The sequence below is a fragment of the Haemaphysalis longicornis genome, unplaced genomic scaffold (genome assembly GCF_048455015.1).
Source record: "Haemaphysalis longicornis isolate Haplotype H1 unplaced genomic scaffold, Haemaphysalis longicornis Haplotype H1 scaffold_7, whole genome shotgun sequence".
NCBI lineage: Eukaryota > Metazoa > Arthropoda > Arachnida > Ixodida > Ixodidae > Haemaphysalis > Haemaphysalis longicornis.
This window is the reverse complement of record NW_027526422.1, coordinates 137,266,261-137,513,256: the sequence shown is the minus strand read 5'-3', so window position 1 is coordinate 137,513,256 and position 246,996 is coordinate 137,266,261. Positions and strand designations below refer to the sequence as shown.

At 46.4% G+C, this 246,996-nt stretch overlaps 1 protein-coding gene across 6 annotated transcripts; it reads right to left on the bottom strand.

Moving 5' to 3' along the window:
* Window positions 1-20,423: 20,423 nt before the first annotated feature.
* On the bottom strand, window positions 20,424-168,590 carry LOC144147054 (uncharacterized). 6 transcript variants are annotated; one of them, XM_077679083.1, is made up of 23 exons: window positions 168,403-168,590; window positions 151,666-151,727; window positions 139,722-139,827; window positions 121,482-121,612; window positions 112,746-112,853; window positions 103,192-103,296; window positions 101,497-101,629; window positions 90,789-90,913; window positions 86,244-86,417; window positions 83,243-83,396; window positions 77,305-77,387; window positions 73,044-73,177; window positions 70,767-70,929; window positions 65,560-65,714; window positions 62,561-62,690; window positions 55,140-55,361; window positions 41,033-41,220; window positions 37,260-37,414; window positions 36,304-36,380; window positions 33,383-33,460; window positions 25,535-25,705; window positions 23,795-24,017; window positions 20,427-21,284 (listed from the first exon to the last, which is right to left on the bottom strand). In XM_077679083.1, the coding sequence occupies exons 3-23, from the start codon at window positions 139,744-139,746 to the stop codon at window positions 20,911-20,913; spliced, it is 3,108 nt and encodes a 1,035-aa protein (XP_077535209.1). In that variant the 5' UTR covers window positions 139,747-139,827; window positions 151,666-151,727; window positions 168,403-168,590; the 3' UTR covers window positions 20,427-20,910. The 6 variants fall into 6 exon arrangements, with proteins under 6 accessions (XP_077535207.1, XP_077535206.1, XP_077535209.1 ...); XM_077679082.1 differs by lacking the exon at window positions 151,666-151,727; XM_077679084.1 differs by lacking the exons at window positions 151,666-151,727; window positions 168,403-168,590 and adding an exon at window positions 147,408-147,540.
* Between the last annotated feature and the right edge of the window lie 78,406 nt (window positions 168,591-246,996).

Below are 246,996 nucleotides of genomic sequence, written 5' to 3'. Positions count from 1 at the left end.
GAACTCACACACCGTGCTCATTGCGATGACGACTACCGCGCTCCCCTCCAAGAAAAACGACAAGAATGTCTCCTCATGCTGCGCCTACGAACACAATTTTTTTTGCTTCAAGGAGGTCACAATGTCGAAGAATCGCAACTCTGTGGAGCATAAACCTACACAAGTATCTTGAAATAGGGGGGCGTGAAGATGTTTGGTGGGAGCATCACACATTAACTTAACTCAGCTAAAATCAGAGAAACGTCCATTCTCTAACACGAAACCTAGCTACGTCCAAGCGTCTGCTCAGGGGAGAACAACTCAAACATTACATTTTCCATTTCTATTATCACATGGGAGGCAGCTTTGACCAGCTCGTTACCTCAAGATCATCCCGGGCTGATGAGAGGCCAAGGAAAGGAGCTGGTGCATCTGGTGCCTCACACTCTCAATAAAAAAGGTCGTAAAAAGGTAGTAACGGCAGTATTTACTAACTCCTTACGAAACTTACTACACCTGAATTTTGTACGTATGCTCTGCCACTAACAACTGCATGGTTAGGAAATTAAGTGAGGGTAGGAAGTACTATGCACTAGATTAAGCTCGTGCTTGTGACTAGGTTCTGCATGGCCAGTTAGTAAAAGCATGTAGCTGAGAAGAGTGCTATCGCTGGGACTTTACTACGGGAGGTAGTGGTACTTACGGCCTGCTTCAGATAGTAAGCGTGCCTAGTACCAAATTTACTACCTCCAGCTACTAAGTACATAGTGTATACTGGGACAGGTAACTTGTTAGTGTTCCATTAGTGAATGCCCCGACATTTTAAATGCAGAGCATTTCTTAGCCTCGCCTGTTCCTGCGTCGGACGGTGTCAACAGTTCCGCGTCCGCAGCAGGTGCGCCTCTCCTTTCCTCCTCTCTCTCAACAGCAGCTGGCGCGCGCATGCGTCGTAGTCAGCCCGTTCGCTCCGTCGCGGTCTCGGCCTAACAGCTACGTGATAGCAGCGCGGTGGGTCGTGGAAGGGCGCGCGCTGCTTGCGCATTCGCGCTCTCCCCCCCGTACTGCTCTCCCTCTACTGCGCGCGCTGCAAATATAGCGCCTAGCGGTCGCTCGTGTTTCAGTCACTGCGTTGCTCCTTCCTTCCTTGGTTGACGCTCGTTCCCACGTTTACTCGTGTCTGCTACTCCAGCATCACGGAAGAAGCGATGGAAGCAACACTGCCTTCAATCAGTACTGAGGCCCCAATGCTCTGCATTTACTCGTGTTCCCCTCGAGGGAAGGCGCGGGAATTTTTTTTTTAAGAGTGTAGACATCAGGTTCCACCCTTGAGCTCCATACCATCTCTTTGCCCCCTTTCCCTAAAGCTCGACAGTTTCTGCAGTAATAAATATCTTCATACACACACACTCTCTTTCTCACTCTGTCGCGAAATTCGGGTCCCTCCATGGCTGTCTCTTTTTTTTCGCTCGCCATATTGGGACCAAGCGGGGGGATCCCGGCGGAGCAGGAATGTTTTCGCCGCCATTTCGGCCCGCGGGGCAGTGGGCCATGTGTTTCGGCGAGAGAGGGGCGAGAGTGCCGCGGCCAGCGGAGGTCCCACCCGCTTGGTTCTCGGAAGACGCGCTGTCCGAAGGACAGAGTGCTCGATGCAGCGCGGGGTTCACGACTCGCGGGGAGAGCGAAGCGAGCAGTGGTGGTGGAAGATGGTGCGGTTGGGACGCGCCGGCCGGTTCTGTGGGCTGCGCTGTAGCCCCGAGTGCGACGACAGCGGCGACCTCGGCCCCCGAGAATTCCCCTCGAAGAGGGGACTGTGCGCGGCCCAGGTGTGCCCGAATTGCGTCGCCGATCAACGGGACTCATCGCAGACGACCGGCGAGCCTACGCATCTTCCCCGACGAGACCACCGACTAAAAACTCTGCTAAGACCTCCTCCCCTTCCCCACGCTTCCGCAGACTCTATAATCGCCCTCGCTATTATCTTCCTCCTTCACATGGACTCCGCGGACTTGATTACCCTCTTTTCTTAGTGTACCGTGTTGTGTGTACGGGTGCGTGCGTGTGTGTGCCTAGCGGGCCTAGTGTTAGAGTAGTTGGGGGGAAGCTCCCCAGCCCGCCTATTGTGTGCCTTACTCCTCCCCTCGTGTTTCTTAAGCCTAGCTTCGTTTTCTTTGTCTGTATTACCCTCTCTGTCTGTCTGTTTTGAATTTCCTGTGAATGTGCCGTAAATGTCCGTTGTTTTGAAATTGTTTTCCCGTGCCCCGTCTCATGCATCACGCCAGCGGCCAATCAGGCGTGGACCTATCGCCGGTTATCAGGTCCGAACCACATTCTCGAATTCGCACGTAGGGGGGAGTTGTTTGTCGCTCCTCCCGTCCGAGACATCGGCCACTACATTACCTCACACAAGTCTGTGACAAACTCACTCTCCCTCTCTTCACAAAACGCAAAAAGGGTTCCTCCGGCTTAATCAATAGAGAATAAACACTTCAAAACACTGACTCCTTCCTACTAAAACTGAACAACAATCAACCCGCTGGCGCCACCGGCAGGCGCAACGCTTACATCTTAAGCAACAGAAAGGCAGAGGGCCTTTGTCTCGGCTGAGCCACGGCGATTAAAACCCTTCGCTCCTAGTCTTTCTCTCCTCTCTGACCTTCAGTACTCGTGAAGCAGACATCGTAAATACCGTAAGTTGGAGTATTGCATCTTAAGACCCATACGTAGATGTCACCTCAACTTTTTCCTAATTTCTCTAACATCTTCTGCGAAGGTTTCGGACCTATCTGCTTCCACTCTAGGTAATTCTTCCAGTTGCTGTCTTAAACACGTTTTCCTCCCTGCGTGCCTCTTACTGCATTATAGTTCCCCTTCCTATGGCTTTCACTTTTACCCTTTCTTGAAACACTCCGACTTTTCCGCGCTACTATCGCTACCCTCTGAAAACAAGGGCAAAAAAGCTTCCTTAGTTGCCCCAAGAAACTTCTCATCCTCTTGCAATTGAGCGCTCAATTTCCACCCATCATAGCACATTCTTCCCTTTTTCTTTTTGTCCTAGTGTAATGATAACTACTCTCCGGTCCCTGAAGGTCAAAGGCTCTACATAGTATATTTCACATAGTACCGCAAACTCCGCCGAAACATACACCCTGTCAAGCGGCGCTTGACTTCCTCCATGATGATGGGTGAAATGGCTACATATTCCTCCACTGGCTAGGTGCGCAGCGTCGACCAAATCAGAACGCGCCACTACACCAGCAAGAAAGTCGACGCTTACATCCCTACACTTCAGCCTCCCTAGACGGCCTTCGCTCTCCCAGACACAGTTAAAATTCCCCAACAAAAAACCTTTTCTATCAAGCACTACAAGGGGCTCAATGTACTGAAAAAACTTCAATCTCTCTTTGACCTTCGTAGGGGCATATACACAGACAACACGCAAGCTGCATGCGCCTCTCGAAAAGCCGCGCACAACAAATTTCACTTTATGACACATAACAACAATCTCAAAAACAATAACGACCGAAATCTTGATACGTATACAGCAGCCAGCTGAGTTTCCGGACGCGTGGCTTACGCTAACGTTAAAAAGAGCCCTGAACGATGCAATCCGTAGCAACCTCGCTATCAACCTTCGTCTTCTGTATGGCGACTACGTCCAGGTGTCCTGTGTAACACCGCCGCACCTGGTATTGACGCAGTTTGCAGCTTAGTCCACGCACGTTTAGTGTGCCGACTGGCAGTGGGCCACGGATTGATGATACTCGGAAAGCGATTACTAGAGAGATTGGTCACACATTCACACATCCAGGCATACGCCGGCACATGTAGGTTGACTCACTTTCGCTCGGCGGTAGATGCTCGCCGCTGCAGTTGCGCACACGCCGAAACCGGCAGGATTCTCCGAAATGGAGCACTTTAGAGATTGGTCACACATTCACGCACACCACGCACACGCCTGAACCCGCAGCGTTCGTCATGGAGTGTATTCCCGGTGCAGCAGATGCGTGTTGTAATAGGTTTGCGATGCTATAAGTAATGTAGCACTTTCACTTTCGCCTCGGTGGCAGATTCTCGCCGCTGCCACACTCCGAAACTGGTACGCTCACTGACATTCGCCTCGGCGGCGAAGGCTCGCCGCTGCCGCGCGCGTTGCGTGCTCGCGAGAGAGGGATGATAACCAGGAACGTATTTCCCCTCTTTCTCCGTCGCCGTCTTCCACTCGTGCTCCAAGCTCCGCAGCTTCTGCGCACCGACCGCTTGGTCTCCCTCTCAAGGGGAAGAGGAGGAAGAGATTGTTGGGGATGAGGGAAGGGGAGATAGGGGCCGATCACTGTCTGGCGTTACGCCGACTTTTCAACCAGCCGAACGGAAGCCGAAGGGAGACATAACAAAGGTAGAGAAGAGGGACGGTAGGAGAGAGGAGAGTATTTCTGGTGTACTAAATAAAAAATTAAAAAAATATTAAAAAAACAATTAAAAAAAAAACCGACACACCCAGCGGAGGCCACAGCCGGGCTCTAGGGCATTCTGGTAGCGGCAATAATTGCGTAAAGTAATAGTAATGATAATATTAATAATGATGACTGTTGAGATGGTAGGAATCTGTTTGCAGGGAGCCTTCAGCCACGAACCCCGACGCCACGCGCGACCCAACCCCGCCCACCCGCAAAGACCAAAGTAGACTCTCAAGGGAAAGTTTTCCGCTGGCCTGCCGCACCTCCCTGGCCGCCTTGTCGTCACTTTTAAATGCAGAGCATTTCAGTAACTCATGATGTCACCCGCGTTGACGTCCGTAGTCGTAGTCCGCACCCCTCCCCCTACACTATATAAAAAAAATACTATCCGGCGCCTGGTTTCGATCCCTCGACCCTGCGGGCGGAACGCAATGTACATGGTGCTCTACCCTCTGCGCCGCAAAGCCGACACAGAAAGGGAGGCTACGAACGCGCCTTATATCCTTGACTCATTCAAACTACGTCAAGAAACTGCTGATACAACGCATTCACTACCACCAACTCCCCAAACACTAAGCGTTAACGCAATACACCCTCCCCCTATGTGACGCATTTACTCGAGTCCTCCTCGCGGGGAGATGGGCCCAATTTTTCCTCCTCTCCAGGTTGTGTTACCTCCTTCTTATTCTCCCTCTATTTTACGGACTCGCTCTCCTTCGGCTCCGTTTACCCGAGCTGACCGTGCTCTCCTTCGTCTGCGAATCGGTGTCACCGCAGCGCGGACAGAAGTCGCAGGCTTGGCATGGCTAGTTCACCCGCCTGCCCACACTGTCCTGCAATAGAGACACTCGCGCACGCACTGTGCGAGTGTCCAAAACATTCGCAGGCTCTATCACCGCCGAGTGCGTGGTATGCGAAACTGGGACTGCCTTCATGCACCTTATGAAACCTATTGTCCCCGGAAAAGCACACATAAAATTGCGGAAAAGCGTTCCGTGCCCTGCTAGACTTTTTAGACTTTTTAAAGGACACGGGACTCTCAGACCGGCTATGATGCCGCCAGTGCTGTCTATGCTACGCGGCTTGTGAACCGGCATCTTATTTTCCCTTTCTATCTTCTTCTGTCCACCCTCTTTTCTGTCTATCCTCCTCCTAGCCTAAGTCTTGATTGAGGTGCCCTCAACCCGAGAGGCAGTTATCGGTTTAGTCGACTTTCGTTTCTCTTTCAGTAAACCATCTCTCTCTTCGGCTCTGATCTGGCCGCAACAACCTCGTAGTTCTCTCCGGCTTCGCGACCGTCTTCCTCAACTGGCGCTGCTTGCTCGGCCGTCTTGGCACTATTAGCGGTGAGATGTTTGAGTGGCACCCCCGTGCTCTGACGTCGGCTTTGGGACTCGGGCCGCCGCGGTCTGCTACGCTCAGGGGCGTAGCCAGGAATTTTTTTCGGGAGGGGAGGGCGTGGGGGGGGGGGGGCGCGGTCGACCAAAAGATGGGAGGGGGAAATATGTAGGCAAGGTTTCTTGCGCATTGTTTAAGTTTGAAATAACTCACTTCAACATGCGATTTGTGTATGCTGAACGCTAACAGTAAAGCCCACCTTAAAGGGGTCCTGAAATACCTTCCGCCGATGCATGGATGTACATGTAACCAAATAAGACAATGTATTAGCAATCTCCTCCAGCAAGAATTTTGTTAAAGCGATGAGTATTAGCTGAGAAATCGTAAATCAAAAACCGCGCATTATCGTCGCGCCGCGTTTCCTCCTCTTTTCAACTGTTGACGGCGCGCGAGCACTCCCTCCCATGATGCTGCGCTAGTCAGCGGTGACGTACTTCCGCATTACGCTCCTCCGACTGCCGTCTGCTACGGGCAAGTTTTGTTGACACCATGAATTCCGCACTCCGCTCAAGGATGGATAAGCGAACGAAAAATCTGGCCGCATGTGTGCGGTGGCCTGGCCTTGCCCTTTCGCGGTGTGCGTTGCTGCAGTGCAGCACGTGACTTTTAATCGGCGGCGAACTCGCAGCCGCTGGGGAGGATCTTGCGCTCGGTCCCTTTCATGCACCGCGCACTGTTTATCCAAAAAGCGCCGTATCAGATGTGGCCCCGCTGGTGCCGGGTCTTATTTCGCGGTGGTGGTAATTCCTGCCGGCGCCATGTGAAAAAGACATTTTAAACCGATACAGAACCCGTGCACAAAACGCTTCGATCATGTGACCAGTTCAGCTTGGGGCGACGCGTGGGGGAGAGCGGCAACGTTGGCAAAACATGCTCCGGCGCGGCACTGAGCTTTCTAGCGCTGGAGCGAGCGCCTTTCTTTGACGATCTCAAACATCGGTTGCCTTGGCAACAAGGCACAAACCGCCCCAGAGGTCAGTTACGGTTGCGTGATCCCGGTTCAGCTCGGGGCCCCACCTCGCGACATGTGGGCACTGCAGACGTACCACTCACTCTCATTAGGAAGTGCGAGATGCGTTTGGTATTACAGGAGGCGATGGTGTGTGTGTTGTGGACGCCTTTGTTTCGCGATGAAATGCGACGTTGTGCTTCTGCGGGTGGATAGTGCTTCCCATGGTCTGGATTAACCCGCCGCGGTGGCTCAGTGGCTAAGGCGTTGCGCTGCTGAGCACAAGGTCGCGGGTTCGATTCCCGGCCGCGGCGGCCGCTTTTCTGATGGAGGCGAAAAGCAAAAACGCCCGTGTGTACGAGATTTCGGCGCACGTTAAAGATCCCCAGGTGGTCAAAATTAATCCGGAGCCCTCCACTACGGCGCGCCTCATCGCCTGCGTTGCGTCGGCGCGTTAAACCCTACAATCAATCAATCAATCATGGTCTGGATTATCTTTCTCGAGCGACGTACGACTCAACCTCGCACGGGGTATGTGCAGTGTGCGTGGCTAAAAGCCATCTCGGCTTGCGCGCCAGAGTTAAGTGACTTGCTGCTCGCCCCCGCAAACCGCGCGCGAGGTGAGTGCCGAATTTACGACGGGCAGGAGGAGGCAACCCATCGTCTGTCAATCGCGGTTCAGACTTGCAACGCATGTTGTGACGTTGTGTTCGTTCGAAACGCATCTCTGGATTGTTTTGAAGTGGGAAAAAATGTATCCGTCAAACCCGGGCATTCGGCTCAGGGCGTTCTCTGCGATTGCACGAAAGAAGTGCCACGGGGCTTCAACGCTTTCTTTATGGAACGTACTCCGGTAAGAGAATATCCATGTCGTGTTATGGCCGTGTTGCATTCAATACGAACGGTTAAGCGTTTGTTTACACTTGTTTCGTTTGTCGTGAAATGTCCAAGCACTCCGGCACTACGCTGGCAGATCAGCCGGCGAGTCGACGCTGAGCAGACGACTCGTCTATTTGCCGGAAGTGCGTGAAAAAGCCGCCCAATAGCAGGATGTCTAGCTCATGACGAACATCTGGGAATCGATGATGTAGACATGTGAAGATGGCGGCGTCCAAAAACACAAAGGAAAGGGTGAGAAAAAAGCGACAAACTTTGCAACAAAAGTGTGAGCTTTCCGCTGCGCGTAAAAGAGTAATACTTGGCTCAGATGACTTTGACGACCCAATCTAACCATTGCGCTACTTCATTTAGTGTGCTCAAAATGCCTTTCAGGGCCCCTTTAAGGAGCTTAGAATATGATGAGGATGACCTAAATTCCCGTTCGCCGGTCTACGGGTAAGCCACGGGTGATTCGTTCGTCCGTAGCGCACGCGGTTATGCGGGAACGTGTTCGTGGGCGTGGTCATGAGTGTCCTCGGGAGTGGCGCGCGGTGCCCGAAGTTCGTGTGGCGGATGTGGAGGCCAACACTTGGTGTTTACTATCACGATTCGCGTGTTTTATATTTTCCTTTAGGAAAGGTACTAATGAGTTTTCTTAACAGCTATGAAGTACAGTCGAGCCCGATTTGAAGGTTATCGCGCCAGCATCGAGCGGCCAAGCGTGTCACCAAGCGTGGCAGAGCAATGCATTCATATTGGCCGCGAGGCCCACCACTGGAGAGGCCGGCGCTGCGATCGTTTTGACGTCACTTGGAGGATCACCGTTCCTATCTTGCTGCGTAGTTGGCTTGCAGCGAGTGGCACTTCGCTTGAGAAGCGCGTTCTAAAAGTATTTTCCTGTTAATTTCCATCATTTGACGTTAATTCTCAGGGCGTCAAGCGCAGTTTGACCCCACGGGGACACCGCATCAAATGTGGTACATTATTCGCAAACAACATGAGCGTGGTGGTGTATGACGTATGCGACCGAAGCATAAGCAGCGGCTTGTTTCCCCGATCAACAATGAGCCTCCTCGATTATCAGTCCCTGATCGTCCGCGGACTGCCCAAGACGTGATCCGACGCTCGATTTTTCCATGTATTCCTATTGGACTTCCGGTCAGAACGCAGTCCTCGGACTGCCTGCGGACCGTCCAGGACTGGTAAATCGAGGATGCCCAAAGTGGACAACGACGATCGCCAGGTTGTTTCTAGATCACCATTGTTTGCAAGAAATGTATAAAGCAGGAAATCGTGAAGCGTTTACTGCTCGCAGAAGCACACGCACCCGCCGTGCCTGCTTGCACGGCCGACGGTGCGGCTATTGGCCGCGAGGCCCACCACTGGAGAGGCCGGCGCTGCGATCGTTTTGACGTCACTTGGAGGATCACCGTTCCTATCTTACTGCGTAGTTGGTTTGCAGCGAGTGGCACTTCGCTTGGGAAGCGCGTTCTAAAATTATTTTCCTGTTAATTTCCTCCGTTTGAAGTTAATTCTCAGTGCATCAAGCGCAGTTCGACCTAATGGTGACTGTATAACCGTATCAACTGTGGTAGATTATCCGCAAACACTATGAGCGTGGTGGTGTATTACGCATGCGACCGAAGCGTAAGCAGCGGCTTGTTTCCCCGATCAACAATGTGGACTACGACGATCGCCGAATGAAGTTTCTAGATTTCCCTTGTTTGCAAGAAATGTATAAATCAAGAAATCGTGCAGCGCTAACTGCTCGCAGGAGTACACGCACCCGCTGTGCCTGCCCGCATAGCCGACGGTGCGGCTCGAACCGACGCAAGTCGCGGCAGCAACAACTTGTCGTCGCTTTTTAAAATCACACAAGTCGTAGAAAAGAAGTTCCAGATTGGTGAAAGTGAATGTTAGTGTGATGAAAAATTGTGATAGGTAGTGTCATCAGCTGTGGTTTTCAAAGCGATGCTCAAATATCTGCCGCGATTTACGCCGACCGGCCGCGGAGGTCGGTCCCGGCAGCGCCGGCCCGTTCACGCACGGTGCGGCGAGCGGCCGAAGGATGGCTATGTTGCGCGCAAGAATCGGCCAAGGCCGTGCAGGTATTTTGATTGTCGATCGCTTCAACGGAAATCACAGCGCTAACAGCGTTCCCAGCGCGGTGACACGTTCTGCTGCGACGCCAAGCCTGAAGTTCCCAACATCCGATTACGTGCATCCGAAGCCGGCTGCGAGCTGTTGGCGAAGGCCCTTCAGTCGCGCACGCGCGTGTTGCGTTTGGGTTCCTCTAACTTCTTGGGGGCCACCAACGCTCGGTTCTCGTATTCTAAACATCCCCATTACCCTAAATCATTAACGACGTGTTTCGCCTCGTACGCAGCCTCGTGTTCTGTGAGCAGTCGTGAGTTTCGAAATTGATGCTTGAGAAATGCCGGCTTAGTGTAAACATACAAAACACGCTGAAATTATAAATTACCACGCCGAGCACCTAATGAAAACTAAATATAGCCTTGTCCGAACCCGCTTGAAGGCGTAAAAAACTCGCCTTCATACCGTTCATACATTGTGACAAGTCACGAAAAGTAAACATCAGCAGTGCAAAGTACAGGCTAGGGCAGTGATCCTTAATCAAATCCGGGCATGACTATAAAAACATCGTACGGGAATTAGGCACTCATTAAGCCAAACTGGAGACCATAAAAATACTTTTAAGCATGTGCGGCGAAGCAATCTGATCACCGTTCTCGCGTCATTCATTTACCAGGCAATACGAGCAGTTCGCGCGGTGAGATCATAAGTGAGCGACGCGTTTCCGTCGCTGTTACAAGGTGTTTGCTTGCACACACATGTCCCGTCACAAGTATTTCATAATGAATTTACAGCGTACTTTTCTAGGCATCAGTTGCATCGTGCTTGGCGTTAGCTGGCTGCGTACGTAAGAGCTCTGGGTCGCGATGGTAGCAACTACCTAAACGCGGCGGTGCCACCGCGAACAAGCGAGTCGCTGATTGCTTGCGCGAATTATTCGGTTTACAGACAAATTTTTTTGGTAATTTGCATCAAATCCAGCAGGAGCGGGCGAGACGGTGGCCACAACAAAAAATAACACGCTCCCGCATACGCACGGGATATGTGTTGTAGCAGACAACACGATTCGGCGTCGTACAAGTGACGTCACTCGTAGGTGGCGCCACGGTATGTCCTCGAGGCCAATAGGCGTGCGCAGAGTTCTCGATTAGGGGGAGCAAAGTCTTACCGCTGCGCCCCCCACCCCCTTACAGCAACTCCAGACCTCTTCCCACTGAAGGCCTAGCGGTCCGAACGCAGTGCAAAGAGGGACGGTTATAACATTTTTATTCCAATGCGATGGATTTGCAACACATACAAAATATTTCTGAGCCGAAATTTTTACTTTAATGTGTTACATTGGCAAAATATGGGCCAATTTGGCGCCCCCCTTCCGATGATTATGGGGGGCGGCCGCCCCTCCTGCCCCCCTGTGCGCACGCTATGTGTGCGGCTCAAACCGACGCAGATCGCGGCAGCCAGAAATAACTTGCCGCCGCTCTTTAAAATCACACAAGCCGTGGAAAAGAAGTTCCAGAATGATGAAAGTGGGTGTTAGTGTAATGAAGAATTGGGTTAGGTGGTGTCATCAGCTGCGGGTTTCAAAGCGATGCTGAAATATCTGCCGCGATTTACGCCGACCGGCTGCGGAGGTTGGTCCCAGCGGCGCAGGCCGAACGCGCGGTGTGGTGAGTGGCCGAAGGGTGGCGATATCTGCGTGCACGTATAGGCCTAGGCTGTGGCAGCCATCTTGATCATACTAGAAGGGGGGCCACAGTAGTGCGGTGAAAAGTTGTGTTAGGGACTGTCATTCGCAACTGTAACGATAGCGGCGATGAAATATCTGCCGCGACGCTAAGCCTGAAGTTCCCAACATTCGACTACGTGCATCCGAAGCCGGCTGCGAGCTGTTGGAGAAGACCCTCCCGTCGCGCGCGCGCGTGTTCCGTTTGGGTTCCCCTAACTTCTTTGGGGCCCCCAACGCTCGGTTCTCCTATTCGAAAACTCCCCATTACCCCAAATCCTTACCGACGTGTTTCGCCTCGTACACAGCCTCGCCTTCTGTGAGCAGTCGTGAGTTTCGAAATTGATGCTTAAGAAAGGCCGGCTCACTGTAAACAGACAAAAGCTCACGTTGCAATTATTAATTCCCACGCCGACGTCCTAATGAAAACTAAACATAGCCTTGTCTAAACCCGCTCGAGGGCTTTAAAAACTCGCGTTTTTATACATTGTGGACAAGTTGTCGCGAAAAGTAAACAATCAGCCGTGCAGAGTACAGGCTACGGCAGTGATCGTTAATCAAATCCGGGCATACCTAAAAAAAAACATTGTTGGTGAAATAGGCACTTATTAAGCCAAACTGCAGACGATAACAACACTTTTAAGTATGTGCGATGAAGCAATCCGATCACCGTTCTCGCGTAGTCATTCATTCACCAGGCAATGCGAGCAGTACGCGGTGTTTCTGTGTGCAAGGTGTTGTACAAGGTGCTTCCTGAAAGGTGTTTCCTTGCACACAAAGTCTCGTACATGTCCCTTCACAAGTAGTTCATAATGAATTTACACCGCCCTTTTCTCGGCGTCAGTTGCATCGTCCTTGGCGTTTGCTTGCTGCCTACGAACTGTGAGTCGCGGTGGTAGCAAATAAATGCGGCGGTGTCGTCGGGAATAAGCGGGTCGCTGATTGCTTGCCCGGATTATTCGTTCTGCAGACCACTTTTTTGGGTACTTTGCATCAAATCCACAAGGAGGGGGGGGGGGGGGGGCGGTGGTCACAACAAAAAATTGGCCGCGTATCTGCTACTTTCGTTGCAAATGTCGTCAAAAGACGATAGTCTTTATCGGCTTTTGCGAAGTAAATGCCTCCCTTCGCGTTCCCGCTCACCTCTCATGTTGTTCCTCTTGCGTCGCGCTCCTCCCAAGGTAAAGACGACAAAGGTTTGCTTAAATCATCTTAAATTTCCCGCGTTCCACTGCTCCAAACCGGGTGTCTCGATTCGAACGCTGCCGTACGGCGAAGACGCGCGTTAATCGAGGCGCCCTACTTCAACGTTTATAGAACCGCGTTTCCCTGCTCCACGTGCGTTGCAAGCAGAACGTGGACCCTATCTGCTGGAACCTTGCGTAACTGTTGCCGGTTGGTTTCTTAAAATGGCGCCAGAAGCTATAGTGGCGCGGGCGACAGCAGGCGACGGCGGGGTGAATTCTTTTTCTGCAGTTGATAAAGTATTTCATTTCGCAAAAGTCAAGCATGTTTGACTTTTTTATAAAGGAACACTGCAAATATCACTTCTGTATTGATTTGTTGTCTCATATTTGCGTAATGTCTTGTTCTTCTTCAACAATGTTGACAAGTATGAACATTACACCGGACATAGACGGGTAGGTTTAGCTGTGACTATATAAGACTATTGCCCAGGCATTGTTTTGCTTTGGCCGGTTGGCTGAATCGAGTCACAGACAGACAGACGGACAGACAGACAGACATACAGACATACAGACAGACAAAAATTTCTGCGTTTCAGTAACCCAAGAAAGAGTATCGTCTTTAAAAAGCACGCTTCCGCATACGCACAGGAAATGGGTTGTAACAGATGACAACACGACCCGGCGTCCAACAAGTGACGTCACTCGTAGGTGGCGCCACGGTATGTCCTCGAGGCCAATAACAGAAATTATGGAACTGCAATAGTCAATGAAATGCGATGTCGGTAGAAAAATGAACATATCAAGGATTGATACTTGACTGAACAAAATACAGTGGAATGCTCTGTCATGCTATTACAGTTTGCACCAGTGTAAAGACAAGGAATGAAACGCTGAATTCCACACCACATGAATGCCTATATGAGACTTTTCCTGCTGTTCCGTCATCTCCCGGCCGTGCTGTTCCGCCTGCGAAACAGCTTGACTGCCTCGATCGGCTCGCGGTAGGTTCCTGGCGCAGCTCGGTGTATCCGGCGCGAAATGCAGCCGGGCTGTATATGTTAACATGTACAGCATCCGGAGCGTGCACGGGAATCAGACGTTGGCGTATCCCTTGTTTTCAGCTTTATATGAACAAGAATGTCGTTAAAACTGCAGGTTCCGCGCCTTCAGGCGACATCAGGCGGTTCTTCAGGCTACTTGAACCACACCCCATCCTGGCACGAAACATTTCGGGGGGGGGGGCACGGGCCTGGTGTGCCCCTTCTTGGCTACGCCACTGGAGCCTACCCTCCGCTTGTGAGGGGCAGCAGTACCTGTGCTCGAAATCACCCGCTTTTATTTTTTAGTGCAATAAAAAGCGTATTTTTAGTAATTCAGTCAATTTTGCAAGCTTCTGACACATCCGAATAATTTCAAGTTACATCCCCCACAAGTTTGCAACACACGAGGAGAGATAGATCAAGTTCCTTCCGAGCATCCTTCAGAAGCTCGTGTTCATCCTGTCCTTCTAGATTATTCGCGAGGTTCTGCGCACAGGTAAGTATTCAAATGCGTTGGCTTCCCTACAGTATTTTTGAGATGCTGTTATGACGACTCAACAGTCTAGTGCTACGTACACGGGCATCGCACATCAGGAAATAAACCGGCTGTCTTCAATTTTTTTCGTTGTTTTAGGCTTGTATCAGATGAATGTTTTTTTTATGTGCCCAATGCAATATATTATTATTAATTAATTAATCACCTCTCCAAACGTCTTATTAGTAGGTTTGGGGATGTTCGTGAGGACACAAAGATCGTGAGGACACTTTCTTCAGGCTGTATGCATGGCATACATTCCCTTCTTTTCTATTTGGCTTCCGTTTTGGCTACTTGAAAGAAAGTACATATCAGCAGCGTGCGTTGTTTATTCACCTGCAAATGCAATGAGAAGGTTTTTGCTACGCCACCGCGACCGCGCCCCATGCAACGTTGACCAGAGTAATTGAAGGTGGCTTTTATGCTCCAAATTTCTATTGTAACCATAGTTATCATAACGAACTGACTCTCAACCCGAACAATTATGACATGATTACGGTGTTTTGGGCTTGATATACTCCCTGACGAACGCCATACATAAAATACGTGCATATAATACAAGAATCGGAACCAATTATTATTTCCAAGGAGCTCTCTTCAACTCTTTTCAACTCTTCCAGGCGTAAAGAACCAACCCGGGGTGGCGTTCTATGATTTGGAAAAAAATACTCTTACTAGTTTGTCCTGGAGTGCAGACCCGGACCACTAATCAGTTCGATTTAGTTCCCCCCCCCCCTGCTCCTCTTCCTCCTCTTGAGTGCCGTTTTCATATAACACAAATCTGAATACTGGGAAAACATGGCTGTGAAAAATGTACTGAAATATCCCTCCACGTCTGAACAAGCATAGCGTTACTGTATCTTTACCATATAGAGTGACTCGTTTTGATCAATAAACTTTCATACTGGTTAGAAGTTATAACCGTGTTAAAACACGGTGGGTTATTCGGAACTCAACCTACAGTTCTTGCAGCCCTATAATGCTTGTCGGCATTATGCCATGACAACATTATGCCATTATGCCATGACTTTCATGCCATGACAACGTAAAGTGATGTGATACAATACTTTCGAGCGTTCGGCAAGGGTGCAAAAACTATTTACATATGATTACCGGGAATCATAATGCCTTCGGCCAGAGCCGACAGCCCTGAAGGCCTGGTATTTGTTTTGGTCTTGCAATTTCGCTGTTGTCAGATATTAGCAGCTGGTTGTTCCTGTTGTTAGAAAGATTGCTTAATACAGAATGTGACCACTAGCTCTGACTCTTCCCGCTCCCCACAGGACCGGCTTTGGAAGGAATGGGGGACGCCGGCAATGTTTCTTCCGTAGCGGTATCCAGAACTGCACCTCAACTCACGCTTTGAGCTAGAGTATGCGAATTTATGTTTATTATTATGATAAAACGTTACGCACATGCCAAATCTGGTGCGACCAGCATCTGACGTCAACCAAGCGCAAAGAAACAGCAGGGAGAGCGAGTCCGAGTTGAGCAGACGACAAATGCGAGAATCCCTAAGCCGTCATCACGCAGGCCTCTTCGCAGCGCCGCCAGTGGTCGCGCTCACCTCCAATCGGCATCCTGCGTGCCGAGGCCGCGGGCAGTGCTGTGTCCAACGTTTAGAGATAAACGTTGGCTGTGTCGTCGTCGCCGCTGCGCTCGTTGTTACGCGCGCCCTAAGGCGAATCTAAGCACCTCCTATTCTAAGCAGCCATCGCAAGGCGGATTTCACAGGAGTGGAAGCTGGCTCCCGTTGACGTTGTGGCCAAGTCATTTAGGAACTTTCAATTACAAACCACTTCAACGGAACAGAAGACGCGTTGCTGGGAGATACTGAAAGCGGAGGTCCAACCGGCACAACTCACCCAAATTGTAGTGAATCTGACTCGGTATCATCCGAGAGCGGTGGGTTCACAGTACCTATTGTTAGGTTGAATATTTGCCCAAAAAAAAACATCATTCCTTTCGACCGTCTCATCCAGATACGGCCACAAAAATAAGTGGCGCGGGAGGGGGGGGGGCGATTTAGGTTTTCCGATTATACACACCCCGTTCACTTTGGGCATCGCAATCTTGGAAAAAATGGGTGCTTAGAACCGAGTAAATACGGCATAATGTTTGAGTTCTTCTCCCTATAGCGTACACGTGGGAATGGACAGATGGATGTGTTCCGAATTTAGCAGAGGCTAAAGCTTATGTTTCATGTTCCCACCAAACATCTTCGCCCACGTAGATTTGTCGATACTTATGTTGGCTTGTCATCTACAGAGTTTGGGATTCGTCAGAACTGAAACCACTTGTGGCATGATGAAGGATCGTGTTTTTAGAGTAGGATTACGAGACGTTATCAATATTTCCGGGAAATGGCTCCCCGATTAATCAGCGATGGCTCTTCGCGACCACGATTATTGCGCTAATCGTTCTCGCGAGGAGCAAGGTTTGTGAGTTCACGTGCCCCCTTGTCGGTGCCTCGTTCTCTTCCAGCTCCTTCCGCCTAGGTTTACAGATAACGCGAGCTATCTTTATTTTAGATGGGAGTATCTTACCGAAGCGTTTAGGTACTCTGGCTGCAGCTAATAATCTAACACCATTGCAGAGTCTGTAATGATGTTCACGCATATATTCTGTACCTGAGCTAGTCGGATTGCGAAAAGGATTGCTCCAACTTCCACTTGTTCGTTCCAGCATGTAGGACAGTCAGGCAGTCAAAATGATTCCTGGAACACTTAACTACGGCAGTTGCTTTTTCGTGCTTTTGCACATTCCGGAATCAGTTTAGTGTTATCATAATTTTCAAATCGCGTTCTCATAAATGTGCGACGACTTTGAACCTGTGCTTTGACCTAGCGGATAGCGGAAGCCATCGTCGACATTTGTGGCCATCTTGGAACGGCTGCGCCGACGGCGGAAGGCCGAATAATACGCACGGTGCCAGTTTGCAAACTGAACAAGCCAATTAGGTGGCAATCGGAAAGCTCTTTTCGTCGCTAGATAAAGATGACCACAAAAGGGAAATGGTTCATAATATACACAGCAATATATTCTCCCGGTGCATTGTTACTTATTATAAAATCCATTAAATCCACCAGTCAGTCAGTGCATCATCTTTCTAATCAATCCTCAAATCAATCTCATTGTTCAACCCAGTACTATATGTAAGGGTGTTTCAGCTAACTCCAAAATGGGCCGATGCACTCTAAAACGACGTGACCAAATGCATGTTGCTCTATGTTATATGTAGTGTGTCACACTATTTTTTGCACCTTGCCTAATCAGATAATCAGTCACGCTTAATCAGCCAAATTCTGAAGCTACGGAGCTAGGCAAAAAAATTCCCATTTGAAAATATCAGAGCGGTTGGCAGAATGTCCGAATAAACAGTTTCCGCCCTCTATGTATTCAGTATTGCTGTTTTTTTCCTGCTTACTGACAAAATACAGAAAACACCACACGAAATCTCCGCTTGCGCGTCCTGATTGCAGTGCTCCCAAATGTTTCGCCACAAACAGCAATCGGCGTGCTGCCGCTTGAAAGCGACAGTACAGCGATGTAGGCGTTGGCTGGGCTATTTACGCCAGCGATATGCTCTCCTCGCGAGAGTTCGTCATAGCGATAAGAACTGGCAACGGTTATCATTTGCGTCACTGACCAGTCGCTTTTGAAGCGACAGCACGCCTGTGGCTGTTTGTGCAACGAACGTTCCAGAGCACTGCAATCACGACTCGCTTTCGGGCATGTCACATAGTGTTTTTGTGTATCATGCATGAGTAAGCTGAAAAATAATACGGAAACTATTTATACGGAAGTTTTGCAAACCGCTCGGCAACTGTCTATTTGGAATTTTTTGCGTAGCTTTGCTGCTTTATAATTTGGCTAAATGATTTTCACTAATTATTTAATTAGGCAAATTTCAAAAATTGTTGCTTTAATCCACGCTGTAAATGTGGTTGGACTGCGAAGCTGTAAACGACACCCACGACAATTACCAATGTGACGTTACTTTAATTTTCACACGGGGCTCTACAAAGAGAGAAACCGGATACAAGTGAAATTTAGGCAGCCAAACTATCTATTACTGCACAACGACATTCACGACTGCTTTATGTTCACACACGCACACAAACGCGCACGCGCACGCACACACACATACACACACACGCGCGCTAACGCACGCACGCACATACACACCCGCGCGCGCACGCGCACGGGTACACGCACGTACAAGCACAAAAACACACGCACACACACACACGCACACACGCACACACACATGCACATGCACACACACGCACGCCCATGCAAGCGCACGCGCACATGCATGCCCACTCGCACACACACGCGCGCACACATGCACACGCACACGCACTCGCACACACACACACACATGCACACGCACGCACGCATGCACACACACCTACGCGCACGCACGCGCGCACGCCCACACACACACACGCACACACACCCGCACACGCACACGCACACACACACACAACCACACACGCACGCACACACAGACACACACACTGTCACGGGCACACACACACGCACGCACGCAAAGGCGCACGCGCGCACACGCACACGCACGCATGCACACGCGCCCCCCGCGCACACACACACATACACACACCTGCTCACGCACGCACGCACGCACGCACACACGCAAGCACACGCGCGCGCACGCCCTCCGGCACACGCACGCACGCACACAAGCACGTGCGCACTCACACACCGACTATTTGTAATAGCACCAACAACTTGCACCATTGCTTCGCTTTAGCCTCCCGATATCCGTTTCTTATCCAACGCGCCAGTAACTCGCGTAGGCATAAAAAAAACTTGCGACTATTCGGAATCCGGACTGCTACAACGACGAGGCAAAGCCCCCACCGAGTGATCAGCACGTGGTCTGCTCCGGGGGCGACAGGAGATTTTCCCACAATGCTTGAAGCTTATCCGCAATACTCACACTTTAAACCCTTCAGGAACCTTGCCGAACCCTTATACTGAAGCCATGTTTTATATACTGGTAGTTTTAACACCCAAGATACCATGATCAGAAAAATATAGCCCAACATCTCGACAATTACGAGTAATCGGGCTGAAAAGTTAGCCGCCCATAGAGTTACGCTCATTCCTGATCGCTGGCGGCCGAAGGCTGAACTCGGCGTGAGCCAGAAAGCTAGGGATAGAAGTGTCCCCAGAAACGCTTGCGTGCCTAGATCCCTCCAAATTCTTGTGAGAACAATTTTAAGCGCGAATGCACTTCTTAAGCGAGCCTGAATCGTCCGCCGCCGTCCGCATAGCTGCGGATGCGCGCGCTCCTCGTCTTCCTTGGCAACGGGGGGAGATGGGCGCGCGCTGCCTGGCCGCTGACATGGCACATACCCACGTGGGGGATTGGCCAGGAATCGGGCGTGAGAAGGGCTGATGCACCCGCTTAAAGGAGTACTGACACGAAATTTCAAAGCTGAGATCCGCTCTAGCAATCAAGTACAACGACAACACAAATAGGTGTCTGTGAATAAATGTATCTTTCTTTCTTTGTAGTTGTGTGTGTGTGTGATCTCTCTTTCGCGAACATTACCGAACCGCGCAAATTCAACTCGTGCATTCGCACTTTCACATTCTTCCCCTCGGGGAAATGCGGGGAATTTTTTTCGCTCAATGTTTTGAATTTCACCGCTCTTTTGTCATCATATGTTGAAACACAGCGTATAGTTCATACCCAAGCTTCGCCGTTTATTGATTTGTACTAGTGGAAGGCTCATGAATTGTTCTAAATCCATTAGAATCCTGCAAATGCACTTTTCCTTGAGAGGCAGACGAGGTTTAAATGACAAGTCAGAGGATTTTAACCTGGGCGTCTTTAAAAAACCCGATGGCAGACTTTTGCATGCTGTTTTTCGCTGTCATATACAGGTCAAATACCAGACACTGAGTAGTGGGTGGTGACGGACGTAATATTGAGCTTGTATATTTGCATAAGCTGCACTGTTCATGTCTTTTTCAAATCACGTGGGCCAAATTAGTGCACCGTCATTGCCAATACTGCTATTACAATATAGGAAGCAGCCCATCCATCTTCTAGAGACTGGCCTAACACTGCAGTGTTTTAGGAAGACTTGGATGATTCGGGACGCAATAAGAGATGACCCTACCCCCAGAGCAATCAATAGAAGACATGACTTTATTGTGAATAAAAGTTATCAACAATAGTTCTTGGGTGCTAAATAGAGTATTGAATTTGAGGTAAGGAAGGGTTGATTGAGATGTGCAGCACTTTTTCACTGTTAGTACAATGCAAAGTATGGTTGGTACTACAGACATGCATTCCACAAGGCTCTGGTGATTTAAGCAAATATCCGGCAATATATATTCACGGATTAATCCATTTTATTCTCACAAAGAACCACATCGCGCACATCTACGAATCAACAAAGACCGAACGACTCATGACTGCACAAATGTGGGGGCAGTGTTTTTAGCACGAATAAAAAGACGAATGATTGGTGTCGGTGGAAGCACAGTTTTTGAACGAAATGCCCGCATCGGTGCTCTAAATTTGCAGTGTGAGCATCTCTTAAGGGGTTCTTGTGCTCTTGCATACATTTAGCAGATGCTCAGAAATGTGTGGAAACACCTTGAATAAAGAGTGGCAGTTCGTCGATCATGTTACTGCACATAAATACCAGGGTTAAAAAACAGCCCCATCCGCCATCCATGTTTGCTGACACTAGGGGTCTGCTTGCTTCCATCATGGGCATCATAAGACATAACCTTCTCGTGTACTCGTTCCATGAGGCCATCAAGAGACGTTGTGCAAGCGTGCTCAGTGAAAACTTCGCTAACAGCCGACAGAAACCACGATCCTATTTGCTTGTTCTTCAGTGCGACGTAGCCTGGAATCGTGGCGTAGGCGATGTACATGTCCGACACACCAGGCATTCGCTTGCTTGGTCGCCTCGAAGTCATCCGGGAGTCCTCGTCTGCACCGTGGGAGGTGTCTGATGTCTCTCGCACGTCGTCAATTCCGTTGTCCCACTGGTCTGCAAACAAACACGTCATAGTAAAAAGAGTAGAGAAGGTAGGTGGACATTGCATGCAATATATTTTTTAAGACACAGGAAAGAATAAATGTATCTCTGAGCGACGTGATATCATGGTTACACTGATACAGAATCACAACAAACTGCTTTCAACTGATGCGCCTTGCCTCGGCACGAACGTTGCAGTTGGAAACAAGTTAGCAATAAAATCCAATTCCAGTGTGCGTTAGCTGAGCAAGTTTTGTTGTGGGGACTTGCACCCACCTGGCCGTTACCTACTCAATAGTAGTCTGTACTCCAGTTGGGGACTGTAAAAAACTTCATTAGCAGCAATGTGCGCTTGTTTTTTCGGATATTTTTAATTGACGCAACCGAAATGTGTAATCGAACATGTTGAACACCCGACACACATGCGCGCAGCTTCCGTTTAAAAGATAAATTATCGCTTTGATCATTATCCCATCGGACCTATAGCCTGCTACCCCCAGATATTTCTTAAAGTCATAATTTTTTTTTTCACACAGTCATTAACATAAAAACAGGGTGCACCACCAATTTGAAGGCAATATAACAACGTTGCAGCGGAAATATTAGTTCAGCTCCTAAAAGGCCGGTTAGCGTTTTAATAACGGAGTTGCGCCGCTGACTATCTGGGCACTACAAGCACAGACGTTATTCTGAGAGACAGAGAGACTTGCCGGAACAACTTTCCGACACCGTTATACTGAAATTGCCGGTACATCCAGTTTTTGGATGCAGAGGTGCCGGCATGAAAGCCTGCAGCTGGGGAGTGTCGGTCAGTTTGCGATAGAATGCGACCATGTCCATGTCTCAAGTGTTAAAAATGTGGTTGCAGGGCTAAGTGTTTTAAAGACAGCAGTTTTTCTTTGGCTAAGTAAACCAGAAATTTCGGGTCTGTCTGTCTGTCTGACTGACTTGTAGGAGACGTTTGTATACGCAAGAACGTTTCTGACAACTAAGGCTCATCACAATACTTCATCCTTGTAAACATTTTTTCTAAAAAAACCTTAGGCATACTTGATGCACAAGTTCAATGCATAAATGGTACATGCAGTTCTGTTTAAATTTGAAAGAGAACTTCGTGATTTTTGCTCTAACAAATAGAAAAAAATTCGCCACGTATCTGTTCCTGTCGTTGCAAATACCAACGAAAAAAGATAGTCGTCTTGCGCCCCTGCCAAGTAAATCCCTCCATTCACGATCCCGCTCGCATCTTCTTCAGTTCCTCTCCCGTCACGCTCCTCGAAAGATACACATTCTAGAGCTCTACTCCACTCAATTTACATTTACCGCGTTCCATGGTTCCAGGCCGGTTGCCTCGATCCTAGCGCTGCCGTACGGCTGACACAGGAGTGAATTAAGGCACCTTACTTCTACGTTTATAGAGCCACGTTGCCCTGCTTCACGTGCGTACCAAACGGAATATAGAACCTACCTAGTGGAACATTTCGTTACTGTTGCTGTTTCATTTTTAAACTCCGCCAGCAGCTATAGTGGCGAGGGCGACAGCAGGCGAAAGAGTGAATTTTTTTTCTGCAGTGTATGTAGTATTGCATTTGCTACAGCAATTATCAAGCAACCCGGCATTAAAGGAACACTGCAAATGTCACTTGCGTATTGATTTTTTACATAATATTTGCGTGATGTTTTGTTCTTGTCCAACAATAGTAACCGGTATGAACATTGCCACCGGAAGTAGACGTTGAGATTTGGCTTTGGGTATACAAACCTGTTGGGCAGATTCTTCTTGAATTTGGCCGGGTGACTGAATCAAGTGATAGATATAGAGACAAACAAACCAAAATGTTTGGGTTCAAGAAGCCCAAGAAAGGCTGTCGTCTTTCGAATACGCATTGACGCCAACCTTTTACCAACAAAACACAAGAATTAGGGCAGCTTGTAGTAGTGGAGCAAGGCTGGAGGAACATCTAACATGTCGGTCCCTCGCCCTTCGTCTAAGACACGACTGTTTCACTTGACATTGATTTCTGAACTTATCGGTGAAAGTTATCCCTTGCTTGTAGGCCCTGGTCGTTTTGTCCGCAGGATTGCACATTTCTCCCAAACTGGACCACATTAGCACGCGCTAAAGCACGTAGCCACTGGCTTCGCGAACTTGGCATCTTTAGCGGGAACTCGGCGTCTGTGCTCCCAACTTGAGATGCCGACGCACGTGAACTTGCAAATAGAAGATCACGTGAGATATCACGCCACGAACATTTGGCACAGTGTTCTCGAAGGTTGAGCTGGCCGACGCCGGGCGCACCTCACGAGGGCCGCGCTCACGTAGGCTTGGTAGTTTTTCTGATATTTTTGGCGAGCTCCTGACGAGGCGCAAACACAGGCGCAAACCTGTACGACGCCGGGAGCTCCACATGAGGCCAACGCTAACCTGCGCACAGCTGGGCTACGTTTTCTGGTAACGCTCGACGGCGCAGCGTAAAACAATTGATTCTCGCTTTAATAGCACGGACGGAATCCATACTGACCTCCGCGGCATGCCTGAATGAAGAAAAGCTTGGGTTTCCCTTGAAGGGTGCGGCAATTGCAGTTGTTGAAAGGACCGTAGACGTCAGGCTCGAGATGCACCTCCTCTCCATCACTTCCATAGATTGTCCCTTCCTTCCCATGGGACATCAGTATCACAACGAGGCAGTCTGCGTCCTTCTGAGATTCCTCTTTTGAGACGCCCTCCAGGATAGCTTTCATGTCCTGCGTTTTGTGAATAGGAATAGTCAACACCGGTGGTTATTGATAAATTTAGTGTGGGCAAGCTTTCTGACTTTATACCCACTTTAAACCAGTTGTGCTCGTGGTAGGCCGTGAATGTGGCCCTGCAATTGAGGTAGGTGAAGGAAGTGGAAGGCAGTCCAGGGAACTGCAGTGAGGCAAGCGTCATGGAGGCGGACAATTTGAACTTCGAATGTAGGGGGGAGGAGCATAGGAGGGCTGTATGAAGGGAAGTAAAGATATAAGGGAGAAGTTGAACAAATGGGGGTTAGCTGGGGCCATTTTTCGCCAATTCGCATTTTTTCACGCTTTGTTTATTTCATGCTATCGAAAAACAACCACGACGTACATTCTTATTTAAAATTACTCGGACACTACCGGTTCGGGGTAAAGTTTTGCCTCAAATACGGCTGAAGTATCTTTCCCATGAAATGATGGGAAGATGTATAACTTCGGCCCAAAGAATTAGTAGTTTGACATGGTTCAGCCCGTATAAACTTGTTTGTGGTAAAAAGACAGACAGACAGACAGACAGACAGACAGACAGACAGACAGACAGACAGACAGACAGACAGAGAGACACACTAAATGTTTTGCGTCCAAGTACCCAAGAAAGACCATTATTTTCAAAAGGAAAATAAACACTTAAAAAGAAGCATTTGAGTCCCTTTTTCCTTTAGCATTTCCTACGTTATCGGCTTGTAAAAAAAGCGTCCCCAATAACCTTGGGAAAAGCCTTGCCTAGCAAAACGCGTCTCTCGCGCGGCTTTTGATATTACGCTGTTTTCCTTGATACCTCCTTTTACTGGGCGTCGGCTGGTTTACGCGTGAAAAAAAGTGGCTATCAGTCACTTTATCAGCGCTTGGATCACTCTAGCAGATTGATAGTTAAGAAGAGAGGGAATGACGAGGATGCGATCTCACCCAGAAAGAATTATGACCGACAGTACCATGGTCATCGGCCCAGAAGTAACCTTGGAAAATGCTCATACGCCGCAGCACGCGAACATAAAGACTCAAGGGCATGAGCGCAGTCATGGAAGCAAACATACCTGACGTACTGGAACGGGGCAACGCTCGCGAAAATCACGTACTGGCTTACTCTTCTCCTGCCTAGTATTATTATTGGCGAGAGCAACGTTCGGCCCCCTCTTGTCTTCGTTATAGTTATCGCGGTGCGGGTTATGGTTTAATAGGGTGTGTCCCTCGATCTTCTGCGCCACCTGTCCCGGTTGACGGTGGTGACATTTTCTAGCGTGTGCCTAAATAGCGTAGCTGAAACCTTCGGCAGCAGCGGATTCCGTGTTCCCACGGAAAATCAATCAATTTTTCCGCTAAGGACGTCGCCGTAATGCATTTACACATTGATTCGGTGTACAGAACAGAAAAACAGCAGCAAAGCCGAAAGATCGGTGTTTATAAATAAACAAACGTTCCCGGTTCTAAAGAACCGGGAACGTTTTGATATTACAAGACGACAGTGAGAAACATTCTCTTACCATGGCTGAGAGGTTGGATTCGATAGTGACCTCGAAGTGGAACTGGGTGAAGAGGGCATGCATGCGATCTACATCGAGTTCGGATCCCTCCCTACTCTCTGAATGGCTGTCGAAATGGACGTTGTTCAGGATGATGCACCGGCCTCGTGGGTTCCGTGTCATTGAATAGATCTGAAGAAGACGACAAAAAAGGAAAAATTAGCGAAATATTTAAATCCAGTTTTTGCTTGTTCAATCGAATCCCTGACACAAACATTGCTACAGAAACGCCGTGCATGCACTAATAATGCGTGCATAGAGACTCCAATCACCCTCCTGCTCACCGATCGTTTTTATGTCAGCATTGCTGGGAAGACATTTCGCGAGAGGCAACAAAAGCACATGTGAAATTAGTAAGCCCTAGAACGTTTCGCTAAATATCTTCATCACAGAATACATCCTCTTGTAGCGCTACACACCGACCCCCTTGAAGGTCAGCTTTACACAGAGAGCAAACTTTTCCTCAAGACTCCATGCACCGCTATTAGCCACAATACTCTCACGTCGGGTTTACTAATTAACACAACTGCGCTTTTCGTGGCGGCATTTTTCAGGGTCAGTGTAACCAGTCTCATTTCTACTATGTTCAACCTTAACTTCCTGGGAAAAAGCACGTGCGTGCGACTAGTATTGCTCTGAGAAAGAGGTGGGGCTAATGCGTGCAGCACGCACGCACCTGTGCATGTGCAGGACTTTAAAGCACTAGCCGTCCAGGTAGCAAAGCATGGCAGAGTTTAGGTGCGCTCGCACAACCTTTGTTAAATAGGAGGAGAACATATAGGGCGATTATCGCGTGAAAATTGCTGAAGCACTGATGATGTAGTAATTTATTAAGACAAGGGTGAAATAACAATTTTCGAAGTGGATTCGTTAGGTGCAGTGTACTTTTGGAATGATAACCATGCTTATCCAGACGATGTGACACATAGCGGGGTGTGGGTCTGCGAAGTTTCTCATCTGTCGTCTGCTATACACAAAGATCTGGCAGCACATTACAATGTGTTGGACACCTCATAGCTCTGCAAATGACGACCACACAGTCGATCGCTGGAGGTCATATATCTTAATCGCGGAGCTGTATCGTTCACTGGTGACGCTGGTGGCGCTGGTGGCGCTGTAATCTTTGCTGGTGACGCCGGTGATGCTCCTTCCTGCGCGGCCCCATATTTAGAATACATTCGAATATCATTTATAATGCAGCGAATCTTTCAGCCCGTGGAGGCGTTTAGGCAACCCGCGTAACCCTTCGCACGCGGGCTCGCCCACGCACGCACCGATCTGGCCCATGCTGGCCCGCCGTGCACGCTCAGAGAAAGAAAAAAAATATTAGCGCCGGTGAAGTGTTGCGCATGCGTAAGGAGGCGCGGAAACGTTGACGGTGTGGAAAGAAAGAAACGCTGAGGCAAAGGTAAGGGCCACGCCGCAGCACCCTGCCGCTAGGATCACCCCAATTTGGGAAACCGAAACTAGCCGAAGTGGCCGACCTGTGGCTTTGAGTGCATGCCGCGCATCCTGGCGACGAGCCGCGTATGCGCAGTACGAACAAGTTACGAGAGTTCGTGTCCATCCTTGGTATAGAACGACCATCGTTCGGCGTGTGAGCGTTTTGGTTTGTTTTCTTCCCGTGTTCGGCGCCCGCTTACACCAGCGTCGCTGTGCTAAGCGAAAACGGCGGATGCACCAATATACCTTCATTTTTTATTTCGTTCTTAGCACGCAGCAGATGATGGAAAGACGAAGGTCTTTCGATTTCCAGGTTGGTCACGAAGTCTCGTAACTTGTTTCAACTGCGCATGCGCGGCCTGTCGCCAGGAGGCGCAGCATGTACAGGAAGCCGCGCGTTCCGTTGTCCGTTTTGCAAGGTATCCCGATAGTACACGTTTAAATTTCCCGCCAGCACAACAAACACGTCGTCAGTCAGGGAATGACGCCTACAACTGCTCGTGATTGCCCCACCCCCCTTTTCCTTCCACTCTCAACTCGTACCTGATAAACCGGTAACCGGTTATGTGCGCGTTCTTAGAAGTGAAAGGTACCGCCAGAATTGTCGCGGTGAAAGACGTTCAGGCTGAACAAAAAATATTGGCTCACGTCGACGTTGCTGTTCACCTAGGAGAGATTCCCTGGTAATTGGTGAGCTGGAACTAGCGGTGGAAACAGCGGCAGCAGCGCTTTTCTGTAGTTTTCGCACCCATTTGCACTTTTGTTCCGAAGACGCTCCTTTGATTCCATCTGCTCTTCCTCCGAGCGTGCGACACGCGTCTGTCCATAGGGAGTTAAAAGCTTTAAGGGTTCGAGCTTTACTCTAGTAGACATTCATGTGGTTGTCCATTTCAGTCTAGCGTCGTCGTTGTATCACTGACTGTGTAACGCACCAACCGAAACTTAAACCGCCCGACCTTTGACGGCAGGTGGCAGGTCGCATTGAGACGCCAGACTTCCACGTTTAAAGTTCCCGTCACCACAACGCACATGTCATCGGTAGTGCCACTACGACTAGCTCTGCATGCACGTCCCCTGCTTCCACCCCCAACTAGTGCGCGCATAATTTGGCAGCAACCTGTGATGGGCGCGTGCAGACGTGAAATACACGGCCGAAATGTCGCCCGCAAAGCCTTTCGTGCTGAAGAAGAATTACAGGCTCACGTAGCATTCAAAGGGGGAAGTTGGTCTTGTAACGCCTGATAAGGCTGTCCCCGCCTTTATCAGGTGACTGCGGAACTTGTTGAAGATGCATGGGTGTGGGCGAAGGGAGTGACAATTGTGAAAGCGGTGGTGGCGGTGGCGGTGGCGGCGGTGGCGAGGAGGAGCCCCGCAGCGGCGCTGAATAAATCGGCTTCCCCGGGATGAAAACGGGGGGGGGGTGATATAGGTATAGTGCTTCCCAGTAAAATGGTCTATAATTGCCCACCTGAAGACAATCTGGTGGGCTAGCCAATGTTCTACACTACGTTCAAATTACAACGAATTCGGAGACATCTGATCACTACCTCATTATCCTTGGCACCAATATGGGATGGACGCCACTGTCACTGCACGCCAAAACCCTCAAGCCGAGCTCATCCCCAAGGCGTTAGTACCACAAGAAAACATTTTTCGGGGGGCGCCGATGCGGATACAATTCTTGGGCTGCATTGGTCTCACTCACAATTATGATGTCCTGCGGATTGTACGACTTGATGTTTCTCGAAGCGGCCGCAGTGGTAACACACTACTTTTCGGTCGAGTAGGCTACCTGGTATAGAGCCCTAACCACAGGGACGCGAAATCACGTGTCGCGCGAGCGTCGGCGTCGTTCGGAGGCAACGCGCGGACCCGCAGGAGAGGGCAAGTAACCGCATGAGACCGTCGGTCGAAGTCGCGCGCCAGTCGCTGCGTCGGCGGGCGTTGCTGGACACGTATGCCATCCTGTTAAAGTCGTTTATGAGCAGTTATTCTCGATTCTTGAACTGCAATTATCAAGTCCCTAGCTTTAGTCAAACAAAAAAAATCACTTGGCGTCTTTGTTCATCTCTAAATGTTGGCGGGTCAATATTGAAATCCCGCGAAATGTATCTAGAGTACGCATGGTCAAATCTGAACAAAATAAGATAGGATAATAAACGAAGACGCACTTCGCACAACTGCTTTACTTGCTACTTGATTTAACCTTCACCTTATGTACCGACTGCACGTTCATGAATTCAAAGTGTAAGCAAAATAAATTTCCGCGCTGCCTTGATACTGAGGTTACCGTCGAATGTCATTTGTAGGTTAAAAGGCAAGGTACTTTGGAACCCTTTCCCTACGCTGTACAAAAAAACCGACAAAACCCTCACCGTAAAAAAAACATGGAGGGTTTGCCAGGGTTCGAACCGCGGACTTTCAAAACAGAAGTCGGGTGTGCTCTGTTTTTGGTCGTATTTGAGAGGTTTGAGCAGTGGTAACACTTGTTTCTTGCGGACAGATCTTGTAGCCGAGGACAATAGTGCTATTGCTACAAGCGATCGATTTGAGTCAAGAAAAGCTATCTTTCCTTCGCAAGCCACGGTAGCAACGAATGGAATGCAATGCGCCGCTACAATTCTGGCGTTGATAACGCTTGCTCGTCACGCATCCCTCTTGAAGACAAGCCACATTATGCTAATACTGCAAGCGATGTAGCCAGAGCTCTATTATTTAACTCACACAAAGCTATCGCATATCCCCGATCTCCCCGATGAAAGCCAAGCAAGCGTACACGAAGGAATAAGCGCTTTAGAACAGAAATAGCGTGCAATTTGTCTCAAGGTATGCGATTACGGCAGGTTAAAAAGAAATTGATTGTTTACTGCTGAAAGGAATGACCCCAAACCACGAGAAGAACAGGAAACCCGAACGCTGCCGCCCGCTTTACGATGCTGTCTTGCGCTGCGTCGACGCCGATATCTGGCGAGCATAGACTTTGGCGTCGCTGACGCGTGAGCTCGCGTCGCCATGCATTTTGTAGCTTAATCTACACTGGCCGAGGTTGAGCAGTTTCGCGTGTGCCGTGAAGGGCCGTTCTGCGCAAGCGGGAGGGACATTGGATTGGATTGTTTTACCTGACTTGGCTTGGATCGGCTAGGATTGGATTGGGATTGGATGGGAATAAAGCGGATTGTGTTGGATTGTGTTGCGTCATAGCCGCGGGCGACGCACTGGCGCCGGCGCGTGCCCAGGGGTGTGCTTCAATTGCGCAGTAGCCAAGTCTGACGCTGCACCGGAGCCGCTTGATAGCTGTTTCGCTTGGGTCGTGAAGAGCCGTGCTGAGCATGCGCGAGAAGCAGTGACTGGACAGGACTGGACTGGAGTGGACTGGACTGGATTAGACTGAATTGGAGTGGACTGGACTGGACTGGATTGGACTGGATTGCTGAACCTTAGCTCACGCTACGTATTTCCTGGCATAGCCGAGCTATGCCACTACTAATTTTTTTGGCGACGCGCGCTGACGCGCGTCCATGCGGGACGGCGTCGGCGCGTGAACACGCCGAAAGTACGCTGCATGTGGTTGGGCCTTAATTGTTCAGTTCAGGAAATCAGCTAGGTGAAGTGACGTACGCCGCTGAACTATGCCCTCGGTGCTGACGGACCAAATTATCTCTAAATAGTTGATTGTGGTTCTGGTAGGTTTTTTTTAGGTGTTCAAGCACCCAGAATATGGCTGCTTCCACTGGGGTATTCCTTTACTCTAAGGGGAGCAATGTCCAGCTGACACTGAAGGCATCCCATCAGACCATGCGGCATTACGTTGCAATTTTTTTCCGAACGCTAAGACTTTAAGAGCACTGTGCGCATGAGAGGTGGTCCTTGTGCGAAACCACCTGATATTTGCTCTTCACTATTAGTGTGCCCTAGACGCATTATCTGTGTGAGCAACTCCTGAGACCCCAGCAAGCGGAGCGTCGAAGATTGGTTCTCCCGTTTAACCTTCTGATTTGCCGCTACCTAAGGAACTGCTACCACTGTCCTTATCCGTCGTTTGTCGATCATTCTGAAGTGTTAAAATTGGGATTGTTAAGGTTAATTTAGGACCAGCTGAAACCTAACATGACGCAAAAATCAGCGGTCAGTGCAGCTTAATCAATGTTGACGGATGTCTGCCCCCTTAGGCCCAGTAGTTCTTCTAAAAATGTTAGCAAGATCAACCGGAGCGGAAACAGTCGGGTCCACTTCCCGTGGCCAAAACAGGGGACTGTCAAGGGTAACCGCAAGGAATTTCACTTGAGCGGATTAAGAGATAACCAGTCTTTCCACTGTTAAGTTGAGACGGGTGGACCACCGCGGGATTGCAAAAAAATAACAAATCCTCACTTCTCCGGTGAGATCATCAGGCCGGCTAAGGACAGATATGTATGCTGTTGCGATGCTGTTACGCAACCCGGCGTCAGCGCTCGGGTGAACCACCAAAAACCTGCTGTCGGTCTTCCCTAACCGACATTCGACGAACCGGCGTGTCCACAATGGCGAAGTGTGTGCTGCTGGACAATAACCCGTTCGGCGACCCAGGGGCCCCTCAAGCGCCAACCGGCCCGCGGCAGTGCTGAAAATAGCATTGCTTGGCTCCCCGCACTACAAGCCTCGGCGGTGTGCCCACGCCTCATTGTCATGCCCTTCTTGTAGCGTGTTTGACGACGCTAAAGACATCTTCAACGACCCACTTGACCAATATTACGAAAGAGGAATGCAAGACGTCCTACCGGTGGTGCAACATCGCCAGGACCAAAGGGGGATCCGACCCACGGCGGCGGATTGCTATTTCGGGGGCAACGTAACGCTCACCTGCGCAAGAGAGGAGCGGGTCTCCCGCGCGTGTGTGTGGTATGTGTGTGCTTGGGCGTGGGGTGCTACTATCAGTGGCATGAATTTTGTGATTGGTGCGTCCTCACGTCAGCTGAGAAAAAGAGTGAAGGGGAACGGACCCAGCGAGCCTATTTATTCTCTCGCCCGCAGGAGCGTACTGCTGGTTCTCTAATACCGAGATGTGAATACTTGTACATAAAGTTTTCTTCTCCTTAAACTTCGTCATCATGACTGCCCCGGCGCTACACCAACCTCGGTTCACTTCGACCACGCTACCCTGGTTCGCAACAGTGGTGGCAGCGGTGGGATTCGCAACAGTGGATCGCAGCTCGGCGAGAGCGGCCAGCGTCAGAACCTTGATGGGGTAAGTGCCTGACGTTCTTCCTCTCGTATTGCCAGACCTTGCTGTAGCCCAGCTTTGGTACGGGAGAAAGGAATCGGAGAGGAGCGTCTCTGGAAGGGTGAGACAGCGGCACCTAGCCAGTCTGATGTGCTAGCTCGGCGCTACACCACCGCGCGACACAAGCGCCGACACTGAAACACTTCGGCGTGTAAGCTTAGTGATTCCCATTTATACTAAGTTAAACTAGTTTATTTCGCAAAAAGTTTGATAATTGCGAGAGAACTGAGGGAACTCTTGTAATCGCTATTTATAAGAACCAGTTGCTCCTTGCGCCTTTAGCAATACCTATTAAACCACAACCGAATTGGTATTCATCAATTTAGAAAACAGAGTCCCATTCTTGGCAAACCGTTCGCAAAAGTAAGCGTTTCTCTAGCGCCAAGATGTCTGTACATGGTCTCTACATTTTGTTTTCCCGCCCCGCAAACCATTGCTTATCCTATGTTTGCCGTACGACCACTTAATTCCATCAGGTCCTGGTTGCCCAAGAGGTGCTGTTCAACAAGTCAATAAAGCCATGCGAAGGAGGCGCGCAATGGACGCGAAGCTGCGCCAAAACAGACCCAAAACAACCGTCGTTAAGCAGACGAGAAAGCCGGCGGAATAGTTCCTGCCGTCGTGCCCACCGGCGCGCAAGGAACGCTGCGTAATACCACACGTTCGACGTGCCATCTACACTGTGCTCCGTGAGGGAAAACCACCCTCCCACTCTTCAGCCACGTTAGAAGTCTCTTGTTCCGCACGCCGCAAAGAAACCGTTGGCTGGCAGAAGTACAAAGCTTTGCGTTAAAATACATATCTATATTACAAAGTAGGATGATGCCATTATATCTTCAGTTACAATTTTTGAGTGAAGTATTCTAAACGTGTACCTGATCGCATTGGTTGTCATTTCGTAAAGCTAATACTGCTCTCTAGAATATTTGCTTTAAGCCACGGTCTGCGTAAGAGTCGCAAAAAACTGAAATACAATACCGCGACTCATTCATATAAAACTCTTCGTCAGCCTACGTCCACACAAATATAACCATGTCAATATTTTCAGGTTGTGAACCTCTTAATCGAAGGGCTTGGTAATAGCTCGCGCATAAAACAAGCCTCACCTTAGGCCCTGTCTTGAGCTCTTCAGCTGGCACGACTTGCAACTTGTAGGAACACCCTGAGGGTCCTCGAACCTGCACCTTAAGGGAGCCATGAAGACAAAATACATGTTGGGTTTATTAGAAAGACTGCTTAGTCCCTATAACATTGATACCAATATCATCGCAATCTTCGAAAAAATAATGGAGATAATAAAGAAAACGTGTGAAGCAGTCGCGCCCTAGCCAAGTTTCGCAACTTGTCTATTACGTCACAGAACCTTGTTTGTGCGATTGGCGGCCGCCTAACTTACCTGTCGCGACGACACATGACTGGACGTCTGTAATGGGGCATCTAGTTCCATTTGGCCGCATCACTTGAATGCTAACGTGCAGCTAACGCACTAAAAAATATGTGTTCTTCTTGGCCCGTATGACGTCATCCTTGCTCATAACACGTCACTGTGGCGCAAAATTTGCAAGTTACAAATATTTCTGGCTTTTTTTTTTCGTTAGAACGACATCGTTTGTAGCTGTAATGGAGCTGAGTGAGATAGTGCATCCTAGTTCTTTCAAATTAATTAAAGTTGTATGTTATCTTCATGGCTCGTTTAAGCGAACACCGAACCCCTATTATACAGTCTAGACTTTTTTTACCGAAACAAAAGGGAATTGTTGATGGAGCAGGGTGACTACACAGTCGAGCTATCTAGAAACGTCTGCAAAGCCATTTATCTTGATTCGGGTTTTGGCCTTTTTTAATCCCCAAAACTCACTGTGGTTAACCCCTTACAGTGGCTACTCAAGGCTGGAACGTGTTGTTGGTTCAGATAAGCGTCATACAACTTGGGAAAAGGTATCGGAAAACGGAGGCATACAGGTTTGAAGGAAGTTCTGAAAGGTAGAACTGTTTGCGGAATATCGCCAACACTATCCGGTGCATTTTAGCATAAAAATATCGTTAGCTTTTTTGGCTTCAGAGACGGCATAGACTGAGTAATGTTTTGTTTGACCAGAAAGGCCACACACAGCTTTAGCCCTTCCTGTTAAACAGGAAGAGATTCTTCGACCCGCCGCGCTGGCTCAGTGGCTAAGGGGTTGTGCTGCTGAGCACGAGGTGGGGGGTTCGATTCCCGCCCGTGGCGGCCGCTTTTCTGATGGAGGCGGAAAGCGAAAACGCCGGTGTGTAATAGATTTCGGGGCACGTTAAAGATCCTCAGGTAGTCAAAATTAATCCGGAGCCCTCCACTACGGCGCGCCTCATCGCCTGCGTTTCGTCTGCGCGTTAACCCTACAATCAATCAATGAGGAAGAGATTCTTAAAAAATTCTCGTTAGGTAATTAAAATTTTCCTTCGTGCCTCTTTTGTGTAACTTGCATTTTCATCACACAAAGACCTCTTCACAAGGGTAATTCGCAAAGCCTTCCGACGGTGACCAATAAAATACTTTTACAAAGTATGACGTGGATGAACAGTTAATTCCTTACTAGGTACTGGAACTGTCGTGCTTGATACTCATTTCGCCACACTGCAACCACTGTTTGTAGTAAGTGCTCTCCCCTCCATTATAAGAAACAAAGTTTCACCTTCAAAAAAACATTTACTTGAACTAGCAGACTGAGGCAGTGCCTGTGACTTATACATAGTGTGCAACAAGGCGTCTTCTATAGACGTCTTCTATGTAACCCCTTCTATAGAATGCAGCCTGTTTTGTAATCTAAAGATGCTTAAGCTGGGTAATTCCTAAACAAATGTATTGAGCAGCGGTTGACACGTACGTACATGTAATATTGCCTCTAATACCAAAGCGCTGGTGAAATGAAGTAAGAAAAAAAAAGAAAAAAAGTAGAAATAACGCGGCAGAAACCGGGAGAAGCTTCACGTGGCATTTTTGTTTCATGTTACAGCGATTCAAGAAGATATCTGACGTACTTATCAGATGCAATATTAGTTTTCTGCGTATTCTACTATCGGAGAGTATCTAATGTGTTGTTACTTGAAGCAGTTTAAAAATGTTTCACAGTGAACTGGAGCCACCTATGACTGATATCGGTTGTCGGGATTGTAGCGGGGAATCTTCACTATTTAAAGAAGAAACGATACAATTCGAGATTATTTTAAGTGAACCCTTTCAAAAAATTAAAATGCGAGAACACAATATGTAGGCGTGTCGGACACAGAATTGCTTCAATCATTCATAACGAAAAAGTGCATCATCTTTATGACAACATGAAAAAGCCGAGGGCTGTTATGAAGAACGCTTTCAGGAGTTGGAGATGCCTTTCTTGTGGCGGTGATATTGAAGTTGCACAATGGAAAGGTACCTCCTATTCTGTAGACAAGACTAGAGTACAATGCGCAGTATTATTCTCGCACGAGGTAAAAGGGTAATACTCAAGTTTATTTTGTGGATCGTACCATGATATCATTGAGCCTTATTCGTCTAAAGCGACCTAAACGATTCCAATTAACATCTATTTAATGTATAGAATTATGCATAAAATCAAGTTGACTTTAAAGAACTTGTTCGTCAAAAAAAACCATTGTTGAAAATAACAATACAACTGCTTGGACTCAAGCCCAGGCTGTTAGAGTCAAAACTGAAGACTCTACGTCTTCATTACGGAAACCGACAAGTGGAACCCTTTAAGCAGTAGTACCATATAAAACATCATCCCTTGGTCTGGTCCATAGGATAAAGCTGAACCATATTATGTGGTCTGGTCCACAGTATAGACAGTGAGAAATAGAAACTCCAACTTGAAACCAAGTAGTGTTAGGCTATTCTTTCGTTCGTGCTCCTATGTCTATTACCTGCTCGGCACAACCAAGAACGGCGCTGGTGTGGGTATGGCTACAAGGAAACGCGATTAAAATTTTCACAGAGCACGTGTAAACTTATTTGTTGAGTTAATTAGAGACCTTAGAAAAAAAGGACGCTTACCTGAGGCATAACCATTGGCAGCCTTAGTTCACTAGCTTCAATCGTCTCGTTCTCAGGGTTGAATGTGCTGTTGGGGCCTGCAGGGGGATATTATACAACTAATCAAATACCGTGGGTCTTTTTCCAAAGGGAACAGTAAACTTGGCAATAGCCCTTGCGTGTCTATACAAGATAATCTACCTATAGCACTGTTGTATAGCTCATAGAAAAGTTGCGTGCAGTATAGGTATTCGCTTTGAGAAGCTTTCCAGACATGCATCGAACGACATCAGTATAATCAGCAGTATTCGGCGCTATTTTCATACATTGGTTTAATTGCTATGGGCACCAAATTTGCGTTGTGCTTTAATATTTTGCAGTTACTGGTAAATAGACTAAGCGCAGGTTCTCCAATAAAATAAAGATTAAAAGCACTGCAAGATGCCTTATCTAAGTGCTTAGCAGAACACTTGCTAGGCAGAACATATGCTCTATTTTAGAACGTTCTACCCATGAAAAACGTTGTGATCGTAACATCCTCAATCACTCTGCCAGCTTGCGCTCCGGCACTTTGTTTCCATGCTTATGGTTCAACTCAAACCTAAACTTCATCATCCAGAAACTTCAGCAAGAGTTGCACAATCACGTTTTATACTCTGTACTTCAATGTAGGCTGCAGCGAACGATTTCTGGAACCACTAGTCCGCGGACTATTTCTTCTAGAAGCATCAGCCCACGGAGTTTTTTAGCGAGAACAAAAATAGTCGCTGTAACATGGCTACCTAGAACTACATGCACAGAAAACATGAAAAATATTTCGCATATAGCTTGCGCCGCTTAATCACAAAGTTCATTCCCGAAAGAGAAGAAGCAAAAACGTAATAACACTCTGAAAACAATTGTTTATAGAACTGCTAACTCTGCTTTGGCGTAACTTCTTTTGATAGAAGAAACGCTCTTTTAAAAATCCCACGTACCAGTAAGAACCCTTTCGGCGATGAACTGTCCGCAATTAAGACAGCGTTTCATCCGTATGCCGCAATCGTCGCAGTACAAGCAATGCCCGCATGGTTTGAAAGACGTGTTGGCATTCGCTTCAAGGCAGACTTTGCATTTTTCGATGTCTGCATTCCTGCAAAAGTTACAAGTCAGATTTTCAACATGCCACAAGCAAAGCATCAGTTGAATAGGGTACAGTCCCTTTTATGTGTCCACCGTTAACAGACACGTATAGCTTGTATCAAAGAGACAATTATATATAGCATAATATTTAAGGGTTTTTAAGGGTAATCTGAGAATTCAGTATATTCTTCAAAGCAAGCATACAAGTTTCATCATGCTTTCGAGTCAGACACTAGAGCCAACGAGACAATATTATTTTGTAATGGCGCGCAGACCAACGTCATCAGAGTTAATAACGGCGTTAGCAATTTTAAAAGAAAATAAATGCTAAGTACTCAAAAAACGCAGCGGTGCTCTTCAGGTAGAATATTAAAGACAATGTCACACAAGCGAGAAAAAAAGGCCTCTGGTCACACAAGTACGAAAACAAGATCACGAATAAAAAATGCAATTTTTATTTAATGAATACTGTGCTTCATACCGGTATGAACAACAGCGATTTTAAATACATTAAATCAAGCTTCAACCAGTTGCGTTACGTAGCATACAAGTGGCTGACAAACCACTTGCACGCCAAGCTCATATTGCCGCAGTGACATATATCTGTTATTGCCGGACAGCTCTTATAGAGAGCCTGCAACACTCTTTGAGCGCCCCAAGTAAACCTGCGCGACCTTTAGACTACACTGCCAGGCATACCTGAGCCAAATATTACACGAGCATGAAGCGGGGAGCACGCTAAACGCTTTGAAAGAAGGGGAATTACGAATCGGGCTCTCTTCAAATTTCCTCATTATGCGCCCCCTTGCATGGCCTAACTGACGCCATTGAGGCCATGGCTGTCCTATTGGCTGTCACTAGTCAACTTCGCGGTCTATTTCTCGCATTTCCTGCGACAACCCGCCGTCATCGGCGCTGTGTGCTAAGTTCTTCTATGCCTGAACCTGTACGCACAGTTTTGGCGTTTTTGGTGTGTTTTGAGTCCACGTGGAGTAAACGGGAGTAAACGGGATCACTCGACACCAAACGTGTATTGCTTCAAAAACGCCCTACCAGCCTGAGCGCGTGCTTGCAAGCAGGCAGCCATGCCTGCTTTTTTGTGGCAGCGGAGGTCCGTTAATAGACCCCTCTACGTTCCGGAGAAAAGGACTGCGAATATCGAAGGCCGCAGAAGAGAACGGCGCGAGCCGCCCCCACCTCCGGGGAGAACGCGCAGCTTGCGTCGCTTTGTCAGCGGTCGAGTCGAGAGAGTGAGGGAGAACAATTATGCGCGATTTATCATCGCTAGTTGTTTTGGTGATGGTGAACGCATTTTCATAATTCTTGCGGGAGGAGAGTGCTGGGACAATAGATTTTACCTCAAAATACATTTGAAGGTGTCAATGATAAACGCTGCAGAATACCTTTAAAGCGTTGCAGGGTCCATTTAACCTACAACAACACCTGATTGCACAATAGTAGTGCTGCATCTAGTCACGCTTTGTCGCACTACTTTGCTGCGATTTCAAGGTAAACACACTACTAGCCCCATTCTGAGTGTTTTTTTGTGAGAAAAACAGCAAATCTTTTGAACGTTTATTACCTCTTTTGCAAGAAACAGTACTTAGAGACAAGAAGGAAGTTCATTGAATAATCAAAGAAACAAGTATAAACTACCAGGCTTGTATTTTGCTCTATGGTTCCTGTAAGACGGTGTAACCTGACCGTCTTTATTGTTTACTCGCGAGGGTGTTGTCCACAGAGCGGATGCCTGGTTGCCCTGTGACGTAGAACAAAGCAAATATTCACGTGTGACAGTTGAGGTGTCCCACACAAAGGGATTTTAAACCGTCGTACAGCTGCTTCTGGGTTCAATGTTGTCAGGCATCACACTTGGGCCCTTGAAAATGGTAAGATATGCTATATTTATTGGCTGGGAATTATTGGCGGCGGCCGTGAGACTTCCTGACGCCAAGCGCGAAACCAAAATGGGTTTTCGTCTTATATTCTTTCCTCTGATGATGATAGCAGCGTCAATAGTACCAGAAGGGAAACAAAAGCTGAATGTTAGCTGTTCTATAAGCCTTGGGTGCGCTGCGTTCAAAGCGTAGAGAGTTATGTCTGTATGGTGGGGCATGCGCTGGCAAGAATAAAAATGCAACATTTATTTACGTACGAAACATAAACACAGGATTCCAGAGTAGGAGTGGAGCACATTTCACAGGGCTCACTACGCAAGATACCCGTGGCTAAACAATTAGCATTACGCGTTCTTTCCTGATGTCATACAGCGTGGCATGTGATGGTGGCGGCACGTTAAAGAAGGTGCTCGCGAAACCAGGTGACTCTGACCCTGCGTTTGCCTGGCATACGGCACGGAGGTAATATCGCCTTATAGGTGCTTGTTACGGCACTCGACGACAGCAGGTGTGCATTTCGCGGAAAACTCTGCGGTTTGGGAAACTGAGGATTAGAGTGTCGATGGCCTGAATGCCAGAACAATTTAGGACAAAATCTGAAGAAAGCAACTTGGAGAGAGGCAAAACAGGATATAGCAGTAAAAAAGGCCGAGAAGAATCGCCACCGAAAGCCACAACGTATTTTGCTTCAAAGCACATAAGCAGACTAACAAAACCCGAAGGATTTTTTTCGTTTGAACAGAAGAAAGCATAACCAAAGATTTTGCCCTTATAAAAACAAAACGCAGGTTCCGCTTCTCCTAGAAACGTTACCTAAATGGTAGAACTAAAGTACAGTTTTGCGCTTGAAGTGCTATACTGCATAGATAGTTAGCGAAAAATAAATACCAGCATGCCTTTGGTGGCGCTCAGTGAGAATACCAGTTTCCCTATCAATAAGAAACAATATGGAGCTCATAATCTTACAGATGACTTATAACCATGGCATTGACTTAAGAGCTCTCCGGGGTCACCTTGTTTGCTAAGTTTTTTTGCGCTGCTGATGCACCGGCCCTTGCTTTAAGTGTGTCTTATATCTCTCATACAAACAAATCACCGAAACAAAAACTACGACTTTTTCTTCTATGCACAAAGCAGTGCTCTGGCTGTCTCCAACATGTGAAGAATCGTGTATGTACACTCACGGCGTAGCCTACACGCAGAACATGGTAGGATATTTTCTGGCTGCGTTAGGGTTGGCGATGTCAAAGTTGTCATTAGTGGTTTCAGCGTCGTCCACGTGCCACGCGTTTCTTCTGTGTTTTGCTCAAGAAACTGGCTAACGGGCACAGCTTGAGCTGAAATCTAGAAGCCTCGAGTTTTTTTTGTATTTTGTTTTTGTTGTGTTTGGCGCCCCTTTCCAAGCACGAGGCAGTTTTCAGCAGGCGCCTCGCCAATGTGCCGAGAGTAAGAAAAAGAAACCCGGCTAGTTGGAGCATGCTATGCTTACGGAATAATTAGTAGAGAAGAAAATACCCGCTAAGTCGTCTTGATATGATTCTTCGACAGTTTATCGTATCAGTGTTTTATTTTTACTGAATATGCGCAGAAGTTCAGTTAGCTTGTATTGTTGAATATTTATAAATTGAGCGACGTCGTCAGTAGTGTCTGTCTATACCATATCTTGCATAAAACGAAACAAGTAATACTTTGCGAGGCATAACAATTAGGGGTAAAAACGCCATACTTACCGCCTCTCAACATGAAAGAACCCAAGCAGCTCTAGGGCAGGCTGTTTTAGACTTGAGGCGAGTTCTAACGGAGCCGTGCCTTGTTTGTTACGGTGACGGATGTCAGCTCCGCTTCGAGCAAGGAAACACGGCAACCGAAGTCTGTCGTTGACGCCAGTTGGATCGTACTGCAGAAGTTTTTTCTCAACCTGAAAATAAACGTCATAAGGTGATATCTAGAGAAATAAAGAATTATATTTTTTTAATGGCACTAATCCACGAATAAAAGAAATGCATCACAATTCGCACAGCTGTCCACACAGGCGAATAATACGAGAATAGGTATCTATGAAATCTATTCCGCACACCACCTCTATTACCGATTGCAGCTTTCCGATCCGTGCACAATGAATGGCCTTCAGTGAGATTCTACTGAATTACAAACGCACGTACTAATTCGCGTCTAGACTCGACAGAAAATGATCGGCCTCTCTGTTTCCGTACCTCTTTTAAAATTAAACCTCAGCACCAGCCAGTTAAATTGTCATAGCTTAGTGGGCCTCATGCCGTCTTGACACGTGGTGTGCGACCCACCAAAGTATGCGCCCCTATTCTCCTAGCACCTCTTTGCCCTGTGTATAGCAGGTGATATCTCCTCATCTATATCAGAGATCTTCGATGTAGGCAGTTGCGAAACTTCGCCTCAAAAAACGGCTCGCACCTGGACCCCCACTTGCTTTGGATTGTGCGTACTGTGGCGCCACTGCGCTCTCTGCATGCACTATCTAAAAAACATGCTAATTATTCAAACTGACAATTTAAGGTTAAATTTGGTTTTAAAGTGCATTATTCTTTATTTCTGTGCTTTCTTAAGTTATCAATTGCTATCTTAACTCCGATTTGTAGGTTGTGATTGTTTCCGCGTCCCCGCATCTGCCTCGACCAATTGGCGCTTGTGCTGGAACTCCGGCACAACATAGGTCCGAACTGAAGTAATAAATTGGCAGTTATCGTTTGGCCTACAGCTCATTGCATGCCAAAAATAATCTAGTAGCCGATCAAGCGGCTCTAAATAATCATTTTCAGCTTGCATAAAGCCGTCGAAACGACTTATTTTTTTTTGCCGCCAGAAGACCGAAGAGGACTCGCAGCAGGCGACGGTTTGCAAGCGACGGTTGAACTCATGGTCGCATTTCTTTGTACTACTTATGCTTCGTATATATATAAAACACTTGCATAGTTGTGCACATTGGCTCCTTTGGCATAACAAATGTACGTAAGCACCCAAATATCTTTTTCGCCCAGGTTGCCGAGAGGCGAAGCAAGTTGTGTAGTTCATTTTGTCACCAAAATATGGCGCCACTGTAAAACAAGATCCAAAGCAGTGGACCAATCGCAGGGCCACTTTTTGATGCATGGGGCCTATGGGGACTTTCGCAACTCCTATATCAAGTAACTCTGATCTATATGAAAATATTTTTGTACTTCAAATACAAGAACGGCAGAAGCATAAAAAATGTACACAGAGTCGTCTTGCTGCGGACCCTGTTCTGCAAGTTGCGGCAAACACCGATAGAAACCAGGTTCTCAAGTAAGGCTTGTGTTTGGTCTACTTGGCTATACATCGTTTGATCAAACAGAGTAATGACGCGGACGACAGAACAGAAAAAAGGCAGTACAAGCGCTGTCTCAATCTGTGAGGTTCTCAGTATACGCGCAGTTTATCGCAAGTTAGACTGAGGTGCCGTAAATTCCAACAAAAGAAAAACTATGTATTCAGCTAATAAAGACACGAAGCACGGCGTAGGAAAAGTCGGTGACCTTCCTTGGTGTGAAGCTAAAAGTTCAAACGAAAAAAACAAGAAAAGTAGATAATACATGAGGAATATAAGCGACACAAACATCGAACTTTCGACTGATATGTCCAGTGATAACCAAGTGATCTAGTGCAGGGGATATACAACGACCGTATCATGTTGAAAGTTTTCTACTTTGAAGTCTCTTTTATGATGGTTTGGGGCGGAGACGAAGGCAGCTGATTATGCAAAAGTGTGGGGTACTTTTTATTTTCTCTATCAGCAACAGCCGTATAATACCGATGCTATTCCGCAACCTGTGCCACACAACTTTCTGAACAAAAGTCGTTATGCGAATGCAAGTTACCATAATTATGTTACACAGCTGAGGCGAATAAAGTCTTCACAGTAGCTAAAGTTGCAAAACGTCGAACGTGTTTTGTGATGTTTCGGAGGTGAGATTGAAACAAGACTGTGTGTTTTGCTGCGTTTTGTTTTGAAATATATACAAAGCCTAAATTTCAGACGAAAAATACAAACATACTTCAGTTATAACATTTCAGTAGTGACATCTTCTTTGCTTTCACTTTTCATGCTAAGATCTAAAGAGAACACCTGTGTGAATCGATGAGGTGGGCCCCGTATTCTGCCTCCGAAAATTTTCAAAAGTGCGGCATAGTTATTCCCTTTTATTACATTCGTATGTTTGAAAAGCTGCCCCGACATGTATGACACAACAAAACCGAATATCACGCGAGGCCATACTGGGAGCGGCAACCACAGTGTTAGCACACCGTGGTTCGCAAAAGGGGCTCTCTCACCTGCAAACAATACGGCGTCCTGATTAAGAATTCTGCACACAGCTAACCAGCGAGTAAAAGGAAGAACTCCTGGAATCAGTGTTTACGACCTATAGAGCACCTGCTTAGCGCAGTGGAAGGAACAGCAGTAAACGGGGGTGCTAAGATTCACTGATTCTAAAGAGGCCACCTCGGTCAATTGAACACAGCTAAGCGTAACAAATAAACCATGAGAAGTGGAAACAGCTTTACAGTGTAGAGAGAGCGAAGAGACCAACACCCGTGTTATCTGATGGAACACCTCCTGGTTCTCGTCTTTCTTTATTGCGTGCTCACGCGCATACCCAGCTGCCCGCCTCTTCGCCCTCTTCTCTAGTTGAGCGGCGAGGTGCATGGCGCTTCCCGCCACTGCTTTCCCGCGGGAAATTCAACATCTTCCCTGGGCCGCGGAATCGTCGTCCGCCTCCAAGGGGTATAACCGCTGAGCAGCCCACTGTAATTGTTGGCCGTTTGGGTAGGTGACTGTAAAGTATCTGTCGATGCCGTCCCTACCAGTAAACGCCTGAACCACTCTGCCGAGCTTTCATTGCAGCGCCGGCACGTTGTCGTTCTCGAAAATCACCAAGCCGCCTTCACGTAGTCGGGATGATGATGAAGGCGGGCAGGTATGAGCGGAGCGTAGAAGCAAATATTTTTCTTTCCAACGCTTCCATATTCGGCGCAGAAGCTCATCTCTGTAGTTTACCCTTCGTCGCAAGTCATGCGCGGCGCAGCTAGGCAAACAGTCGGCAGATCGTGGTGGTGGTCCCACAGTGCGCTTGCCGGTTAAAAAGTGCGATAGCGTCAGTGCAACTGCATCATCGCAAACCTCGCACAGTTGGGTTAGAGGGTGGCAGTTGACAATCGGTTCCACCACGGCCAGTACAGTGATCACCTCTTCGTAACTCAGGCTGTTTCGTCCAAGGCAGCGCTTCAACGCATCCTTGACTGTCCGGATGATGCACTGTCAGAAGCCAACCCACCACGGAGTTCGTTTAGCAATGAATTTCCAGTTGATGTGGTGAGCACTTGTGTGGTCCTGGACGGTGTCCGTGAGCAGCGAGCGCAACTGTTTCCAACAGCTGTGGAACTTCTCGGCGCTATCAGAATAGACTGTAGACGGAATTCCTTGTCTGGACGTAAAAAACGAAAGGAGAGGATGAATGCTTGTGCCGCTATGTCTGAAGTTATTTTGATATGAACCGCTGGCGTCACTGCACAGGAGAAAACAGCAATATACAGCTTCACATACTGTTTCGTAGAGCTGTAGTGAAGGGGTCCGCAGAAGACTACTCCCACGACACCGAATGGTGACGTCCCTGCTATGCGGTCTTTCGGTGATTGTGCCACCGGCACAGACGACGGAACTAAACATCGACGGTGACACGGTAAGCACGACTGAAGATCCAAAACCTTGACCGAAGGTCCAGAAGCGTAACTTGAAGTCCTGCGTGCAGAAAACGGACATGTGTCGCGTAAACACGTGGTCACTTGGGGAGATGATTGGATGCTTAACTTCCTCTGACCGATCAAGTACCTGTAAGCGGCCTCCAACTCTAAGCAAGCCATCCAGGCCAACATCTGGCCGTAGAGTCAGAACGCTGGAGCATAATGGCAACGGCTGGCCAGCTTGACGTGCGGCAATCTCGGATGGGAAGGCATTTTCTGAACCAGATAGAGCCAATACCACTCCGTCTGATCTAGTTCAAGTGTCGTCAGTGGCCCAGAGAAGGTTGGTTGCATTAGGGTAGCGTCGCAAACAAACCCTAAAATTCAGGCGCTTACTCTGAGGAGTCTTGAGCCGCAGTTCTTGATGTCCAGCAGTGGTGTGGGTGGACGTGCAGGTTCTGCAGGATTGCGGTTGGGCACACGGACGCAAGTTCGCTGGCCAGCTCACTCACTGTTATTGCAGCGCAAGAGGTGAAAGGCCCGTGGCGTTCTGGTTCCGCCAACAACAGAGGTCCAGTCCACCACGTTGGGTTTCGTCATAGAACTACTGCGGCTACTTCGTGCGTCAAAAGGTCCGCCGTGTTGTCTGCACTCGAACAGTGCCGTCAGGTGAAACCTTGAGTCAACTGCTGGATTTCACGAACACGGTTCCTCACAAAAGTCTCCTACCGGTTTTCGTCGCCAGAAACCCAATGCAATGGTATGGTTGAGTCAGTCTGAAAATAGGAGACACAGGATGAGAACTCTGGCATGTTACGAATGTAGTGCCATAAACTCGCCGCTAGAAGCCCGGCGAAAGTTCTAAACGCGGTAGAGAAACGGTCTTCAGTGGTGCCGTACTACGGGGTGACGTATGAACACTGTGACGGCCTATGCATAAGGTCTGGCGTCAGCGATCAAATGTATCATCGCACTATCATGACCTTTTGATGCCAGTAGCAAGCAACGTGGAATGCGCAGGGCAGATAGGACAGGGCGCTCTGATACCCATTCCATCCACAAGTCCTTGATGTCTGGTAGTAGAGACTCGTCCCATGCGATGCCCTGCCGCCAGAGCCTTTGTAACAGCAGTCTAGCTCTCACGTGAAACGGAGCGATGAAGCCCAACGGATCGAAAAGCTTGGCGAAGGCTCGCAAAACGCTTTGCTTCGTCGATGGTTGGGTTTGAAGGTCCGATAAAACGCCTTGCTTGGTGCTGACGATATCATCTGATCAGCAGTCCCATAGAAAACCAAGTACTTTGGAAATGGAGCTCTGCTCTGTAACGTTCTCAAGTGAGAGACCATCGTTCAAAAATTGGGTGCAGAGCAAGGGTGAATTCGAGCACAATTTTCTAAGCTCCATTCCTCCATCGGTAATAATGGCATTTGCTTCCGGGTAAATCTCCGATACCTCCTCTTCAGAAGACACGCCTATGACGAAGTCGCCCACGTAGAATGACCGTTGTAGACGAGCTGCATTGTCCGGTTGTGTTGTCTTCCACGTTTGCAGGTGGTGCTGCAGAGTGGCTGACAGCAAGAACGGGCTAGTCGACGCTCCGAAAGGAGCCCTAGTCATGCGCCAATCGGCGATTGTCGGGACGGTATGGTCAAAGGTCGGTAATCGGTCAACCCACAGGAAACGGAGAACGTCTGTGTCTTCCGGTTGAGTGCTTATCTGGAGGAAGGCCTTCCAGATACCCGCGGTGAGAACGAGGGGGCTGCACCTAACTGCAGGAGAAGCTGCAGGAGATCAGGACCAAGCTTGATGCCCTTATCAAGCGCTTCCTTTAAAGACGGTATCCCGTACTCATGCAATGAGGCATCCAACACGACGCGGACCTTGGTACTAACGGCTTCGCGTCGGACAACCGCATGATGAGGTAGGTAGTAGGCACTCTGTCCTATGGTTTCAGATGGTACTACTCTCTCAGCATGGCCTTACTTGAAGTACTCGCTGATGGCGGCATCGTACTCCTGCAGCAGTTCTCGCTGATTTTCAAACCGCCGAAGCGACGTTTTCAGCCTGCATTCGGGTACAGTTCGGTTCGTGGATGAAGGGAGCCCAGGTGTCTTGATCATGAGCGGTGCTACCTAGCGATCTACGCTCTTGTGTACTGCACTACGAAACTGTATGAGCGCCGGGTGTTTGTTGACGTCGTGCTCCTCGTCTGTGTCGCTTATACCGATGACGTCCAACCGGCACACCTCCGACGGGTCTCCCGCTCGGAACTCCATGCGGCAGTCATCAGTACAATCCAGAAAAAATGCAGTTGCACTGGTGCTACGTGGTGTTAGACGATGGCAGACGTCAGTGTAGGTTCCTTGAGGTACCCAGCCGAATATTGTCTCCACGTTGCACAGGGTGTCGGTGAAGCACTCGACACGTCTGGTAGATATCCTCTAGTAATTGTCACAGCCGATCGACACGCGTATCACGGAGTCCTCAGGTTTATCGTCTTGGGGCTCCTCAGCTAAGGGCAAATTCCGGTCACGCAGCATTGCAATAATGGTGCTCTATATGGCTGGGCCCTTTACTGTACAGACCTCTGGCACTTCCAGAGCATGGAGGGTCAGCTCATTTCAAAGCGGCCGCAAAGAGTTATGTTCACCCTTTGGCATTTGTACTGAAGTGGGCGGTTGCACTTTCCGAATGTGAGCACTGCCAAATCCTCAGTTCCAGTGCTGGGCAGAGATAGCTGCTGCGACAGGTCTTGACGGAAGACGGACCGTTGGCTTCGGGTATCAAGCAGTATCCGTACCGGCAGGCGGTTGCGGTTTCCGGACGCTCACACCATGGCGGTTTGTAGCAACACGGGTGACGACGACGTGTTGCTTGCGGGAGCTGTGGTCACCTACCTTTCTGGTTGTGTTTCCACCTCTCGGTTTTCAGCTCCGATAGGAGTAGGTGGTCATGGAGTGCCCGTTGCTGCTCTTCCCCAAATGCCTCACAGTGTAGAAATATGGCGCCCTGAGCAGTGCTCGCACCTGAGCCATGCTGCGGCTCGGCAATTGTGGGCAGTGTGGCCTTTCTTCCCATACTTGAAACAGCCATGCTTCCTGGACAGCCGTCGGCGCTTGTACTCCGCTGATAGTGTGGCCTGGCACCTACGCATCGCCTGCACTGGAATGTCGCTGAGTCTGCGCAGCCATGAACGGATCGGCACCTGACGATGTGGACCGTGCTGCTAATGATAGGGCGGATGGTATTTGAGGCGGTTTCACGTTGCGGTTAGCTGGCAACCTCTTTAAAGTTGGGTTTCTCGCGTGGCACTCGACTATGCTCTCTGCATTCAACCTCCACTTGGGGGAACTTCCGGATGGCCTTGACTTGCTGTTCTCGAGATTCCGCTGCAGAGTCCGCTCCCGCCGTGTCGGTCTTCGTGCGCTTGCGGTACAGGATTGCCAGATCTTCTGGCAATGAGCGCATCATCACCCGGTGCAGAACAACCGCGTACTCTGCAGACGGCCTGCCAAGGCTATCCAAACAGCCGGTACGGAACTGAATCTGTTCATTGAGGTCTCACAGACGTGAAACTTGAGACGATGACTCGATTGCTTCGATGGAACGCAGGCTGTCTATGTGGTCATCGATGATGAGATCCTTTCGGCCATAGCGTTCGGTGAGCACCGTTACGGCAAACTTATAATTTGCGTCAGTGAGGCGTATACCTTCCATTGCTCGTTTTGCAGCGCCGGCGAGGTAAGTCTTGAAATACTGAAACTTCCTAATGCCGGCGAGATCGGGGTGAGCGTGTATAGTGGCCTCATAGTGCTCCCAAAAGCCCTGCCATTCACGGCTCTCACCGGCAAAGATGGGTATTTGAAGCTTTGGCAAATTTACGCCTAGACCCGGTGCTGGTGGCCTACCCTGAGCGGCGGCATTTTCGCTGATGAGCTCTGTGTGAACAGCTCCGATAGCGTTGCTGGACTTGTTGATAGTCCCCGCAAGCCTCTGTAGCTGGCCTTCAATGAAAGGAGCAGCAGCCGGAGCGCGCGCGTTCATGGCGAACCAAAGCCTGCTCATAGCGTTGCCAATCTTCTCACCGTAGTCTATGGCACCCGCGACTTCTTCACAAAACGCCTCAACGTCGAGGGAGTCGGTGATCTCGGTGTCCATCTCAGCTAGAGCGGACCCTTTAGAGCGAAGCCCGTTGATAATTTTCTGGAGGTCGCCAATTACAGTTGAGTGCCCTACAGCACGATATCGCTGGCCAAACCAGCCTTGGGGATTTCACCACTCGAATACCGCGCCCATCCAGTCCTCTAAAGCCCATGGCGAAAAAGCGTAGCTCTCGGCAGTATAAAATGCATTGAAATGTGGAAAAATATTTCGCCTAGCCAATGGGCCGCTGCGGTTGTCTTCATGCTGAACAAAAAAAATACAAGTCGCATTCTTAAGTGAAAGATGGTGTCAGCTAGCTCCGACGATTCGAAGAATTCCCTTCGGCGAGAAAAGAAAACGGTCGGCCATAGCGGGGTGCTTAGCCACCCGAAACCACCAAAGCTGCCGGCCGAAGATGCGCAGAAAAACGCAATTTACTGCCACGACCGCGGCGCGAGGACCCGCGCTCCTCAAGAGCACGAACGTTCCCCTGACTCGGGTGTGCTATGCCATAGAACATGAGGCGAGGCCAGACTCAACGCGAGTGTTTATGTTGGGGTTTTCACTCTCCCACGTGTACGTGCACTTCGCCTGTGCACCGCGTCAGACGTTTTCTCCCCGTGCTCCTCTGTCCTGATCCACTGTAACCTGAGTTTTCTCTATTATCTAACCTTTTAAATTCTCAAACCCTATTTTCTCCCATTCGATGTTCATTCGACCCACGACCTAGCTCACAGATGGTTAAAACGTGGAGCTTTCTCCTGTGCAGATTAAGGGAACGTGAGAGACTAAAATCCAAATTGTTTCGACCGTGTCAGAAATGCCGCAATCGCGTAGATACTGACTTCATAACCCGACGAACCCAGGTTCAATGATGACCACGGAAAGTGATTGCTTTGGGGCGCTTGATGTCTTATCACTTCTTTGTTTTGTGAAACCAACGGTGCCAAACTGGCTTTCCTTCATAGCGGTTTACTCCGGCAAATGACGCCATCAGTCAGACAACAAAAGCTTCGCTTTAAAGCTTTCGCCAACCGCAAAACAGGTTTAGGCACTAACATCACTCTACAAAGATAAGGTCATTGCATGTTCTGCAAGAATGTTGCATTAGCAATGAATGAGATAAAAACTACACAGCGTAGTCATGGCGACGTTATTTCATAAATGGAGAATGCCAGGCCGTTGCGCATGCAGTTGAAAACATAAGAATTGGTAGTCGGAATGCGCCAGGAGATACACTGTTTAAATTTCACAGAATAAGTACCTTGAAAATAAAATATTTTCATCCGGAAGTGAAAACCAAAACAACGTAGAAAAGTCAAACTGGGGAAAATACAAATATAATTGATTTCAATTAATTTTACAATGCAGGTATTGATACATGCACTCGCGCAATGCGAGTCGCTCTAGCCCCTGCCCTTCTAGTCTCGCAGCGAGATCGCGAGCGTTCTGAGGCGAAGTCGGTCGCGTAAGCACGCGCTGAGATCTTCATGAGAAGAAAAAGAAGAGTATCGCGCGGGCGCAGTTGGGCCGTGCTTCGCAACGCGAACGCCACGCTGGTTCTTTTTGTCTTGTTTTGGGCACAAGTTCACCCCTAATAAACTTTGTTTGGTTTATTGCATTCGTTTCTCCGTGACAAGTACTGGGCAAAGTTATTTGCAGTGATCACGTAACAGTGAGCGACCAAATTGTTTTGGATCTCAAAACTAAAGGTAGAAACAACAAAAAAGAAAGATGTGAAACTGCTGTGCAGTCAGGACTTCAGAAGGAGCATTTTACGTGGATCCAGTGAATAAAAACCTGACGATGATATTCATCGTGAACGCTGGCTGCTTGAGAATAAAGCCTAATTAAAACAAGGGCCCACTATGTCAGAAAGCGAGCGCAGACATTCAAAAACAAAAATATAGCCCCTGACATTGCAGTAGAAACAATAACATGCAGCCGAACACTCCGGATATTCCAGAGTACACCAGAAAAATACTGAAGAAGCAAGAACAAGCGGAGGAAGCCTGGAACGGAAAACAAAAAAGGACTAATCATGCGCAGTCGCCCCAAAGAGCACTTTTCAAACATTGAGGGGCATGGATTTGGACAAGCAAAAAAGAAGAGGTGAAGTAGCAGGCGATAATAGATTTATAACTAATTGATTCTATGGTAGTCTTTGTTTTGCCTAAAAGAGGCCGAAACAGTGACGAGCATAGAAGACTGTGAATGCAAATTTATTACACAAAAATTGGCTCCAATGCATGCTGTGAAGGTAGGTGGAAAGCAAAGCTGTAAATGATAGTTCATTGTATGGTTTAACGCGCCGACGCAACGCAGGCGATGAGGCCCGCCGTAGGGGACGGCTCTGGATTGATTTTGACCACCTGGCGATCTTTAACATGCGCCGAAATCTCGTACACACGGGCGTTTTTGCTTTTCGCGTTCATCAGAAAAGCGGCCACCGCGGCCGGGATTCGAACCCGCGTCCTCATGCTCAGCAGCGTAACGCCTTAGCCACGGAGCCACCGCGGCGGGTAAAGCTTAAACGACACCCACAACAATTCTACATGCGACGTCACGTGAATTCACACATGCGGCTGTACAAAGAGTGAAACCAGAGATTCTGCTAGCCGTTACCTGGGACGGCATTCCAAATGCAGCAGCGGCCGGGCTCTAAAACGGCGGACGCCGCTGCTCTAGCCAGGCCGTGCGTCGGCAGAAAGAAAATGCAGAGGAACGTCTTTAGAAGGGTGAGCAGGAGGGCGGCACACGTGGCTACTGCGTCATCTCTCTTACTGTCTGGCCCTCACTCTTGTTTCATGTGTCGCCTCCAAATAGCGCCCTCCCCCTCCTCAGCCACTGAATCAAAACCAGCGTCTGCCACCATCTTTACGTGTGAGCGTAGCTTAGTCGCCAGGACGACGGGCTCTCGCTCCGCTTCTGTTCGAGCCCAGGTGCGACCCCTGGCGTTGCCAATAGTTTTAAAGACGATAGTCTTTCTTGGGCTATTTAAACCCAGAAATTTTCGTCTGTCTGTCCGTCTGTCTGTCTGTCTGTCCGTCTGTCTGTGACTCGATTCAGCCACCCGGCCAAAGCAAAACAATGCCTGCGCAATAGTCTTATATCGTCACAGCTAAATCTACCCGTCTATGTCCGGTGTAATGTTCATACTTGTCAACATTGTTGAAGAAGAACAAGACATTACGCAAATATGAGACAACAAATCAATACAGAAGTGATATTTGCAGTGTTCCTTTATAAAAAAATCAAACATGCTTGACTTTTGCGAAAATAAATACTTCATCAACTGCAGAAAAAGAATTCACTCCACCGTCGCCTGCTGTCGCCCACGCCACTATAGCTTCTGGCGCCATTTTAAGAAATCAACCGGCAACAGTTACGCAAGGTTCCACTAGATAGGTTCCACGTTCTGCTTGCAACGCACGTGGAGTAGGGAAACGCGGTTCTATAAACGCTGAAGTAGGGCGCCTCGATTTACGCGCGTCTTCGCCGTACGGCAGCGTTCGCATCGAGACACCCGGTTTGGAGCAGTGGAACGCGGGAAATTTAAAACCATTTAAGCAAACCTTTGGCGTCTTTACCTTGGTAGGAGCGCCACGCAAGAGGAACAACATGAGAGGTGAGCGGCAAAGCGAACGGAGGCATTTACTTCGCAAAAGCCGTTAAAGGCTGTCGTCTTTTGACGGCATTTGCAACGAAAGGAGCAGATACGCGGCCAATTTTTTTAGATGCGACGCTCAGAGCATCTCTTGTCGGCGGCCCTGTCCTTCCTGTGTACATTCGTAGTTCTCCGCAGCCGCTCTCCCCCTCTCCTCTCCGATTGCGAACACTCTCTCGCAAGGGGCATTGGATTAGATTCAATTGGCTTGGCTTGGCTTGGTTTGGTTTGGCTTGACTTAGATTGGATTGGATTTGGATTGGATTGGATTGGATTAAAGTGGATTGTGTTGGATTGTGTTGCGTCATAGCCGCAGCACTCTCTCTCTCCGCGGTCTCCTCTCCTTCGGGAGCTCTGCGCATATAACCGGTGTGCCGCTCTCTGGTGGCCTTTCGGTCGACGGTTGCTCTCCGCTTGCGCTTGAACCCCCCTCAGCGTCGCTTCACACCAGGGTTCCCGCGAGGGGAGGTGGACGTAATTTTTTTGTGAGCCTGGTGGGAAGTTTTTTGTGGCGCCCGCCACGACGAAACCGTTGACTGGTAGAGGTAGAAACCTTTGCTTTTAAAATGGTTTATTAATTAGGTAAAAATTCCTTCGTATGCAGCCTATTCACCAAGGTAAAAGTATCTAAAACTTTAACCCCCTAAACGTTCCACAGCCGAGCAAGTAAACCTGCGTTTAAAAAGGGTTTACGAACAGTTGATTTCAATCTTGCCTTAACAATATAAAATATATGCGCAATGCTACAATCTTTTTACTATGATCTGATAGCTTTGAAATCGCATTCGATTCAGAAGCGACCACCGCTGTCGTGAAATTCTTGGCATCACAAAATGCTGCACGGAGATGCATGCTTTGTAAAATTGTTCAGAACTAGTCTAGAAGAGGTTTTAGCAAATTCATTTGGGGAAAAGGCACGATTTACAATACATTCGCACTGTTTGAGTCACTTCAGAATGGCACATTACTATAGATACAGTACCGACAGGGATTCTGAAATGCTTAGTAATATTTTGCGAAAAAGGATTAGGTGCACAATTCAAAACGAATCAAAGTAGCAATGCCAAAAAATGCGGTCGCATGTTAAGGACTGGAATTGTTTAATATGTGTGTAAAAGAATATTGGTGAATTTATTATTTCCCGTCGAAATTATGACGAGTAAATTAACCAAGCTGTTTTTATGAACTCAGGTGCATGTAAGTATTCCGACAATATTAGCACAAAGCTAGCTACCACTTTTCCTAAACGTTTCTCAGGAAATGAAGTTCAGCCACGTTTGTGAAGCCAAAAGCTTAACTCGTTAATGCTACATCGTAGTTCTGTGTAGTGACGTGGTCTGCTGACGTACAATTTCGTTAACGTGACAGGCAACACGTACTACACTATAACTGCATGTTTCGAATTCATTGTTTTGCAAAGATGGGACTTTGGTCACTCGATGCTCCCGATTGTGATCCCTGTTAAAGCTTCCGATCCCCAAAGTACAGGTAAAAGTAACCTGTTTTTTTATAATCATCGTCATGGTTGCGTCGTTTTTTTCTTCGTGTAATGCTGACGGAAGGAGTTTTAGAGTAACAAGCTATTATTAAGCTTTAAAAGAAGCCTTCAAACATTGTCATGCCATATTTTGTTCTTTACTCTAGTTAAACTACTTCAATCGGCTGACCAACCACCACTAACCAATCGGCATTACACAGCTAATATTAGCGAATCGAGATCTTTAATTCAGCAGCCCATTAAAAGAACGTGGAACACTACTTAAAAAAACAATAATTTTTGTCGCTTAACGGCAGATCAACATTGGACTCAAGTTATTTATTTGTACAGCAACACTAGGCAGTTTCGCTTGATTTCAAAAGCCACCGAAAAGCAAAATTCCATGTCCCTTAAGTGTTTCCTAAAACGTTTCTGTGCACTAAGTTCACACCGATTGGCATTTTGCTCGGATATTATTTTTCTACTTAAATGACTAGGTTCCCGCGAGTAAATTTTTTGTACGACCACTTTCTTCTCGCGAAGTTTACATAAGAAAAGCTGCAAGAAAATTGCACATTAACACCTGGGCAAACTGTAGATATGTTTCTAGAGCTGACATCACCCAACCGAAATCAAAATGACACGTTGGAGCAACTATTCTGTTTAAAAAGTACGAAAACTGCTCGGCCAAAAATTTAGAAAGCGCGTTGGACAAAGCAAATTACATCCAGTTAAAGTCATTAGACAATGATTAAAACTTTCCGCGTCTTTTCAAGTACTTTTGTGAACGACCTCAGATTCCAGGTAGTGTACGTACGGCTTTCATTGCAGGGCTGGTTGGCATGGGCAGCGACTTTGTGAGCCGCTCCTTGGCTTTCATCAGGCTCATGTGCAGCGGTGTGTTGCCCTGCCGGTCGGCTTTGTTTACATTCGCGCCAGCGAAGAGCAGCATCTCCACAATGTCCCAGTGGCCTTCGCCGGCGGCTAGGAGGAGTGCAGTCGCCCCATATTTGTTCTCGAGGTCAACCATACACGTGTCCTGCGCAGAAAAAAAAATGACAGATTTATTGCTACAGTTCGCGTTAACTGGAAAGAAATTGCCTCAAGAATTCACCCGAGATGAAGTATGCAGATCAGGTAGAGACTGCAATGTTCGCAAAAGAGTGTCGTAACTTATTACCTGTATCCATCAGGGAATATGGTGCCACGAGATAAAATATTGTACCAGTCACAATTACGCTTTAACGAAATTGGTGCAGGTGGATCACTTTTAACAGCGAAGCTGTGTATGCCGAATCTCAGGTTCTCGCGGTGGTGTGGATACTTTACCCATCGGCGAGGGTTCAGCACATAAAATAATTCATAAAACATAAAAATTTCCTAGGGCCTCTACATTTCGAAATGACTTACATTTTCCCTAAAAATGTCGTCCAGCAGTGCAGCCGTGCTTAGGGGTTAAGGTGACTTTAAGAAAATAGTGTAAGACTGCTTTGCGAAGGCTGGTTTCCCCCGCATTGTGTGTTGCCCTGTGAAGCATTGCCATATACGGATGGAGTATGGTTACAGCCCCACTGTGTTCTTCTCTCCACCATCGCCGCCTCTTTACAGGGTCGCGTTCAGTGGTTACCACCCGCGGAGTCCATCTCTTCCCTGCCACTGCGCTGTAGCGCGCGCTCCCTGCAAGTCACCCGTAGGGCGCAGTAAAGCAGCGGCTGTGATTGGCGTAGCCGCGCTATAATAGAACGCATTTTTTGGTACAAAACCATTGGGTGTATTTAGTATGTTACGTTGTGATCTGACAATTTCCCTCTTCAATATACCTAATTCACAACACCGCACTTCCCTCCGACGTCCAACTCCGCTGGATTTCTTGCTAACCATGGTAGAAGGGCTCTAACGTTGTATGATATCTAAACCAGTTTTCTGTAGCAGTAATAACAAATGTCGAACACGAAAAGAAACTGTTGGGGGAAGAATAGGTTTGTGTAAGAATTAGGGTGGTAATCTTTCATGCCTTTATTCTGAGGATTTCGGGAATACCATCCTAATTTCATATTCTTGCTCTGGTAGTATGTGCTATCTTCCGGAAATAAAATCATTTTGCCTAAGGTATTCTTGGCAGCACCCAAATCTGTTCACTTCCTGTTTAAAAAAATGTAAAAAAATTCTATTTACGGCTAATTTAAGTAAAGGTTTTGTGGCAGTTGGTTCATGATTACGAGGCAAATTTACAAAAGTAGCGACAGGTAAAGGGCAGACTTTGGAAGGGCTCCCGTCTGATCTCTACTTTTTACCTCAAACGGAATACGTACTTAAGTATTCTGTTAGAAAATCTGGCAAAAGCTACAGAAGGTAAAGAAAAGTAAACAATTAACACTAAATTTTCAGGGCAGCCAACGTCTTTTTCATTGCTAATGCTACGAACTAATTCTGTATTCCCCTAATACAAAAATGTCAACAAATTCTGATGAACCATCGCCTGATGAGCCATCGCAGGAAAAATCGTCGCTCATTACAAGAGAAAAACCACTCAAAATGAGCGTTTAGAAACTTCACTGCACCCAAAAACAACTTATTCGCGATTCGCGCTTGAGCGTAATTGACGTCTTCAATAAGTTGTGGGCGACGCATACGTGGGCTTGTTATATTTATGAGAGCAAATTTACACTTATATAGGGGGAAATATACGCCCACCGAACAATCGCGAGCTAATACTCGGGCACTGGTACTCAACGGCAGGAAGAACTGAGCTTGATATTGCCCCGAACCATGCATTGGGTTTGTTTATTTGTGTTTTGCTTTTACCGCCCGGCTGCGCCGGTCTGTGTTATCTCTGTGGCAAGGGAAGCGCGTGTTCCATTCTTTCTTTCTGTGCCGCATGTGTTATCTGTTCTGATAGGGAGAGAATTCCGATCTAACGTGAACATCCCGGAATAATCTTCTTGGATCTACAATGTTCTAGACGCGTATCGACGGTTCTAGAACCACGCGCGCCGAAATATAAAAAAAGGGCCCATCTCCCCGCGAGGGGGACTCGAGTAAATGCGTCGCATAGGGGGTGGGTGTATTGCGTTAACGTTTAGTGTTTGGGGAGTTGGTGGTAGTGATAGCGTTGTATCAGCAGCTTCTTGACGTAGTTTGAATGAGTCAAGGATATAAGGCGCGTTCGTAGCCTTCCATTCTATGTCGGCTTTGTGGCGCAGTGGGTAGAGCACCATGTACCTTGCGTTCCGCCTGCAGGGTCGTGGGATCGAAACCAGGCGCCGGTAAGTATTATTTTTTTATATAGTGTAGGGGGAGGGGTGCGGACCTGTTGTTGAGAGCGAGGAGGGTAGCGTGATGCGGGAGAAAAAGAGTGGGGGAGAGGGCGCACCTTGAACGGCTGTTGCGGACGCCGATGCACGCCGACAACGCCGGGTGACATCGTGAGCTAAACAAATGCTCTGCATTTAAAAGCCTGCAGATTCTGCGACGCTCGCCGACGCAAGTCACTTTGTTGACCGCTGCTTCGCCGCCTCTGTATTCTTTTGAGTTTTTAGGGGAGCACAAGTTCGCTCCAATAAACTTGTTCCTCCTTCAAGACAACTGCGTCGTCCTTGTCTTCGCGACAATATCGACACAGACTTGTAAGAGTGAAGCCGAGTGCGGAACAATGTTGGGAGAAGTATGTTACGAGTTTGTAAGATGACACTTTGCGGAAACCTGTCCCATATCCAAGACCCACCAAACTGCACTCTTAGGAAAAAAAGGAGCAAAATAGGGGCTAAATTACGGTCGTTAGTTTTCGCGGGCAAATTTTTTTCTTCAAGGGAAGTAACTGTGGCAGAGTGTGTGCCATGTGCACAAATGCGGACTATATGGTCCGCCGCGGCGATCCATAAGGAGTACCAGGAAGCCGAAAGGCATCCATTTAGTCTTTTTTTCTGAGTATTTAATCGCCTGTAATGGCGTCGTCATTGCCATTTCTCGCATTTTTCTGTGGACAGTTTGATTTACAAAACACAATTCCTTTCAGTTAGTTGGTCCTTTACTTTGCGCCGCGGGAGAAAATATGGATACTAATTATAAGAAAAGAGCCTAGGGTTAATCGACCGGCGGGTAATTAGCGGCGAAGTGTGATGGGTAGACGCTTCTCGGTGAGATTATGTTAATACGCTGTATTGAATGCGATTCGCGCGAGATAACAGCGGCGAATGAAAGATTTCAAGCACGTCAACAATCAGAAGACAAATATTAGTGACTATAGAAAACGTTGATCCCCAAGCGGAATGAATATGTATATGTTTAAAAGACGAGAAAGCCGCATTCGTTGCTGATGACAACTGCAAATTAAAGGTGCTCGCTACGGCTAAGCGCCTTGAAGTTATCTTTTACATTCGCTACATAATTGGCCTCAGCACCGAAGCTATGACAATATTGCAACCACTGTAAAATCCTGCGGAATATCCCACTCCCTATCGTCTAGCAACGCTAACTTGAAGAATTGGGGGCTAAGAAACACCGAATTTGGTTTCGCCTACGCAGTAAAATATGGTCTGTTTCTCTATTCTGACACTCACATATATGACCGCTTTCACATGCGATACCTAGAGTAGTTAAGATATTTTTTTTATTTGTTTATTTATTTTTACATACCACCGATCCCATGAGGGATTTTAGCAGGAAGGGTGTGAACATAAATGTTTGAATAAGTACACAATAGAGACGCATGCATTGCGATAAAGCACAGAATGAAGCTAACAGAATTGGATCATTTAGAATTTTCAGATCAAGGAAAACATAAAACAAAAGTGAAAACAAAAGTTTTCGAAAGTAAACAAATGCAGCGACTTGAATAATTGTTGGCACATTGGCATATGCATCAAACACTAATCGAACACTAAAAATGTACTTAGTTCGCGCTAATTTGTGCGGAAACAAACGGGTCATCCGATCCCCCAGCCACCTGCCCCAACAAGGTGATGAGTTGCTTGTTCTTTACGAGAAAAAACTTTCACCATTATCCCGTAGGGGAACCCTGAGTAGTATGCGAAGCAGCCATGGGGTCGACTCAAGTTCCTACTAGTTTTCAGTTCAAACCCGGCGTGGCGGGAGGAGAATGAGGGGAGCGGAGCGCGCGCGCGCGTAATTTATACCGCTGAGCTAGAGTGGCACCCCCAGCGGAGTATGCAGAGGGTACCGTCGCGTCTCTAACCCTAAGCTGCTTCGCATTATCGCGCGCGGAGCCGCAGGTGTTGCCATTCGCTGCTCAATCCCAGAGAGGGGAGAAGCTTAGAGAGGAAAGGAGCAATGGCGGAGAGGAGAGGAGTATCGGAGAGGAGAGGAGAAATGCCTCGCATACTACTCAGGGTTCCCCTACTGGGAGATGACGACGGTGGTTGAACGCGAAGCCATCTCGTGGTGGATTCTTTGGTCGGCCAATCCCTAGGGGCATCCTTCCACAATCATCATCACCGGTACCTGGACAGGCATGCGCAGTGGGTGTGCTGACGGCGGACAACAACGACAAGGGAGGGAGAGACACAGCCCCGAGCATGAGATGCTTCGCATCTCAAAGAAACTGGTTGTGAGGCTGTTCAATGAATCAAACTGAACAATATTCCCTAAAGTTAGCAAAGCGCCAAGCGCCAATGGCAAATCGCGGTCCCGGTCGACTTCGCGGATAGAAAATCAGACACCAGTTGCGATGAATCTGTCGCATTGTGCACTTACGTATAATCTACAGCAACGTTTGCACGGCGGCGTGGTATAGTGATGCCGGATTATTTTCTGCGACTCCCTTTGAGCAATTAGTCTTTGGGGAGTATCGAAACGGGCCAACCGGGTGGCGGGCTAACCGCTCGTGCGCTGTCATTTAGTCTCCAAAGTGAGTAATGATTGTGGTAAAGGCCATTAGTCCCCCACAAGAGGAAATTTTAGTCAGCTTTGCCTGAAAGTCTGGAGAATTCTTTCGACCAATTGGGGCCTGCAGACACAAATATTACGAATATTCCCCATTGGCAACACGGGTATATTGAAATTCAGTTGATTGTTTTCAAGTATAAAACACAGTAAATATATTCTCTAAACACGCGTTCTAGCCGTAAGCAAAAATGCGCTGTTGGACGTTTCGCTCTAAAGAAGCTTAGTGGAAAGGAGCTACAATTTTGGGGGTCAAACACACGATTTTCTAACACAACATTAACGTTCCAGTTCTGACAAGATACTGTGGTTTATTTTTGTGGGCCATCGGCTGTCCTGTGGTTTTGCTTGGCGAGCGACGTCCTGCTGGCGGGTCGATTTGGCAAAGGTTCGACCACTTCGGTCCTTCTCCAGGGCGTGTACGACGCACAGTTGCACTGCGGCGAGCACAGCTTGTGGAAAGCGAGAGGCAGACGTCGGAGGTTGAACCGTGAACGCGCGAACGTGCCCGGCTTTCTGCTGGCGTTTCTTTTCGCGCCAAATGAGTCACGCTCGCGGAATTCGCGCGTTGGCATCGTTGCCTTTTTGAAGTGCGTTTACGGGGCCATCGTACTGAGAAATGACAAACCTTGCCATGCCCGACCACGGCGCCAGCTTTCGACGGTCATTAGCGTCATGATGCACTACTTCGCTTCTCCTCGCCTACACGGCAGCACCTTCCGCGTCAACAAAACTTTTTTGCAGTTATGTTGTGTTGGTTGTGCTGGAGTCATTTCCGTGACGGATATGATGTCAGTTAAATATCTGTGTATCACAGCATAAACTATTTTCGTGTTAAAAAACTAAGGTCAGGAAAAGCCGTGAAGCTATCACAAATTACCTGTCTTAGTGAAGAAAATTCATTTCCTTCATTGCATGGGCAATTTCGCAGAAATAAGCGATGTTAGCTGTAACTGGCACAAGCAGAATGACATTTATTAAGAGCGTTACCCGTCCGTCACAGCATAAAATCTCGCGAGGCGAACACGTCCCCTCGCCTTGCTTAGCAACGGCCGGGGAAGCTGTGCATATAGCTTTGCGCTCAATTCGCTAGCCTAGGCATGGCTCCGCCGAGCCTCACCAGCTCCTGTCAAGGCGTGACATCACTGCCCAACGCATGGTACATAGGCTCGTGTACATCGGTGTCGTTTATACCTGCGTGTAGGCTTGTGCCACGTGTGGAGCTCGCAAAATACTACAAAGAAAAGTAACACGCTCCAGTAAGCGTGCACCTGATAAGGAGCGCTCGGCTTCGGCCAGCTCGGCCTTAGAGAACACTTTGCCCAGCATTCGTGACGTTACCTCTGGCGTGCTGTTCTTCTTGCCAATTCACGGGCGTTCGCTCCCGAAGTTGGAAGCACAGAAAACATCGCGCTGCACACCCCGATTTCGTGAAGTCAAATGCCACAAGTTCTAGCGCGTGCTAACGTGGTCCCCCTTGGGAGAGATGTGAGAGCGTGGGTATATTTTAAAACGCTCCCGGCCTACCAGTCATAGAGGGCATTCAGCGGCAAGTTCGAAAATCTATGTGAGGTGCACCAGCCGTGCTTCCGACGAAGGTAGACGCGACCGCCAGCTCGGCTGTTTCTCCAGCATTGCACCAGTAGTGCAAGCTGCGTCAAATTCATGGGCGAAGCCCCTTAGGTGCTAGGGTTGTCCGCGTCACCTGTCGTCATCGCTTCATATAGCCACGGTACCAGAACGTTGGAACGTCGCGCTAGAACTTAGGCGAACTAAAAGAAAGGTGTTTAATGTATAAAACCGGTTCAAAATAAACTGACATGTTTTAAGTACATGTGGAACACTCTCGGCCCGCATCAGCAGTCGTCAAGCACAAGCAGAAGCTGTTTGTAGACAGGTTAGAATGTGGGTCATACTCAAATATCCACCGGGTATCGACGCTAGGCCTTATCGGGTCGGGTGGTCGATTGAAGCAAGAAAAGCTTCGCATTGACCTGTGCCACTACACGAAACTGGGGCAAATAGTGCCTACAAATTGCTTAAATCCGGTTCAACGCAACAGAGGGCGTTACTGCCTCAGCAAGCGCGAAATTGCTCCTCAAACAGGTGTTTCTCTGGCGTCCAATCGGCACACGCCATGTGGCAAGAGAGACACTTACAATCTTTGAATACAGTGCTACACTTCATGCTTCGCCCTTTGCCAGGTTTTACGTTAGTGGAGATGGCCCGGAATTGTTTTCGGAAACCACTGTTTGGGAATATCGAAGTCCAGAAACCATTCAAGACGTGCCTTTTTCTGTGCAACAAAACATGGCGTTACAGAAAATGACCCCTTACCTGCATCAGTAACGTCTGTACAACACTGTAGTGGCCGCTGGAGGCTGCAAAATGTAAGGCAGTGTATCCTTCCGCCTCTTGTCTATGGTTAACAAGATGGTATCCTTTAGACAGGATTTTCTCCACCACACTGAAAAATTTAAAAAAAAACCACGACCAAGTGTTATGGCTTTGCAAGAATATTTTGGGCCAAAAACAATGGCAGCGTTCGAATTTGTCAGTGAGAGCGAAGCGTATGCTGAGTTTCAAACGGAGAAACAGCGTCAGCGAATTCCGTACAACCTGTGCAACGGCACGAGGGAAAACGTAATGCAACAACGTGGTTGACTATCCAGTTAATTCGGTTTCTTGTTCGCAATGCCTATCCGCCTGGCCATACAGGAATAAAAGTGCAATACTTTTTTTTATTAGATGTGCGTGATAAATATTTATGACGCAAGTTATTCCTAGAAATATCTATGCAAGATGACGGTAACTCTTGCACGTGTCTAAACGAAACTACTATGAATCCCAAAGTCATCGAAAGGCTTCACGCAGATGAAGCATGTATTTCGGGAGAGCTCTGGATATCGCAGTTGTGACCTCTCATGAACAGGGCGCTACAGATATTTAATTAGACAGTGTCTTGATATTACTCAATGAAGCTAAACACGAGGTTGCGGGTAGGATTCCCGGCCGCGGCGGCCGCTTTTCTGATGGAGGCGAAAAGGAAGAACGCCCATGTGTACGATATTTCGGCGCACGTTAAAGATCTCCTGGTGGTCAAAATTAATACGGAGTCCTTCAGTATGGCGCGCCTCATCTACTTCGTTGCGTCAGCCCTTTAAACCCTACAATGAATCAATAAATACTGCTACATTAAGAAATTCATAGTGATAAAACACTGCGAATTAAGACACGTGCACTGAAGAAGTTGGTGAAGATGTTTCTATAAAATAATTTTTGTAGAGTGCATCAGCTGCCCTTGCATATCATTGCCCGATTGCGAAGTGGCTTATCTGGCTAAGAAGACTTAGGCTGTGATTGTTGTATGGGCTTCTGATATATACTTTATGATTGCTATGTACGCAGCCGCTCTTATATATCTTTTCACTGTGTAATAAAACTCACCTCTTACTAAGCGTTCCTGTGGTTTTATTTTTGGCACGCCTGGGCTCTCTGTCGCCGCACTATAAATCTTCAACACCTCGCCCAATTCTTGACTGTTGTAAACAAATGCCCCCCTTTCGCAATAATACTCCTCTTCCACCCAAATACACCCCCCCCCCTAATTGTGAATAATTAAGTTGCAGAAGAAAATAGCGATGTTTGAGTGCATGTTATAAGAGCACAAACAACCACCCTGTTATGCCTGAGCTACCCGCCAACTTTCGATCGACACTTGAACGCTAACTGGACAGTTCGCCCAACGTGTTCTCAGTGGCGGACTCGATAGAGAATTCGTTTCACAGCCTTTGAAATGCCTCTGAATTGACCATGTAGCACGGGTGTTAGACACAAAATTGCTCAAACGCGTTTGGTTTTCCACTTACGTAACGCTCAAATAACCAGCATGACCACTCACTGCCCCTGTGAACGCTTTTGTGTCTTTGTGGCTGCAGCTAGAACTCTGTCCCATCTTGTGTTCAAGGGCTAAATTTTTGAACTGAACAGGCCGCGCCGTGAGTGTGAGTTTTGCTTATATAAACTCCCTGTTAACGCCGTTTGTAAAAGAACGTAATGCCGTAGTGGTCAGGAAACCACTAACGCCAGAAACCGGCCCAGGTTAGCCATGATAGGTTTTCTATGAAGAAATGCGGGTAATGTCTCAACTATTTGACCGTGTGATACACGGCATTAAGTGTTATTGATTGTGATAAAGCGACGTCTGCGAACATCGGTCTTTACAGCCTCAATACCTGCTTCCTTCATAATCAGCTGGCCGCGATACCCTACTCAGACTTGTGGTATCCTACGAAATCGTAGAATATCACAATCGTACTGCGTAGTATGCAATGATACCCAAGTGGCCATGGTGAATTTTCACCGATGTGCGCACTGCTGGTGCTTATCTTATTCCAAACCCCCATGTTGCCTGGCGCGCAAATATTTCTATGTTTTTTTCCGAAGCATCTGAATTGTCGTGGATACACGCGGAACAGGTTTAAGCTATATATACTTCGGGGCTCATATTTTAGAAAACCTTTTATGGCACCCGTACGTTCAATATATCACTAATATTACCCACCACGCGCTCCCCTTCCTTTCACGTAATTCTTTTGGAGTTCCCACTTCATTAACACTGCAGCTCTATAAAGCCCTTCTTCCTCCGTACATTGAACACGCCTAATCTGTATGCGATCCGCACTCCACTAACCTCGTCTTCAGCTATGAAGCTATTGAAAGTCAGGCCGCTCGTTTAATTGTTTCGTATTTATGCCCTGTCATCCAGTGGCCGATAGATACTATCTCGCTTATGTGTTTTTCAAAAAATATTTTGCCCCAATGAGGCCATAAAACTCACACTTTTTCTAGTTCCCACAAACTTGTCATCACACACTAATCATCCGCTAAAATGTGGTGTGCCAAACACACAAACTGACTCCTATCTTAACTCGTACGTTTCAATGAACAGTTTTCACAGTAATCACCATGCAGTCTCTATTGCCTCTATCAGTAACGCTGCGCACATGAACTCCGCAGTCACCTATAATTTTCTATAAATTCCCTGCTGTTGATTAGCTTTTGTTTATTATTGTATCCTATCTTCCCTGTAAGGTGTCAGGGCCCCCAGAGAAAATAAATTAAATGAAATTAAATGAAATTAAATTAAAGTTGCTCCATAAGTTTTAGTTACAAAACAACACTGCATAGCAGGAAGTATATCTGCAGTTTCTGCACGGTCTTTAGTCACGCAGTAAAATGGGACACAAGTTAGAGGAACACCGTTTCAGTGATTCATATTTTCTAAACACTCAATAATTACCTACTATATAGATGAAAGCTCCGTCAATACTTACGCGGCGTTCCCTTTCAAAGCGGCCACATGAAGAGTGGTGAGTCCGTATTTGTTGGTTACGTTGAAATCCACTTTGGGCAGCGTGACCAGCTCATTTATGATTTCGCCATTTCTTTTGGCAATTGCAACATGGAGAGCAGTGTTTTCGCTGTCGTCCTGCAGAAAAGAGAGGTCAGTTATGTGGAACAAAAATGTTGCTTAAGTGGTGTTTCCTCGTGGTACCTGAGATGGTTACGCAGAATATGCATATAACATAGCTATCCACACAGTGCGTACATAGAATCACGCAGCGTATCTCAAGTGAGGGCTAAGGAGACCACGAAATAAAGCTCTTGTAAATTTCAATAATTACCATGAGGAGAAAAATTGATCTAGCCTACATGCATATATGCATCCGCATACACACACATTCGAATGTAAATAAGAAATAAAATCCAGCTGCCAAGAATGCCAAGGAAACCACAACCCAGACAAAATATTTCCGCCCTTTGTAACCTTCAAATGCAGATTTGTTAGTTGGTAGCGAAAACAAAAACTCATGTGCTGTTATACCGACTCGCACTAGAACGCTCAAATAAGACATCCTTCATTTAACAAATGAAGAAATCTGGTCCACTAGGTTCATGGGTTTGAAGTGTCAACCAGTGGTAAGACGCTACACAAGGCGGGAAAAACACACACACTGACGGCATTATACTTACAAATGGTATAGCAACCCGCGCGCTTTATTCCCTTCAACTTAGTTGTGTATATTGCATTAATACAATTGTGTCTAATGTTTTGATGGGTCAAAATGTAGCGCTTTATAAGTCGTAGGCGCTGGAGCTGTGGCTCCTTGAACAAAAAAAAGCATTCTAATTTACTCTTGCCGAAGCGGTGCGATTGCTGTGAGCAGGAAGAGCGGCCATAAAGTGCAGTCTAATGAGGCAACGAAAAATATGCGGGAGAACATAAATCGCCGCGTCTAGTTCCGGGATAGAAGCACTGATAGTGTGTAAAAGCAAGAAGTGAGAAAATTCGCGAAGGTATCACTCCCACACCATCTTGCCTGACATAACTATTTGGCGTGTACACAAATCTCTAAACCGCGCTATGAACTGCTGCGGACTACCGTTGCCACCTGCCATTTCTATTTCGCTTGTACCCTAAACCCTAGACGTAGCTATTAATTGCTCTGAACTACCGTTACCGCATTTAATAGATATAATAAAGTTTGCGGCAATAGGTAAATTAGCCTGCCATCTTTTAACTAGTTTGCTCGTTGTCACAACACAAAAAAAAACTTGTGACTAGAACCTCTCTGCATTGCGGATCTATTACGATCATTAAATCGTAAGTTCAGACGCTGCATTAATAAACGTAATTATTTGCTCTCTTTATATCGGACGCCGACAAAAAGTATCAAAAACGTGTCGGAAGCGGGTATCTCCGATATCCGCTTCTCCCAAGCACAGTGGAGGATTTAAAGCAATGCCTAGCCTCTTCAGGTCATTGCCCTGTATACTTATAAGTCGTAATAAAAGTCATTGTGGGAACATGCTCTTTTTCTCTTGAAAACTCCCCACTCATAGTACGTGTTTTTTAAAAGCTCTGTTGATGCTGCCTGGACCAGTTTCACGTGTCAGTCTTGAAAAGAAACCCTTGTCGTACACAGAACTTGCAAGCACGATATCAGAGTAGATATTTAGCAAAAATGCTAGTGCGACATTCCAAGGCGACTATTTTGTGGGCGTAGTCAAGCTGGAGAAAACGACATTTCATGGCTAAATCTCCGATGTGGCGGCGATACACTTTTTCTTTACTGCTACATCAAAGGTGTATTTTTTATTTTGTTGTATCGTTTCCGGAAAGAAATATTCCACCCGTCTTCGTTTCTAGTACACCGTGTCTACCGGGTTTCTTTGCTTTGGTTTCTCTCGCTTAAGGCGCTGATTACGACTGCAAGAAGACTTGCACATGTCGCAGCTTCCGTATACTATAGAATCACGGTTTTTGCGTAGCTGGTGTGTCTGCGTGTTACTCATGTGGCTGCACGTTTAATTGTAAAGCGGCACGCACTGTTTTACTACGTTTAAATATCGTAGTTCAGTAACTTTTTCGAAGCCGGAACAGCGGAAAGACCCTGTTTTTTCACCATTCCACAAAGTAGGTATGTGCAAAGAATAAACGAACAACTATAGCGGCAATTTTGTTTTACCACAGGTAACGTGCGGAAATAGCATAGAGGCAGCGCATCGCAATACTAATGTGGAACACCCACGTTCAAATCCCGTCACATAAAAAGTGTGTTTTTTAATTTACCATTTAAACCAGCGACCATTTTCTTGACCGCACAACAACAGCAAAGACACTTTTCTGTTCACTGGGACACTTAAGGTTTTTTTTTTAAAAAATCGAGTTCGTCTAACAGATGCTTTTTTCCAGCTTGCATAAGAATTTACGAGAAAGCGTCAGCATTAAATCAACACAAATATTTTGGTGCATCTTCAATATCAGCGAATACACATTCCAGCCGTCACGAACTTGCAAGTGGCTGGAGGTGGTATAGCGACTGTGTCAATCACATTGCAGATCTCCGAGTAGTTGCGTAACAGCTCTTCTGTATCATTCAATCTCAGGTTGATGTAAAAAAATGTTTCTCCCATTATGCTAGCACGAATTCTTTCTTAGGTGCCACCCACAATCCGGAAAGACCACTGCTGCTCTTCGCAAGCGTTGGGAGCGGACGAAATTCGATAACGCCGAAATCTAAGGTAACATTCTAAGTAACGTTTAACCTCAAGAAAGAAAGAAGAAAACTATTGCAGAGTAAGAACGTCAGCATGACGCGAGTGAGTGTCAGGACGCAGCAATAGACAAGAGACGTTCAAAATAAATTCGTATCGCACTTCGAAAAGAGGAAAGTGAGGATATTGTTCAATGGCTTAATGACAACCTAACAATGGTCATCACACTACCGGCGGCACCTGTGGGAGAAGAAACACGTAGAAATTACTCTCAACTGGAAAGCGGAGGAACTCATTGCAAAAGTTAAGAACATGAAAGTGCCAACCCCAGGAGGATCAAATTTAATGAGCAGAACAATTAAAACTGATTACAAATGCAAGGGAAACGACTTTTTTGTGTACAACACTGCAGTAATTGAGATAATGCTTGAAATGAAAAGAAGCCTAAACTCAACTAAGAGGAAGCTAGATTTAGGCAAAGGCAATTTACACATTCAGAGACAAGCACGTTAATATTACGCACAACACGAACGAGATAATAACAGTACCAGAACAATTCTACACCAGGTTATACGCCAGTGACGTAAACAGATGGAATACAATGGAGCGTAAAAACTAAGCTTGCCCTATAGCACTTATAACTGCAATATTAGTACAAGAGGCTCTCAGGGGCACCAAAAGAGGAACCGCTAAGCGTTATGACGGTATGTCCGCGAATATTCTAAACTAAATGGGAGATATTGTACTGGAAATGATTGCTGCGCAGTTTTCAATACGTTTAAGAACTATAAAGGTGGCAATACATGAAAGCAGCAACAATAATTCTCATTCACAAGAAGTAAGACAATAAACAGCTTACTAATTACAGCCCAGGTAGCTTACATTCTGTGAAGACAAGATGTTTAACAAAGTAATAGTTAACCACATAAGTAAAAGCCAAGGTTGTCAAGAGCCGAAAGAGCAGGCTAAGTTTGGTAAAAAAATCGCAACACTGTATGACATCTATGCAGTCATAAACTACTATATAAATCCGCGGGTAGACTAAAGCCCTCTACATGGCATTTATAGACCATGGAAAAGCATTTGATTCAAAACACACCGCAGCAGTGCTGGAAGCAATAAAAGCACTGGAATAGAGTGCACCTGCATGAGACTTCTGTACGACATAAATAAACGATGTGCCGGCAGCACAATTCTTCACAGATGAAGCGACAAACCCTCGATCCAAAAAGGCGTCTCACAGGAATCTACAATGTCGCCAAAACTATTCACGACATGCCAGAGGAGGTATTCAGGAAGCTTGAAGGATAATGGACACTTACATGGTCACTTTATATTTATTCATTAATAAATATGAATAAATTTAAAGTGAGAATGAAGGAACATGCTGAAACCGCCCTATTTATTTCATGCAATGACGCACCAGAACAAGTAAAAGATCATATCTACCTCGGAGAGGTTATCAGTGGTGACCCCATTCCCGAGAGAAATTGGCTGCAGAATAGGCTTGGGTTGAGGGCTTTCGGCAAACACTCCCAAATAATTAAAAGGGAGCTACCTTTATCACTCAGAAGGAGAGCATACAAAAAATTCACCCTGTCCGTGATGACATATGTAGCGGAACCGTAGTGTCTTACTAATCAACTCGACAGCAAATTTAAATCAGCTCAACCGGCCATTGACCGATAATTAACAGGAGTAAAACTTCGGTACAGGAAACCGGCTTCCTGGATCAGGAAACGAGCTCGACTGGATGACACAATTATTCAAGAAAAGAAAATGAAGTGGACTTGCAAATGGCTGCCCGTGTTATGAGAAGAAATAACCGCCGTTGCACTACCAGGGTAATGGAGTGCATGGCAAATAGTGGGTCTTCAAGGGGAACGTGAATTACTTGATGGAGAGATGAAATAAGAAATGTCGGCGGGGTAGGAATGAAGTTGGGCAGCACCGAACAGAAGACGTTGGAGGTCAATGGGAGAGGCCTTCTTGCTGCAGCGGGCCCAAACAGCCTGTTGGTTATGACAATGATGATCATGAAATCTAAGGTTAGCCCTAAAGTTGCAAGAACAGCAAAGAAAGCCTAGTACGTCCATTTTACGAGCTCTCATCACAAAGCACACCGGATTCTTCTGCTATGGTACTATGCCAAATGACATACCAAATCAAAACGAAATTCAACAATTTTGCACCGATCTAAAAATCAAAAAATAAACAACCTCTTGTAAAAAGACAATTTCGTGAAGGGGAAAAACAGGGGCGGACAAATAGGTTTAGTGAGGAGAATACAACGTTTCTTTTTTCTCTAATATTTCCGAAAAGCGCGTGTTTATGTTAGGGGGACTGCCATGAATTATCACAGGATCGCCTCTAGAAGGCAAACACTCTCCCGAATGCATCACTCCAAAAGTCGACATCTGTTGCCGAGAAATCGTAACTTAGAAAAGGTAAATAATGTAAAAGCTGTATACGAGCTCTGTACCTGGATATTGGGGTTAAGTGACTGCGGGTGATTGGTTAATTCCCGCACGCAGTCCACAAAGCCCAATTTGACGGCAAATTGCAGAGCTGTGTGGTGGTTCTTGTTTGTAGCATTGATGTTTGCTCCTTTGCTCAGTAGAAATTTTATCATTTCTGGTTGGTTGCTGTAAAAAAGACACGGCCAAAAAATTAAGACAACCTACCGTGGTTGAAATTTGTTTTGAAAAAAAACTGTGTTAGATTATAGGTGCTTTGTTTCAGAAGCTCCAATTTATCTTACATCATTCGTTGCTTTGAAGGATGGTTCTAAGGACGCATTTATTCGAAACATTCACCTTCTAGAACCCGGTTTTTTTTTCTAATAAAGACTTGTGTGAAGGTGCGAAACTTGTTTTGGTAATATAGGCAGGTAAAATACTTGCAGTACGTTTTCCTCAAAACGAACAATTCCTTCGCAATGCCAATACACCGTCACTACCGGGTTTAAAGAAATTGTATAGTTTAAGAAATGATTTTTTTCTGTTTTTCAATGCGAGGTAGAGTCGTACTATTTTCTCCCCCAGGGATCTATGTGGGCTGGATTAACACGCATGTTTACAGAAGTAACCTTGCAGTCTTACTGCCGGTTCTGGCTTTGCTCCCTAAAAGTGGTTCTGAAGCCGTTATCACTTAATCTGTGCTTCACAGAGCAGCTCGGTGGTCAACCACCGTGCTTCAAGCGAGATAATCTCAGCTGCAGTGTCACCCCTAACTTTTAAGTCCACTCCAAAGTAGTTTTCCCCATGCGCTTATCGGGTTGATAAGGAAAATGTTTCTTCGCACACAGGTCACTCTTGCCTGGTCTTATAACGCACACTTTAAAATTCCCGAAGAAATCTGATAATACTAGTATTCGATACCAGCAAAGCACGCAAGAACGCTGTGCTGTACAAAAGAGTCTGTATGGGAGTTATTGCAGCAGTTAAATTTAAGCCAACCGTATACAAGGGTTTGCTCGATGGCTATAAACTTTAGTTCGTTTCGTAAAAATACAGCGGCTTATCGGTTGTGCGTAGTAAAGATAATATTTTGCTTCCATAGGCACTTGGGGGACAGTAATGAGGCAGGCAGCAGTTCATTGAATTAAGCACTTTTCTTATTGCGTGATGCATTCACGCGAGCAAAATTGTTTCAACAAGAAAGCTTAAATGGCAGTTTCTATTTGCAGCTAACGCGCGACATTCAAACCTTAGCCAAACTGCACAAGTGATGAATTACACACTCTATGACTGCAGCTAATAAGGCTGAGTAGTTATGTGGTGCAGCTATGTACGTCATAAATTCTATCCTAACAGACAAAGGGCTATTCATTTTATCACAGTTGAAGCCCACATATTTAGCTTACACAAGAATTATGTAACTTTTGTTATTTCACTGTGAAGAAATATTTACGACAAGTAAGCAAAACTCAATGTATTCTTAGATGTGTATTTGCGCAAAGTTGTCGTTTATTGGCGTTGGGAAAAGATTCAAATGGCTTGCCATTTTATGGTAATTGTTATGAAGTAAACTGGCTTTGCGATAAGACGTTTTTATTGGGCCCAGAATGTTGCCACACGATCAAACTGTACGAAAGCCTAGCCATAAACCTAGTCATAAATAACTTTGCACCTCCGCGCTCACTTAGATGACACACATAGAAAGGCAGACGGGGCCGGCGCGGTTTTGTTTGTTCAGCTACCGTTCCATTTTTCTGTAGATGTTTTAAAGCAAAGCTTTCATTGTCTCGATGATGGAATCCGGCGCACGTAAAAACGCCCTACAAGAATGTCAAATCTTTTTGACGATGATGAGAACCATTGGTTAAGTAAGAGATTGCGAAACTGCCAAGCTATATTAGGTTGAAAGTTAATGACCTAAGTTTTTAAAGTGAAGGGCCAAAATTCCAATCGTTACGCTCAATAGGCACTGCAGGAAAGCCAAATTACAAATTATTTTTTAGATATGCACATAGGGCGCACCAAGAAAACATGCTTCCTGTAATCACAACTGCACGTGGGTCCCTTATGTTATGAAGCCAACATTTATCCGATTGAGCCATTCCATCACGGCGAAGGAGTTTGGATTTTGGATTGACTTTGACTGAGGTTGCATAGAACAAGGTTTTGGGATTTAACCGTCTTTCTACTCAGAAAGGAGCTTTGTTTTTTTTTTATGACCGCCTATATTATATGTGAACGCTTGATAAAGTACGCACTCGTAGTACATTTTTGAGACAAGATTAGTATAACACACTTACCCTTGAGCTGCGTAGTGGAGTGGCTTGTTTCCGTATAAGTCTTCTGAATCTACGGCAATGTTGCCGAGAAGGCTTTGTTGGAATAAATCCATGTTGCCGGCAAAGCAGGCGGCGTGCAGGCATAGCTGGCGTAACTGTAAAACAATGAGTGTTTATAAAGATTATTTGGCTGCCAATGTTCAGCTTCACATGAGTTATCGCAAGCGAAGATGTCGTTCCTGTAGTGGGACCTGCAATAAGTGCCACGAACAGTGTTGCTATTGATTTACGCGGTCAGAAACATGTCTGAATTGTATCCGAAAAAATGTAGCGAAAGCGCTACTCGGCTCGTTTAATGAAAGTATTTTAGTAGGTGTACGGCAATATTGAATCACAAATCAATGCTACGAGCAATCCCATGGGCTGTGAACGCGGGAATGCGGATGTATATTGTTCGCATTCATTTCAAGGCGCCATTGTTTCGCCGTCAGACCTACCCTCTCTCTTCGAACGCGGGAATGCACCAGGTTTGCTGCCCCAGTGGCTTCGAACAGAATGAACGCGTTGTAATGACACCCCACTGGCTAAAATGCGTCGTGCGGCTCCGAACACAGGTTTGGGGAAGACTGACTTCGCCATTGCTAATTCGAACGCCTTACCTTAGCGCTAACGTTAGCTGTGGTGTTTGGCGTCGTCAAATAATAGAAGCCGCGTTACGTACAATAACTTTGACGTTCCTTTTCAAGTCATAAACCTAAATAGCATAGCTATACAATCGTATAGTTGAAGATAGGCTTAATCATATATTCAAGAACGCAGTCAAATTGCAGTCATTGGCCGGTAAGTGTAACTCATTTTCGCCGCAACGAGACCTTTCACAGTTACCACATGCCCTTGATAAGGGGTCGGCCAGTGATGATGACCACCACAGTCAGAGTGAGTGAGTGCATAACTTCATTGTGCCCGAGACAGGGGTAAGGCAAGAAGTAAGATGGTAGTCTCCATCATTCTTCCCCCCTCGGACGGCGGCCAGGAGTCCTTGCGCCCTGGCTGAGTCTTCGGCCATCTGGACGGCCCGGAGTTGAACGTCGGGGTTGGAACTGAGCTTGGTCTCCCACTAGTGCTTTAGGAGTAGTGTTAACTTTTAGGGGACAGGCTCATTAAATTTGTTCAAGGTCGGTTCTTCATGCACATAATATACACTCATTTTCATATAGTCCGGGGTAACAATGACTGCACGTCACCAGGTTCGGAAAAGTGTAAGACTGCAGTAGACGCCATGCCACTGACTGCCACTTTCCCAAGGTGCGATGAAGAGCGGGATATCTCGGCCTCCCTAATCTGTAATGATAAACTATCTCCCTATAATTCACCATGCGATCCCTATCCCCCAAGCGGAACGATGCCTCAGGTCTGGGCAGTCTTGGAAGCTCAGACCTCGAGCTGCCCCGTGAGCATTTTTGTTTCCCGCAAGTGCAGATTGCGCCGGTAACCATATAATTCGGACCACTCGGATTCTTAATTCTTTGAATCATCTAAAGATTCCTCGGGCCTCAAGTGAGACCCTTCCCTTAGTGAAGTTTATGATCGCAGATTCGAAATCACTTATTATGAATTCCGCCTTTGCAGAAGGAAGCGCCAGTGCAACGGCTGCTTCTTCACCTACCATCGGAGTGTCCGTACGGATCATTGCGGAGGGTATGTAATAACCCTGGCGATCGACTACTCCCACGGCCATGGCGTTGTGTCCACGGCACTCGGCCGCGTCCACGTGGACCGCGTCATCAGAGCGGTCAAATCGCTTTTGGCGGGCTTTGACTCTTTCATTTCTCCGCTGTCGGTTATGCACGGGATGCATATATCTGGTTCAGAGGGGTTGTGTTTACACGTGCGCTCTGCTCGGTAAAGATATGCATCTTTTTTCCTTGCTGAGCCTCGTAGGTGATTTGAAGCTCTTGTAGGATGTGTCTACCTGTTGTGCTTTTGGAGGGTCTTTCTAGCTGCGGTATTTTTGGGGGATTCTACAAGCTCGTCTACGGTGTTGTGCAGCCTCTTCGTTCCAAAGCGTTCATTTGGTGCAATATGGGCATACGTAGTGCCTCGCTTACTGGCTCGCTTAATGATGTATTGTTTTTTTTTTCTTTCATCGCCTTTTAGGGCAAAGAAGGACGTGACGTAGACTATGTGGCTATGGACAAAATCCTGCATTAATCTGACGAGTTTACCTTCTTTCATCCATAATGCGGTCGGAAATTCTGGAGATGAGGCGGACTGTTTGGTGTACACTCGTTTCGAGCGCCTGTATGGTTTCGGTGTTGCAACCATTGGGCTGTATGCGAAGATTAAGGACTCTGGTGCTCTGTGCGAGGAGAATTGGTCTGCCGTCCGCATAGACCGGGATATTGGGAACAACTCGTTTGCAGCCTCTCCTTTGTGGTCTGTAAATAAGCAATGCGGGTTTTTGTGGCGAGCAGCTAAGGCCCTTGAGGGTGGCACATGCCACTACCACGTCTATCACCTGTTGTAGTTTTTTTTTATTTTTCCATCAGTCCCGCCGGCAACCGACAGAGTGACGTCGTCAGCATATATGCTGTGGTACAATCCCTATATGTTGTCACATCATAAAAGCACCATGAAAAGATTGTGGATATACAGAGGCGTGTATTATGACTTTGCAAATTCAGTATGGTCTCACTATTGTCTCTCAGAACAAAAAAACTCCTTAAGCAACCACATGAGGCTTCCTTAATGAGGGCTTTGTGTTCAGTTAAATTGCTGATATCAAGCAATTAACCACAGTTTAGACCGGACCACGGGAATGCCCGTTCGCCGTGTTTGCCACCTTAGTCTCAGGGCAAACAGTGACAACAATGTCACGGTTTCTCAACTCTTTATAGTCCACTTGCATGCACGATTATTGCTGGGCCTCTGTGCGCTGCCAAAATTCTTGAATACACATATTGTGGCGCTCTCAATAGCTGTTTGCTTACTACTGTACATTTCAGTTTAATCGAGTAGGCTCTACATACACGTATCCGCTCCAGGCATATAAAACGCCTGAAGTAACTTTCAACGTATAGGGTCAGTAAAGATGGTCTGTGACTTCGTTTCCCCCAACGTCCGGTGTCGATCAGGAACCCAATCACCCGGGCTCCGGTTGAATTGGCAGGAGGCTGGCAGGACGATGGTGTTGAAGTTCTTGGAGACGGCGGTCGAATTGACGAACTCGAGCCGTTTGAGGTTGATTAAGTGAAATGAAAGTTTATATACAGCTATTTACAGTAGGATAACTGGGTACATGAGTAGTAAAAGGAAAAACTTCGAACTTCAGCTAGACGGTAGCTTCGAGTGCGCACAAATCACTCGAGCTCCTCAACTTCGTCTAACTCTCCTATTCTCGGAGCGTACACAAACCGCCCGAGAAACCACGGCCGAGACCTTGTCTCGCCGCAGGATCCGTCTAGTTGCCCGGTACGGCGCTGCACCCTAAACTTCCGACGCGATCCTAACCTTTATCCTAGGAGGCTCAGAAATCCCAGGCTAGCTTCAACGGTCGAGACTCCTTGTCCCGCCGGGTACTGCCCAGCTCGGCGCTCAGACAAGAACGATTTCCAACGGCCAAGTTCGGCTTTAAAAAACCTCGAGATCACCCTCTATTGGGAACGCCCCTGTAGCTTTCGTACACGCGTAAGGGAGTGCCCAAATTCACGTAGACAGCTGTCACTCAGCACCCCACGGAATATTCAATGAGGCGCCGCCATCTTTGGGTCAACGGCACGGTCTCAGACGAGCAGGTGCGTGCGACCCCGCGGCGTTAGAGCGAAATACGGCGACAGTGCACTGTGCCGGCCGGGGCGCGTTAACAATGGTGTCTTACGCGCGCGCGCTTCGACGCCGGTAATCCAACCACCTCCGCGCGTCACGCGGACGGTTCCCGGAATCCGGCGGTGACGTCTGCTTTCTCAATGGGGGATTATCCCTGCGGTTTGCGGTGGGCCAGACTATCCGTCTCCCGCTGGCGCCGTGACGAATTGGCGACGGCTGCAGCGTAGAGTCTGCAGTGCTGGGCCTTGAGACAGAGTGGCGGGTTCTCACACGCAGCCCGGGCGCCTGGCCGCTAATCTCATAAGTGGGCCTTACAGGGTCCGTGTACGTGCTTTACATACAAAGACCTTTGCGTTCGTGACAACTTCATTTCTCCGTGCAACACTACGAACACTGGTCATGAATAAATCCTGTTAGCACTACGCGTATTCGCCTTGATAACTTTATAAGAGCTCACCTCCTCTTCCTTTAGAGTGAGTGCGTGGCGAATGCAGTAGTCAACTGCCTCAGAAACTTTCTTTGGATGAGAGGTTCTTGTACCTATAAGAAAACAAGCCGACAATGTTGACAAGAAAATCCCGTGATCAGCAAATGCTCTCCACAGAATCCCGCGTTCAACGAAACCAGCCCACAGCCTAGGTTTTATAACTTTTAACGAAGAGTGGGGCTCCAGTACTGTGACGTTTAGCTCTGCTTAATTTCTACTGAGGTGTACAATTTGCGTCAATTTATGGTCAAGGTTCCACGTGACAACAAGGCCCCTTCTGGAATTGAAAAACCTACTACCGCCTAAGTTATGTAGCTTTTATGCTAGGATATTTTATATCAAGAGGGAACGCCATTGCGCGGGCGTTGTCCGCTGCGGTGCAAGCTGCGTTACCAAAAAGAGGCCCCGCTCCGCTCGCCAGACCCACTGAGCGGACAGTCACAGCAGCTGGCTGGCCCAAGCGAGGTGAGCGCCTACTGAAAACTCCGTTTCTTCAGTTAAAACATAAGCGACGAAAGCGCGAGAGCGCCTACTATTCGGCAAAGATACCACACACCTCAATGAGGTTTAGAACGGAATTAAAAGATGTCGACCGAAGTGCGAGCCTACTTTTTTGGAGTGCCTAGAAAGAAAGCCTTGTCTTCGCTATACGAAAGTTTAACAGCTTTTAAATAATTTTGTACCATTATATCGTGTAAACAACGAATTTATATAAAAGAGGTGGAATAATGCAATAAACACGTAATTTGGTTTGTTTGAGTGCCGAAAATATTAATTCTTATGTCTCCTTTTCGATGAAGTTTTGGTTTACACGTCCCCAGGGCACGAACAACGACGCGAATGATTCCCTCTCCAGGGCGATGATATTATCGGTCTCTAAAAGGCCTCTTGCTGCTCACGCTATAATAGTGCTGAGCAGGCCGCTGGGACTGGAGCATAAAGTCCAAAACGGAAATCTAATACTATCCATCAGTTTAACCATATCGAACGCAACCATCCGACCACACAGTCCTTACTTTCCAGGGGATAACAGCGGCGGCGCGGTTGTCTTTATTGCCGACCGGAGGCTGTAAAGATGATTCACGCAGTTCGGCTAACCTCATATCCTAGGTGGCTCTTTTAGCTAGCGGTGTTTCTCCACCATGGACTCCCTTTTAAGTGCTCTGAGCTCCTTTTTTTTTCTTGCGATCGGAGGGTGAAAATTAAGGCCCTACTAAATCAGGCCAGCGTCGCATTTTCATGTTACTTTCCTGTAGATTTCTTTCCTTTTGTGCACACTTATAAATACTACACCTAGTTGCAATTGTGATTCTTTTGTACACAATATCGTAATGGCGCCCTCACCCTGTACGAGCGCGGCATTCCAGTTTCAATCAAAGATGTGAATATCATGCTCGAGCCGTAAAGTTGGCAAACATAGACATCGGTACCGTTAAGCAGCTTCGCATAACACTGGCTGGCGCCTCAAAACCGAAGGAATTATCAATCCTACTTGCTCATTTTTGGCCCTTCCACAAGCCAGCTTACGCACGGGCCAGAAAACTAAAAATACGTCGACGTCATTTTTTTGCGCATTCTGCACCTCTACCGAAATAACTCTTACGTCATGCTCGCAAATGGTCACAGATAATTTTCTTGGCTCGTGGCGAACAATACAACGCCTCAATAGAGGAAGACCTAAAAGTGTTTTGGCTGTGAACTTGCTCGGCTTTAGAGCAATGGGAGGGGGCCTGCTCTCTTTGCCTGTAAGGTTCTTGTACACAGAATCAGAGCCCGCACATACGTACGAGTAAGCGGCGCAGACTCGCCTTTGCGCGATATATAGCAAAAAGGCGACGCTTCCCCCGGAGGCACGAGAACAAGAGAACAGTTTTTTTAAGCCAGACGTCAGCGTGTTCAGGTGATTAATACCCTTATATTACGACAACCAATTTGCGTGCATGTAAAATTATGCATGGGCAGACATGACATGTCAACTAAAAGGCAAGAAACAGCACTAAGCGTGACGCTAGTAAGGAAGCGGACCAATGCTGCTCCCTAACCTGAGAGCCAGCAAGAACACTTCGCAGCGCACTACGTGGTCACGCTGCCCACCGATAGTTTGCACAGCACTCTTTGAAGAGATAAGCAAACTGTTTTAGGGCCATTTCAGATAAGCTCGAACAAAGTGTGGCTGGTCGACCTCTTTGATTTGGTGGAACTTTTTTATAAATTGCAGAATATTCAAATGTCGAGATGCAGCAATGTCGAGATTCAATTTTGTCTACCTGTAAATTTTTTTGAAACGCGGTAAGTTGGACCCTTGCTTCTACATCCCTATGCGCCTCTGCCAACTGTTGCGACGTCTATCTACAAAAATATTTATGAGGGACAATTCGTAAATTTTGTACTCAATATAAGCCGAATTTATATGTATCTAAAATGGTTTTGCTGCTGTCAAGGCTGCAATTGTTTCGCAATAAAATGTCGAATTAGGGTCACAGAACAACTTTGTTAGAAATCTGAGCCTAAATATTACGAAAAGGTACTCAGAATACAGCTGTCAAATTTTACTCAAGTCTGCTTCTTACAGTTCTGAATAAGCAGTCGGAATAATATAATAGTATTCTACACGGTTAGGATGCAACGGGAACGCGCTTTTGAATAAAAAACTGAGAAACGCAAATTTCTCGAGATGATATAAAGCCCATATCCTCAGTTTATCTCAAATTTTCCTGGATGTAGGCCTCTACATGTACAATAATAATCAAAAACATGAAGCATCATTTTGTTCCTGCAACGCGTACAGCGCGAGAAAGGAACCCTATTCACCGGGCTTTCCACGACGTACTGTAGTGATAGAGACTTCCCTGAGGTTTGTATATATTATGTACGTTTTGAATAAAAGGCAAATCAAACCTTTATGTTTACAAGAACAGAGAACTTAATGATAAAAAATGGCATTTTTAGTGTCGACGTTGGCAGTATACCAACCAATATGTGCCCAAGTTCATTGGTTGGGGCGAAAACGACAAACCTCTTGGGGTCAGCCCCGTATTCCAAAAAACGCTGTTTAAATTTTTTCAAACTCTCCCAGCATGTTGACCGCTAAATGTACAACTTTTAAAATGCCTTGCATCATATTTGTACTAGAATATGTGCAACGCCCCACTCCTATAAAGGCAGAACCGCTGAGACGTACTCTGAAAATGCACGCACATCTTAACAAAAGGGATTGATGTTCTACAGGTTCAGTTTTTAGAGCTGCATCTGGATTTCATAAAGCGGTGACTTTGTTTTTTTACGTGTGTTTTACCGTATCGAACTAATCCATATCCCCAACACACTAGATCTACGCACACAACATTTCTGAATGCGCTGTATTCGCTATATGAAACGAAATATTTCGCAATTTGAAAAGTTACACATTTCTGCGTTTTAGTTTGCCAGGAATACCGTGTGCTTTCCTCCCGTAGCGACCCCGCTTTTGCTTACTGGCCCGGACGCGCAATCGCGAGGAGCTCCGATTGATTGGGGACTGCAAATTGGGAGCCGGGAATACTGTACAAATGAAAAGCTGTAGTTCTCAACGCAACCACAGAAAAAACATCACCTGCGTTGTACGTGATGCCGAGGAAACTTGGGAACAAACGCTTCAAGACAAAGTCAATTAGGGAAGAATTCCGCACGTACAAGCAACGCTATCGTTACTACAGCACTCAGAGGACCAAGCTTAATGTCTTACTCCTTGCAACCTGGAGGAGTCAAATGTAATCGACACGATGAAATGCGCTTTTGCGTGTACAGTGCCAAAGGGCACGTTTACATTGCATACATGAAAAATACCAGGAACAAAACTATAGATGTCAGTGAACTGAACTCTGCATTCATTTTCAGCGTGCCTTCAAATCGATGCTATTGTGTACGAATGAGAAGTAAACTGAAAGGCCAGCCTCGCATGATCAAAATACTGATTATTTCTGCAGAAGGTACGGTTCGAGGGGGGTGCATTTGTGGTTGTCGCGTGGGAGCCACGAGACCTTCTTTTAGAAGGCACTTGACCTTAAGAGGAACCCGGATTGCACTTGCAATGAACGTATGCGGCGTATTTGTGCGAACCTTTAAACACGTGGCTAGATTTTACAACACAAGGAAGATCTCTGGAATTGGAATTCATACCTCTAGAAACATAGAAACTGTAGTTTAGGAAAGTGCGCACACTTCCCCTACGTGGAGCAAAATGAACTTTGCAACTACCACGGCAGAAAGATAGGAATAGTGATGTCCAGTGCCTGCGTTCCCCGATATTGAATTTTCACACAAGTGGCGTAAAATTCAGCAGGCACATGTGATACATATATACAAGCAGAACGGCCTGTTTACACCCTTTATGGAAACTCGAAATACCTTTATTGTAGCAACCTCATCTAGGCAGGTGCCACACACAACTATACAATTTAGATATGGTGACCAGTGTTTTCGGTGTGAAACGTTAACTTTGGCGCTGCAATTGTTCTACTGTAGCCTGTCTAACATTGTGGGAACTGTGATATTTTGCCTTTTGTACAAACAGACCGTATGTATATATATATATATATATATATATATATATATATATATATATATATATATATATATATATATATATATATATATATATATATATATATATTAAGGATGTAGCTATATCACTATTTACGGTTTGAACACCCCGCGAAGAGCATGGCTGACAGGGCTTCATTCTCGCGCTGTACACACTCAATATTGATACGAAGCAAGGCGTTTCTACTTCTGACCGAAGTAAATTTAGCAGTCAACATGTGGTAGAGTTTTCCAAAAATTTATACTACGCTAGTTTAACATGTGGTGCTCCGCCTAACAGTTTTCTTTTTCCCCCATAACTCATATTCTCAAACTTGGGAGTAGACTGTTTCTTATAATGCCAACGTCAACAATAAAATTGCCATTTTTAAAATTCTCGCTTATTGTATCCGAAAGTGCTGATTTATCTTTTATACAGAACATACATAATCTTTAAAAATGTGAGCGAAGTCGCTGTCACTACAGCACGTGATGGAAAGCCAGACGGATAGGGCTACTTTCCCGCTTGTAAGCGTACCAGGAACAAAATGATGCAACGTTTTCATGCTGATTATGCAAGTGCATGTAAAGATCTACATCGGAGGAAAATTGGGGAAAAAACGCAGAGTTCTTTATAAAATACTGAAATTTATTTTTCAGTTTTTTCTTCGAACTTGCGTGCCAGTTACATGTTAGTGGTACAGTATACAATTATAACATACGCAGTACTTATTTGAACTGGAAGAAGAACGCGTGAATAAAGTTTTAAAGTTGTAATTTAAGTACATTTAGTATCGTTTAAATCAATTGTGGAACAACTTGCGCTGTGATCCCAATTTAACATTTTATTGAGAAAAATGTGTATCTTAACAGGTGCAAAACATATTAGACAAATGTACAGCAGGTGCAAATTGAGCGAAAACTTTACTAATTGGCCCTCATAAATATTTTCGTAGCTAGACGTTGCTAAAGTTGGTCGAGGCGCAAGGGCACGTAGCAGCGGTAGTCCCCTTTTCCCGTTCGAAAATTCGAAACTTTTTTAGAGTTAGGCAAAAGTTTTTCCGTGGAGAATATCGCCGAGTCTTGACATTACCATAGCCGGGAAATACAAAACATTACAAGGAAATTCAAGAGGTGGACCAGCCTCACTTTGTTCAATTTTATCTGAAAACAAGCTCCAGCCGTAACAGGTTTTCTTTCTTTACCTCTGCGAAGTGTATTCAAAGGTTTTGGGAATCTTTTTATGACAGTTTCGGAGAAGATTTGAATTTAAAATTACCCAAAGCCATTTTAAAGCACTGCAGATTTGTCCATTAGAGTAACGAATTTATACGCTGCAACAGCTTACCTTCGCTGCACGCGTCTGCGCTATCGACTGGTTGGAGAAAGCGGGATTGGATGCACCACCCAGGGCCGTCAGCAGACTCAACAATAACGTCCCCATCAGAGTTCACGTCAACAACTTTGCCAGGTTGAAGGAGGCTGTCGAGTGCCGCGGCAAACTGAAATACAACGTCCGTTTAGTGTCTCACATTACTGCATATCCCATCTGGAACTGTTTGTGTATGTGGTGAGATTGCCTAGCTTCTTTGGGGTTGCTGTGCTTTGTCCTAAAGAGCCGGTATCTGAACCCGTCTACTACTCTGGTGGGGCTATTATTTCGGGAAAATTACCAGCTTTAGCATCCTCCCGTATTTACGCGATTCTAAACGGCCCCGATTCTAAGAACCCTCCCCTACATTTGGAAAAAACGTTTGCAAAAAAAAAGCTTTCATGCGAATCTAAGCTCCCCATGTTCTAAGCAACTATCGCAACATAGATTTCAGACGCGTAGAAACGGGACGGAGGTGACGTTGTGGCCAAGTATTTATGATGTTTTTGATTACAAACCATTCCAACGCAAGAGAAGACGACCTGCTGCGCGATACTGAGAGCGGCGTCCCAAGCAGCACAGCGGAAGCGATTAGTAGTGAGGATGACTCAGTATCCGACTGTACCCGTGGGTTCAGTCCCTGCACCGATTCTAATTTAATATGTACGAACTAAAACATTATTCCTTGCACCCATCCGGCCAAGGCGCGGCCGTAAAAAAATTGGCGGAGGGGAGCGTTATGTTTTTCGAATGTGAGCACCTTCCTCAATTTGGGCATCGCGATCGTGAAAAAATTTAGTGCCCTTCCACTTGTGAAGGAGGCTGTCCTGCAAACAGCCCACCCTCCACGGAGGACACGAAACAAAACACGTTTGTTTGTAATTTACGACTGAGCATACCTCCTAACCGGAACGAAATTTGGAATAGTCCCGAGCTCTGTACTAGCGGACAAACGTAGAGGTTTCGCTTTCCCTCCCTCCTCGTGAGCATCTTACTGTTTGTGTAACGCGCCAACCATATGACCACAGATGATACCGGACCGGTCGTATTGGGCTGTTTGCCGGCCTCGTTGAACCTCACGCCAACACAACGGTGATATCATCAGTAAAGGTATGAAACCTATATCAGTGCGTGCCCGCCCCCCCCCTACCGCCCTCCTCCCCTGAACCCGTGCACGCATAAACCGGCAACCGGCCATGAGTGGGTGCTTAGAAGTGAAAGGGGCTGTCGAACATGTCACACTGAAAGCCCTTTAAGCTGAACGAGTGATATTGGCCCAGGGCGGCGTTCCAAGCGGGCCAGTTGCTGTTCATCCGGGAGGGGTTCGCAGCTACACGGCCAGCTTGAACTTGAGGTGACAACGACGGCGGCACTGGCTGTCCGTGGTTTTCGCGCCCATTCACGCTTCTGTTAGTGCTTACGCTTCTGGAATTTTCGCTCTTCTTCCTCCAAGCGAGCGACTTCGGTCCGTCCCATAGTGAGCCTACACATCGAGGCCCTCGACCTCTATACAAGTGTACACCCACGTGGGTGTCCCTTTCGCTTCACAGTCGTAGGCATCTCATTGCCTGTGCAACACACGAACCGAAACCGCTCGATTGTGGAGGACAGTTAACGGGGTGCATTGACCCGTGAGACTGCCATGTTTAAATGTCCCACCACCACAACGGGTCTCTCATTGGTGGCGGCATTAAGCCCTGCTCTGCATGAATGCCCACTCCCTTCACCCCCGGCAAAGGGGATAGGCACCTAATTAGGCGTGAAATACTCTGGCGAACGGAGAGAGAAAAACGTTTTATGCGACCAGACTAAGATATATTACTATTCTTCCGCCTTTATAACTATGACCACCTGGTCAACGATGGCTGCCAACGCGGGAATGTTGCTGGGCAATGACTTTCAAGCTAAAGAAGAATGTGCTCGCGCCGGCGTCTCAACGGGGCCAGTTTCTTTCAACCGCCGGCGGCCGAGGGGGAATTTGAAGCGGCAACGCAGCGGCTACATTCCCGGCGGCGGTGGTGGCGACGGCTTTCGGGTGTCTTTACATCCATTCGCGCTGGTGTTGATTCTTCGCACTAATCTCATAACGGCGCTTTGTCCTGTGTTAGCCGACTGCGGAACTTGTGAAAGAAGCATCAGTGGTGGCGACGGGAATAATCTTTGGGATAACCGTCGTAAAATGGACGTAGGCAGGGCGAGGAGGAGGCCCGGAGTGGCACCGAGTAAATCTGCTTCACCGGAATAAAAACTGGGCGTGTCAGACTTAAACTGCTTTGCAGGAGAAAGGAGGTGCTTAGAAACGAGTGAATACGGTATATATGCTGAGATGAAAAAACGCCAAAAAAACTCTGTCCTAGCCTCTGATATATGAGCACACCCGTGCATAAAGGGTATTCCAGCAAGTCATATATGCACAAGAAACGTCTGTAGCAAGTATTTGAAATACACGCCTTAAACGCAAAACAAATCTTCATTAAGTTCTGTCCTATGAAAGCAAATTTATTCTTTTGCTCCGTGCTTGCATTGTAGAAAAAATTCCCAACAAAATTCTGAAAAATCTTTACAAAGTGTCCGCAAAACATACACATTGAAAATCGCGCTCACGTGACCCATTCGTTTCGCGATGTAGGCACAGTATCTCAAGTAGTGTAAACAGGTATAATTGAGCAGCATTATTTGCTTGCCTTATTTTCATCCAGCATACTAGTGCTGGCTTGAAAACCCTTTCTCTCAAACTTTTTCCCTCGTTGATTTAATTCCACCCAAATTTCTGTTACATCGTTCATTATTTTTTAAAGATTCGAAACAAACCCAGATATACCTTGACTTCATAAAAGCAGAATAACAGCGTTAAGGTGTCAATGGTTATTCCGTCCCACGCAGTTATCGAGAAAGGTTTGGCACTGTGATTACGACCTTACGAAATGATTCTCTCAGTGCTCATTTATTATGTATGAATGCCATGAAATCGTCATACCTGAGATATTTCGGTACGGTCAATGTCGGGGTTGTCGTCTTCGGAACATTCATTCACAACGTCGGGTAGAGCGTTCCCCGGAGACATCTGAACAGTTTGTTTTGTATACCGTTGCACAAATTGGATCACCTCATTAGAGATTTTCACGACATCTCCGGGAGCATAAGGTGAAGACTGAAGAAAAAGTTCAGTAATATTTTTTTTTGTAGGACTTCGTACTCACACGTAATAAGAAAACTGTTAGTCCGCATACACATACGCCTGCAAAGACAAACTATCGGTGCGTTTATCACAGTACAGTACACATCTTTATTCGATTCATACATAAAATACCCCCGCCTTCGTCCAGGTAGACACAACGGTCCCAAAGTTAGCAGTGCCCCAATAAATGTATAAGAATAGGTTGATATAGAAGGAGGCGGAGCAGTCCGCTTCTTCTAATTTATCGTGCAGTATACACGTATAAAGGCGGTTTGACAGTGACGTAAACGAATGTTGCTTTTGTTATTACAATAAAAATTCAACCTCGTGCTAAACTAAACATTGTTCAAATTTATTATAATTGCTAAGAATTGGTGAGCAATATTGTTAGGGTGTAACCAGTTCCGGGACTCAATATATGGTATGAAACAAAAGGTTTGTACAAACCGCAGCAAAAGCTCTAACAAAGCGTGTTGCCCGCTTGTGCTTAGTGCCCTGCTCGAAATAATGACGCGTAAAGAGCACCGATTTCAAAGTTGCCAAATTTTTACAATGAACTGTTTCGATCACTGGTTTGGTCTTCATAAGGCAAAATATCCTAATAGAAAAAATTGGCTAGCTGATCTTGCTGAATAAAAGCACCCAGAAAAGAATGTACCTGTAGAGAAGATCCCCTTTGTTAGAGTTCAAGCACTGGGGCGTACTTACTACTGATGCAAGTAAACGGGACGCCACGTGCACAGCTGCAGTCAACAGTACTATGCAAATTATGTATCGCAATTTTTCATGGCACCATGTGCCATGCCAGCAGTTACATCCTCTTGTATAGTCCGTGAGAGCCTTTTTTATGCGTTTATATCCCATATTTCCGAATTTTTCCACCCAACGTTCATGATGATACTTTAATTTCCTGTTGGAACTAGCCCAACAAGACTCATTGCGAAAACGCGAGACATCACTTCAATCAATCCTGCACTTATGTTCCCTTCCAATTACACCCGAGGATTTCTCCCTTCAAAATGCTAAACTCTTAGCCAGAAAGGGCTAAAAAAGGAACTAAAATACAGTGTTAGTCTTTGAGGGCAACAGTTCATCTTCAATGGGAGTGTATGTAGCAGAGTGTGTGCTGTGTGCATAAATACGGACAAACTGTTCGTCCCCGCCGATCTATAAGGAGTAACTGAAAGACGAAACACATGTATTTAGTCACTTTGCTGCATCGGTATCCCTTGTAATGGCGTCGTCTTTGCCATTGCGCGCATGTGTCTGTGGACAATTTCAGATTTTTAAAACACAAGTCATTGCAGTCAGTGGGTGTTTTATATGGTGCCACGGGAGAAAGTATTGATGTTAACTCTAAGAAAAGCGCCTAGCGTCAATCGAGCGGCGGGTAATGACAAGGAGCGGCGAAGCGCGATCGACAGACGCTTCTCGGTGAGGTTATGTTGATAGGCTGTGTTGCATACGATTCGGGCGAGGTAATAACGACCAATGAAAGATTTTAAGCCCGTCAATAAATGACACCGTTATTAGTTAAAATAGCAAACCTTGATCCCCAAGCGTAATGAATATGTATATGTTTAACAGAAGAGAAAAAATGCAGTAGTTTCTGCTGACAACAGCTGCAAAATAAAAATGCTCGCTACAGGTCAACTATTTTGACTAGACGACGACTTGATTGCTGTTTACAAGAAAAAAACTATGATTGTGAGGCTGTACTTAAAATCGAACTGAGCAAAAGTCCCTAAAGATAGCAAAGCACTAAGCGCGATGCGCAAATCGCTGTCACGGCCGCTTCCACGGGTAGAAAGTCCGGCACCAGTTGCAATGAATCTATCACCTGGCACAGCACTACACGCTGTACGCTTGAATATTATCTACCGGCGCATCGGTCCGATGGCGTGAAACAATGATGGAGGCATGCCCTATGATAATTTCACGGCACTTATTCTGTATTCTTTGTGGAAAGCTCGCATGGCGGTTCAAAATGCTGAAGAGGATGCTCGAACAGTGCGAGAGCACTTCACTGAAAGCGTTGCTTATATAAGAGAAGTTTATAGAGTCATGCTGGAAGAACCTGAGTGGTTACCAAATTGAATGTTCTAGAGCAGTTTCAGGTGTTTGAAGCTACCCACTTCAGCAACTGGTGGCTGGAGCTACTAATTTGTGTACTTGGCGGTGCGTTTTGTGTGGTCGCCAAGCAGGCAATAAAGAAAAAAAGACGGCGTGGTGCAGTGGTAGCGCGTTGGGTCTCTTGTGTGTAATTGCGAGCGTCGGTGGTTCGATCCCTGGTGGCGCCGACCTTTTTGATTTTCTGAGACTCTCAGCAGTTCAACCTTGGAGAGTATCGGTATGGACCAACCGGGTGGCATACTAACCGTTCATCCTTTCACATTCATTCCCCAAAGTCAGTAATGATTGTGGCAAAGGCTGTTAGTCTCCCAAAGGATGAACTTTTGTCCTTTTTGCCTGAGAGTGTAGCTTCACGTAAGAAGTGTTTATAATTGTAAGTAGCCGGGAAAGCACTCAGTGCATAGTCTATACCGTTGCATTTTCTGCGTAAGCGAATGCTTTCAAGGTGGAGAAAGTGGTCAGCGCCAGCCAGATGATACAAATAGACCACTAAACAGGAGAGTGACAAGCACAGAAACTTGATGAAACTTTAGGTGGGGTAGGCAATGTCACCAGAGCGTTCCCTGTGCTCGCATATTTATAGCTTTCAGCAGTAACGGCACTGACAAATTATTTCAGGAAAAGTGCAACATGCCATAAATGGAACGTCTTGAGCAAGCTATGGTATCATACGGTATCATACGTCCCGTCTCGAGGAACAATTGAGGTCAATGGTGTCATATACCTGTTGCATCTCCAGCCCTAAATGAAGCCCTTAGGTTTGGGCAACTAATAATTTACATGAGTGGGCAGCAGGAACTAATATAACTCTCCGCTTGTAGGTAAGGTAAGAAGCCGATTAGCTGGCTGAGAGATCAGCGATTGCCATCGAACAGTCTTTGAAAGCACTCGTAAGCAAACACTGGCGATTTTCAAACTGTTCTTGAAACCATGAACGGTAATAGCTTCGTAAGAACTGATGATTCTGCAAGGTTTATGAGCACCAAGCAGGGAATTTTAAAGCCATTTCGACATTATGTCTTCACATACCCATCCTTGAATAAATCGCGGTTAAGCAGACGTCCAGAAAGGCATCAGGTACATTCTTGTAAGCCTCATACGTATTTTAAGCGACCCTTGCAGAAACTCTTCAGTGGAATAATTGTAAGAACCATAAATCTATTTTCGTTGCATCTAGGCATGAAAATTGTAATTGAATAAAATAAAAACCTGCGGTGGGCAATTCTGAGAAGCGCCACCGATTACAGAATCTAAGTAACCATGAAAAATAAGACACTGTCTCAGCAGCTAGGAACAGTAATGCTATTGGCATATGAGTGCCAAGTTTAAAAGTCCCACGCTCTATAATGTATTTTAGTTTATTTCGGACATAAATAGATGCATATAGTTATGTAAACGAGGAGTGGTAAAATGAGACTCGTATGTCTTCTTACACAATCTAACACTACCGCCAGGGGTAACCACTAATTAATGCATACCGTATTTTCCTCCCAGCATGATCAAACTGGGGCGTTTTTGTGTTAACGGGGCGAAACTACAGGACATGCAAAACGAGGCGGCGTTTAGGACTGCATAACTTTTGAGGTTTTGTTGCCAAGGTGGCAGAAAAGTTTAAAATGCAGCTGAGGCGAAACAATAGCAACAAAAAGGGGGAAGAGCACTTTTTAAAACTGAGGCCTACTTTATACCCAATAAATTACAAGTGTCTATTCAGCAGGCAGATCAATGTCATGCAAACACACTCTTTGCTATGTTGCTGCATTTCATCTTCGTTCATTTTTCAGGCCAACGACGCTTTATACGAGAACATTCACGTTGCCGCCTTCCTGGCTTTGCTAGGTTATGCAGTCGGTGTATGAACATTTCATCTAACGTGCAGCATTGATCCCCTTGTGAAGTGTAAGTCGTAGTCGTTACCATGTAGCACTGACAGCCACCTGGATGATTTGTGCATGCAACGCTGCATTTGAACAAAACATATTGATCTCCAAGCTTTCTTTGATTTCCTTCTTGGTGGAAACCCAATGATCCCCTCTGCACATGGTGCAGAGCTTCTCGCGGGACCTGAACACCATCCTGAAGCGCCGACCATGCTTGGCACATGAAGTAATAGTCATGTCCCCGACAAGCAATCCTGCTGCTCATTATTCAACAGGTTTGCTAGGTATACAGTGAAGACGAGTACTTTACAGAGGGCATTCTTGTACTTACATTGCTGCTAGCAAACATCAGGACGCAAGGCAGATCTTGAATGCACTCTGGCAACACCGCAAGGAGTTCCCCCGTGAGGCGAGGAGAGCCGCTGTCGTCACACGCAGCATTCGCCACTATCTTTCCTAAGGAATATAGGGAGAAGATGGTTGGTGATACGTACTTAGTAGAACCGGGGCAACAGTGAGTCCCTGTTCGCGTTTTATGTCGTAAAGTTACTAATTCAGTGGTGGGATTGCGTGCGGCTGGATCGGTCATTTCCGATATATATTTAATGAAACCTTAAGTAAAAGTAATGAAGTGTTTTATTTAAATTTATTATATTTTTTTTATCACGAGACCTACCCAGGACAAGGAAAGAGAATGTAACAGAGCTTGTGTAAAAATGCAGCAACTAAATCAACGCAGAGTATGATGTAAATATCCATAGAGTTTATTATGTAGGAGAAGGGACTGTAGAGCGTCCGTGTGTGCATCAGAAGCGAGAGTCAGGTGCGCAATTTGATAGTGTCGTCCTAAATTAATGCTGCGGAAGAGACTTTAAACAGCCCGCTGAGCTCCGCAAGATCCAATACCGGTTCTTGTTACCGAAAATACACGGCAACAAATACGTCTATGCAGGAAGCACTGAATTCAGTTCGCAATACGGATTGGAGGAGTCTGTAGAAGACAATGGACTATTTTTTACACACGTTGTGCTTCAGAAGGTTATCCTAACCCTCAATCCTGAAGGCCCCTCTCTAAGGAATGGTCGCGAACTGTTCGAAAGTTATAAGACATATACATCTGACCATTTTAAACTTGTAAGCGTCTCAGAACGCAAAATTGCACGGTGACACAGGGCCCACCGTGGAGGATGCTTCTAGAGTTGCCCAATTTACTTCAACTGTCCCGGATTGGTGGAAAAGGAACACAGTCGATGTGTTCATCGCGTCTAAATAAACGCACGCACCTACCTGCCGCATCACGTTTGAAATAACACTTTCACAGTCGTAGTCATAGAAAACACGGATCTATAAGCAGTGCGGAATCCAAGCAGATACAGTGCCAACTTTGACCAGTGGAGTGAATACACACACACACACACACACACAACACACACACACACACACACACATATATATATATATATATATATATATATATATATATATATATATATATATAGTAAAAATGGGTATAGCTTCTAACAAAACTGTTTATTGGTCGGCGTTTGGATCGGATGCCGATCTTTCTCAAGGCAACATGTCGTATTTCTGTGCACGTATTTATAGGCTCGTCATCCAATGACGCCGAAAAAAGAGAGAGGGGGGATTTGGGGAAAAAGGTAGCAACAAACACACTCTCGGCGAGGAGAGGTGAAGGTTTGCAAAATAGAGAGAGAGAAAAAAAAGAAGCAACAGAAAGGAAACCCAAAACAAAAACAAAACTAAACATGCAGAAAAGAGAGAGGAGTACAAAACTCTTTCAAAACGCTGTCCTCCATCGTTCGTCAGCTTGTAGAACGAGTGACAGGCAGCGCCCGCTTCAGAGGGGGGCTGCTCTGCTTAAGAAACGAATGCGGAAAGCAGTAACAGGGACGCTCTCATACCATCACTGGGAGGCACAGAATTCTAATGGTCACTGACATTACGGGAAGAGTTGACAGGAAGCGGTCGCAGCCGCACACATTTCTCAGTGACGCCAACCCTACAAAACAAACAGGCAGGCTCGTTAAGATTGTAGGTACGATCTCCGCACTGTGGCTCAAAGCATACACGATTCCGCCTACCGGCAGGACGGGCTAGCGCCATTCATCATTCTTAGCTCTATTCTTCTGCCCTGTCCGGGCAGCCGATAGATCGTCCCTGACCATGAACCAAGGAAAAGGAGCTTAACTAATCCTCTAACCGCACGCGGGAGTCGCGCGGGTCCTTTGTTGGAGCAAACGGCGTCGGGCGCCTCGATGTTGTTTGTGGCATATGCCGCCTGTGCGGAAACCCCAGGAAGGGAATAAATAAAATAAGAATAGCTTGATTACTTGTTTAAACAACCCAGAGACTTATAATTTAAATAGGGGATTATTCTGCAGCCAGATTATCAACAGCATGTATAGACGACATAATGCCTGGGCTAACATAAATTCCTGCCTTTACGGTATTGAATTTGTAAATAATGTAAGATTCACGTTGTTCGCGTTCTTTTGTAGTAGAAAATCCACTCTGTAAAAGTGTGACCATGATGAATTCGAACGGGTGGTTTTCGGAGTTAATATGTCGTGATAAGGGTAGATCCGGGAGTGAACGAACATGTGCGCGATGGTTGTTGAAGCGCATGCGGAATGCCGTGTCCGTCTGGCCAATGTATTGGATACCACAAACACTGCACTCCAGAAGGTACACCACATTAGAAGAGTCGCAGTCGAGTGTCGCGTGAATTAGATGCTTGAAATGGGAGTTGTTGCTTTCTGCCACCGTGGTTGTCTGCATGTGTTTACATACGCGGCACCGTGCCTTTCCGCATGGTCGACATCCACCCTTGGGTGCCCTCTCAGTTTTGGCGTGTACAAGGTAATCTTTAATATTTTTGGGGCGCCTGTATACGACCCGAGGAGGGGTGGGGAAGATTTTCGAAAGCCGTTCACTGTGTTGTAGCATGTTGAAGTGCTTTTTCAAGATTTTGTTTATGTTTGCGGAATTGCCCCCGAACGTCAAAACTAGGTTGCTTCTCGCCTTCTGGTTTAGTTCTTTTTCATGGTGCAGCAACTCTTGGCGATCAAGGTTGACCGCTTTGCAAATAGCGTCGTTGACTATGGGTGGTTGGTATTGTTGCTTCGCGAGTACATTGCGCAAGTTTTCTGCATTTGCCTCGAAGTCCTCGGTGCCGGAACAAATTCTCCTAAATCGGTGGGCGTGCGAGTATGGGATACTCGTTTTGCAGTGGCGCGGATGACAACTGTCGAAGTGCAGATACTGCTGCCTATCGGTAGGTTTTTTGTACACCGTAGTGATCAGTTCTCCTTTGTCTCTGTTTATATGCACGTCAAGGAAATTGATTTCTGTGGTTGAATAGGTATAAGTGAATGCGATGCTTGGATGGGCCTTGTTGAAACTTTCGATGAAGTCGATTATGTCGTCCTCCGTGCCGGTCCAAATAAGGAATACATCGTCCAGAAAGCGTTTGTAAAAGAATGGCTTAATTTCACGGGTTGATAGAAATTTTGTTTCGAGATCGTTCATGAATATATTACCGTAGTTGGGTGCCATTCGAGTACCCATCGCAGTGGCGTTTATGTGTAGGTAATACTGTTTGTGAAATTCAAAGCTATTTAATTCCAGCACTAGCTTGGTCAAAGTTTCAATGACTTGTGGGCTTGGCGACTCATGGTCCCGATGTATGCTGTAGGATTAAACCAGGGCTTCAATCCCATCTCGGTGAGGTATATTTGTGTACAGAGAAGTTACATCTAGAGTTACAAGGAAGGCGCCATCAGGGATTTTTATGTTGTCGATTTCCCGTAGGAAGTGGTTAGTATCACGAAGATACGACGAATGGGTAGCGGGTATTTTCTTAATCAGGGAGTCTATGTAGCTTGATATTGGTTCGGTGAGAGTGCCTCTTCCCTAAATTATTGGCCTACCAGGGTTCCCTTCTTTATGAACTTTAGGCAACATGTAAAACCTTCCTGGCGTTGCGTGTGCTGCTGTAAGTGCTTTACAGAGGCGTGACTCTATTTCCCCAATTTTGACAAGATTATTTAGTGTTGTTGTTATTATTTCCTGATGTTCAACAGTTGGATCCGCGTCAAGTTTTTGGTAGAAAAATCTGTTATTTAACTGACGGTGGCCTTTTTGAATGTAGTCTGGTTTACTAAGTATTACAATACCTCCACCTTTATCGGCCGGTTTTATGACAATGTCTGTTTGATCACCCAGTGCCTTAAGTGCCTCGCGCTCCTCTTTAGAAAGGTTCTGGGCCCCTGGTTTTCACAAGCCTTCACAAGGACGATACGGCCTACCCCACATGCCCCAGTACAACTAGCCAGCTGCAGCCAGTGATACCATCCTTCGCCCAGGTGGTCAGCTCGAACAGTCCCTCTGCTAGCAGTAGAGAACCGGCGCCCAGCCCGGTCACTCGCCCGAACGTCCACCGAAGGCTTACAGCTGGGAGTGCGCGTGCAACTGTGACCCCCCAGAAAGGTGACGCAGCGTCGGCGGACTCCACGTGGAAACCCAGCGAAACACCTTGCAGCGTTCTTTCTGGGGCTATCAACAAAAAACCCCAAAAGCCTCGTAAAGCACCGCAACCAGCCAAACCCATCGACGGATCAAACAACGCACCACCTGAACAACCCCAAGGCCCGGACCCAGGGCTCTCAGCCACAAGCGTATCTCCGTCGGAAAACCTGCAGACGATCGAGCCCAAGCCCGGGAAATCAGAACTCAACCCACGGACTGCAACGAGCACGCAACCTTCTGACCCCCAGCCGAGCGCGAGAGACTGCGAGATTCAGGAATCCAGTCCAGAAAACGAGAAAAGCCCTGCCACCCCCGCCGTCAAAATGTACGATCTCTGAAAACACTGTGGCTCTGCACGTTGCATTTGCATGAATTGACACCCTGGCCGCGCAAATGTTCCGACCTCCTCTCCCTCAGATGACACGCGTGATCAGCTGCTGACGCCTAATTTTTTTAAGATAAGGAAAACAATTGACAAGCGGGTGCGCCATGATCTACATGTGCGTACACTCAAAATATATCTAAAGGCTGGGATCGCCCCCGGGGCCTTCTTCTATCATTACCACCATCGATGCATACGTTTAACAAACGCGAAACACAAAATTGGAACGAAACTCTTAAATCCGCATCACTTCAGCTAATTAAAATCGTAGTGGATCATTGTGATAATACACTCGCGTCTCTGAGGGTGGAGGAGCTTCGTGCTAGGAATAATATTGTCCTTTCTGCGCTGGAGGCCAGCGAACTGGAACTTTTTGAGAAAAAGAAGACAGATGAAATTATGAGAATCAAAATTAAAAAATTGTCAAGGGATAAAGTTCCACACTCAAACGAGTGTTCTCAAATCAATTCAGCTCCGCACCACACGGACATTGGAAATCTCAAAATTACACCCCCAATTCCACCCTGCAAGTCGAAAGAAATGTCAAAAACTCAAAAGAACATAGATGAAAACATAATTAACCTATCCGGGGTACAGCTTACTATTCATGAGCGGTCATTCATCTCGCGCGGGCTGACATTTTGCCCAAGTACCGGCCGATACAATGAGTTTAGCTTACTGAAAGATCTGGACAATTTTTCACGAAATTTACGCCTGGAAGAATATTTTTTCGATAAGCCGGACAAAGAGCGCACTGCCCCAACCTCCGTCAATGTAGGGCGGCAGTGGACACCGAAATCCGAGCGGGAAAAACACTTGGACTCGTACATTGAGGCCGTTCAAAGAGACGTCCTGCGGGCTTATAACGCTCGCAAACCAGGGGCCCAGAACCTTTCTAAAGAGGAGCGCGAGGCACTTAAGGCACTGGGTGATCGAACAGACATTGTCATAAAACCGGCCGATAAAGGTGGAGGTATTGTAATACTTAGTAAACCAGACTACATTCAAGACGGCCACCGTCAGTTAAATAACGAATTTTTCTACCAAAAAATTGACGCGGATCCAACTGTTGTAACATCAGGAAATAATAACAACACTAAATAATCTTGTCAAAATTCGGGAAATAGACCCACGCCTGTGTAAAGCACTTACAGCAGCACACGCAACGCCAGGAAGGTTTTACATGCTGCCTAAAGTTCATAAAGAAGGGAACCCTGGTAGGGCAATAATTTCGGGAAGAGGCACTCTTACCAAACCAATATCAAGGTACATAGACTCCCTGGTTAAGAAAATACCCGCTACCCATTCGTCGTATCTTCGTGATACTAACTACTTCCTACGGGAAATCGACAACATAAAAATCCCTGATGGCGCCTTCCTTGTAACTCTAGATGTAACTTCTCTGTACACAAATATACCTCACCGAGATGGGATTGAAGCCCTGGTTGAATCCTATAGCATACATCGGGACCATGAGTCACCAAGCCCACAAGTCATTGAAACTTTGACCAAGCTAGTACTGGAAATAAATAGCTTTGAATTCCATAATCAGTATTACCTACACAAAAACGGCACTGCGATGGGTACTCGAATGGCACCCAACTACGCTAATATATTCATGAACGATCTCGAAACAAAATTTCTATCAACCCATGAAATTAAGCCATTATTGTACAAACGCTTTCTGGACGATGTATTCTTTATTTGGACCGGTACGGAGGACGACTTAATCGACTTCATCGAGTGTTTCAACAAGGCCCATCCAAGCATCGCATTCACTTATACCTATTCAACCACGGAAATCAATTTCCTTGACGTGCATATAAATACAGACAAAGGAGAACTCATCACTACCGTGTACAAAAAACCTACCGATAGGCAGCAGTATCTTCACTTCGACAGTTGTCATCCGCGCCACTGCAAAACGAGTATCCCATACTCGCACGCCCACCGATTTAGGAGAATTTGTTCCCGGACCGAGGACTTCGAGGCAAATGCAGAAAACTTGCGCAATGTACTCGCGAAGCAACAATACCAACCACCCATAGTCAACGACGCTATTTGCAAAGCGGTCAACCTTGATCGCCAAGAGTTGCTGCACCATGAAAAAGAACTAAACCAGAAGGGGAGAAGCAACCTAGTTTTGACGTTCGGGGGCAATTCCCCAAACATAAACAAAATCTTGAAAAAGCACTTCAACATGCTACAACACAGTGAACGGCTTTCGAAAATCTTCCCCACCCCTCCTCGGGTCGTATACAGGCGCCCCAAAAATATTAAAGATTACCTTGTACACGCCAAAACTGAGAGGGCACCCAAGGGTGGATGTCGACCATGCGGAAAGGCACGGTGCCGCGTTTGTAAACACATGCAGCCAACCACGGTGGCAGAAAGCACCAACTCCCATTTCAAGCATCTCATTCACGCGACACTCGACTGCGACTCTGCTAATGTGGTGTACCTTCTGGAGTGCGGTGTTTGTGGTATCCAATACATTGGCCAGACGGACACGGCATTCCGCATGCGCTTCAACAACCATCGCGCATATGTTCGTTCACTCCCCGATCTACCCTTATCACGACATATTAACTCCGAAAACCACCCGTTCGACTCCATCAGGGTCACACCTTTACAGAGTGGATTTTCTACTACAAGAGAACGCGAACAAAGTGAATCTTACATTATTTACAAATTCAATACCGTAAAGGCAGGAATGAATGTTAGCCCAGGCATTATGTTGTCTATACGTCCTGTTGATAATCTGGCTGCAGAATAATCCCCTATTTAAATTGTAAGTCTCTGTGTTGTTTAAACAAGTAATCAAGCTATTCTTATTTTATTTATTCCCTTCCTGGGGTTTCCGCACAGGCGGCATATGCCACAAACAACATCGAGGCGCCCGACGCCGTTTGCTCCAACAAAGGACCCGCGTGACTCCCGCGTGCGGTTAGAGGATTAGTTAAGCTCCTTTTCCCTGGTTCATGGTCAGAGACGACCCTATCGGCTGCTCGGACAGGGCAGAAGAATAGAGCTAAGAATGATGAATGGCGCTCGCCCGTCCTGCCGGTAGGCGGAATCGTGCATGCTTTGAGCCACAGTGTGGAGATCGTACCTACAATCTTAACGAGCCTGCCTGTTTGTTTTGTAGGGTTGGTGTCACTGAGAAATGTGTGCGGCTGCGACCGCTTCCTGTCCACTCTTCCCGTAATGTCAGTGACCATTAGAATTCTGTGCCTCCCAGTGATGGTGTGAGAGCGTCCCTGTTACTGCTTTGCGCTTTCGTTTCTTAAGCAGAGCGGCCCCCCTCTGAAGCGGGCGCTGCCTGTCACTCGTTCTACAAGCTGACGAACGATGGAGTACAGCGTTTCGAAAGAGTTGTGTACTCCTCTCTCTTTTCTGCATGTTTAGGTTTGTTTTTGTTTTGCGTTTTCTTTCTTTTGCTTTTTTTTCTCTCTCTCTATTTTGCAAACCTTCACCTCACCTCGCCGAGAGTGTGTTTGTTGCTACCTTTCTCCCCAAATCCCCCCTCTCTCTTTTTTCGGCGTCATTCGATGACGAGCTTATAAATACGTGCACAGAAATACGAAATGTTGTCTTGAGAAAGATCGGCATCCGATCGAAACGTCGACCTATAAACAGGTTTGTTAGAAGCTATACCCATTTTTAACTATTTGCTTCGGCAACCAAAGACAGCCCTTCTCGCAATCTATGTGTGTGTGTGTGTGTGTGTGTGTGTGTGTGTGTGTGTGTGTGTGTGTGTGTGTGTGCGTGTGCGTGTGCGTGTGCGTGTGCGTGTGTGTGTGTGTGTGTGTGTGTGTGTGTGTGTGTGTGTGTGTGTGTGTGTGTGTGTGTGTGTGTGTGTGTGATTTAGCTATATTTACCAGAGTTTCAAAATATAACAATTCACCTTAAGAAGACGTGACCAAGTGCATGTTGCTCAGTTTGATATGAAATATGTCACGATATTTCTTGTATCTTGCTTAATTGGTTAATTAGTTAACATAAGTATTCAACTTCTCAAGCAACAAAGCTAGGAATAAAATTTCGCTCATAAAGTTGCAGACGAGCTTTGGAAAACGTCCGAATAAACAGTCTCTGTCCTCTTATGCATTAAGTGCAACTATTTTTTGGTTCACTGATGATGCCAGTGAAATGCCAAAAATACACCACGTCAGATGTCCGCTCAGGTGTCGTGATTGCAGTGCTCCCGGACGTCCCCCGCAAGAACAATCACTGGCGTGCTGCAGCTGTGTGCGTGCCTGCGTGTGCGTCTGCGTGCGCGTCTGTGCGTGCGTGTCTGCGCGTGCGTCTGCGCGTGCGTGTGCGTGTGCACGCGCACGAGCAGTGTGCAACCACACTGAACAACCTTGCACTGTTCAACCGTCTATAGACTTTTCACATGTCGCATTGATGGTCCCCAACACAAACGCTACCTCCTTTTTTTTACATTTTGTATTTACTTTTTTCCTCTCTCCCTTCTGCCCTACTTCCTATTGCAACTTTATTCCCTCCTCTCCACCCCGCAGAATAGCATGTAGGCATTGGCATGCCGGAAGACCTCTCTGCTTTCCTCTAATAAAGAGCTTTCTCTCTCTTTCTTTTCGCGGGTGGTGGCAGTTCTGTGAGATGCGAACGCATGCGTATAGATGGTGGGCACTGTCATGAGGGTTTTAAGTGTGGCCAAGAGAAGAAATCGCCGGTGAAACTTTTATGTTAATACCATCTATAGGTTGTACTCACTGGTGTGGTGCCCATGCCGGCAACCATATGTGTCGCCTTAGTCATGGGGACACGCGGGCTCCGGTATTGAGGCGCACGCATTGGGCCATCCCACCGAGCTCAAAAGCATTACCTCGGCGTTAACTACTGTTTAGCGCAGCGTCTACAGCCTACCTGTCGCGAGACACGAGTGAAGCCGTTCGCGCAGATCAGCTGATTGCCAGCTTTCGTGTCTTAGTAACGGCCACTTACTACTCATTTGTCGGCAATCACCTTCCCTCTCGGCAGCTCGCCGATAGAGGTCGCTAGTCCCCCAGCGAGCAGTGCGCACACTGCTACGATGCCGTCGTATCTCAGTCATCGTACGGATTCACAATTTCTTCTAAAGCATTATTTGGCTGTTCTACTGAACGACTCTGCCATAGGCAAAGTGCGGGTGCACATATGTGTTGATTTCCGTGTTCGCAGGCAATTGAGCTGCAGCGGAAGCTTTCGTGCATCCTGCCAAATCATTTCGCAGGCACAGCGTCATTCTCCAGTGGTGATGCTGAGTCCTCCATGGCAAGTAGAGCATCGCCACACAATGTAGCTGCGATCATTCAGATCTCTTCACTTTGACACCTTAGCAGAAATTCGCGTGGTAATGGCGCAGAGGACACGCGATGGGACCTATTTTTTTTCTGCGAAATGCAGACGCATGCGCCGATATGTTGGACACTGTCAGGACGGTTTTCAGTGTCATATGAATACTACCTTCTCCTTACAACACCGCCATCAGTGAGACCAAGCAAGGTTCGCTTTGAAAAGAGGACATGACGGTAAAGTGATAAATGGAAGGCCAATACCGGATTACAGGATTGGTAAAAGAGATATTGTAATTTATGTTGAGGGGAGCAATTTAGCAGCGGAAAAGAGCTCAGCGAAGTTCGTTGCCTGGAAGGCGTTGCGGAGACGCTATTCTTTTTCGACATCATGACACCGCTGTAATTATTGTGGTGGCAGCTCAAGGAATTTCACGTGAAGCAATTTTTCTTCTTGGTATTTCGCCAACAAAACGCAGGATGACGCTCCCCCTCTCAGCAGTAATTCTACTATCCGCTGCAGCCACGAACTGGCGATGCTCGGTGTAAATATGCACTGCCTTTCTACAATGGGTTTGTTGTATATCGTTTGATTTTATCCAATTGTTATTCCTTCTATGCGTGTATTACATTTTAAAGGACATAAACACCTCTTATTGGTTACAAAAAATGGGCAAATGAAAACTACGCGCGTCATAACAAAGGCACCACACACAATAAAAATTTAGAAGGTAATTCAACGCGCTGTACCCTATACACAAGTTTGTAAACCATACCCTCCACAAAAAAACAGTAAGTGACGACTCAACTGAATTCTCCGTACAGAAGACTTGCAACGGAGTCCAGGTGAATGGTACTGAAGGTGTCTTTGTCTTTTTCTCCAATCACCAATATTTTGAGAGGGTCGCTGCTCTCAGACACGAGGAAAAAACGTCCGATATCCTGAAAACATCACATGAGCCCGAATGGCAAATCAGCTGATAGTTTCCCTTGCAACGCTACATGAAAATTTTTTGACGTTCAACTGCACCATCTATTATGGTTAACATGGTCTAATAACCCAGTTTCTGATATAGAAACGGCTCTAATGGTAGAAGAAAACTTGGCCCACGTTGACAGAAAAGTTTGCTTACCATGCTAAAGACCAGCCACGACTTGAGAGTATAACTTTTTAAATAACCAATTACGGAAACGAAAGCAGTTCCTTTGCATTGTACTGCCTGCGCACAGTTTGTGTGCGCTCGGTGCGCAGCTCACCAATTTATTGTAGCAATTCGAAAAACGTATCATAGCAAGCCAGCTTCAAGTACGCAGATATGTGCGACCTTTCAGTGTGGCCGTTCAAACATTTCCGCCGTGGAAGCCCGACTGGGCAAAATGTTTTATAGATTAAAAAAAAAATTAAACTAGACATAAGAACACCAGAAGAAATACGTGTCTTAGTTTCTCATTTGAAAGAATCTTAAGCAGATTTTATGCCATACGGAAGACCAGAAAGTAGCGAATGGTCTTACTGTATGCTACAACAATAAAACTATTACGAATTAGGCAGTAATAAACGAAGCAACAAACAAAGCACGCTTGTATAATTTTAACGGCTTTTGCAGACAATTTGAATGCAATTTTTTTTTGTATACAATACGAATGGGTACTGAATAAGCGTTTTTATGTAAAAGATAATTCAGGAATGCTGAATTCAGAAAACGTAAAACAAATATTTAAATACTATAGTGTTTCCAACCATTTTCAAGATATGCCTCAGCGGCATTGTCCGAAAGGGCTAAAATTTTAAAACTTCATATATAAAATGAAAGCAAGCACATTCCACAATGGTCACAAGGGCACTTTCTGGGGTCATTCGCTGTAGGCTTCGGCTTCAGGGTTACCGTAAAAATCCCGCGAGTAGAAATTGAACAGTCAATGTAAATACAAGTGTGTCTTCATCAAAACTCACCCCGCGTGGGGCAGAAGGTACGCTAAAGTGCCATTATGGCAACTTTCTTTTGCAAAAGTTTTTTTATATTTTCGCCCTCACCTCCATTCACTGGAGAATGTCCCGAAGGTGCCTTGGGCGTATTTCTTTGACCCGTATGACGTACATTGGGGGGTAAAACTTCAGGGCTAACAAAGCTGTCTGTGAAGCCGTCTCTTGTGCGTCAAAATATAATAGGCAACTTCCGGTATGGTCGCATCTTGTGAGGGACTGGACAAGGTTTTCTTAACTTTTTTAAGAACAGGGAATAACTATCTTTAGCACCATAACTCATTCTTCTCACGGCAGCCCCTGTGGTCAGACTACTAGTCACTACCACAGACGTTTGTGATCCCTTTTTTCAAACATTCTGCCGTTTTACGCTGGGACGGATAAGGCTTGTCAACCCGTTATTTGTCTTTTGTCACTTACGTAGGGATCAAGTTTTGTGGTGTACTGGATTTCAACTATTCTTTGCCAAAAAGTTTCGCTCAAGTAATTTATATTAGGCAAAGCCTTTTTGGGGGCTCACCTGTGTCTGTTGTTTGGAAATGTCATCGTTGGTAAATTTAGCATTTCCGTCGCCCCGAATATCCTCCACGAGCTTCACCAGGTCTCCACGCCAGAGATTCCGTACCTACAGATATCACAAATAATAAATAAAGGCAAAGTTGCGACGCGTACAAGTATTCTGTTCCATACCTTAATTAACCCCTTTACGATAACCTGCTCTACATTTTCTTGTTAAATACATCAAATTTGCGGATCAGGTATTGTTCAGCAATCATCACTGCAAAAAGAGTATAAAATACCCCAAGCCAACCCAAACATCCTACAGACCAACTGCCTAGTGCTTAGTTACATACACTCGTCACTCCATGCCTTTTCGCGTAAGAAACCTCTGCCTGAGACCTTTACAAAAATACCTAGGTATTTTATACAAGCCAAATATTACGCATCAGGAGTAGGTCATTTGAACCTGACTTTCGGTATTGCTACTGTCGACCTTCCTGAATTCTTCCACCACATTTCAGGACTTTATCACTTGATTATACCGACCACCTTACACTGCATATCAACGCGGAACTTTCGCGCCACCAGCCACACGCACTTTGCGAAAGTATACCGACGATATTTACTACCCCACTTTAGGGTGCCAAACACGCGCTTTAAAAATATCAGTCCTCATTTTGCACTCACTTGCTAGCTTCTGAAACCTACCATTTGGTCCCACTCTATAACCAACTATAAAAATCAACAATCTTGGCGTTCCTTCAGTAACCCCATCCTGGTTCCTCAAATACTGATACAAGATGAAATTTGTCGTGCTATTCTCATCAAGTTACAAGCTAACGTACCAAAACCTACTGGCTTTGGTACTAATCACTAATCAACGGCACTATTGAAGATAGCGCGATACTCTTCGGGGGTTTCAAGGTACAACAAAACATAATGACGGTTTCACACTTCGAGGCGAAAAAAACACCTAATATCCTCCATGCCTAGCATAAAATTTCGTGCTCGGTCTCACTATTCAGATATACATCAGCTGCTCCTGTATTACATCTTGGCTTCTCAACACACAGGAATAATGTACGAGTTCTGACAACTCTATCCAACCTAAATGCCTAGTCTTCAAGAAGAACGGCCGTCACGTCCTTCACAAGGTTGCCTATCAGAGTCCTCCCCAACGCAAAATGTATATGAGAGCCCCTGTTCGCTGCCGAAAAATTATGCTGCCCTAATTGCACGCCAACAGTGCCTGGATTCAACAAGGGCGCACCACCAACCCGGGTCGAAGCCATCTACACTGATCCTGTCCGTTATCCTACCGGTCTCGCACACGCTGTTGCTGTAGTTGAATGTGAAGGCATTTGTCTCGCATATTTTCCCTTCCAGGCGACCTGAACTTGAATCGACAAGAACGTCATAACTCCGTACATACTTCTGTCCCCCGTTCCCAGCGGCGGTATATTTGCTCAGTCTCGCGTGACACTGCGCACCATTTCTTTGTCTTATTTGTGCCACAGAGCCGCAGGTAAATTCCACTTTCGGCGAGTTCCAACCAACCTACATTAATACGGCAGTGTTCTCCATAATAGATGCCACAGGCAATTAAATACTTTGATTATGCAGATTCTGCTCCTCTTCATGCTTGCTCCAACAGAAGTTGTGAAAAAGTAGCAGCGCTACTCCTGTTTCGTTCATCGTCAGCCTCATCCCGCAGAAGAGGAAGAGACGGATGATGAGCTGATGCCTGGAACATCCACTCATAACAGTTTCCTGGCTGCGCGGACGGCTTCTGGCGTTGGCTGTAGGACTGACAAGGCTTCTCCTCCAAAAACGACAACTCATACGTTTTGGCAATAAATATTTATTTTACCATAGACACCAAAGTAGCAGACAGAAGTGATATCACAAACTGCAGCAGCACATTAGCGCATTTAAGCCGGCGTCTATAGTTAGAAGTTTCAATTATAATTTGGTGGAATATGCACTTTTGGCAACAAGGTATCTGGCCTTATATCATCATGTGAATAGTGGCTGCTGTTGTTTCGCTCAGAGCAGCCGCCATTCGCCAAGATAACCCCAGTAAGATTGACTACTGTGCTTTGAAAATTACACTGATAAGAATTACCCAAGAATCCGACTGCGGAACCCGACTTCAATCAAAAATTCTTTGCGTACGGATCTTGAGATACTTGCTGAAAACTTCTACGTTAGCTCCATATTGCTGAGGAAATTAGGTAGGTTCTAAATAATTTGATGTGAGCTCAGCTGTAGTTTTATTTAAATTGTACCAGCTTTATTTCGGCCGGCCAACCTAACCTTTCTCCACCAGCCGGAAACGGAAGGTGCTACAGTAAAAGCCCGATGATACGATACGACGCGAGAAATCGTCGCATGACCGAGGTGTCGTACGACAGGGGTGCGGTTAAATGCCGGCCTAGCAAACGGTCGCACGTGAAAGGAGGGTAGTGAACTAGTTTAACTACTATATTTAGCGCGTTCTCGCGCGATTTGCGAACCTTTAGGGGAAATTCCCAGTTGAAAAAAAGTAAAGCCTATTTTGTGCCCCCCCGACCCCTATGCATCCGAAAAAACCCGCCAACCCCACGCCTTGTGCCCGCGAGGTAAGGTCGATGTGGTGGAGGAAATTGAGAGGGGAAAAGACCTGCGCGAAACTTTAAGCAAAACAAACGATAATACAAGGCGGAGTTTAAACAAAACGACATTCCCGTGCATGGTGGAGACCAATTTTGAATGGTCCCGTGCTGCCGCTATTAGGTCAAAGTGCTCAACACAGCTGGTTTCGTTTTCCGCCATATTCAGCTACGCGAAATAGATAACATGATTCAAACTTTGCGAGTAAACCGGGTTGCGGCAATAATAATAGCGAGTTTTATCCGACGTTTTTGACGGTCCGCTCCACTGCGGAAGCGAGCGGGAGCGCCATTGCGCATGCGTGCCGCGTTTGGCGGCGGACGGCATTGGCTTCGTTTGCGCTGAGCTTGCCGCCGGTACCGGAGCGGACCGTCGAAAACGATCAGCTAAAACTCTCTAATAGCGCGGGCATGCTACCGTGACTTGCTGCGGCGGCCAGCGATTCACCCACAAAGGCATAGTCTATACCTTTGCGGCGGGCACGGGTGAATTTAGCAGCTACTCTACCAAAGACAGGAGCGCAGTAGCTACGCGGCTTCGAAAAGCGCTGATAAGCCGAGAGCTTTCATAGAGGCAGGGAGAGCGTCGTGAAAAGGAGACGCTTGCATGTAGCGGGCGGCGAAAACGGGTGTTCAGTGATTGCGGTGAGGTTGCGACGCATGCGTTTTCGCGTTCGTCGACGGCTCGACGGGCGCTACAAACTCAGGAACCTTTTGCCACATGATCTTCGACTTCTCGCGGTTGGAGCGTTGGCGTACTGCTACCGCCTGGGGCCGCCGCACGTTAACTCCTGTCACGAGTACCCGCCTGCCTGCTAGCGCCCGTTGAGCAAGTGGTTTGGCTCGCCTACGGACCTTTGCTCAACAAGAAAAACGATGAAGGAGGTCGGGGCGGGGGGGCGAAGTGGTGTAAAGTATCGAAAAAATGCCGGTTTATCCGCGCCAGTGTTTGTCGTATGAAGCTGGCCGCCTGCACCCGAGCGTCATATCATCGGGACTTTTAATGTAATCTTTCTATGAGGAGTTTGTCGGGACTGCGGTAATCCGTCGTAAGAAGCGAGTAGTCGTAAGCGGCTGGGACCTAACAGCTGGGTTTCACTATACTTCTACGTCCAAGTATTTTATGTGAACGAACAAGAAGCAATTATTAGCATTTGCGTCACCCATTGCTACGTGATTATGTTAACAGCTTAAGGCTCTTTGTCAAATATTGCAATGGCCAAATCCCTACTATCCTGACTCAGGAATGTCAACGTAGGTATTTATCTTAATTTTATATGCCGGACATATTTTCCTTTCAGCTGCAAGCTCAAAATAAGCGTAACTGGGATGGCGCTTTGGACACCACATTCCTGTTGTTTTCCTAAACCTCCCAGCGGATGATTAGTGAAATCAAAATTTACTGACTGATTGCTTTGAGAAAATGAAAAACAGTACTTTAGCAAAACAGGTGTTCCCTTAATTTCGGCCTACGTGATAGTTTAGCATTTCATAACAATGGGCTCGATTGTTTCACTGTTTGACTCAACACAAACCGGTGAGGAGGTTGTTTTTCAAAATTAGTCAAGTATAATAAAAGCGAATTCCAGAAAAACGAGAATGTTTGTTACAGGACCTACGGGAGTTTTTCTTCGAAATGAGCCAAATCCACCTAAATCAAATTTAAGAAAAAAGCGAATGTTGGTTATCGGTGAAACATGCAGCGTTGTCAAAACTATTATAATGGACGTTTTACATGTCACCTGGGGGAAATTTAGGGCCACCAGTAATTAATCATTATGGGGTGAATTTGAGCAAAATTAGCATTATAACTGTGGATTTCGCTCGTATGGAATCCAAACAGTGAATTTGATGTGGCATTAGAAATCATTATGAAAATTGACTTTTAAGAATCGTACAATGCATTTTTGGCGTAAAAGCTATTAGACATAATGAAGAGGGCTTTATGAAGGCTAAAACAATGCTATGAGCAGGGCAGGTGAGTCTTCATGGCAGCATTAGCAGCTCACTTCGAATTCTTCCACAGGATCATTTTCTTGGGCCCGCCTTAAGGCAATCGCGAAGCAAGCTTTTAATTTCCTTGCCATGAATTTTCAAAGGCTGTTTCTAGCGTTCCGTCCAGACGGAACGGCAACTGTCACTAAAGTTCCGTCCAGAGGAAACACAACTCGCGTTGAGAACAGTCTTTCTTGATTTTTACCTAACCGGCCAAACCGCTACCGCTCACTGACTAGCCAGAATCACTAATAATTATTAATCATTATTAATAAGTACAGATGAGACAGATGCGTACGGATCTCAAAGCCGCCACCCGACGCCCGCTTCACAATCTTTCAGCGAGAGCAGTCGGTCTTGATTTTAACCTAACCGGCCAAACCGCTTCCGCTCACTGACTAGCCAGAGTCACTGTTAATTATTAATCACTGGTAATAATTACAGGAGATCGGGCGTAACTGGCGATGGCTACGTCGCCCTTGGCTCCAGTGAGCGGGAGTGGTTCGGCCGCTTGAGTAAAAAACCAAGACCGACTGCGCCCATCGCGTGAATTTCAAAGCGGGCGTGAAGTATATTTATTACAAAACGCTAACCACGACAGAAAAAAAAAAGTTTCACGAATCGAACCAGGGACTGCAGCGTCCGTAGACAGCGGCGGAACCGCTACACCAAATCTCAGGACGAGAAATGGTGGCTAATCGGCTGGTTTTGATTTGGCATTCAGTCTGGACGGAACTTTAGCAGTTTTTAGCGTTCCGTCTGGACGGAACGCTAGACACTTTCATTTTCAAAACCCTTCACAAGAAAGCTGCTATATCCTTGTTAACCTAATGAATTGGCTTATACCGACAGAATGGTGGAGGGGGGGGGGGGGTTAGGGAAGTTGCCAGAGTTTGTCAGCGGCGGATATTTATTTATATACTAAAATGGTAAATATGGAAGAAGAAATGGAAAGAACACAATTTACTGTGCAGGGACGGCCGAGACGGGAGAAAATAATTCTGTCACATTTCTGACTTTCATATAGTTTACTTTTTCCTTTTAAATTTGTCGTCAATATCTGGCGACAGATCGTTGGCCGATCTCCCAATTGCAGTCTGAATTCGTATTAGGCCAGATTTCTAAAAGAAAACTTCTGAAAGCACCCACGAAACAGTCCAAACAGTCACGTCTAAAGTAAACACCCTTCGGGCAAATGGATGTGGCCCATTTTTATCAATGCCGCAGTATGATGTTGGCAATTTTTGATACCGAATATGATCTCCCTGTCGGTTTGCAGGGCGTTATTTGACCTATTTTCTTTCCACGTTTTTTTCTAGGGGAACGTTGCCGAGTTTGTCTCGTCAGTAGAGTTTTGCGTGACCTCGCTTTCGTTTGTGTATTTCACTCATTTTGAAAAGAAAACCACCCAAGTGCTTTCTTGGGACCAGTAGTTTTATATAGGTCGTTGTACTTGTGCCACGAATTATGGTTCGAAGTAAACCACCCCATTTCGTTTTTGTTTGCACTCTCGGTAATGATTTCTCCTTCGCCTGATTCCTGTGAACAGGCCGTGAATCATTGGTTTCACTCTTTTTGTCAACTACTTGTCCTAATTATTTCTCATGATGATGATGTTTGAATTTTTATGGCGCAAGGCCGACTGAGGGCAAAGAGCGCCAAAGAATAACCCTTGTGGCACTAATTATTTTTTCTTTTCTTTTTGATAGGGTTTCATACTTCATTTGTACATCCTTTCTTGTGTATTCGTGAGCTGTAGTGTTCCTTTATGCTATTGAGTGTGTCTACTTTCTTGTGTGCGTATCGGGATGATCTCTTGGCTTATCACCAAACACTTATTAATTTTGAACTTATGAACAAAGTTCACCGAACAGATACTCTTACGTTTGGTGGATTTTAACTCCGCAGAAAACAAGCCTCGTCTCCTCCACAAGTAAATCAAAGTTTTTGGTTTGGAGTTCGTTTTTTGGCGGAGGAACCCTACGATATGAGAAGACGCAGGTGTTGGCTATTAAGGAATCAACTGTGAGGATAACTGGAGAAAAAGGGAAGGAAAGCTGGATTTATAATTACTGCCAAAAGGTAATTTACGAAGATGTTAACAGAGCATTGCTGTCTTAGCGGTCACCTGCATTAACTTACGCCCCACATTTTAGTGATGTAATGTTCAGCAAGTACGCTCCAGACATTCAATGATTCACGCAAAGTTTGCGCAGACATTCACTGGATTAAATCACAACTGGAAAGTCAAATTCCCGGAATCTTACGTGTGAATTTATCTCTTCGTTTCTATTGTGTGGAGGGCAGCATACTTAATTGGTCAATGCGACCTTTGAAATACCCAATGGCTGGGTAAGACGCTGTCTTACCGTTTTGCCTAAATAATCTCCTCTCCAATACGCCGTGGTTAAGGAGAAATAAACACATCAACGGGGGGCAAGGGGGTGGGGCGGTGCATGTATTTCATGTCCCTCAACCACTGTCGGGACTGCAATTACCGTTTCCTGCTGGAAGCGCACCACAATGCAAATATTTTCAAAAATTCGGAGAATTATCTAATAATGTGCAGCATTCTTGTGCCACTTGTCTTGTGGTTTGAGTTTTTTGCAGCAACTTTTTGGGGTTTTGTATATTTTCTGCCGACAAATTATCTCAATTTAGGCTATTTTAACGACCAGGAGTGGAATTGTCGTAAACTCTGCATTATTGTGGAACTGCAGGGCGTTAGATAGGTCTGCATTTTCGTTTTGTTAAATATTTTTCTTGTTTTGGTAGTGCAGCAAAATTTCCGTCTTCAAATTACCTCATTTACGCTATAACGACTACAGGTGGAACTTTCCCGAAATCTGCATTATTGTGGAAATGCAGGGTGTTACCCGTTTTGTCATTTTCAATAATTATTTTCTATTTTTCTGATGTTTAAAGTTTTTAAAAATTTTGTTCGACAGATTATCTTCATCTAGCGATGATAACGATTACAGGTGGAATGTTCGCGAAATCTGCATTATCGTGGAAATACCATGCGTTTGGTGATTTTACGTAATTTTATTACATTTTTCTTTGTTTTTAGTTTTTCAAAATTTGTACGACCATTTGTCTCTATTCATGCTATTATAAGCATTACAGGCTAAACTTATGCGATACCTGCATTATTGTGGAAATGCCATGTGTTATACGGTTGTAATTTTCCGTCATTTTTAATATTTTTGTTATTTTTCAGTTTTTCAAAATTCCGTCCGGCCAATAATCTTCATTGATTTGATTGTTGGGTTTAACGCGCCGACGCAACGCAGGCGATGAGGCGCGCCGTAGTGGAGGGCTCCGGATTAATTTTGACCACCTGGGGATCTTTATCGTGCGCCGAAATCTCGTACACACGGGCGTTTTTGTTTTTCGCCTCCATCAGAAAAGCGGCCACCGCGGCCGGGAATCGAACCCGCGACCTCTTGCTCAGCAGCGCAATGCCTTAGCCACTGAGCCACCGCGGCGGGTAATAATCTTCATTGACGTTATTATAAGGATTGTATTATAACTTCTATGAAATTAGCATTATTGTGCGAATGCAGCGCGTTACACGGTTCGCCATTTTCCATTTATATTTTTTTAATTTTTAGTTTTCCAAAGTTTAGTTAGACCAATTATCTCATAAAAGTTACTATAACGATTACGGGTGAAACTTCTGCGAAATGTGCATTATTGTGGATTTGCCATGAGGTATACGTCGTGCTTTTTTCCATAATTTTTAAATATTTTTCTTATTTTTTTATTTGTGCAAAATTTCGTCCAACCAATTATCTCCACTTATGATATAACGATTACAGGTGGAACTTTCGCCAAATATGCATTATTGTGGAAAGGCAGGGCGTTACACGATCCTGGCTGTCGGGGTACTGAGCAAAAAATTCTACGCCTTAATAAATCAGTACGAGTGTTGGCTTCCGCAAGTATGTGGCAAGAAGCCCAAGAACAAGAATTTCTTCATCGCCGAGGAAGATGTCGTAGACGAAAACTGTGTTCCCCGGAGTACCATCACAGCAGTAACTGCAAAAAATTCCCCCGCATTTCCCCGAGGGGGAGAATGTGAAAGTGCGAATGCACGGTTGTCGGCCCGCTTGTGGCGCTTGCAGCCCACCGCCTTGCAGCCCACCGCCTCACCGCCTTCTCTTCCATCTCTTCCATCGGGTTTGTAGTATCACGTGTACACCACGCAGTTATCAAGCCGCTATAACGCCGCTGAGTCGCCAACGCACGCCGCTGACGACGTAGTTTGAGTGCGTTAAAGATATAAGGCGCGTTCTGGCACCGATATCAGCGTCGCGTCCGTGGCTTATTCGGTAGAGCGTCGGGCTGCGGCCCGCAAAGTCCTCGGATCGAAACCTGGCGCCGGACGCTGTTTCTTCTTTAAAGAGCGCTGCGGACGCCGCCGACGCCGCCGACGCCGGCGGTGGATGGTTTGGGGTCGCTTATAAAGTGTATTCACACTTAAAAAGGTGGGGCTGAAAATGTGTGGCCGCTTACGCTTGGCCTCTGCGCGGGTGGCAGTGGACTGCCGCGCGGCGTCTTTGTGCAAGTCATCAGCCCTCTGCCGTCTGTTTCAGTCTATCTGGTGCGGTGAATATTGAACTGAGGCATTGATTGATTGATTGATTGATTGAAAGGTTAAACACGCCCACGCTATACAGGCGATGAGACGTGGCGTAGTAGAGGGCTGTGAATTAATTTTCACGCTTTGTGGATCTCTAACGTGCGCCGAAATCTCAAAACAGACGGGAATTTTTGCTTTTCGCCTCCATCTGCAAAGCGGCTCCGCGGCAAGCAATGAACCGAAATATGCCTTTGCCGTAATGCAAGTAGTTGGTATAGCGCGAAGTGTTTCCTTCATATCGGACGCAACGTAAGCACATCAAAACACCAAGTGGCACCTTACCTTGACAAGTGCATCAGCTTCGATTGTGCACGCGATGTTTTCTCCAAATATGACCTCAACATTCGAGGTTGCGGTGACTTTTTCAACTGTGCCAATTGTTTCAAAACACTGAAAAACAAACAAGAAGCCACCAAGCCTTGTTTCAAAACAGTTAAAAAACAGCTTTATAAACAACATGAAGCATATGTCGTAAAGCCAAGAATTGAGCTTGCGGTGACACGCACGGCGGAAAGTATTTAAGCGAGAGAGCAGCAGCTGAGTGCACCAGCTACGTTTTATTTCGCTCTTCGGTGCACACACCGATACGAGGAAGAACGAAGGGAAGAACATGGTGCTGATTTGAAACTGATTTATTTCACCAGAAACTTGCATATATATGAGCAGCGCCTGCAAAGAAAAGGCCAGAAACAAAATATAAAAAATGAAATATTAAAGTGAAGCCTCACTAATCACAACTTCTGGACACGTGCCCTGCTCAGAGTCAAATACAATTAAAAACTCAATCTTACGAACAAATTCGAACTTGAAATAACGAAATAGATTCAGCGCCATTAACTATTTAACGAAATATTTCCAGTTCTGCAAACCGTCAACACGAGCAAGGAAAAGCAATCCCGCCCAATTTCTAGGAACCGCTTCGTCGGCTTAACGATTTGCCAGCACATTCGAGCTTCCACGGCTGTCCACCGCCGACGCAGACACCGATACGACGGAGATTTTGAACGATGAAGAAGCTGTACAGCTACACTCCAGCGCACATGGGGTGTTAGTGTTAGAGGGTGCTGACCACCCAATTCTTGCTGAAGCTCCAGTGCCCGCTTCATGCCAGATGATGGACGCTAATGGCTCAGGCACTTTGCTGGGGCTCATCACGAAGGTACCGAGGTCGGATAAAACGCGCTTGTATGCTACGAAAAGTCGGTCCGCCACCTGCTAAGAAAGCGCACACTGGAGAAGATTATTGGCTTTTTTACCATGAAATAAATTCGTTTCCTCCAGAGCCCCCAGCGTTTTATTGTTGTCATGTTCACCACAGGCTTTAGCGCATTGCCAAATTATCGGCAAGCGATCACCGCAGCCGCCGCAACAACGACGTCACGGTATAGCTGGTGGTATGCGCCTCCCTTTAGACATCGAATTCATAGAATCAACTGCTTTGAAAGTAATAGCCCAGATTTTACGAAGTTCTGGATTTAACAAAATATTTCGCAGTTCCCGGTGACTTAGCTAGATCGGGATTTGACCAATTTCTTTGTGACGGAAGCTGATGAGGCGCCCAGTTCCAATCGCAGCCGCTTGATTTTTTCAAAACTGGCAATTCGCACACGTGTTCCAATTCCATGGTAACTACGAAACTGTGGTTCAAAAATGTGGCGTCGCACTGGATGTCCACATTCCCTCTGCCCTGTTATTTATAGTATGGTTTCATTCCACAAGCGGTCATGAGGGGATGTCTTGGTGTGTCCGTTATCGTTAATTCCCGCAAGTAATGCGCGGGTTCGTTAATAAACGCTAGTCGATACAATGAACTTACAAGTTCCGATTTGCAATACCCGCAATATAGTTTTTTGGGTCAGAGTTCGAAAGTTCCCGACAGCAGAAAACATGGACAACAACCACGTTTTTCTTGATCTTTGTTCAGGGTTTGCGGTTGCGCATTCAATATAGTATGTTTCTTACTACTGAAAATCTCTTCCGGGACCGACGAAATCAAATGCTTCGGGTAACAACAGTAGCAAAAAATAGTTTACTGGGCACTCGAAGTGTTGAACAGCGTTCAATTACTAGTACTTTGTGAGGATATTTAAAAAAAATTACACCATCTTCCCGTGGGGAACCTTGATGAGGATGCGAAGCATCGTGGCGGTTCCGTGTGGTTCCATTGTGTTGCCGTTATGTTCAGTGATCTGGTTTTTACTAGCGCCAGAGGGAATTCCGCGTCCGGGTCCACACCGGTGGCAAAGGCACGCAAGTGCTGTTGTGTTACGGTGAGTAGGCGGTGGTTCTCGAGGCGCCGAAACTCGTCCATCATGCTCTTGTCGATGTTGTCTCTGTGGTAGAATCGGTAGTCTCCGTCAGCTTTGGTAAGGTAAAGGTTGTTGACATTGGTGCACTGTACACGCCCTCCTCTTAACAGCTTTGTCTTCTCGTTCTTCTTCGGTGGTTCCCCTACGGGAAGATGACGACGGTGGTTGAGCGCGAACCTATCTCGGGATGGATTCTTTGGTTGGGCAATCCCTAGGGGCATCCTGCCACAATCAGCATCAGAGGCGCTGCGGACGGGGCTGGTTGAGCTTCTTCTTCGGTGGTTCCCCTACGGGAAGATGACGACGGTGGTTGAGCGCGAAGCTATCTCGTGATGGATTCTTTGGTTGGGCAATCCCTAGGGGCATCCTGCCACAATCAGCATCAGAGGCGCTGCGGACGGGGCTGGTTGAGCTTCAAGGCGCGTGGCGCTTCCCGCCACAGCTTTCCCACGGGAAATTCAGACCCCCCTCTAAAGTTGTCAGTTCGTCGTTTCCGTTGACGTTCAGCTTCGCGTGCCTTCGTTGTATCAGTGGCTTCTTGACGTAGTTTCAATGAGTCAAGGACATAAGGCGCGTTCGTAGCATTTGCTCCTGCCCCGGATTTGTAGCGTAGTGGGTAGAGCACCGCGTACCTCCCGTTGCGGTCAGAGAGTCGTTGGATCGAAACCGGGCGCCGCTAACTATTTCTTTTTTATAGTGTAGTATCGCGAAGCTGTGGGTGTAAGGAGGATAGTTGCGCATGCGCAGTGAGCGTGTGGACGGCGCCGCCAACAACGACGCAGGACCAGGCGAGCCTAAGAAATGCTCCGCATTTAAAACACTGCACCGCGTTGCCCCTTTTAAAGAGTTTAGATTGTACATAAGACAATAACCGTAAGACATTCTAGCCTTTGGTATCATGTGACCACAACAGACCACAAACCAAAAACTGTGCCTAGTATCTCAGTACCTGGTAGAAACAAGAATCGATCATTCATGCTCGAGAGACAACACTTTCAAGTGTGTTCGAAAAGTCTGCAGTAAGCTAAAGCCATGTAAATGAAGGCTACACGGGGCACATTCAAGGATGACCTGGAAATCATGCGCATACAGAGTATTACGCACATAGTTTCTGAACACTACAGCGGTATAGGATTTAATACAAAAGCCTCTCTCCGGAGTAGTCTTTCAGCATCCCATTACCGGAACCTTAACCTAGGTACAAAAATGCACTTCGATGTCTCCATCAGGATTCATACCTTCCATGTCTTTGGCGGAATTACCCAAAAACCCTGAATAACCGTTCCTTAGTACTTCGCTGTTCAGGGAGAATTTTACATTGTGCCTAAAGCGGGAGGTGAACACTGCCCAGAATAGAAACGGTTTAGTTTACAAATGGCAATGAGGATTTGTTTAGAAGAATTGGAAGGGCAAACATTTCTGCTTAGTAGCAATGCGGCGAATTGGTTCAACTGGATAAAAGTTGACAACAAGTGATGTTCCCCAAGTGTTTTATGTTGCCTAAAAACTTCTCCATGCCTTACAAATTAAAACGCACAATACGGATAAATTGACCACGTATATGCTTCCTTCTCTGCAAAAAAAAACGTTGAAAGACAATATTGTTTTACTGCGCTGCTACTCGGATGTCCCTTCTTTCTTTTCTTGCCACCCCTTACATACTTTCCCTCATGGCATATTCAAAGCAACAGAGATTTCTTCGTCTTAATTTTCGCCATTTCCACAGCCTGTGCTCGAACTCTGTATGGATACCTCACGTCATTGTTTAGCTTTAGTGTTTTGCTGCGCTTGAAACATCCCTCACTTACACGTTTTTTTTTTTTTGCTTTTATGCAACTCGCGTTTACGCCAGTCTTAACATGCAGATTTGTTTTTCTTTTGCTATAGTGAATTCAATAAAACATGTATTGGCAATAAAATAAATGTCGGTACTCTCTGTAATGTAGTTTAGGTTTGCATAAACTGCGCCCGAGGTTTTGTTTTGTGGTAAGTAGTATGGACACGTACGAGCCATGTCAGCGTTTTCGGCAGTTTTGAACAGCCCTTCCCGCATTAAATTGGTGTCCTATTCCGGCGCGTCAATCGAATGGCAACAGCCCGAGACCCCAAAATATTTTATTTCACCATCATCATCCACAACAGCATATTTAGGACTACGGCAAGACGCTAGGCGCGTCCCAATAACCTCCACGCGCTCCTGCGCTGGACTGCAAGAGTCCATTTTTTGACTCTGAATTTAGTTTTTTTCTCGCGCCGTATAGTGAAGGGTCTTCTTCTTTTGCCGTCTGGCGGCATCTGCCCTGTTACCCTCATGGTTCACCTGTTGTCAGTTCATTTCCCTACATTGGCAGCAGACGTCCATTGCTTTTGCTCCATTTGAACTATGGCAGCTTCTAGTTGAGCTTGCAACCTGGTCCACAAGGCTCGTTTTTAGTCTCTAAGTGCTAGTCGTATCATTATTCAAAGGATGGTTTGCAGGGCCGCTCTAAGTTTGCTTTCAAGTTCGTTCATATAACTCCAAGTTTCCGCTCCATGCTTCATCAGCTTCAGCCCGCATTGGTTGTATACCATCGTTTTTAGGGATAGAGGGAGCGTAGGCTCAGTTATATTTAGCGCTTGCCGAATGCACAGTTATTTATTTCTATTCTGCGTATGGTTTCTTTCTCGTGGTTGGGATCAGCAATGGCCACTGTAGATATATTCTTCTACTTGGTCGAGCGTTTCGTTGTCTCCGTTCTGGAGGGACCGCATGCAACATGTTTATTTGTCCTTACATTAGATTTATTCATAAATATGTTTAGCCCCACGGCGAAGCTTTCTGGCTGGGGTACTTCATTCAGTTTCCTCGATCGCCACAATGTTGTACGCCCAAATGTCGTTCGTTTTACCTCTGGTAATCAATTTCCCGAGCTCGGTTAATATAAGTTGACGTGTGATATTTGACAATTTCATGTTCTTAAGTTTTGCAATACATTCCTTCATTTTCTGAGTTATTATTACTGTTTGTTTCTCGCACGCTGCCTCTCCCACAGCAGCTGCTTTTTCCGTAATTACCTTGTTAGGTTTTTATTTACCCGCTCTACAGAATTATTTTCCCCGTTTCAAAGCGCGAATTTCTTTTGAATGGTTAGTTCACATAGCTGCGCCCTGACTGTGACTGACTGTTTGTTATGTTTATTGTCGCGAGTTTTTTTCTCATCCTTTTGAGATTCAGCCTTACTTTGCAGCTAACCATCCTATGCTCACTGCCTAAATGTTACCTAGCTCCTCTACGCCCTGCACAATACCTTCGTTGTCACATAAAATCGACTCAATTTTATTTTTTTGTTGTTGCGTAGGGAATTTTTATGATCATTTCCTATTCATTCCTTTGTACACAGATGTGTTCGATGACTTGAGGTTATTTTTTCTGCCAATGTAGCCAGTGCTGGCATGTTCGATGTCTATTCCACAGTTTAACACTGACCATTTTCTCCACACTTTTCCGCCTGCATTCGTGTTAATACCTCCCATGAGAAGCGTGAATTGTGTTGTCTCCATATTCTTTGTTGACTCAGCATCTTTGTAGGAACTATCTATGGCCTCATCATCGTAGCTCGCTTTTGGTGCGTACGCTTGTACTGTCTTGCACATGTATCGCTTGTTTAGCTTGATCACAACAACTCCGGCCTTTTTTTAGTATGCAAGAACTTCTCCGCGTTTCCTGCTATCTCCATAGAAATTGAGAACCTCACCCGTGCTGTTTCTTTTCCTGAGGTGCTCTGAAGCACAGCATATGCCCGCTAGTCAACCTCATAAAGACTTCTCCTGTTCTTCTAAGCTTACTTAGGGCCAAGATATCGCACTTAATCTCCGAGAGCTCTTCTAATAGCACATCGAGGCTTCCTTCGCTAGGCAGGGTAGGCGCATGGAATGTTTCTAATGTTCTGTTCGAAAAACAGCTGGCCCGGACCCACAGATTCTTATAATTGATTGATTGATTCTGGTGTTTAACGCGCCGACGCGTCCCTGGCGTTGAGACACGTCGTAGTGGGAGGCTACGGATTAATTTTGACCACCTGGGGATCTCTCACGTACGCCGAAATCTCCAACACACGATCGTTCTCGCTTTTTGCCTTCATCAGAAAAGGTACCGCCGCGGCCACGAAAAGAAACAGATTTTTAGCACCCTGTGCTATAGCTGGCGTGAGCTATAATCGGGTCCTCTACAGCTGCTGGGGACCAATGGCCGAGATTTGTATCGGTCAATCATAAAAGGCAGGGCAAACTACCACACCAGGGAAGCCATATGCTTCGCTAGTGAGTCAGTGCTCTTCGCGTCCCAAAAAGCCTTTTGATAGTGATTGTACCTATCTAGTTTAGCTTCTCAGGTATTCGGCACGATTGTTACTTTCGGACTACGTATCATAATGTCGCCCAATGTTTATATGTATATCGTATTTATATGTATAACCAGAATTATCTCACAAACGCAGGGAGCTAGTCCCTGGTCATCACTTTTTTTAGGGTTATAAAACTGCGAAGCAGCGTGATGTTTGACGCAATGTCAGGCTTGTTTTTCAAGACAAGGGCAAAAACGTAGTAATTGCATCATAAAATCCGACGATTCTTTCTAGCTGTATTCTAACAAAGTCAACAATGCTTCACTACCAGGAATTTGTGGTGTGCATCTAGGTGGGAATAATGGGCTCAAGGAGACTCAGTTTCCTGCCACCTGTTTTAACTACCAAAGCACACAACTTTACGCGTTTTTACCTTCTGGATACTTCAACAATGCGCCAGCACCACAGGGTCTTTCTCCTATCTAACACTTTAGTGGTCGGACCTACCAACCTAGCGTTATTGCTACAGCCCCTGAGTGATGGTGAAGAACCCTCCAACCGGCCCACACAGCCAGTCGCTTTGACGACATCTTGGTTGCTAGAAAAAAATGAAAAAAAAACCGCCGCTTCTTTTACGTACAGTCTCAACGGAAAAAGATTGGCACAAGTGATTCATGACTGGAGCCGAAAAATCTCGACACGTGGCGCAATCGTTGCCCAGCGCGCCGATAGCGAGAGTGGCAAGCACGTTCCATTTTCCAAGAAGGGGTGGCTGGCAGAAAGCAGCCCATCCTGCTGTCGGCCCATTCGAAAGCCCACATCTTGCATAAACGCTTGTGCATTCCTTATCGACAGACATGCCTATGCACATGATTTCTTTTTTTTTTCCAGAGCTGCCAGCTACCTTACCGGCAAATATTTTCTGGACGACGCACTGTCAAAAGCAGTGGGTGGCAGTGCTTACGTCACAGGAAAGCAAGAGTTGAAAACCAGGTGTGGTTCGAATAATTTTTATCAGAACGACACACGACATAAGTTGCAAGCAGTTTGTGGGAGTGCTTAGCGCCGACCACCCCTTCTTAAGAAAATGGAATGTGCCTTGCGCTGTCGCTGTAGGAGCGCTAAATGACAATCGCGCCGCCTGCCACGATCATTCCGCTCTAGTCATGAATCACTTGTGTCAATCTTTTTCCGTTGAGACTGTACGAATGGGTTTACAGAGAACAGCAATACCACATTCACTGTAAGCTACCTTCGTCAGGACTGATTTCGATCAAATTTAATGAGTTTGTGTTTTGGTGCCCACCGTCTAATATTTCCAGCGTTGAAGCATTCTATTTCGAGCTTCCAACAGCAACCGAACTATTGTGGCAGAAAAGGCCACTCTGTATCGGGAGCTTCATTTCATGAACTTCAATTTCATGCCTCTTGCATTGCTACTTGAGCGATTGAAGGCGTCATCCGCGTGATAAAACATCGATAAGAACCTTATATCCTAGGTGCACACAAATTTCTTTGATATTCAGTGAATACTGGTGCCGCAGAAAAAGTTTAAAACACCTTGCATGACCGAACTAAAGCTATTGACTTAAAATACAATATTACCGGTTTTGTTTTTGAACATTTTTCACTCCAAAACATTTCCCGCAGGTGAGCAATGTTCAGGTCTTCCAAACAACTGCTTCAGTTGTTGAGAGCGGTGGATTAGTGGTTTTTGCTAGACACTTTATTCTAGAGAAGCGGGAGCCACTTGCAGACACGGGGAAGGTCAGTGCGCAATTGTTCCGGAAAAATAATATAAGGGTTCGCCGCCGGCGACAGCGTTTTGTCTACGTACACCTATTGGGTAGCTGCTGAACGTATTTTGCAGAGCGTATTACTTACAAACAAGGCGCTGCCACACTTGACCTTCTGTGACGTACCTTCTGGTTTTCACAAAATTGCCTGTGTTTTCGTATATCGCAGCACTGTCCTAGCCATGGAGATAAAAGTTTCTTCATGGCTCAAACACGAAGATAAAACTTTCTGCGGAGAAGCCTGTTTAAGCATGGGTTTATTATTGAATAGCAATAGGCCATTGCTACTACAGTGTTTAAATTTTATTATTTATGTTGGCAAGGTTGCCACTACCCATTTTGTCGGCTCTAGTTTTTACTGCAGCGAGACTCTCGCACAGCGAAAACTCAAGCCCTCTTACAGCTCAATGACATCGCATGAAGGCTGCTGCTTAGTCAACTTTGCTTTATTAAGTGCACACAAAAAAGAAGCAAACGCCACTGAAACCAAATAAAGTCTACCCTGTTTGGTGCTAGCAAATTGACTGAATCCAGCTGATACTTTGTAACAAAATTACCGACATAGTCTGCACTTAATAACGTTGTGCTCACCGATGACGTGTCAAAGTATCTTGAACCATGGACATGAATCCTCGAGATCTCCGTTCTGGACGCAATGGCCACGTAGTCGCCAGGCCGGAATTTGTTGATTCTGAGTCCAGGACACCTTTCATGCCTCCGCCCTAGGACAGGGGTTGCAAAAATTGGGGCCGTTTTTCTCACTTGTAATTCCGAAACTACTGCTTTCTTCCTGAATATGAAAATGTTTTTCGACTGTAAAAATACGCGCCCGTGTACTTTTGCGTTCCTCAGTCCTCGTCATCTCGGAAAAGTTATGGCCAGGAACAAACTCAGAAAGTTTTGGTTGGTATTGTAATGCTTGTAATGTTGCAATATTCTAATGATTGTAATGTTGCAATATTGTAATGATGCAACTTTTTGTTCCATTATTGCACGCAAGAAGTCGTTTTGCTGTGTATTCGTGGTCACTGCATCCAGCATTGCGATGCCCACGCCACCCTTGTGTGGTGTAATAAACAAACATGTACTTACTCTTTGCATGAACGTCACTCGGGATAATGAGGCAGAGACAATATACTCAGGACTTGCTCATTTTTCCCAGTAACCATTCCACTCTCATTTGTGATTTTACTATCTGCGAAGATACTTACGTTCCCCAGTAAACAACACTTACTCTTTCTTTTTTGCCAAATCATTCACCACACCATGACTACAACCGGAACTCCCCACTGTCAGCTGTGTGGTGCATATCCTAACTTGAGCACACCTACTACACTTGTGGTCGGCCAGGCCATCACGTCACTTTGTAAATCCACACCGCAAAATCATTCCCACATTCTGTAAATCCATCCCTTCCCACATTCCACGCTCCTCCACTGGACCTTTTCCCGATTATTTGGTCCCGCCTCGCCATGCACATTTCCCACGTGTGATGCAATTTATGCTGCGGAGTACTGTTTATGCGCCTGGTCGGCACACCAGTACGCTGCCGTCACCAACCACGGTATGAATACCTTCAAATAAAGTATTTTATCTTACCTCTCTGAAAACTTTAACAGCACAATATATATAACGATTTGAGGACAGCACTCTTCACTTTTTTGCACCATTTTTTGTTGAACAAAAATTGTATCAGTCAGCGTTTTTGTTAAGGAAAAAAATGCACGGGTGAATGGTTAGGTCACTATACGCATAGGTTTAAGAGCGGGCTACGATGATGTTTCCAAAAAATTTTAATTTACTCCTCCTAGTTAAGTAAAAATTTTAAAACCATAAATAATTTTTATCGGTGTTATTGGGTGTGAGTCCAGCAAACCTATAACTGGTGCCGGAAATAATTATAACAAGTTTAGCCGCATGACAGGCACTTTGAGATTCCAGACTCAAAGTTTAAATTCGATGCTAGTGTTTTAAACTTGGAAAGATGTTTACTAAATCAAAAGTATATTTATGGAGCTACGCTGCTAAGATTTAGCACGGAGCTTGAAGAAGTCATTTAGGCGATCCTTTGCTTCTTTATACTGGACACGGATGAAATTTTTAAAGATTCTCATTTATGTATGTGATTGTTTCTAGCACAATCAGCTAAGCCCAAAGTGCTCTTTACTTCACTAATGTTCCGCGGATAAAATATGTGTACGTGTTGTGGAAAGCACGTTTAACCTTTTTTCTCAGTTTTTACGGGCAGAATATAGGATTGTTTTAGTGCAATGTTATTCCTGCATTCAAGCTGTGTATCCTCCAAAGGTAACATTTCAAGGCCATCAGTTTACCCTCGTCGATTACGAATAAGTCTGCAAGTGTATAACTCAGTTAGGCACCAGCCTTTCATTGCGACAATCTGCGCGCTTGGCGTTTTTTGGTGCGGAAAGCGTCAAGAACATAAAATGTAATGCGGTTTACCATTGAAAACACTGGCGAGGTCCTTTACAAAGTACAAAAATCGTCAAAACTCGCTACTTAACTCAATAAACGTTTACCGAGTGAAAACGGAAAAGGGACGAGGAAGCTACACTTCGTTGACAAGAGAGCTGCTTTGTAATTTACAAAGATGGTATGCAGCACTATATGACAGCGTCTAAAACAGGTTTCTTCTGATATACCGCTACATTGGTTCTAAACAAGATAGCCTTTCTTTTGCAGGAGAAAAGGTGAAATTTTTGTCTATCCGTGTCTCTCTGCAAAACAGAGCCGCCTTAAACGCTACTCTGCAGTCACCCATCACTAGCGTTTACTGGGACACACGGACAATTTAAAAGCAGTAGATTCGGTAATCATAATCAAAATGTGAGCCCCTCAGCCACGGGTATTGCTGCTAGTGAGTACTGTGAAGTAATCGAGGCTGCGCCACTACACCTGGTGCGCAGATACAACGCCAAATAAGCCACATGTGTCATAGTGGCTCTTGTTTCAATTTCTAGAGTTATTTAAAGTTATAACTCACGGATAAACTTTGACTTTTGGACCTTGCATTCTCAAATGTTGGTGAATGTCGCTAACATTCTTCCCAACTGCCGCCATAACAGAAAGGTCGTTCTCTTGATGATGAGACTAAATAATGACCGATTCTTCTCATTTCAAAACCAGTGAAGGTGAGGTGACACAACACTTTGAATAAAGGCACGAACTCTTCGAGGAAGTCGTGCGACCATTAACTTCTATCTTACACCATCGCATCTTAGGAGATGGGTTTGAATCGAAGATTTACCAGCTGTTTTATATACATGTTGATAATTTAAGTGCTCACCTCATTCGAATTTTTTTTCAGTATGGCCGATCGTGATTTCTTTCCAGTTTCAAACTACGGATGCCAATATCACAAGAGGTATAGTGAAGGATTTTGTAAACACCAGAATTAGCGTATTGCTTCAACTCTTGCATACGGCGAATTGTGATTTTTGCCCAGATTGATAACACCAGTTGCGTTCTATAACCACAAAAACAGTTTGCGATTTCTAGAAGGATAACCTAAAGATGTTTTTAAACCATCGAGTTGGCGTATGCAACCTCAGCTGCCTCCCTTCAACAAAAAACATTCTTGCGACGAAGCCCTGCTTGGAGCAAAGTTGCACAGAACTTGTTACATATATCGAATCACCTGTATTCAATAACACTTCCCGTTATTATATATCGTTTCATTTACTTCAGGCAGAAAAGATTCTTGTAATCCAATTACCTTTTCCTGTTATAGGTTACAATGTCTCCTATCACAAAATTTCTAAACCTCTTTTCAAGACAGGTGTTAGATCTGTTGGAGTGAATCAGCTGTGGGGAAACACGTTGAACATTTGGTTTTCGAAACCACCAGGCGGGGAACCTCGTGGATATAAACGCCTATTCCCTATGTTTTTTTTCTGCCTAAACTGGCACGACATGGATCTTTCCCTGCTCTTTCTGTCCGCATCGGTGTCTGTTATAGTCGTCACCAGAAATGTTGTTCGTACTTTCCAGAGAAGTGGTGTTGCACTTTACAATTTCACACGGTATCGTGCCGCAGTAAAATAACCACGGAAAATAGTTTGAGCTACGTGCGTGTAGGTGCCAGTTTTTTCGACTCCAATTTGCGGTTGCCGCACAATTTATTTACTTTGCTTAAAAAAGACGCTTTCGGGAATAAAAAAAAGCGGAAAGGCGATCTATCCCGGTCTCCTCGCGCTGTATGCACCTGCCAGCATACGTCTTTCCACATCACTTTCAGTCGTAAATACATAATCCATGTTCGCACATATGTACAGAGAAAAATGCGCGTTTGTATAACCTTTGTCGGGTCCCGCATTGTCCGGTCCCGTTGTAGGGTCCATGCCACGCCTAGAGCCTATTGTAAGTAATGGTCACGCCACATACCTGGGCGAGTGCTTAGGGGAATACTGTAAAACCAGTCTGTACAATATCCTTAAAGTCAAAAACCAAGCGGTGCTTTGTAGATGTCACAGTTTCTGTGTATCAATGGCCCGTGCCACATATTCTCGGCATACCGATGCTCAGCAACCGCCCTCTATTGCATTACCAAGTCTTAAATGTTGCCTGGAGCAGTGGTAACATCGCCAGATACCACGGGAGGCTGTAATAGACAGGTGCAACCATAATAGGTGAAACTCCCTAGGACACGAGTAGCATTTCCTCACCAGACAAGGATTCGGAAACCCTGGTCAAGTACAATTGCCAAAAACCTCCTAATTATTACACAACCACAACATCAGCCTTCAGAACCCAGCAGCTGCATTGCCCCTACCCAGGGCGGTAAACAATACACCATAATGTGATAAGAATCTTAAGGTCCGGGTACGCCGTTACTGGGAATGGTTTATTTGCACATTTATGGTCGAACTCTTTCGAGCGAACCCCGTATATCTGTTCTCTTACATGAGTTACCCGATATTCGATGGGATATAGAGGGCTGAGCCCGGTAAGAAGGGTCGGGGAGAGATGTGTAGTGCTCCCTACTGGTGATATTTTCTGTTATGGTGGGCCTTCCGAAACACACCACTTAGGCCTAGGATTTTTGGTTCATAGATTTACATTAAAGAATGTGGTAGAATTTTACCGCATTAATGACCATGCAGCATCTCTCGTTATTAGGCTCAGTAAAAAGAACGTTACATTTGTTGCCGGTCTATGCGCCTATATCAATGCGATGACGAGGCTCTGGGCGGATTTTACGAAGACATTGAACTGCCAATGAGAAAAGTAAAAACTCTCTACACTACCATTATTGGCGACTTCAGTGTCAAAATCAGGGCACAGCAGATATGGGAGCATGTGGTTGGGGAATTTGGCCTAGGCTTCAGAAAGAGCCGCGAAGAAACGCCGGTTTCCTTTGCCGAGATCAATAATCAGCGAACTGGAACCCCTCGCATAATTCACGACGTACAAATGATTGGCGCGTTAAAACCACTAATCATAGAATAGTCAGCAGTCGTATTCGCCTGGATTCAAGAAGGGAAAAGTTAAAGATGATAAAGCAGAAGACTCCTAATTTGCCCTCCGTCAAACGGAAACGGAAAGAAATGAGATTGTAATTGAAAATAAATTTCTCCATGTAGTCTAAAGAAAACAATGATCTTGACTTTCTCAATTATCATTTCACCTATGCGGTCATTCAGCCAGCATGCACTAGCCATTGGTAAAATACTGCCGGAATGTCAATCCAACTTATCACAGAAAACTAAGTAACTTATTGACAAGTGCTTGAAAATCTTATTCCACAGCAGTGGCGTTCCTGGCTAACCTTGCATCCGGAGCCCCAGGAAATTTGTGACCCCTCTCTCATACAAAATGTCAGCAATAATCAGAACAAATCAGCATAATTGCCACTATTTTTTGTTATTACGATAATTTCCTTTATTTCGTTTTCTTTATTTTATATTTTTTATTTTTCCTTCATTGATATATTTTAATTTCCTTTATTTTATTTTGTTTATTTATTTTTCCTGAATTTTTAAAAATTAAGTTTGCCTACCTATTTTGTATTGTTAAAATAAAGTGTTAAGACGTATCTCCTTTTGCATAGCAATGAACAAAAACGTTGCAGGTTGTATTTAAGCGCGGGCTTTGGAATACGAGCGTCCGATACAATTACCCACGATGCAGAACTTTTGGGGATATTTTGGCAATAATGAAGGAAGAGTGATGCTAAAGTAAGCATGTTTTGCTTCTTTTAATGTTTTTCTTTTATAAATACTCGTTTTTTTATGTGAAGGATCCAGGCTTCTGGATTACCTGGATATTTACCCTTACAGAAAAGCCGTTTGTTTTGGTTTTTATAGCGCTAATTATTGCATTAAACCAATGCGAACTACGATTCATTAAACTGATCTTTTCTGGAATATACAAGAACTGCTTTAAACATGTACCAGTTTTTGTCAACCAAACGATGTTGAAAAAATTTCCTACATTTATTCATGAATCGGGTTGTCAGTAGCAGCAAAAGTGACTTTTCCATAGTTGCAAATTCTGTTTGGTTTGTTGGACGAATGAGATGGCCCTTTCGGCTGGACAAAGGCAATACAAACAATACAGAGATCGCTAATGTCAGCCATGTGGCTAATATAGGAAGCATTGTCTGGGACACTTGTATTAGGTCGAACATACAAATGAAGATATCCTGTTTAGCTGGATAGTCGCTTGTGTTAAGTAAAAGTAGGCGCATAATGATCGGAAAGTAGAGGATTCCGATAGCGTTGTCACTGTCGTAGAGGGTTTCAAGGTAATGTGGGGAAATCAAACCTGGCAAAACAAACATAGCACGATTAGAAAATTTTGTAATAATACTTATAGTGCGTCGAGCAGGTCATTAGAAAATCCCAGGTTAGCGGATGGTGTAAAATAGCAGCAAAAAAATATTCTTCTGATAGCCTGCAGTTATGCGAAAGAAAACAAGATCCGGCTTTTAAAAAGCTCATTTAGAGGCATTGGAAGATTTCAGCAACATCATTTAGAACGCCACCTGAATGTCTCTTCTCTTTGTTTTCAAGTTAGGGCAATGCCTGCAAATATTTTAACTCTTTTGACGTAATAACATGTTCTTTGACATCGTGAAAACTGAACCGTGGCTGTTTTGTTGTGCCTTCACTTCAGTTATTAGCAAACAAAAATATTTGGTCATAATAGTTGGTCTTCGTGGGAGTGGAAACTTGCGGAACACTAGTTGTGCATTACCATTGCTTTTACGTTATAAGTTTAGTATCCCTGCACTGTAGTCGTATAGGGGGATATTAGGGCGAATATAAAAATTTTTGGGAATGAGGGGTATCGGAGCGTCAGGCCTTGTAGCCTAAATACATTCGGTGCAAATTTAAAATCTTACAGACGGCAGCTACAGCGCAAACAACGCTTTATCAGATTCTAAATTAATGGTTCTTAAGCGCATGGCTCATTCAAGGGACCGCGTTGTCTTGTCGATATCATACAGTGTTGAAATTATTACATCTGTGGAACTGGGGACGTACTTTTGGTTTTGTGTTTCTGGTTCCAGATGCGAGACCTTCTTCCAGTAGCGATCTGCACATGCACGGGCCGCCGGTCGGCCATTCTTGGCAGTAGCCTCGGGCGAAAAAAACCAAAGGACGCCCCCTCAGCTTGCGACTTGGAGAGCAGCGGCTATGCTTCCGAAGGCTGCACGGCTTTATTTTCTCTTTTCGGGCAGTTCGCAGAGTTCCTACGTGCACACAAAAAGGCTTTCAATGGAAAGGGGCAAAATTGTTTGAGGCTGACCACGCTGCGAGCACTTTGCTACAAGTGAGGGAGAAACGAAAATGAAAAAAAAAATTACACCATCTTCCCATGGGGAACCCTGATGAGGATGCGAAGCATCGTGGGGGTTCCGTGTGGTTCCATTGCGTTGCCGTTATGTTGAGTGATCTGGTTTTTACTAGCGCCAGAGGAAATTCCGGGTCCGGGTCCACACCGGTGGCAAAGTCACGCAAGTGCTGTTGTGTTACGGTGAGTAGGCGGTGGTTCTCGAGGCGCCGAAACTCGTCCATCATGTTCTTGTCGATGTTGTATCTGTGGTAGAATCGGTAATCTCCGTCAGCTTTGGTGAGGTAAAGGTTGTTGACATTGGTGCACCGGCTGAGAGCAATGTACACGCCCTCCTCTTCGCAGCTTTGTCTTCCCGTTCTTCTGCTGCTTCGGTGGTTCCCTTACGGAAAGATGACGACGGTGGTTGAACACGAACCTATCTCGTGATGGATTCTTTGGTTGGCCAATCCCTAGGGACATCCTGCCACAATCAGCATCAGAGGCGCTGCGGACGGGGCTGGTTGAGCTGCAAGGCTCGTGGCGCTTGCCGCCACAGCTTTCCGACGGGAAATTCAGCATCCCCCTCTAAAGTTCTGAGTTCGTCGTTTCCGTTGACGTTCCGCTTCACGTGCCTTCGTGGTATCATTAGCTTCTTGACGTAGTTTGAATGAGTCAAGGACATAAGGCGCGTTCGTACCACTTGCTCCTGTCCCGGAATTGTAGCGTAGTAGGAAGAGCACCGCGTACCTCCCGCTGCGGCCAGAGAGTCGTGGAATCGAAACCGGGCGCCGTTAACTATTTTTTTATAGTGTAGTATCGCGGAGCTGTGGGTGTAAGGAGGAGTGTTGCGCATGCACAGTGAGCGTGTGGACGGCGCCGCCATCAACGACGGAGGACAAGGCGAGCCTAAGAAATGCTCCGCATTTAAAAAGTGAAGAAAAAAGGGTTCTGCGGTCACTTCAAATTAGTCACGCGAGCGTGCGCCTGCTACTGTGACATTAATGTGATAGTCACGGGTGACGTTAGGTGCGGGAGGGATGGCAGGACCATGATATTTTGTGCACGGGTTCCCCGAGAGCCAAACATTTCTTGAGGTGTACCTTACTACCAGGTTAGGTTCGCCATGGTGGCTGCTAAAAGTACCGATACTGGAAAAAGGTCCATTGCAATTGAGAAACGAAATTGTCCACTTCCCCTGAACCGGTGGTAGAAATTGGGTTTACTCCCTTTCTCTCCTCGAGAACGGTTTCCTAAGAAAATGGGGAGAGGGGTGTCTCCGCGTGCAGGTAAAGCGCCGACGCTACAGTCTACAAGTTTTCCCGTGTACATCTTTGTCAGGTCTCACGGAGGGCAGAAGACAGCAACCCAGAAATCATTTTCAACGTGCGTGTCTCCCTTTCTTAGATTCCAGAGGAGACTGACCTTCGTCGCGCCTTCATGCGCAATGGAATGCAGACACGCCCAGCATCAGACGCACATCGTTACCGTGAAGCTCTGGGATTCAAGTGAATTAATGTGACAATGAAAGCCCAGCTTGGGTGGCTGCTTTTCAGATGAAGGGCGAAAGCTAAACGCCAGTGAGTCGAGATTTCGGCGCAGGAAAGCGCCTCCGGGGACACGCATCTTTACTGTCCCCCCCCCCCTTCCCATCCCCCCGGAAAGAACAAGCTTGCTCCCCACACTCTCCGGTGGTTTCGCGGTAACTCTTCACGCCGCGCACATTATCTTATAATCCCCAACGCATTTTTGAATGCTATGATTCTTCTTGCCTTCCCCATTATACTGAAAATGGAGAAGAGTTTGAATAGGCAGCGCCAGTTTAGTGGCAGTCGCCTTCCAGTTTTCGACGTCTACTAAAGACACTGGAGAGGCACTTGTGGCACCCGCCCCCTACCGAGGCGGCTGGTACCCATGGCCCAGGGCCCCACCGCCCCCCCAGCGCCTCCCCCCCTCCCAGTGACAGAGCTGTACAAATTGATCAACAAACGCAACACTGCCGACATCCGTGCATTCAATGTTACAAAAATTGAAGCAACACTGAAGCACCGCGGAAGTTTGAAAGCGACTAGAAGGAAGCTGACTATTGGCGAAAATTTTATGTTTGCAATTCGTGATGCCCGCGGGGACACAAAACAGTTCGCTTGTGCCCGTGACTCAGAGGCACGTTTTTACGTAATTGGTGTCGGTCACGGTCCCCCGGGTATGACAGATGAGGTCGCAACGACGCTCCAAGCAATAAAAAAGGCAAAGCTCCAGGAGACGATGGCATTAAGGTTGAGAGGTTATGCTTCTGAGGCCATGTTGTCCTAACAAAGCTTCTAGTCCTAGACTGGCACTGCTCAGTGGTGCCAAAGGCGTGCAAAAATGCGAATCTAGCTGCTCCAAATGAGAAAGGGGATGCCTAACTGCATAAAAATTACAGGCCCATAACATCTTCTCTATTATCTAAAAATTATTTCTCAATCGCATCAGCCCAACTTTAGACTTTCAACAGTCACGAGAACAGACCGATTATACGAAAAGTTCCTCACCTTTGGACCATATTCACGCTATCGACCAGGTAATCGAAAATTGTTCAGAGCATAATGCACCGCTGAATATGGTAATAATAGATTATTAAAAAGCATTTGACTCTGCGCCCACTTCAGCACTAATAAAGGCATTTCGTGAACACGGTTTGGATGAAGCATACATTACGCTCTTCAAAGAACTATACAACGGATCCACGGGAACTGTACGGCTTTATCACAGAACTTGTAAATTTATTATACACAGGGGTGTCCGTCAAGGGGACACAATATCGCCACAATTATTTACAGCCTGCCTGAAGGGTGTGTTGAGGAACCTTACGTGGAGGAAAACCAGGATTTGCAGCAGCGCATGCTGTTCCTGTTGTGCTCGCTATGTATGGCTGCAAGCTTCTTAAAAATAAATATGAAAAAATCCAAAGTAACGTCTAAGCACTACGCTAACAGACATGACTTTAAGTTGGCTAATGAAGTCTTGGAAATAGATAGAAATCATGAAAGGGAAATTACCCACACAATAAGCATGGAGTGGGATGCGTTTTGTAAGAATTCAGATATGGTTACACGATGCAGCGATGGCGTAGAGGTAGAACACCCGCCCCGCGTGCAGAAGGACCGTGGTTTGAATCCCGGTGCCGGACAATTCCCACCGGATTAAAAAAAATCCGCGTTAGTGATGGAATTGAACAAAGGGGCATGGGGTGCGGCCTGACCCCGGCGACCATTGCCGGTAGTTCACTTCCTCACCAGAGCAGGATTGGCCACCCTGGTGTAGTAACGGCACAACCGCCAATGAATACGCCAATTAACCCACGGCCCTCAGTCCCCAGCGGCTGCGAAGCAATTGACCACGGCGGCGGTCAGACCTATGACGCAGCTGAGGGTGCTAAGAATCCCTGTATCCGGACAGGCCGCCAATGGAATCTGAACCTGGCAACGTTTAACGCGCGAACCTTATCTAGCGAAGCGAGTTTCTAGGTGTTGTTCGAGGAGTTAGAGGACATTAAATGGGGTGTATTAGGGCTTAGCGAGGTTAGGAGATCAGGCGAAGCCTTTACGGTGCTGAAAAATGGACACGTCTTACGGAACCGGGGCCTAGAGGACAGAAGAGAACTGGGAGTCGGGTTTCTAGTCAATAAAAGCATAGCTGGCAACATAGAAGAATACTATAGCATTAACGAAAGGGCAGCAGCTCTTGTAATTAGGCTGAATAAGAGGTGCAAGCTCAAGGTGGTGCAGGGCTACGAGCCCACATCCAGCCACGACGACCAAGTAGTGGAACGCTTCTATGAAGATGTGGAATCGGCCATGGCTAAAGTAGAAACACAGTATACCGTAGTTATGGGGGACTTCAATGCTAAAGTAGGCAAGAATCAGGCTAGAGACAAGGCAGTTGGGAACTATGGTCTGGGCTGTAGAAATAGCAGGGGGGACCTACCAGTTGAGTTTGCAGAACAGAATAACCTACGCATAATGAATACTTTCTTCTGTAAACAGGAGAGTCGGAAGTGGACCTGGAGGAGCCCGAATGGGGAGCATAAAAATGAAATAGACCTCATATTATGCGATAACCCTGGCGTCGTGCAGGATGTGCAAGTACTCGGAAGGGTAAGGTGCCGTGACCACCGTATGGTAAGATCTCGAATTAGGCTAGATTTGAGGAGGGACCGCAACAAGCTAGTACGAAAGAAACCGATAAATGAGCGAACACTAAGACGTAAAATAGAAGAATTCAGGATAGGGCTGCAGAACCGATAATCAGCTCCTAACGAGGAAGCCGAGCTTACGACACAGGCAGCCAGCGACAACCTTACACGTATTATCACGGAGTGTGCAGTAGAAGTCGGGGGCACTATGCCTAGAAAGGATACTGGCAAACTTTCACAGGAGACGAAGGATCTAATTAGGACACGGCAAATCATGACAATCTCTACCGCAGCTGACAGAATAGAACTAGCGGAGCTTTCGAAGTTAATCAATAAGCGTAAGACAGCTGACATACGGAAGTATAATATGGAGAGGATCGAATACGCTGTAAAGAACGGAGGTAGCCTAAAATCTGTGAAGAAGCGTCTTGGCGGGGGGAAAAATCAGATGTATGCACTTAAAGATAAGCAACGCAATGTCATCACAAATAGGGATAAAAAAGTCACAGTGGCCGAGGAGCTCTACAGGGATCTGTACAGTAGCCGGGACATCCAGGATAATGCCGAACGAGACAGTAGCTCAGAGGAGATAGACATCCCACCAGTAACGACCCAAGAAGTAAGGAAGGCTTTGAAAGAAATGAAAGGGGGCAAAGCACCTGGTGAGGATCAGATAACAGCAGACCTCTTGAAGGACGGCGGAGAAATTGTACTTTAAAAACTGGCAAACCTGTATACGCAATGCCTAATGACCGCAATGGTACCGGAATCTTGGAAGAACGCGAACACCATCCTAATCCATAAGAAAGGCGACATGAAGCACTTGAAAAATTACAGGCCGGTCAGCTTACTGTCAGTCGTCTACAGGGTACTTACCAAGGTAATCGCTAACAGAATTGCTGCAACCTTAGATTTCAGTCAACCTAAAGAACAAGCAGGGTTCCGTAAAGGTTATTCAAAAATGGACCATATTCACACGATGAATCATGTGATCGGGAAGTGCGCTGAGTATACTGAACACCTATATATAGCCTTCATAGATCATGAGAAAGCATTTGACTCGGTCGAAACCCTAGCAGTCATTCAGGCATTACGGAACCAGGGCGTAGATGAGCTTTATGTAAGAATACTAGAGGATATCTACAATGGGTCCACAGCGACCATCATCCTCCATAAGGAGAGCAGCAAAATAACTATAAGGAAGGGTGTCAGACAAGGAGACACAATCTCTGTAATGTTATTCACAGCATGTTTACAAGAAGTATTCAGAACGTTGGATTGGGAACAGGTGGCAGTAAGGGTTAATGGAGAATACCTCAGTAAGCTCAGATTTGCTGATGACATTGCCTTGCTAAGTAACTCGGGGGACGAATTGCAAAGCATGCTTTCCGCTCTGGACGAACAGAGTAGAACCGTGGGCCTGAAAATAATATGCAGAAAACTAAAGTAATGATCTCGGGACAGCAGACCTCGGGACCTCGGGACAGCAGAGCGGTTTGAGATAGGTGGCGAGGCAGTGGAAGTGGTAAGCGAATATATCTACTTAGGCCAAGTTGTGACCCCAGACCCCAACCATGAGGCAGAACTAATTATAAGGATCAGAATGGGGAGGGGTGCATATGGCAGGCATTCTCAGATAATGAATAGCAGCTTACCATTGTCGCTGAAGAAGAAAGTGCATGACAGCTGCATCTTACCGGTACTCACCTACGGGGCAGAAACTAGGAGGCTCATGAAGAGGGTTCAACTTAAATTGAGAACGACTCAGCGGGAAATGGAGCGTAAAATGATAGGTGTAACATTAAGCGACAAGACGAGAGTGGAGTGGGTCAGGGAACAAACACGTGTTAAGGACATATTAGTAGCGATTAAGAAGAAATGGACGTGGGCAGGGCATGTAATGCGAAGACAAGATAACCGCTGGTCATTAAGGGTAACAGAGTGGATCCCTAGAGGAGGCAAGCGCTGCAGGGGGCGGCAGAAAGTTTGATGGGCAGATGAGATTAAGAAGTTTGCGGGGATAAATTGGTCACAGTTGGCACAGGACTGAGGCAATTGGAGAATAATGGGAGAGGCCTTTGCCCTTCAGTGGACGTAGATAGGCTGATGGTGATGGTGATGATGGTGACAAGTAAGCTTCCACTGTCAGTAAAAAACGCTTGTAATTAATCAACGGGTTCTTCCAGTAACGACTTTCGGGGCAGAAACTTTGGGCCATGGAACGGAAAATGCTAGGGGACACGCTGAAGGATAAGAAAACATCCACATAAATTAGGGAACAGGTCAATGTGGAGGACATTCTAGTTCAAATTAGGCGAAGGAAATGGGCACGCGTGGGTCACGTAATGTGTATGAGGGACAAAAGGTGGACCATCAGTTTAACAGAGTGCTTGTCAATAGCCCGCAAACGCAATAGCGGTCGGCCGAGGACTCGACGGAGATATGAGCGACGAAAATTTTTGGGGAAACCATGGACTGAGCTAGCAGTCGATAGGCGTGGTTGGAGATCGTTGGGAGACGTTTTCGTCCTGCAGTGGACACAACCAGACATATGCTGATGATGATTACGATATTTGTGAAAAGAAGCCCGCTTGCCAAAGTACAGGTCATCAAGCTAGGAGAGAAGGAAGACAAAACGGGTGTTCTTCGCGTAGCCGTGGCGTAGGTCGAGTTCTTCAACAATGATAGTGAAATACATACAATAAAATACTTCTTACAGTGAAATACAAAAATTATTACAGTGAAATGCTTTTCATTGAGATGGGTGACTTTTCTCAGTCATGTGTAAAAGCTGGCTCGAGGATGCCATGAACAGCTCAATGCACCCAGTCATGGAGCGAAGATTTATAAACTTGGCGTCGTACGGCATGAAGACAAAGTCAGGCATAGGCAGCATGGCTAAATTGTTCCCTGCTGCATGCCTTCATGGGACAATAATTTTACGGTTTTTAATCTAGTCGATGCGAACATTACTACGAGCCTCTAAACCAGTGTGAACAAATGAGGTAAAGTCTGTTCACGTGGTGAGTGCTCCCCAAAGCCATTCCGGATTTAGGAGGCTGCCTTGATATGAAGTGAATTCCTTCTTTTCACAACAAGAAAGAAAGCCGAAGCGACTATCGAAGTGTCGTCAGGAGTCCTCTGCAAACCCAATGCTGTTTTAAATACGACGTCTAAACTAAAAATAAGCTGAGTATAATCAAACAGACACAACACATCCACGGGCTCTCATACCGTGTGGTGCACTTTATTCTTTCGAAGCTGGCGTAATGGTTTGTTGAAGATAAACCAACAGGCGGTGTCAGGTCTCGTGAGGAGCGCAGAAGATATATAAAGCAGAAATATTGCTCTCGCGGAAAACACGTTCAATATGTCGTTGACCACGATGCGGGAACAAGTGTGATAAGCACACCAAACCTCTTCAAAACTCGAGCATCCCTGAGGCCCGATAACAGGCGGCAGGCAGCAAGAGATGGGCGCTCGGGAGATAAGGCACGAAGGGGCTCGCGCCGGCTGCTATGTGACAAGCATCTTGCTCGACCAGCCACATGCACTCACCAGCTCAACCGTCCCAGCACTACCCTTTGGCGGAGTGGCGGAAGCCTCAGCGTCCGTCGTTCAACGAAAAAAAATGGGCGCAGTACACGGTGCGAATATAATTTTAGAGGGAAGAGAATCTAATGCACTGCACAAAACAAAATTCACAGGAGCGCAGTACAAACATTTTCAAGAGACAAAACACCATTGTTTGAATCTGCGATTATTTCTGAAGTTTAATAAATTACCCTAATGAAACTTACGCGGAATAGTTTTATGCTGAGGACAACGAGCATGACGAAGTACTTTCTTACGTGTCTCTGTGGGACTAATCTAATGGCTTACTAGCGTTGGCTTCATGTTATAGGTAACAAACCTCCCAGTGATAGTAATCGATCAGACGAGATGGGAAAAATTTCCCACGGTTATATCGCCGCTTAAGCTGTCCAACGTCATCAAATTGATTCAGGATAGTTTGAATCAAACAGGACTTACGTTTTTACCGTATTAGCGGATCTATTTAAGCCAAACGAGAATGCCGAAGTGTTTACAACTCCACAGTGCATGATTTTTGGCCAGTAAATGATGCCGGATAGGATAATTAGGTCGTTAGAGCAACTACTTTCAGGATGATTTTTCTGATATTGACTTTAGAGTGACAAATAAAGGCTTTCGCGAATAGCTGAATATGACACAAGGCGTATTGTGTCTACGTATGCCTGACATGATTGGGTTATGTCGTGTACCGGTATGCACTTTCGATGCAAAACTTGCCAAGCGGATAGTAATGTTTTACAATTTGCAATACAAGAGAGCCGGCAATTAGAGAGTGATGGCGCACAAATTCGAGAAAGGCATGCCGTTCGTTACCCAGGTAACGATCGGCGTGCTGGTGCGTTATCCAGCAAACACACAACAACCAGGTTGTTACCCAGCCAAAACCTAAGGGTGCTGAACCTTTTCCTTGCTAGTAATAGCGACGCTGTATATCGATACACCTCAATGGCACAATCATGGGCGACGTCCATGCGCAAATTATATTTTGTGGAACAGCCACCTTGCAAATTGTATACAGCTTTACATCTCTCACAGATATCCTGCGGAAAATTACTCTGCGACTGTTTTCTAGGACAACTCTATTGTTAAAGTGAGTTTCAGTTTGTGGTTGTCATTAGTTATTTGCCATCGTGGCTTTGAACGATTGGAAATACTCGCTGGCTCTTAATACCCGGACTTCTATAAAACAGTAAATTTAAATAAAGCTGCTGTAGCTGGCGTTTTATAACAGAAATTTAGAAATAAATGCTATGCCATCAAATGACTACACAAATGTGGTATGCTTTACCTCACACCGTTTTTCGGCGAACTGTATTTCGCTGTTATAATATTACTAATAACAATATAGGCCGTATGCCAACGTTACTTAGCCACTCCAACAGCATCAAAAAGACTAGGTTTGTCTGACAGCAGAAAACTGTTATCCGTGTAACTTTCATAACCTAAGTTATTGAGGGGCATAATATAGCGAAACGTACAAACCATCCGGTTGTGTTTCTTGCACTCGTTTGGACTGCGCCTCAGTGAATCATGATTTCTTGCGTGTACTTGTTTGTCGGCCGCTCAGCGACGTTGGCACCGTGAATTGGGTGAAGCTTTTCGGCGTTCTTTGCTCGCTGCGCGTAGATGGTAAAATCTCAGAGGAACACATTCCAGAAGACAGTGTTAGGTATCTAAGAGCTGACGAAGTGGTGTGGCGTTGCGCTTAGTATAAGGATACTTGTCCGCAGATACTCTGATGCCGAAGTACTCTGAGTAGCGGAACTGTAGCCATTCAAGCCTCTGTAGAGATACAGGTTCGTTTCTACAAATGGATTTATGGGAATAATTATTAACAGTGGGCTGCACAAAACACTCTGTGTTAAGTGTTAAATATTACGACAGAGAGGCTCCGCTATGTCTTAGACTTGTGGATCTAAAACCAAACAGTCGGGCGTGTCTAAATAGAAGTGGCCGTGAGATAATCAACGCTACACGGACATGCAGCACGCATTCAGGGTTGGCAAAGAGTCAATCCAGCAGTATTCTTCGGCGAAAATATTTTTTGCTGCGCTATTACACAAAAACGTCTATCGAGAGGAATTATTATGTCGATGATTCAGTATATATTAGCCAAAGCAAACAATAAGTAGGAAATCACTTGGGAATAGCATATTTACGTATATGAGAACGCACAGCATGGGAATGCTAAAATTATTACATAAGAAGTGTAATTTGTATCTTTGGCTTCACCCGCAAAACCACAAGGATTCGTATTTGTTTAAAATATCCCCAGATGAGGACATAAAAAAGGTTTGCAGGCGAAGTGATCGTAAAAACGAACTGAGGATTATCATTTTATTGCCCCCCTTTGAGGTTTTCAGCAGATCTTGCATAAACCAAAGAAACATCTAGGCGCGTACAATGACATGTGGTACTGATAACAAGGTGACCCCTTGTGTGCAAGAACCGCAATTGTTTTCGCAAATTCAACGATACACCCCTTGGTCTCATTGTTTGCCCTTTTTCTTCTGGAGGACACCCCGAAGGCAAATGAGTAAAACCTGTGTCACTTCCTGAGTATTCATGGTGTCAAGGAAAGAAGAAGGAGAGATCCATGGGCCCACCCTGCTGTTATAGGACGTTGTTTGAGGGGCATAGCTTGCGCGGGCTGTCGCATGGCCGACTTGTAAAAGACGTAAATACATCTGTTGGCCAGCCGCAACCTGACCTAAAGACGACGACGTTCCCATGCCTAGGTCCTAGGCGCGTCTCCGAGGGCCTCGGACGTTGCTTCGTGCCATCAGCGGCCACTCATATTTCCTGGCGGGTGTTCACCGCGAAAGTCATCCTCATATGTGACGGCAAGGACCTGTCCCCTTTCCTTCTCTTCTAGCACGTTCATCACATCTGTATACCCACGGCGGCCTCGAGCGACACGGTCGCTCCGACGAGGGGGTCGTGTCACCGGGAGAAGAAAATGAGAATGTGTGAGTCCAAACCTCAAGAAAGAAGAAGCTGTGCGGGGGGCGTAGCCTACGAGGGCTCTTTCACGGCCGACTAAAAGTTGCGTAAATAGACTGCTTCACCATCTTCCACGCGTATTCTCATATTTCCGGCCACCATGTAAAATGTCGATGTAATGATGTAACACCATGCAATATTATAGACTCCCCATTTCATTTTCAATTCTGTAACGTATATTTCTAATGTCTCACTCTATTGGTAAGTCAAAGCGTACCTGTATTAAGAAGCATTTGCACCAGTAAACAACAAATACATACCCTCCTTGGCCAGAATTGGCCCCATGTCGGTGGCGTTCCCTCCAAGGATGACACTTCACTTGAGGTTTTTGGCTTGACTCTCCAGGACAGGGTGACGACGCATAACCTGCGTTACACATTCCCACGTTTACACGTTTGTGCACAGGCTCAGCTGGAAGGTTTATTGTTGTGTTTAATGCACGCGCGAGGGTTTTCGGAAACATCAATATACGTTTCATCATTTTACGCTTGTTCAAAAGAGTACCCTTACCACAATTACATATTCAAGCACACCTTTTTGTAGCGAAAGCTGCACTACGCTACCTCGGTAGTCTTCGCGGGGTGACCAGTTTGGCCTTGAGAGCTAGAGGTCAAACCACACCCCCTTCCGCAAGTACTCCGCAGGGAGCAACGGCCCGATCGCGCGGAAGATAGCCGGCAGGGGACAAATAGGAGAGGAGAGAACGGAGACGTGCACAGGACCCGTGTCGTCACCGGGGGGAGGAAGGCGAGGAGGCCGCCGCTGAAGCGGTGAACTCGCTCCAAAAAGGAAGGCCAGGAGGTCCCGTGCGGCCCAGAGCCGCGTGCAATGCAAGAAGGCTAACATCTAGAAGTAATCGCTCGTACAGCGGCAGTGAAGCTTTCGCTATCAACTAGGGTTAGCCAAAGCTAAACCACTGCAATTTTTTTGTACTTGCCCCAATGTAATAGAGTTGTTCAGATTGCTCATCTCCCAATGCGAAATCGTTATACAACTTAAACTCAAAAATAGAAAAAATATTATGCGTTAAAACTGTAACGCTCTCATTTTCAGAGGCATTACAGCACCAGTGCAAACATATTAGTGGTGAATTCTCACTAGAATATTTGCAAGTTTGCTGTTATTTGCCTGTGTACCACTTTATTTTATGTACAATTTCTCTTCTTTGTTGCTGTTGGTTTCTTCGCGGTGTCTGAAGTTTAAAATTGTTATTTGATTGTTCTCGTTACAAGCGAGCAAAAGTTGTAACTGTTACACATGTGTTGTTCAAGGATTCGAGCTCCGTGTTCGTCCTAAATATAATTAAGGAAATTTAATTTGTATATTTTAGCTCTTATAGGTTATGACGATTGTCATTGTATTATGTAAGTGTTTCTGTTACTGTCCAGACTGTCCAGATATTTACTTATGTACCACCTGCGGGTACAATCTCTACGCCCATCTGCTACGTTCTCGGGAAGAGACTGGCAGTATTGAAAATAAATAAATAAATAAATAAGTAAATAAATAAATAAATAAATATTGTCGCCAAAGATATACATAACCGGCCCAACGCCCGGGAGCTATTTTTCTGAAAGAGCAGGCGTGTGTCTTACGCCCACTATAGGAAAATTTACCGTCCCTTAATAAAAAAAAGCTGAGAGAGGCGCGAAAGCTAAAACTGTGTCCAACCGTTGCTCACGCTGCGTCCAATCCATCGCCAAACCTTCCAAGACCAAAATCGAAAACGACGAGCAACCTTATTTGACGAATTTTTCGCGAAATAAGTAAACGCATCTAGGAATGGTTTAAATGTATACCCATTTGATGTTTGTGTGATTAGGGTATACTATTTTACTGCTTCTTTATGATATATGTGTGTGTTGTCGTATCTAGAACCGCCCCTTTGTCGAAATTTTCAAGTAACCGTTTTCGCACAATGGAAGCCCGGTTTCTAGCAAAGGTGTTATCACAACTTTTCGGTCGACCAACCGGTATATAGGGAAGTGCATTAGTTTTTGACAGGACGCCAGGGGCCACAATAATTATGCTTTCGCTTCAAAAACGAGCGTAGAGTACGAGCCACCCACTTTGCGAGCAACACAGGATAGAGCCGTATTCTATGGCTTTCTTCAGGACAGCGTATGGTTCATGGGGGCTTCGTACTCGTGCCACTACTCAGCCTCGTTTATTCATTGGTGCCTACTGAACCCCTACGACGCCGGTCTTTTTAAGCGAAGCTGTCATCAGGATTCAGTACGTGCTGTGCATTGAAGAGTAAATTTGCTCTAGTAACAAGAAAAACACCCGAGGTTGACGACTAGAAAAAAAGAAAGTCTCAGACCACATCGTGTGTCAAGGGCAAGAATTATAAAATGAGGGAGACACATAGAGCACCGTGTGTCTCAGGTTTTTTTCTATTACCGGTCGTCATGCACTTTCTCTGCTATTTACCACACGCAACATTTGTCGTAAAACTAATGCAGCTCAATGAGACGCTCTATACACGATTCTGGCGGCAAATCCCCTGCCTACTAACTTCGCATTTTAGTGGCCGCCACGGTTGGTTAAATTGTTGAGCGAGTTCTATTGACACAGGGGCCACATTGGTGTCACAGGCTCTAGCATTTGAGATAAACTCTGCAAAGTCCGTACGCCATTAACTACCCTCTGGAAGCTAGTCCCCGATGAAAGCACGTCAATAATGGGCGCAATGTTCACCATTCGTGCGCACATCCATACACACAGAACCGGTGTTCGGTTTAGCGTACACACTATACTTTTTTACACCCTTTTTGGACAAAAAGGATGCAGCATAAGTGGAAAAAGAGGATTGGGAGCGCATTACATACTTTATTTTCAATATCAAGACCCTTTTTCTAGCTCGACACCCTCTTTGCGTAAAAAAGGGGTTGATCAACTTCAACACCCCTGGTTTTTCTTATGGTGTTAAAAGGGTGTGGAAAACGTGTTCAATTGTTCATTGAATAGGGCCATGCATACACGTGTAATTGCACTGTAATGAACCAGACATCCCCTCATATCCTCCTCTACTCGTAAGAAATATTAAAAAGCAAAAAAAAAAGACTTCGTCTGCAATGAGCACTCGTTTCCATATACGGTGTGTCCCATGGCCCAAGTTCAGCTTTGGCCCGTGAAATATCAATTTGAACAGTTAAAATAAAAAAAAACTATATTTGTGCGGCAAAAAGGGTGTTGAACGATGGAAATACGCTTCGCTTTCTGTAGGGTGTAGAAAAAAAATGTTCACTTGCAAAAAAAGAACAGCGCAGCTGCGGGTCCACCTAGTTTATTCCCGTGTCGCTATGTTTTGCTAAGTTTTCTAGGCTTTGCGATGCTCTTACTAAGCTAGGATAAGCTCTCAGTGGTGAAGCCACGTTTAACCAGATTTTACAAGGCTTTCCCACTGTGTCCCCAGCCCTGACAGCGAATCCAAGAAGGAAACAAGCTAGGTCGGCCCTCACTTATGCTATTTCTCCAGCCTTACACCACCAGTGCAATCTGCGCCAATTCTCTTTGGGTTTTAGAATCCAAAAAAGGCTAGCGCATTTGAAATGGTCTAGTAAGAGGTGCGTATACGCTTACGCGTTCTGTGATAACACTCGAACAGGCTACAAAGCTTGATTCAGTGGTTTCATACTTTATCTGCTGTGGTGCACTCCTTACAGGGGGCGCAGTTAGTTTTCTCTGTCTTTTTTGCTAACGCCACCGAACCTAGTTCAAAGTTAGACAGCTTCGCTTGTAATAAATTATGCCAATTTATGTTGTGTGGAACATGGTGAGGTACAAAACATACTCCGCTTGTAGAAAATATTCTCTCTACCCGTGTAAACGCGTATGAAATACCTCCAAAATTCCAACTTTGAAGGTATTTGGAGGTCTCTTACACCCTTTTTCTTAGTTTTCAACACCTTATTAAGTAGCTTTACATGCTTTTGGGAAAAACGTTGTAAATATTCAACACCCTTTTTGAAGGGTGTTGAGATGGCGGGGAATATTTGTCTGGTATTTAATAAAATTTATAACTTATTGAACATAATAACTACTTCTCGATGAAAAAGTTTTTGCAAATCCGCATGCTGATTTGTATATGCTTACATTAATATGCATAATTCCGAAATTAGCGCTCAAATTTCTTATTTTTGCGACAAGCCCACCGGCTCTATTAGAGGACTTTCCTCTTCTTGCTATAAAAGCATAAAGAGCAGCAAGTATTTCTAAGCAAGTCTATACTCCCTGTCCCGATGCATTCAGTTGGTTTTCTTGCTCAAATCATTTTATCGTCAAGTGTGGCTTGTGCATGTAAAATGTGTCTGTATGTGATGCTGCACTCGCGGCCCATCCACAGCACCGCGCTTAGCTCCACTGGCCACACCCTTGTTTTAGGGCGATGAGCAACCTTACACCCTTTTTTAGGGTGTTTCCACGAACACCCCTTTTTCATCTTTACACCGTTTTTTAGCCAAAACACCTTTTAAAGGTGTTCGCCATTGGGCAAAATTTTTACACCCTTTTCGGCCAGAAAGTTTAGTGTGTACTTGAGAACCTTCCGTTCCATTACTCAGCATTCATTTCCTCTCGCATCGCCCAACTCTCATGAAATATTTTAGATATGTGCTTCCAGTTTCCTTTCGGGCAATCCTTTACTAATTACTGGTCACGCTTTTTGGCCACGTGAAATGTAGTTCACCATTACGCATTGGCACGTCTGCTTGCACAGCTGTTGCTGACGGTGCCTACATGAACCAAAAATTATGCAAATGCCCAGCTACTTTTAGGTGTCGCCTGCCTTATGTCGTCGCCACCATTCGACCGAACTATAAACGTATCTATTTTAAAAGTGGATGTTCCGCTAAAGTCCTCCCCAACGGAGCTGCACGCTAATCGCTTGGTTCTTTAGGACTATTAGCTCCAAAAATGAAACACAAAATTCAGGCAGCACGCCAGAAACTGCACTGTCTGCTATAACACGCAGTGTAAACACTGGCTATACAAAACCCCTTAAGATCTCTCTAAGATGTATCACACCAGGACCACTTCCGCAAAGAATGGGATAGGGAAAAAAACATTAAGCCGTAAAACCAGGCGGGGAAATGCGGACGTCGACAGTAGAAAGGAAGTTTCCAGTTTGCACGCATGAACAAACCTATAGTGAAAGGTGAGCGTATATTCACGCTCCTGCGATGCTTCTGTCAGCCTGTATAGGGAGTCAATGATATCAATTTTGATGCCTGCATGGTGATCATCTCCATTTGGCGTCCACCAATGTGCGATTTCGCTTCTTGCATAATGCTCTCTTAATAAGGCAGGAAAAATGCTGCTACCATTACTTGTAATAGCTGACACAAATTTCCACTCGTCCCGTTTCATTTTTGCAATGCCTCAGACATATTCAAGGAATTAAGAACCTAATTTTTCCTCCCTTTTCATGTTTAAAAGGTATACTTGTCTTACTGTGATTTTTTGTATGCATCCTGGGCGCCTTCAGATAGGCTTCGCAACGAACCTCGTCCAACACTCCTCTCTCCATGCTCCATCATTCGAGCAGTTCTTAAAGGGCTAAGGGGGCAGACAAGCAATTTTTGTTGAGGGCATGTCGTCTAGATCTTATGAAAACGAGCATTTTATATACTGCGATAGCGGCGAGAAATTCCTAAAAACACCGGCGGAAATATTTTAATTTTTCACTGAAATGTCTGAAATCTGATGAGGGGCGCCATGCAGTGTCTAAACGTCGCACTAGCGTACGTGTCAAAACAACTGCGTCGGTTTCAACGCGGGAGTCAGAAACTGCATAAGTAAACAGGAAAAGTGGCCAATTATTCGTGTTTTAGCCCTGAGACAAGTTTTAAATAGCTGTTTTCATCTCACTTGCAGTTAAAAATGTTTTGCCGCACGTCGCCCTGTCATGATTGTCAGCATTCTATTTGGAGGGCCACGTATGGCTGGTAGACCAAAATATTCCCATTTAAGAAGTTCTAGGCCGCTATCAGCAAGCCCGTTTCGGGTCAAGGTGTTTTAAGAGATGCCCTTTCATTTGAGGTAGTGATAACATGCTCTACAAAAATTGGTTTTCTGTCCCTTTTGGCGATCATGAAGAGACTCGCCAGCAACCAGCTCATAATGTACTTCAAGTATTTCGAAGACCACGCTTTTACTTGTTCTAAGAAAATATATTCGCTGGCCAGATTAAAATTTTTAAAAACGCTGGCATCCTGAACTTACGACGTACATAACACGCCCATTTTCCTAATCCCTACGCCATTGAAGAGGTCGGTTCCTTTATCAGAGAACTCGTTTTGTAGTTTGGCTGAATAATCGAAGTTTTCTACCCCGTAGTAGCTACTTTTTGAAGAAATGTCGCGCCTTCTCGCCGTAACGAGTGACAACTCTCAACGACCAAAAACACACCCTGCCGAAACTACCAGACTGCTGAGATCTCTGCGTCAGTTCTTCGAATTATCAGTCACTGTTGGACTGTCCTTTCACCAGCATCAACAGGATACCTGGATACGCACCAATCCGCGGAAATCAGAGTGCCTACACCACGGCTGGCGTTATAGTGCCCGACGCGTAGGACGAAGATTCCTAATGCCCCCCACCTCTCTCTTTCAAGGAACCGACTCAGGGCAGCCAGCTATATGGCACCGATACCTTATTCCGCCCCATTTCTCAACAAAAAAATAACAGACGCAGCTTCCTTACAGTTTATAGTGAGTTCCCGATGTTCGAGATTAGGATGTAACTTATTGTGACACCCAAATTATCCCTTTTAATCGGATTCTGTTTTCACAGAACCTGCCAGCGGAAGGTAGCGGCAGTCTCTCGCGGATGCATTCTAGTATTTTTCAGTCATTTTATTTACTCAGGTGAGGGAGAATTTACTGTATACCTAGAACATTTACAATGAGAAAAAAATGGGCTTTAATGTTATTTTACTTATGCCGCACTGCCTACAAATTAGAGAGATAAATTAACCACGGCAACAAGCGTACAGTGATGCAAACGCATTTTACAAAGAAAGATCGTTTACACAGATGTCATTTTCCCGCGTGCCTTGACAAAAACAGACGCGAATAAACCATAAGCTGAAATTTTTAAAGTCATACAAAGATTGTTTACCCTCCTCGACCAAAAGGAACACCCTGCTTTACCTGGCAGCCTTCAAACAAGGCAGTAGTTGCACCGGAAGAGACTTATACTTCTGCCACGCGGCAAATTTAATGTCATTCCCACCAAATGTCATTCGTTCAAAATAAAATCAGTTTGCTGTAGCGCGAGAAAATGTAATAACATTCGATCAAAATGATATTAGGGACCGAATGAGTTTGCGGAACCCATTCTTTTGCGTTCTGCCAGCAAAGGTATTATCTCAACCCAAGAGACTCGGTGGGAATGCCCACATAAAACAGATTACTAAAACGTCAGTAGCATTATAATATTTCTACACGCGTATAATATTTAGTCATTTATTTGTTCTTATGAAACAAGCAAAATAGAGTTGTAAAAAATCAAACTCGTAGTCCCGCTACCAGGCCAGCCTCAGTCGGTGTGGTGGTGAGCGCAAGCTTAAAGTGCATTCTAAAAGTGCATTGTTAAAGGGCTTAAAGTGCATTCAAATGTGCAGTAAAGGTGTTTAAGCCCTTTTCGCTCAGTTTTCGCAATTGTTAAAGGGCTTACTAAAATATTTTCTCTACGCAAGTTTTTACCCATCGCACCTGTCATCATTTGCAAATGACTTTAATTTTCGCTGTGTATCAGCGCCTCAAGAAAATGGCATTAGGTCGAACGAATTACATTCGATGACAATGACTTTAAATTGGCGTGTAGCAGGGGTATGACCAAGTTTAGCGTTAGAAGAATTTAGAGGGGCTACCGCCACTATTTCGGACGACACAGGGAAACGGGGTAATACGAACGAATCGCAAGGTGCGTGCCCGGCTCACCTGATCACTAGTTCCGCTGACGGTGTCTGTCACGCCGCTCTACAGATCTCTGTCTCGTCTGTTGTGGCGGCACACGTCTGTTTTAGCATCGCGAAAGATCTAGCCAAAATGCCCGAAAGAAAGCGTCGGAGCGAAGTGCGCAGAGCCGTTAACGGCTATCGGGGCGCGCCTCACCGGCCAGTTTTACTGCTATAACCCTTCCGCTCACACAATGACGAAAAAAGTGTCGCTAAGGGGCATTTACCTCTTTCTAATCTCCGTGATATGGGCGGTCTATGTTTTGTACTCCTAACGATTTTGTTCGTACTGGTAGTGCTGCTGCGGAAGCGATAAGGAAGTCAATTAGTTTATACACAATGATAAAGCACGTGCAGCTGATGGGTATCCGATAGCTTTTGTGAAAGTTATACGAGCCACAAAGCAAAAATGCCGAAATACGCTGTGGAACAAATGATAACTGTACTTTTAGGTAGCCAACATAGGTAAACTTTATCTCGCTTTTTATGATCACTGCATAGGGTTAACACGCACACCTAGCGTTCAAATGACAAGCGATGAAGAAGCGTAGGCCATGTTGAAGTGGGTTCCACGAAATGCGGACTGGTGCATCGCCTCCTGTATTTTTACAATGCCAAACGCATCGCGCACTACCCAATGGGAGTGAGTGGTACGCTTGCAGTGCGCACATGTCGCGAGGTGGGGCTCCGAGCTGATGCGGGATCACGCCACCCTAACTTACTTCGAGAGCGGTTTGCGCCTTGTTGCCAAGGCAACCGATGTGGGAGATTGATAAAGAAATGGCGCTCGCCCCAGCGCTAAAAAGCTCAGAGCCGCCGCGGAGCATGTTTTGCCAACGTTGCCGCTCTCCACCACGCGTCGCCCCAAGCTGAACTAGTCACATGATTGAAGCGCTGGGGAGGGTACCGATTGTGGGAGAGTGGCAAGAGAAAAAGGAGAGGGCTTGGTTGGCCGGTCCGGGCTGATGCGTTTGGCATTGTGAAAATACAGGAGGTAATGACCGGTGCTGTTTCCCCCAGTGCGGTGACCTGCTGATTCCGATCTGGTCGGGGTGCAAGCACTCATTGCAATTGGTTGGTTGAAGGTTTTAACACGCCGACACAACGCAGGCGATGAGGCGCGCCGTATTGGAATGCTCCGAATTCAACTGGGGATCTTTAACGTGCGGCCAAATCTCGTACACACGGGCGTTTTTGCTTTTCACCTCTGTCAGAAAAGCGGTCGCCGCGGCCGGGAATGGAACCCGCGTCCTCGCGCTCAGCAGCACGACGCCTTAGCCACTGAGCCACTGCGGCGGGTAGCCCTCATGGCAATGCTTTCTGGCCATTTTAGGCTTAAAAAGCCCGTGTGCTTTGGCTGTATTTAATGCGAAAGCTTCCGATCGTTCTGCTTTAAGCAGGCATTTTGTGAGGTGCAGATAATCGCTGGTGTGAAAGCGTATATGTGGTCAGAGCGAGAGTGAGCTGGGAATCGCCTGGCGGGGAAGAGGGAGAGTAATGTGCGAGGAGGTTCTGAGCAGGGCTCTGAGAAAGGGTGACGCAGCGCCTGCGGGGTCAGGAAACACAAGCCTCAATGCAGCCCGCTCCCACAACCACGTACAATATAGGCCGCCCTTAAATGTCAAGCTACCGACGGGGGCGAGCATAGTGCCCCTGGCGATGACGATCTTGGAAGGGTGCTGTCCTGGGGGCTTTTCTAGAGGTGATGCGTGTGGCACCAAAGCTCTCAGCAGGTCGACGGAAAGTGCAAGTAGCTTAGGTTAGGCCTTTACATTTTGAGGAAGTTACCAGCGGGCCCCGTTATTTTTGAATGGCGATACCTTCTTTTCGGCTGCCTGGACAGAAAAATTTCAGACTCTTGGTCTGCCTGTCACTCGATTCGAGCACCCGGCTATAAGACATCTTGAAGGATTTTTAAACGGGGTGATGATGTAGGTTGGACATTTGTAAAATATTAAAATGTGTAGACTTTCTCATGCATGTCAACAGTGCTAACCGCGACGGAACTAGTGCGCATATTTGAGTCAAACACAGGTACATAAATAAGAGTGGGAGATTTCCTAAAACTAAAAATATGCGTGGGATTGTGTTTAGGAGAACCAATAACCCGTTCAAATCATGTTGCATACAGGTGAGATAAAACCACAAAAATTAATAACAGAGCTCGACCTCGAGCTGAGCCGAGCTAAAAAGCTCTCACCAGATGGTGCCAAGGCTGTGCAAACGCAGGGACACCAACCCTCCATATCATTTATCATTGGATGAGCAAAAAGTGAGGCAAAGGCTTCAATGTTCCGCTTAGGAATGGTTCATGCAACATTTTTCCAACAGATTTTTATTCTTTTGTATTAGGTGGACAACAATTCCCCTTCTGCTTATTGAGCTACCAAGACGCATTTTTGGATTCCTTTTTTTACCTTTCTCACAACTCAACGAACTAGCAACCGTTATTGAAACTCCGCAGAATTTTTTTTCGTGATCTTCTACTCACCACCAACGTCAACATCTGCGTCTTTCGACGAAAACCGCAAGTATCCATTTGTGAAGCGCCTCAGAACATAAAATTATAACGGCAACAGGATATTGGCAATATAATATCAGAACACAACTCCAGTAGAATACCGGTTTTTGGCGAACTACTGATGTAAAAACAAGATACTCTGAAAAGTTCTTAATTTCCGTTTTCTTCTGTGAATGAAACCAGTGCTCATTCACTCGGAATCCTTTTGGTGTTTTCTGAATTATCTAGGTTTCACTTGCATCAAGTCTTTTGTTCTTTTTCCGCAGAAGAGTGGTGTGAAACTAGAATCCATGGGTGCAAAAGGCATAGGTGTGATTGTCACACGAGCATGAATAAGGAAAAGAGCAATCCAAGCAAAATCTCACGGCCGGTAATATAGATGAACTCGCAGCTTACGCCTAAATTTGAAAGGAAATGTTAAGAAAGTCGTATACTTTTTTCAGCGTGTGACACTAAAACACTATCTGATTGGCTCTCTTGAACGTTGCCGCGCTACCCTGAACTAAATAAATGTTTTTAACCAAACCAAAAAAAAAAACAGAAAGTTGATAACTACTTAACAAAAGCTAAAGAAAGGTCCTTACAATATTGTTAGGCCAGACATACGATTACCGAAGGGCAGCGTCATTATTTCTGCTTAGTTGTTACCCCTGACAATGATGTTCTGCCATTTTATATTCTGTCTGCAGGCCCCAACTATTCGTGAGATATACACAAGGAGGGAAGGAATCCTTTGGCTTTTCTGAGAGAGGCCATGAAGAAATCACCGTGAGTCCATGCCGTACCCAATGCGATTTATGCCGAGTGAAGCGCTAAATATGGGGCTCTATTGTTTTAGATGTTTCTGTTACGTGTTGAACTCCCGCAAAATTCGAATTCCGTAACAATTAACCCGACCTCAAAACGTCTCTTGTATGTAGACCAGTGCTTATGGGGTTATTTCGTTACAGAGAAAGGCCTAGATAATTTTTCTGGACACGTGTGCAAAAGTAAAAGAACGTATATTATTTTAGTATATACACGCTTATCTAAAAGTATTGCTTTTAGAGAGAATATGGAGCATGATTTCCTAGACAAGTTTCTACGCTAACACAGCTGCTGAAAACTCCACCTTAACGTGCATCCGATATCGGCAGATAACTTTAGGTAGATAAAATGTATCATGCCTCACAAAACCCTTCGACCGGGCATCACAACCTGAACTAAGTTTGAAGCTGAAGTCTATCTGGAGAAATTATTCATTCCTCGGGTTGATTCAAGCGTATCTGCAACCTAAGAGTGAATTTGTCATGAGTACAGACACAAGTTCCATGTCTGCAACAATAGAGTTTGGTATTCCTCAGGGTTGCAATGTGGGACCACTTCTTTTTATGTGTTAGAGATATTTGTCTCAACATACCTATCCCAATAGAATAATCCCATGATGATTGCCTAACGTTACAACTTTTAATGACAAATTTACTTTAAACTTCCTATAAAAAAGCTTACATGAGTAATGCCAAATGCGGAAAATGAGAACACCTTTACGGAAAACGGTCGCTAAATAACGATGACTAAAACTAGAAAACTTTGCCTAACATTCAAATATTCTAGCAATGATACATATTTAAATGTAGGGTCTGCGTGCAAGTATGTCGGTGCACCTTCTACGTCTGGCGTCCTCTGGAACGATCACATACAACGTTGTGAATAAACCAATATAAAATTTCAATGGCCTTACAAGAACTTTCCGGACGTCGAGGCCCGAAGTGAGGCTGCGGTCGTATCAATTGTATAAATGGCCTGCAATAGAATGTGCAGCAGCTGCATGTGACCCGTGCATTCAAGTAAATATCAGTAAGCTTGAAAATGCGAAATGACCGACACCTCAGTTTAGTTTTAACTCCTGCGATTAGCACAGAGTCTGTGTCAAAATGTTCTAGGTTATACAAGAATTCCGTAGTACACAAATAATTCGAAATTTCATCTTACCTTTTGATAGCGCCAGAAACGTTTTATGAAAGAAATCTGCGGTAAAAAACATTGTGGCCTGAAAATATATTTCTTGCAGTTGAACGTTAGCCGTTTGCTTTGAATCTTTGTAGCCCACAAACTTTTGGGGTGGCATAGGAAATTTTAACAAAGACTTGACGTCCAGATCAAATCTTCCAGAGAAAGCAAACTGGAAGAAAATTGCTGACCCGGAGCTGCGGTGATAGGTTTAAGCTGTTTTATCATACAATGCGTTGAGCTCGGCATGCCAAAACTTGCAGCTAGACGAGATTTAGCAGCAGTAAACGGGATGCTACCACTGAAACAGTCGAGGAATTTTATGTGGCAGAGATGCTCGTTAACAGCCCTTTATCCACCCACGGTCGCAGATTTAAATGCTTTATGTTTAATACAGTTGAATGGACCGTCGATTTTGCATTCCTTAAAGAACTTCCTAAGTTTTTTCTCTTCTGTTCGCATTGTAGTAAAAAGTTTCTCTTCTCTATGTTACGTAAATTTGCAATGAGTGCACCATGGCCCTTCTTCTCGTATTTTGTGTCATTTTTATATCCTAATACCAAGATTGAAACCTAGCACTTGAGTACATACGTCTGCTTATGCATAAATAAATATTGTAAAGTAATTTATTATTTGGTTCCTAGTCAGTTGAATGGTCTTTCTCCTTGTATTATTCTGCTGATTAGTTTTAGTATTTCATAGACGTTAACCTCCTCTTGCGTAAAGCCTTGAACGTTAAATAGCTGTATGTAAGAGAGTTAAGTGGCAGTATCTAAGCATTTAATATCTTTTTCGTTAAAATAAAAATTACAGATGTATTTTAGTGGATTTTATGAAATACACTTTCATTTCATGTTGTACGCCAGTGCAAGGGGGTGGGAAGCGCACCATGGCCCCTCCTCCCAAAAAGGCAGGCAAGATGGCGTACCCCTTGTTCTAAAACCCGCTTCTCCTGGCATTACACAGCGCTGCTACTGGTCGGCTACCGCGTACCCTTCCACTCTTTCACATCTATATCGTCTTCCAGAACATTCTGCCAGTTGTAAAACAAAACGAAATAAACGCGCTTGCGTTTTATACAACTTGAGCATAGCTAATGCACAACGTAAGGTCGAAACGAGGGATGCGAGTGAGTCAACTTCGACACTATGAGCCAGCGCAAAAAAAGTTCGTGGATGAGCGCCCTCCTTTCCCCCTTTGTTTTTCACAGCGCCATCCGCGTATCGCTCCGAGTCTGTTTCGAGGCTGCTTGCCACGCGTTCCTGTGTTCCCTTTCATATTGCTCATAAAGCTTACACAACCACGGGCACCCTGCCCAGGGATATATACACCCTCCAAACCGCCCCCCCCCTAGGAGGATTTAGACCCCCCCCTCCAAAACATCCCCCTCGCGAGGGGCACGATCAAATGCAGAGCATTTCCGAGGGCGCACGACGTTAAGTAGTTTGCGTTACGTTAATGTTGTTGCACTTGTTGCTGTTGGTTGTTGTATAGTAATTAAATGAGGAGACGTAATTACGTGGTCACGTGACATCATTTATTAGCAGGTGGGTATGATTATTGTGGCGCAGTGGGAAGAGTACCATGTACCTTGCGTTCCGCCCACAGGTACTGAATGCGTTGTTTCAGCAGCTTCTTGACGTACTTTGAATGAGTCAAAGATAGAAGGCGCGTTCGTAGCCCTCCATTCTGTGTCGGCTTTGTGGCGCAGTGGGCAGAGCACCATGTACCTTGCGTTCCGCCCGCAGGGTCGTGGGATCGAAACCAGGCGCCGGTAAGTATTATTTTTTTATATAGTGTAGGGGGAGGGGTGCGGACTACTACAGACAGCTAGAACGGGTGACATCGTGAGTTAAAGAAATGCTCTGCATTTAAAACAGGGCTTCGTGTCGTCTTTGTCTTGTATTCTTCTCTTGTCGTCAGAGTTAGTTCACGCTTCCCATTACCACGACACACGAGAGACATCATTTTTTGTCTGTCAAGGAGAAAGAACCATTGATCACAATTTCAAAAAAATAACAACGTTAGATTCACCTGTGACCGAAAGATTGCCATGTTTTGTAGCCTTTCTCCAGTGTATAAAATGGTCACGGCGGCAATGAGTAACTAAATACCACATTTTAGTATGTAAACGGAATCCGGGTGCTAACAATAGGAGCTGAGTGCTTTGGTACCACGCTACATTCGTACTTTGCCAGCGGTATGACAAAAGGCGCCCTGAACATTTCGGTGCAGGAAATTTTGGTGTGGGATGTTTCGGTGCAAATATTTCGGTGCAGTGCACGGGCATATCGGTGTACGGACATATTGGTGGGGAAACTTCTTGGCGATGGAATTACCGGGTGCATGCTTGTATGAAACAGTCGTAACAGCTTCATTTCCGCATAACCTGGGTTATGGACCAAAATCTAGCGCAGTGATTGCACTTTTAGATCACTGCCGTGTTTGATTTCATTCACGTTTTTTTTTTAGAAATTGAACATGCTCGTTCAAGGAACACCTGTTAAGCAGCCCACTAATGGAATCCTTTTGCGCATATTTTTTTATAGGTTTACGACAAAGAGTTAATTTATATTCGCTCTTTTTTGTGGCATGCAAATCAAGCTAAGACAATTAGCCAGTATTTACTATGGCACAATGCATTTTTGTGTAATTTTCTCTGAAGAAAAAGCACACTCTCGCCAACCAGAAAAAGCAGCTTCACAAACATTCGGTTCCCCCCAAACGCAGAAAATCGTATGACGAATTTTATGTAGGCTGCGCTCTCCCGCTAAAATGAATTGTCTCCAGTTTTTTTACGGACAAGTCTAGGATATTGTCGTGTAGGAAGAACGTGCCTCTTCGAAAACAGCTGTAGCTTCTATATCTCCTCAATGCGAAATCGCGTGTAAGTTGTGCGTGCAACTCGCACGTGTGCGAGCGAAGTCTTCCCCGTGTTCGAGCAAAACCAACGTCTGCTTTTTGTCTACATGCTTATTTTCATTTTAATTTATTACTTTGTACCATCGGCAAACCCACTCACCCTCCTCTCCTGTCTTCAAGTGTAAATCTCCCAAAGGTTAAATTTCCTTTTCAGTCATATTATTTTCGCTTTTCTCCGAAAACCTTGCAAGCTTGGCGGAGTTCGCGGTCTCCGCGGCGTTACAGCATTGATGCAAGAAAAAGCGATACATTAACCATTCTCCAGTGCGCAACAAAAAGCCACCAAAAATCCCCTGAGGGTGCAATGACCAATATCTTTGCCACCCTTCCCCTCCCCCCCCCCCCCCCCCCCCTTGGGGAACAAGCTTGGTGGCTACACTTTTGTGCGCATCCCGGTCATACCGACGGCGCCCCCTCTCCAGGAATCGCTCCTTCTTTGCCTTCGGCCGCCCTATGGACAGATAGAGAGAACTCTTAATGTTGGCTGGAGAGGAAAGCTCTGCTAGCGGCAGTGCTTGCTACGCCAGATGGGGATGATTACAATGCAGTGAAGTGAATGTGAGAGATCGGGAAAGCAGCATTAGAGAGAAAATAAAAGTTAAATAAAAATGGCACGCAATGAGGTGACGGTAAAAAACTTGAAATATAGTTAAGTAAAAGAAAAACAATGAGCGAATGGAGCCCAGGAAGCGCAGAGCGTCTAACAAGAAAAAGGAGTCAAAGCGTACATGACGACGCAAACGCGTACAGACGTAGCCATCCGCACAATAGAAAAATTACAAAGTTTTGTCTAGTCCTGAATCTCGCAAGAAACGCAGAAGAATTTTTGTCCCTAAATATGAATCATTGCTGTTGTCCCAGGGTCCAAGGAAGTGACACAACTGAAGGCTGGCTCCACGTCGAACACGAGACAGGCAGCTCGCCGCTGTACTCGCGCAGCGGAAAATCGTGGGCATATACACAACAAGTGCTCGGTAGTCTCGCGCACAGCGCACGTGGGGCACAGTGGTGAATCCTCCCACCCTATTTTGAACTTGAAGCTTCGGGTGTAAGCCACGTTGAGACGCGAACGATGCAGTACACCTTCAGACGCTTTGCTGAGGTCGGGTGGAACACGGAATTTACAGAACGAGTCGATTCCATGTAGAGGAGGATATCCGCCGCGAGGGTGCTGCCACTTCAACATTTGCTCTCTCTAACCAGTTCGATAGATAAGGGCACAACCATGTTCTCGAGAGAAAGGAAGCTGTGTCGTGGTACGCAGAACTAACTCTGCAAGTCGGGCATATCATGGAGACTCCAGACATTCCTCCCTTTCTTCCATTATAAGAAGAAACAAAATCACTCGGATGGCTTGGCGAGACCTGGGACAGTCGTCTTCAATTTTTGGACGTCCAGTTTACACAATGACGAAGCACAAGTGACACCCTTCTCTCTCTACCAAGGAGACTGGTACTCATGTCCAGCCCCCGACTCCCCCCCCCCCCACCCTTTAGCGACGTCAATTATACCCCCTCAAGTACCTGCGAAGGTTATATACAGAGGCGAGCCACCGTGAAAAGACCGTCTGTACCCAATAACATGAAGCTGTGGCGTGAGTACAGGGTTTGGCATTACTTGCACATTAGACAGTTAAAGTGTCCCTGCAGCGATGCGTACATCTGTGCATCTTCTGTCCGTCAAGACGGCTGCCATTCCAGGAGAATTCAGGACCCACTATTCTCCCCGGGACGGCTATGCCGACTACTGCACCACGAGTCTCACTGTGACGCCTACGTCGCCATCTCTACCACCGTGCTCCCCAATAGCGGCATGCCCGATATGCCTGCCGTCTGGCATGGTGGTGTCTACCCTATGTAGGCCGCAGCAGCTTCCCGATATGTCCGGCGTGGCGGCATTTTGGACAGGGTGGTTAGTTCTTCAGCAGATCCGACATCGAATGCAACGAAGATAAGGTTGGTAGTGAAAGTAATGAAAAGGAAATACACACGTGCTGAAGTTAGCTTGTTTCCTTTTCATTTTTTTTTTCACGGTGGTTTTGCGGACGGTGAAGGGGCAGGAGAGATAGGAATGGACTACAAGCAGCAGCGCCTTGCAGCGTTGGTTAAAGTGAAGTCAAAGTGCTTCAGTAACTCTTAAATGAAATGGTTAGGGCTGTTCACACAAATGCTAAAATAAGAAAGCGGTTCAACTGAAGTAAATTAACAACGTTAATTTTTAACAGTTATTATCAAAATGGGGCAATACGCGCTGATATTTCGTTTGTTTCCATCCAGTACGGTGCAAATTTAGCTGTGTAACATCAAAATGATATCGCCTGACGGAATTAAAATATTAAAGCTGAAATAATGAAAAAAATGCCTGAGCTATTCTATGCCTCGAAATGTCCACACCGAGTTGTCCTGCACCCAAATGTCCGTGCACTGAAACGTCCCTGCACCGAGATTTTCGTGCACCGAGGTGTCCGTGCACCGAGGTGTCCGTGCACCGATATGTCCTACACACAAATGTCAGCACCAAAATGTCCTACACAGAAATGTCCGGACCCCCGACAAAAGTTATCCTAGTGCGCGCCCCGTAGCTGTTGATTGTGAGGTACGTGAATGCAGTAGGTCCACGCCACACAAGGCGATTTCTCCTCATAAGAAAGCGGTAGCATGAGGGGTCACCAGTGGGCAATATAATCGCCGCAGATGGAAAAAAACGAAGCCGAGAGAGAGAGAGAGAGAGAGTAAACTTTATTTGAAAATAGGAAGACGGGAATGTGGAAAGAGTTATGGGTGAAGTCCTATTTCCAGGACTCCAGTAGCAAAGGCTCCCAGCTTGGCTCTCTCTAGCAGCTCACGCTGTGTCGAAAGGTCCGAGCTGGACAGTGCTAAGTCCCAGGACACTCTGGATGTTTGGTAGGTGTTCTGTTGCCAAATTATAGGGCAGTTCCAGACTGTGTGGAATAAGTCTGCTCGTAATTTGCATTTGTGGCATTCTTCGTTATATCTCTCTGGAAACATGAGAGACAGTCTGGATTTGTGTGGGAAAACGTTGGTTTGAAGTTTTCTTATGTTTCGTGCGTCTTCGGCATCTAACATATGATGCGGTGCGGGCATGGTCTTTCTCGCTTGCCTTTGAGTGTAAAGCCTTTCATTAAGCGACATGAAGGGAGGACGGGTGTAAGAGTGGTCCGTTTCCCTGCGGCTGTTGATTTGCCTCGCTAGGGAGTCGGCTCTCTCATTTAGAAAACCAAATTATGTAACAGGAGAGAAGATTGTCAGCGCAGTTTCTGCCAAAGATGAAGAAGCAAAAACGAAGGAAGAAATGAATGTACGGCGCAGCGCTAAAGAAGCGTTTGATAACTATAACCAGGCTTTCGCTTTTAAATCATGTCAGTCCACTGAAGTGCCCCTGGAAAGTTTTCTGTCGGAAACTACACAAGAAGCTTCCACGTGTGCTCTCCACACCAGGGCCAAGAATTTTGCAATAGCAATGACGAAAAATAAAAAAATAACTCAACGAACACAACATAACGTAAGCTTGGCTTGTGGCTTCCTTAAGGTATCGTTTCCTCTATTACTTAACTGGGCTTTCTTGGTTTTGGTATTTTATTACTTTCACGTCTTTTTGTTCATGCTCTCATTCATTTTTGTTTCTGCTTCTGCGCCCCTGTCAAAATAATATCTGCGTATGTCACTGCATGCAATCATTCGTTCAAGTGCCGTTCCAGATGCAAATGCGAGACTGCAAAGAGCAAACGTTGGTTGGTGTTGGCTGCCGTTTGGGTTTTGATTCTACAGGAAGTGACGACGTCCGCAATTTTTATCATGTGTAAAATCCGTTGGGTCAGCAATAGAGAAAGTTAATTTTTCCTAAGGCTAACGTGCCGTGTTTTTTCTACGCAGAAAACCAAAATTCAATTCACTTTTTAAAACAAAATGTGTCAGAATTTTGAACATGACGACGCGTGCGTGCTGCAAGCACACAAGTACTCAAAATCCATTGTCCAGCTCCTTACTTCGGTGACCAGCACAAGACGCGCCACTGCCACGATTCTGCTCTTTATCCCACTTGAATACGCCATAGAGTTTCGTGCTACAATACACTAAAGAGAAATTTGGCGCTAGTGTAGGCGAGCCCCTCTTCAGCAATCGTAGATTCGTATTCAGCGAAGGATAAATCTATTATCACTTCCAATGGACTATAAAGGTTGCTATCAAAAAAATTCCCCGCATTTCCCCGAGGGGAAGAATGTGAAAGTGCGAATGCACGAGTTGAATTTGCGCGGTTCGGTAATGTTCGCGAAAGAGAGATCACACACACACACACACAACTACAAAGAAAGAAAGATGCATTTATTCACAGACACCTATTTGTGTTGTTGTTGTACTTGATTGCTAGAGCGGATCTCAGCTTTGAAATTTCGTGTCAGTACTCCTTTAGGCGGGTGCATTAGCCCTTATCACGCCCGATTCCTGGCCAATCCCCCAAGTGGGTATGTGCCATGTCAGCGGCCAGGCAGCGCGCGCCCATCTCCCCCCGTTGCAAAGGAAGACGAGGAGATTCCTGGCCAATCCCCCACGTGGGTATGCTATGCGGACATCGCCGGTGGACGCAGGTTCAGGGTCGCTTAAGAAGTGCATTCGCACTTAAAACCAGCAAGTTGTCTGGTGCTAAAAAAACTGCAAACTGAGCGAGTTCGGGAGAGTTCATAACGATGATGATGATAATGATGATGATGATGATAATAATGTTGATGGTGATGTCCTCAAACATTTTGAAACGTACCCACAAGGGGGGGTTGGCCAGAGCTAAATCGGTGGGTGAAATACGTGGGGACTTCAAAATACTAAATTATTTCCGGAAAGAGGCTGTAAAAGGAAACTTAGTGATGAATAAAACCCGAATTAACCATTAAATAGCATCCTTCAGGAATTCAAACGACCTGAAGCAGAAAGAAAATTTTGAATACAATTATATATATCCCTTTTTGCAAACCCGAAGTTTGATGCGCCAATAGATAATATAAGTGGAATCAAAAAAGATAAGCCCAAACGCTCAATTGGGCCCTTCAAAAGCAACGAACAATTGCGCTCGTGTCGTCCTCATCTTCTAACGTACGTGCTTTCACGCCACTTCTCACGACTTAAAAAACAATGCTATTTCAGAAATATAACTGCAGTTCTGTTGCCGGTGGAAAAGTCGGGCTTCAAACATTTATCTTTCATAAATATCTTAAAAGCTTTGCGCAAGGCAAATTATAAAATACGTTAACCTTTTTTGTTTTCTTTGGCTTCAGAAGGCACACGAAGCCAACCGGGAAGCCACCTCAGCTACGAGAGGAACGCGTTCAACTGCTATAACGGCTTCCACGACGTCACACAATTACAGTGAGAGATTTCCCTCCATCTTATCTTAGTATTAAATTGTATAGATGTAACATCATGTATCTGTTATAATTAGGAGCATTCATGCCGGCCCGATGTTTCTGTTCCTGCTTAGCAGTACACGGGCTTTCCGACGACAAAAATAAAGTTCAGAGTATTTGGTGGATGATTAGGAGTGCTAGACAATCTCATCTCTCTCCCTTCGGAACTTGAGGCTCGGTCCGATGGTCACGACTTGCTCCGGGGTTAGAAGCCCGCAGCTTATAGTTTCTGGCACGCCCGACGTCTACGGTTCAAAGCATGCTCTGCGTTCTACTCGTCTCAGTGGCCACCTTTGCTCATCGAGCGGCATTGACTGCCTCGCTTTTCTCGTTACCACCCCAGAATAACGATTCCCAGTTCGTCATTAACATTTCTTCTTTTTTTCTGCCTAAGTGCACTCTCTGCACACTGTGTTCTACGACGTGTACGAGTGGTAATGGAAGTCACAGGAGCTGTCGGCAGGCAGTGCAACCGACGTGTCAGCAGAAGCGGGTTGTGAGTCGCGCTCCAAAATCACGTCTCTTAAGCAAGACCGGCAGCAGAACATCGCCACTGCCACCGCAGCCCCGTGCCTTCTCGTCCTGGGTTCTTTTAAGCCTCTGCTGACGGATCGATGGTAAAGTTTTTTGCCCATGTGCCGCAGATATTATTCACGCAGAAGTAAAAACCTCCAGTGTTGCTAACGAGTGGTCGAGACGCAAGTTCTCGTGATGTACTGGCTTGGCTGGGACATCACATTCTTATTTAGCGTGGTGAACTTTAAAACTTCTGCCGAAAAACTGTTCACACGACTGGGAAAGTCTGACGTGCACCGCTTAAACTTGAATGAAATGCAGCAGTTGTGACTACTTTCCTTACACCAGAGCTAGAGCAGGCAATACGTGGGGGAAGCATTCCTCCAGGTAAGACAGTAGATGAATGAGCTGCGACTGCAGTTCAGTATGGCGCCATCTTTCGGTATAGCGCCTGGTTCCGAGCCAAGGTGGGCTTATGAGAGGCTTATGAGTTTGCAGTCTGGCTTGTTTTGTTGCCTTTTGTAGACGTGTTTACCGCACCTGGGTGTGGGTCCCAGGGCCTGTCGGCCAGCCAATGTTCTGAACTGTCTTACCGGATCTCAATCCAGGGCCCAAATTCGCTGATGCAGTACTGCCCACTTACAGGGAACCCGGTTTTAACGAAATCTCGGCTATAAAAACGAATCTTCGTTTCCCGTTTCTATTCGTATATATCATTTTTATGTCCAGATATAGCGAAAAACGGATATAACGAAGTTATTTCCGTTTCCCGATGTGTTCGTTATAGCAGGTAGACTTTACTTTCAACCTAGGGGAGGGCCCCCGGCCATGCAAAGTACAAAAACCATGCGCGTGTTCCTTTCACAGTCAATGCTATTGCGACTTCATATCGGCTTGCAAAGGGGTCCACACCAACTGTTGAAAGGCGCCATAAATAATGGTACCTGTAGGAACGAATAACGAAGGCAAAAAATAGCAACAAATGGTCGTGCGCCAGGTTGTGTAGAGTATATAGTTCGGGCTGGGTCTGTCATTTCCTAACACCTTAAAATCTCATAAAAATTACGCTTTGATGTAGAACAGAAGAATGAAATACAAATGGTGTGTTTGAGAAATAAGTTCATTATGTTATTCGACCGTACCATTTCTTTGCAGATTAAAAGTCATTACTTCTGTAACACTTTAACCATAAAACTGAGCTACCTTTTTAGAAGCAGCCATGAACACAAAACTCCCACGCAAATTCTATCTCTTAGCAATACCGCAACTGTAAAGTGGGTTTTAGGCTCACAATGTAAAAAGGAGTTAGACAACGATGTAAAATGGATGTAAAATGAATGAGGTATACAATGTAAAAAGGAGTTTTACAACGTATTGCTACCTCAAAAGAAGCCGGCACAACGGACAGGATCGACGGGTCCCAAAAATTTAAGACCCGCAATGTCGCGCTACTAGTGTATCATCACCAGTCTCTTAAACTAAGTACTAGAGCATAATGCCATCATGTATATCTTCTTTGATATAAACCTTTTGCTGGTTTAATGTTCGCACCCGTTATGACACCAGTGTTTATGTTTTTGTAACACACGTGCATTTTCCAACGGCAATATGGGTGTTTCCTAGTTCTTTCTAATTTCTGCGCCGTGACTCAGAAATACTTCCGCGTCGCGGGTTCAGGCGGTGATAAAACAAGGTGGGACTCAGACAGGCAATGCAGTGGCGTTTGTTATCTTGTTATTGTTACGCGGCGATGACTCACGAGTGTGGCTCTCGGCGGGCAGATCTGTCACGCTCATAGGCCTCGCCGTTGAGACAGTAAAATCGGCGGAGAGCCCTATCAGCTAGATAGAGCTCGTGGTTGCATTTATTACGGGAAAATCCCATATTTCCTGATATTCCATCGTTCAGCGTACCATCACTGTCGTTTTCCGAACCAGCGTATAGAAGTAGATTATGTTTGCGAATATATATATGAAGGGCGCATAAGGTTTTCAAGAGCGCAAGCTTACCTTCGGCAGTACAGAAAAGTTGCCGTTGACGCAAATACACAGCAAATTATTTTCAAATTGGAAAATTTTTGTGGTATATAACGCGCAGAAGCTGCACCTGGCCATGAGGCATACCGTAGTGGAGGACGCGGAATTGATTTCGGTCAACTGATGACGTTTAAAAGGGGCTCAAAACTAAACACACGCGCGTTCTCACTTTTCGCCTCAAGCATAGCTGAATTAATGAGGCGAAGAACGCAGACGAACGCACAAAACATACAGGCACGGACGCTAGTTGAGCTCTTTAATAAACTAAAAAAATGTGCACCACAACGCGATTTGGTAGGACAATCAATAAGCATTGCTGGTAAAATAGTCACACTGGAAGAGGAAAAAGATCCGTGTAAAAAGAAACGTGAAAAAAAAAACGCTGACACGGGTCTGAAGAAAAAAAAAACAACTAAATAAAACCAATGTAAATCATGTGGGTGTCTCTACTGTATCGTCACTCAGGCTTTCGCATTCACGTCACCTGAGGGATAGCGCCGGAGACAATGTGAATACTTGGAGTGGTAAGTGACCGGGGAACATTTGTGTGTCTACGCAGAAACCTATGCATACCGGCCATGAAACAAAAATCAGCAGTCGAGATCATGTTTTATTTGTAGTCCTTATTTTCCGCCACTAAGCGAAGACAACCTTTTTATGATTTACGGCGAGCAAATACAATACAAAAAAGCGCGCCTGCTATCAGTCAAGGACGCTGCACCTTTTCATTAGAGAAATTCCAGGCAGGCGCACTGATAACCACAACCAAGACAGCCAAAGCCACGTTAGTTATTACTTACATTTTTCTTTACTGTTTCTTGTCTCAGGTTATTTCTGTACCCGGGGATATCCCAGCCTTGTATTAGCGTTGCGCCGAGCGTTGCGTTTGATAAAATCATAGATATGGATAAATTCGGCTCAGTGCTCATCTACACGGGTGACATCGCTAGGTGTTGAACTGACAAGGTGGCTTAGGAAACGTCCTGTATGCTGCATTGTACAATGTGGAGCCACTTTAGTTTACGACTTGTTTTGGGATCGTCTTTAAGTGTAGGGGCCACATGCGACATATCCGACGGAAAACCTCCACAAATGCGTTTTTTGTATGTTTCTGGCCGCGTACTCGATTTCATTTAGCCCGGAATAGAACAGTAAAATGTGTTGTTGGGCTAGTTGTAGCATTAGGAATTACGAAATACGCGCTAACTGGATATACAAAGGAAGGACGACAAGCAATGCGCATTGTTTGTCGTCGTTTCTCTGTATGTCCAGTTAGCGCGTATTTCGTAATTCGGAGTACAACAGTTTGTGAACTGTGCTTGGGAATGATGTCCGGCGAGTTGTTATCGACTGGCTGCCCGCAGAACGGGTACTATAGACACCGCAAGAGCGACATAAGCTTAATTAAGAAAGGGGCTGTGTTTGGAAGAGTACATATATAAATATATTAGAAATTAGAGGCTTGTTGAAAAAGTACCGAAAAGAAAGCCAGCAATCTACAGCGCCCACGAAGGCATAAAGGAATGGTTCGACTTTGTTTTATTGTTATTTATTTATTTATTTATTTATTTATTTATTTATTTATTTATTTATTTAATTTATTTATTTATTTATTTATTTATTTATTTATTTATTTATTTATTTATTTATTTATTTATTTATTTATTTATTTATTTATTTATTTATTTATTTAGTTATTTATTTATTTATTTATTTATACTGCAGCCCCCAATTTGGGGCTATGGCAGGAGTGAGCATTCACGGAACAAAAAATAGCAATTAACAGATCAACAGAGCAATAAAACAAAAGAACAGTTACGCAAATCAGCAAGGGCAAGTAAAACATTTTCCAGCGGAAGGGAGCGAGTATCACCGGACAATCCATTCCAGAGTTCGGCAGTGAAAGGAAAAAAACTAAATTTCAATGCGTTGGTTCGACAATCGTAAGGCTTGATATTAAGGTGGTGATTACTTCCAGTTATGAACGGTGAGGCAAATGAGATGTAGGTATTGTCAGACATGCGATATACTTAGTTAATAAAACAGTAAAGCAATTTCATACAATTCTTTAGTCGGCGCATGCGTAGTGTAGTGAGGTCAAGAGAAGACAGGGCAAGTGAAGGTGAAAAGTAGCGATCATAGCGATTACAAATAAATCTGATAGCTTTTTTTGAATGGCCTCAATTCTATCGATTTCACCTTGCTTGTGTGGGTTCCATACGGGGCATGCGTAGTCAAGTACCGTACGAATCAGAGTTTTATGCATTAGTAATTTAGTCCTTTTGGGGGATTGGTAGAGTGTTCGTCTTAAATAACCTACTTTTTTAAGATTTTTTGCAGAAAAATTAATTGCTGAGACCAAGATAGATTGCTGGAAAGAACAACACCAGATATTTGTATTCTGTTAGGTTTTTTAAGGTGGATCCGTTAAACGAGTACGTGAAGCAGGATTGGGATTTACTATTCCTGAAAGACATAAGCACGGATTTTTTAAAATTGATACTCATTTGCCAGGTTGCGCACCATTCACAAAATTTAGTAAACGAGTCAATTAGACGATGATGAGCTTCAAAAGAGTCAATGAGTTCATACAAAGTTATTAGGCAGAGGGGACGTTATTAGGCAAATCGTTTAGGTTCAGTAGAAACAGTAAGGGGCCATGTAAAGAACCTTGTGGAATGCCTGAACTAACACTAACAATTGCGGAGTCAGTTGAGTTATAACAAACGTATTCCGAGCGCTAAGAAAGAAAATTAGAAATCTAAGTAACTGGTTACGGATTGTTTAATATGGTGTTTAATTTACATAGTAGTTTAGAGTGAAGTACAGTGTCGAACGCTTTGGAAAAGTCAATGAATAGTGCGTCAACCTGATTACCAATGTCCATGTTACTAGTAATGTCGTGCACGAATTCGGTTAACTGCGTAACAGTGCTATAAACTCGTCTGAATACATGTTGGAAGTTAGACAACAGATTGTTAGATTCGAGAAATGCAATATGCAAGAAATGCTAGACATGCAATTCGAGAAATGCTGAAGTAACTTTTGTTTTGCTTAACTCATGTTGTGAAAGAAAGTGTAGGGAAAAATTCGTCGGGAGTGGAGACGTCAGTCACGTTTTCCGAACACATGTCGAATACCCTATCTGGGCGACTCTGTTCTCGCCACGTTGTGGGGTATTTATGTTGAGTACAACTATATCTTGCGCTATAGGGTGGCAGCCAGCGCCATTCCGATTACTCGGAGTGAAGAGGGCCTTTTTTATTCCCCGGCCGTGACTCGAGCGGCTACACTGTCAAGAGAATTTTTCGGCATAGAGTTTCTAAGTAAGTACTGTAGAGAGGAAACTGCTCCTGGGAGGCTATGATGGGGGAGGTTCAGGTCTAATGGAAGACCACATCTTCTGGCTCGGCTTGTTTATCAGATTTCAAGCGTCTTCGTGGGTTTGCTTTCTTCACTATACATTGTTATGTCTACGTGGTTGCCGTTTCTGCCCAAATAGCTGGAAAACCCATAATCTGAACACGTTAGTTTGTGGTGAGGAGAGTGCACTTGCCGGTTCCTTTTTGCAGCACCAGTATATATGTTAAAAGCGCCCGGACATCTTGACTGAGCAGATAATTTGCCGCCTTGAAAGTAGCAGCACATGGTCTGTTACGAAACAAACCAAAACTTCGTGAAGGCAATTGTTTCAGACGTACGCTCATAAAATGTTTGAGCTTTTCAAGCAATTTATTTGTTGAACTGTTAGCAAAATAAGTCCTTCATTAGTTCCCAAAAATTCAACATTATTCTAAACTAACGTTCTGGAAGACTTTCTGTAGAAAAAACACGCTTTATTTTTATTCATTTAGAGTTAAAATGGCATGTTTTGTATTTTTATTATATAATTACGCCCTTCTTGCGTTTTGGCAGAATTGGAATTAACTTTACGGCCAATACATGGTTCCAATCCAAGCCAATGGTGAAACTAAGGTGAGCGCGCGGTGTAATGACAGCCGTTGACGACACAGACGGTCTGTATACCTGTTGCATAGATGCTAGCGCCAGATTCCTCTGAAGAGTTTATAGTAAGAAACTCAACGAGTTTTGTGCTACCTTTCGGCATCAATGTTGCCAAAACTGAGACCTTCGCTATACGTGCAGCCTAATGCGAAAATCAATGAGGGGCTCGCTAAAGGAATACATAAGAAAAGGTAGGAGTCTTCAACATCAAAGAAGGCAGAAGGGTTGATTAGAATTTTTTTAGCAATGATGTTTAGCCAGAGATAGGGAACGGGGTACGAAATGAGGTTGCCGTACCTAATACAATTTCAAAAAGTATAGATCCACCCCTGTAATATCCGTGTCCTCACTAGGCGGTAATAACGGTGGATAATAGGTATTGTTTAATTTTTATAATTCCTTATTGTTGTTATTTATATTCGTCACGATATTGCAAGTGCGAATATGATCACAACAAAAAAGACCAGATATTCTGTCGCTGGCCGGGTCCATTTTTATAAACGGCAACATAAAAATGTGTTTGTTTTTTCAAATCCTTGCCTGCCAATACACAGTGTTGGCAGGCAAACGCGAATTACCTTCAAATATGCTTTTTTTTCTTAAAATATTTCTGCTACGACGTACCACTCCTCAAACCTCAATTGGTATAGCAATAACCTCCTCCGTAGTGATGTCTACCTGCAAAACATTTATTTTGGTTCGAAGGGCACAAATCGCCTTTGATATTTACTTGTTACCACCCGGCATTTTACCGCTGGACAAAAATTAATTTTTCAAGCAATATATCACTTGGCGCAACACTACTTATTCTGTTCGCTTTACCCTTGCGTGCTCACGCTTACTTCTTTTAAGGGAAACACGCATGAATCTTCTTTGCTTGTGAAAAGCCACCGGAAAGAAAACGCCCTTATTTATACAGTTTCGTTGATTTGCATCCGACCCATTGCTTCAACGAACACTGATAAAAGCGCTAATTTAGGAACACATCATGCGACACAATCACAACATGTTTTCACCGAAACCAGCACCAAGAAGAATGCGGCTGTTGCGAATTCAGACCGGATGATTTCAAGATGCTCCTGTGTTTCTGCTATAGAACTTATTTAAAAACAGCAAGGTTCGTCTCAATAATCAGTTAATCATTGCTTTATACCTCATGAAGGCAATACAAACTCCGCATTTCTCAGCTGCGTACTTGCTGATTAAGGGCGGAAACTTGCACATCTTCAGTGATAAATTTAGCTCGGTGTCGCTGGGGCCCACACATAAACTCTTCTTACGGAGAGAGGGCTGTTTCTCAGGTAGCGAAATTTTCCACGATTCGGTAATAAACGTGGCTGCGAATAACCAGGGAGCTGGATTTGAAAAATAAATACGAAAAGCAAGATAGTTCTTCGGAAAAAAACACATCCCCCTTTCCCCAGAAGGTGACACAACAGGCGGGAGCTATTGCCGCGGCAAAACATCACTGGCAAGACTAACGTCGTTAGAACAAAAGTCCTTTACTGCCCAAAGCTGAGAGATAACCGTAACCCACGGTTGGGAAATACCCACTATGAGGGACCCATCTCACCTTCAATCACCTTGCGTTGCCGAAGTGTACAACGCCGTTGAGCATATCCTTGCTACAGTAATTGTCGCAGTGCAAGCCCATGCTCACAGCGGGAAAGAGCTGTGCGAAAAACCCTCTCAGCAGAGCAAACTGCAAAGGAAGTGGTCCACTATCGCAACGCGGCAGGCGCGCCGCGCCGCAGCGTGCCATCTGCTTCTTTCCGAGACCTCAGAACTCACGTGGCCGACGGTCCTGCCTGCGCCCTTTATCGTTCAGTAAACAACACTTGTCGCGATGTAAGGCGTTGGTAACGGAAATTTTGCGCAACTGCGAAGGAGAACTTTCTCTCGATTATATTGGGTGCTGCGAAAAGCACCTTATGCAGAGCGTGTTGGCAAGCAGTGGAGGTTGCGGCGGTGGTGATAAGTGATAACGTGACACTTCTACTGAGGCGGTGATCAGCCTAGTTATGTTGGATCAGTGCGACGGCGGCAGATGTGGGGGGCTCTTGCCAATAAAAGCTCGTCACAAACATCGTTTTTTTTTTAAGTGCAGAACACTTTATGGGCTCGCCTTGTCGTGGTAGCTCACTCGATGGACCAAAGTAGAGCCACACGGCGTCCCGCCGTACCGGCTGTCGTCGCGGCGTAACCCGGAGGCTTTGAAAGCCATGTGGTTCATACAGTCGTAAGCTTTTGAAACTCGTGACCCGCTGGCGCTTGTCATACATCTCCCCGTTTTTTAGCGCAAAGAAGGCTGCAGGTACATTTGAGGCAAAATATACGTAGTTAACCGCCAGCGTCAGCGTTAATTTAGTCAAGAACGCTCGTTGGGTCGGTTGTTACAATATTAAGCTAAAAAGTGGCAGTGCAACGCTTGCACGTGCGGGAGGAAAAGCAAGCACAAATAGTGAAGCCGTTAGAGACAATGTGAAAGCTGTCGGAAGTGCTGAGCAGCGATTCACCATAACGGGCTGCAGCGCCGTTATCCGCTCGCTGCTGCATGTCAAATTTCCCGCCTTCGCAATGCTCGCGCGCCGCCTGCCTGAAACTGTGCCAGCGGGAGTTCTGTCTTTTTGCGCTTGCTTTAATTTCGTATGTTGGAGCTGTTTTGCGTCATTTTGAACACGTAATTTTTTCGTGTGAGGGTGGAGCTTTTCTGCGTCCTTTCGAACGCTCCTTTTTTTTGCGTGGCTGGAGCTTTCCTGCGGAATTTCGAAGGCGCCATTCTTATTTTGCACGGGTGGAGGCTTTCTGTGGCATTTCGAACGCGCCATTTCTTTCCTGCGCGGCCGCTTTTTTCGCTTAATCGTAAAAACCAACCCAATGAGCGTTCCTTACTAAATGAACATACGGGCTGCCGGTTATATGCACAAAGATGTTGCATGAATTGTATGTGCAGTTTTCTTTGCGCTAAATAACGGGGAGATGTATTACAAGCGCCAGCGGTTCACGAGGTTTGAACGGTTATGACTACTCAAAGCGCGTGGTTTCCGAAGCCTCGGCGTGACTCCCTGGCCCCGGTACAGAAAGCTCTACTTGGGTCCGTTATCTCACTGTGCCGCCTGATTCAGGCAGTTGCATCGACCGTTAGCGAGCTAAGACGACAAGGCGAGCCCATAACCTGCTCAGCACTTAAAAGGACAGAACTACCGCTAGCGCAGTTTCAGGCAGGGGACGCGCGAGCATTGCGAAGGCGGGAAATCTGAATTGCATTTGGTGCTAGCAGTGAACGGATAACAGCACTACAGACCATTGTGGCTAATCACTGCTCGGCACTTCCGAAAGCTTTAACATTGAGTGGAACGGCTTTAATTTTATTTTGGGGGCTTTGTTTTTTGAGACCGAGTCATTGCGAACTTCTCCCTTTGGTACCTTGGACCTGCGGTACGCGCGTACCGCTTCTTACTCAGCGAAATCAACAATCCTAGCACCGTTTCTGATGAACATACCACGTAAATCCTCCCGTGCAGCTTAAGTTTTGTATATAAACAATATATTTGTTTGAATCATTTATGTCTTCTGAGAACTCTCAGATGGTCTTATATATGCGCATTACGTCAATATCTACCGGGCGGCAAATAACGCGCAGTCTTGGAACGTTGCAAAGTTTACAGTGCTTTTTTGCATTTGTTGGAGGTGGGTATAGATTGAGCGACGCTCTTACGAAAATTTGTCGTGTGTTGCTATTTGGCGAGACAGAACCGCTCTATAAAAAAAATGTATCCTTGATGGAGTACTGAAGGGAATTTATTAAACGCGTGTTCATGTCCGTATTTCATCACGGGTTCAAATAACCAGTACTTTTATTTCTTCTTTCATATTGGCCCTAAAACAGTATTTAATTTATAAAGGCGGAAAAAGAAGAAAATACCATGCGGATGGAGCGGCGGCCGAAAAAAACGCAGCAGTGACGCGAATGTTCTTGCAATGTGGTTGGATAATCAGGAAGTTTTTAAACTTCATTCATATGCCCTAGCACTTGGTTCAACGATAATTAGCTATTTTTGCCACAACCATACCGATCAGAAAACAGTTCTTGTTTTGTTGTTGTTGTTGTTGTTGTTGGAGCTTTTCACATTAGTTTCGATTATTGGTTCCCTTCATGACCAGCTTGGTGTACAATGTTATCCTTGTTCGGGCATACTCGGACTGCTAGCAACCGACAGAACACGATTATGCCATGTTGTTGATAAGCCTGCCATCACCACAGAGGGCGAAAACGTAGCGTACCGTTCACTGCGAGATGGAGAGCTGAGGGGTACGCAGTGGCTGAATGCCTTCCGAGTCATTAGAGGCGAGGCGTTTTCCCAGCACGCTCGCAGGTTGTCTGTATGGTCTCTGTGTCGTAAGAAACGCGTTCAGATCAGACCGACAGTCGGCTCATTAGGCACTGTGTCTGGTACCTGTAGGTGCCCACGTAAGACGGCGTGGCAACAGCTGTACCCGTTTTGTTGTTTTGGAGCACGCAGCCTCCGGACTCACTCCTGGATCAGTAAAGCTTGCTTGTCAAAATCGTAAAGGATGTAGTAAAAACGTTACGTAAAGAGACAAAAAAAGTTGCCCAACCTGGATCCTTCATAGTGTCATGCGGCAGTGCATGGCGCTAAACATACCAGCAATCCAAAAGACAGCAGATTTCGCTACCGAAATAATGGGTATATAAGCTACAGCTACCACTTCAAGAAGTACATCATTCTGTATTTATTGAATTGCAACATTATTAGCTGCTTAGATGAGCCTTTACGGATTAGCGCTTGTGCGCTAGGCTTTCTCCTATCACCAAAAAGTACGTGGTCGCCAGTGAAGGCCTCTTCTCAGACAGAAAAACCGACCGCAAATAAGTACTCTCCTCGCTGACGCCTAGTTCACCCTAGAAAAAACTGTTTCTCATGTCTTGGCTTCAGGCATTACGACAAAAGATATCGACGAAATTTGATTTAAGATGACCCAGGTTAACTTCACCGACTTGCCGTTGTTTGACCATAAATGTTTTATTAGCGTATCAGTTGCCTTGGAGTATAAAGGCTGAAACTCTAGTAAGGCGAAGTCAGGGAAGCGTCGTAAGCGTCGTAAGCGTCTGGGAAGCGTCGTAGTTCCATGCAATCTGAAAACTCAACACAATAAAGCTTCATTATTTCCGTCACATATGTTACAAATTGATTGCGAAGTTATTCATTGCACGATCAGTTTAAGACGACCTGCCTGTGATTCGATGAGCCCCGCAGTATGCACGGCGAAGCCCATCCAACATTATGCATGTCATAAGAAACGTCCTAGGGAACAGGCCACTATGCAGAATTGAGAAAAGCAGTTTTGAATTGATTTTTCAGTTAAATAGCTTCGCGCAAAAGGCGGGCGCTTGGTCCAAGAAACTCCAGGGAAATGAAGAATTCATTGTACTTAAGTAGTCATCCGCTGGTTAGAAATCACATAAGTTTCCTTTTAAGGTGTATGGCAACAACGCATAAAAGGTGCACATGTGCTTAGTCGAAAGTGTTTTTAAATAACAACAGAACGAAGCACGCATTGATGTTCACGGGAGGGTTAATTGTTTCATTACAGTGATTGTTAAAGTGTTAAAGTGATTGTGTTAAAGTGATTGTGTGCAAGCATTCTAAAGGAGTGACAAAAAAAAATAACAAAGAACGAATGCACCATCACACGATATTCCGACGCTGGGCACCGAATGAGCAAGAGATATTCCAAAAATATCCCACAGCCCAAACAGTATTAAAGCAAAGAAAGTCCGAACGCGTAAACTGGAGTCCGAGATTAAAACCAGTGTCCAACTACGCCTTCTTCGACGCATACAGTTAAATACCATCCTTACACCTGCTCGTTCCTTCCTCTACCGTATCCGACACTCACCAGCATGTCCGAATTGTCCCGAACCATACGCTAATTTAGAACACTGCATTTTCTCCTGCCCCATAGGAATTGAATCCCCACATTTTCCCTACCCTCCTCCTTCAACGTGGCGGACTTGGCTAGCCACGGTCCTGCTGATGGACCAGTTGGCATTGGTGAACCTGGCCCGGGACATTCTCGACGGTTAATGTTGCGTTCGAATAAAGTTTTTTCCTCCTCCTCCTCCTTTACCATCGGAGTTCTAAACGTAATCTGCGCACTGGGGCCGATCCATGGTCCTAGCCAGCCAAATGTGGACCCAAAGTGAATATCCGTAAATATTCGTCCTGCGAAAATGTCTTGGAGACGTGTTGATTCCTGCCCGGTAATCTTGAACATGCCATTTACACGAGCAGGAAAGAGCGCGGCACTATAGCTAGCGATTGCCGTGGAGAACGAGAAACCGAGTCAGAAGAAGGTGACGAAGCACAGGGCCAAGGCATTATGGTGGATTGTAATGAGAGGACACAATTTTACGTTCACGATCGAGGGAGCATCTGATGGCTTCGCTTCAAGCTGCATAGAGGCCTATTTTGGAACTGCAAAAAGAAAGATCCCGTTGCCTGCTTCCTCTCGTAGCCTCTTCCATGCTTCTGTAAGGCCCAGGAAGTAGTCGTCCTATTATTTGTGTGTTTGGTTCAAGTTCAAAGCAAATATGAGTGCGCGTGGTTGCCTTCTATCCCGACTAACAACAAAGCATCTGTGCAAAGTCGATAAGCGCTTTCATTGTTACTGGCATAACTGGGTCTTGTTTTTCTGGCCTCATACGTTTTGATAGCACTGTAATTGTCTCCGACAATGCACATCCACTGACTGGGGATTTATACATAAAAAACACATCACCGAGAAGATGTTGTTGTGAAGTTGTGCCTTTCAACCCCCCCCCCCCCCACCAAAAAAAAAACAAAAAAACAAAAGGCTGCGCCTAGCTTGAAAAGAGTGACAACCGTTCAAGGAAAATGGATGCAACTCTACCCGTCTAGGCCAGCACCACCGAAGTATAAGCAGCTTAACTTTATTTCAAAATAAATGAACTCGCCAAACGGCAAAACAGATTCGGAGCCACCAAAAGTGGAAATGAACAAAAACTGAAAAAACTACCCATGAGACCCCGCGGCCAGGGAGTGGGCCCGGTGAGACTCCCCTGATACCCGTTGGGGAGAAGGGGACGGGTTTTTATAAGGGTAAGGAAGGAGAACAAGGGAAGGGGTGACGGGAGTATGGAAAAAAAAATGTGTAGGGTTTTTTTCCTCTCATTGTTAGAAGCCTGACTGCATTTCAGACCTGATCTCTCATGTCAGAAAGGGGACCAGAAAATACCATTTAAGAATATTGCGGCCCTGCAACCAGTTTGCCCCGGGCCGATCAGTGCTCATTACCACGCTCCGACCATTGGATACAACCTAACAAAGGGACGGGACTTTGGCGCCTCCCCCGATATCAGTTCCACTGTCCGTATTTTCAGGGTCCCTATTCGTAACGAGTGTCTACCTATCTGCCAAGGCAGTTTTCATTAAACGGGGTACTCGTCTGCCTTCATGCCTTCCGCGGTTTCCGAGTCCCGGAAGTTTGACGAACTTTTGACAGCGGTGTTGTTAAAGCTGATTGTTAGACGGGCTAACTTGCGCAGAAAACCCTCCCCGAGATATGACGTGATTGCGCGCGCCGGCATTGCTTTAGCGTACCGTTGCAATGCCGATTTTGTTAGTTTTGGTTTTATTAGTGCGCTACTAAACATAGCGGGCCTGGGGAGACACTCTTCTCCTACTTCTCTCTCCGCCTGTCTCCGGTGCCACTGGGGGCGCGCATGCGCAATAATCATCGATAAGCATTGTGTTCATGTTATGTATGCAAAGAAACATCCATACAACCTGAATACATATAGCGTAACTGACCCTGTTTGATGAACGACCAGACGGTATATTTAATTAGGAGTTTATTTACCGAGTGGTTTGAGGCACGTTCACAACAGAAATTTCAGGCGGTACGTGTTTTGGGTTTCCTGAGACAAACGTTTCAGCGAACCTCCATCTAAGTTAAAAGATCAACAGTATTTAAAACATGGGCGCCGAATGTTAGAGTACGTATGCGTTTGCTGTGGTCCGAACACCAATGAGCTGGGCGATATGCTCGAAAACATACAAAATCTGGCAGTGCGACTCGTTCTAGGTATTTGGGGTCTTCACCTTAGCAATTTGGGGTCTTCACCTTCACCTTAGCAAGACGTGAAAGAACGCCGATGAAACCTCAGGTTGAAACTATTTCATAATGGCTATCACTTGTGGGAACGCGACCTTAGCGCGTTCCCTTTGGTTCGGCTTCGCCACGCCGCTTGCTCCTCGCGGGAACTTGCTCGGCGAGACGTCAGCGAGGGGGATCTATCTCCTCGCCGAACGAGTGTCTTGTGGCCGGTGAGAACGCGGGATGCGTACGGTAGGGGGGAGTTGGAGCTCGGGAAGCGAGGCGAGAGGACGTGCCTAGCGACCTCCTTCCTTCGAGGATCGGGCAAAAAGGAGGGCGACAATGGCTGCCATCGGCGTCCTAGCGAGGCAAACGCGAGCGCGCTGAGGCGCCCCCGGAGATAACTGTTGTCGCGGTGAGTCGAACCTCTCGATTCCCTTAAATTGCCCGGGCGAGGAACTAGATCCTCGCCGTCAACCAGCTAGCCTGCATGCTCTTTGAATGTTTATTATCCTGTAATAAATGTCAATGAGCGAAAACACTTGTCGCTTCCTTTGTTCCGGTGAGCCACGGCCCGCCGCGGCTGGCGCGGCACAGCGCGCAGCCGCGGGGTGGGAGATAGCTTGCTAGCGGGGCGAAACGAGGAGACGAAGACTGATTAGTCTCTCTCGTCGCCGGTTTTGCTATTGCAGGGAAAAGTAAACCAATCTACTTCAACCCCTGTTTAACCCCACATCTGGCGCATCAACGTGGGGCTGGCTCTCGGAACATGGAACATGTCTTTGTTCGGTGTGAGAAAAGTTCTTTGTCCGAACCTGACAAGTGTTACTGCTAGCGTGAATCAGATCGCTAGCGGAGGCAGGCGTACTTTCTTGAGAGCGGAGTGAACGTTGCTACATCGTGCTAGAACATGTGAGCGCCGAGTTTTCTCAGTGCGCCGTTTAGGCGGGACGTTTCTGCCGCGGCAAATTGAGGCACTGAAATTCTGAAGTCCAGCACCCATGACGCGCTAGGGCATAAGGCCCGCGCTGTAATTGCACGCCTGAAGTGAGCGAGTACGGAAGCTGAGTTGTTTGGCCCGATTTTCTTTTCTCTGCTGTCTCTTTTATCGACTCCGGGAGTCGGGCTCTGGGAGCCGTGTGGCCAGGGGCCACGGGTGCCGTAAGGGCTGTCTGGTATTGCGGCTCGGCACCAGGCGTTCCGACATCGCAAGACGCGATGGGCGCCGCCGCTCATTAAGCTGTTTGTGTTGCAGCGAGCGGGTAGGGCCGACGACAAAGCCGGTGTCTCCTTCACGGCTGTGCGAATGGGGCAGTAGAGCAAGCCTCTGGGTTGCCGGTCGTTGCCAAAGATGCGTATTGCCCGAAGGATTTCCGGAGCCGGCACCGCGTGGGAGAGGGCACGACCGAGGAGGACGTGGCTCGGTAGCAGACGGACGGGAAACGGCCCCTCTTCTCCACTGAATGGCGGGGTGCGTGTCGTCGGAATGCTTGTTTTAAGTGGTTCTGCACGTAGCGGGGAAAAAAATCTCCTTCGCCTCGAGAAAGTGAGTTTTTGTGCGCTGTGGGAAACCGTCTTTTGACAGCCGCAATTGTTTAGCGTCGTGCCACGCGGCCGATGCTGAGGAATAGCATTTCTTCCTTGCCTGACTTCATGGCTTGCGGGAATGCCGATGTGATACGCAATGCGAGTTGAGTCACCCAGGCTTGCTTGCTACGCGATGTCTGTGATGCCACCTGCTGCTCCGGGTCGGCGAGCGTTCGAGAGCTGGGGACCACTGGCAGCTGCCCTGGCGTGGCAGCTACTTGGAGGCGGCCTAGACACGGCGCCGTGGGAGCTCCCTACGGCTGGTGTCTTCCTTCATGGAGGGCGTGTTGGTGCGGGCGGCGCCGTCGTGTGCTTCATGGCTTGGCGTCACTTCGGTGCTGGGCCGCACTTTGCGGTCGCGGGGCTCCTGGACCTGCTGATACGTCCTCGGTGCGTCCGGGCTGACAGCAGCAGCTGTACGGACGTCATCTATCAGAGCAGTCGCTACACTTGCTCGGGCTGGCTTCAGCACTACGCTTCGACACCCTGGCCTTCTGTCTTCGGCCAGGGCTGGACGGGACCTGCTGATCCTCACCACCGACTGACAAGAGCGCCAGTGCGAGCAACGATGCTCGTGTTGGCCTGAGCTGTGCTGCGCTACGTCGAACCTATGGCTGAGAACTCTGCGGCCCCCGTTGCATTGGGCCAGCTGATGCCTTCTCGGCGGGTCTTGACGAAAGCAGCCCTAGGCACAGCTGTCTACGACGAAACTGCATCTGTGCTTGGCATGTCTATTCGAGCCAACGTGTGCACCGTCACCTCAGAGGTGTTACCTGCTACACCTGAGCGTTAGATTGTGCATGGGAGAAAGATTGTGCATGCGGCTGACGATGCATGTTTGATGACGGCGAGTGCGAGGACTGCTACTACGCGGGGACGAACCTTCATGTTCTGTATAGTGTTACGAACATTGCGTTTAGATGTCCCCGTGTGCTATTCTTTCCACCGTACGGAAACGTTTAAGTTTGGAGGGATGTGGGAACGCGACCTTAGCGCGTTCCCTTTGGTTCGGCTTCGCCACGCCGCTTGCTCCTCGCGGGAACTTGCTCGGCGAGACGTCAGCGAGGGGGATCTACCTCCTCGCCGAACGAGTGTCTTGTGGCCGGTGAGAACGCGGGATGCGGGCGGTAGGGGGGAGTTGGAGCTCGGGAAGCGAGGCGAGAGGACGTGCCTAGCGACCTCCTTCCTTCGAGGATCGGGCAAAAAGGAGGGCGACAATGGCTGCCATCGGCGTCCTAGCGAGGCAAACGTGAGCGCGCTGAGGCGCCCCCGGAGATAACTGTTGTCGTGGTGAGTCGAACCTCTCGATTCCCTTAAATTGCCCGGGCGAGGAACTAGATCATCGCCGTCAACCAGCTAGCCTGCATGCTCTTTGAATGTTTATTATCCTGTAATAAATGTCAATGAGCGAAAACACTTGTCGCTTCCTTTGTTCCGTCGAGCCACGGCCCGCCGCGGCTGGCGCGGTACAGCGCGCAGCCGCGGGGTGGGGGCAGATAGCTTGCTAGCTGGACAAAACGAGAAGACGAAGACGGATTAGTCTCTCTCGTCGCCGGTTTTGCTATTGCAGGGAAAAGTAAACCAATCTACTTTAACCCCTCTATAACCCCACACACTTGAAAACTGCAATAGATGAAGCGAAGTATGTACAAGCGCCATTTTACATATTCAAAAGTGGACCACAACTTTAAAGTAAATTATTAACTTTCCTTTAAGGGTGCCGTCTTGCGCAATTCGTTTTTTCTTAGATCAAAACGCGGGTGAAATTGTCTTCCACCTAATATTGTATTCCACCTAATGATTTTCCCCGCGTGTTGAAGAATTAGTTTGTAATTTGGTGTGAAATTTGATGCTTATTTTTATGTATTACCCTGTTGTAATGCATGCGAAGCGCAGCAGGTATCAGATAAATAAATAAATAGAGACGCGGTGAAAAGTCCCTCTTTTCACCAGATCTCTTGTACTCTATAGAGTAAAAAATTGTTTTACCTGAGTGTCAATTTCCGCAACCAAAACGGACTACCCCGCAGCCGCTGACGCTGCTGAAAGTGCGAAAACGTGGCCACTGGAATGGTTAGAGTGCAAAGCACGCCTTCCGCTGTTTCGGAGGGTCATGCGATAGATGCCAAGTTACACTCCAAAGCTGTTGGAAGATGTGTACACTTAGGGCTAAGCCGCAAGTTTTGCCTCCGAGGGTTCGAGAGACTTACGCATTCAAACTCGACCAATGAATTATTGATTGTTTTATTCGTTGCGGTATGCAAGGTTTTCTGTATGCATACTACGATTGCTATGTTATTGGTACAAAACAATTTATGAAACTCTAATCTTACGGCTTTCCTTGCGTGAACAAAAATTTGGATGGAACTGCGGCGTCCAGAAGCAGGGCGTTATTCGAGACACGTCACCAATTTTTTTAGCGAAGTAGGACATTAGACGAAAAATCAAGTTCAACTATTAAGTGGTGCGCACGTAACTCATGAAAACAACATAAAAATGTATTAAAAGTGAAGGTAGTTGTTCGATCTTCCTACAATCAGCCCTGTGAAGGATCATCACAAAGTTTATCGAGTATAAAATTTCTAACAAAAATGATGAAATACTGGACATACTTTTTGTGTAAAGGAAATTATATGGAATATTCCTTGGTGTTTTGTGGAGTGCCAAAACGCGTTCTATAGGCATTCGTGCCGGATTTATATGCAACTAAACTGGTAGAGAAAATCTTGTTAAAATAGTTGATTTATTCAGAGCATGGTAGTGTTCAGGAAGATTATCGAAAAGAAATTGGTTAAAAGAGGCACTTTTATTTTTGTGAAATTCAAACCACTAAATTGTGCCCTCTTTGTCCTCCCACGCCCCTCTGTGTATTCCAGCTGGGCCACCGCACAGAAGATATCAGGGCCCGGATGATACAATTATACCAGCTATAGCAAAGAAATGTATATTTTCTGCATCCGACAACTGAAGAGGCACAGCTGTTATTCTAACGACAAGTTGTGAGCAGTGTTTAATAAAAGAATTTTGTTGTCAATTGACGCTGGTCAATAAGCAAGGCTGCGTTGAAGGCTGGACGGTGGGCGGTGTCGCGCGGGCTAACTTTGATGTGGGTCCACTGGACCAAAAATGGTAGGTTTTGCGGCTTCACAGTGCGACTGTCATCGGCTTTCACTGTATGCAATGGTCGTCCACCGGCCTCAGTCACAGTTAACGTACTATAGCTACACTCCAATGCCCGTAGCACGGCCGAACATCCGGCAGCTTTATTCCGCCTGGAGTCCGAAGACCACATCTCGGCTGGCCTCCAGGGACCATACTTCGGCCACACACGGGTGGCTTTTGAATGGCCGGGGCCCTACGGCGGAAATCTGGCCGTATGAACGTAAGCCGGCCGACTGCCGACGCAGACTGGCCGTTAGACAGTCATAAGAGTATGGTCGTACACGGCCAAAAGGCCCACATTTGGACATAAACCGAACCAGTCTGCCGGAAAAAGGCCCGATATAAAATTACTGGCCAAAGTACTTCGGCTCGAGTTAGGCCGAACAGTTCTGTGCTGCCCCGGATTGCCCCAATCATGGGCAGTGCCCTGACATCGCCATTGCCCCCGTCCACAGGAAGTATAGTTTGATTATTATGGCGAAAGCCTTACATGATTCATCAAACGCGTAAAGAGACGTTTGTCATCAGTTTTGAACGGCACCCGAATGGCCACCACTGCAAGTGAAAAAAAACACATTCTGGTACCTGTTAGATATGTATCATCTATAGTACGTGTAAAATTCTAACAACTGGATTCATTCAGCACTAAAAAAACACATTCTGGTACATGTTAGATATGTATCCATAGTTCGTGGCAATTTCTTACCACTCGATTGACTCAGCACTCCATTACGAGGATGTTATTCTGCGGACCAGTGACGATGTAAATAAGCGGCGTTTAATTCGACTACACCCAAGCAAAGGGGCCCCACGCCCTGTGTCGTCTGGACGGTCGGCCGCAAGACGATTCCCCGATTTTTCTTCCTCTTTTTGAGGGCTGGAGTCGCTCACGCGGCCATGGCTGTGCAGTTACACGGCCGCTGGCAGTTCAAAGAACTTGACAGTGGTCCCTGCTGAAGCCGGACACGCTGCCCCTAAATTCGGCAGCGCATTCCCAGGATTAAGGGACACGCGCCGCCGAAACCCAATTGCGCCCTTTCGCAGCGCTTCCTTCTTCCTCGGCGCAACTGAATAGCGCAAAAAAGAAACAGTAGCCGTTTAATAGCAGAGGGAGCTAAGAGAAGCCAGTGAGGGTTATCAGTAACTTGACCCTAGCGACAGGCTGTGGCAAAGTTTTAGGTTCCTATGACTAACGTACAAGGTCGCCCGGGAGTTTTAAGTTTTTATGCTGCTGCCAATGAGAATAGGCTCGATTTGAGGTTGTGTCACTCTGGTTAATACCAGGTTTTGGTGCTTCAAAAACTGATGCAATAATCTCCTCTTAGATTTGGGTACTTCGGCGTGTGGGCTGGAAAACACTTATTGTAGATTTTTTGCAACCCAGTTTGAGTGGGTTCCCATGGTTTTCATGGTGGGGTTTTCATAGCTTTTCATGGCGGGGTTGGCGCATCGCCACGAGCTTCGAAAAACTGGCGCGTCATGTGCCCCCAAGGTTCTAACCACCCTTCTTATCCCGCTTGCTCTTGTCACTAGGCGAGCAGTGGAGAGAAGAACCTGTTAGGCGGTTCCCTGTTTGCAGGGAACGCAGTAGGGGACGCAGGAAGGATGGATGTCCTGGAAGAAACAAAATCTGTGTCGCCACGCTCGCTTCAGCCTAGCCATTCCAATGTAGGCGTAGGAAAAATGTGTCACAAATTGGGATTTTCATAATTCGATGCTTGTTGGAGCTTTCCGTCCGCTCCTTGCTTTTTTCTTTTCAGTATTTTTGTTCATCTTCGTTGTCTTCTCAACCCCTTCCTAAAATGCCCTTCTGCTGGTGTGACTGCTAAGGTGGCTCTTACTAATCGCCTTGGCGAGTAAGAATTGGAGACGCTGCAGGAAGGAACTCATTGCTAACTTTGCAGGGGAGGTTTCGACATAGCGACAATAACCAGAAGCAGTGCCTCATGTTTGTAGAACCGAAGCAACAAATATTCCGCAATTTTGTGTTACAAGAAATAGGAATAATAGCATATATATGGATTAAATCATGGCCTTGCATACTATTGACTGGAATGCTGGAATTCGCTGGCGTTCTGATGAAAAAGTGAAGCCAGAAAGAGATTTGTTTTAACACGTCCAACCTGCGCAATAAACATGAAGAATTATTTGTCGAGACAAACTTCAAGAAAACGTCGCGCTAAAAATATTTCTAATAAAAGACTCACTTTGTACAGAAACGTCACTCACTACAGGAGCAAGAAGAGCACGGGAGAAATTAAATAAACAAGAGCTTGTTCTAACACCTAAAAATCATGGGAGGAGATCTCTCAATAAAACGGCTTCCATAGAATGTAAATCCATGACCCGCCGTTCGGTGAAACGGCGTTTGGTAAAACTGCATTTTATAAGCTGTCCGGACCTCGTCGTGACACGTCTTCTCGCCATAGAAAATTTGTCAAGTCAGTTTGTGACTGCGGAAACATGTAACGGGGTGAGATGTGGTCATAAAACACTCGTTCCCTGTATTTCCTTCCTTTGCTTTTGATATTGTGAGTTATTCTTCAGCTGGGCATTCAGTAAGTTTGCAATCTGTCGTCTGATATGTAAGATTTATTGGTAGAAATTTTTTTCCCGCCGATTTTTTTCTGAACAATGGCTAATCCTGTAGAGAGAAATGCAAGCCAGAATAAAAATGTTACATAGTGCTCGCGATAACAAAAACACGAACTAGTACACTTTATTATTTTGCTTTTGTTGTTGTTCCCCGTTTCCTATTTGCGGGTAGGTTCTATCGATGTTTTGGTATAACACAAACAAAGGGAAAGGACGTTTTCCCACTAGTAATCGGCCCATGAGCGAGCTGACGGTCTGTCAGTCTCTCACGCCACCTCGGAAAAAATAAACACCTGGGCCATTCCCTCATTGCTGCTTCGAGAGGAGATACTACTTTCGGTCCCTGCACCCTTTTATGCATACCCGCTTTATGGACAGTTCGTGTGGTGATATCGTGTATCGTGTGTACACACAGAAAGAAAGCTGGCAAAAGAAAGGAAGGCATGCCCATCCAGCACGCACTGGGCTTCTAGCGCAGGAGTCATAGAGGGGAAAAGTAAGGAAACCGGACCTTCGCCCATTGCAGATTCGTCTGGGTAATGGGCACATGGTTCTGTGGCTTTTATATGAAAGGAACCAATGACGGGATCTCTGGGTATGGAGGGGGGGGGGTGCGAGTGGACGGTTTGGTGGCAAGCATGTTTCGCGTGCAGGCTTTTTGGCACGGAGATCATTCTCTACCTGACAGCTTATGTTGCCGTGGCTGCCGCTTGAAGGACTAGCACTGAAAAAAGCCTATTGTAAGGCTAACCAGCTTGAACCCGTGGATTGCGGATTCAGAACTCATGTGTGCCCAGTCTTTTTTGTTGTGCTCTAACTGTGCTGTCTCGCCTCTGACATGTCGAACCACCATGCCCATACACCCAGTTCGTTAGTTTGTTTTATTAGGCTCATTTTTAGATACCCCTGTGCCCCTATCCGTCCACTAACCAAGCAGATGATTAGTTGAGAATTTGTAGCATAGAAAACATTTGCAATAACAACTAGATTGAAGATGTGGTTTTTCCTGCTGCGGAGTTGCCAGAAACTGCGCACCTGACAAAGCCGCCTCATCTGCCCACCGTATTTGTACTCAAGCCCAGCGGATCCCATTCACAAGAAAGGATGCAGCAATACTCGCCCCATCAACCGCAAGAAAATCGCAGATGTCTATCTGGACTGACACAAGGCAGTAATACGCACCCTTTGACGCGATTCATCCTAGGTGCACCTTCAGAATGCCACCAGGGCTCAGCAAGCACAGGAAGCCATTCTGCATAGGTTGCGCTTGAATGTAGCCTACACTGGACATTACCTTTACAAAAACCAGCAGGCATCTTCACCTTATTGTTCAACATGTGGCTCACGAGAAGACATTCCTCAGTTATATGCGTGTGCCCAAAATACACCCTGCACAGACAGAAACTATTATTATCTTTGTATTGGCAGCTTTGTGCGGAACTTCAACTGAGGGCTGTTTTGGGTCCTCGATCGCATGTCAGCAAGGCTTCACGTGCAATCAAAGCTCTATTGGAGTTTCTTAGGAACCCAAAACTGGACAGAGTTTTCTGATTGAAAATTTTGGGCGCATCAAAAAACATCTTTTCATTATTGTAGTTTTATTTGTTCTTTTAGATTCGGAGCACCTAATGCTCGGGGCTGTGTCCCTCCCTCCCTTGTCGTTGTCATTGTTGCCCGCTGTCCGTAACCCCACTGCGGATGCCTGGCCAGACCCCGCTGATAATGATTGTGGCAGGATGACCCTAGGGATTGGCCAACCAAAGAATACATCACGAGATAGCTTCGCGTTCAACCACCGTCCTCATCTTCCCGTACGGGAACCGCTGAAGATCAAGAAGGAGAAGAAGACAAAGCGGCGAAGTGGAGGGCGTGTACGTTGCTCTCAGCCGGTGCACCAACGTCAACAATCTTTACATAACCAACGCTGACGGAGACTACCGATTCCATCACAGAGACGACAACATCGACAAAAACATGATGGACGAGTTTCGGCGCCTAGAGAACCACCGCCTACTCACCGTCACGCAACAGTACTTGCGTGCCTTTGCCACCGGTGTGGACCCGAACGCGGAATTCACTCTGGCGCTACTAAACACCATACTACTCAACATAACGGCAACACAATCAAACCACACGGAACCCCCATGATGCTTCGCATCCTCATCAGGGTTCCCCACGGGAAGATGGTGTAATTTTTTTTGTTTTTTGCTTTATTTCTCGTTTTCTTCTATCATCTGGCGTAGAAAGCCAGCGTGGCACTGCCGTCGTGTTTTTCAGACCTTTTCATACATTATTCAGACCTTTCCAGGCGCGTTTTTCGCGGCGGCGCCTCGGCTAAACACGCTGGTCTTCATTAAAGTTTTCGCTCTCTCTCTCACATGGGCTTCTACGGGAGGGAAGCGGACAGCCCGGCAGTGGCGGCCGCTTTTCTGGTGGAGGTGAAGAGCAAAAACGCCTGTGTGTACGAGATTTTGGCGCACGATAGATCCCCAGGTGGTCAAAATTAATCCGGAGCCCTCCACTACAGCGTGCCTCATTGACTGCGTTTCGTCGGCGCGTTAAACCCCACAATCAATCAATCAAGCGGACAGCCCCATGTTTCCCTACCAGAAAAAAACTCTCGTTCTTCAAAGTTTCGTTCAGGTAATTAACCAGAAAGTATTCTCAATCGCAAATTACAAACAGGCGTGTATTGCTTCGTGCACTCCCTAACTAAAACCCGTTCAAAGCATATTGTCGCTCACGTTTACGTTCGGCACCACAGCTTTGTTGGTCATCCGTGCTCGCAGAGTGGAAATGCACGGACTTTTGGTTGAAAAGGCATGCTCCAGAGGATGTTAAAAACTCTATATGAGGCGACATCGGGCATTCGTGGAAGAGCCGCTAATAGAAATATGCGCATTCAAGTCACCTGTGAGGATGTATGGTTCGGGCAGCTGGTCAACCAGTGCCTCAAAATCAGGGCTCGAAAGTGCAATGTCTGGAGTAATGTAAATGCAGCATACCATTATCAACCTACAAGGAGATTGTATAAAATTTCTTGAGTGGAGGCCTTCCATGCCCAGCAACGCGGCTAGGTGAAGCCGGGCAAACTGGTCGGCGGCCATATTGCGGGGTCAGACAGGGCGCTCAGCTGGCCCTGACGCTGAAGTGCTTGCGTGCTTCTTTTGGATTACGTAGCAGTGACCGATTGCTAAGTTGGATTTGTCGATGGCGATATTTGACGGCAGCCTTAATGTCGCCGGGCGCGCGAGCTATTTACATGATTCGAGCAGCGAGTTAGTTTTTTTAACTCTGGGTGGAGAAGATTTTGGTAAAGAACCGCGGGGAAGGGCCCGGCTCGAGACCCATCATTGTGCGGAATATTCTAGTTCTGTGTTAAAAACACCACTCCTGCTTTCATTTCAACACAGGTTTGTTCGGTGTGTCCAATGCTATAGGCCGCACCTTAATCACTAAAATTACGCCATGTTGCACTCCAACGTGTTACGAATCGGCCCTCCGCGGTGCTTTTTGCAATACTCTTCGGCGATATGGCGAAGCTTCCACTACGTGCGCCTTTCAAGCAGTCCCCCCTTTCGGTCACTCACGCTTGCAGCCGACGGATCCAAACGCGTCGCTACATGTCCGGATCGCAGGCGCCTCGCTATCGGGGTGATCAAACTTCGGTGGCGGCCGACGCAACATGCGTGAACTTGTCCGAAGGGCCCGCAAGCCGCTGCGGAGACCTCCTCTCTCGGACTCAGCGTGCGCCGCTTCTACCGACCCCTCACGAACCCTGGTAGTGTAGCGTGTGTCTGTGCCGTTCGTGTCATGTCCACAATGTAGAGGGAATGCTTGTTTGACCATTAGCCCTTTGGGTATAAATACGACCTCTCCAAGTGCTGTAGTTAATTGCTGTTTGAGCAGTGAATCAATGCTGTCACTCTGCTCGAGTCGCTTACTGTAACCTAGCCCGTCGGGGCATTGCTCTTGTCTGGCTTCGGCCATCTCTCACCATGAAGTAAACAAGTTACGTTTCCCTTCGGCTTCTGGTCTTCTTCGAGGCAGAAACATTGGCTGGCCGCTCGCTTCATCATGCTACCACACGCACGTAGGAGGCGACGGAGCTCGGCTCGGGTACGCCCTCACGTATGCAGCAACTGGTGGCATCGGTACGATGACAACGTCGCAACAACTGGTTGGCAGCGGTCAGATGGCGACTTAACACCTGGAGCCAGTGGTGCTAGATCCAACACCACGGACGTCCAGGTGACTTCGGACTTCGCAGAAATCACAGCGGTCAATGGTGAGTGCGGGGCTTTTCCTTCACTTTGTTTTACCAGGCTTCAGAGGATAGATGATAGGGCGTGTGTTTTTGCCGCGTGGGTATTTTCGGAAAACATTTTTGGAGCAGTGGGAAAGCAGTACTCTAGACCGTCGACGAATTTGGAGGCGTTGAAAAAACCGCAGTTTTTGGAGCTTGCAAAATAGTTTCACTTGATGGTTTCGGACGCGCTGAGAAAGCAAGAGCTGATACAGGCTATACTCGCTGTTGGCGCTAACGATGGCGAGTAGTCTGAGTGCATTGAGCGAATCATTGGCAGGGAGACCACTAGACGTGAGGCTGCAGAGGCAGAACGCTAGGAGAAAAAGCGTGAACAGGAGCTCCAGAGGCAGAAAAAGGAACGCGAGGAAAGAAAACAAGAACAGGAACGCGAGGAAAGAAAGCGAGAACGGAAGCGAAAGCATGAGCTGGAAATGAAGCGTCTGGGGATCGAGGCATCTCGACCTAGGCGTGAGAGTGACAGCAGCGCGCCAAGCACGCAGTCTGCGGCGACTGAACTACCTCCGTTGCGAATGAGTGACCTAATGCGATCCTACAAAGTAGGAGAAGTCATCGGTCTTTTTTGGGTCAATTTCGAGCGTACGTGCGAGAGGGCCCGGTTTAGCCGAGACTCATGGGCGCAAAAGCTGCTTACGCTTTTGCCAGGTGAGGCATCCGACGTGATGGGCCGCTTGTCTAAGGAGGACACGGGCTACTACGAGAAAGTCAAGTCGACCCTCCTAAATAAATACAGGATGTCGCACAGGCGTTTCGCCAGAAATTCCGTGAAGCCGAGAAAGCTAAGGGCGATTCGTACTCGGAGTTCGTACTTGGAGCTGAGGGCTAACATGGAAGAGTGGCTCAAAGAAACAAAGGCTTTCGGAGAGCACGACAAGGTAGTTGAGGGCTTCGGTCTCGAGCAGTTCTACCACCTGCTGCCGGAGAACCTGAGACTATGGGTGCAAGACAGGCCAGGGGTAAATACTGTGGATCATGCAGCTCAGCTAGCCGACGAGTTCGTCGCACGTCAAGGCGTGCAGGGGTCGAACGACGGACAAAAAGGGTTCAGGCCGAGGCCTGATAAGTTAGGGCCGAAAGTGAGAGCTCCCCAGGAAGACGGTGGAGCTAGCAAAATCGTTTTCTCGGGTAGGGAAACTGACCCGGACAACGAAAAGAGCGCAGATGCTGAGAAGCAGAGCCGAAAAAATAAGCTTTTGAGGCGCGCAAACAGGCTGCGTGTTACAACTACACCGAGACGGGGAGTTTCGCTGCGTGTTGCAAAAAGGTTAACCTTGTCTTTCACATGCTAGATCAGAGTCAGGACGGCACGCAGTTTCTGGAACCGTACGTACGTGACCTCGTGGTCAACGGTAAACCGTGCCGAGTTCTTTGTGACTGCGCGGCGACGGTAGACATGGTCCACTCTTCATACGTTGAACCTGATCAGCTGACGGGACAGAGTATTTGGGTGAAGCAGGCCGTAGCAGCACGGAACGTACGCCTGCCGATCGCTAAGGTGAGCATCGGAGGTCCGTTTGGTGAACTTGCCACGCAGGTGGCAGTATCTCCACAACAGGTCGGATCAACTGTTACGTGAAAAGGGGTACAATTTCGAGACACTGCTGAGGAAAGAGCCAGCTGAGATCGTTGCGAATGGCTTCAGTAAGAATAGTGTCACCACTTCTGAGAGGAACGGCGAGAGTCAGAGAGATAGCAAAGATGGGACATTTCCGGAGGCGCACGACAGGGGACAGCATAAGTACACTGTGTGTAAGACGCCTACTGTGAGCGGAGATGTGTCAGCGTCGTGTTCGGAGTGCTCAGGTTCACCAGAGGCCTTCAAAACGGCTGCCAACCGGAACGCACGCAGTTCGCAAGCTAACGATGTTCCGGGGAAAAGCCTAAACTGTGACGTTAGCAAAAGGGGGCAACACCAGTCCGTTGAAACGAAAGGTGTTTTGTTTCTCCGGAGGCCAGTTAAGAACTTTTCGTATTGTCAAATTTTCAGCACATCACGGCACATTTTCAAAACCTGATCCTGCCACCCAGACCTATAAGCAACGCTCGTATACAGTTCACTGTGTCCAAACGAATTATTCCGTCCTTTTATAAGCGGAGTCTAGACAAATGGCAGCGAAAGCATTGCAGAAATTAAGCCGAAGTGTTCTTCAGTAGTAGGGCGGGACTCTAAAGCCCTGTCTTTTTCACTGAGAAAGTTCACTCGGGGTGTTTAGTCATTCAGAGACATTTATGGTTGTAGCTGGCCACCCCTAGCTCTCTTATCGCTCCTTTTTTTTAACAGCGGAGCTGTTTGGGGGCTCGCAATGTCCGTTGATCATGTCCATCATGTCATGCGAAGGTACCCCGCTGGGCCGAATTATGGCCTGACGGCCGTCTGCCTCCACGGCTCTCCAGAGCGCTATCTGGGCTCGTGGGCCGGGGCAGGCGGCGCCAGCCAATCCCCTATATATGCACCGATAAAATACCAGACCTCCACGGGGCTTTCTGAGCGACTCCTGTTTCAGGGCGTGGTGGCCGCAAGCGTTCAGGAGTCCCCAAATACCACTGCCGAAGTCAAACAACCAAAAGTTAGCGTACACGATTGTGAGGGGCCGTACTCCTGCCGTACTCGCCAACTACTGGTCCGTCACCTTCAGACGCTTATCGCGGGCCCGGAGCTTCTCCAGAGACGATGCTACGGCTGTCCAGTGCGCGATCTCGGCTCATTATCCGGGCACAGGGCACAACACCACCCTTCCTCCACACCCCTCGCCCTCCCCATGCACCGATGAACTACCAGACGACCTCCGTGGGTCAGCGTCGAGTACGTAAATATCCACCCAGTGGGGTTGGCAGCAACCCTCACCACGGCGGGAGGTGGTCGCCAGCGTTCCTAAGTCAGTTGCACTGTTTCAGCACATTTAAGAGGCATGAAACGGCCTCAATTCATTCCCCCGACAAACTTTTTTCACCGGTAACCGACAAGACATGCCGTATGAAGGTGAGAGTCATATATGTCTCATTGGAGGGATGATGATGAACCCAAGAGAGGCCACAATCGAACCAAATCAAGGCTGCAATGAGTGGGAAATGACAAATGATTATCGAAATGATTATTCATTGATTAAGGTGGACCAAAGTGATATTATATTACCGTTAAGATGGAATACGACCAGAAAACAGTAAATTAAAGAAGAATAGGTGGGAGTAAAGTATATGAGGATAGAGTAAGTTAAACTAAGGTGAAATGGACGTGAAACTAATCTGTATTAAGGTGACACTTGATATACTAAGATAAAATAAGGTGGATAAGAATAATTAAAATGGATTCAAGTAGAGCGATACAGAATTATGTGGAATTAGAATGGTACATTGGTGCAGCTAGCATTGGGGTATGGGTACGTATACAAGCTAGGCTCTTTTCTTGAAGGCAGGTAAACAGACCGAAATGTACGCTTGAACTGTTAAATCACCTTAAAGAGCTTCCGTCTGAACAACGGTCACCCAACAATTAGATTAAAACGGCAACATATAAAAAATTCCACACAAAACCAACATCATGTTGTGATAATATATGGGTCAGCGAGAGGTCACGTTACCATTTGGCTCAGTGCATACGAGGCGGAAAGTCACCCGTACAGCCAGGAGAAGCGTCAGCAGAAGAAAATGGCGCTGGCGTGGTTACGGTCCAGCGCAGCTGTACCAGCACATCCGACATTGTGGAAAGTGTCTTTGTACACAGCAGCGCACAGTGCGGTTCATTACATTTCCCCCTGACGCTAGGGCTTTGAGCTACCAGGCGACTTTGCGGTGTCACTTTCGAGTTTGCAAAGTATCGTAAAAGGGCCACGAGCATTGCAGCGTCGTGACAATGTCAGGGATAACGCAGAGAGAAACCTAACGTAGCACACAGTTCTTTCTAAACGTTGAACACCCTTTAATTTCGATATATCATTTTCAAGGCCTTCAATGTCCCAGCTAGAATTTCCAACTGGTTTTTGGAAACCCTTTACTTTCATGGGAATAAGCAGTGTAATGTGTTTTAACGAGAGGTTAGAGTGATCGTCCTGCATTTGAAGCTTTAACTAGTGCAAAAAAGATTGTAATGTACTACTTTCAGTGTACCCCACAAAATTACAACATATTTAATGAATTTTCGTTAACGCAAGGCCATATAACACCTGGAAGCTTTCAATCTAATCCATGCCATGACACCAAAGAATGGAATCGGACTTCTGTTTGCCGTTCCGCATTTTCCTTGCGTCGAAGCTTGTGGGTGATCGATTGTTGCTTATTTTTTTTTTTTAATTGCGACAGTATGCCCTTTGGCATAAGTTCCTACAGGTACAAGTTTGCACCCGTTTCCCGGATGAAGTCCAGAAGACAGCGGTGGTGGGGCCCCCACAGCCATCGCAGAAGATCGGGGGGTCTCCCCGGATGCAGGCCTGTGCCGCGAAGGTGCCGGGATCTCGCTGCACTCAGTGAAGGGCACGTCCATAGCAGGTGGTTGGTGTCGGCTTCTTCGGCAGGAGCCGTACAAAAGGGGCAGGTCGTGGAAAACGGGGCATGGTATCGCGGTGGCCACGCCCGGGTTACCGCAGGAGAGAGGGCCACCCCAACTCGTAGTCTACGCAGCAGGACCTCCTCCCAGCGAGCGAGCCCACTGGGAAGGTCTGTTCCACACGGTGGGATGAGAGCACGTGTGGCGCGACGCAGATCTTCCTTTAGTTGGACAAGTTGGTCATGTGGGTCAGTTGTCAGCAAGGGCAGGGGCCGTGGAACCGACGTAACGTGACAGAAACTATCCGCCGCAATATGAGCGGTGATAGAATTACGTCGTATCCATGACAGTCGGAGAGGGCAGGGCCACGTGTCAAGCAGGTCATGAATGTCTCTTGAGACAGACGAGTTGGAGGCTACACGTCGCAAATCCCGTATGGCCGCCGTTGAGTCCGTGTAAATGTGTGCCGTAAAACTTCCAGGAGCTTCAAGAAGTGCCGGTAGGAGAGCTTGCAGTCCGTCCCGGATGGCTGTAAGCTCCGCCAGCATAGAAGGCCAGGTGCGGAGTGTTTCATATGCACAGTTTTGGTTTGCTTCTGGATGAGAGGGGCATACGATCGCTGTAGTTAAAACACCGTCTTGGGCCCCAGCATCCACAAATGCCTCTACAACCTGGGGCAGGTTCGCAGTCGCTAGTAAGGGCACACCCGTGGATTGCTCGACTGCGTTTCCCATCGACAGAGTGTGGAGTCGAATGAGAGGCCGGTTGTCGGTCACTTGATGGTACAGCCAGGGCGGCCTAGCTACAGGGCGGGCTGGTAAAGTGGGTAGAGAACGGCCCATGTAGATCGCCAACGCCGCTGCCTCCGGAACAAAATTTAGTTTGCTCTGGCGTGCGGAGCGGCGTTGATGTACAAGCTCATCCAGGGTGTTAAGTTGAGCTTCGGCCTGAAGAGCTGGTATAGGCGTTATTTGAGGGAGGCAGGTGATCGTCCGCATTGCAGCTCTATTAATTGCTTCAAGTCGGGCCCACTCCGCTTGGGTCATATGCTGGAATTGAGCCTGATAGACAAGTCGCGGCTGAAGTATTGACCGCACCAAGAGTCGGGCCATTTTGAAGCAGGAGCCTCCAGACTTTTGTGAAATGCGTCGTATAAGGTGTAGCATTTGACCTGCTTGTTGGCGGGCAGATCGAAGCCACAAGGCAGCTGACCCTGATGATGAAATCTCCAATCCCAGCACACGAAGAGAGGTGGCAGTGCGCACAGGCTGGCCGGAGAGTTGCAGCGAGATCGGTGACATCTCCAGTCTACGACGGCCCCAAGCATTGGCCACGGACAGAATGGCTGTCTTTTCAGCTGAAAGCGAGAGTCCAGCGTATTCACACCATTTCTGTGTGTCCGTTAAAGCTTGTTGCAGGCTGGCGGCTTGCCGAGACAGGTCTGGGTGGACAGTCCATACTGTAATGTCGTCCGCGTACACCAGAAGGTGTAGGTCCGATATGGAGCCAAGATGCCAGGCAAGCGGCAGCATAACTACATTAAAGAGGAAGGGTGAGATCACCGACCCCTGAGGCACTCCACGGACGGCCGTAAAATGGCCATAACTAGTTCCACCAATGCGTACGGAAAATGATCTTTTAGTCAAGAAGGTCCGGATGAAAGAGCGGACCTTTTCCGGGACAAGTAGGCTTTGGAGAACTTCCAGGATAGCGCTGTGGCTGACGTTGTCATATGCCTTGTGAATGTCCATGGCAAGCAACGTCCGCACTTTGTGAGATCGGCCGCCAAGTAGCACCATTGATGATAAGTGCTCAAGTCCATCTTCTGTCCCCAGACGAGGTCTGAACCCAATCTGTGCCGGGTGGTACCACTGGTAAGTGTCCATCCACCACTGAAGTCGCGTAGCCAGCATTCGCTCCAACAGTTTCCACAAGGTGCACATTAATGCGATTGGGCGCAAATTGGGGAGATGCTCGGGTGGTTTGCCTGGCTTCGGTATAGCGACGATATCTGCCCGGAGCCATGACTCTGGTATTTGGCCCGAGAGCCACACCTCATTGATGGAGTCGAGAAGACGGCTCAGGGCCGGATCGTCGAGGTTTTTATAAACCTCGTACGCAACGCCGTCTGGGCCGGGAGATGACCGAAGTTTCGCCTGGTCTATTGCAGCCAGGAACTCTGCCATAGTGAAAGCTGATTGTATTCCACGGACTGCATCATCAGACGGAGAGGCACCGACGTGGCGCGGTAGAGGAAACGGGCACTGGTTGCTAGCCGGGAGGATGTCAAATGCAGGGTACAAGGCGCGAACCACATCGAAGGCAAATTGGTCCGGGTTCTTGCCTGATGCCAGGCACGCACTGGCTGCTGCATCCGGAGTGCGGCCGCCTGATTCCATTGCCCGAAAAGTGCGCCAAATAGACGATGTGGTGGACGAAGGGCCGAGTGACTCGCACCAGCTAAGCCATCGTTGCCGTGAAAGACGCTTCTCATGTCGTCTGGCCGCAGCGGTCAAGCGTTGCAAACGCATTCGAGCCGGCGCACACGAGGGATCTCGCGAGGCAGCCACTTCAGCCTGTTTGCGCTGGGCCCACAGCTGCAAAAGTCGGAGGTCAGGCTTTGGCCGGGACTCCTCTACCCACGTCCTCCGACTGGCACTGCTCAGAGCTTCTTTAATCACAGTGGTGGGGTCTATGCTGGGGGCCGTCATGGTTGCATTGATGTTGCACCGGAACTCATCCCAGTTTACTAGAGTGCAGCTTCGCCGAAGTCGACGCGTCGAGTTCGGGGCAATGACAAGCATGATAGGGTGATGATCACTACCCCAGCAGTCAGCCTCTCGCTGCCAAGATACCACTGCACTCCCAAGCCACCAGGTTAAGTCGGGTGAGTAGGGCGGCATCCGGGGATGAGTGCATCGACGCGTAGGGCTTGCTATATCATTTAGTAGTGCGAATTGAGCATCGTTGAAATGCTCAAGTAACATGCGTCCACGTTCACTTGAGGTAGGGTATCCCCAATTGCAATGGGGCGCATTGAAGTCGCCAGTTACAAGTATGGGACAGCCAGCGTTCGAACGGCGCAGAGATGTTAGCCAGCCCAATCGTAGCCGTGGTGCACGTCCGCTGTGAGGCCGCACATAACACGATACAAGAATTATTGCACACTTGGGCAGTTGCACCTTTACCGCAATCACTTCCTGCCAAGCCGTACACCATGCTTCTAATGGAATTGGAGTTTGTGCATACGCCGTGTGCACATAAATTGCGGCTTTGCCTGGTGGAGACGTGGTGGAGCCACAGCGCCCATCAGGTATGGAAGGCGTAGCATAGGCTCTAAAATTGGGGAGGCGAGGTAATCCGTTCGTCTCTTGGAGCAGGAACGCCCAAGCTCGAAGTTTGCCTAGGCGGAGACGTTCACGAAGCTCACCCATCTTCGTTGTGAGCCCCCGGCAGTTCCACTGTACTACATATTGTGGGTCAGGCATAGTAATAAGAGGTCTAGCGAAGTTGGGCTGCTAACACAGACACCAAATTCTGTAGCTGCTGCACCACAAACTGAAGGAGCTCTTGCTGGGTGCGGATGGAAGGGACTGGCTTTTGCTGGTGCAGGCTCGGTTGTGAGAGACCGGGCTGACTGGAATGGCTTGGTTGTTCTGGCTGCTGACGTTGTGACCGACGAATTAGCCGAGCACGGCGCTGGCTGAGCTTGGTGACCTCGGCTTGCAGCACAGCCAACTGTTGGTCCACCTCCACTAGCTCGTCCGTAACTGGAGATGCCTTCCCAGTTTTGTTGTGCTTAGTCTGTCGGCGGCTGGAGCGACGGAGCACATCACGGTACGAGGGCTGTGTGTAATCAGCAGGCTCTGCAGTTACTTCCTCCATAGCGTCTTCGTTATCCTCCGCCAAACACTCGAAGCGGTTGGACATGTGGATTCCCTTGGGCTCAGACCGGCGTCGCCACGCTCGTCGTTTAGCAAGCGCAGCTTTGCATTTCGTAGGACATTTCTTGTCCGTAATGTCATGGTCATCGCTACGACACAGACCGCATCGAAACGTGACCTTTGGTGGTGCGGCCGACGGGGTAGCTGGTGGTTCCGATTCACAGGTAGCCGGTGGCTCTGACGCCGCGGAGGGGCACGAAGTGCTCATGTGCCCCTGACGAAAGCATCGGTAACAGTGCACCACTCCGGCCTTGAACAGGCGGGGCCGAAGTACGCAGCCATTGTACAAAAGTCGTTCCGGTGGCTCGAGCGGACCACGCAGAGTAACGAGGCACGTGCGGCCAGAGCCCATGTAGCGGGCAAGAAGCACCTGGTGAGTGGCACACCGGAGGCTGGTACGGAGGACTTCGGGATCCTCTCCCGGGTCTACCCCAGAAACGACATATCGCCGGATGTCACTTCCCGACAGCAAGTACACTTGTACAGGAAGCTGCTTTTCAGCCGCAAGAGGAATTCGGTGCAGGGAGCATAGCCGCTGGACAGCCTCTAGAGAAGGCACCCACACCGATATAGTGTTGCTGCGACTATGGTAGGCGTAGCCAGTAAAGCCAGAGGTTTCTAGGCAGCTGTCAAGGGTCTGTTGTAGTAACTTCGTTGGAAGAGACAGGATGTTAAAGCGCTCTCGAGGTTTGATGGCGACCTTGTACGTAGAGGAGCGGGCTGCCGCTGTAAAGCTCTGCGGAGCGGCGGTCGCTGCACGGGGTGGAGCGGCTGCTGGTGGTGCACTGCGCTCCTCCGACCGCTGAAGTGGCTGGTCTGTGTCCGAGGAACACGCCCGCTTGGCCGCAGGTGAAGTTGAGTCGCCAGTAGTGACTTGGGGTACCCCCTGGTCACATGGACGCTTCGATATACTGGAGGGCTCAGCCGGAGGTAGCGGGAACGGTGGCGTTACCTCCATTGGTGGAAAATCCTCTAGTGTCGAGTGCGTAGACGCATCTGTAGCAGCGAGGGTCGCCGCCAGTTGCGCTGACATGTGTGACATAGCTGAGCGGTGCCGTACCCGCCAATTGGACTGCGACTGAGGCGCTAGGCCTAGCAGCCGGTGAGCGGGATCCGACGCAGAGGACGTCCCCGAGGGGTCATCCTGTTGCTTGCCGACAATCCGTGGAGGGGCCAGAGGCGTTGCAGCGTGGATCAAAGGCACTGGAAGGGATGAACCAGCTGATAATTACGAATATAGCCGAAAACAACGAGCATGGAAGAACGCTAATTGTTGCTTATTTGCTGCGCCTCATATCTTGCCTCTACGTTGTTGTTGTTTTTTACAGGGAAATGATAGACCAAGTTTTTGGTCTATAGACCAAATGATAGACCAAATTTTTAAGCAATCGGGCCTTAGCAAGCACCAGTTAACGGCAAGGCATCCCCAGACTCAGCGAGCCTGAACCACGCGAAATGCCTCACGAGGAGGAACAGTTTTGAAATCTCGTCACTTGGAGATTCGGCGATAAAAAGACATCATCAGAGTGTCCAGCGGAATGACGACATGAAACAGCAGGTGGAAGCCCCTAAAAAACGTAATTCCTGCTGCGCATGAGTGCCCCACCCATCCGCGTGGTTCCAGCATAGTCTTCACGCACAGGGCGCCGGAGTTGGAGACATATGCACAGATTTCGGGGGTAATAATGGTGCTAACCTCTCACCCTTCCGAGAATTCGAGTCGCACACAAATTGCCTCTTCAACATCCCCCATTAGCCTTTCCTTTTTATTTTTTATGACTAGGCTTCACGATTGTCACGTGACGCTTCCTCCTAAACTTTTCTTTCTTCCATGGAAACATCCCCCTCGCGAGGGGCACGATCAAATGCAGAGCATTTCCGGGGGCGCACGACGTTTACGTTACGTTAATGTTGTTGCACTTGTGGCAACTGCTGACGAGAGAGTGCTCCGCAGCAGTAATTTGAATGAGTCAACGATATAAGGCGCGTTGGTAGCGTCCCATTCCGCGTCGGCTTTGTGGCGCAGTGGGTAGAGGACCATGTTCATTGCGTTCCGCCCGCAGGGTCGAGGGATCGAAACCGGGCGCCGGATAGTATTTTTTTTATATAGATGGGACAACGACGGTGCGGACTACTAACGTCAACGCGGGTGACATCGTGACTTACTGAAATGCTCTGCATTTAATAAAATCTTTTCACATAGCAAAGTTGCAAAGGCCTTCGTTGTGGTGAAACACAGTGGGCCTACTTGGTATGCCATGAGCGTGGGCCATTTTTTTCTTTTATTTCTTTCATTAACGCAACGGGAGACAGACAAATACGACTGGAATCGTCGTGTGTAATGACTCCGATAATAAGAGTTACATCGAAACAATGAATTTTCCAAAAAACGAAATCTCTGAAAAAAGAGCAGCTAGCACGACCAAGGCAGTCGAAAAGGCGTATTCTCCAAAACGAGATTGATAACATGACGAAAACGAAGGCAAAGCTTATAGCAAAAGTTGCCGAAGTTAATGACCTCAGCTGACACCATTGGTGACAAAGCAAGAGGTGCACCAAGAATTGCGTACTTGTGAAATCAAACAACCTAAAAAACCGAACAACAGAGAAAGGATCGAGAACCTCTGGACGCCAACCAAAGAATTAAAAGGTGGGTAAGCTTTCAAAAACTTGAAGCACTCTTTTGAGTATTCTGGTATTCTGTACTAATGTTCTTATATATATTGTGCGATAGCCTTTCGCATTTTCTTGAAAAAAGTTTAATTCTAACTAATCCTTGACAGAAAATTAGATACGCTACTTGAATTTTTTTCTGCGTTTTGAACGTGCTTGAAGACCCTTCACTTTTCTGCTTACAGCCTGTACCAACCATGCGTGCGGAAATTGACCTGCACCAACCCTCTACGGAAATGTTTCACAGCCAATTTAGACGAAAGAAGCAACTAGTCCAAGTACGCAAAGAAACCGCTTGATTCTGGTAGTGTTTCAAAGCGGGAACAATCGCTCCTATGAACTATTTTCCAACAAAATAAACTTCCAGTGGTTGAAAAATTGCTGATCCCCAATACTCATTTCCAACAGCTAAATTAAATGGAATTTCCAGGAAGTTCTGGGAGACAACCGGGGAATTCTGAAAACTTTGCTGCATTACAATCCCGACGGTTGAGAGTTATCTGCTTTATATACTGCACCAACGTTTTACAATACGTTTGTCTTTCCTTATATTATTTTGCCTATAACCGCAAAAGGTTTCAGAAAACTTCATCAATGCGTTCAAAAAGACATAAAAAGGGGTTACTGTACGTGCTAATAGAAGCGTCTTTGGTATTTGATGCCCGAATGAACAAAAAAGAAAATTTCTCACCGCTCCCAGGGTGATCCCATGGCCTGATTGAGCCAGGAGAAACCGGCCTGTGACTTTTTAATAAATGGCCTCCGCATAAGTATCATCGTAACTTTGGTTGGCGCCTTCTTGCAAAAGTGATTCCTGTGGATACTGCGACCTGTTCCAGGCAAAGCTACGAAAATGTGTGGCGCCACAAGGTTAGGTCTGCAATAAGTCCAGTACCAATCAGTACAAGGCGTTTACACGCGTGTAGAATTAAAATATTCCGCACAGTGACGTCCCCTGAAATCAACATATACTATAATTATCTAGGTTTTTTTACAAGCACGTGGTTATCCTACCCGATATCAACATGTCAGAGTTATGCCTTCTCCAGACTAAGAAAGATGAGAAGTGCTTCCAACAGGACTGCTGAAGACCTGCGAAGCATGTGTTTCATCAGTAGCATAGAATGTCTCGAGTATTTGCTGCGCTCAAGCATCAAACTAGTATAACAGATTTGACCATCGGAACCCATGAGCCTGAACTAACATTACGCCAACCTTGGGCAAAGCGAGCGAGCCAGCACTGCTAGGCAGAAAAGGATCAAAGGGGAAGACGATGAGAACGAGCCAACCTGACCCGGCCAAGGGAACGACGTAGCCATTGGTAATTGCCCACTTAAGCAGATTTAGGCAGTGAGAACCACAGGAACGCTGTTATTTCGGGCGCTCTTCTAATGTAGGAGATTCTATTTTTCTGTATTGCTGCTTCTTTCAGCACTGGATTGCACCTGAATGTCGTGGAGGTTTCTTCTACGAAGTTTAAGTGCAATAAACAAAGCACTGCTATCTTCGCGGAAGTACTTATCTCTTCTATAACATATTCTGAAACCAAATGTTTCATTTACGCTAAACACTGCCGACACACAAAAAAAGTGACTCCAGTGCTAAACTTGAACGTTGGTAGCCTATAACAGCTGTAAACGTAATTTTACCATAATGGTAATTGCAGAAACTGACGTTCACTTGTACCCTGCCAATCAGGTTAAAGTGGCTTTAAACCCCAAGTAGTCCCAAAATCGCGTTAGTGAATAGGCCCAGGTTTCTTACAACAATCGTATGGTACGCAGATAAAACTAGAGCACCCTCCTGTCTCCTCCCGAGACCAAGTTATGGTTTTTTGAGGATATTGTAGCGCAAGTGACTAACTCTATCGTCTTCCTCTCCTCAACTCGCCCGTTCATCATCAGCACATCATCGCTTAGACGCTCAACGCTTGATGGCCATCACCGTGTTTTGAAGTCCCTTCTCGGGTTCAGGCTGATGCTTGCTGAATAAATGGTCTTCTCGCCTTCAACCAAGCTTTCTCGTCGGAGCCTCTCAATATTACTTTCGTCATATGTCTGCTTGCTATTCCCAACTGACTTTTTGGGCTACTTGTGGTGCCGTCCTTTTTTCGCGCTTGTGATATACTTCCGCTCGAACTGGCGTTAATATGCATTTGCTGATGCATGCGCACCGCCTTCTGATCTCTACCAAGGTTGAGCGGTGGTTTTCAGCACTGATTCAACGCCACACCTGCTTTTTTTCGTACCCGGACTGCAAAAAGGAATGAATTTACTACTAGCTGGGTCCAGAAACACCACCTGCACGTTACAACGACAAGGAGCGTTGCCCAATCCGACTCTTTTCTGTTGCTTTTCTGAAGTGTTAGGTATATTGCGGGAGAGGGGCAGTCAGTATCAAGCTCCGGAGGGCGCCACAAAAGTTTTTTTTTCTGAGATTTTTTCTCTCCGCGGTTCCAGATTACCACCGACAATATGGGAAAAGTGCACAGGGTGTCCGTTTCAATAAAGGATGCCTTTCATATTCGTTTTTTGTTGAACCTTGCTTCAAAATTTACTCTTCTCGCTACCACGGCAATATGGATGCGAATGTGTTCTATTCCTCCGAAGACTAATACAGTAACTACGGCATCCTCGTTTGAATAGCTGGAATGTCTTCTTTTCCTAAGAACCATTCACCACTATGATTACCGTCAAGCGGAACCTAATTTTGTGTCACTCGAAACAGCCCCATCATGTATACGATTTCGCTTTTGGAGGGCAACCCCTACCCGCTGTTCCTGTTTGGGAAGCCTCTCCACATAACAACCGGTGTGGGCAATGTGTATGTAGAAGACACTCAGTGCGGATGCTACTCTGCATATTTCCTTGGGAGCCACTACCCAGTGAGCACCGATAAAAACACTAAAGAGCCACGTGCACCTCGTTGCTTGCGTGTGCATTCCCAAAAGGCACTTATACGCGGTCATCTTCCTGCGGGACGAGTATATTTGCGGAAGAAAATCATGGGTGATCTGTCACATATTTTTCAATAGATCTCCAAGAATGGCGCTGTTTTAGAAACACATATACTCTTTAGCCCAACCAAGGTACAAAAGGTTGAGTGTAAGTTTTTGGGACTCGTCAATCGCTGCCTAAAACATTTATTGTCACTGTTGTAGTCGGGATACTGCTGAACACACAAAATCACTGACATCAAATGGCAGCGATCGTTTGCATTAATCAGTTTCGGTTTTGTGGTGTCCTGACAAAACCTGAAGCTCAACGTCGAACCGGCACTCCGTTTTCCCAAAATATCTTACGACATTCACTGGTTGCCAGCATTACAACACCTGTACGGAAAACCGATTCAACGTTAGGTCGTGTAATCAGCGTGTTGGATGCCGGATGCCACAAGTGATAAACCCTACGACGTATGTGTCGTCGTGTCGTCACGACTGCGACCTCGCTGGGAACGCACATGTAGAAAATCACATTATACAGATGACCGGACCCGTTTCCTGAAAGCCAACGTCCCTGTTAGGGGCGAAGCCTCTTAGGGGCTCGGGCTGTTTGGGTCTCACGTCATCGTAGTAACCGTCGCCTGATGTAGTCACGGTACTTTAACACCGGGACACAAGTTTACGCCTCACGCTACAACGTAGCACGAACTAAAAACACCAGCACACTCCTTTACGTTGGGCTAGAACGCTTTGTAACACGTACTAAAAAAACACCAGTACACTCGTTTACGCCTCCCGCTCTAACGCTTCGGGCTTAAAGACACGAGGCTTTTACTGCAAAGCTGTATACCTATTCCCCGAACGGTTTCATCTCCGTTGGCAAAAACGCCAAGGAGATTAAAATACACTTATACACTGAACTTCGCCTCTCCACAAATTTCATATGAGTGGAGATGGCACGAGATTTTTTTGTGAGCGTGAGCAGCTCAACGAAGTGAGACACAATGCAAGTCTCTGCAACATTAATGTGCGCACTCCGTGTGTAACAACGGCAGCCTGTCGATATAATTACGAAGAAATTTACTTCGATCCCACAATTAGGAAGTGTCTCTGTGTAAGACAAATATGAAGAGACGCATAGCATTTGTAATGTTATAAAAGTATTTTCTCCACTCATGCCAGCCAAAACTCATCGAAGTGGACTATACCGTATTCTCATTTCACTTTCACAATGCGCAGCATTAACTTTGACTTTTCGCGAATTTTAAGCGCGCAAACATTCACGGAATAAACATTTCTAAGCACTGTTATTGCGGTTGGCGCGCCCTAAATTAGCGAAAACACCAATAACTGTAAATTCTATGTCTGTTTAGCACATGCAATGTCTGCTTGTGATTATAGTTCTTAAAGTGTATCTTGCGGAGGTACTTCCCTGTTTAGCACATGCAATGTCTGCTTGTGATTATAGTTCTTAAAGTGTATCTTCCGGAGGTACTTCCCTGCACGCACAAATTCTTATTTTATAAAAATGGCGTCGTGGCAAATAATACCTGTGCTACACGGTCGTTTCAAATGCCTTAAGAAGGCCGTTGAACCGATTGTCTATCGAGTGCCCCATTGTAAATACATAGGGAGAAGTTACAGTGGAGACCCCAATTGCAAATAGAAAGTTACAAGCATAAGACAATGTGCGATATACACAGGTGAAAAGGCAGCAATTGCTAGCTCCATGGTAGCTTCTTACCCCTACCGTTTACGAAACTGCTGCCTTGACATATAATGAAACAAACTCGGGACCCTCCGAAGCATTCCCAGCATGGAAACTGAGCGGCAGTTTGATCACCCTGCAAAGATCGCGCTTGTTTCTCGGTGCCACTTTGGTACACTTACATAGCAACCCATCCTGCGGAGGTTATATATATTTATGCCAAGTAAATTTAGTAACGTTGGGCTGATGTTTACTTGACGCCGTTTTCGAGCGCTCTGAAATGTTTAAAAAAATTGCTGAAACGAACCGCTTTTGTGCCGGTTCTTCTTGAATAAAATGTAACACTTCTAGTCTCACACCAAGATTCGTCTACACCGACTTTGTTTGGCAGTCCTAAAAATAGCAAAAGAAATCACGCTCAACATAAACCTTCAGCAAGAATTATCTAAGGAATAAAACTATCCTTTTTATAATTTGCTCTCGAGAAAAAGCTAATTCATTTTTGCAAGATAGCACCTGACACAGTGGCAAGGTTAGCAAAGAAATTCCGCTGTGTTGGTGCGACTATTTACGAATGCCCGAATGCCTGTCGTTTAAAGAAAAGCGATGGTTCCTTGATCAGCTTCAAGTTTTTATGCGTCAAGCAAGTATTGTGCTGGATGTATTACGGCACTTTAAATTTTTGACCATTGGGAAAATCTCTACAGAACATGTTGATTTTTTATTACTTAAACATGGGTTCAAAAGACAAAGGCATATTTTCTATATTCCAGAAAAACCATTTTCAAATGGTTTTCGGCTTTCAAAACATATTTAATCGCAGCAGGCAGCGCTTTTTCGCTTGAGAGCTCCTGATTGACACCCACACGCAAGTACCGGAATATCGAAATCTTGATTAAGAGCACGCCGTCCACTTGCCTCTGCCTCATATACTGCCAGTTGTCCACACGGCGTCACATGCCTCCGCTTTATCATACTTGGAATACAAAATGAAATCTAGTGCTGACTCTGTCCCGAAGCACGAGCTGCAGCATCCACAATTGTGCGCAGTTATAAAAATGTATTGTTTTATTTTGCACCTAATTTGCGTGTATCCGGCTCTTCAGCGACCTATCTATGATGTTACATGAGGCTATACTTACAAAGGCGTCTTTTTTCTTTAATTGATATTTTTGGCTTTACTCACATCCAGCGATAATACGTAGGGAAATTTACCGGCCGCACGTTTGTTTTATGGTTGAGTCTACGAAACCTCTTTTACTATTGGATCGAATTTTTTGTACCTTAGCAAACAGGGCGAAGATAATGAATCGCGAATTCCTTCAGTTATTCATACAATTCCCACTGCATCAGCGCCATTTTTATTCAAAAGCTCTTAGATGCCCTATTATGCTAATAGTCATTCAGTGTTATGATTCCCCTAATAGGTGACCTTGCTCTCGCATTAGGGCAATAAAGGCCCTTATGTGGAACTTGGAACGTTTCAACTCGCTATTAATTTCCTTTTCTGCCTGAGCACTGGTCACTCTTTCGCTGACCGAAATTTGAATATCTGAAAATAGATGCGGGTTGTCCTCTGCGCTCTGCCTTGAGATATAGTACCTACACCATTCATAGAAACTATGCCTCTCTCTTGACGTTCCTTTGTTTTCGTTCACGAGGTCGCATTTCCTTCATTATCAACAGCACATTAGGTAGACTGCAAGACGCAGGCCTCTCCTATCGACCTCCAACGCCCCTGTCCCGCGCCACTTCAGTCCATTCTTTGCCTCCGAATTTCCTTACTTCTTCCTTCCAACAGATTACTGGCCTTCCCCTTCTTCTAGACGCATACCTCAGTACCCTCTCTGTCACCCGAGTAGGCCACTGGTTGTCTTTTCGCCTAATGACTTGGTCAGCCCAAGTCAATTTTTTTTCTTTATTTGAACTATAATATATTCCACTCTAGTGGCTTTCCTGGTCCAGGAAGCTCATTTATTCTCAATGAGCGTTCCTCCTCTCATTCTTTTTTCACGGTCCACTGAGCCGACCTAAGTTTGCTTTGAAGTTTTCTCGCAAAGCGGTTTACTTTATTAATTTGCATTGGTTTGTTTTATTTTTTTCGTTTTTTTTCTTAACAAAGTACGCGCCAAAACTAGAATCCTGTTCTATAACAAGGTTTTACTCTGTGAACAAAAATGTGTACTTTTTTCTAAAAATCCTCTATGCGTAAGCGTAGTATGTTGTCACAAAGTGACGACGAATAAAGAACAACAACGTAGAGCTGTGGGCCCCCCTTTGACAAGGAAGCTGTGGGTGGGAAGCTGTGGGAGGCTGCACTCACTGGTGTGTTCTCTCGACGGCAGCTATGGTGAGCCGCTACGCCGGCGACGCAAAGTGCGTCTCAGGAAGGGACCGCGAAGGGCGTCTTAAGCGAACGCACATCATTCTCGCGCACCCGCACCCCTCCCCCCTCCTTTTTTCGCCACGCGTCGCGCCGTCAAGCGCCTCGTTCGGTCAGAGCATGCTGTCCCTTCTTCCCTCCCCTCACCGCGTACTTTCGGATAGCGCTGGCTCGCGCCACCACAGCAAACCATCCTCCCCTCCAAAATTGGCGACCCTCTCCTCCATTGCTTTCTTTCATCGCTGGCTTCTTCTTTCACTCGTCGGTCCAGGCCATCGTTCCCTCGGTTACACCGACAACCCGGATCACCCCAGAGACGCCCGCCAAACGGCTGCGCCCGAAAACTGGCCGTGCATGGGCTCATTTCGCTGCAAATGCCGTACACAGACGGCAGTCTTGTGCCACCTTTGCCATGTAAATACCTCTTTTCTCTTTCTCGCCCACCTCTCATGTTCTTCCCCTCTCCTCTCGCCTCTCCGGCAAAAAACACGGGTAGGTTTTGATCACGACAACAAACTTTCTGTGCTGCACTCCACGTGCGCCATCTCTTGGAACCTTTTGGAAATGTCGGCACATCTAGTGTTGCCGCCATCTCTTCTGGGCTCGGGCGCGAGCATTCTGCAATTTTTGGTTAAAACATTCATTTCCACATGTATATACAATAAAAGCTCGTTAATTCGAACTCTGTTAATTCTAACTGCCGGCTAATTTGAACTCACGCCGTGGTCCCGGCACAGGCCTGTATGTTGCAGTGGGGGAAAACTCCTTGTCATTTGAACGCGTCGGCATCCAGAATGGTTCATTCGAACTGGGATCCCCTGGTTACCATCGCTCCTTGAAAAAGAAATTTGCTCAGAGTTATAACAACGTGTTGGAAATCCAAACCCGACCAAATTTACTATAGATGCAAAGCAACGAAACAGACAAACAACAGCGTGGAGCGCACGCTAGGCTACTGCAACAGCCTATTTCTGCTCTACAGATCGCGCCGGCCCATGTCAATATTATTTACGAAACATTATTTACGAAATCACCTGCCACAAACGCATAGTAGCGCCCAATCCCCGCTAACTAGTCCAGAGATGGCTTCTTTGGGATGATGATGATGGTTGGATTTTTTTGGCGCAAGGCCAGCTGGGACAAAGAGCGCCAAACAAAAGTATATAACAGAAAACAGTGGCTACCAAAATGTGTAAGCCACAATAATAGTAAAATCAATTAAAGGCGATGGTGATGGCTGGTGTATAGGGCCAGTTTTTATTACGCATAATAGGAAATGAGGTTTGAAAAATTAACATCAGACAAATATCTAAGAACGCGTTGCACAGAACCCGTGGCATTGTCACCCAAAAACAAGACAGGGTGCAGTGGAATGTGTTGTCTGTATAGTTCCTTGAAGTGTCTGAGTCTTATTGTGTGGAGTGACTTGCATGTGATTAGGATGTGGACAACGGATAGGCCCTCCCCACACCTGCTACACACGGGTCATGAAGAGATAGTGAGAAGGTGTGGCTGCATCGCGTGCTTGTGGCCCATCCGTAACCTGGCCAAGGCTATTTCCGTGTGTCTGTTGCGTGTGTTCGTAGTGTATGGTTCCAAGTGCGGTTTTATTAGGTGTAACTTGTTGTCTGTGTGTAGTCCAAACTGCTTGCCATGTATTGCGATGGTACTTTCTGATATGTGGCATGAGGTCAGTGTAGGGTGCTGTTGCTATATGCAGTGTATTTGTAAGTGCAGCAGCAGTGGTCATCTGATCCGCGGAATCATTCCGGCTATCCCAGAGTGACCAGGCACCCAACACGCAGTTCAAGATTTGAGGCATATGCAGAGATAATTGTCTTTAGGACGAGATTGATGACATAGTTCTTAGATGACTTTGTGGATTATAATGCTTGCACCACACTAAACCAGTCGGTATAAATGACAGATTTAGAGATGTTATGTTCAATGATATGAATTGCAACAAGAAAAATGGCATACGCCTCCGCCGTAAAGATACTAGTGTTTACATTCATGGTTCTACTTGCATCAAAATTGGGACCGTGCACAGCACAGGACATGGTGGATGATGTTTTGGACGCATTAATGTAAAATTCTCGACAGCGATATTTTTCTATAAACACAGGAAGTGCTGCCGAATAGTGCTTCTTGGAACTCGATTTCTCCAATTTTTACAGATGACAAGTCCCATATCACAGGTCGAAATTGCCATGGGGGAAAAAGCGTGCTACAGGATGTTTTGTAGGTATCTAAAAAGGATACAGTCAGTTGAGACACCTGCTCTTTGACTCTGAGTGAGAAAGGGGCAGAGATGGTTGTCCGATATAAAATTTCTGGGATGTGGAGGAATCATTAAGAATAGCTTTAAAGGATGGCAATACATTGATGAAACTTTAAAAGCGTATAACAAGTAAATATAGGTTCACTGGTGCAATAAGCACCGTTTGTCGCATTATGCATAAAGACTCTGGACAGGGCTAGTCCGGAATGTGCCACACGAAAGATGAAGTCGCATGTTCAGCACTGGGTCGAGCATTTTGAGTGCTGTTTTTGTTGCCGACCCATAGACCGCACTCCCATAGTCCAAGCAAAATCCCACGAAACTGGAAAAAAACCATGCAAAAGAAGTCTTTGTCCGCACCATAGGACTGCTTTTACAGGATTTAAGAATGGTGATTGTTTTCAAGCATTTATGTTTGAGCTTTCTGATGTGGGAAATGAGCGTGAATTTTTTATCCAGAACTACACCTAAAAACTTGTGTTCCTTTTCCACAGGACTGGAGTTGCCTTGAAGTTTAATGTCAGGATCCGCGTGGACCCCACACGTCTTTGAAAATACGACGCAGATACTTTTTGTAGGATTCATTTTAAATTCATTTTGATCTGCCCAGCAAGCCAGTTTATTGACGGAAAGCTGGAAAGATTACACGATTTGAAAGATATATGCACATCGTTTACATACTTAGATTACGAGATTTTTCGAGGCCGTGCTTTGCATAGCGAGTTCATCTTCACAATAAACAATGTGCAGCTGAATACTCCACCCTGAGGCACACCGTTTTCTTGTACATGAACTCAGAAAAGCGCAGAACCTACTCTCACCCGAAATGTTCTGTAGGAGAAGTAGCTTTCAAGTATGTTCAACGTGTTACCAGATGTACCAAAAGATTTAAGTCAATGGGGATGCTATAGCGCCATGCCATGTCATATGCCTTGTCAATGTCCAAAAATATGGTCATGGAATTTGTTTTAAAAGAAAGGCATCGTTTATATATGACTCTAAGGCCAAAAGGTGATCATTCGTGGATCGCCCCACCCTGAAGCCTGCCTGGCAGCTCTCGAGACAACCGTTGTACTCCAATAAGTACACTAGCCTTCTGTTACTCATCTTCTGAAGAAGCTTGCACACGCAGCTTGTCCGTGCGATGGGACAATAACTTGCGGGTAATGTGCGATCCTTTCCTTCTTTCAGAAAAGCTACTACTATTGCCTCCAAGACATGGGAAGGTGCCCGAAAAGCCATATCTTATTGTATAAGTGTAGAAGTGTTTCTAGGGTGTCTGCATGTATGTGTTGTATCATTGTGTATGAAATGTCTGCACCTGGAGCTGCAGGCTTACATAAGCTCAGGGCAGCCCTTAACTCATGAAGTGTTAATTCACAGTTGTAAGCAGAATTCAATTTGTCTTTGTCATGTAAGGGTTCCTTTTCTGCTGTTGTTTTGTGTTTCATGAAAGTGTTTGTGTAGTGTGCATCTCGACACGTGTTGGAAGTGTTGTGCGAGTACGTTTGGCTGGTCTTCAAGTGTATCCCCTGTTGTGCTGACAAGGGGCAGGCTGTGTGTCTGTTGTCCGTTAGGTTTGCGTATTCGTGTCCATACCTTGTGTGTGTCTGTGTATGAGTTTATGGACGTGAGGAAGGCGCGCCAACTCCCCCTTTTCGTCTCACGGCGCGCACTCTTCCCCAGTGCTTTTGCCCGTTTGAACAAGAGGAGGTTTTGCGACATGGGGTACCGACGAAGGATACCCCACGCCTTGTTCTGGGCCTCCCGCGCTCGCCCACAGTCCTCATTCCACCACGGCCTCCTCTGGTTGGTCGGGGCACCGGAGGCGTGGGGAATGGACTTTTCAGCGGCGTCGAGGATGTGCGCCGTGATGAGTTGGGCTGCTTCCTCCATGTGTAGATGTTTTATGTGTGTGCGGTGTGGTTTAAATGTTTCTGTGAATGTACTCCAGTTTGCCCTTTATTCATTAAACCTGTTATGGGAAGATGGACTTTTGGGCCTTTACCTATATATTATAGTGAAGTGGGGAAGTGGTCACTACCATACAGGTCAGTGGCCACGCCCCACTCAAGACAAGGAAAGAGAACTGCGGAACCAATAGACAAGTCAAGATGTAAGTATGTATTGTATCATAAGTTATGGTATGTAGGCTGTTTTTTGTTGAGAAGGCATGCTCCAGAGGATGTAAGAAACTTCTCTGTCACGCCACCTCGGGCATCCGTACTGGAGGAGCCCCAAAGAGAGTTGTGCGCATTACTGTCGCCTGTGAGGATGTATGGTTCGGCTGGCTGGTCAACCAGTGCCTCGACATCAAAGCTCTGAAGTGCAAAATAAGGAGAGATGTGAATGAATCATGCCTTTATCAACCTATTAATTATTATCGTACGGATGATTACAGCCTCAAGGAAAGGGTTTGAAGAGAGAAGGTGGCATGCTAATGATTTCCGGGCGACAATGGTCACACCGCCCGAAGAGTGTGCGCAGTCAACCCTGTCCTTTCTGAATACCATGTATTTATGAAATTTGTTTGTGTGTTTCTTGGAGACACATGACACTTGGCTGACTGGCATGCAGCATCTCATACACATCGTCAAGATTTTAAGGAGGCCTCTGCGGTTCCATTGTATGTTTTCTGTTCCCACTATTGACATTTAAGAATGACTGTGTGTGTGCATGCGTGCGTCCGTGCGTCCGTGCGTGCGTGCGTGCGTGCGTGTGTGTGTGTGTGTGCGTTTGTGTGTGTGTGTTTGTGCGTGTGTGTGTGTGCGTGTGTGTGTGTGTGTGTGTGTGTGTGTGTGTGTGTGTGTGTGTGTGTGTGTGTGTGTGTGTGTGTGTGTGTGTGTGTGTGTGTTGCCTTTCGGGGCTGTTACTCTGGAGTTGGGCTTTTTGGGGCTTTCTGTAGGCTTGGAAGCCGTAGGCCGCTCCTTGCGCTGCGTTGCAGGCAGGAACGGCCCGACATCCATCTTCTTTTCAGATGTCACAGAGGTGCCCGACGGACCGGGCCCGGGCTGTGGGCGGCGATTCGGGGCCCCCGTTGTCCATCCCCTCGGCACCCTCCAACGCACTGGAGGAAGGAGAGGCAGTGGCGGGAGCTGCATCGGTCCGGCCAGGGACGGTTGGCACCACAACCGCTGCTGCCTCAGCAAGCAGCGTGGTGGCGGGTTTGGCTGCCTGATGCAACCCAGTGGGCGGCGGAGAGAGACCAGGTCAGACTCACTGAACTGGGTCCCTGTAGAAACCCGACTCTGTTCCACCCCCCGGCGAGCTGCGTCGTCGTACGTCACCAGGGGGAAAGAGGTGAACCTCTTTCGTGCTTCTGGGAAGAAGATGTTCTCAGTTACTTTGATGTTTATGATCTTTTTCTCGAGTTGAAAATTTCCACATTTAAAGAGTAGGCCGCGTGGGGTCAATGACAGTTCACACAAGACAGGGTTTTCGATTAAAAATTGTCCGTAGGATGATCCTGTGACGCGCATTTTGCAGACGTTGTTCGGTCACGCCAAGAGTTTGTACCGTGCCGGAACCGTTGGCACTGAAAACATCGCCGTGGGTTCGGGATGTAGGGACGAATGGAGCAATGGATAATGCCGGAATTAAATATGTTGCGGAGTGATTAAAAGTCAAGATTATGTGCTTAGTGGGAACGTCCTTGTCGTCTATGGGGATGGTGATGCGCCTCACGGCTGTGACGCCCTGATCCTTCGAGCCCGCAAAGAGATCCGCATCCGTTTCACTCAACAGGTCTGACTCAGAGATCCCACCCTGGGAGCTGTTTAGGCTCCGGTGAGGTGTGACCCTGATGTCCAAATCAGCCAGTCGAGTTTGGGCTAGAAGCTTTGTGGCCTGCTGTTTGTCGCTTGACTCAACAAGGACCTCACCAGTCCTTTTTTTAGCCTTCTAAGATGTTCCTATTATGGCTTCAACATATTTTGCAATCAAGAACACTGAATGCGATTGAAGAGGTTGGGCTCGACTGAGAGATTTCATCACAAGAAATTATGAAAAGTTTTCCGGTTCAGGAAATGTTAAGGATGGCAATGGAGGAAAACATACTTCGGTGCGGCCCCTTTTCAGGGACCGATCACGTTTGGGGGGGGGGGGGTTATATAATACCATACAGCATAGTATAAAAGGAGGGAACGGGGGTATTTCCTTCGTCACCCTTACCCTGATAGCTGAAGAGGTTCCGGAGTTCTCTGCCTGGTAAACAGACAAGGAGCCATTACCGCGGAGCTCGACCTAGGCACCAACGGCCATGGTTTGAGGTGTCTAGCCTTCACCTTAAAAACACATCGCCACGGTTGGTTCCAGCGTATGTTGCGGGCTCAGGGTGCGCGGTGTCGCCAATACCGTCACCAAGATTACTAAAGGTGCCCCGTGCGGGAAAGTGGCTTCTTTGTGTTCTTCCCGCGCAGTGTGGCGCGATTTCTATTCATTCTATCGCCCGCCCGCTCATTCAAACTCCGCTTAGTTCGAACAACTTTAAGGCCCCCTTCGATTTCGAATTAACGAGGTTTTACTATATTTCCAATCGCAAAACTCAAACATTCTTGTACTTTTTATCAGAAAACATTTATAATACTACTTTTTTATGCATCTTTTGGCCACATAGGCGTGTTGGTATCATTTTATGAACAATGCCGCCAAATAAAACCATCGCCCCCACACTTAGTATTTTGGAGGTGTTTTGTCACTATAAACATCTCGTACAATTCTATTGCTTTTCACAGGGCGGCTGTATCAACTGACAGACGAAGAGACAGACCAAAACTCTCAGGTTTGTGTAGCCCAACAAAGAGTATCGTCGTAAAAATTTGTTCCACCTCAACAGCATGTACAGACATTGGTGCAGTAGATCAGTCCGTGGAAAGCTTGCACATTTTTTTGTAGTCGCAAGCCAACCCACCGGGTTCGTTTCAAAAAAAAAGTGTGGGTTCAGGAATTTTCAGTCGTATGGACGAAGTTACGGATATATGAACGTGCGGAGGAAGTGGACGAGCACTAGGTATAAAACTTTGTCAACCCAAGCCTCCTGAAAACGGTAAGCCAAAATTAGGAGTTGTGCTACATGTAACACCGTGTGGATCTGAAATATAAAACACGCACATAAAAATTTTAACAGTCACGTCCACGTCAATAGAATAACATCGTTCGCTTAAAGAATGTATATTGCGATGTATTTTGGTAGCAATAAGTTATCATCACTGTAACCGGGAAAAATCTGGAAACCATGCAATAAGAACAGAAAAACGGTATTTGAATTTTAAGGGCCTTTTATTTAATGATATTGATGCCTTTATTCCATAACATCGCTTGCCTTCTCTAGACAAATAGTGTTTAGATAGGAAGATACGAATCGAAGGTCACCTGTGGTCATCTTCTATTAGATTTCGTAGTTCCAATCCTTGTAGCGCTTCTGAAACAAATTCACATCTCATATACATATGCTCGCCTCTGACAGCACTTCTGTATCAACAGCATAGAAGATTCTTGAGCGATTAGCTGCGTCGACCTGTCCTTGAAATATTTCAGTTTCATGTCTACTACTTGGAGGTGCTCTTAACGCTCCGTTCTATTGCCAATTTCCCCTCAACTTTCGAATTTCATCGAAACAGTGAGTTTATGGTCTTTCTCTAATTCCAGTCCAGTCAATCGCTAGCCAATCGGTTTACCTAATAAGGTAAAATTATACACCAATATTTGCGTATAAAACCAAGCATAAAAACAACAGCTAGGTAAATTTCTGGCAGATCTCACTGAAATTTGTATTATTTCACCGCATGGCCTAAATGTTCATCATCCCCACTAAATACGCATAACCAAAGGTAGCATGGGCAAATTTAATTTTCCAGTCTCAAGTGAGCTAATTAGGAAATTTGTAATGACTATTCGTTTTAAAAGTAGTTTTTACCTTAGAGTTCGGCTTTATGAAACTACTATCGATTCTTTTGGAAGAAGGGGTACTGTATGTTATGCTATCTTCACTTCTCGCCACCAGGAAACAAAACAGGGTTACAAACTCTTTCTAAAACATCAAAAAAAGAGCACCATTTCCGTCTTTAAAAACGCAAAACAAGATCGAAGACAGCCATAGCATAGAAGGGCACAGATGCGGCGCTACAAACTGAAAATTTGTCGCCTTGCGTATTGACTACATAGTATAATTTATTCGATACAAACTATATTGAAATATAACAGAAATATGTTTGACCAGTCTCTCTACTCAGTATTTCGACTTGTTGGTGGTCCAAACACATTTGGAGCTCCATTAGCCGCACACCTAGAAATAACATTTTATTGACCGCTGCAAGATGCTTGAGCAATCCTTTGTTTCTCTTTCCATAGCCACCCCTAGTAACCCCCACCCTATCTCGTCGGACGTAACAAAAATAAACTTTCAAATATACCGGTTTATTTATTGCGTTTTAATATAGATTTTAAATGAATAATTTTAAAGCGCCAGTAATCGTTTAGGAGACTTAGTGAAGTCCGTTGTAGCGGTACTACGTCAGCAGAAGCCCCACGACGCCGATGGTGACGTTGTGATTGTTTCTGCAACCTGTATTTTTTGCTGTAGGATACCGTGCCCAGACAATTTTTAGAGCTAGGACTGTACTCCGATTCCGAATTGTTGATCCCGTAAATCTGCGTTAACGGGACCATCTTGCATACAGAATGAGGAGTTTTCCTCGATTCAAAAAAAGAACCATAAAATCTGAACCTTGAAAAACATAAGTCCATACCTTCCACACAAAGGTGCACGGAAATCGAGAAATCAAAGTGCATTTATATTTCATGAATGTATACATGTTCATTGCCATCAAATAAATGTCTTCTAAATTAAGATAGAATGACTTGTCGAGGGGAAGAAGGTTTTACCGTTATCAAATACTCCCTCAGTGAGGATGCTCTAAGCTACTAAACTGTCAAACAAAAAACATGGTGCGTAAACAATAGTGCACCACTCAACAAAAAAATTGAGCTTGTTGTATCTTGTTTAACCCCTTCGCCTCAGGGAAATTAGTATTTTTAAACGTTACTTTCTATCACAAACTAGATATCACAAATGAAGCACAAGCCAAATTCAAACAAGCCAAAACGCTGCTCCGTTAATACAATATGTGTAGAAATATCTCGATAAGAAATAAAAACACTGCACGGGCAAATATTATACGCGCTCACCTGCGACATGCGACCACATGACCTGTTTTGTGGGGACTAATCTGCGAATGTTTTCGCTCAGCATAGTGAACTTGAAGTGCTTCAATGAGAACGAAGATATGCTTACAGTTTGACGTATAAATATTGTTAATGATATATTTATACATGCCAGCAATATTAACAAAACTATGTACGTGCGAAGGTTGCAAAAATCAACATTTCAAAGTTCACAGGTTTCCGAAAAAATGAAACACCTGCAAGACATGACCAAAAGTTATTTCACTAACCTTATTTCACCGGGAGAAATGCAGGCATCCACTTGCCGAATCTTTCATATTTTTTTCATCCTCTGCAAAGACGCACATTGGCAGTCCAGAACGTCATATAAGACTATAGGTGACTTTATAATTGAGAGGAAAGTTTGTACCCATCTCTACGACCTTGCTTTAAACAGGGTATATCTATCTGGCTCTATAAAGACCAAGCTTATTCTAATATATTTTCAGAGTAAGTGCTGAGGAATAGAAAATAGAGTTTCCATAATGCGAGCGTTGGCATCTTCGTTTCACTTTTCTTACGCCAGCAGTATATAGCTCATGAATGCGAAACTTTGGCCGTCCATCCCTGGACAGAGATACAAAACAAGAGAACGACATGGCCTGTGCGAAGCAAGGTTAACGATGATGATGACAATGGTTTGTGTTTCTTGCCGCAATACCAGCTACCGCAAAGACTGGCATAGGAGGTATTTATTGACAGTGCATTAAATGTGTACTGACGCCCTCTAGTAACAAAAATGGTGAACCCAAACACAACGCAATGAATATGACCGGTGTAAAGGGCCAGGCTGTCAATATGCGAGTGTGTTGCATGTGTGGGGCCTATTCTTTGCGTATTTATTTATTTATTTATTTATTTATTTATTTATTTATTTATTTGTTTATTTATTTATTTATTTATTTATGATACCCTCAGGGCCAAAGGCATTACAGAGGGGAGTGGTGTGAGAGCAATGAAATAAAAAAACAACAACAAAAAAACAGCACAAAGACGTTAAGATACAACATACAATGAAATCATTAACACAATGTTTTAAAAATTGCAACTGCGACTCATCAAAAGCAAACATTAGAAGAACTGATTATACAATGTTGGCTAGAACATTTCGAAACTGGTGTACGTCATTAATAGATACAGTGTCAAAAGGAAGGCGATTCCAGTCACGACTTGTCCGGGGCAAGAAGGAATGAAAACAATGCATTGTTTTGCATATATCAATTCCAACTTTGCACTCATGGTCAACGCGACGGGATTGATAATGTGGCCTAGGTATAAGCTCGTCACGCAGAACGGGGTGGTGATACAGCTTATAAAAAATAGTTAGTCGTGAAATTTGACGCCTAGTGGAGAGAGATGGGAGGGCTAAATCAGATTTCATTCTAGTAATGCTCGCGGTTTGATGGTAGTTGGCTAGCACAAATCTAACAGAATTATTTTGAGCAAGTTCTAGTGCAGTTATAAGTTTTCCGTGACATGGGTCCCATACTGAGCATGCATATTCCAGTTTCGAACGAACTAATGTTTTGTAAAGCAATAATTTGAGTGATGAAGGAGCTGTAAAGAAGTTGCGGCGCAAGTAACCCAACATGCGGTTAGCCTGGTTAACAATATGCTCAATATGAAGGTTCCAGGTTAAGTTCGTGGTAATGTGAATGCCAAGGTATTTGTAGGAAGCAAGTGATTCTAATTGGACATTGTTAAGAGAATATTGTGTTGGGTTGGTCTTAGTACGAAAAACACGCATTGTCTTGCATTTGTTAGTGTTGAGTTCCATTAGCCAATTTTTAGACCAATTAACAACAGAGTTCAAATCAGACTGCAAAATGGTAGTGTCGTTATCAGAGGTTATTTCGCGGAAAATAACACAGTCATCAGCAAATAAAAGGACATTAGATTTTAACAAAGAAGGCAAGTCATTAATATAAATAAGAAACAAGAGGGGCCCAAGGACTGAACCCTGCGGAACACCTGAATAAACAGGGCTGAATGAAGAACAAGATTGATTAGCGAAAACAAACTGCGAACGGTTAGTCAAAAAATATTCAATCCACGTCAACAAACTTCTGTCAATGTTTAATTGATTTAGTTTATGAAGCAGTAGCCCGTGTGAAACCTTATCGAATGCCTTTGAAAAATCTAAAAATATGCAGTCAGCCTGCGAGGACCTATCTAAAATTTGATGTAATTTGTGAGTAAAATAAATTAGTTGGGTTTCACAGGAGAATGTCTTGCGAAAACCGTGTTGGGCTGCTGAGAAAAATGAGTTGGATTCCAGAAAATTAACCAAATTACTGTAGATGACATGCTCTAGTATTTTGCAGCAGTTACTGGTAAGAGAAATGGGGCGATAATTACATGGATTATTTTTGTGGCCGGACTTGTAAACTGGAATCACCTTTCCTATTTTCCATTTCTTAGGAAGCGTACCCGTGTCCAATGATTGCTGAAATATTTTTGTTAATATGACAGAACAATAAACACCAGTGTTTCTCAAAAATTTTGTGCTAAGGCCATCAAATCCAGGAGATGAGGAATTATTTAGGTCAGTGATAAGTTTAAAGATACCGGAAACATCGATTTGTACTGGAGGCATAGCTGCGCAACTGAGTGCTTGGGTTGGAGGCTTCGCAACGGTAGACGTTGCAGAAAAGTTTTTTACGAATGTTTCGTTGAGAAGCATAACACAAAGATTGCTGGGAACTGGTTCGTCAGATGTGTCGTTTACGGTGATGGTGTCATCGGACGGAGGGTTTATGGTACGCCAAAATTTTTTTAAGTCTGAAGAAAGCATTGACGGAAGAACATTAGATAAAAAATTCTGTCTAGCGTTTTTTATAGCCGAAATGTAATCATTGGAAGCAATCTTGTACGCATCCCAACGCGAGTTAGAAGGTGAGCGTCTGGCGATGCGATACAAACGTTTTTTCTTATTCGACAGACGCTTGATATGAATGTTGTACCATGGTGCTTGAGCATGCGTGGTGATGACTCGCTTTGGTATGAATTTATCGATGAGTTCCTGAGCTTTAGCTTCAAACCTGTTCCAGTTAACTTCTACAGAGTTGTCAAATGTACTCAAGAATACATCTGTAAACTCGTGAAGTTCGTTATTGAGTGCGTCGAAGTTGGCTCTGTTATAGTCAAGGATGGTTTTACATTTTTTTGAGCGCGCTGAAGCAGTAGTCTTAATGTGAAAATTGAGCAGCAAGTGATCACTAATTCCAGGAGAGCAAGTAACAGCAGATATGAGATCCGGTGTAGTAGTTAAAATGAGGTCAAGTGTGTTAGATGCGGTCGAGGACAGCCTAGTGGGTTTGGTAACAAGTTGAGTGAGGGAAAAGACAGAACACAAATCCAAGAATTCCTGTGCTTCAGTTGAGTATGGCGTTACAGTGGGAGGGGTGTTGCTCCATTTTATATTAGGGAAGTTAAAATCTCCCATGAGGATGACGGAGGAAGAAGGAAACTGTGTGCAGATAATATTGAGGACGTCATGTAGTTCATTTGTGAAACAAGGCAACGAAGAGGGGGGTCTATAGCAAACACCTAGGATAAACTTGCGATGGTCAATGGTTACTGAGGCCCAGATGATTTCAAGATTGCTGCACACAGAAATGCTTGATGAAAGAAATTCGTTCGAAATGGCCAAAAGTACGCCACCGCCTCGAGACTCGGTGCGGTCGCATCGGTAGATGTTAAATCTGGAGGCATCGTGGAAAATTTCGGAGTTTTGTATATTATTAGACAGCCAAGTTTCAGTGATTGCGACAACAGCCGCAGAGCAAGAATCTAATGCAGATGACAGTACATCTTGTTTATTAACGACGCTGCGCGCATTGGTGAAGAACACAGAGAGATGTGTTAACGTCCGTCCACTACCCCTATCGCTTCCCTATGCCGCAGTATCACGGACAGGCGCAGGCGCAATGACGGGTTCTTGCAAATCAGGGTTTTCATTGCTCTGAAAATTTTCAATACTGTCAGTGTTTGCGTTGTAAGTGTAACGTTTTTTGTTTACGGTAAGCTTGTTGTGACTCAGCAAAAAGGGAGGGGAACCGGGTTGATTTTTAGCGAATTCAGTAAGCTTTTTCCGGGCAATGCGGGTGGCTGGACAAAAATCTTCGGATAGTGCAATATTTTTCTCTTTGAAAAGCTTCCGTGCCGAAAGAATTTGTTCTTTCACTTTAAAGTTCGAAAACTTCGCGATAACCGGACGACATTTGTTTGGCGAAAGACTGCCTATACGATGTGCCCGTTCGATTGAACCAGCGGGAAGTGAGGGTATCACTTCATTTAGAATTGCAGTCAATTTTGTTTCAGTTTGTTGCCAGGTTTCCTTTGAGTCAAGCAACCCATAAAACAACAAGTTGTCACGGCGTGAACGGTCTTCGAGTTCATCAATGCGCGACTGCAATTCTGTAATTTGCGCACCAAGACCATCCACAGCACGAGATGTTTCCTCCAGGGCGTCCAGTCTTAGTTGAATGTTCGAGACATTCGTTTCAATAGACTTTTATCCGGTTTTAATACTTTTGATGTCTGCCACAACCTCGGCCTGAAATTTAGAACTTTGAAGTGAGCGGGCATGAACATCCTTCAGTAATCGGAAGAGAACGCCCATCTGTTCGGCAGGGTTTTCAGGCAAGCTTTCAATGTCAAGAAGGGCTTCTGAGCGAGTAGTTGGCCCGGGGTTGGATTCAATGTCTCCGCAGCATAGTAATAATAACGCCATAGAAAAACACTCCGACAAAGTTTCACGCAACACCCGTGGGCACGGGAACAGCAGGGTACAACGGTCATCGGTTTTTCTCGCGTACAAAGAAAAGTGGTTACACACCTGCATGATGAAAAGTTGTCGATTAGGAGCCGCTCCGAAGGCGCTGCTCCCATGCCCACTGAAGAGTGTGTTGGCGCGCCAGCTGCTTAAATCCTCGCGAGCTGATGATGCAGTCGTCCATTGGCCTGTCCGGAGGAAGGCGAGTTCGGTTGACGCGTGCAGTTCATGGACGATCACGCAAGAGGTCCGCGCAGTTGGCGTATCATCCAGCCTGTCAGTCGAAGGGGCCGCTATCGGCAGCGTGTAAGTGATGCCGGGAGATGCGCTGACCACAGCCGATAGCCACGAAAGGAGCATAGCAGGCAGGATCTGCATGATGAAAAGTTGTCGATTAGGAGCCGCTCCGAAGGCGCTGCTCCCATGCCTACTACGGTATCTTCCCAAGTGTGGTTTTGTTAGATATACATTGCCTGTTTGTTGGCTCCAGTCTGCTTTCCATGTTTTACAGAGGTGTTGTCTGATGTGTGGTTGAAAGCCAGAGTAGGGTACTGTTGTTATGTATACTGTATTGCTCAGTGCAGCAGAAGGGGCTATTTTATTCGCCACCTCGTTGAAAGTGATCCTACTGTAGCCTCCAACCCAGCACAGGCCCAGTTATACTTCTTGAGCATACACAGGCATGATGCCGTTTAAATCCAGATTTAATATGTGGTTTTGGGGGGTTTTGAGATAAAAATGCCGCTACAATTTTCAAGGAATCTTTCGCTGACAGAAATAGGGTTGAGAAACGAAAATATGCGTTTTTAAGAAAGCTTTGAAGCATCCAATCGCATCATGTGAATCTTGAACTGGACAAAATTGATATCGTGTTGTTACAAAACAGCACTACATCAGAGTTGGGGTGGTGCTCTAGAAGGTATGAGCTACTTGAGAGGCAAATATTCACCACCAGCCTTCCGGATGATAAATAGGAGAACGAAGTGCTGCCACACGAACTGTAGGATTGCATTTAATGTTCTCCGTGAACCCCGGATGTCCTGTGAATAAACCCTGATTCGCACCTTGCTTGAGGCGCGTTGCATTCCAAAGCGGACAACCTAGTCGCTGTGTTTCGCCGAAACTCTCGCCTCTCTGGCCTCTCCCCTATGTGAGCACCCATGACCACGACTGAAACCAACTCCTTGGCGACACTGCCAAACAGCTGGAAGAACCAACTGGAACCGCGGAAATTTGCAGGAAAGGCTGAAGAAGACATGTATAATATTACACGACAGGACTGCTTGAGTGCTGTTGTGGGGCTGTAGAGGGTGTGTGCTACTTGATAGGCGAATCTTCCACTCCAGCAGCCCGGACGACCACGAGGACAACGAAGCGCTTTTGGACGGGCTGGAGGCTCAGATTTGACGCTGTCAAGTAAACCCCAGCAAAGCTTGTGCATCCACCCTTCTTTGCCACTTAGTCGCCTGATCATCATCCTAACCGTATAGATAGGAAAAACATTCGGTCACCTTCATATTAAGATACAAAAGTTGAGGACACAGTGGTCTTGACCATTTCTCTACTTTCATCTTTGCATTTTCTATTGTTTACGACTGCTTTTATGTAGCTTTAACTGGGCTTTTCTGTGAAGTAACCCCTTTTTATAGGTTTAACTCGGCTTGTGTGGTTTGTACGTGGCCTTTTCTAGAGCTGTTAACTTGGATTTTTCTGTAACTCTACTTCGCTCTTCCTTAGTTTTATATCAGCTGTTTGCTAGCATTACTTTCTAGAGATCTACTTGTCTATGCTTTATTATGCAAGCTGTACACTATCTTAAACTTGACCTTTTACGCAGCATTTCAACTTGACTTTCCGGTAGTTTCCCTCCTTCTCTATCACAACTATACCCTTTTCTTTTGGTAAAGCTTCTTCTATTGCTACTAGCCAACAACACGAGCTCTGCTCTTTACTCAGTCTTCGCATCTCTACTGCAACTTCGCAGAACTTTACTGACTCCGGCCGCCCTCGCCTGGATTTCGGATCTTCACGACGCCGCTTGACACGCTCACATTTCCTTCCTGTTTCCCGTTTCCTTCACCGACGCTCCTCATCTTCCTCGGAAGATAGCACCTTCTTTGGTCTGGCCACCTTATAGCTAGATCCGACACTGACGCCGCCTAGCGCACACCGTATTTCTCACGTAGGGGAGCCCCTGCACGTCGTGAGAGCTTACCTCAACACTAGGCGCAGCCCATTCCCGACTTGTGCCTTTCCACCCGAACATAATCGCGGTGACACGCACCCCCAACAACTGATCTTCGGCTTCTTGCTCCTCTCCACTTCCGTCACGCTTCTTTCCCCAGCCTCTTCCTTCTCCTCACTTTTCTGCGCCGACTTTTGAGCGATGCCTGGCATCGCTGAAACTAAATCTTGAACAGCTCTACCGTTAAAACGCCGATACTGGCAGACAGCAAAAGCGCGACAGGGGCCAGTGTCACCGCCCAGTGTGGCGATTTTAAATGAAACCTCAGTGGCCAGTGCCACGATGTGTGAAGAGCGAATGAGGAACACTGTGCTGGGGGCTTCTAATGCCTGATAAGGCATGCACATCTAATCAAGCCTCCATATCCCCAGAGAGATGGGTAAAATGCTCCCGCATTCCTAAAGTTCCACCATTAAATAATCTGTTTCGTTTTTAGTTTAAAAGATGTATCGAATCCGAGCCAATTCTGTTTCCCCACGTCCATACGTTTCCTCGCATACAAACTGCAGATATCGTTCGACACACCCAAGTTTACAACAAACTCAGGAGTATCATCATCTGCTAGTCTCAATCAAACACGGCTTCTGGTTATAAAGCGGAAGTACAAATATTAGTTAGCTTCGGAATTAAACAAAGTAGATTTAATGTCTTCGCACCAATGTCAATTTTTTTCTAAGCAACTTGCCAAGCAATTGTAGAAGAGCGAGTGCATCAGCCCTCTCTGGCACCATCTAACTACGTAAAACCTTGGATGACAAAACAGGAATACGCACTCCCGCTCGACGGCACCACAAATAAAATTGAATAAGACTCACACGAATCAAGGTGTAGAAACCAGGGGTCTGCATTCTTATTCACGTCGACTTTTTCTGCTTCTGATAGACACCAAGCCATGGAAACTGGGAGCCATGTCTTGGTGCTTGAAACAAGCAGGCCTAATATTCTGGCTTACTGTCCCTCAGTAGGCGGCACACCCCATCCGCCTAGTATTTATAAAAAGCCACAATATTGACCAAAGTGTTTGTTGTCTACAGAATCAGACAGAACAGCTTCTCAGCTCTGCGTCTATGACAGGGACTAAGCTAAAGTCACTCTCCAATCTAATTACATAATGGATATGCTTAACAGCAGCGAACGAGCGAGATATCCCAGTGCTATTGAATTTGTAAGGCTGTGAATTTTTTTCAGGATTTTATGTCGCGTAGTAGATTTGGCCTCGTCCTGAATAAGCCTATAGGCGGTATTTGATGAAAAGTTTAGTGGTTAATTTGTTCGCTTGGCAACGCTGGAAATAGCCACAGACATGGCCGATGCGCCACGGACGCGGCGCTGCTTCGGCCACTGCAGCCGCACGCGGAAGAAAAAAAACTCCGGCGTGCGTTATCTGCTCCGTTCCAATGCGATTCTAAACGGTGGTGTCAACAGAGATATTAATCGCACTCACATTGAACTCGGGGCAATACTTTGCGTTCGGTCAGGAAGAGTTTGCAACGTGAAACACAGTCATGTGTTTCACAGTCATGCTGACCATGGACAAGTACCGCCATCCCGCGGGGCCCGATGTAACGAGTGACGGCACACTCGCACGGTTGCATGGAGGAGAAGAGGGCTGACTGGTCTGCGGGCCGTGCGCACAACGTCGCCTAGCAACAGACGCCTGGCCACAGATATGGCGGCGCACACTGGGTTGCCTACATGCATTCCACGCTATTGAATACCGGCTATATCCGGCATCATTTGTCACTAAACTAAATGATTGTCAGTATCATACGAATGCATTTTAGGAGCGCGTATGTTCGTTTCTCAGCAACTACGGAAAGTTTCACTGCGATATTTAGGTCGGTACTTTTAAGGCGTTATCTTCAGAAAAGATGATATAACTATAGCAAAGTGAATGCTCATAAAGACTAGATTCCATTTCCCTAAATCATATATTACTTTGAAACGTTACACATCCTTTTGCGGTGCATTTTACGGAACCTTGCTTTACACACAATGTTAGGACGCCATTAGAAAAGCATATACAGCTAAACCTGGATATAACGAAGTTGATAATAATTCGTAATTTCTTGTTAGATGCACGTTTTCGTTACGTGTAGGTTTCCATTTAAGCTCGCGTGAATTAAGAAGAAACGAAAGCAAAATGCGAGACATTAGTGATGGTGAACACACCCTTCAAGGGTTTATTTAACAGTGAAAAACTACGCAAGTTGCGACTACTCCTTTCGCATATGCTTAGGCACTAAGCAGCACTTCAAAGAAGCAAGGTCACTTACCCCGGATTCACAAACGTAAGTCAAGTATCCCTTTTGACACTATTCAATGCCTTAACCCGTTTCAAGGACTAGACGAATGCTGAAAGGGCGCCTTATCGCGAATGCAATTCCACATCGAGATCTTGAATTTGATTCCTCACATGCCCTCGCAGCGTCATTTTGTATTTTAACCCAATCTATGACTCATTATGACTGCCTGATTGCTACAATCAGAAAGCATTTTTTATTTACCCCGCGTGATTCCGTTAATCCGGACCTTTCATACCTTACACCCCTTAGCCTCATCAGTTTCACTTTTCACCCAATGTAATGTGGTCATTATTCTGTCTTAAGGGGCGCTGCCCAGTCAATTCAGCTAATTCATTTGAAACAGCTGAAAGGACCGCCCCCGCCCCCATTTCCCCCCAGCTCTCACCTCTTTCTTTGTGACCCCTATTATATCAAGCCGTTAACAGTAGCAGGCGAACAACCAGCACGCCAGCGCCGCCGTGTGCTTGCCCACCACCCTTTCCCACGCTCTTAGTGGATCCATCAGGAGGAAAAGTTAAGACAACCCTTTTTTATGACCTCACCAGTCAATTATCACGCACGCGCCCAGCTGCGAAATATAGGTATACAGCAAGTGCTAATGGCTATGAAAATTTAACAAGAAACTAAAAAAAATCAGACACCCCCTCCCTCCCAACCGATCATGCAGATAGTGATTGGTGCCGTACCCGCAGGTAACCTGAATTGCGAGCCCACAGTGACGCACGAAACTTAACATCCAACCATAGCTGCCTGCTATGCTACTCATATGTACTCAAACTCAAAATGTACTCAAACTCAATATGTACTCAGAACTCAAAATGGACTCAAACTCAAAATGCACTCAGAACTCAAAATGGACTCAAACTCTAAATGGACTCAAACTCAAAATGTACTCAGAATTCAAAATGGACTCAAACTCAAAGTGTACTCAGAACTCAAAATGGACTCAAACTCAAAATGCACTCAGAACTCGAAATGTACTCAGAACTCAAAATGGACTCAACCTCAAAATGTACTCGGAACTCAAGATGGACTCAAACTCAAAATGTACTCAGAACTCGAAATGGACTCAGAATTCACTAGGTCTCAGGCGTACTCAAACTCAATCGGACTCAAACTTAGTCGGGATCACTCGGCTCAAACTCACTCAAGCTCAAACTCACCATGCCACACTAGCCTCGCGCTCACTCAAACTTAAACTCACGCGTGAGTTTGAGTCAAAATGAGTCTGAGTGAGTGGACTCATGAGTGAGTTCGCCGACCTCTGCTATCAAACACTAACTCTTTCGAGAACACCAAACTTGTGTTTTGTCTTCAATACCCTTTAAACATGAAAACAACATAAATTCACACAAAGACGGCAATGAAGGCCTAGTAGAAAGACTCAGTTTGTCTCTCCGCCCCCGCCGTCCAATGTGGCTAGCGCTCTTTTTGTTTGTTTGTTTGTTTGTTTGTTTGTTTGTTTGTTTGTTTGTTTGTTTGTTTGTTCGTTCGTTCGTTCGTTTGTTTGTTTGTGTGTTTGTTTGTTTGTTTGTTTGTTTGTTCGTTTATTTGTTTGTTTGTTTGTTTGTTTGTTTGTTTGTTTGTTTGTTTGTTTGTTTGTTTGTTTGTTTGTTTGTTTGTTTGTTTGTTTGTTTGTTTGTTTGTTTGTTTGTTTGTTTGTTTGTTTGTTTGTTTGTTTGTTATACACTGCCACCAACCTTTTGGATGTAAAAGCTGGAGGGCTGAGGGCTGCAGTGCAGAGGATAACTCGCCCGTTACATGAAAAAATATAACAGAACAAGAAAAGTAAAAAAAATCCCGCTGAGAACGTAACAGCGCAAAGCAGCAGCTCAGTAGGAAGCGATATCTTTTTATCGCGCTGTCGAAAATCAACTCCGCTTTGTTGATTACAAATAGACGAACATTTGTTGTAGGACAATGGATTTGGATAAGCTCGGCAAGTCCGTTGGGCTATCGCGTGGTGTCAAACTCCATGAAGGTGTAAAAATGTGTTTCTATGGGAATATTAACAACGACAAACAACTTTTTTAGGTGGTGTAATTTCACATTTGCTCCTAATATTAAAAGTTATCATTGATTGAGCAGGTTTGTATTTGAAACATATCTGCTATACACAATATGAATAAACCGGATGGATTGCCTTTAACAGGTTCAGTACAATTAGTCTAGTTTTTTGTCAGTACAGTCGAGCCCGCTTATAACGTAAGACATCGGGAAACCGAAACGAGTTCGTTATATCCGTTTTTCGTTATATCTGGACACAAAATCTATGTATACAAAGGGTAACGGGAAACGAAGATTTGTTCGTTATAGCCGCTATTTCGTTAAAACCGGGTTCACTATAAGAGGGCTATACTGTATACCGAACAACATCCCCGTGTGTACGAGATTTCGGCGCACGATAAAGATCCCCAGGTGGTCAAAATTAATCCGGAGCCCTCCACTACGGCGCGCCTCATCGCCTGCGTTGCGTCGGCGCGTTAAACCCCACAATCAATCAATCGAACAACATCCGCATAATATTGCCACGGGTAATGGCGGACCATGCTTCATGGTGTCATAGCCCACCATCCACATCAACAAGGGCGACGACGACGACGAAGGCGTAGCTGGTGTGCAGCCTGCCTGCGCGCTGTATAGTCGCCCTCGTTCCCGACCAGAGCTTCACCATCCTGACCCTTGGATCGCTTCGGCCCGCCCCAGCCCCGGTGAGAAAAATGGACGTGCCTATTTCCCAGCCCCATGTTCCCTGCCCATGACCACCGAGACCAGACGACCTGACCAGCCGCGCGCCTGACAAGAAGCCCAAAACGTTCTCCCGCCCATATCTCCGCCGCGTCTCTAAAGGCTTTAGACGCTTCTTTGTGACGTCGGCGGGAGCTGCTGCTCAAGGCCTGGGCTCACCACGACAACCATGATCATCTGTGGCGTCAAGGACTTCCACGTGTATTCTCATCCAATTTTTCCTTCTCGCCACCATCTTCTACGTACTGCGGCCTCGACCGGGACGTTCGTCCTCAACCGCGGGGGTTATATCACGGGACATGGCGGACCATGCTTCATCGTGTCATAGCCCACCATCCACATCAACGACGGCGACGACGGCGACGAAGGCGTAGCTAGTGTGCAGCCTGCGTGCGCGCTGTCCTCGCCGTTTGTAAATAATGTAAATAGATGGTTCGCCTTCCTCATCTACCATTGTTCGCCTCATCTCTGTCCTGCCGCCACGTAACAATATATTAACGGCCGCAGTAGAGGCGTGTACGTTTTTTTTTCTGTACCTCTAAAATGTTTAAGTTTGTCTCTTAGTAACAGGTCGTCGCGTTCGTGGTGATAATTACCAGGAATATTAATGTTTTAGCTTGTTTGAAATTATGCTTACTCCCAGCTATCCTAGATATTTAATTAGATTGACCAGTCACAGTGCAGTAGTGTTCAGTTTACAAATAAAACCCACAGAATTTTTACGCGTTATGCTCATTTGGTAAATAATCTGTTAACTTAAGACTTCTTTTCCACTACCTCAACTATTCAGTAGCTACGCAAAAGTACTCGTTCAGGATAGTCTAAACCTCTTTTTAATAAACAGGCAGAAATGCAATACAATCATAAAAAGCTGGCGCCGCCCATGAGATGAAGAACGGCGACCGTGTAAACATATAGAAAATAACGGTTGCCCCAGGACTGGGACTTGATGAGTGCTTGAATAAAGTTCTGCCAAATTTGACGTATTATTGGATATGTGTCCATTCTGATCCCTCTCTGACCAATAGGAATCAAGCCAGCAGACAATACTTTTTTTACAGTCGGGGAATTTCGCCACTTGCGAAAGGAAAACTTGGAGGGAGGCTGTTTGAAAATAAACAAAAACGGGGTCATCTTGCTGGCTTTTGTGAATCGTTTTAAGGAAATCCTTAGAGGTATAAAATTATTGCGGTACGGTTTAAACAGCATGGCGAAAACACGGTCGACTTAAAAAGGAAAATGCCAACCATCCAGAAATGGGCACATTGCCTAATTAAAACAAACTGCTGCGTCACATCTGCAGTTGCGCATAGCAACAAAGAAGGTGGGTTAATTAAATGTCATATTCACGCCGGACTCAGCAAAGAGAACGACTTCAGCTATTTTCCGGTCTTCTGGACACCTTCCTCAAAATATGCTTCTTTTGAACATTGCAAAAAAAGTTTTGGAACACCACATGGCCGACCTATAAAAGGCGCTTGGTATATGTGTCGTCGACATGAAGCAGAGTAAAAGAGATGCTCACCTTTGTAACGATTACATCCGGTAGTTTAGGATTGCATATATTATATTCTGATGGCAAATCGACCGCACATGCCAATACTGACAAAACATCATTGACGGCCGTTGCCATGTACTGTCGTTTAGTGAAGTGAACCTTGTTCGCTCGTAGTATTTTTGTTTTCTTGTTTTTATTGGTAAAGTGGATCAGGGATTGTTTTCGGGTAACACTAATGAAGTTAGTCTATCCCTTTTGAGCTTGCCTTCGGTGGGTACGCCCCCGTTAAAAGCACATAAGCCCACTCAGACTAAAAAACAAACCTGTATGAGTGTTTTAACTGTGCGGAAAAATGTTATGTTTCCAAGCTACCTGTCCCAACTTCTTTGCAGGTGACGTGGCCCCAACAACGCTCCGGTTACTCATTCATCACCACGCCACAAGGGACATTACACTTTTTTGGAGTCCAGCTCACTCCTCACTAGCTGGTAACAAGTATACCCACCATCATGCCTTCGCTCTTTCTTTAAAGGCTACCAAGGATAATTTGAACACTCCACCCCTGCTCACCTTCCAAGACATCACACAGCATTAAAATGCTCTCAGGCAATACCTCCACTTCGTCATCCTAATTTACACAAATACGGAGATCCTACTTGCCATCGATTTCGCACAAACACCTTCCCTCACCTCGACTGGTAACACCGTTTTTGTCCAACCGAATGCAACACAAAATGTACCAGTTGCCCACAATCACGCGCCCTAACTCACATCACCATCAGGTGGGCTCACAACGCAGCACTCCCGCTTCTTTTCTGTCCTCTTCCACTTTCTGAGCTGTGGGAGAGCCTGACGACCAGCCCTGACGTGGCCGCCCAGCAATTACTAGTTTTACTCGCAGAGAAGAGCCACGCCCATTTCTGTGCTAAGTAAAGTTCTTTACTACAGCTATTACTTCTGCTACTACTCCCCACTTATTGAAGCCTAACATTTTACTCCTTGATATTGGTATTTTATTGACCCAAATTCACGTGCGGCCAAACAGGTCAAGGGTCCTTTTTGTGGTTTTTATGCGTCCACGTAAGGTGAGGACAATATTCGTGGTATGGCCGTGATGGGCTTAATCATTTGATAATTGCCCATAATCTGTTCGCATAGAAATTACCTTGTGACGATGAATTTAAATAATGACAATGCTATTGCGCTCAAAGCCTCAGAAACGGAAAAACTGCGCCCTTACCATAGTAAGCACAATAAGGCTTCACCCACGTACGCGGGAACTCCAATACGTCCCTAGGGCCTGGCCGAGTGCGAAGTTACATGCCGTATGCGATTATCTCAGCATCAATAAACTTGCTTTGTGCTGGTTACTGGCGCTTCGTATCAAACATTGGTTCATCTGGTAAGACAGCAAGGGGTTCAATAGGATTCCATCAAGTTGAAGGCCAGACAAATGTTGTTGTCTTGGATAATCAAACTTTATAACTCACAATGAAACGTGGACAAGTAACAGCTGTTCACTGCGCTTGGTGCACCTTGGTCGTTGCTTCGGTTTAATGGACGCAAATGTGGCGTGTCTGTGAGACTTGTAACCTGTATTTGGACATGTCGGTGGGTCTCCAATGTGTTCATTTTATGTGTTAGTAGATGGGGCTACAAAATTTGCAGGTTCTTCTGCGTGTGCCTTACCTTTACCGCAGGCGTCTTCCCAGTTTCCTTAGCATATGGGGCTTTGAGTCTCAGCACGGAACCTGCGTTACATCGACGCAGCGACATAGTGATACCAGAGAGCTTCTCTTGTCAGCCGTCTACAGTTTTGAAACTAGCAAATTAAGGGAAGAGAAACTTTTTGTCAGCAATGGTATACTCTTTCAAAATGCGCTGCTAGTGTATATTTTCTTGCTCATTATTTGTACTTTGTGCGACAATGCTCCATACGTTCACCCAATTTTAGTTGCATCACCACTCTGCCACAAACAAAATGTTTCTTCAACCAGTATTACGTGAGGCAGGGTCACTGCTAACTGGCAATTCGGTGTACAAAGCTGCCGATCGGTAGGCATAAATAGTCCCACAGAAAAAGCGTATTGCGCCACAAAAATTACAGCCAGTGGCTGTGATAATGCACGTTGTTTGAATATGGTTCGTTCAGAGCAAATGCGTCCTCGGCGTCTCAATTATTCTTGTTATTTATGAGCCATGCTTAGTTCACAATTACGACAACTGCGTATTGGAAATGGCCGAAATGCGTTGTGCATATTAACGCTCCCGTGTGTCCCGTTGGACCTCCTCAGTGATGTATTTGATTAACTGCTAATTACCTCTCAGGAGCTGTAGGGCCTTTTATTGTAGGGCATGTTTTGTGCACTACCGAAGGTGCCACTAGGGCATAAACAAGCACATGAATGCTGCCGAATATTAAGCAGAAATGGGCGACCAAACGTTGTGCGTTTTGTATTCAAACCCGCCGCAACATCTTACTCACCTTTCATAATTGCGATCCAATAATTGTGCGAGCAGGAACGCTGCGCGCACTCCAAAATCTAAAATGCGTGCTGCCAATAATTAGCGCATAAGTAATGTTTGGCCTACATGCACTGTTTCGTCTTTTTGTGACAATAATGTGCAGGGGCTCTAGGGCCTTTTATTTTAGGCCATGTTTTGTGCGTTACCGAAAGTCTTACTAGAGCATAAACAAGCACATCGATGTTTCAATTAACATTAGAATTAACTTGCGAGGTGAACAGTAATATTGCGTGCTTTTGTGGCACTTAATTAACTTAACATCAGTTCTTTTAAAGCAAAAAGTATGATTTCTATGTCAAATTCGAGGCAACAAAATACTGTTCTGGTATATATTTTCTACTGCAAATTATTCCACAAGTAAACACACGACGATAGGTTTTGAACTGAAATGTGTTGTAAAACACCAACTTTGCTGTAAAACAACAATGAAGAAGCTTGTGTACATTTTAAAATAATTTAATGGTCCAATCCCTCTTCTGTATATCTACCTTACTACTGTAACTATAATGTTATCTTCAACATCAGAATTTACTGAGCACAATATTGCGGACACGCAGTTCTCATCTTGACTCAATACGAAACGTTCCAAGTCAAGCGTCCTCTGACATTGGCTGAGGAATTACAACTCAGCAGAAGACACACATTTTCTTCTCCGCTTGCATCTAAACAATTGAACTTCCCCCATCGTTCCGTTCCGCCGCCACTTTACATGCTCGTTCCTAAACTGCTCCTTGACACACCAAATAGAGCATTCTTTACTAATCACCTGTTCTTTAAAAGGCGTTTCTGCATCTAAATTACACTCTACGCGACATTCTTACGCCTGGTAATATTTAAGGGAAATGCTTGTCTCGGACTTTTCCCCGCTATATTCACAAAAAGTAGCAGTCATTCTATAACACGCACCTCTGAAATCATGTGATATTATGTCAGCGCCAGTCACTGCCTAGGGAATGAGGTATATAAGTTGTAACCTCTTATGAGTAACAACCTCTATAAGTAACATTTAGATCATATTAAAATATTGCAAGTTAACAATCCATGCCCAGTTTTGGAATGTTCTCCGGTCTGAAAGGTAACAACCTCTTCGGTGCTACTGGTGATGATCGTGTAATCATATTAGCGAGGCTCCATTAGGCATAAACAACATTATATCCCCATATAAGCTTCTGGCAACGCTGGTGTAGTATTTTGCCGCAACCTCTCTATGAACAGAAGCCTACAAACACGTTCCGCAGTCCCCAGAAGTTGTAGAGCACGTGACCAAGGTGACATTCCGGTCATCTGAAAAAACACCCTGTGCTGAGAATCTCTGCACCCGGACAGTGCGTAATTCAAATTTGAATCTTGCAACGTTTTACACCACAGCTCTTGCTGGGGGCAGCTCAGGTGAGAATTTGGGGGAAATCTCAGACATTGAGGAAAGAATCTCAGAAAGAGAGAGGCAGAAAGAAATTTATTTAGGGAGTGAACGCTGGTATATTCTCTGATAGCTAAGACATAACAGAGAAGGTCGGGGTGTGTTTGTTGATCCATTAAGTCATGGCAGGGAGCGCGGACGAATCCCACAACATTAGATATTTTTGTTCTCTGCCGTTGGGATCACGATAAACATGAGGTACAAGTTAAAGGTTATGCGACCCTTTGCAGCAAAATATTCCTGCGGAGACGAAGCTTTTTACAGTTTCAACAAGGATGCCGAAACGGTAAGGAATAAGGCTTGCACTGATTGCACTGTATACTGACTAGAGGTTTAACGCGACAATAGGAAAGAAGTGCGGTGGTGAGCGCCCAATAGAAAACGTTGGAGTGGGTCGTCAGAATTGCTGATACGATACGCTCTTCGGATTTGCAGAGAGAAATCTCCTGTGGATCATGTTTGCATTGCTCCGCAAAATAAAGAAAAGGGAATCGACATCAAAAGTTTTGTAAAGTAAATTTAAGACGGCTATCGGCTGTTGTCAAAGTGCTACTACTTGTATTCTTTGATATGTTAAACTCCTAAGCACATTCAAAAGTTGTGATCTTAGCATGGCGAGATTTAGATTAGGTTATAACTCAAGGGAAAGCAGGAAGTACAAAAAATTACACCCATCTCCCCAAAGGGAACCATGAGTAGGATGTGGAGCGTCATGGGGGTTCCGTTTGCGTTTCCATTATGTTTGTTAGCCACATTTGATGGAAATGTAGTGAACCCCGTAATGCTCATATATCCTACTCATGGTTCCCTTCGGGGAGATGGGTGTAATTTTCCTTATTGTATGCGTGTATACACGAGTGAGAGGAGATTGAAGTGGTATCTAAAGGTCTTTATTTAGGATTGCACGTCTTCTTACTTTGAGTATAACGGCCTTATGGTCGCTGAAGTGCACAGTCAGTGGATCTCGCAGCAGCGGTTGTATGTAGTCGACGCCGTTGCAGTTGGTAAAGACGAGATCGATACACGTTCCGTGGATTGTAGTTGGGTGTAATTGCTGTTAGTGTTTGCACTGATGCTCTCACCTAATTGCGTCAGCACACTCACTGACGGGGCTGTTCCTTCCATCATACTTCATCTAAAGAATCACGGAGTCAAGCGTAAGCACAAACGGAGTTGTTGTTGTTGTTCTTGTTGTTGTTCCTCTTCTATAACACGTACCCACGTGGGGGATTGGCTAAGAAACGGTGGTGTGCGGACGCCGGACCACCGCCGACGCCGCGGGACATACCCGCGAGCATAAGACGCTCCGCATCTAAAAATCGGTTGCTATGAGCAAGAGACAAAGCGCGGGGCGAATTCTTGGTGTAAAAGGGGAGGAACGCACCGTAGACACGCTGATCATAAATTACAAATATAATCACATAATCTTACGTAAATATAGCAGGGCGAGTACCTGGAAAGAAAATTGTTACCCATGTGAGCAAATGAAGCAACTCGTGGCAAAACCAGTGTCAAGATCGTAAGAAAAAATCGAACTCGTGCGTGCAACGTTGCAAGGTTGGGGGAAATATCGCCTAGTGGAGAGAGCTCAAGGCAATGAAGATGCTTGTTATTGGCAGGGGTAGAGTATGCCTTCTACTACGAGATCCTGGTAACAAGATACTGGTACAAATGAAAGTTACTGAAATAGGCTACGAGACGTAAAGCGCTAGCAACGTTAAAGAGAAAACAGTAGTGAACGCAGTTTTTTGCTTCTCGGATTTCTACAGCACTTCAAAACGACGTGGAAAAGCACTGAAAAGATGGAGTAGAAAGAAATCCGGAGGTGGGGGTGGAGTAACCACAGACATACTTACAGTTGGAGGTCATAAACTAGGACACTGGCGAAATTACCTGTAAAATTTCCAATGGAAATAAAGGTACCACACGCCAGCGAAACACAAAATCTATTTCTGCGTCCACAACAAAGGTGATGTCACTGGAATTAGAATTGTAAGTGTACAAGAGGTTCATCACGAAGTGTGATGAGCGGGGCACACCGCCATAAACCTGCTTGTGCGGTGCCAACAACATCGGGCAAACTAATAACCTTCTTCATAAGTTCCATCGTATTAAATTCCAGATTTGCGTGGCGCTGGCGAGCGACAAGGCAGAGGTGTTTGTGCAGAATTACCTTTTTCCAAAGCACTGGAATCAGGTAATTTTGTCCCTTCCTTCAGTCACTGAAGTTGTGTCGACCTCCTGACTGGGTGTTCGCCAGTCCCATAGCAACAACCAAAACAAGTGGATGAATTCCAGAGGATCGCCAGGGATCTTCAGAGTGGGCGGGCTTCTCTGGAATTCTGGGAATCGGTTCCTGGTAATGGTGAGTTCAGTTCGCTCCCGGTACTGGTAGGCGAGCGAAACGAGCTTCGAGCCGTGCTGCTGTGCACGAGGCTGGTCAAATAGTGATGCGCGTCGCCACAAAGATCAACAAAAAGTTCAACACCTGACCACCAGGAAGTGCAACTAGGATTTTGCCATCACATCGTACATTATTTGCATCATCCACTGTATTTTTTTATAATTCCTTCTTTAATCTGCGCCAAAACGTCAACCTGCTCGCATTTCGTCGCTTGCGCTATGATTCATTATGCCTCACAAACTCGACCAAACTTTGACTTTGCTCAGAGCCGCAATGACTATCATCGCTTCCTTTTGGACCTCACCTAAGGATGTGAATTTTTTTTACGCAGCTGTTCCGTCATAGCTCCTCATCACTAAAGAGCACTGACGAACGTGATTCAAGCACCACTCAAAATCTGTGCCGCCTGGAACTGTGCCACCCCTAGAACAAAGTCGAAAGAGCATATACATTTGTGTGCGGATATTGTGCCAGCAACAGGAATTTTATCGGCCGCTGATATTTAAACCCAACATCTGAACTCACCTTAATTAAGCCAACCTAACCCAACCCATACAATACAGTCTCGGGTAAACAAAAAAGACGAAATTTCGCACCAGAACTGAGCGGGTCTGTAGTACTTAATGCCGAGTTTCTGAATAAATAAACACCATTATTAAGGGGAACAAGATTATCACGAAGAAAAGATCATAAAAAAATCCCCGGCCATATCCACTAACGTGAAACTTGGAGAGGGGCGAAGCATGCAGAGTATAGGCGTATTCTTGGGGCCTTGACGTTTTTTCCCACGGAGGTGAAACAATTTGGGGGTAGGGATATACAGGTTTGCTGTAAGTCTCGCGTATTTGAAGCACGAGTTGTTCTAGCCCGAGGTGTTGTAAAACGAGTGTCTCGGTGTGTTCTTTCAGTAAGCGTTACGTTCTAGCTCGAGGCGTTGGAAAACCAGTGTCCCGGTGTTTTAGTATCGTACATGATTCTACGACGACATGAGACGCCGACAGCCCGAGCCCCTAAGGGGCTTCGCCCCTAATAAAAAGGAAACATTGAAGAGGGTAAGATTGAAGAAGCGTCTTCCGCGATCGCAAACCAGAGGCGTAACCACTGTGTCACGATAACCACGCCTGGCTGAGCTACCTGCATAGCCACACATATCGGACACAATGAAGTCAGCCTGAACAACCATCCATAAGATAGGGCCAGCAAAATATCCCTACCAGCTAGAGTTCCAAGTGCCGGCCATATATATACTACCTTTAGCTTTTACAGCTGAGCTAGACTGTAAGCACCGGCTTCAAAAAAGGTGTCAAAACGTTTTGGGTGCTGCAAAGGTGTTCCGTGCTTAAAAAGAATCAGAAAAGTACCAGTCATGCTCAACTCATGTGACCCAACGAATTACGCTAAACTGATGGCACTACGTGCTATTCAGGGACATTGATCGCAAGCTTTCAACGGTTGATACCCACGATCGTTAGTGATGACAGCCGCAGATGACATGTCAAGACGCAAAACTCAAATATCTAATCACGTCAGCCCCAGCCCGTCTCTGTGATCACGTACAGGTTCGCGCACGCTGCTAAAGTATGTATATAGCAATGTGCAGGATTTTGTCGCACACCCAAGAAGCCACGTAATCATCCTGTCCTCGGTTACACGAGGTTTGTATAGGCTTCAGTTAAGCGACATGCGAGAAATTTGTACATTTATTTTTTTCACGAAATTAATCCCTTGTCAACGCGAGAGGGCGAGAATTGGCCGAGAATTAGAGGCGCATTATCCACATGATTCAACAGTGTATAGGAAAACAATAAAAAAACAGGAGAGAAACCAGGGGCTTTTTTTGGGAAACATTTCGTATTCGAAAATTTTTTGACCTGTCGAAATTCCCCTTTATTTCGGTGTTACCGACTCAGCTAACGCTCATTTAAGATTAAGGAAGAAGTTTGTTTCACAATGTCAATGCCCGAGAAGGATTGCTTTTCAAAGCAAACCTCCACCAAGCCCTAGCTGACTTCCTGCAGCTGCAGCAGCAGCAGCAGCACGCGCCCGAAAAAGGCGCGAAAATGCAGCAGCCAAGGCAGTCGATTCCACGAAGGAATGCGGCTGACGTCAATAACGGCAGAGAGGCGGCGGCTGGGCCAGCTGGAGCGAAGCCCGCTCGAAAGGTCACGGCAGCCGCAACGGCAACGACAAACGCAACAGATGGCAGCGCTCCGGCGGCGGGAAGGTCATCCGGCAGCGCGGGAAACCGCGGAGGGAGCAGCAGCGGCGGTGGCGGACAGCTGCAAGAGGGAATCACGTGGGCCAGGACAGTGGCAGGAGAGGCGGCGGCGGTACCACCGCCGCTGCCAGCACCGCCGCAGCCAAGGCCACAGCAAAGGCAACAACTGCAACAACAACATCAACCAATGGCGAAGACGAACGAGGTTGCACGTCTCAAGGCGCAGCTAGCGCAAAAAGACAGGCAAATAGAGAAACTCAGTGCCAAAATGGACATGATCCTCAATCAGCTACAACAACGGCAACAATGTCAGCTAAAACAACAGCCATCGCTGCAGTTGCGAACTCAACCACCGCAGGTCGCGCGAAGACAGGCGCCCAGGCGAGCGCACGCGCGAGAAGAACGAATGCAGCTGCAGGAAGAGTCGGAGCCGGAGTACGCGGCTGGCCTGCAGACGGCGGGGTCCACAGAGGAGAAGGAAGAAGAAAGAGAGGAAGAAGAAGTAATGGCAGCTACGAAGAGTGCCCAATTTGAATTTCTACCTTCACCGCGCACGCATAGCGCCTTCGCCCCAATGCGAGTTTTGTCAAGAGGAGGAGACAATCGAACATTTCCTGCTGTCTTGCCGGCGGTTCTCCTCTATCCGAAATCGATTCCTGGAGGTTCCCCTCCGGCGCCTGGGTCTTTCCTTGTCTGTATCGAATTTACTGTCATTTGGGGCATCGGGTTTAGGTTTCTGCCACGGGGATGTTTGTCGCGCCCTTCACGCTTTTATTTCACAATCCGGTCGCCTACCCTGTTAAAAGACACTTCGTACTTTCTTTCTCTGGTACGTGTAGTATCTGTTTTTACTTCAGTATGTTATAGTTTTTGTTTTGTTTTTTCCCTCAAAATTGCCAACATCACTTCCCTCACACCCCACAGCTCTATTTTACCCTTAGTTTGAATTCTTGACCAGTTTCTCCAATCTGACTTGGCCAATCCCCCAGAGTGGGTACGCGCCACTGATTTCTGGTTCCAACCAACCAACCAAGAGGAGAAACGATTTTACAACTACAGAAGAAGAAGAAGAGGAGGAAGAGGAGGAGATGGAAGACTTCAGCCCCAGAACCAAGAGGCGGGTTATTATGCTAGAAGCGCTCGAATGCCGCCAACAGCGGGTGGAGGAGCGCGTCGACCACGAGGAAAAAGAGCTGGAAGCCATCAACCAGAGGCTGGCAAAGGTGGAAGCCGCGACAGCGGACATGAGTACCCGCATAGCTAATGTGGAAAGCCTGTTACAACAACTACTAGCGAGAATCCCTGACATCACCCACCACCAACAACAACAGCAGCCGCCGCAGTCGCCACAGCAACCACTACAGCCACAACCACAGCCGCCGCAGCAACAGCAGGTGGCCAACGTCACTCGCCCAACATGGCAAGAACAACGCTAACGCGCGAGCTTGTGGTTTGGCAGTGGAACGCGAATGGCGTGCGAGGAAAAAAGGCAACATTACAACAATACATCAAGAGTGTCGGCAAGAGACCAGACGTCATATTAATACAGGAAACGCACATGGAAGACGCCTCCCCAGGCTTGCCGGGGTACCACCCCTATGCCAGCCCGCCCAGCGCAAGAAAGGCCGGGAAAGGCGCGGGGCAGGGAGTGTGTACCCTGGTGAGGAAAGGAATCACGTACATAGAACACGGCTTACTGCAGAACAGTACCATTGAACACTTGGCAATCGAAGTCGTGACGGGCCGAAAGAAGAAAGAAAGCACGTATTTAATCAACATCTACAGTAACCCCAAGCAATCCCAACAAAAGTTCAGATCACTCATGCAAAGAACGAAGCAGCTTGCCGGGGACGACACCGCGCTCGTGTGCGGAGACTTTAACGCGCCGCACACGGCGTGGGGGTACCAGAAGACCACGGCCAAGGGGCGAAATCTGCACGACGAGGCTCTCGAGGCGGAACTCCACCTGCTCTACGACACGAACATCTACACGCGACACGGCACGTCGGTGCAGCCCGATACGAATCCGGACCTCGCCTTCTGCAGCAAAGCCACCGCGGGAGTAAGCTGGCGGAACACGGGCGAGACGCTGGGCAGCGACCACTGCGTCCTGGAAATTGCGGTGCCGCTGCACGGCCGACCCCCGGTCACCCGCAAGCAGGCCATCACAGACTGGAATAAATACAGAACGGAGCTGGACGCCCTGATCATCGGACAGGCCGAGGAAGAGGAGGATGGAGACATCGAGAAGTGAACGCGAGCCTTGAACGCGGCCGCGAAAACAGCCACCAAGGAAATCGAGGAAATCGAGCCGCCTCGCGCACTTGCTGGAGGCGAGGAACTCGCTGAAGGCTCGATGGCGGAGGCAACGCCACAACAGAAGGCTCCGCAAAAGAATAGCACTATTAAACATCGAAATCGAGAAGCACAGCGCGGTGCTCTGCCGACAGCAGTGGCAGGCGGTCTGTCAGGAAGCGGACGGCCAGATCCATAAGAGCAGGACCTGGCATCTGCTCCGGCACCTCCTTGACGAAGGCAAAAAGGAAGGGGCCCAACATCACACCCTCGCACGGACGCTGCACAAAGCGAAAAGGGAGCTCGGCGAGGCCGAGGTCCGCCGGCGCATAAACGACAAGTACCTCCCGTCCACCCCGCCGACCCCCCTCCCGAGTTACGCGGGCGAGGCCAACGCCAAGCTCGACGCCGACATCGAGGAATGGGAGGTGCGGGCAGTCATCCAAACGATAAACAGCAAGTCCGCCCCAAGGCCGGACGGGGTTACTAACAAAGCGCTACGCAACCTGAGCGATGCGGCGATAAAATCGCTGACGGGGTACTACAACCAGTGCTGGCGAACCGGCAAGCTCCCGGCCAGCTGGAAGGAGGCAAAGACGGTCCTGATCCCGAAGCCGGGAAAGGAACCGAGCATAGACAACCTGCGGCCGATATCCCTGACGTCCTGCGTGGGGAAGGTGCTGGAGCACGTCCTGCTCAACAGGTGGCAGACATACCTCGAAGAGGAAGGCCTGTACCCGGACACCATGCTGGACTTCAGGGATAAGTTAAGCACCCAGGACGCAATGTTGCTGCTCAAGAACGAAGTCATCAACCGGCCGGCCGGCTCCATGGACAACCGGGCGGTGCTCGGCCTAGATCTGAAAGGGGCGTTTGACAACGTCCGACACTCAGCCATCCTGGACCGGGTCTCGCGCCTCAACATGGGGGAGAGGTCGTTCGCGTACATTCGCGACTTCCTCTCGGGCCGCACCGCGAGGATCGTTGCCGGTGACATGGAGCGGCCGAAGAAGAGCCTGGGGAGCACGGGGATGCCACAGCGCGCCGTGATCTCACCGACGCTGTTTAACATCGTAATGATCGGGGTCGCCCAGCGCCTCCAGGGCGTCCTGAAAGTCGGACACACCATATACGCGGACGACATCACGCTGTGGGTGTCCGGCGGCAGTGACGGCGAGATCGAGGCGTCCCTGCAAGAGGCCATCGACGCAGTCGAAGATCACCTAAAAGACACGGGTCTGACGTGCTCCCCGGCCAAGTCGGAGCTGCTGGTACTAACACCAAAGAGAAGAGGAAGCCACAAGTGAGGAGAAGAAGAAAGAAACAATAACATCCACCTGAAGACGCGGGACGGGACGGCCATTCCGAGGGTGAAGACGCTGCGAGTCCTCGGACTACACATCGACGCCCACGGACACAACGGCTTCACCGTTGCCAAGTTGGAATCAAAAGTCGCAATGGCCTTGAGGTTGATCAAAAGAGTGGCGTCCAGACACGGAGGCATGAGAGAGGCGAATCTCCTCAGGCTGGTCCAGTCGTTCGCCGTCAGCCACGTTGCATATGTAGCTGCATTCCACAATTGGACGGTGGCGGAGCGAGGGAAAGTGGACGCTCTGCTACGCAAAGCTTATAAGACGGCCCTGGGCCTATACGCACATACCAACACAGAAAGGCTTCTCGAACTGGGGGTGCACAACACCCTCAGCGAGATAGCCGAGGCCCAGGGCACAGCGCAGATCGCGAGGCTTACGCAGACGAGAACTGGTAGGGCTATTCTACGTAGGGTAGGCTACCGGTCGGAATTAACGCGAGAAGGCGAAAGCGAGAGCGGCGGGTGCGGGGGCGGGAGCGGTGGCGGTGTTCGCGGTGGTGGAGGCGGGGGGGGGGGGGGGGGCGGCGAGCCGGCCGCCGATGCCGAAGCCGGCGCGGTCGCTGCCGCGCGGGCTGCTCGACCTGATGCACGCGCCGCCGCTGCCGAAGCACATGGACCCAGAAGAGAACCGAGAGCGGCGAGCGGCCAGAGCGAAAGCCCTGACGGACGTGCACGCGGCGGACACCAACGCCTTCTACGTGGACGCGGCGGAATACCCAGGTCGCCGGGGCACGTACGCTGTGGCCGTGATTGCAGCGACCTCCGCGAAGCTGTGCTCGGCGGGCAGCGTCAGTGCCCGGGACTCAACGCAAGCGGAGGAGCTGGCGATCGCGCTGGCCCTAGTGGACCCACGGTGCGCGACAGTGATCAGTGACTCGCGAAACGCGATACTGAGCTACGCTCGGAACTCGGTGTCGGAGTGCGCGAACAGGGTGTGCGGGGCCCTGTCCCGACGGACGCTACCGGTGGTCCTCAAGTGGTTCCCGGCACACTTGGGACCGGTGGGGACCGGGACCAACCGCAACGAGGAGGCGGACCGAGCGGCGCGCGTGCTAACGAGACACGATGGCGCCGCCGTCGCTGGTGCGGCCGCTGCCGCGGCTGCTGCTGCTGCGCCCGCGGAGGGTGCGGCGGCGGCTCGGGCGGCGGCTGCGGCCGAGGCGAGCCTGCCTTCTCCTCCTACTCCATCGAACGCGGAAGACTACTACAGGGAAGAAGAGGAGGCAACCCCGGTCAGCTCCTACAAGGATGTGCTTGCGTGGTACAGAGAGACTAGGCGCGCCTTCCCGCCGCCACACCGTAAACTCACCAGGAGGGAAGGGGTGCTCGTGCGACAGCTCCAAACGCGGGCGATATGGACGCCCGTGGTCGCCAAGCACGTGTGCCCCGAACTATACCCAACGGACGAGTGTGCGCTGTGCGGGAGCGCTCGTGCGACCATGCAGCACATGCTGTGGGGTTGCCTCAATCAACCACCGACAACAACAACAGAGGAGGACGATGATCCGCTCCCACCAAGCGTGAGGGACGCGGTCACCAGCGTCAACTACGAACTCCAAAAGATGGCTGCCGAGCTCGCGCTCGCGGCCATCGAACGCCAGCGGCCGAAAGTGCGACTTTCCACCACCCCTTGCACGAGGTCCGGCGAGTAGCGCCAGTAGGTAACCCACCGGGTTTACGCAGGCCTGAATAAATGTTGTTTCTCTCTCTCTCTCTCTCTCCACCAAGCCCTGAGAATGAGAGCCGCGCGCAAGCACTTTGATGACGCCATATAAATAGAGAGATTTCGCTGCCATGCAGTCCGCTTCGTGGCATGTCTTTCCGCATCAAGTAGTTTCGACATCGTCCGTACGGCAACACGGTGAACGGATTGGTGAAGTGACTTTGGTAGAGTTAGATCTTGATACCACCAAAGCAACGTCACAAACAATTCAGTCTGATAACAGGAAGGCAAGCTGGTACTTTTGAAGTACATGCGTGACAAGTTTCCATCCGATGTACCCAGTTCTCAACGTCGCGTAGGACGTTCACTCAAACACAACACGCAAGTCATCTCACACACACAATTCCACCAATGTCACACCGTTATCACCGGCCTGCACTCATCTTCCTGGACCGAAAGGGTGGCCGTATCCACCGGCTTGATTCTGCCCTACGAGATCCGTAAAAGCCATCATTGGTTTTCCCTGGAGGACCCTTTGGACGTGGTGAACAATCTTGACCATGAAGGTTTCTCCCTGCTTTGTCTTGATCATAACAGATGGCTGCACGAACACTTTCGAGAAGTCAGATCCTACGTGAACAAGAGGCACGTGTACGGCACTCCCAGACTACTCCCAGACTATTTGGCTTCTGTCTCCATGTACTCTTCCGCGATGGGCAACACGGTATGGCAAGACAATGTAACCGGACTTCTGCATGCCACCATTACCGGTACCAGCGCTCCGCTACGGACAGGAACCGCGTCGCTAAGCTTTTTTACGGCCGTCACAATGGTTGCACTCGCCAGAAGCAGCAATGTGACGGTCGGCTGCCAATGGTTTAGAAACAACGCTTAGAAGGGCCGTGAAGATGAACTACAAGTTTGGTTGATTAAAAAGACTGCTTTGTCGGGATGATAATGATACCGATGATGCGATGTAAAGCCGTGATGGCTGTTTTTCCCCTTTCAGGCGATTTTGCTGTGATGCCACATAATCTTGTTCGAGCGAATGGCGTTCGCCGACTTAAGTCACCATCAAAACACACGCTGTGCAATTGTAGTAGGACCTCTAGTTGCGTTTGGTAATACCACCTGAATGCAGACGGTCAGTCAACACACTGATAAAATGCTTTCGGTGACGGCTCAATTGCGTAACTCCTGCTATTATAAGTCACTGAAGCGCGAATTTGGAAAGTCTTTCTATACTGCGTTTTTTAAACGTCTTTCGTCGCGGGAAGAAAGCTCAGTGACGTACCAAAATATATTTATTTCCAATTACATGAATCTGTATTTTTTCTTCATGGCCCCTTTAAAGAGACGTGTGTTTTTCACCGGCGTAGAGCGAGCATGAGGGAAATATTCAAGAAGGAATACTCAAAAGAAAATATTCAAGAGGAACATCTTCAAAAGAGAAATATTTGGCTTCCAGAAGCCCTAGGATTTAAGGGTGGCACAGAGGGAGTCAATTTCAAGGCTATTGAGGCGACTAAAAGAAGATTAGAATACTGGTGCACGCAAAGAAGAGAGGGGAATAATGCCTAGGACAGCTACAACCTGTAACAGAAAAAAAATTATTTTGTGCCTTCCCTCAGAGCTGCGCTCGTAATAAACAAAGAGTATAAAGACAGATATATTACTTTTTTCTTGGTAAGATCACCCCGTTTGAAAGGGTGATACCGCTAGCAATCAATCAATTAAAAAAAGCGTAAAGTCAAAGACACCATTAATTTTTTCTCGAGTTCCTACTGATGCAAGTGCAGTCATAACTGGCATTTTCTTTTTAAAAAACAGAATACCGTGTCGTGCTATCGAAAAACTGTGTGCCAAGTACTCCAGAAACGATATCTCGAAACTAAATTGGGGCTTTCGTGAGCAAAGCTCCACCTGGGCTATGAGCACTGCCATATCGGGGAACGAGAGGATAATATACTGAAACATCCCTAACTTTACTAAACGGGCTCATGAACTGAAACCCTTCCCGTTCCACCGAGGTATAACGGATAAATTAGATACATTTAATATGGATGTATGGACTTAAAATAAAAACAATCTAAAAAGGTAATTAAACAAGATAATTACGCAGAAAACGACTTTATAAAGAACAATGATAAATACAAAAGATCTAAAATCTATTATCGCGTTATATGCCACTAACTTTGCTTGTGCGTGTGAGTGAAATTGTGACAAAATATTTGAGGGGTTAGTATTGTTGAATATTAGCGTTAGTGTTGTCATTTCTTCTAAAATTTCTAATATTTTTTTGTATGTTTTATTAGCTCTGGTTTGCTTCTTACGAGATAATTTCTATGGATATCAAGAAGTTGTTCTCTAGAATTGCAACCTTCGCACGCTATTTTATGTTTTAATACATGCGCTTTTTAAGGGCTCGCAATGCCCAGCGATGATGCCCGTATCTCCAGGCGACGGTACCCCTACTGATGCCCGTCACCATGCAAGACAAAGATATCCGGCTAGGCCGGAAGATGGATGATGCCACAGCCCCTACGTCCGTCCAGTGCAAGGTCGCTGCAAGCAGCGCAAGCCCACCTACCTATATATTCACCGAAAAAGTACCAGACCTCCATGGGTGAGCTTCGAATACGTGCATACCGCGGCGAGTGGTGTTGTGAGCGACACCGCCGCTGTGGGAGCTGGCCGCCAGCGTGCCGAAGTCGCCGAATACCACTTCCTTAATCTAATCAAAGGTTGCCCTACACGATCGTGTTATCTCGTAGTTCTATTTTAGTGCTTGATCATTTTTCTTTGCATCATATTCACCTCCTTGGACTTGTGAAAGTGAGCAGTACGGAACACCTGAAATAATGAAATGGGTCGCACCAATAAAATACTACATAAATTCATAAAAACCTTCGTAAACTTTGCATATTCTGGTGTCCTACCAGCGCCACAAACCACCTGTTCTTCACAATTTCTTGAGGAAAGTGACAGTTTTTAAAATACCAGTTTACACCTCCAGCACACTACCTCTGCAAACTATTTTTCAATATAGAGGCACAAAACAAATGAGTTTATTGCGGCAGCATTACTCACATGCTCATTGACCCCTTGACGAAATGTCGTCTATATAGGCAGCCTATGCAAACAGCGTGCCCGAAACATGTCGGCCAAATAGCGCCCGTCAGGAAATTCACTAAATGGCGCTGTGCATGGGCTTGGCGGCTGCCTCAATGGCGATTCACATAATTAGTCAAGCTCCCTAAAGCCACATAGTTTATTCTTTAGTTATCCAAACCCGGAGACAGCAATAAATGAAAGCCTGTATACCATAGCCTGCGTCACACATCGTCTAATCAGCAATCGAAATGTGGCCGCCCGTTGAAATTTAGCGCTGAGGAGCTCAGCTAAAAGATGAAAATACGGCCCGTTGGTTGAGTTTCGTGATAGCATACAGGCAACAATAAACTTGGCAGCACCAACCTCAGCGTCATTACTCAGCAAGAAGTGATAGTACAAGAGAAACCTTAGATGCTCGCGTAGTAGTTAAAAAGTAAAAAAAAAAGCAAAGAGAGAAATAAATGTCGGTCCGAGTGGTAGTAAATTATTATTTCAGTATTCAGTATTTTAAAACAGCAAGTGATATTTAGAAGTCACGGAAGCTGCAATCTGAAGCGATATACGACGACGCGATTTTAAACGCTGTCAACGCGTTAGATGGGAAGGAAACGTTCTTTAGAGAAGCATCAACTTACTCGCTGGACGCATATAATTTGAATGCTTTATTTCATAATTGTAGGTTTATTCAATGTACCACCTGCCGCGGTGGCTCAGTGGCTAAGGCGTTGTGCTGCTGAGCCCAACGACACGGGTTCGATGCCCGGCCGCAGCGGCCGCTTTTATGACGCAGGTGAAAAGCGAAAACGCCTGTGTTTTCACAATTTCGGCGCACGTTAGTCCCCAGGTGGTCAAAATTATTCCGGAACCCCCAACTACGCGCGCCTCATCACCTCTGTAGCGACGGCGTGTTCATCCTCATAATCATCAATTACCCTTTCCCAGACATTCAGTTAGCAAATATGACATTTAAATTGTGATTAAATTATTTCCTAGTGGTAAACTATTGCGAAAAAAAACAGTTGCAGCTTTGCGCGAAATCGATCGGTGGAATGTATCGTGGCGAGCATTCCTAGTTAGAATTTGGTGTACACACACGCGACTGCATGGTACTTTCTAATATATCGCAATTACTGCTTTTCTCTTAATAGTGTGTTTTCAACACAGGCCACTGCGGTCGATACAACTAGCACTGCTTGGTTTTATCTCCTAGAAGGCTGAAAAAAATCTGGATTACAGCGAAGCAATTGTGCGGCTACCGGTAGCGCGTAGCGCGAAGACAACAGCGTTGGAAAGGCGCATGGAAAAAACGATTAGGCGGCTCTTTTAAATACGATTGTCGGCGACCACAATGCGCTGTCTTTTGCAACTGGGCGCGTCCATAGTGACAGCCTGTCATGCAAATAATGCCACGCTTTTAAGGCGAAGCTATAGTGTTCTCAATGAGGTCGTCTCGATCGATCGATTGATTGATTGATTGATTGATTGATTGCTTGATTGATTGATTGATTGATTGATTGATTGATTGATTGATTGATTGATTGATTGATTGATTGATTGATTGATTGATTGATTGATTGATTGATTGATTGATTGATTGATTGATTGATTGATCTGCAAAGCGAAAACGCCCTGCTGGAAAGCCAACTTTCTCTGACGACAATTATGAATGATCGTGAATGAAGTGAAAGAAAAAAACGCTTCAGGGGCCGGTCCCTCGCGGTGTGAAGTCTGCGTCTACCCGATGGCTCCATTTGGAGATGTTCGAAACTTACTCCAAACTCGGACAACCAAAGGATCCGTCACAAGATAGCTTTGCTTCCAACCATCGTTGTCGTTAGACGGAAGAGTGCATGTTTTTTTTTTTTTACTTCGCGTGCCAAAGTCGTTTATTAGGTATTCTGGGCAACTTCCGCCGCAGCCCAGTAATTTTAAAAGAGAAGCAGCGCGCCTGTATCGTTTCTACGTTTCAGCACATCTGTGGTAGACGGAAAATGTTATGTAGTAGTGACTCTACAGTGCTTGCGTTGGAAATGTTTAACATTTTTAACAATTCATGAACGGTTTATCAAATGTAAAATCGGTTTCAGTTTATCAAATGTAAAATCGGGATCAGTTTCTGTGTGACTGTCGCTGTGTT

Excerpts from the sequence above, each read along its gene's own strand:
- LOC144147054 (XM_077679080.1), bottom strand. The coding sequence starts at position 139,342 with ATGAACGTGCTAGAAGAGAAGGAAAGGGGACAGGTCCTTGCCGTCACA. Across the intron at positions 73,178-77,304 it reads TCACTCTAAAGGAAGAGGAG|TTACGCCAGCTATGCCTGCA; the intron begins GTGAGCTCTTAT and ends ATTGTTTTACAG. Across the intron at positions 36,381-37,259 it reads CGCCGAAAGGGTTCTTACTG|GCCCCAACAGCACATTCAAC; the intron begins GTACGTGGGATT and ends ATCCCCCTGCAG.